The 247,389-nt window shown below is 35.2% G+C and overlaps 5 protein-coding genes and 1 long non-coding RNA gene across 6 annotated transcripts; 2 read left to right on the top strand and 4 right to left on the bottom strand.

Annotated features, from left to right (window-relative positions):
• Positions 1–3,998: 3,998 nt before the first annotated feature.
• Positions 3,999–5,194, bottom strand: LOC129757455 (uncharacterized). The gene is made up of 4 exons (XR_008739707.1): positions 4,940–5,194; positions 4,762–4,877; positions 4,250–4,523; positions 3,999–4,135 (listed from the first exon to the last, which is right to left on the bottom strand). It is a non-coding gene; the product is annotated as an uncharacterized LOC129757455 (long non-coding RNA).
• An 8,160-nt stretch (positions 5,195–13,354) lies between these two features.
• LOC129754636 (JNK-interacting protein 1) lies at positions 13,355–95,770 on the top strand. The gene is made up of 5 exons (XM_055750800.1): positions 13,355–13,702; positions 67,990–68,468; positions 77,313–78,061; positions 93,022–93,206; positions 93,288–95,770. The coding sequence occupies exons 1-5, from the start codon at positions 13,620–13,622 to the stop codon at positions 93,358–93,360; spliced, it is 1,569 nt and encodes a 522-aa protein (XP_055606775.1). The 5' UTR covers positions 13,355–13,619; the 3' UTR covers positions 93,361–95,770.
• Positions 95,771–103,459: 7,689 nt separating this feature from the next.
• On the top strand, positions 103,460–121,823 carry LOC129752670 (uncharacterized). Its single transcript, XM_055748437.1, has 5 exons — positions 103,460–103,633; positions 103,701–104,678; positions 104,739–105,150; positions 118,354–119,231; positions 119,286–121,823. The coding sequence occupies exons 1-5, from the start codon at positions 103,559–103,561 to the stop codon at positions 119,628–119,630; spliced, it is 2,688 nt and encodes an 895-aa protein (XP_055604412.1). The 5' UTR covers positions 103,460–103,558; the 3' UTR covers positions 119,631–121,823.
• Positions 121,824–141,510: 19,687 nt separating this feature from the next.
• Positions 141,511–142,758, bottom strand: LOC129752350 (uncharacterized). The gene has a single exon (XM_055748139.1). It carries the CDS (start codon positions 142,756–142,758, stop codon positions 141,511–141,513), a length of 1,248 nt encoding a protein of 415 aa, XP_055604114.1.
• A 32-nt stretch (positions 142,759–142,790) lies between these two features.
• LOC129752349 (uncharacterized) lies at positions 142,791–146,888 on the bottom strand. Its single transcript, XM_055748138.1, has one exon. It carries the CDS (start codon positions 146,886–146,888, stop codon positions 142,791–142,793), a length of 4,098 nt encoding a protein of 1,365 aa, XP_055604113.1.
• An 11,190-nt stretch (positions 146,889–158,078) lies between these two features.
• On the bottom strand, positions 158,079–163,343 carry LOC129752348 (uncharacterized). The gene has a single exon (XM_055748137.1). The coding sequence runs from the start codon at positions 163,341–163,343 to the stop codon at positions 158,079–158,081; it is 5,265 nt and encodes a 1,754-aa protein (XP_055604112.1).
• Between the last annotated feature and the right edge of the window lie 84,046 nt (positions 163,344–247,389).

Raw genomic sequence — 247,389 nt, 5'->3', positions numbered from 1 at the left:
GTTTTGTTATTATTTTAACCTTAGAAAATTGAAAAAAATAAGTGCATGCAAAATAATCTGCAATTAGTGGATTCGTAGATATTGGAAATCAGCCAATTACGTAAATTTTCAAAAAGTTCAGGCGGTGTGTTTATTAAAGCTACGAGAAATGAGCGAAATGAAAGCAGCGAAATGATATTTGGGTAAAATTTAAGCAATCTGCTTTAGAAATCAAAACATTTCAATTCTTGGAGATCTCCTAACGCATTGAAACCGTGATCAGTTCCAACAAGTGTGCAAGTGTTCTTCACTTGCATCCACCGACATTGCTTTTAAATGATTAAAAAATTTAAATGAACTTTATATGATAAAGCATCATTATCACTTACCAGGACGACACATTAAAATGATGGCTAGATATACAATAAAATTATCTATATCAATACGCAACTACTTTTTTAGTTTAGATGAAGAACGATGGAAAAACTGATGAAAAATCCAGTTTTTTGTGAGAATTTATCACCACACGGTTGTGGTTTTTTCTCTCGTATTTTTTTGCGGTCCTGAGGTTTTTTTGCCAACCGGTTGCTCCCAACATTTTCAGTGGGATTTTAGATTTTTAGTTGTTTCTTGTGCGATTTTGTTAAATGAAGCGATTGAAAGCAGATTGTATGGTTTTTTGAGGAAAAGTCGCAGAGAAGTCCGAATAGTTTTCCCGTTTCGGTGTCGTGGTTTCATGGGGTTCCGATGAAGTATGGTGAATTCAATCCCGGAAACTGGTTGTCTATTAGCGTGGTGGTTGGCTTATATCGTAAAATTTCAGCTGAATTTATGAGATTCAGAGGTTTTCTGTGTGACAAAAATTGATGTTGGGTTGGAAGTTGGAAGAAAAAAACGTAAAATGGCGACGCGAAGAAAATGTGGTTTCGTTTGGATATTGGAAGCTTTCATTCTTAAACTACGATAAAAATGTGTGGTATCCGTGTGAAAAGCTCCGACTGTGGTTTTGATAAAGTTTTTAACAAATGTGATTAATTTAATTGAAATGATCTAAAAGTGCTCTTCTGGTTGACAGGGATCCGAGATACATCAGGGAAATGATTACCGGAGGACCGCGAGTTGGTTTTAGTAAAATTGGGACTGGGACGACATTTGCCCGATTTGCAGCACACGCGTTTTCTTTGCGGTCCGTGAAAATTCCTGTTTATAGCAATTTTTCCGATGTTTGTTTTTGAAAAATAAATAATTTGATCGTGTGATTGAGTGTTTCTCGATGGAGTGGCATTGGATGGTGTCGAAGAACTGTTGTGAAAAAGTGTATTTTAGTATATTCTTTTTTTTTTTAGTATATTCATTCGGCTGAATATAGGCGAGAATTCCTGAAAGTTCGACAAGTTCTTCTTTCCTTTTTCTTGGTTTTGGCGAGTGAATTGGTGCGATGATTGCGCATAATTTTTCCTTCCACGTGGATTTAAAATGTTTCTAGAACTATATGGACGGTTCAGTTACAAAGGAACTGAATTTTAAAAATCGTCGAAAGTGAAAAGTGCCGTATTTGGATATTTGATGGGAAGGGAAAAAGGGAGAAGGGAAGAGTGTTTTTTTTAGCTTGCTTACTTGTTCGAACGAGTTCATCAACGTTTATGGTGGTATTTTTTCGGTTCAATCTTCGTCAACATATTTGTCAATTTCGTGGAAGAATTCTATCTTTATTCAAATCTGTTTTATGTGAATGGTGGATTCTTTTTAAATATCGAATTCCTTCGAATGGGAATATGAAGACCACTGAAATAGCATCCAAAAACAAGACTAAACGAATTCGATCGCAGAGTGAGACGCAGCCTACTTAAACTCGGTGAGGAAATTCCAATTATTCTATATCCCTTTGCCAACACTTTTCTTTCCATCCAAACTAGCAAAATGGAATCTAAATCTTTTAAAATAATACCACATGAATAATTTTCAAAATATATTGTTGATGTTTCAAAGGTTCACTACATTTATTTTCCTGACTCGGATAATTTGTTATTTTTCATGAATTTTCTTTGCACATATTTAATTATAAAATTTTCAAAATACCCAGTGAAAAACTAACAATACAATCAAATCGTAAAAAAATTATTAGATTAAACTTAAGAAGTCTCAGATGTTTTTATAGCACAAAATGCAAAGTATGAATAAAAGAAGTTGTTTTTAGGATTTCGCGTTAGGTAAATATTTCATTCACAAACATAAACATGATGTCCACCAGGAGAAATAATACAAGTTTAATGCGATAGCAGAATTTTCAAAGTCGATACATAATCAATCCAAATTGTAATTTCCTTACTTCTCGGATAATTTTCATCACAAGCATTAATTTTTTAAATAAACAGTGTCAACCTCGTTTGTACCAACGAATTCGAATAAATTACCACTTTTTCAAATTTTTATAGGATTTTTAAAACAACTCAATTGTGCATAGATTAATAGTTTGTTGATAGATTTTTTACGAACTGTACAGCGCATTCATAATTTTAAATTAATTCCTCAGAGATCAATTTAATCACATCACAAAATTCTGATATCCAATTATATGAGGCCGAGTTTAGCTAGGGACAGTTAAATTAATTATTAAAATAATCAATCATCAGAAACTTTACAATCTTACAACCTATTTATCATTTTTCATTTCTTATGGCCTCTAGGCTTAATCAGGAGTTTCAATAGGAAACTGAGGCGGGTTACACAGTAAATGAAAATTACCGAGTTCGGTAATTTTTTTACCGAAATCCTAACATGTGGAGTTCGTTAAACCGTTCGGTAATTTTTTTCATTGCAGAGAAATGACAGCTGTCAAATATTACAGACTCTTTTCGGTAAAAAATTATCGAAACTCGGCTGATCATATCTAAGATCATCTGTCAAATTATTGACAGTTGTCAACGTGATAGCTCGATAGATTACCGAATAACCGGTATTGTTGAACCGAAATGTCTGCAAATATTACCGAAAGGCCGGTGAAGTTTTACCGAAAAACTATATAAGCTCGTTAATATGTACCGAACAACTGGTATAGTTTACCTTATTACCTGTAATTATTACCGAAACACCTGAAATGTTTACCGAAAAACCTGTAATTGCTATCGAAATATCTATAAATATTACCGAAATACCGTGATTTTTTACCGAAAGGCTGTAAAGATTCGGTAGTGTTTACCGAACAACCAGTAAATTTTACCGAATTGTCTGTAATTTTTACTGAAATACCCCTTAGTTTTACCGAATAAAGTAAACATTTTCGGCAATATTTACCGAATAATTGGTAAAATTTACCGAAATACCTGAAATAATTACCGAAATCCGGTAATTTTAATGTGAAATAATCGGCTATTTGAACCAAAAAATCGGTAATTTTTACCGGAATGTCGTCTATATTTACCGAAAACTGTAAAATTTTCGGTAATTATTGCGAAAACCGATAAATCGTTTAGTAATTTCAGCCTATGATGCACAGCGCTTTTCGCAAGATGATCGAAGTCTCTCGAAAACACTTGAAGCAAAAATTTCAATTCTGATGAGCACAGATGGACTTTATAATTATAATAGTTTAAAGAACTTTGAAAAAAAAAAAACAAAAATATTAATATTATTATGTCCATTTGTGCTCATCAGAGTTAAAAAATTTCGCTTCAAGTGTCGTCTGGAGACTCCGATTATCTCGCGTTATGCGCTGTGCATCATAAGCTGAAATTACTAAACGTTTTACTATTTTCGGATATAATTAAGTTTTCGGTAAATATTCAATAAAAATTAGCTTTTGCCACCAAGTTTTTAAAATATAGGCCTATAAAAGAAGAATATTGTGAGTCAAGGTGGAACAACTAAACTTATGGTAATGATTATGAATAAACACTTACCTTTATTTACGACGACCAATTGAATTCATAAATCAAAGCTGTTAATAATTTACAATTTATTCAAACATAAATGCCATTTATTATCAAGTTACTTAACACATTTGTATGGAACACCGCACCCAACCGAACAATATTGTTTGACATAAACGTATCCTTTTTCGGCTAAAGATCAGCTGATGGTGGTAAGCTAGGTAATGTCAGCCTTGTTTCTGCTGGTTTATGTCCAGGTTTAATTTGGTTTCCAGTAGCTCGAGTATCTACAGCAATAAAAAAAAATGTTAGTATTTATAGAAGCGAAAAATAATTATTTATGTTAAAATTTTCAGAATAGTTTTTGAATAAATTTATAATCAGAAAAAAAAATAAAATACCAGATTCATGTAGTCGACGAGCATGTCATGCGAGAAGCAAAAGTAGGTCGTCCACAGCGAATCCCGGATCTTTGCTCGTTCAGCGTCACCTCTACAGACGATAGATGATAAACTTTTGTCTGACTTCGCAACGTGCCCGACCACGTGTAGCTTATCCTCCCTTGGTTTGTAGTCTTAGACCAGACCGCAGCAAGCCATTAGCTCAGTTAGGGTTGAAATGTGAAAAATGGTGGTTGTCAGATTCCCACCGCCCCGGATGGAATCCGTTTCTGCACTAGAAAAATGTAAAGGAAAAATATGAAATAAGCTTGCATCATTTTATTAGAAACCAAATTTCAACTGAAATTAAAAAGCCAATTGAAATTTTAGGGGGAAAACAATCTGAAGTATAAAATTTCACAGTATAACATTACAAAACTGAACAAATTCTGATACAAAAGATTCTAGCGATAAATGTTATTAAAAAAAACTGCGATATTGCATTAATTTGATGTTTACAATAGTAAACTTACCACATTGGCCACTCCGAAACTGACTTCGGTAAGGTGTGTGTAGTAAAGGAAATTTAGGAGTATAGTTGACTAGGAGGACCAGATCATCCAAACCACGGGCTTCCACCACACAGACGCTAGAAGTGAAATGGTAATAATTTAGAACAAATTTTGTGTTCAGAAAAACCATACAACCAACCTTTTTGGAAACATAAACTGATCCAACGAATTTCCACATTGCGCATAGCATCGTGTGTTTCCTGGCCACCGCGAGACCAGTAGGTGGAACAATCATCTGCTAGATATCGCAAGCTCCAGGTGAACCTTCTTGATCTGAAATCTGAATCTGAAATTCAAATCTAAATGTGAATCTTAAATCTGAATTTTAAATCTGATTCGGAAACCTTAATATGAATCTGAACCTAGATCTGAAAAGCTTATATAAATGTGAATCTCAAATTTTATATTGAATCGCAAATTTGAATCTGAACCTGAAATCTTTAAATTAATTTCAATATAAAATCTCCATTTTGAATCTGGATGAAAATCTCAAACTGAAACCTAAATCTGAATCTCGATCTGAGCTCAAAATCGGATTCTATTTGAAATCTGAATTTAAAAATCTGAATCGTAAACTGAAACATGAATCGAAAACTGAAATCTGAATCTTAAATCGTAATCTCAATGTAAATCTCCAATTTAAAACGGATTTGGAAATCTGAATCTGAAATCTTTATTTAAATTTGAATCTAAAATCTGGATCTAAATCTTAACTGAACCCTATATCTGAATCTGGATTCGAAATCCAAATCTGAATTTAAAACCTGAATCTTGAACTAAAATCTGAATCTGAAATTAGATCTAAAATCTTAATCTCGAATGCGGATCGAAATGTGAATCTAAAATCTGAATCTGATATTTGAAAGCTGAAAGAAATCAGAATCGAACCTTATAAGCTTATAAGCTCAAACCAATAATGTCGGTATTCTGAGCTACCAATCACTAGATCAACCCCAAGTGTAAAACATAACAAAATCCCTGTTAGATTCATTATTTTATAAATCAATCAAAATTCAATCAGTTTAGGGAAACAATGACAATTTAGCATCCCACGGTTAGAATCGACACTGGCGGTTTTCGAAGATATTTTTTTAATCGAACAACCTGTAATATTCAGAATACATATAATAATAATATTTAATTACTGAGATCACTTTTATCAAATGCAGCATAAATGAGAGCAGGATGAAAATCCCGGACAAAACAGTATATTCAAAACTGAATTTTAATCTATATTCAAACGTGTCATCAGAGGACTTAACCCGAATGGAGTCTAATCGTGAGCGTCGCTCCTATTCTAATCCAAAACGTGTGTCTACAATCTGTTAATTATCAGAATCTAACTTCCGATTTCATTATATAATGTAAAACACACAAAATTAACAAGTCTTTGCTTACCTTGGTGTTAATAAAAGGCTGACTGCTTACAGGCAAACGAAAAATCCCCTGTTGCTGCTCCGGATGATCTATTCGATGCTGCCTTTCTCCTCCATCATCATACCGGGTGCCCTTCTCGTTATAGCAGACATTCCACCCAGATTCGGATAATTGTTGATTTCCGTCAATCGCATATCGAAAGCAATCAGGAACGGGAAGTGACATTCTGGTGCCGCGGTAGATGTTGCTGTTGGCGGTGATGCTGCTGCTGCAAACGCTGTGGTGCTGGGAATATAGTGCTGATTTGGACGTTCTCCCACAAACCGATTTAATCAGCTGCCGGATGCGGAGTTTTGGGATCAAATTCTGAAGGGTTCACCGGAAACATGATCGCTGGAAGCTGGAACTGTGAATGTTGCTGCTATTGATGATGGTCACCCGAATGACGATGTTTGTTGCGACCGCCAATTCGTCGTTTCACCCTAATACAATAGATATGTAACCGATTAAAAAAAAGGCGTTGATGCTGGCGGTATTCAGCTGCCGTGCATTTTTTGCTACAGCTGGATGAATGCCACTAGTGCGACGGCTGCTGCTAATATTGGTGAGGGTGATTGTCCGGAGGGGCACCATTAACCAGCTATTCTTTACTTACCAGCGTATGATTAAAAAATAAAAACCACAACACAATTTGACACGCGGACCGACGAAGATGGCGACGCTTGATTGGTAAAAATTATTTGCATTCCGCTGTGTTTGCTCACACGATTAAACTCGAGACGATTGAACCGATTGAACACGGTTGCAAGAGCGAGAAATGAAACTTAGCGCAAGCGAGATGCCACTACATTACAGGTATCAGAGAGAGAGAGAGACAGTTTCGTCGCTTGTTTTGGCAGCGACATATGACGGGAGGATTATTTTACAGTTTGTTCTGCGTTTTTTACCGAAAAGTTGATGACAAACCGATTTGTTTACATATATCTAAACGAACCTCGGTAATTGAAGATTCGATCAACGAAGTTCGCTAGAAAATAGACGTCAAAATCATAAATTACCGATTTTTTCCAAATTACAGAACTGATTCGGTAAAAAAAATTACCGAACTCGGTAGTTTTCGTTTACTGTGTAGGATATTAGGAGCTTAGGTTTCAAGTGGTTTTATCGCCTACCAAGGTGATTTTCCATACCATATTACCTTTTTCCCCCAAATATTCGGCGTGGAGATTTGTGGAGGGATGGCGTACAGCCGGCCTCCGCTAAACATATCTCCACATGTGCTGTACTTCCTTTCCTCCTATCGACTACATGGACTTGGCCGGCGTCGTTATTGGTTCATTTAAAAGTAGGAGATCCTCAAAATTGTACAGTGAGATTGCGTTGCTTGCTCCCAGCACCTTTCATTTGGTTCATTGTGCAATGTTGATTATCTCGAACCAATCACGGAGTGCAACCATTATGCCATTGGCCAGGAGGGGCCGTAGGTGGACCGTAGTTGATAGCAAGCTCAAGCTCAAGCTCAAGAATTTATCACCACACGGTTGAAAAAAAATGCACAAAACGGATTTTCAAACATATACTTTGACTTTGCGTGAAATTCACGAGTCAGTTATTTGGTAGTAAAGTATTTAAAGGAGAGGCAAGCAACATATATGCGCATACTAAGGAGAAAACTTATTTTCTTCCAAATTCTTATAATTTTTAACTTTTTTAAAAGTTTTTATCAGCTGAATGAAAAAGAAAGACCGATAAAACTGTTAGTTTCTGTAAGCACAATTTTTATAGTTCAGTATTTTTTAAAAAAGTATTTAAAAATTAATTTTAAATTTTCTATTGATTTGTAAATCAATATAAAATGTTCGAGCCATGTGTCAAAAGCGTGTTACCCTCAAACTGAACTTATTAAACATATATGTTAATTTATCAACAAAAATTCCCGCTTCTACAAGACACATGGTATGAACATACACTTACTCGACGTGCAAAACTCCGTAAAATAATTTTTAAATTATTTTGAGTGAACAGATATTTAAAAGCTCTGTAACTCCCAGTTTTTGATTTTTTTACTTCTTGCTGCAAAGCAAATTATTTTTTTTTGGCTGGAAACCTCGCTGGAAATTTGGTGGACATTAAGCCTTGTTTCCAGCAATTCAAATAGCTGGAAATCAGCAATCCAGATTGCTGGAAACCAGCCATTTCTCCCAAAACAATCGGCTGTATTTGGGTTTACATTTATATTTTTATTCCAAATTAAGTATTGAATACTGGCTATGCATATAAAGGGTGATACGGTCAAAATTTGGTCAAGGGAAAATGCGTGTAAATCGGTGAAATCGTTTATTTGAAAAATCAAATTAAATTTCTTTTTCAAGTCTTATTAGTATAAAATTCAGGAAAAATATTCAGTTGGGCTTACGCTTTTCCAAATACGAATTGCCGGGCCTTACGCTTAACCCCTACCATCAGATTTTGTACAGTCACCTTGTCCACCTTCTTCGCCGCAGAAAGCCAGTTTGCCTTGAACTGCTGCTCGTCCTTAGCAGTTTTTTTGGTCTTCTTTAGGTTCCGCTTGACAATAGCCCAGTATTTCTCAATTGGGCGGAGCTCTGGCGTGTTTGGAGGGTTCTTCTCCTTGGGAACCACCTGCACGTTGTTGGCGGCGTACCACTCCATGGCCTTTTTACCGTAATGATGCCAAGAAGCCAAATCCAGCCAAAACAGTGCGGAACAATCGTGTTTCTTCAGGAAAGGCAGCAGACGTTTATTCTAACACTTTTTCACGTAAATTTCTTGGTTGACAGTCCCGAAAGCTATGAAAATGCTGCAAGGTACAGATGGCTTGCCGAACCAGATAATTCTTCGCGAAATTTGAAAGTTTCATGTGCTTGAAAATATCTGCTACCTTTCCCCTTCCTTTTTCCGTTTAAAACTCGTGTACCGGAAGCTGCTTGTAGTCGGCTTTGACGTAGGTTTCGTCGTCCATTACCACGCAGTCAAACTTCGTCAGCATCGTCGTGTACAGCCTCCGGGATCGCGCTTTGGCCGTCGTATTTTATTTATCATCGCGATTTGGAGTCACTACCTTCTTGTAAGCCGATAGTTCGGCTCGTTTTTTGGCTCGATGCACGGTTGTAGACGATACACCCAGCTTATTTGCGGCATCTTGGAGAGAGGTTAGGGTTTCGATTGAAACTACCGGCAACTCTCTTTGTCGTCTCAGCGGCTTCCGGTTTTCGTTTTCCCCTCGATCCAGACTTCCTGGCTGTCGACAAACGTTCCTCAAACACTTTAATTACATTTGTAACGGTTGATTTGGCAACTTTTAGCGATTTTGCCAGCTTTGCGTGCGAGTAGCTCGGATTTTCGCGATGCGCGAGCAAAATTTTGAAACGCTGCTCTTCTTTCTTGGACGGCATTTTGACAACTGAAGAGTGAATTCCAAAATCAAAATAGGAGCAACATTCTACACACACCTTCAAAATGAGGGGTGTTCAGTTTTTTTAAATGCAAAATTGAAAGAAATACGTCAAGTTGATATTGACCAAATTTTGACCGTATCACCCTTTAATAAGCAATGAAAACAATTATTTTCTCACATTTTTCAATAAGGGATGTATTTATTTTCAGAAACATGATTTTTTTTTTCAATATTTCAACACCGGCTCTGAGATGGCAGCTTGTGTTGTTCATCGGCCACCTGAAAAAAAGAGTTTTGATTAGTATCTTTAATATAAAATCTACCAATCTAATAAAAATTCATCCTTGACATGATGTCTGATAATCAAATTAATTGTATTAATCTAATCGTTATTCGAAAAAATAGAGTTCCATCTTGCTTTGGCGTGCGAAAACTAACGAACCTCAATTTGACAACTCGATTGCTGATTTTCCAGCAAATAGATCTATTGCTGGAAAGTTCAGCAATTTGAAAACCGATTGCTGATTTTTCAGCAAAAATGGCAAGAACACGACCGAATGCTGAAAAATCCAGTAATTAGAAAATCGATTGCTGGTTTCCAGAAAAAAAAATGGATTGCTGAACGATTCCAGCAATTTTTTTCATTGGAAATCGAATGAAAGTCTTAGTGTGTAGAAAAAAGATTATCTACTAGAAAGGTTCATAATAGATCAAATAACTCAAAATTAATACAAATTAAATTTAAATAAATCACATTGACATAAATTTCAGCTTTTATCTTTATTTAAATTCGCTTAAAAATATGATAGAAAAGTTTTTTGATCGAATATTCGAAAAAATCGTTAGATTTGTTGAAAGAAAAAAGTGAATCTACATCTTAAATATGGCAATTAAAGGCTGCAAATAAATTTGCGATATGTTGTAGCCCAGAAATGTGAAAATCTATTTAACATAAAATAAGAGTTAAGATGTGTGGGTTTTTTTTCGAATTTCTGATAAATGTTTCTAAACCAAAAAATTTCTATAAAAATCGGATTGATATAACTACTAAATTTCTATATTTTTGTCTGGTAAGGTGTAAAATTACTTAACAAAAATATTTGTTTTTGAAAAACATTAACATTCATTTATTTTATTCTTAACTAGCTGCTCCCGTACGAACTCTATTTCGCTTTCTACTTGGGATATGTCATGAAAAGTTTATATGAATTTTCCAGATGCATTTCCGAATGCATTGTTGAGCAATAATTTCAAAAATATTGAATACGTTAGATGGCCGATTAATTTTTCTGTCGTCTACTACTAAATTTGAAATTAAATTTTTAATTTATCACCGCGATTGTTTGTTCTTCGAAATTATCGACGTTTTTCGGTGAGTTTTAATAATAATAAAACAGATTTACCAGTTGTCCATACGTTTCGAGCTACTCTGGCATTCGCTCCTCCTCAGTGGACACTAAAATTATATTTTACTTTTTAACATTAAACTTTAAATCTAAATTTTTAATTTTAACTTACAATTGACTGGCCATTATTATTAAAACTTTAGAAATCAATTGGCTGTGAAAAAAATACCCCGTGTATGAATTTTCGTCTCGATGCGATACATACTTATCAAATTATTACAAAAACAAATTTAAAAGTTAACATGGATGACCCTCTTTTTTGTCGTTTGATTGATACAAATACTGAAACAAAAAATCAATTGACCGTCCTAGCCCCGTGTGTAAATTTTGACTCGATCGTTGCATAACAACGCAAATATTTCCAAAAAATTGAACCTTTTGTGGAAACATCTTTTACAAACTTTGATATCTGATATCGATTGCTCTTCCCCCAAAATTCCCATGTGTAAATTTTCAAACAAATCCATTGCATATTAACGTCAATATCACAAAAAAAAATAGTTAAATATTAATACGACCCCTTTTGTAGACCCCTGGCAAAAATTTTGACACTTGAAATCAATTGCACGTCCCAGAACCCGTGTGCATATTGTCATCCCTATCCGATGTATAATAAAGTCAATATTCCAAAAACAGTGAATAGTTAACTTAAACGACGCCTTCGATCGATCCTTTGCTCAAAATTAGGGCTCCTACTTGAAAATGTTCATCTCAATCCGATGTATAATTGCGTCAATATCACAAGATATTGAAAAGTTAATATAGACGACCGCTTTCGTTGGATCGATACTCTAAATTTGATACCTGATATCGAATGCCCGCCCCGAAAAACTCTCGTGTACCAATTTTTATCTGAATCCGATGTGAAATCACGTCAATATTGCAAAAAACAGTGGAAAGTTCATATGAACGACTCCTTTTGCCGACCCCTGACCCAGAATGCAATACCTGAAATCAATTGCTCTTCTCTCGAAACCCTTATGTGCAAATCTTCATCACAATCCGACGAAAAATGACGTCAATATCGCGAAAACAATACTTGTCTTGTATGGCGGCCCCCTTCAGAAGGGGTCATCCGAAAATCGGAAAACATTTTTCATCATTCCTGGTCCTAATAAGCATCCATGCCAAATTTCAGACCTCTAGCTCTTAAAACGACTGAGCCTATTGAGGACAATCAAAGCCACAAAAATGGCTTTTTATATATACCTATACTGCCCCTACTCGCATAACAGTCCCATATGAATTTTCGTCATTTTTTATCTAACCTGACAGTTCGTCATTTTGAACATTTTACTTCAATATACAACAATAAAAAAAGAGGCTTTGTTCTAGAAATTACGAAAAAAAATATCAACTAGTGACTGTCCCATAAGAAATATACACGCATAACAGTCCCATATGTGAAATATCACGGATGTAGTTAACTTACTATGTTCCTTTCAGTGAAATTATCTTTGATTTATTGCTTTAAGTCATTTAAACAAGATGCAACTCACTTGACGTTGAATTATGCACACTACACAGTGAATTTAACTACAATTTTTGAAAGACAGGCTAACATAAAGGAAGTATGGTCTTCCTGTGAGAAAAACTATCAGAAACAACTAAAAACCATGATAAGATTCAACTTACAATGTAGAATTCACGAACTACATTTACAAGTTGAGAAATGATCAAACTTAAGTCTAAGAAGGTAGCTTGGCGAGCAAACCATATTCTGTATGGGACTGTTATGCGAGTAGATTTGAAAAAGGTCTCGAATATGCCCGCATAACAGTCCCATAACAAACAAAAATGGTGCTCCAGACCTTACCAGTTACCAAATTTCGAAAAACTCAGGTCCTACGATTTATTATGACAACCTAGAACATATTCCATTAAACGATTTTTGTTTATGCTGAAAGCTGTGGTCACAATTTAAAAATATATTCCAAAACAGAAAAAGCTGATTTTCTCGCTTGCTCGTTTTTGCATATGGGACTGTTATGAAAGTAGGGGCAGTATAGATTTATTTAAAAACAATTCCAAACATTTTATAGAGAAATAACAAACGGGAACATCAAAGGTTCTAGATAATAACATTTTTCATTTTTCATCGACAAAAGTTAGTGAGAAAGAATAGAAAAAAATCGTAACCAATTTGGGCATCATTTATGTAGGGTCCTTCGCTTTGAGCAACGATAATGCAACAAAAGCATGAAACCGAAAACTCCCTTCTCACTTATTCACTCCAGCGTGAGAAGAGCGCCCCATGTAGTGAGAAGCCTAAAAAGTGAGTGCAAATTTTCGCTCCCCCCGATCTGCCGATGTATTAGTGTTGGTGGTGGAAATCGCAAATAGCAACTCGCAATAGCACACGGGAAATATCGACAGATTTTCCCCCAGCAGTGTGTAGTGTATTTTTCTCCGCGGTTCCGTGTCGATGTAAAGTAAAGTTGGAACTCCGTGCGTGTGAAGTTTTTCACCCTGCTGCTGATTTTCTGGGAACAAATTAGGTTGATTAGTTTTTTCCTTCTTGGATTTATTGGTGCCAACGAAAGGTTTTCTTCCGGAACTAGAAAGAGTGATAATTATCGCGAGTGTGTATCCCTTCCGGGGTCTCCGTCGGTGCCAGGATGGCCGATGCAGATTTCGAGGAGTTCCGCCAGAACTTGGATAATTTACCAACCTACAACAAGGCTCCAGCTCCCTTTTATTCGTGAGTAGTTAATTTTTCATCGCTTCCGTGGGTCGATTTGGGAAATATTGGAAGTTTTTTTCACCCGCTCGAAGTTAACATTCGAGTCGAAGGATTTCAAATGGTTAATCAATTGTTGATGCAATCGTGGTAATATTCGTGAAGGACAGAATAATCTGCAATAAGAATAACATTACACTCATGTTTTGGTGAATCATCATACAGTATGAGGAAATATGGATCGTCATACTCTCTAGTTAATTAGGATCCTATAATTTGCTTAGCATTTTTTGCTCAAATAAAGTTAACATTTACTTTGTTTGAAAAGGTTACATCAATCAAAAATCAGAAACTATCTGCGTAGGAAGAATTTTCTACCTCATCCCCACACTTGATATGTCATAAATATCGAATGGATATTTCCATGGATGAAACTTTGTTTCCCTATGGCTTGCACCTTAATCTGAAGAAAAGAAATGGCAAAAAAAAACAAAAATGACATCATTGGATGATAAAAAAAACTTATAGTGCCATGAAATCATCTCATAAAGTAAGCGTTTCCAATCCTTCCGAAATCTGACATTCAAGTTTTCTATGCTATGTGAATTCTCCAGAGCGACAAAGTATCCCGAAACGGAAAATCAAAATGCGTAAAGTGTAGCAGTAATCCCTTGGAGTCATATATTTTATGATGTCCCGCCAATCTCGTGCCGGACCTTCCGGCCGTTGTCTTCATGGTCGTCCTAACATGGAATTGGGTCCTTTTTCAATTCTAGACTTCCGATCGATGCCGAACGAAATCAGATGGGACTGCCAAAAAAAAAGAAGCGAAATGTCAATGCTAATTCATGTCATCGGATATCTTTTTCGAGAGGCTCGCTACGGGGGATCTAAAATAGGGTAATTTCCGAAAGGGAAAAATTGTTGATAGTTCTCAAATGGCCACTGAGAATATCTGTATATGATAACAATATTATACTCCGCATGCTAAACCCGTTTTGTTAAAATAAAATTGTGAATATGAATAAATTTCCTAAGTACTGAAGTGGAAAATTTTAAATTAAAATTATAAATGCTAATAGTTACTTTTATTTCAATATAGAAGTCCAATTCCGTTTTTTGTTGTAGGAATAATTTGTATATTTTTTTCAATTTTAATTTTAATTTTTGTCTCCAAAAAAGTATATAAGCAAAAATTTGTTTGCAATGTTTCTTTGAACTGATCTAATTCCTACTTAAGACTAAAACGTACATCTTTTAATGATATAACGGCTAGCATCTTACTAACGTAAGGTTGCCAGATTGCCCGGTTTTATCCGGGTTTGCCCGGATATTAATTACTAAATTTGAGAACAGTTCTGTCCGGCCCGGTTGCCCGGATTCCATTGAAAAATGCCGGGATTTTGCCCGGATTTATTCACTTTATTTTGCACATTCAACAAAAAAAACCAACAACAAACACCTCCAAAACGAAATTTTTTGAGCAAATTTTATAAAACTAATCATGGTTTTTTAAAAGCTTTTAAAGCGGTTCAAAATCTATCCATAAGTTTTAGATGAAAAACATTTTTCTTAATTTTTTTTTCTTGATTTTTGTTGAGGAATTTCAGATACCGTGTTTTTCTTCACCTCAGAGGCAACCTAGGTTCGCTCTTACTGCTGTCATCGTGCTCATTTATTACTCTAGAGGCAAACTAGTTTCGCTCGAAAAACGGACGGAGTCGCCCTGAGGAAAAAAAGTCAATTTTGGGAGAAGTTCACCAAAACTCTCAATGTTGTTGTCAAAACAATAAACAGCTGTTTGGGGCTGAAAGCAAAACAGTTAAAATAATGAACGGAAAAATTATTATTGCCGCGATTTTGAACCTCTCAGCCAAGCAAAATCGTACTATTTGTTGTCCAGTGCAATCCGGACACGAAAAAAGACAATCCGGATGTGAAGAATCGAGTGAAAAAATCCAGAAGGGAAAACAAAATGACAGCTGCATGTAAACATTGCACTGGTTCTCACGCACGTATGGAATAATTCGAAAATCGAAAATCTTTTTTTGTTTGGACGGATTCAAAAGCAACTCCGGAATAAAAAACACGGCATAAGTTTTGAGAAAATTTGCCCGGATATTGCCCGGATTTATGGTCGTCAATTTGAAATCGAATGCCTGAATTTTGCCAGGTTTTTATATAAAAATTGCCCGGTTTGTCCGGCCCGGATACGCGCTGAAAAAAATTCTGGCAACCTTATACTAACGTCAACACCACCAGCGCACAGAAAGAGTTTATATTATTAGACTGAGTCGATTTGAGGTTATTTTTGAAATCCTCCAACCCAGCGGTCTAAACATCTTCGTTCTGGTTCAAAACTCATCCAAGATTTCATGCAGAATTTCTAAGTAATGTTTATATGAATAAGTTGGAACTTTTATGTTTGTATGGGAAAATTTAATATTTTGTACTGAAAATTCAACATCATGTTTGTTTCATGTGTGGAACCGAACCTGATGATGGTTTCTCTGCCAATTTATAAATTCTCTAAAGGAAATTTTCCGCTGAATAACTTTGTCCAAGACCGTAACTTCGTATCTAATTAGACAAATAAGTTATTAGGTGATTCATGGGAGCGTGTCTTCTGGCATTGAAAAACTATAAACTCAATTGATATCACTGCTGGGTGCCCAGCGAGGTATTACATGACTACTTTCTATGCAATACTTCGCGAGGCCCCAGCAGTGATGTCAATCGAATTTATCGTTTATTGATGCTAAAACACAAACCCCTGTTAAACAACTTACAATTATTAGAAGATAAATCACCGTGAATTTGTTGTATGAAATTAAGTTGCGGCTTTATCGATGAGGGTTAAAGAGTTGAAATGAGGACGGATAGATGATCAGTAGCAAATTCTAAAGTGGTGAAAAGAGCGAGGAGCATTTGAAACAGAAGCTTGACCACATACTTGATTCTTTGTCCCGCACCAATTAACCGTATTCAAGAAGTAGTACCCAAAAGAGGAGGCACATGTGCACTCACATGGCGGCCGAACCATCTATAATTAACTGTATCGAAAAATGTATTGCAAAAAACCATGGATGAGTTTTAAACCATAACGAAGCTTTTAAAACTCCAAATTCAAAAATGATCCAAATCGACTCAGTCTAATATACTATATCTGCCAAAGACAAAGACAAAGACAAAGAACTCATGACCTGTGGCTTAGAAGACTCAAACGCTGTCCACAGTGGCCGCATGGTTCGTCCAGGGCACTTTCAACATTCCATTTGAGGAGATTTTTAAATCTGCATGGAAAATTAAAAAAAAAAGGTCAAATTTGCCTAGAACTTTGTGATTTTTCCACCCATCTTTCTCGGTATTTTTTTTTTCATTCACCAAGCAAAAAGGTAAATTTCATCTTTTATTAATTCATTAAGCAAATAGGTAAACTTTATCTTTTTTGCATTCACCTAGCAAAATAGTAAATAATACCGTTTTCTCATTCAATTGATTCAAAAGGTAAATACTAATTGCCCAAGCAACCTACAGTCACATTTTTACTTTAATGAAGGCTTTATAGTTACATTTTAGCTGACAAAGAGAATCAACTGCCCAATTTCCTTGAATGAAGTTTATGTACTAATTAATGAACTTGAAATTTGCAAAAGTGATTAATATGTACATTGGTGATTTATTTTGCCTCATTCCCATGAGTGAACTATATGTACTCATAAACGAACTTGAAAGTTGGGAAAGTTCATCATTTGTACGTTGTAAGGGACTTAAGTCAAATAAAAGGCACAAAAGTGCTGCTTCAGAAATCGGTGTATACTGAATACGAATTTTTGGCAAAACATACAGATTTCATAGCGATTATCGAAAAAATCGTTTAGACAAAAAAACTATTTCCGGAATTCATATAACTATAACTATCGTATTTTTCATTTTCTTATCTATATATATAAAAAGCAATTTCTGTGGGTTTGTTTGTTTGTTTGTTTTTCCTCTATAGACTCAGCCGTCTTAAGAGCTAGAAGCTGAAATTTGGCATGGATGCTCATGAGGACTAGGAATGATGAAAAATGTTTTCAGATTTTCGGATGACCCCTTCTGAAGAGGGTCGTCCATACAAGAAAAGTATGGTTTTCGCGATATTGACGTTATTTTTCGTCGGGTTGTGATAAAAATTTGCTCATGAGGGTTTTGAGAGATGGCCAGTTGGTTTCAGGTATTCCATTTTGGGTCAGGGGCGGCAGAAGGGGTCATTCATATCAACAGTTCAATATTTTTGAGATATTGGCGTCATTATAATTCGGATTAAGATGAAAATTTGCACATAGGAGTTTTGAATGACGAGGAATCAATTCCAGGTATGAAATGCGGAGTCAAGGGCCAGCCAAAGGAGTCGTCCAAATGATCCATTCGCTGTTTTTGCGATATTGACGTTATTATGCATTGGATTCAGATGAAAATTAGTACACGAAAGTTTTGAGGGATGGGCAATCGATTTTAGGTATCGAATTTTGTAAAAGGGGTCGTCCATATTACTTTTCAATATTTTTATGATATTGACGTTATTATACATTGTGATGATAATTTGCACATAGGAGTTATAAGGGACGAACAATCTACTCCAATTATCAAAATCTTAGTCGAGGGTCGGCCAAAGGGGTCGTCCATATTAATTTTTCACTGTTTTCGCGATATTGACGTTATTATACGTCGGATTGTGATGAAAATCGACACACGGAAGTTTGCAGAGATGGATAATCGATTTCAGATATCAAATTTGGTGTAAGGAGTCGGAGAAAAGGGTCATCCATATTATGAGTTCACTCTTTTTGCGATACTGACGTTATTGTACATTGGGTTGCAACGAAAATTAACACATGTGGATTTTAAAAGACGGGCAGCCGATTTCAGGTATCATATTTTGTAAAAAGAGTCGGCCAAAGGGGTCGTGCATATTACCTGTTTACTGTTTTTTTTGCGATATTTACGTTACTATTCACCGGATTGAGATGAAGCACACTGGAGTTATTCCATTTATCGTATTTCGGGGCAGGGGTCGGCAATATTCACGACCACATTAACTTGGGGTTTTAAGATACGGGCGATTATATGGCTGTAAAAATCAATGTACGGGGGATTTTTGAGGTGAGACGAATCGATCCGTAATGTGAAATTATAAGTTAGAAGTTCATGCTGTTGAGGATCGATGACTTTGTGCACATATATTCATTGAGAATTTTGAGTATTCAATTTCGGATAATCATGCAACGAATAAGCGTCATTCCTAAGAATCAGCAACAGTTATCGTTACATTTGTGAAAATTATTCTGGTAAACGTACGAATTGAAGAACGGGTTCTGGGAAGAAACAGATGCGTTGTTAATGGGGGTGATTTTTCAACTTTTCAATATGAATACTGTTACAGAAAAAGTATTTCTTGTTCAGTGAAGAGAATAATTTACCTTTACATCATCTTATTTCATTACATTTTTATAATTGCTTGCGAAACGAAGTTCGTACGGGATTAGCTAGTATGTCAATAAAATTGAAAATCTTCCGAGGTACTAAGAATATAACAGCAAATTTTGATAAATTTTGATCCACTGATTCCAAATATTCATTGTCATTGTCTATTCTTGTTTTCGAAATATTTTTGAAAATAGGTAAAAATTTATTAAATGAGTCTGTGTACCTTTCGGAAGAGCTATACTGCCGTTCTAAGCAAGAATGTCCCATGTGACTTTTGGATCATTTTCACTTTTTTGCTGGAAACGGTCTCTTTTAGTGTTAACTTTCGAATAAAAACACAAACAAGTATACTTTGTTCTGAACTTATACGAAATTTTCATCAAGGTGGTTGTTTCTATGTTGATAGTTCTACGCAAGAATGTCACACTAGAGAAAATTCTATGAAAAATGAAAATTTTATCAAAAACTTGTCTTAAGATGAGTTCAAACTGTTGAATTTAATGTTATTCACTGAAAATAACACTAAAATAGAGGGAAAAGTGTACGTCTTGGTGGTCGAGTGGTTAGCGTGGTAAGGCGGTAATCGCTGGTCCACTGATGGCATGGGTTTTATTCCCATTTCGGTACTGGGTGTTAAATGTTAATCTTAAGTTGTCCACGTCATTTATTCAGTCTGTAAAGCCTTAATCGGCTAAGACGGTGTATGTCTTTTAAATAAAAAAAGGAGGAGCGAGAAGCCTTGAGTGTTTTATTCAGAGAAATTTTCACTAAACACTTTTCGGTAGGCACTACTTACAGGATCCATACTCAACTATACATTTGTATAAACAAAGAGGAACGTATTTCTCAAATTACGGTTTAGCATGAGTATTTGGGAAAAAAATAAACTACGCAAGCTTTTAAAATGATAGAATTGTAGCCGTGTGACCGATTTTCGTAGAACTAGCATCGGCATGTGTTCTGATTCTACGCAAAAGTGTCACACGGAGCATTTTTGGCTCTAATATGCTGTTTTTTTTTTGTAGGAAATGTAATTTTTTTTGGCAGAAAACATTGTAAAATGATTAACTTGAACTGTTCACTACGAAAAAACTGTCGGTGATTTTTTATTTTGAGAGAAAAATTGGAAATATAGCTGATATTTCAATCGCGTTTTTCTCGTTTGCACGTTTTTCCACATGAGACAATCTTGCTTAGAACGGCAGTATAAAACATAAAAATATTCTGAAAATAATCCACATTCCGGTAGACCGCGACTAATTTTGATTTCTGTGAGCAAAGTTATTGAAGTTTTGTTTTCGTTTTTTATTCTCCAAATTTGCAGTAAACGGGGAAATTGACGTAATTTTTGAAACTTTTTATATTATTTGATTTTTCGATATCTTTAAAATCATAAATCAAATCATTTCGCAGCATTCGACTAAGTTGTTAAATGAATTGAAAACTTTAATATCAAATACTCAATGACTTACTTGGTTGATGTTAGAAATAGTTGAAATTTTATCTATACCGATTTCTAAAAACTTTTTGTTTTGAGAAATCGATTTATTTTTTCAAAACTTTGTATCTCTGAAACAAGAACATCAAGGCAAGCTCTTAATTCATGATTGAATTAAGAAAAATAAAATAATTTAAATCAGCTTTAAGTTTTCATGTACGGAAAAGTCAGGTTATTCAGCCACTTTCAACATTTCGAAAATAAGGTTGTTTGGCACAAATCAAATGATGGGAATATGTTTGCCAAAGTGTAACTATCAATACTTTTGGAACCATTTGTTTATTTATATCAAGCAAAGTCTCATAATAAAAAGCAAAACAAACAAAAAATTCGAAGGTCAATTATTTGATGTTATTTTCTCTACTCAGAAAATAGTTCATTACATGTTTACTTTCGAGTTTCAACCATTTTCAAATGTGGAAAGTTTATTAGGCTTCTCTTCAACCATATGCAGGAAAATCTGCAAATTAGGATCAAAGGGCTTGAGCAACAAACGTTTTGAAAAAAAAAATGTTGAGGCGGGTAAGACGTACACCTTAAGGTCGGGTAAAACAGATACATACATAGGTAAGTTTCTCCAGGTATTTAAAGTTTATCATCAGTACCTTGGCAAGAGCAATCGTCGATCGAAATACACTCACCATCTCAAACAGTCCATGAACTGTAAAAACAACACAGCACCTATAAATTACGGAATTCCGAAAATCACACTGTTTCGCTCCAGGACTCTTAGAGTTGATTCCATTTTGGATAAAAAACGTTCTCAAATACTTTACTATCAAAAATGAGTAGGTACTTTAACAGAATTTTTTCCGAAAAAATGTAGGGGAGAGTGGGGTATCGTGGGCCATGGGGAAGCGTGGGCCCCTTTTGATATCTCAGATTTGTGTTGAGATAAAAATCTCAAACCAACTGTCATCGTCGTCGCTTTTCGTGAGCATATATTCCTATATGTTGTTGACTGAAATACGCATCATATGCTTCTTTTATTTATCAAGCTAAAAAAAGTTAGAAAAATTTACTTACATAATTGAAAAACACCCGCTAATTTCATCGATGGGGAACCTAAAGTGCATAACAAAAATATGCTCATACGCTTATAATCTTAGTTTTGTCATGATCTTTCACGTGGAAAAGGAATTTTTGATGAAACATCAATAAGTCACACAAACGCAACCAATTTGCAAATCATAGCTTGTGGGGAATCGTGGGCCACACATCTTGAATCACCTATATTTTTATGTTTTTATACACATTCAGAACTTAAAATACGTTTTTCCTATTTGTAAAGTTTTCTTATGCTAAATGAAGAGTTATGAAAAATATTTTGTCCATCCTATATTAAAAATTTTGCCAAAACGTTCGCGAGCCGGTTTTGGAATCTATGCGATCATACACAGCTCTCTTTTTTATTTCATCATCTCAAAAAACTTTAAAATAACGAAATGAATTAGGAAATCACAGTTTTGGCTCAACTGTACGTCTCGGTGGTCGAGTGGTTAGCGTGGTAAGACGGTAATCACTGGTCAACTGATGGCATGGGTTCGATTCCCATCTTGGTACTGGGTGTTAAATGTTAATCTTAAGTTGTCCACGTCTTTTATTCAGTCTGTGAAGCCTTATTCGGCTAAGACGGTGTATGTCTTTTCTAACTCATAAACTTTGCATATTATTTGGTCAATTAGGATTCGGTGGCCCACGATTCCCCACCATTTTTCAAAATCCAAAAAATATTGCTTTTTTTTCAAACAGTCAGAATTTGGGGAAAATAACTTATTAAAAATTTAAAAAAAAACCTTATGATACCTTGAAAATGTTGAAAACCATACCATTTTTTATTTTCATTTTATCTTTTATAATGAAGAAGTTATGGAACAACGAAAAAAAACGGCCCATGATTCCCCACTCTCCCATACCTTTTCTACTCAGTGTCCGTTTTATCCAACCATTTTTGAAAAGTGTATTTACAAGCATGATAGCATGTATAGCCATCTATAGAAACAGTCTTCATGGATGAAATTTACTACTTCCAATGGTTAATGCGATAGTAAACAACCTTAAATACTCATCTGTACGAAACCTGCGATGAGATATACAAAATCTGATTTTCTATTGCGATTCTATTTTAGGGTGTCCATCTTACCCAACTTTCCCCTAGATTAACTGGTTTTATCAAAGCTCGATTTTATCCAAAACTGACAAACTTTGAAATTTCCACACGCCAAATCATCTAAACAAGAGGTGATAGAAAAAAAATTGACAAATGTTTTTAATTCACGACTCCAAAATCTTCCAAATTCAGTTATTAAAAGATAGGCAGCCAAAATGCTGTTCCCTGCAAAGTACTCAGTACAAGGAATTAAGAAGCATAAACATACCAGATTTTTAATGTGCACCAGATTTTTTTCAGCACGTATCCGGACTCCGGACAAATCCAGGCTATTTCATCTAAAAACTTGACAAAATCCGGGCATTTGATTTCAAAATTGTGGACAAAAATCTGGGCAATATCCGAGCAAATTTGGTCGAAACCTAGGAATTACTAACTCATTAAAAATCAAGAAAAAAAATGAAAAGTTTTTTTTAATAGCATATTTTAAATGGATATTTAGGCTTTCAAAGAACCTTTCATGATTACTTTTTTTAAACTTGCTAAAAAAAATTACGATTTGGATGCATAATTAAAAACAAACCAAAATATAAATAATTTGTTTTAAATTTTGATTTGAGAAAGTGCTTTTCCAATGAAATCCGGGCAACCGGGCCTGACAGAACTTTTACCAAATTTTATATTAAATATCCGGGTAAACCCGAATAAAATCTGGCAATCTTAGTTTTCAGCGAATAACACAATATAGTCGCAGTAAACTGTCTCTTTTACAGAAAATTTGATGTTTTAAAATCGCGAAACAAGCAAAATAGAGCTTCGAAAACGTTGGTGTTTATACCAATTTTTGGAAATTTAACAGCTTAATCCAGGTCAACTTTACATTGCTACGAAGTAAGTTTTACCTTTTATGAATTTACGCTTTTTCATGGTGAGTTGTACCTTTTTTCCCCTCAATTCACCTCGCTACGACATAAGTTTTACCATTTTTGGATTCAACTTTTTTGGATTCACCTTTTTTTCTCGGTGAATTGTACCTTTTCTTCTTGGACGATTCAGGTAAACTTTACCTCGCTGTGAGGTGAGTTTCACCTTGAAGAGATAGAAGTTACCTTTTTGGCTTCCACGAGCGCGAACGTTCAACTTGCTCTTTTGGTAAATTTTACCTTTTTATTATTTTCCGTGTAAGGCAACGAAATAGAGGACTTAACGTTTTTTAAAACAATAAGTCAGGTAGTGTAAAAACTTCTCCAAAGAGAATTTGGCACAATACCTCTGTAATTTCTTAAACGAAGAGTTGATGAGTTGCGCCAACTGAAGTTTAAGGCGACTGTTTATATGAATGCGAACGATTTATTGAAGCACAAAGACTCCTCTCACATTTTCTGCCAAACAAAATCAATATAATAAAAACAACACTTGAAATAAGATTTTTTTTTCAAATTAGCATAAAAATCTTTTATTACATGATCAGGCAATTTATTGTATTACAAGATCTCTCAATTTTTTTGTTGAGAGGATTCTATCCTGAATCATTCTCTTAAGAAGAATCACAAAAAGAAATATTGTTTAAATTTGTGCATATCAATCTAACAAAACAGTCAATCAATACTTCGAATACTTGTTAATGAAAAAAATACATTAAATGGTGTCATGAATTGAAAGTTTTTCTTCAAAATTTGCAGCTCATTTCACATTTTTAGTCGGTATACTTATATGTCGAAAGTGCAAGCAAATCTAGTTCTGAATTAAAATCTCAGTAAACTAACATTTTTTTTCTAAATCGTCCAATGGTATGATTAGAATTAATCTGAATCTTTGAAAAAACTTGTTTGATAAATATGACAGCTAAATCTAGGTCTAGAAGGCTTTGTTCACTGGAAAAAGTGGTAAAATTTTGTCACTTTTAGCACATTTTGAAAATTTTGCCGTGCGAAAACATTTTCAAGATCTGTAGCCTTCAAGTTTTTTAACAACACGTGTTGTAGTTTCGCATGCTGTGATGCAAAAATAGCAATAAATCTATCACATACGGCTGAAATAGAAACAGTGCTGCAAAAAAAAATACAACGCCCAAAGATCTTGAAAACATATTTGCATGGTAAAATTTTCATAATGTTAAAATTTCTACCACTTTTTCCCAACACCAGTGAACTTGCTATTAAAATGCATCGATCTAAATGTCAAATTTCCATCACAGTTTTTTTCTTTATTGCTGGTTTGTTTACCATTATTTATATAGCATCGAAAGTGAAGCTTACGAAGCAATAATTGGAAAAGTTTTCCTGTTTGCATTAACTCCCGGTGAAATCGTATAGATACATTCAATTCCTCTGCGTAAAACACGAAAACAAAAACAAATAAAGTTAAAGTCTTCTGGGCATATTCAGTCGTATGCATCAATTGGGCTCATCGCACTCTCGCACCAACAACTTTTAAGCCGTGGGGACAAAATAACAAATTGATGGGCACCAGCCAGAAACTTAGAAGGAAAAAAAATGAAATCGAGCTTCAACATTCTAAAATCACAGCCTGCAGCAGCGCTTCCATCCGAACGAAATTGTTATCTCAAGTGCACCAACCAACTAAAGCTGGTAGGTACAGTGAAACAAAATTTCATCAAAATTGCCGTGACCGAGAAAGGACCCGGCCAAGAGAGGGCAAATCATAAGATCCATAATAATTGACAACAGCTGCCACATGTCTCTCTAATATGGCTTATCTGCTTGCATGGCGAGAAGGAGCTCTCAAAGCCAATTCTTGGAAGCCAAATTTGCTGACATTGTTGTTCTCCGTTGCTGGAAATGGCTCGGAAAAGCTAAATGTCGATCGAATTTTCCGATACGGATGATCCAACATCCTAGAGAACGATGGAAAAAGGGATGGGGAACACTTACCTACATATGTACATAGGTTTTAGGTGGACAAATTCATAGCGCTGGGTGGAATGGATTTGGTCTCAAAAATATTTCAACAAGCAAGAGAAGCAAATTTAATCTAAAATTTCCAACAAAACTCAATTCGATTGACTGTATTATAAACTTAAAAGATTTATAAGGACTGTACTCGAAAAAAACAGCAACACTACACTCACAGAAGAGGATGCAAAATTTCAATGCCATTCGGCGGTAGCTCTTAATTAAAAAAAAAAAAAAAAACGCTAAAAAATGCATTGCACCAAAGATGATATGATTGGAAAAGCACTACTGGCATAAAGACTCGAGCTCCCGTGCAAAATAATGTATGACTGCTAAGTACAAGAAAAACGTTTAGTGGGATTTCATTCCATTGGATATTTAATTCATCCCAGGAACAAGAAAAAAATGTGCCGTCAGGAACTGAGTATCGAACACACAACAGTATTTATATACAACTTCAGCGATAACAAATCGTATCAGCGCCAATGGCATTCACACCTTTGGCCAATGGCGTTGCAATGTTGAGAACTCATGATTGGAGTAAAAGCTGAATTGGGGGTGTACAGTTCAAAGGAATACCTCTATATTAAGGTTGCCAGATTGCTCGGTTTTTTCCGGGTTTACCCGGATATTTAATACAAAATTTGGAAACAGTCCAGCCCGACCCGGTTGCCTGGATTTATTTGGCAAATGAATAAAAGAAACTACAAATTTTGGAGTTTTTTTTTAAATTTATGCCTCCTAAACGATTTTTTTGAGCAAGTCTTGTAAAAATAATCATAAAGCTTTTTTGGAATCCTAGAATACAATTGAATATCTGTATGAAAAAAAAAATCTTTTATAAATTTTTTTTTTTCTTAATTTTCGATTAGTAATTTCTGGGTTTTGACCAAATTTTCCCGAATATTACCCTGATTTTTGATCCTCAGTTTTGAAATCAAATGCCCGGATTGTGCCAGGCTTTTTATTTAGAATTGCCGGATTTGCCGGCTCGGATAGGCGCTGAAAAAATCTGGCATCCATACTCTTAAAAGAAATTCAGATGTGGGGTTTCAACACACCATTTAACAGATCAAATACGAAAAAAACACATTTTTATTTTCGTAGATGACGGAAAGAATTAAAGAAACATAAGCTATCAAAGAACGAAAGAACATAAGCCGTAAATATCATGAATTTTTCGAAAAAGATACAACGGCTCACCGGCAGGACTTGAACCTGCAATCTCCGCTTCAGTACAACGGCGCGTTATGTACCAAACGATTTCATAACATCAGTATTGATTTCAACAGAGCAACACCTCCCTGTGTAACTGGTCTGCTCGGAACCTTGAGCAGCACTGATTGCTTCTACATCTGAGTTCTGACCAGTGATGCCACATTTTTATCGGTATTTTGTAACCCAAAAAAATCTTTTATCGGTATGGAAATCCTAAAAATCGGTATGAAAATCGGTATTTGAGGTGGATCAAAAATGCTTACATTTTCAACTCCATAACGTAATTTTTATATAAATGGCAGCTTGCAATAAAAAGCAAGTCTAAGAACTCTTATGAATGTTAATTTGAGTATTAAAACTAGGTGACTAAGTGTGTTTTAGCATATATTCTTCTTTTTTCATCTTGGTTCTAGGTAACGCAAGTTTACATAAAAAGACGGTTTTGAAATTTTAACAGAACTTTATGTTTGTTACGACTTATACATTTGTTTTAAACTATCTGCTTTTGCTGACAAAAAGTAAAAATCACAATTGAAAATTCAGATGAGAATCCAAAATAAGTATTCCTTTCCAGTACTATAATTGAATGGAAATCTAATTTAAAAGTTACCGTTTGATAAGAAATATAAGGGCATGGCGATCACTTTCAGGTTACATGTGGTTTAGGCATATTAATTAAATAAAAACTTGATTCTTTAATTGATGCTTAGATGGAATGTGAATTTGATAAAGCAATAGAACCAGGTCAATCTAAAGGATATTTTAATTTAGTAAGCACTTACAAATCCAATGGCTTTATGATGTTCTAGGTAAATATATGGGCCCAAGTTGATGTTCTTCGTTTGGTTGATGGCTTTTTTTTTGCCAAAATTGCCATTTCAGCTTTCAAAGCCTTTAGCATTAGATATGAGTAGCGATTAAAAAAAGGAATGATTGAAGAAAGTTGAGAGAGTTGTTGCTTCAATTTTTTTTTCAGGCAATGGAAAATTAATTTTATTTTTTGAAAAATCACACATTTATCATATGAAAACCCAAGAATTTTATGCGAAACGTGTTCTAAAAGAAGGTGTTCCTAAGAAATATGTTTAAAAAACACATTGTTTTTCCAAAACTGAAAATACCCATTTTTCCTGGCGTGGCCTGGCGATCTCTGCGGTTAGGTACATGTGATATCATTTATTTGACTAACAAAATGGAGAAGAATTGAAAATTATACCGATGATATGACAAACCGTGTATCAGATTGCACTCCAAATCTTGACATACCACATCTGGCGACAAATTGAACAAGTATTACATTCCAACGGTGTATACCTTGAAAAATTAGCATCTCGGGAGACAAGAGCATTGTCAATTGAAATTGATCCTTAGAAACTTCTACCTTCTGCTGGCAGTCGCAGAAGGTCAAATATCAGCCTTGATCTGAGTACTTTGGCCTTGAGGTTGAGCACTATAATAGTGCATCATTTGACAGAACATAGGAACAAAACAGCGCGAACGACTGAACGAATTATGAGAGTGAGCCGTGGAGATCTTTGCAGGGTAGGGGAGGAGCGGGCTATAAGCGCCTACTAAGCAGAACACTGATTTAATCAAATATCACATCGAATATGTATACAAAAACTGTTCACACGTGTGCAGGCATCTGTTTTCTATACATTGGAGTAATTTTTATGTTAAAATTTTCTCCTTTTTCTAAGAAAACGATTTTATTATAAGTGTTGTCTAAAATGCCGAACCTCAAACCGTGCGGGCTAAATGCACCTATTTATGTTTTGAACAAAATTTCTGTTTTTTGGGCTATATTTCCGTATAATTTCATTGAAACTGCTAGAAAGTAATAATTTCCGTACAACAAGGCTGAAGATGTATAAAAATCTATGTTTATTATAATTTTATGGGATAAAACAAAAGTTGGGGTTGCCATACTATGGAGGCAGTTCATCCATGAGAAAAACTTTATCATATCTGTTTTAAGATCTTCAATTCTCTCTTAAGATGTTATTCAGAGCTTAGATTTGAAGGTTCAATGATAAAAATCATTTATTTATTCTCTTTAACCTGTTATTTTAGAATGGAGGCATTTTACAAACATGATGGAGGCATACAAAAACACTCTGTTATTTTACTATATAATCATTATAAACCTCCACAAAAACTGAAATATGTTTAATTTCTTAAGCTCATTTGAGTAAGAAACAAAAACCATCCTAGTTTTTGTTTTAAGCTTCTTTACGTATAATTTTTAAAAGTCGAAATATTACATCAAAATGTATCAAAACCTTGTATGATTTTTTAAACTTTTTTTGAGTTTGTAAATTCATAAAATTCATTCTTGCCTTATGTTCTAAGTGTATCACCCTCAAAATGCACTGGTCAGATAAGCTGTCTAGTCAACCATTTCATCAAACAGCCGTAGGGTCATTTAACCCGATAGGCCCATTTAGCAAACCTTTCCCCTACTTTAAAAGTTGTACAGATCAACTTACGCCACGCCAGCTACCGCACTTTGTCTCCTTTCTACGGGATCTTTACGAGGATAGCTTGAATTAAGTGGGAATGTGGAAGTGGAATGAAGTTTGAGTTAAAATCTTAAAAATCGGTATGAAATCGGTATGTTTTGCCAAAAATCGGTAATCAGTATATACCGATTCTTGGTCAAAATTTTGCTCAAAAATCGGTATAAATACCGGAAAATCGGTATGTGTGGCATCGCTGGTTCTGACCGTAAGTTGCGGCAAACCCGAAGCAATCGACCATGTGCTCGCTCGGCTTAAATCCCGAGTCGATGGGTGGGGTTAGAGAAACAAGAGAGATCAATAGCGGGAAAGATCACATGCGGGATATACATTGTATTTTCGATAGAAGGTCCAGCCAGGGTTGTCAACTATTTTTCAGAAAAGTCTGGAAGAATTTAAAAAAATGTCTGGAAATGGCTGCAAATGTCTGGACACCTAAGATTTAAAGGTGACGACATTTTTTTTTTTTTGGTCCCCATATCTTAATATTGCAATAGTGTTTTTTTGTCACTGTATCAGTCACGTGCTCTGTCTGAGTCTCAATTTAACATACATCTTCGAAGCATTTGCCAATATCAATATGTTTCGAACCCTTATGAATTCATAATTCACAAATTCTAATAATTTCCTACCATATTACACCGTTACAAAATTGAATTTTCATAGTTTCTTAGAACAATTTTTGTTTAAACCCCAAAAGTCTGGAATTGTCTGGAATAAATGTCAAAAGTCTGGAAGTCTGGAAACCTGAAAAAATGTCTGGCAAAAGTCCAAAAAGTCCAAGAAGATCCAAACAAAATCTGGAAGGTTGACATCACTGGGTCCAGCAGTTGATCGGCAGAGCTCGATTGCTCGGGTTCGCCGGTTTCATCACGTTCACCGTGGTGAAATTGGCTAACGCGCCGTTGTACTGAAGCGGAGATTGCAGGTTCAAGTCCTGCCGGTGAGCCGTTGTTATTTTTTTTTATTTATTTACATAGTATTCCGTCTTACGACATAACTTGACGAACATAATTCCTAAAATTCACTCGGTCCATGGCAACCGTTCTTCAATTTCTCGGGCACCCCACGTTCGCCAGATCACGCTCCACTTGGTCTAACCACCTCGCTCGTTGCTCCCCCGCTCGTCTTGTTCCTACCGGATTCGTGGCGAACACCTGTTTTGCAGGACAGTCATCCGGCATTCTCGCAACATGTCCCGCCCAGCGTATCCGGCCAGCCTTCACCACCTTCTGGATACTGGTTTCGCCGTAGAGTCGTGCGAGCTCGTGGTTCATCCTTCGCCTCCACATTCCGTTCTCCTGTACGCCGCCAAAGATGGTTCTTAACACTCGTCGCTCGAATACTCCGAGTGTACGCAGGTTCTCCTCGAGCAATATCCATGTCTCGTGCCCGTAGAGAACAACCGGTCTAATGAGCGTCATATACAGGTTACACTTCGTGCGAGGGCTAAGTCTTCTCGACCGCAGTTGCTTGTGGAGTCCATAGTAGGCACGACTTCCGCTGATAATTCGCCTCCGGATCTCACGGCTGGTGTCATTGTCTGCGGTCACCAGTGAGCCGAGATAGACAAAGTCTTCGACTATCTCCAGCTCGTCGCCGTCGATTGTGACCTTGTTATTACTGGACAAGCGGGTTCGGTCGGTCTCGGATCCGCAGGCCAGCATGTACTTCGTCTTAGACGTATTAATCATCAACCCAATCCTTCCTGCATCGCGTTTCAGTTTGCGGTAGATCTCCTCCACCGCCGCAGATGATCTGCCGACTATATCAATGTCATCGGCAAAGCAGATAAGTTGACTGGATCTGTTGAAAATCGTGCCCCGCATTTCGCCCACCGCTCGTCGAATAACACCTTCTAGCGCTACGTTGAACATCATGCAGGATAGACCATCACCTTGTCGAAGCCCCCTGCGCGATTCGAATGAACTCGACAATTCACCCGAAATCCGTACACAGCACTGCGTTCCATCCATCGTCGCCTTGATCAGTCTGATCAGCTTCCCGGAAAAGCCTTTCTCGTTCATGATTTTCCATAGCTCGTTACGGTCGATCGTGTCGTATGCGGCTTTGAAGTCGATGAATAGATGGTGCGTAGGGACTTGGTGTTCACGGCATTTTTGGAGGATTTGCCGTAATGTGAATATCTGGTCCGTCGTAGACCGTCCCTCCAAAAAGCCGGCCTGATGACTTCCCACGAATCTGTTTGCTTGTGGCGTTAGGCGGCGGAGTAGGATTCGGGACAACACTTTGTAGGCGGCATTGAGGACAGTGATCGCTCGGTAGTTCTCACAGTCCAATTTGTCGCCCTTCTTGTAGATGGGGCATATTACCCCACTCAGCCGAGCCGTTGTATCTTTTTCGAAGAATTCATGATATTTACGGCTCATGTTCTTTCGTTCTTTGATAGCTTATGTTTCTTCAATTCTTTCCGTCATCTACGAAAATGTGATTATTTTCAGGTACAAAGATGTACCAAACGATTTCATAACATCTGTATTGATTTGACATTTTTATTATTTGCTAATTAAATTGTATTCATAAATTAAAAAAAAAGTTTTTTTAAATTGCATTCAAGATCAGCCAAAGGACAATGATATTTTAAAAGTGAAAAAGTTCTTTCCAGTTTTGATGTTGTCTGTTATAACTTAAAAAGCGTCCAAAACTGAAGTTTATTGAAAAAATGTTTTTGGGCAGGATCTAGAAAAACCCAGAAAAGTTCCTGTTGGAGACCCAAAAACAGCTGGAAATCAACTATTTGACGCAAATTCACATAGTAAACATGGTTTAAAAATTCTAGAGGATCCAATAGTGTGCTAAATTTTGAATAAAAGTAAAGATGTTGATTACATCAAGTGAAAGAAATGTGAGAGGTTTTTTCAAGCTCAATTCAAAAATTTGATAAGAGGAAGAGAGGAAAAAATTCAAGTCTTTCCGACTGATACGTCTAGCTGACATATAAATAGACCTGACTTCATTTCTACAAAGAAGAAAAGCTGTCCTCCAGGTAAAATAAAGAAAATACGGTGGTCAAATCGTGCACAAAATATTTTCACTGTTTGTAGAGAGATAAATTGAAAAATTTCATAATGAACTCTTTATCGGTCACCTGGCAAAATTTCAACCAGAAAACTTTCGTTGACAACTCTTGCCTGTATTTCTCGGAGATAAACAGTAAGAGAAAATTGAAAATTTAATGTCTGTTACTTGAGGAGGCTAACGATCTTGAAACTGCAAATTACTCAGCCTTTCATAACGTTTGGTACGATGAATAGCTTAAATGCAAAAAAGACTGCCTCCAAATGCGACCGTTTTCTCTAAAAAGTTCTTTAATAGTTCCCACAAAATTTATACATCGTTTAAATTGGATCTGAAATCGCGCCATTACGCAAAAACGGTGGTGGAGTGAAAAAAAGTCAAATATGTTGATTTTGTTCCGAATGAGAACAATCGGATAAATTCGTAATAATTTCGACCAAATTAAAAATTTTGAGTTATTTTGAAAGTCAAGCTTCAGGAAGCAGAAAACGAATTTAAAACAGCTTTGATTTGAAAGAAAAAGTAAGATTTCGTAGTATGCATTATAAATGGCGCACATGTTGCCCAAAAATAAAAGTCGAAAAATTTCTTCATTGGACGCTATTTCAAAAACCACTTGACAGAATATCACAACAATTTGCAGATGTAAACATCACATTACCAGGTAACTTCGTTGAAAATTTCATCAATTTACATCCCTGCATTCAAAAGTTATTCACTAAACACAGTGTTGCCTTTTTCTTCGAATACACTCTTTACTGTTTAAACCTCAATTCCCCTGCATTCTCAAACAGTTTAGAAAAAAATCATATTCGAACTGGAAGTTTTTAAACAAAAATAGACCTTTTTTGTGAAATTTTTTTTTAAGGAATCTAATAAATGCATGTTCGGACTCGAACATTTGGAATCAAATGAGATCTATCTTGTGTGATTTTTTTTCCGAGAAATTGAATGATGCAATTTGAGACACCGACCGCACGTACTGGAAAATGGAGTTACGGCCGTTAAACGCTCAATACCCACCATTTAAAATATTGTTTAGAAAAAGCTTGTTTACATTAGAAAATTTTGGAGCAAATGAGAATTATCTAGTGTATTTTTTTCTTCGAGAAATCAAATGAAGGCTATTTGAGCCACCGCACGCATTGTAAAATAGAAGTATGGCTGTTTAACCTCAGTTCCCCAAATTTTTTACAAATTGCAAAAAAGCATGTTCGGACTTAATGACTTTAAATCAAATGGGACTTACCTAATGAGATTTTTTTGGAGGAATCGAATGAAAACTATTTGACTAACGCACGCTTTGGAAAATGGAGCTATGGCTGGTTTTACATAATATTTCCCTACATTTTTCCATTAACTCAGAAATAAAACAAGTTCTGACTCGAAATTTTTGAACGAAATAAGACTAATCTTGTGTGATTTTTTTTCGAGAAATCAAACGAAAGTTATTTCAGACCTCACACGCATCGTAAACTGGAGTTATGGCTGTTTTACCTCAGTTTCTCTACATTTTACAAATTTTTCAGAAAAATGCATGTTTGGGCTTCAATTTTAAAACCAAATGAGACTTATCTTGTGTGGTTTTTTTTTTTCGAGGAATCAATTAAACGCTATTTGAGCCACCACATGCATCGTAAAATGGATTTATGGCATAAATATTTCAAAAATGTAGGGGAAATTGAGGGTAAAAACGAGTATTACTCCATTTTTCAATGCGTGAGGCGGCTGAAATAGCCTTCATTCAATTTCTCAAAACAAAATCACATAAGAAATGACTCATTTGATTCAATATTTTCGATTTTGAACATGTTTTTCCTGAAATATTTAAAAAATGTCGGGGAATTGAGGGTAAAACAGCCATAACTCCATTCTCCGATGCGTGCGATGGATTAAATAGCCTTCGATCGGTTCCTCGAAAAAAAAAATTTACAAGATAGGTTTCATTTGATTCAAATTATCAATTCAGGACTTTTTTTTAATCAATTCAAAAATATAGGGGAATGTTGAATAAAATCAGCCATAGCTCCATTTTCCAAAGCGTGCGTTGGTCATGGCCTTTATTCGATTTCTCCGAAAAAACTACACTACAGAAGCTCCATTTGGTTTAAAATTATCAAGTCCGAACATGTTTTTCTGCAATTGGTAAAACAAATTAGGCGAATTGAGGTTCAAACAGCCATAATTCCATTTTATAATGCGTGCGGTGGCTCAAACAGCCTTTATTCGATTTCGAAAAAAAAACTTGAACTAGATAGGTCCCATTTGCTCCAAAATTTTCCAGTTCGAACAAGCTTCTTCTTAACTATATTAAAAATATTAAGGAAATTGGGAGAAAATGGCAATAACTCAATTTTCCGATGCGTGCGGTGGCTTAAATAGCTTTCATTCGATTTCTAAGAAAAACATCACACAAGATAGGTCTCATTTGAGACAAAATTTTCAAGTCCAAACATGCTAAATGTACGGAAATCGAAAATAAAATTAGCCATATTTTCGGTGGTTGAAAATAACAAAGATAAGTCTCATTTGGTTCAAATTTTTTAAGTCAGAACAAGCTTTTTGTGAGCTGATTGAAAAATGTAGAGGAATTGAAGGTAAAAAAGAAATAACTCAATTTTTCAATGCGTGCGGTGGCTCAAACAGCCTTTATTTGATTTCTCGAAAATATCACACAAGATAGGTTTCATTTGGTTTAAAATTTTCAAGTCCGAACAAGCTTTATTCATAATTAATTGAAAAATATTTGGGGATTTGAGGGTAAAATCAGCCATAACTCCAATTTCCGAAATGTGTGGTAGCACAAATTGCCTTCATAAGATTCCTCGGGAACAAATCATACAAGATAGGTATATTTTTGTTTAAAATTTTGTAGTCCAAATCAGTGTTTTCTGAATTGTTTACAAAATATAAGGGAATTGGAGGTTAAAAAGGCACTATATCTTCTTTCGTAAGCTCTTTCGGCGTCTACAACAATGTCCAATCGATTCTCCGGACATTTTCACTGAAGGAAAGTATTCTATTCTATTTTTTGATTATTTATAGAGGATTCTAGCCAGCTTGGTCATTCGTCCTCTAAAGAAAAGTATATTTTCTTAGATTTGGTTCATGTAGGAGGAAAGCTATTGAATTTTCTCGTGGTTTACTCACTTTTTCCCATTGGGCGTCGTTATGATAGAAAAACATCAATAATATTAGTTGATGCGAAAAAAAAAATACAAAACTGTTCAAGAAAAGTCATAAACGATTGAACAAATTTGAGCGTGTACCAATAATAAGGCATTTCCCCACTTGTCAAACGAACAGCTGATTTCTCATGTTTACATTTTCTAGGCATATCGTGGTAGGGTAAACATAACAACAACATTACGCAAGTTCAATGACCAGATAGTAACGAAATAAAATGGGCAATGCAATTGTAGTGATTTTGCAAGCGCACCTTGGTGAGGAGAATATAAACTCTTTATTAAATTAATTGTAAATTTATAACAAGTTAAGACATGAAGGTATGTTAATGATTTTAATTAAAAAAGTTTTTCAGAGAAAGCGTTGAACTGAGCTTATCATCAAAGATCAAAATGGCGACCACTTGGTGTTCACATTTTTCAAAACAAAAACAAAACATTACCCTACCACAATCTGTCTCAGGAAATACTCTATTTATTGATCAAAATTTTTTATATTTACATAACAAACTTAAAACTAGCATTTTTCCTTTAAATCTTATTGCACTCTTATCAACTAATACGCCTAAATCAAATCATATTTACATAGTTCTGAAAATGTTTCTGGAAAATAAATTTATTGTTCCATCTTAGCGATCGTGCTCTTTCTTTAATTCCATTTATGTTTACATCTTTTCTCATTTATATTATTTTTTCATTTGTTGGAATCAAATCTCTCAGCAGGATAAAAAAGGAAGACTTCTGACCTGAGCTAAGGTAGTTTTGATTGCAATTTTCAAATATAATTTCCCACTGAAGGCTCGGCAATTCTTTTTCCATTTTAATATCAATGTGTCTAATCGACTTAGTAAAAATCATAAATTAATTTACTGGTATTGAAATTTGGAAAGATTCGTAATTCATCTGCCAATGCGAACCATTCTCGCATATTCCTGGAGAAGATTTTTTTATTGACAATGTGCATAATAAAGACTTTTGGATTTAACTGTCCTTTCCTAGTGTATAAAACATTCTTTATAAAAATATATATAAAAAGCAATTATCTGTATGTTTGTTTGTTTGTTTGTTTGTCCTCTATAGACTCAGCCGTCTTAAGAGCTAGAGATCTGAAATTTAGCATGGATGCTCATTAGGACCAGGAATGATGAAAAATGTTATAGATTTTTGGAGACCCCTTCCGAAGGGGGTCGTCCATACAAGATAAATATTGTTTTCGCGTTATTGACGTTATTTTCCGTCGGATTGTGATGAAAATTAGCACATGAGTGTTTTGAGGGACGAGCAATCGAATTCAAGTTTCGAATTGCGGATCAGAAGTCGGCTGAAGGAGTCGTCCATACCCAACTTTAATGTTTTTGCGATTTTGAAGTTATTCTACATTGGATTCAGATGAAAATTTCCGCATAGGAGTTTTGAGGGACGCTCTTTTGCTTTCAGGTTTCAAATCTTGACTCAGGGGTCGGCAAAAGGGGTTATTATCTGTTCACTGTTTTTACGATATTTTCTTGATTGAGCATAGAATTGTAATGAAAATTGACACATGGGAGTTTAACAGAAAAGATAATTGATTTCAGGTGTCAAGTTTTGAATTGTGGTCAAAAAAAGGCCGTCCATGTTAATTGATCACTGTTTTCGCGATATTGTCGTGATCATGCATCGGATTGAGATGAAAATGTTCAGATGAGGGTTATAAACTATGAGCAATTGACTCCAGGTAGCATATTCCGTGTCAAGGGTCGGCGAAAGGGGCGTCTATATTCACTGTTCACTGTTTTCAAGTTCCTGACGTTATTTTACATATAATTTGAAAAAAAAAAATGGCACAAGGGAGTTGTGAGGAACGTAAAATTGGTTTTAATTATCGAATTTCGGGCCACGGGACAGAAAAAGAGGGTTTCATTCAAAGTTCAGTGTTTTGTGCAATAATTTTGTTCGAGGCAGTTAATTGATACCAATTTAAGTGTGAAGGTCAAGCAAAAGAGTCGTGCACATAAACAAATAGGACATGTTTCTGCCATAATGTCTAGATTTTGCAACCGATCGAGAAGAAAACACTCTCACATAAATTTTAATAAAAATCCAATCAACCGTTTAATTTGAATTTCAAGTAATAGTAATAATAGCGACTTTAAACACTGTTGAATTTTTTCCCCAAAATTGTGGAAAGAATGTTTCGAATTCATTTTCTAAACTCATTTTGACGTACCAATGTTTTAAAGCTAAACGAAGTTCGTTCGGGATCAGCTAGTTCTTTATAAATAATGCTTTTGATTTTGTTTCAACGTCAGCAAGTGCAATTCCTCTTTTATAGACCGGCAGATATAATTCTCTGTGTGATACAAAATAAAAATATCGTTTCCGTATGAATTTTCTAGTAAGCTCTCTCAAAATACTTATATGTTTGTTGTCCATTGGTAAAACTTGCGTAATGTACCATAGTTTTGATAAAAAATAGACATTTAAGATCCAAGATTTTTGAAATAAATTTAAATGTCTTTTATTATGTTGGGCTAATGTCATTTTGATATTGTTTATCAGGCTATTGTAGTTTTTATCTATAGTAGTTTTGAAATTTGGAAAAAATGGTTTTAGCAAATATTTGAAGGGCATTTGTTAAAATAAAAACTAGAACTAAAATGAAAGATTTGCTCGCATGCATTTTGAATACTTTATTTAATGATTGTGTCAGACAGTTGACCACAAACAAAAGTGGTTTTTATATTGAGGGTTCTCATGGGTCTACTTTTCCTTCCTACGATTTACTCAAATTGGATTCAGTCCAGGATTTACTTTTAGTTTTGAACTTTCGAGTTTCGCGATAAATAATGTCGAGAATCGATTATTTCTCCTAATTTTTCCGGTCATCTTACAAATGCCTTCAACCAGATTTTTTTCTTGCCTCACATTCTTCATAATGCAAACATTTCATATTCTCATCTAAACAAGAATCTTGCAAGCATCCACTTAAATCAAATTTTACAAGGGGGAGCGAAATAAAACGTAGCCATAAAGAAAATCGTTTCACCTAATTTGATTATTTCGACCTTCTAACGGTTACTCTAACCGTGAACAGATTTTCAATTAGCTGATCATTTCGAGTGTTTTCGTTTCTCTTTCGACGATAAGCTTCATCTGAAGCAATGCTTTAAAGTTGGTTCGTTTTTTTCTGGTGCGTTTTTTTCAATAAAATTGTCGATCGGAAAAGAAACATTACAAAAATCTAAAGGATTTTCCCAAAGCAAGAGAATAAATATAAGTTATGTTTTTTCATGGACTAATTGATAGGAGTTGTTTAAAGAAAATTATGGGATGAATGACTAATTGCGACAATGAGATTGTGCTGAACTTCTATCCATTGATAATTTTTCTTGGAAATTGTGAATCCTCAACTATTTACAATGAGACGGAAGAGCAATAAACAAGGCAAGGGAAGTGAATTTGGAACGGTTAATTTGTGATAATTTATAGTTTGCATCAAGAGGAGGAATTCTATAAAACGCCAAATACGAAAGTACGATAGAGTTACAAAATTTTTGGAAGGAGGATACAATCATCTAATTAGTACACTTAGAATTTTTTTTCTCCTGTTTCAACTCCCATAACGTTGTTCGTCCACAAACATTTCAGTTAACCTTCCAAGCTTTCAATTGCAAATGAGCCGCAGATTTTCAAAGATGCTCACATAAATAAATTTGTGGCCATGTAAAAAAATCGCACCGGATATCACACGCAGATCAAACAAATTGAAAAAGATTCAAATCTGTTCGTGCTTCGCTTAGCCAGAGCGATGACAATGCTCTTGTTCCCAAATGTGGGTTTTCAGCAAAAACGGAAACAACCAATTTTCATCCGGAAGCTGATGATGTCGTTCGGAACCACAATTGGAGCCATGACCTCCGCAAAAGCATAAAACTGGTGGTGATTTTTTGTTCTCACCGATTTTTCACACAGATACGAGATGATTTTCATGTAGCTACACATTTCTGAGGCATCTTCTCCTTAATCGTCCCGGGCAGCATCAGCAGCGAATCTTCAATTACTGAAAGTGCCCCCCACCACCTCCCAAATGCCAATGGACGACGGGTTGTTTTTTTTTTTGTGCTTTATTGTTTTATCTTTGGGTGGGCGTTACTATTATAAAATCCATCGAACCGGAACTTGGACCGGGTTTTCACATTATTCAGAACTTTCAAGTTCACACCGAAATGGAAGGAAGAATTCTCATCTGATGCTGACTTTTGGACCACTTTGGGTAGATTTAGCTTTAAGTTTTTCTTCCCTAAGGGTGAAAAAAGACGGGTGGGCTTTTTCTCATTTGTTTGAAATTAAATGTGTGGTGCTATTTCAACTTTTTTAGCAGCTCTATTCAAGGGTCGTTGGAAGCTGCTTTGCATTTTTGAACTTTTCAGTGGCATTAACGCTTCAATTTGGGCATGTTAACCGGCTCCCAGGAAAACCGACAGACATTTGAATGTTTCAGATTTTTTCTCCACTTTTTCGTTCTACAGTTCTTTAAATGACAAGCACGTGGTGTGAAATTGGTTTCCTCAGGAATTAGAATTGAGTTGTTGGTCCCGGGCAAATATGTGCTCTGCTGTTTCAGGTTGATTTTAGGAAGACAAAAGCGAGTAAAGTTTACTTCAATGAACCAGCTACAGGGTTCAAATTTTTTATACCATGGCTCTCATTCAGTATACACTTCCTTCCTTTTCCAAGTGAGCAGCTCAACATGCCTATTTTAATAACCATACATATTCCGGAGGACGACGGAATGTCGTCATTTCGTGCAATGGAGAACGGTAAAAGGTGTTCTTCGGGTACCTGTCGAGCATATCAAATGAACAGCCCCATTGTTTTGGTTGCCTTCCAGCTCTTGAAACATTCCGGGTAACGCTCGGATAAATTTTCGGTTATGTGCGTGGGAAATGTTTGGCAGCGAAAAGAAAGAAGAAAGGTAATAATAAGCTTTCGCAACAAGCAGAAAGCATATTGAATGAGTCTTTGATAAATTAGATTGGTTTCGAATATTTCCCTTTGCATCAGTTATTCACAATATTGAAATTATTAAATTCGAAATTTTCTAACATGAGTGAATAGTTTTCAACGTCTACCAGTAAAACTAAATCTTGACCACCCAACTAAAACAAATCAAAACCGCGTTTTCTGGACATGTGGGATAATTATTTTTTGATTCTATTAGTCTGGAACGAGTTTCAAAATTTTGTTTTGTCAACCCCCCCCCCCCCCCCCTCCTTCGATTTTTCCGAAAATCATGAAGGAAGAAATAAATAAAGTTCAAGGTATTTTATTCAATGAAAAAAGATTAATTTTTGTACCTATATAAATATATTGCATCAGCTGACCCGGTGTGCTTTGCTACACCTTTAAAAAAATATGATTACATATTATTTATATTTTTTACTAATTTTCTTATTTTGATTCCCAGATTTGAAATTTCAATTCTGCTTTTATAAGCTTCATAAGTTCTACAATTAATTTGAATCAACGCAATCGAAAGATTACTACCTTCTTCAGTGAACGTTTTCGATTATCAATCGACGTTATCAATCGAAAACGTTCACTGAAGAAGGTAGTAAGTTGCTATCGAAATACTGGTATATGAACTTTTCATTTACCGTGGTTGAATTAAAAGAAATCTTTCGATTTCTTTGATTCAAGTGAATCATTCAACCAAGTAGGCTCACAACACAACAGAGGGGACAATAAATTTATTAATTAAATCAATTAATTAATATAAATTCCTCACCTTCTCCCCCTTCCAATGCGGGAAAGGTTCACGAATACTTGAGTATCTAAAAAAATATCACATGCAACATTTGGCTCCATTTTTTTATAAGAGTTTTCGAATTTCAAATTATCCATACGCAAACAACCTATTTTATAAAATATGGTTCCATTGCTTCATATGTTTTCGATTCATGCCAAAAAACTGATAAGAGACCCCTTCTGTCCGTCTCATCCTCCACTGCCGGAATAAAGTCGGGGTCTTTAATAATCATACCCATTTCTTCCGAAACAAAAAAAAATAATCACATTGGTTGAAAAATTAAAAAATTATATGAAACCCCTTGCTTTCCTACCCTCTTCACACTGCAAGGCGTGAGGATCTATAACAATCATAGAAACATATCTCATACTCAAATATCTTTTCCATGCCATACTTGATCCATTTGCTGGCTTTGTCAGAGCTTTGTGAGAACTTATGCTAACAAAATTGTACAGTGAGCGAAATAAGAATAGCACCACTATGTTTTTTGCTTGTTAAAATATGAATGATTGAAAATTACGAAGATTTTCTTCCACTCTTTGTTCTTAATTGCTTAACGGATAAATCAAGCATAATTTTACTTTTTTTGGACGTAGCAATTGGCGTTGAGGACCAAAAATGTGAAAAAGGGGTGCGAAATAAGAATAGCACCACTTGAGTTTTTCAAAAAAAACAAGATTATTTTTAAAAATTTACTGTCTAAAAGTGGATAATAATGCTTCTATGAATTATTTGAATAGATTACTGCATTTTAAGGAGTTTTCCAGGATTCCAAAGGTTTTAAAAGGGTTTTTTTTAAGAGATGCTCCTCTAGCGTTGAGGAATTTGATATTTGAGCTATAAAACTTTATCAAACTGCTTGATTTCTTCATTAACATTCATTAGTATGATGCAAAATGATGAAACATAGATTTGAGGCTGAGTTTGAATCCAAAAAGCAGGTTGGAATTCAAAAATATTTATGGATTTTAATAGTCAAACAATATTTATCTAGTTTTTAGTCATAGATGGCAGCACTATCTTGCCATTTAACCAAATTCATGCCCATTTTCGAATATCCGGGATTAATTAGGGAGTGCTGGATGATTTTGGTCAAGATAAAATACATGTACCATGTGAACGCTTTGGAAATTCTAAGATCAATAAATCCAAAAAAAAAAATAGAATTGCATCAAGGTCACTAAAAGTGAATTTTATGGACCGATTATCAGAATAAAGTTATACTTTGCGATGGAGCTTGATGGACCAGACGGCTAGCAGTATTATTGGTATGATTTGTAATAGAATCGGAAGTTGAGATGAGCAGGAATTTTGGCGGTTGTACATTTTTGTGCTGGTGATTTTTTTGCAAATCCGGAAAAGCTTTCTGCAGCGTGAACTTCCACAAAACTGTGATGGGAAAATACCTAAAAATGATGAATATGGGCCTAAATAAACCTGAAAAACCAATATTGAGACTAAATTTGGTTTTAACTGCAAGATAGTGCTGCCATCTATGACTTGAAACTGGAAAAAGTGTGGTTTACTGAACAAAATCAAAGTTTATGATCTTCAACCTATTTTTTTCTGATTCAAAATTCATTCTGAAGGTTTGTTTCATAATTTCACGTCATTTTAATGAAGAAAGTAAGTAGTTCGGTAAAGAATAACAGCTTAAATATCAAATTCCTTAACGCTAGAGGAGCATCGCTTAAAACCCCCTTTTAAAACCTTTGAACACCTTTGGAATTCTGGAAAACTCCTTAAAATGCAGTTATCTATTCAAATAATTCGTAAAAGCATTATTATTCACATTTAGACAGTAAATTTTTAAAAGTAATCTTGTTTTTTGTTGAAAAACTCAAGTGGTGCTATTCTTATTTCGCACCCCTTTTTTACATTTTTGATCCTCAACGCCAATTGCTACGACCAAAAAAAGTAAACTTATGCTTGATTTATCCATTAAGCAATTCAGAACAAAGTGTGGAAGAAAATTTTTGTAATTTTCAAACATTCATATTTTAACAAGCAAAAAACATAGTGGTGCTATTCTTATTTCGCTCACTGTATTGAAGACGGGCGTCGTCTAAAATAATCATAGAACCATATCAAAATAATTTCCTATGTCATTTTTTGTCCATTTGTTGATGAATTCTCGGGTAATGCAAGAAAATGTATGAAAGCCTTCGATTAAGAAAGTGAAATTTACCCCATTTCCCCAATCCCATTTTCTATCTTTCTACTGCACAGTGGTGCAGAACATCATACTAGCTGTATGAAATTAATAGCGCCCAGGGATGAAGAGATAGACATTTGATGTCTTCAGCAACATTGTTCAGTTTTACATGGAGCATATTTTAGTGTCAAAATTTTTGCCGATGGGGTCCATCGATAGCGAGATAAAAATGCTAACTTTTTTGTTTTTCAAATTAGGACTTTAATGATTTCAACAAAGTTGTTTATCTGATCAAAATACATAAGTTTGTTGAATATGTCAAAGTCCTATCACATCACCCTCAGGAGTTACAGTCGAAGTAAAAAAATTCTCTTGAAAAAACAGTTTTTTCTTTTAAATCTCTAATAGTTCCATCGATTTCCCCACTAATTTCAAATAGAAATGGTTCCCCTTATCACAAAAAAATCTCAAAAAGGGGTTGTTGCGAAAATGTGCACTTTTCGATGGACGAGCCTTCCCAAGTTACCAATAAAATACACTAAATGCTTTCTATAGGGCTTCTGCAACTTTGTAACCCATCATACTGTATGAGACAATTGTAGGTGTGGCTTGTTACAACTTTTTTTCAAAGACAGCGAACCACTATATCCAATCTACAAAGTGTCAGGTTCAAAAAACTGTTTTTTCAAGAGATTTTTTTACTTTGACTGTAACTTCTGAGGGTGATGTGATGTGACTTTAACATATTCAACAAACTTATGTATTTGGATCAGATAAACAACTTTGTTGAAAACATCAAAGCTCTAATTTGAAAAACAAAAAAGTTAGCATTTTTATCTCGCTATCGGTGGATCTCTCGTCAAAAATTTTGATACTGGAATATGCTCCTGTAAAACTGAACAATGTTGCTGCAGACATCAAATGTCTATCTCTTCATTCCTGGGTGGTACTAATTTCGTACAGCTAGATTGGTGTTCTGCTCCACTGTGCACTGTGCACTGTGCACTGTGTACTTAAATACCCTTTAATGCCACATTCGATTTTATTTGCTCGATTAACTCTCAAGTTATGCAAAATATGTATGGAAGCCCCCTTGTTTCATTTATATCTCCCCGCCAAAAGAAAGGAGGGGCCTCAATTTATCATATAATCATTTCTCGTATCCAAGGCCGGATTAAGCCATCGGGGGGCCGGGGCAATTTTTTCGGGGGGCCCCTATGATTCGATTTTTTTCAAATGCTGTCCCAGAGAATACAAAACATTTCAACCGTGTAAAAGAACTGGAGATGAGTTCAGTATACCGTCTTCTCATAGCCATGTTGTCTGCCTTAAAGATAGTTTTTGGTACCTTCAAATAAAAATTGTTAATTAATCGCGTGCAAACAACGCGGAAGCGTTTAGAGAATTTAAAAAAAAATGAATGCTCTGATTTGAGCTGAAAAATGCAAAAATTTTTTCTTATTTTTGTTTCATCGGGAAATATTTACCACACGACAATTGGAAAGTATAATGAAGATTTAAAACATAGAAAACAAAATTCAAAAAAATAAACAAAATAATTATACTCAAATTCCATAGAGAAACAGATATAAGAGTTTAATAATTCAAGAATAAAAATCAGGTTATATTTCGAACCACAATTCAGTGTCTCTCAAATCTAAATCTTAATTTTAAAGCAAGTTTTGAGAAAAAAAAACATGAATTAAGTTTGAAAAAAAAGGTTCAAAGTTACAATCAGAGCCAAAGCAAAAATTTCATCACAAGTGAACTCTAGTTTTATATCATTGAAAAAAAAAATTTATGAATATATTTATGAATATGTTTATGAATATGTTTATGAATGTGATTCTGATCAGATCAAAAAATGGTTATCAAATTGTTATTCTAAATGTGACAAAAATTTAATTGAATGCCCTCTTAGCTTACTGCAAAAATGATCGATTGAAAATAAAATCGGAATAGAGATTAAATGTTTAAATCACAGAATCAGTTATCATGGTAAAAGGAATTAAAATGAGTTTATTACCTTAAACAAAGATCCTGAATTCTCAAAATTCAGAAAAACCATGAAACTGAACTTCAGTAACTAAAGAAACACCACAAGACTTGAAAATTTCGATGAATTGAATCTGGATAAAGATAAGATTTAAAACAAAGAAATATTCATGTTAAGAATATCACTCAATGGTATTGGCAACTTAACTATTAGATCGTTTCTATGATAATTTGAGAATGATCATTTGGAAAATTGTATACTGAATTCAGGATATTTACTTCAGTAGCTGATAAAATGTTGGGTTAAATCAGTTGAAAATGTTCCAATAAGTCTAAGAATTTGAGATGGAAATTCAATAAAGAAACTCTGTACTATCGATTGGTCCAATTTAAGCAACTACAGTTTTTTAAGCATTTATTTTCAAAAATAGGAAAGGAAAACGGTTAAGAATTAATAAACCAATGGAAAGTTCAATAAGAATGATTGAAAAGTGAAAATTTATAATAATACCCGGTATTAACCCGGATACTGCTCGGGTAAAATTCTGAAATGTTTATCATAAAGCCTCATTGCCTCATATTCGTCTTAATTTTTTTTAGAATTTGGTCAACACTTGAAAAATTTTAAAATTCAATACCAAAATTTTGATATTCTCAGCCCGCAAAATGCGGGAAAACATCTTCACTTCTTACTCTAGGGGGTCCCCTTAGCTTGAAAATCTTTTCTAGATATTATTTCACGGATGACCCTTGTTGTTATGATTTCTTTCCATAGATTTGTAGAAATTGAAGTAGTAGTAAGTTAAACTTTCTTTCCCCTCATACTACCTTCCCATTCCATATTTGGTTCTATTTGCTCGATAAGTTTTTCCCCTCATAATACCTTCCCATTCCATATTTGGTTCTATTTGCTCGATAAGTTCGCGAGTTACGTAGAAAATTTTATGGAAGCCTACCCCTTCCCCCCTAGAGAAGGGAGGTGAAACCACTATACAAACATTTCTCGTACCGAAACACACTTCCATGCCAAATTTGGTTCCATTTGCATGATCAGTTTTCGAGTTATGAAGATTTATATATTACATACTTTTCTTTGAGATACCCCTTCCTCATTCCAGGAAGAGGGAGGGGTTCGAAACTATTATAAGAACCTTCCCCGGCCTCAAATACCCCCATATGCCAAGTTTCACGCAAACCGGTTCAGCAGTTTTCGAGTCTATAGGGAACAGACAGCCAGACAGACAGACAGACATACAGAAAGACAGAAAGTTTTGTTAGTCTTTTTTAATTTTTTATTGAGATTATTCACTCTGTTTATCGTTTTCAAATTATTGAAAAATTATTCTCATGCGGTTTTGATTAAAAAACCGAAATTTGAAATAATTTTTCTAGAATGCTGCTTCATCCTTTCACGGAAAACATTTTTTGCATCCATAATTTTTTAGGAAGCTTGAATAGATTAGGCCCAATATTTTTTTCTTCAAAAGATGAAACTATTTTTTTTATCTTGCCTATCCTCTACCTAATGGAAATCTCTGTTGGAGATTATCCCACTTTTCAAGATGGATAATCTTCTTGTACATCGGTTAGTTTAATTTTATTTATACAGAAATTTCTAAAAAAAACTTCCGAACTTAGTTGAACCCATCCTCCTCCTTCGATTTCCGCTACTTTTTGGCCTAATACTTCTCTTTTGATAGAAACTGAGGGCAATTTGGTGGAATCCGCTGTTTTGAAATTAACAGAACTTGATTATTTTTGTTCCACTGAAAACGTTTTTACTGGAATGTCAGCCGGGAAAATCTGACAAAAAAGAAGCAAAACCATCATAAGATTGAAATCAAGTATAATCGGTTAGTTAAGATCGTAGAATGCGAAATATACATACATTTACCAATCTTTAAAAAAAAGCGAAAACCTAAGTTTTTGTTTAGAAAAATGTTGTTTTTTTCCACAGGAGCAGAGTATTCTTATATAAAATCTTTAAAAGAAAAGCAAATACATACCTCAATGTGTAGTTAGAAATATGTTATTGACCGTTTTTTGATGTTTAATGTTTTATTTTTAGCTACTTACGGTCTTGGATTTCAAGCGAACAACTTTCTTTAAGAAATTCCCGACGTTTCGACCATTTTTGATGGTATTTCTCAAGGGTACTGTCTAACGGTTGTTATTGACAGATTTCGTTTCTTTCCAATGTCCAGTCTTCACTGCTTTTGTTTTAATCTTAATTAGAAATCAATTTCTCATCCAATTTTCGATGGCGCATAGTAACTGATCCGATTAAACAAAAAGAGTCCAAAGTGAACATTGCATAAAAGATTGTATGCAAGACTTTTTTTGTGGTAAATATACTTTCAGTTTGAGTTATAATTTTGTAAATGCTATCAATAGAGTTTAATGGAATTTTTGTTATAATTTGAAATACTTTAACATCCTACGAGTACTAAATTATATCTCATTTGATATAAAAAAATTGAATATCAGAATATCCCTCCTTGGTATAATTTTGTTTTTCTCTTCTGATCGGGAATCCCGATCAACATTGTTGGCATTTATTTTCAGTTCGGATTGTTTAGTGAAAGAGAGTGCAATTTTTTTCTGCTGTTCCTCCGAAGTTTTGCAGAGAGAAATTAATCGCACTGCTTACAAGAGTGAGATACCGAAAAATTATATTGACACATTCCACGCGCTTGTACCGCTAACAAGTGATTTTTATCCATTCGCGTATCAAAAAATCTCAAACTTGTCAATAATTTTTATAGTTCAAATCACATTAAACCAACGGAATAAGAGGAAACAAATTTTTTATCATGTTTTAAATAATTTTGAAAATCAATTTTGTTTGTTTAAAAAAGTATCAATGTTGACAACTTTTACAAAATAATAATAATTATATGTGGATTGAATTTTTTTAAGGGTCTATGATATGAAGCCAACAATTACTTCTTCAATATGTGAAAAAAAGATTTTTTTATATCCAACGGGGTTGTTTTGAAAAAACGAATAAAAACAGTCACAGATTATTGAATTCACGTCACAAAAAAGGAAGCTTTGAAATTTTACGAGAAGACTTTGAAATGAGTTAGGCTTCGGACGACTCCTGAGGTGTCACTCATAAGTGCAAGAGCAAAGCTTCACAAAGAGGAGTGGAACCCATGCTCTTGTGAGCGCTAAACCGCACACACTCTGCTCTTGCTTCCCGGAAAATAAATGTTCGACACTCACTTACATGAGTGATGTGTGCTCCGTCAGTGTAGCTCTTAGAGCGTGCTCTTAGGGAAATTAAGTGTGTTTTTAGGAAACCGTCCTTCCCATCATCTGCATAGCAAAAAAAGACGCTCATTAATGGAATTCTTAAGGCAGCGCTTTGAAAGCAAAGCGTGCAAGCGCTTGGTGCCGAGATTCAAATTCCAATGGTTTAATGAAATTTATGTAATGTAAATTAATCGTTTACAGTTACTCAAAAACATATATCTACATTATTATGACAATAGATGAATGGGGAAAATTTCATTATAAAATTAAAAAAAAACTTGTACGTACATTTTGATGACTGTTTGATGTCACTTGACTTAGAAATTGCATAAAACATCTGGCACTGCCATTTTTTTAGATCTCTAAGGGATTCATATGGAATATTTAAGAATTTCACAACTCGCTGAAAATCACATGTAAATCATTTGAATTTTCATAATGCATATTAAACTATGTTTCAGAAAACCGAAAAAGTCCCACAAAGTCAATTTTTGGCAAAAAAAAATCTTGAACTGCGGTCCTTCCACAATCATTGATCACTTTACGTTTCCTTTTCCCACTAATTTTTCGTTTATCCGGGTGTTAGTAGACCAAATATCTAGCTTTGCGTGAGTTTTAGTCACAAAATACTTCCTCTTTGAGTTCAAGTACCGTCAAACAGGGCATCATGTAACAGCGGGGTTAGATGCAACATTTGATTACTACAGCCCTGTTTTATTTTCAATATTATATAATGCAATCAAGTTGTCTTTTAATGCCTACAAAATGATGATGAAATAATTACTCACATCTTAAGTTAGTATTTTAAAGATTTTTATTTTCATTCAAAATTTAAAAAAATCAAAAAAAAAATTAAAAATAATTTAAAAAATCGAGCAATAGATGTACAAATTTTAACATTTTTCGATGCCGTAAAATACTTTCCATAGTATGACGGATTGGCTTAATGATATCACCTACAAACTTTTTTTCTGGTTTAATTTTTCTGTAGTATTTTTTTAGTATTTTTTACCCCTAAATGTATGCAGCATCCTTATATTCACAAAAAAATTCAAAAATTAGTTTCAACAGATCCTAAATTTACTGCAATTGGTGTTTTTATGCGTAATGGTTTTTATGGCATCAAAAATTTATCAAAAACAATACATTTATATACTTTTTAATTAGATTTTTCATTCAAAACTAAGTTTGTTGCATGTTATTACTTCTTCTTAGTATGTATAGTGAAAATCAAATGTATTTTGAAAATTAAGAATAACTGAAAAAACCAATAGCTTTTTTGACTGCGCCAATTTGATATCCCATCAACCATAAAACTTTAGATGTATAAAGGTTATGTATGATTATCTGTGGACGTGGGTTATTTAGAAGCCATTTTAGTTGAAAGTGTTGCATGTTGCCCCAGTTGACGATATGTCATTATTTTAAATTTTGTTAAAAATAACGTTTTTCAAAAACGCATATTTTGGTCAAAATTGTAGCCTGTAACAATTGTTAGTCACATAGAACTCCATGAAAACGACTTGTTTCTGACAAACATTTAGGAGCATTCTTTGCTAGTATAGGCTAGTAGGTATTGATTTTATTTCACGAATTCAAAACAATCTAAATTAAAAAAAAATCTTGTTGATAACACCCTCGACACTAGCTAGCGGACTGCAAAATTAACTTTCAATGTTCAATCAGCACCACTATACTGCAGATGACTTATGCTACCTTTACCACCGTGGGAGAGCAATTTAGTTTCACCCGGTAAAGAACTTTCGGATCGGTTCTAAGCGTGACTTGTTTGGTTTGTTGTTTGATAGAGACTTATATTGAACCAAAGTATATTAGAATATATATATATATATATATATATATATATATATATATATATATATATATATATATATATATATATATATATATATATATATATATATATATATATATATATATATATATATATATATATATATATATATATATATATATATATATATATATATATATATATATATATATATATAAATATATATATATTATTATATATATTATATATATATATATTATTGTTCTCATCTATTCCGGCTTGATGTTATTATCTTTTTGATTCATCTTCCAAAAAAAAAAACAGCTGGATACGAACCAAAGCGAACAGCACCATCAATTAATTACTTGGACGCACATTGTGTACACCTTAGAAGTACTCTTTAGGTGACGCTCTTATAGAGCGCTCATTTCAATTTTGAGTGTTTTGTGAGTGACGAAAAACGCTCCCTGTGTGTATGGTCACTCCGCTCCTATCGACCACTCTTGCTCCGCTCACAACTAAATTCAAAGAGCGGAGCTGATTTTTACACCGCTCTTGTTGGGCTCTGAAAAGAGTCCGAAGCCTGTGAGTTACAACAGCGCAAATAAGTGAATTCACGTCACAAAATTTGATTTTTTTTGTAATATTTTAAAAGGGAAATATATTCTGAAAGCTGTTTACTTTCCAGATGGTTGAATTTTCACGAGTTGAACATAATTTAGTTGATTTTTTTTTATGGGATCGTAATTTTCAATTTAAAAAAAAACAAAAACATTGAAATAAGAATTAAATTTTTTTTTCTTTAATGAATATTAAAATAAAGACTGTGGAAAACTGTGGTAGTTTTAACGAATGATTCCTCAAAATAAGGAAAAAATAAGGAAAAGATAATGACAATTTTTGATTGTAGACGGAATTACAAAATATCATTTTTGTAAGTGTACATAAAATTTGAGGGCTCTAAAGGATGGTTCAGAATTACTTGAAATTTCATGACATGAATTCAGTACAATACCCAGTTCTGTTTAAACTGACTGAATTTACGTCACAACTTAAAAGAGGCATAACTTTGTTCGTTGTTGTTCAATCAAGAAGCTTTAAACATCAAATTGAGGGTAACTGTTTTTTCTACAACTTGTTTGAAGGCATTGATATCCTATTTCCACAAACAGAACAAAAAATCGAAGTAGTATGTAATGAAGTCAAAAATGGTCAATTCGAGCGTGATTTCACGTCACAAAAGTAATCGATCATTACACATCACTACAAAAAAAAAATCAAAAGCCATGGTTGCCACAATTAAAACTTAATTTTAAAAAGAGATTTTTGTGTTATTGTTGGTACAGAATCTTTACGTACAGAAGTAAGGGACCGTTTAGATACTTTTGGCCTCCTTTTGACAAACCCTCACTTGCTTTCTTCCACGTTGCCCTTTTCTGAAAAAGGAATTTAAAATGAACATCAAAAGATTAAAAAACCTTACAAGGATTCTCCTAAGTATGTTGCTTATCTAACATGTTGAAAATCATCGGAAAAAACAGCACGATTGATTCAGCTTAAATTTTTAAAATATTTCGCAGCTGTTATTAAATAAAAAAGTATAATTCTACCCGTTCATTTTCACCATCTTTCATTTCTTCTAACTTTCTGTTCGTCTATAACGAATTTCATAATCTTAAGATGTCCTTACTAAGAAGGACATCACTTTTCTCCGATAAGGCTGGTTAATCTCCGGAGTAATTTTGATCAATATGATTTTTTTTTAATGTAATTTCAAAATTTTGAAATATTTTAATTTTTTGAAGGCTCGCAAACAAACACCCTTTCTGATGAAATCAAAGCGTTTAGAAGCAAACATGTTGACTTGTTTCAGGGTTCAATTTTTTTCCTTAGTAAATCTATAGTTTTGGTGTGGTTTTTGTTGTATTTTGAGGAAAATTATTGATATTTAAAAAAAATAGGGCCATTTTTCAAGAGTTAGCCAGTCTAGGACGAAAGGCTAGAAACCCTATCAAATGGTAAAATGTGAGGGAAAAAATTAAATGGGAACAGTGCGATGGTCTAGGGAATTGAATCAAGGTAAAATTTCATTTGTTTTAGTAGTTAAAATTTTATAGGTAATGTTTAAAAGTTTAGCCCTTAATTTATGCAGCATGATTGTCCTTCTTTTGATTCTAATTGTCGTTCGGCCTTTACACATTAAGGACCGCAATGTTGTTTTTTTGGACCGCGAAGAAATTTAAACCAAGAAACACCGAGATTCAGCATTATATATCTCAGAATTCACTGGACCAAAAGATACAAATTCAGTATCTTTGAGCCACCGAAAGTGTTGTGTTCAATTTTGGAGAGTTTCATGATTAATTTTTGTATCATTTGAGTTTGTTCCGAACTGCCTTAGGAATTGATAAACTAGCATTTGTAAATTTTATGAAGTTGTTTTGTATCCTTTTTGATCAAGAAACCCCGTTTAAAACGTCGAAATAGAGACAGGTCAATGTTACTCCAGTGCATCAAATTTTAAACAATGACGAAAACGATTTTTAAATCAAATTTAAAGTAGTCTGATAAATTTCTGCAATCATGTTTTACGTGCATAGGAGCCCAGTATTGGTTTTAAAAATATGAAACATGCCACATTTCCCTTAACAGAAAAAATAATCGAAAAATATTGAAAAAAGTGATCAATCTTACCCCGTTTTACGGTACCAACACCTAATGTCAACTTCATACGTGTCTCCCAATAAACTTTCAGGGAACTTAATGGTTTCGTGTGCCATCAATACGGGCTTTAAAGTAGCTTGATTTTGTACATTATGCTTTATTTATACGATTGGTTTACTTTGAAAACTTCTCCCATACTGTTCCTGCTCAAAATGATGATTCAAATTTAAATACTGATCCTGATTTGGAACCTAATCCTGAACCTGTTTTCGATTTTGATTTTGAATCAGAGCTTGAATCGGAACCTGGCCCACATCCTGAACATGATCCTGATTTTGATACTGATCCTAAATTTTATCCTGATCATAGCCCCTTTCTAGATTCCGGTTCGAAATCTGACCCGGAACCTGACCAAGATCTTTTTCTGTTTCTAATCCAAATGCTGATTCGGAACTTTCCAAGGATCCTGTACAAGAACTAATCGAACTAATAAGATCCTCTAAAAAGGCCTAAAGTTTTGCAAATGTAAACAGTATATTCGAAAAAAAGGAACACTGGCCAGGTGCTCGCTAAAGAGTTCGTTTTGCTGGCCATTACGAAATTTTCCAAGCTTTTTCCTCGCTAGCGGTCCAAATATTTTGCGCTCGTTTTGACCACCGTATTTTGTTTATTATACCGGTGTGCAGCTTTTTTATCTTGTAGAAACTAAAGTCAGGCCTGTTTATCAGTCAGCAAGACGAACCAGTCCCAGACCCATATAGAAATCTTCAAGTTGCCCTTGATTTCTCGTATTCCTTAACTTCATGGAATCAATCATCTCTTTTTTATTCAAATTTTAGCTCGCTTTTAGATCCTCTAGAACTCTTTTAAGAATTTACCATATGAATTTTGGTCGAATAGTTGACTTCAAGCTGTATTTGGGTCTCCCACTAGGACTTTCCTGGATTTTTCTTGATCCTTCCCAAAAAAATTTGTCAATAAGATTCTTTAGTGGACGCTATCCTTAAAACCACATGGCAGCTTATCATAATTTTGCTTCACGTATACATTACATCAATAGGCAGCTTAACTGTCAGTTTCCATCCAAACATTCAAAAGTTATTAACAAAACAAAGAGCTACATTTTTTTGAATAGCAATGTTTTTAAGTTGGACATGTGTGCATATTGTATTTTCGCTATAATGCATGTATTAAAAACTTTTTTTTTATTCTAATTCATCATTCTAAGGTCATCAATAATGGAGAAGCTCCTAAGATAAAATTTGAAATTAAAATAAAATATTTTAATATTTTTAATTTTTATTTGTATACTAATCCATTTTTTATTCTAAATTGTGAATTTGATTTAAAAAAAATATGATTACAGATTACAAATTTGATTTATATATGCACCTAAATTTCGTTTATTTTAAAAGGCATAGTTCATATTTCGATCTTTATCGAATATTTTACGATCTAACGTTTTGCGAAAGATATGAAGAATGTCAAACAGAACATGATTATTATAAATTTTGTATTTAAATCATTTGTAATTAAAAGTCGAAATCTGAGTAACAGTTTGATTGCGTTTTCAATTTTGTTAAAAAAAATCCTCCATATTAGAAAGCGTGTATAAAACAGATAAATGAGTTCAAGGTATCATAATCTGAATTGAAAATTTATAATGCAGATTCTCTTTCAGGTCAAACAGAAGTTAATTTAAAATGAAAAATCCTGATCATTCAAAATATTTGAGTTGTTATTTGTCAGAATTCTTGATGAAATCTTTTGATTAGAAGAACAATTACTAGATTACTCGTATTTCCCTTTCCGCTTCAGCGTTATCCTTAAAACAGTAACTTAGAAAAAAAAAATCAAATTTCAACAAATCGCTTCAAGTTTTCCATAAATTCTAAATTTGTTAGAGTGATGGACGCACATAAAAATTTATATTTCAACAAATTGGTTCGTGTAATGATCGATCGTGTAACATTTTTGAATATATCATCAAACTTTAGAATTATAAACTTGCATCATTTATTTATAAACCATGTTTTAAAACTTGAGGATTTTATTAACTACTTATAAATCAAAATCTGAACTTGGAAATCAAATTCTTTTTCGAATTTCAACTCCGGATTTTAATGCTTAATCTTAGTCTAATCACTGAATTGAAATCCTTAATCTGAATTCTCAATTTTTAATATAGTTCCTAGCCACAGTTGAGATACAGGATGGATTTTTATTGCTAATCTAGTTTTTCAATATTTTCTGGTGCGTCTTAGTTAACACATGGGTCGTAAAGAAATCCAAAAGGGGGAATTTCTTGCTTTATCTCGGAAATCACTCACGATTCATACAATTTCTATATTGATGAGTTAATCAGAGCGTCGTTGTTGATTTTTAAGAATATTATTTTATTGCAAATTGGTTATCCTTTCTATTTTTCTTTTTATTTTTCTTATCATTAATGTGAAAACAATTTCCCAGCCTCAAATGATACTCTAAGATATAGATTAAAAATTTTAAACCCGAAAATAAAATCCTTAACTTGTATTCCAAATATACATACATACCTCAATTTGCGGGGATTAAATTTGTTTTATTATATCTCCCGCTTCGTTCCAATTGACATACGCAAGAAATGTATTGGTTGAGTCGTTTACCCTTGAAATATGGATATTCTAAAGAGAGACTTGTTAAAATTTTAATGCGCAGTATCGAATATTTGTTGAAAATAATGATTCATCCAATATATTGGATGATATATCACTAAGAATACTATAAAATATTAATCGAAAATATTGTTATCTAGTACAAATCGCTGATTCCTGAGAGTCAATTCTAAATAATCAAGTCAGGAGTCAAGAAATCTCCACTCAAAAACTTGTAGTTTCTGAATTTCAGTTTATAACATTTTTAATATTCACTTCAAGTAACTTAAACTCTCGAAGGATGGATGTTTCCATTAACATTTGATAAATCGATGAAAATTCATTTATCGCTCAATGTATCCCCTTTCGCTTGGAAAAGGCTTCAATATCGGTGAAACTATCTGCACAAAAGTAATATTGCACAAAGCCCTCGCCCAAGGGCACCACTGCCAAGCAACTGTCAGGCACCAGAATCCTGTTTTAGTATTAATCACCCACTAGGGGTAAAGTGGGGTCCAACGATTTGCAGAGCCTCTCGTCGACCGTTGAAAGCAACGAAAGCAGAAACAGCTCCAGAAACCAGAAACAGAAACGCAGGAGACAGCACAAGTAGGTAGGAGTCAGTCGACTGAATTAGTATGTGGAGTGGTTGAGGCTCATGAAAAAGGACAATCATCATCAATCCTCTCTGCGTTGACATAAAAAAAAACCAACCAGAAATGTGGCCTTACACTTGGACGAATTTTGTGGCACGGAAGTGCGGTTTTGCCGACGACGACCAGGCCTCCTCAACCGGATCGACCCGAAACTAACCTAAAGGATCCACCGACGACAAATCATCTCTAAAGGAACAGAATATTGAATGAGACTTTTACAGCCTTCGTCCATCATCGTCATCAGCTCTGATGATATCAGCCCGAAGTCCGAAGGATTCAAAGCAACTGCAAGTGCTATCCGGTTGATTGATTTCGATTTCGATTTCGATTTCGATTTTGTCTGCTTTCCGCTTGGAACTGAGCAATTGTTTTTTGAAGTAGAATGTGAGAATTAAACTTTAGGTTGGAGAATTGTTTTCCATCATCCTTTAAATTTGTCTAACTTTCACTGTCGGTGTGTACAGAAGTTAAACTTTTTTTACTTGGTATAATACAAAAAAAAATCAGTTTCCAACGAAAATATTATCCAAAGCAAATAAACTACTAAGCGGAAAGTTTAGGAAGGAATTCAAAAAACATCTTTCTAGAAAATAGGAAAAAATTTGGGATCGGATTATCAGTTTTTCTTCCGTTGAAATCAACCTGATTTAAATTTTAAATTAGAAAAACACGGGAATCAAAAACTCATAAAACCGTTTGCTTAATGTAGGTCACTTCTTGTTCCTGCATTTGTTGTTGCTCCACCATTCCCCAACTGAACGGACAGACCATTCAGAGGATAGATTCTTCCGATCTCACCACACCAGCAGCTTCCGGTTGGTAAATATGCAACTATCTTCTGGGAAAATTCCTCCTCGTTTTATTCACTGGAGCTAGAGCTTTCAATCTCTATACAGAAGTGTGTGTATAGGTGGAATGAAAATTGCGTCAGAATTGGCAACGGTTCAAAGGTGGGTAGACTAACTTCTGGACTACAGATAGTGGAGCATTTTATTCACTCGAGCCTTAAACAATTTGTCAAAAAACAGTCGATGGACACAAATTGCAGGGTAATTCCAGGTGGAAAACAAATTTGCGATTTGGAACCTGTTTCGATATTACGAGCGACACACTACTCATGAGCGTTTTAAGCAAATTCAAACTTGTATCGAAATAATCCTCACCACATGGTGAAGATTGTTGCGATACACAACTTTTGGGAGATAATTATCTCTTCGATCCGAATTGTGTTTGCTTTCGATACACATGTCGCACCCCTTGGGAGTTGAATACGATTTTGAATAAACTGCATAATTGGTCGAATCTGAATGCCAATCGGATAATTCTGCAGCACAATTATAATCCAATAATTTAACAAATCTTCAAAGCACAAATTGTGTTTATTGAATTTGTTGGTTATAGATTTTGTGCCAGCTAGAAATGTTTCGGGTTATGATCTGATTAACGATGATATTATGTTACAATGTAGTCATCTTTTTCGTTCGTTCATAGTGCAAGTTTTACTCTTGTGGGGCGAACCACGCTTGGCCCACTAATTTGTGGTGGTAGATGCAACTCTATCTGTAGCTACTACTTCATAGTAGTTGGCCCGTGCTGAACAAAAATTTTATATGTGATGTTAATGCTTCTAAATAAATTATTATCACCATCTCCAATTCTTCCAACTTTCTATCCATCTATAAAATTTCATTATCTTAAGATGTCCCTACTAAGATGTCCTTCACTTTTCTCACCGATAATATCAATAAATTAAATAACAAACATACATTACGGTGATTAATCCTTCATAAAAATCTTTTTTATATTAGAGTAATTTATACGCCACTTTCCTCAAATGCATACATTCTGATTCCTAGATTTATGAACCTATTTAAAAAAAAATAGGATTTGGTAAGCTATTCTGCATAAAATGCGAATTAACTGTTACGAGGTCCCTGGAATCGGTATCGAACCTACCTCGAGCGAGTTAGGAAAATTCGCCTGGCAGCTTAAGACGACAAACAACTTACCAAAACAAAGCAAGGAGAGTATCAATCTTGTAAACCATTAAGTAAAACGTGCTTTCGAACCACGAGTTAAAGAAGTTAGTTTTATCTACGATAATAGGCGGTTGCGATATCGAAGTTAATTGAAAGGTGTAGACGAGATTTGCTTAAGCGAGGTGATATAATTACAAAGAAAACTTACTATTGATTTTCTCTTTAGATCGCAAACGATATTCGGTCTTTAAATCTAAGCGAGCCCAAATTGATCTTAAACCATTTATGAGGATCTTGTATGAAATTGTTTAATTATTCCCTTAAATGTAACTCAAATTTTTTTAAATTTTTGTTTGTATAAACGAATTATAAACGTTTAATAGGTAGTAATATCTCGGTTGCCTCAGAGGAACCTAAGAGGATTTACATCGCTTGAAACGGGGCAAGTCACTAAACGTGTGTTTACAAACCTATTGTCATTAAAACATTAACTTATTTCCCTAACCTCACAGGGATTTTTATTATAGTTGAAATATATGCTTAATGCGGATTTGGAAATCGACTTGTTATTGAAAAAACAGAAACTGTTTCCAAGCTCACTGCAATCTAAAAACTTGACAATATTGCGAGAAAACACATCGTAAGGTTCTAATGAATCAATTAACATGCAAGTTTCGTGTTTATTCATAGTAAAATGTTACATTTGAAATGTTATTCTATCTTGCATCTAACTTTTATTCGAGTTTTGGAATGATTCTAAGCTCTTTATTCAATATGTTTTATACTGAAATCAAATATTTTATCACGAATTTCAGTTCCTTCAGCTTAGCTTAGCTTAGCTTGTTTGACTACTCATATCCAAAAAAAAAAACTTAATATTACAATGTATCAAATCATTCAATGCGTTTCGAATTTCATGATCGCTGGCATGGCTAAGTAGAACTAGTTCCACATCGCCAATGGTTGCTACTCCGTGATTGATCGAGGCCATCAATTTTGTACAAGGGCCAAAAGAATGCAGCTTGGGATTAGCAACTCATTCTCAATGCACAAAACTCATGATCTCTCTTAAAAAAAAAAAGATCAATAACGGCGCCGGCCACGTCCTAGTAGTCAAAGAGGAATGAAGGAAGGATTGTTAATAAGATACTTTTTAGGATCAACCATAAATCTGTTATTCCAGTTTTCTTCAAAAGCTTGTTTTGAAAAACTCTGAAACAACGATAAGTCAGTGTCACCAGCTAAAGAAACCGTCAAACGTCTGCGAATCTATATTCAAGTATCAAAGGAAGGGTTGTTTTAGTATGGAAGAGGTTTGGATCAGGAGCCATTTTTGGAAAATGGTGCGATCTTTGGTGGACCTACACCTCTTATGCTCCTACACATTTCCTAAGGAAACTCCTAATATTTAATATCTACGAGGTGTTTTTGATTAAAAACCTCAAAAAGAATTGGGAATAGTCAAATTGAATACAACAACAAAAAAGTTCTACAATTAATTGATATTGAATTCCGTGTCGATGCCCTGTTTCCAAAAATAAAAATAGTTTCTTCCCTATCATTTTGTACTGATATGCTATTTTTTTTTAAATATCAAGATCCTCAAGGGTACAATAATATATAATATTTTATATAGGCAAATCTGATAACTTGAGTTTTAATATCGATAAAAACTACAAAGCTGAATAATTCAATTTGAATATCATAAGCAAAATTTTGAAATCTATGATCCAATAATTTTATTAAAATAGAATAAGACACTTAAAAAAAATTTGAAAAGTTATAGCATGTATTTATTTTTTAAAACATTACCACAAATGGGTCTCATTTTTATCCTAATCACGAGAAGCGAAAGTTAGTATTTTGAATACGTTGTATCTTTCGTTATTCGAACTCAATTTTCATATGCTCCCATTTTTTGTAAAATTTCAGGTCTATAAGATTTCGGAAGTTTATCATAAAAACTACAAAAAATACAGAAGCTAAACAAAACTTTTTATGCATATGCATAATGCATTTTTCTCGTGAGCAACTTAATCATTCTTGAGAATATGTAATCAAATAGAAATGGGTGGGTACTTAGCTTTGAATCTTCTCGACTGGCGAATTTTACAAATTTGATTCTTTCTCCCTCATCTGAAGTGTCCAGTCTAGGGTATTCCGGGTAATATATTCTGCTGCGAGCTTGGAGTAATTCAAACGGATTGTTGCATAACCGGTCATTGAGTGCAATCTTCCAAGATAAAACAGGAACTTTGCGTTGTTCATTAACACCGAAATTTTGGGTTTTCACTTCGACCGCTTCACCAATTTGATGATCTTTGTTGCATTAAGTAATTTCGCCAGGGATTTAAAAGGTTCTTCAAGTATTGGACCAATTTCAAATAATTTTTTGAATAGCATTTTTTTTCACGTCTTGCCACAACAAAGGATTGCTTCGATCCATCATCACGAATTTTATTTCCTTCAACCTATAAACTGAAAATTTTTATAAAATCGGAGAAAAACGAAGATTTAATTATTTTTCTATGTAATGTGATAAAAATTCCATAACAACTGCGTGCATGGCGTGGGCTAATTTCACGCCCGATTTACGACACCCTATAATTCCTCTGCTTGAGATAAGCAATTCATTCTTAATGCACAAAACTCATGCATGGAAATTAACAATAACGGCGCCGGCCACGTCCTAGTAGTCAATGGTAATAATGAAAGGAATGTTAGTTATTTAGATACTCTACACACAGGCCTTAAATGTAAACTTATGTTCCCACATATCCCAAATCTAATTTTGAAATATCAAGAAACAACCAACTATGGAAACCGTCTATACGTCTGCGAATCCATATTTAAGTATCCAAGGAAGGGATTGTGTTGGTTAGGGTAAGACAAAGATCAGGATCCATTTTGGTAAATGGTGCGTTTATATTATTTTCCTACACCTCCCATGCTCCTAGATATTTCCTGTGGACACTCCTTTCTTTTTTTAGAGACATTAATTCGGTAGTTAATTTTGAAAAGGACGAATGCGCCAAATGTAAACAAATTGAGTTATCAGGTGGGTCAAAGAGTACGTTTGTTGATCTACATTTTGATAGTACAAAGTTATATGAATGATATTTGGTTTCCGAGAAATTTAGAAAACAAAATTATATTTAAACTCTGAACGCCTTTTCTCGAAAAAGTGATGTTGGCGCATTCGCCATATTCAAAATTCAATACCGAATTAGAAATATGGAATAAATATCATTTGAATATTATTTTATATTGTTTGCTATTTGGCTTATCTGTTATCCCTGTCTTTTTCTCTAATTTATAGAACGGCAGTCGAGATTTAACAATTATTCAAGATAAAAAAAAAATTAACTAGTGTTTTGGAATTTGAGAATTATAAACACAACTTTTCAAGATAAACACTTTAAAAGCTTTTAAATAACTTGATTTCAATGCGGAACTAAAAGCAGTGTTATAAATTAAGTAATATTGTTCTCATGTGTTAAGGATAGAACCGTTCTATAAATTATTGAATATTTAATATATTTTTAAACTTTGAAACAAAGCAATCAAATTCAATTATAATTCCGAACAACTGTTATATAATAAAAATTAAATCACAGCATTGTTAAAATATCGAACTTTAAAACCAATATTGTAATGAGTAGGAAAGATTCAAAATAGATGTGCTAGAGCTTTATTTTCAAATCCAAATTCAAATATTTAACTTTTCAAATTAAATTCAATTCAAAATTTGTAGTCTGGAATAAACGTTGCTGTGCGTTTTAAAAGTATCTTTTTCATCTAATATCTAAAAAAATAAATTACCCTGAGTAACGCAAAACGCATTTGGCGGAAGGTTTAAAATAAATTAGGGATGAACAGTAAAATAAAATCGTCTTATCTGAAGAAATTTTAGAACATTTTAAATTAAAATTTGAGCTTAACAAAACTTAAATGGAACGGGGAGCTGTGTATCATCTATGAAATTTCCCTGTTGCAAGGTCATAGTAGAACTAAAACGCTGACAAACATGGAAAAGTAAAATAAAAGAACGGGCTCACAAAAAATGTCAAACAAAACGCCAATCCCAGAAATAAAGGAGTGGTGTTGTCGTGGTGTTGTATGTATGTCAAATCCATACAGAACTTTCAAGAATTTTTGAATTAAGACCAAATATTTTTCATAATAATTTTACTTCATATGCTGTCCCAGAGAAAACGTAAAGGAACTTGAAACGAATTCAGTATATTAAAAGATTATCCGGTTTGTTTATACGGGTTCAATTATTCAATTTTAAAATATAGGAAAGTTGCAGTCCGGTCCGGTTAGCCGAAAGTCTTAGAAGTAAGCCAAGTTATTGACAGATTTATGCACATTATTTTCAAACCCAAACAAAATACTGGAGTTGAGTTACTATTTTTTTGTGTCAAATGGAAATCTGGCAAGCTTAGTATATTGTATTGAAATAACAATTATGTCCGGTGTCTCCCAACAATAATTGTTAATACATCACGTGCAAATGTTGCAGAGTAGTTGATTGAAACTAAAATTCATTCCAATTTATTTAAAAATTCTATCATCTCTCAAAATTCTCTGATTTTGTATACATTAACGAAAGACATTTACATGTTTTCCTTTTCATGATTGATTGCAGATCATCGAAAGCTGATTAAAAAGATCGATAGTATAAATATTTCCATAATGACAATTGGAAAATAACAATAAGATCTTAGACTAAGAATTAAAGATTAGAAAAAGTTAATAGAAATAAAATAAAATTCGATTGAGATACAGATTTAAGAGTTCAAGAGTAAAATTTGAAACCTTAAATCGGATTTCATTCAGAACTACAATTCAGTGTCTTGAATTATAATCATAATTTTTAATCATGATTTGAGAAACAGATAACAAATGAATTTTCAACTCAAAACTAAGAAACAAAGTTGTGATCAGGGCCAAAGCAGGAATTTTGAAATTTATAACTTAAATCCATCATATCTTTAAAAAATTAAAAAAAAAAACGTTTCCATGAAAGGTGTTTCAAATTGAAAAAATAATGCAGATTATTTACAATTTTGTATAAAGAATAAGATTTTTATTAGATCAAATATTAAAATCAGTAGCTTTTGTCAAATAGTTCTTCTAAATGTGACAAAATGTTCGTAACACAGAATCATAAATGTGGGAGAAGAAAAGATTTAAATCACATTCATGTTTATAGAATCACTCAATGAAATTTACAATTCAACTATCAATGTGAAAAAAGAACTAGAAAATAGCACGTTGATTTCCGGGTATTTGCTTAAGTAAAGGAAAATTTTGAAATAAAAGTACATCAGAATCAATAGAATCAAACTAGGGTTCAATTTGTTGGAAAAATTAAATTTTGAATTTCAAATAACAGACTTAAGTTGAAATGGAAAATCACTTGAGTACTGCTGATTTGTTTACAGTAGTTTTTAAATGTTTGATTTTTCAAAATTAATTTCATATTGGGAAAAGAGTGTAGAGTTTTTAAACATACGCAAATTTCAATAATGATCGAAATGCTAACAATAATTTTGCTTTTTTTTTATACTAAAAGTTATGCTTATAAAGTGAGCATTCCGAATTGTTCGGTGTTATTATTATTCCAGCCCCCGATATTCTAGCTGTCATATAAATCGTAATTTTTTTTAAACGGGAAAAAATTTCTCATGTTCAAAAAAAATATGATTGATTCGCTAGTAAATCCTAATATTTTCGTTATTTAATAAGTAAGAGAAAGTGATGAATTATGTATTGTAGGCATCTCCAGATGGACTGGATAAGCGAAGAAAACTATGATCTGGCTCCAACAGAAAATTCAAATTAGTCTGAATTTTCTTTAGCTATCTTTATCTAAATTGTTTTTTGGTAGTTTTAACAACGATTCGAACGACAAGTTGACAAATTTTGATAAAAAATGAAAATTTAAGGTGTTTGTCACTTTTCTTGATTTGTTCAAATTTTGTGTGAAAAATACAAAACCAAATGCTCAGATTTAGCTAGGTTTTGAAAATAGTTGTACTGATTTGCTAAACCAATAAAAATTTGGGAAGAATTCTGCAGTTCTTATTCTAGGAGACCCCCTTAACTTATATTTCAGTTAATCTATTTGAGCTACCATTTCTCTGGGGCCCCCTTACTTGTTATATTTTATGTTTTATTTTCAATTTTCTAGTTTCAATTCTTTTTTTGGATTTCTAGAGCTTGAAGCAGGGGAGATTGCCCTTATGCCACCCCATAATCCCGGCTTGAAGTTATGAGAATGTTATCTTATCTTTAGGATGAAGAGATTAATTATGTGTTAATTATTCTCAGTATTTATTTAGAATAATATTCTTTTATTATTTTTCCCTTCATGTGCTCAACATTGCCTTCTATTGAGAATTTATTTAAGAAGAAAATCTTCAAATGAGGGGTTAAGATTATTCAAGCAGATATCTTGTATAATTATACTACCTAGAAAAAAAAAACATTTATGCAATTCAGTTTTGAAAAGTGAACATTTCTAAAAGTGCTATTTTTCAGCACTGATTTCAGTGTCAAAAAGTACATTCCACGACCTAAACCTACACCTGGGATAATTTGTAATGGTACCAGAAGAATAATTATGATGTTTTTGTATAAAGTTTCAGGTCAACAAACTGCCCACAGATTCGTCCAATCAAAAGATATTGGGTCATATATTCAAGTGTCAATTTTAAAAGGATTTCAAATTAATCAAATCATCATCTAATTTGGTAAAATGGTAGAAGAAATGGCCGATACGGTTGATGTTACCATCATGCAGAAAAAGATGTGAGGTATTCGACGAAAAGTTCGAAATACATCAAAGCATTAAATAGAAAACTGTAAAGATTACAAATCAAAGCTTTGGAAAGTTTGAATTGTAAGGGTATTATCGTCTTTCTCTGTAAACTGATTCAGAACAAAATAAAATTTGAAATATATTGAGATTGCATTTTTCGAGATACGTATACGAGATCGGAAAAGAGAATTGGGTTGTAAAAAAAAAACACAATTTTGCACATATCGAATGAAAACCTCACATAAGGATCCGAAATTTTGAATATTAATTTTTTATTTATTTTTGACTTCAAAATGACTTTAAATTTTTAATCTCGTTTATGAATACTATTTCAAGCATATCCTATGTATAAAAATCGAAGCGTTTTCTTTGTAACATGATGGTTCGTATAATAGTTTCGAGAATCTAATTTTTCATGGAAGGGGGGCTCTCATACAAAATCAACTAGAAATGGGACACAACTCGACAACTTGAAGACGATTTTCATGAAAACTGATTCACGAGCACGAAGAAGTTAAAGATGTGTAGTTTAATTAAATATTTTCTTACGATTTATTAGGTAACAGGCAAAACGAAGTTTACCGTAAGGTTGCCAGAATTTTTTCAGCAGGTATCCAGGCCGGACAAACCGGGCAATTTTTATATAAAAACCTGGCAAAATCCAGGACGATTATAAATCCGTGCAATATCCGGGCAAATTTTGTCAAAACTCAGAAATTCCTCAACAAAAATCAAGAAAAAAAAAATGAAAATTTTTTTTTCGTCAAATCTAATCGATAGATTTTGAACCGTATTTTGGGCTTCTAAAAAACCTTTCATGATTATTTTCATAAAACTTGTTCAAAACATTTCGTTTTGGAGGTGTTTGTTGTTTTTTTGTTTAATTTGCCAAAGACAGTAAAAAAAAAAACCGGGCAAAATTCTGGCATTTTTCAATGAAATCCGGGCAACCGGGCCGGGCCGGACTGTTCTTAAATTTAGTATTAAATATCCGGGCAAACCCGGCTAAAACCGGGCAATCTGGCAATCTTAGTTTACCGGGTCAGCTGGTTTTAATAAACATCTGATTTCCTTAAAGAGTCTAGAATTCACGAGTCTGAATAATTGAATTGTAGGCCCTTATTTTAATCTTAAATCCCAATTCTTTAAATTAAACTTAACAGGCTTAAAATTTTTGATAACTAGATATCTTAAGCTGTTCATTTCGCCAATTTCGATTTCATATTGGTTGCTTCTTGATATGTGTTTGCACAGTTTATGAATCCTGATTTTGGGATAAAGAATTTTAATGAAGAAGATTTTTTTTTATCCATTTATCAATAAAGACTCGCATAAATGACTTAAAACGATAAAATTTATGAAATCCCTCATAAATTTAAATGTGTATCTAATTTTGTTTTCAAGAGTTTGACGTTCAGTATTTGATTCGCCACAAATAGGGTTGCTAGATTTTATCGCGCACTTATCCGGACCGAACGAATCCAGTCTATTTTATCTAAAAGCCTGGCAAAATCCGGGCAATTGATTTCCAAACTTTCAACTCAAAAACCGGGTCAACATCCGGCAAATTTGGTCAAAACACAAGAAATTTTCAATAAAAATCAAGAAAAAAAAACTTCATTTTCTTTCATTACAACACATTAGCAGATTTAAAACCGTGTTTTAGGCTTTCAAGAACCCGATTATGATTATTTTGATCAAACTCGCTCAGAATTTTTCAAATAACTTCAAAATATTAATTTTTTAAAGTCAACATATATAATATTCTAGAATTCTAGAATAATTTTCTAGAATTAGAACATAGAAAAAATACTTAATTCAATAAGTTTTAAAAAGTAAGTAAAATTGTTCATAGTTACCCCACTTACCCTACCGTTTTATTACAGTTGGTCCAATATTCAATCAATTCACTAATAGCTCATTTATAAAAAAAAAGTCACAAATAATGCTTGGTAGAACATTCTCCCAAATTTACCAAAACTAATTATGCAATGGTCACAAACGGGACACGCGACCTTTTGGGTGGCTACATCTGTTAGATTGTTCGCATATCCTGCTGAGAGCAGCAAATTGGGAGCTTATCGATTGGTGTCAATGAGCCGAAGAAGTGGGTGAAGTGGAACATCACTGAAAAATAGTTCATTGATTTGAAACGAATATAAATGGAAATTAAAACTAAGTCAGCCAGAATTCAATCTCCATTGGCTCTCTAATCTGAAAACATCGTTCTGGTTATTTTTAATTTTAGTTTTGATAAGATGGTTACCTAGATTACTTTTAATGGAACAGATGAGTCGCACTGTGTCAAATAGTAATATTCATTTAAGGCAGCCAAATGTCATAAAATTTGCTGTTTTAAAGAATAAAGTTTTAATGTTGATCATGTTCAGCAACTATAGTCATTTTAGTGTTTTTCAATGGTTGTCACTTCTTTTGAAACCTACTGGAAACCCTACCGGAACGCAGTGTTGATTAGTCCTCCGGGGCAGTTCCGGTGAATTGCTGCGGCACGTTGCTGTAATATTAATAGACTGGAAAATTCTAATTTAGCACTCTGTATTAACATTTTGCTTTTTCTCGTTCTCTTCCTTCACAAATCTCAGCTTGGTCCCCGATGTCGACCTGGACGAGGACACGCCATCGACCAAAAGCAGCGACGGCTCGGATCACGAAGATCTCGTCAGCGAGGCAGATTCAGTGCTAAAAGCCACTCCGAGCAAAACGCAGCAAATCCTGCAAACCATTTCGACCATCAGCAATAGCAGTGCCGAGGATGAGGACGAGGATGGCATTGGAGATGGGCTAAGGACCACCACAACTGCTGCTGCTTCGGGTGCCCTGGGGGGACTGATGGCCATCACCAAGCAGGACTCGGCACCGGAATGCGAACGAGGATCCGGAGATGGAGATGGACTAGATTCGCTGGAGACGTTGCACGACGAGGACGTTCCTATGCCATCGATTGGACATTCCGTTGCCAGCAGTTCGGCACAGCTGGCACGGACCAGCTCCTTGCCTTGGATTCCCGGGCAGGTGGAACGGAGGAGACGCAAGCTGCCGGAGATTCCCAAAAATAGAAAATGTGAGTGGTTTATTAAATTTTATTTTCGATAAAATCCGACCTATCTCAATTTGGCATAACTGAAAAGAAGGAAAACTGTGATGAATAGAAACTTAATTACCGGAAAATTAACTTTCTGTCCCAAGAAAAAATAAAAGCTTCTATTGGAAAAGCAATCGTAAATTTCTCTACTGAGAGATTGGATGGAGGTAGACAAAAACTATCTCTTTATCAACTTTGTTTTAGTTGTAAGCATTATTTTTCCTTTCTCATTCAAAGTGGACAGAATGGTACAGATAACGTGATGATGTTCAGAGAGTAATATTTTCTTCCTTCAGGTTTAAAGTGCGCTATGCGTGTATTAATCTTGACCAACGGTCCGAATTTTTGTTCCTAACTGTAGTTCAAAATTACGTTTTTCAAGCAAGTTAGAAAGAATAAGTATAAAAGGTCAAATCTAAAACCTTTTTTTACGCGAAAGAACATTATTAAAACATTATTAAACGAAAGTGTATTATGAGTTATGGCCCTTTTAAAAATTACTATACTGTTGTAATCTTTTCAATTTCTTTTTCATATTTCTCTCTGGTTTGCTTGGAGACATCTGACATTCAAGATTCAAACTTTTGCTTGTGTATTGTTCATCTGTGATGCTCCCAAACAGATGCTGGTTATTCTTAGTAAAGTTGACTTTCATTTATATTGAAATTTGATTCTGTGATAATTTGTTTTTAATTCTGTGAAATAACATATTCTTTGTGATTCCGATAACCTTGGGCACAGAGAACAGACATACAAGCTAGCCAACGAAAGCTGTGTAAAAATCCCAACACCCTTTTTGAACCCATTTTTGTCTTTTGGCTGGTCCACCAGATGTCTCCAAACACACCAAAGAGAACTGTCAAAACAAAGCTGACTAAGTTTCAGTCAGTTTTCTATAGGTCGTATGTGCTGCCAAGCATGCTTCAAGAAAATCGCTGTTGAAGTTTCGTTCGAAACTTGATGAACGAACGTTCACCATGTTGCATGAAAAAAATAATCATAAAAGTTAGATATTATCTTTTTCCTTCAAATTTGTTAGAAATATATAGTTTAAAACAGCTGGATACTGAAGTGATATGTGAAAGTAACCCGCTTTGAAATGCCTAGAATCAATACTGCTGGGTAAGACTGATCGTCAAGAATGTTCTTGTATTTGACTGGACATAGGTGATGCATTTTCTTACATAAATTACTGTTCAAGAAGTGCGAAAACTTAAACCGAAGGTGTTAGTTATCTTAACTGTCATAGTAGTGCCAAAATAAAGAAAGTGAAATTTCGCCCAGTTAAAAGTATAAAGGTAGGGACTTGTCATCAAAATTGTACAATTAATCCGATTTGGTTGGAGTCGGACTGAAGACTGTCTGAACCCGTTTATTTGGTTTCTCTTTGTTCTTATACTAACTTAACTCTACACACATAATTCTTAACTCTACATTGACATTTATTTTGAGGAGGAGCCTGGAGTTACATAAGGCGCTTCAAGAATATATATTCAGATCGATGCGTAAGCGAAGTTAACAATCGACCACTTGTGTTATGGTTTCGTTGCGCTGACGCATCGATGCACCGAGTCACAAACAGAACGATCATATTACGCTACGCACACGAAAATATGAAAGAGTGTTTCGGTTATTTTGTCTATACGTGACGATGACATGGGTCAACGTCTCTATTCGGTTATGAGGACTAGCTTCAGCAATAAATTTGTTTGGAAACTGTTAATGTCAACGACTTGGTTGCTTCAACCGAATACTTGAATAATATATGAGAATTGTGACTTGAGATTTAAGCTGTAACATTAAACTGTTGAGTATTTAATTTATGACAGTTTATGCTTCAAATTATATGCTACAAAAGTAACCCTGATTTAATTTATTTAGCAATACATTAAAGCCGTCCATTTTACTGAGACATTGGATTCATTTTTTGTGAGTTCATATACGATTACGCCTTTTTGAAAACTGGGCACTTTAAAATTGATTTGTAACTTTTGAACGGCGCAATAGATGGCACTGTTTGTAGTCAATTTCTGACGTATTTTTGGGTGATAGCATTTGAAATTTTACACACTTTTTTGAAGATTTTTTGTTCGAACTTGTATGTCTGTTCTCTGTGCCTTGGGTTCAACCTTGTCAAGTTTTGGATTCCAACCGTATGGGCAAAATCGAAATTTATGAAATTTATGAAATTCATGAAATTTATGTTACTCTCAATCAGAATGTTAATTCCATCTCGGAACTGAGAAACTTCTTAAAAACTTGGCGAATGGTCATTGGCTATCTGTGGCGAACATTTTGTTTTTTTAAAAGGAGGCATCTATAAGATTATTATCATATTAAAACTTAGAGAGAAGCTATAAACTACACTTTGTCTAGGCAAACGGTACTCTACGGAATTATTTGAATACAATTTCACCTGTTAGTATCTTGAAATTTTTAAAAAGATCAAAGGTTAGAAAGCAGTTAATATTCAAAAATGTGTTTCATCAACCCTAATCCGCTCTTGAGTGTCAACATGACAATATTGAAAGTTTTTAGGCTTGTAATTTTGTTTGGCGCATCAATACAAAACTATTTCTTTGGGGGCTCCTAATAAAATTTTGAGTGTCAATTTCACACTCTAGAGTTAGTTCTAAATCGTTTATACAACTTCTTTTCGTGTCTTAGCTATACAAGTTTTTTAGAATGTTTCAAAACACGCAGGAAACTGTTTTGAAATTTCGATTTAAGCGTAGTTATTTCAGCCTACTTGAACTTCTCTGCGTGCTGCGTGCGTGAACTTCATAGTAGAGAAATTCGGGAATTCCCGATTTGTGGGAATCATAGTTTTATTCCCGGGAATTCCTGACATGTATGAAATTATTTCTGTGGAAAAGCCAGACAGCCTCCAGAACCATTCTTATTGTTCTTTTTGAAAATTTAGTCATACAAAACTCATTGAGAATATGCCAACCCCTTTGCAGTAGACAATTTGCAGCCATTTGGTGCAATTTCTTTATTCAAATAGATAAGTTTTAACGATTATATGTATTTCCATACCGTTTTCACTGAACGAAAAGCCATTATGCTTCGAAAAATATATGAAAAAATGCGCAGCCGGTAGGCAGATTGTGTTTTCTTGAAAGTAACATTTATGCTCTTGTTTCCCTCTGCCTTTGAAGGCCAGACTTTAAAATGACCAAGACATTTTTTTTTTCATTTGAAGAACAATTATGTAAAGTATTCATAAAAATAAAAAAAAAAGTTGCACAAATGAAACAAATAAACAGATAACGTTTTTACTAACCAATAATTACATGAATGAATTCTTCATTTGACCTGTTCGGTAATATTATAGTCCATTTGACTGTTTTACTACCTATATCATTGTAGAAAACAGTTTGATTTATTCAATAAAAAAAATAAGTTTAAAAATATTTTAGAGAGTACATTTTGAACAAATTATCGGCTTGGATGCAGGATAGGTCCGATAAGCTTTATTTCAATCGAAGTGCATATAATTTACATGTTTTTGAATATTTCCCGGGATCCCGGGAATTCTCTTGATGGAAAAATGACCCGATTGTTCAAATATGCTAAAATAACTCTGATTTGATTAGAAGAGGTAAAAGTTGAACTTTTTTTTATCAATGAAGTATGTATTGTTAAAATTGTTTTTCATTCGAAAAATGTAAAAGTATACGAAAGTGATAAAAATCTAAAGCAATTCAATGATGTGGGATCAAGCCATGTAGGTTTAAGTAGGGTTACGTATTGAAGATTTTCTTGAAACCAAACTGCAAAAACTGCAAAAACTGCAAAAACTGCAAAAAAAAAAAAAAAAAAAAAAAAAAAAAAAAAAAAAAAAAAAAAAAAAAAAAAAAAAAAAAAAAAAAAATTATTCGCAGCTCGTTGAGTGAATGAATGTTGGCATTTTGTAGAACCATACCAAACTATAAGCTATCTTTGCGACAATGTTTAAAGTTGCGTTCTGTTCAACATCTGTTTCTTTTGATTTTGTATTTTTTAAATTTTCTAACGTTGAATACAATTTCAGTTTGAATGAGTATCAATTCAGCTGCATATTGAATTTCGTTGTGAGGCTCAATGCTTTCGACGTCAATGAAATTCGCTGCGAATCACATCAAGAAAAAAATCACAAATCAGATTATTTTTAGTCATGTCATGAGGGAAATCTTAGCTATTTTTTACTCTACTAATTTCATACGACACAATAGCAAAGTTCAATTTAATGCAATTGCCGATTTCCACCAATTTAAGCGTTACCAAAAGTTTAGATAAAATTTTAGTTTACAAAAGCCAGGTTAGGATTGATATTTATTGAACATTTTTATTACCGAAACCATTACACTTCGTGTGTCCACTATTACACAAAATAAAATAAAGCGTTTCGTTGTACGAAACATTGCATTATGAATTTTGTGAATACAACTTTGACTTTAGTTTTAAAATGATAAGTTGCCAATACGCCGCTTTGGTTAAAAATTTAAAGGGTTAATTACCAAGACAAAGACAATGATTTAAATGCAAATGTCACTGAAAATTAATAGAAAAAAATAATCATATTCCGAGCTTTGCTGGTTTTCCAAAAGACCTAAATAAATATTTATCTCATTTTAATGAACATACAAATTGTTTGCTTATCTCAACATAAAATTTATGACCGGGAAGAAAGAAAACGATATTCAATTTGATTTTTCAAGGGCTAATGAAGAAAATCTTATGCAAACTAACGATATTTTTTCTTTGTAATTTAGCTGTTGATTAAAAAAAGAATAACTTTGGCTAAATTGTACTAAGGACAATTAATTCGTCTAGTATAAATCTTCATTGGATTCAAATTTTTTCAGAGTTAATAAAGCTACTTTTCGAATTCAATTGATTCTTTCTCAATAAAAAAGTAAATGATGAAGTCGTTTCCACGTAAGGTGTGATTTGTTCCAATTCAACTACACTGGTTTGAACAAGATTTTCTCGAAATTAGACGATTTTCGAACATGCCAAAAACGAGTCCTTGACATTACTGCTCTTTCCAATCCACTCATGAGTGCACTATAGGGCAGTTCCATACAATAAGGCGGCAAAATGTATAATTAGGTGTTTTGAACTTTTTTGTAATTTTTGAAATTTTTTTAATGAAAATTACTATTTTAACTAACTAAAAATAAAGTTATTCAAAAAATTTATATAAACAGCTATTAAAATAGCTAAAGTATCATCAAGACATTTTATGAAACTCAAAAAAAAAAATATGTGAAATAATTGATCAATCATGAGAAACATTTTTTTGACAAAACAACATATTTTTTTTTTAAATTCATACTCATTAATGGGTAAAAATTACCCATTTGTATGATATTTTCAGCTTTATTTGACTATAACTAAAAAAACGGTGCTTTAAGGTGCCTGAAATCACTTTCATTAACTAGGTCTGGATAGTGAAACGAGTACGGGGAAATGCGGGGATATTTTTTTTGGCAAGGCTTTAAAGTTTTTGATTTTTGATAAAAATAATTATTTACTCATTTTTATCAAAGATCAGTTCAGTGTGTAAAAGTTTTGAATAATTCAAATGATAGCTTTTAACATAAGCTTTCATATGATGTATTTTAAATTTTAGAAAAAAAATGTTTTCCATATAAATATACGTGATTTAAATTTTTTTCTTCATCATATAAATAAACCACTCGAGTGGTCAAGCAGCTCAATCAAATTTTTAATAGGAATAGTCACTAGAAGACCTTGAAAAAGAACTGGAACCACCATAGGAGGTAACAATCTCCAAAACAAATCTTCCTATTTCATATTGACCACAGCCGTTTAAAAATACACCAATAATTAATTATGTTTACTTAAGAAGAATTGAGTTTTGATGCATTTGGCTGCTTACCAATAAAAGCGGTTTGTCAATTACTCCCAACTGAAGAAACAAATAGCTGGTCTATCTTGATATTCAACTGCACATTAGTTTTTTAGTCGTATTCTTCTTCCATGAAGATTTCTATAAATCTTTTAAAAGCGCGCTGATAAGTGAATTTATCGAACACTTGATACGTTGGTAACAAGCATATCCTACTTTTTGGTGCAACGGCCTCGTTTTCTACATCAGAAATTTCCAATAGAAAATATTAAACATCACGCCAGTTGAGTTAACATTTGCAAAAGATTTGTGTGCCAACGTGAACAAAAAGCGGCTTTCATTCTATACAAAAAATATTCATTCAAATGCAATCATAAAGTTAAAAAAAATAAAAGTTTTTTAAAGTAAAATAAAAAAGCATAACCATTTGCGTAGGAACAACAAAACACTGTACTGATTTCATTTTAGAGGGAAAATTGTGTTATTTCGTCATTATATTCTTTTTGGTTGATATGTAGGGGTAAGACGCCCACGTTAAGAAAAATCTTTCATTAGTCATAAATGAAGAATGCAATCCAGTAAATTCGACAATAGTTTTGAAAAGGGGACTGTTCTTCACCAGAAATATACAAACAGGAACACCTTTACCAATTATTAACGTTTTCATAGTTAAATTTTGAAAGGCTTTCAAAAGTATGATTTCCATTTTGTTTGGGGCAAAGTGCGCATATGTGTGTACCCAAACGCGCCGTTTAACGAATAATAAGTGTTTATTAATTCAAGGGCCTCCGAAAGTGTTTGCGAGGTAAAAACACTTCTTTTCTACTTCACAGATTGTAAAATGTATTGCTACGCGCAGTGCTGCCAGATTTACTGACATTCTTGTGAATAATTAATTAAATCTATATTATATATAGGAATTTTAAATATATTCCTTTATATTCAAGTTATGTTTTCCAATTCAACATATAAATATCCATAAAATTGTTGTGATGAAAACTGCATATAAATTTGAACAAACACAAAACATGCCTAAAGATAAACGGACAAGGCACGTTTTGCCCTGCCTAGACATGTTTATTAAAAACAGATTCAATTAACCGAAAAAATAATTTAATAAAGAATTTTTTCGTTGTGTGATGATTGTCAAGACCAATGTTCATCATTGGAACAGATGATAGGTGTTTTTTTTTTGCTTTTAGATGCCGTAATTCCTTACGAGAAAAATTGAAAATTTGCAAGAAAAGCTCCAAAAAAAATTTGTTTTCGTATTTCGTCAAATTTACGCAATATAGAAAACTTAGAAGGTCCGCAAATGTTTAGAAATGCATAAAAGTGTAAATAGAACGAACTGGCATTTTCAGAAATGTTGAACAATGTTTGTTTAGTGAATTACTGATGGTGGCGCATCTTGTCCCGACTGCGCATTTTATACCCAGCTCCCCTAAATGCTTTTTACATTATTTGACTTCAGCCGGATGCCAAAGCTGGGATGCCAGGCGTAATCATTGGAATAGTTTATTTGTTTGTTAAAAACTTTTTTCTAATTTTCAAATGTAATAAATCTGTTTCCTTACTTAACGAATTATTGGAAGAAGAAGGATTTATTTTTTTCAATAATAATAATACTCTACATGGCTGCGTAAGAATTTCATCTTAAAACGAATATTTGAATATTATAAAAATCAAACAACTTTTCAGATTTTAATAATTTATATTTAGGTTTGCTGTGATGCCTAGGCAAATTAAAATAATTTTATGGAAAGCAAATTAAGTCAGGTTGTTCTAATAAAGAGTTTTGCTTTGGAATTTCAATATTTACATCTTTTTGTCCATGATGAAAATGCAAACATTTTGCATCCACTTTTTAACAGATTTAAAAGTTAATTACTGTAGGAAATACAATTCTATAAATTGCATGTCTTCAATTTCCCGAACACGATGTGAGACTCATCAGACCAGAAAAATCTTCGTATCCCAGGTGTGGTCAAACATGAGCTCAAAAGAATTTTCGTTGTTTATCCAGTAACATAAACCAAACATTAATCTCAAAATACGTCAAGAAAAAAGTCAAGAAACAATCTTTTTCACTTGAGACAGAAATATGATAACAAAATTCCTATCACATTTTGATAAAAATCAATTTGTAAATGTATGTTCTTTAGAAAGATGTTTTAAAATGGTTAAACTGATATTTAACAACTGACAGGTATAAACTGGACGTGTTTTAAAAAGTTGTGGTAAATCCAGTTTCTTCTGAACTGGAACACTTGTTTTAGTTCTAACTTTCATTTTTCAAAAGATTACGCAAACATTATTTATTATTCCTTCGATGCCCTTGAAATAGCATCTCTACCCTCGTAAAAGTAGTGTTTCTGTTTGTAACGATAAAATTTATTAACATCATGAAATTTTACAACCTTGAATATATACTCTTCAATAGGAATTTTGTTTATCGCCGCGCTTTAATGTAACTTCAATGTAACAATGTAACGCACGGGAGAAGGCCCAAAACCGGAATGAAACCGGGCTGGCGCAATCGTTGCCTTTTTATAGATTCGTATGTAATGCAGTTTTGGTCGATGCTCGACGTTTTTTTTCGCTCGGGTGTTTTTGCTGGGTTTTGTATTTGCGCTTTATAAGCATTGGTGTACCAACACATAACCCATTCATAATGTTCTTCAAAAGAGATGTCCGTTATAGAAACTATTTTGGTGATGCGAGACCCGTTAGCGAATTTCAATTTAAACCCCTATATTCAGTGTTGCCGTAAGACAAAATTCTACGTTAAAAATCGTATCGAAAAAAAGTACTTTTTGAAATTGAAATCAGTATCGAACCACATATATTTAACCATTAAATTGCTTTAAAATACTTGTGAAACTTAGAAAAATAATTGAAATAATAAAAACAAATCAACATTATCAAGTAGCACCTCAACTAATGAACACCTATCTTTCCAGCTTCCGTGTTGCATCTCCTCTCCTCGGGCCAAACAACGCTAGCCGACGAGCTGAACGCCACCCGAAAACCCACCAATTTCCACCACGGTCAACATCACACCCCAAATAATCCTCAGTACACGGCTTTCCTGAAGCAGAATTCCCTTCTCGCTCTCAAGTGCAGCTACCTGCTGGATGAAGACTCCAGTCCCGATTCGGAGCGGCTCCAGAGCCTAGGGGATGTGGACAGTGGCCACAGCACCGCCCACTCACCGAATGACTACAAGAGCATGTCCCCACCGGTGCAGGCCAGCTCCCCGGTTACTTCCCCATTTCCGCCACCTTATGGAGGAGTTCCCTTCAGCCAGCTGGAGATGCTCGAAGCCACCCATCGAGGTCTGCACAAGTTCAACCCACGACATCACGACGAGATCGACATCGAAATCGGGGACCCGCTGTACGTGCAGAAGGAGGCCGAAGATTTGTGGTGCGAGGGTGTTAATCTTCGTACCGGAAGGCAGGGGATATTTCCGTCGGCCTACGCGGTGGATCTGGATTATAATGACTTCGATCCTTCGACGGTGGAGATGAAGCGGGAACGATACCTTCTGGGGTATTTGGGATCGGTCGAAACGATGGTTCACAAGGGCACTGGAGTCGTTTGTCAGGCGGTGCGGAAAATTGTCGGGGAAGGAAATGAGTCGCCGCGGGCTACGGCCTGCATTCTGGAAATTTCGGACCAGGGACTACGCATGGTGGATCGATCGAGGGTGAGTAACAAAGAAAAATTGTTACCATTTATAGTTAGTTTATGGTTTTTTAAATGATGGTGTAACTGGTACATGATACATTTATAATATTCAGTAATAATTATTTGAATAGATGTAAAACCAATACGTAAATTACCAGATTTTGGCCATTAAGTATGTTTAATGAAGTTTAGCACATGTAATCAGATAGGTACCCGTAAATATATCTAATTGATTAACAAAAATTTTTCAAAATCTTGAAAATCTTCATCTTGAAACATAAATAATAAACAAAACGAACTTTAACTTCAGCTGAGGCTCCACCCCAACTAAACAATCATTGAAGTCATCATTAAAATAAATCAACGTATTTCTGGTTCAGAACATGAAGATTAAGATGCTGTCCTCCTTTAGATCACCGACCACATTCCTTTTGTACCACGTGAATGACCTTTGGCAAGGAATAAGACTGGTTTCAAGAATTTGGTTCTAGAAGGGGAAGACGAAGCTTGTTCGAGAATTCGCACATCGGGATTTGTTTGTTTGACTTCACGATTAGACTTGATCGTATCGAGAGTTTTGGTTACGAAGTTAAGCTAGGTCGGGACAGTCAGAGAACATTAGAAGCTTCCAATTCATTTTTGTCCTGAAGTGACAGGACTTATTTATTTAATTAATTTGTCAAGCTCAATTCAAATAAGTAAAAGTTTAAGTTGAAAGTGTGATCTCTTGGCTAGATATCTCAATCTAAACTGACTTCTTTTTATAAAGTCGATAGGCAGAGGCAAAAACAAGATAGGGTAGTGCTGGGTAGTGCAGTTCTAAAAGTGCTTTTTGAGGTAGGTGGTTGAGAGGAGAACCCGACCCGCCAAATTTCTATTCCTCCTCATCAGCCGCAGGACGCACGCTCACCCAACATCCACCCAAGAGGACAAATGCCGAGTCAGTTGCAAGCCACAAACTATTCCTAGGACTAATGTTCGTCTGCAACGGTTGAAACAGCTTCGTTCGAAATTGCTACAGCTATTTAGTAACTCCAGGTGCCCATTCATTAAAATACAACTTAACAACGCTACCAGACAATACCGCGGCTCCAATCGACAATGCTATTGCCGGATCGCACTCAGAGCGAACTTCGTCATAATCCAAAATAGTATTGGAAATTTGTCAACACCAAACGGAAAGAATCTGGTCTTCCTGCGGTGCTGCATCCTAATGACAGAACTGCCAAATCACTTGCAGAAAAATGTATACTTTTGCTAAGCATTTCTCCAGTGTATTTTCAACTCAATCGAAAACTACAGATCAAATTAACACAGCCGTCACACAATTGCCAATTTGACGCAATCTACACCGTCATCACTGATGCATTTGACTCAGCTAATCGCATAATTCTGATTGAAAAGTTTCAACGTTTAGGATTATCTGTGAGACTATGCATATGGATCAAAAGCAACTTAACTAATCGACGTTTGGCTGTTAAAATTAGAATTTTTGAATTTCCAGATATTATTTCGACTTACTACCCCAGGGTAGTAATTTTGCCCCTCTACTGTTTACGCTGTTCTTCAATGGGATATAATTGCTACATGCTGGATGTGGAGCGCTCCTGTACGTGAACGACTTAAAAAAATGTCTGACCTTAAACAGTTCAGCAGATTGTCAAATTTAACAACGATTCCTTGATACAGCTGTGAACTGGTGTGCTGTCAACTTACTGGCCTTGAGTGTCTCGAAATGTTGTATCATAACATTTAGACGCAAGAAACTTCCACTTTGTATGACTATAATATCCGGGGCGAACTTTTACAGAGAGTCAATGAAACAAAGGACCTTGGCGTTGTTTTGGACAGTCATATGACATTCAGGAGTCACTATTGCGATACACTTGAAAAGACTAACCGAATGCTAGAAAATTTACGTCTCGGGCTTGTGATATAGCTCAGTTGGCAAGCCTGTTGCTTACTGAGCCGATGTCTGCGAGTTCGAGCCCAAGAGTAAATATCGAACACACTTGTACCGGATAAGTTTTTCAATATTTGTCCGCCAACTGGAACGTTGATAAAGTCACGAAAGCCCTGAAGATGGTAAAACGACTATAATCGAAATAAAAACAATCATACGTCTGACCAATGAGTTCACATATCTTGTTTCCCTGAGAGCCCTCTACTGCTGCATAGTCCGTTCAATTTTGGAATACGCAAATCTAATGTGGTGGCCATTTGAATACAGCTTCAGCTCGTTTTTAAGCAATTCTAGCCGTTTTCGTTGAAAATTGAAAATTGTTCTGTCACGTTATTTCGACGGTCTATTTACCGAATTAATCGGATTGGCGAGCCGAATAATTTAGCCATTTCATCACCCAAGCGATGGTAATATCCTAATTGAGATGGAAAATTAGTTTTCGAAGCGGACATGATCAATCCAGCAGAAACCAAGCGTCTTCACCAAATGCATTGCCATAAAGAAGTCGAATGAGGGAAATAAGAAGTCAGGCCTAACAGTTCTATGTAGAAATCACACAACACACAGAATAAAATACAATAAAAACTTGATTTTAATTGGTTAATCACCACATTTGTGATGATGTGAAGATTGGAGTAAACGGAAATGGGGTCACACTTTGTTCGTTGTTTGCGATTGATTTGTTTGTTGCTCCTTTCACTGCGGAGATCGGCAGCAAATCCAATCAGAATCCTTACTTTCCAGTTCAGGTAAAGGGTTGGGTCTCGTTTAATTATCCCCATTCCTAGCTTGTATTGTAGCGAACTACTAACTCCCCCTTCCACGAATTTTCTCAGGGTACTTTGCGACTTCGGGGTCTCAGAGGTCGAAGTACGAATCCCATTTTAGAGTCCGTTCCGCTTTTTTCCCATAATAGGGAATCAAAAGGAACTCACGGCCGAGTCTCATCAGCTGGATCACTGGACAAAATCAACGCGTTGCTGGGGGCAGTAGTGTAAATAAGCACCCGTCGAAACGTGGAAAATCTTCTAAAAAAAGGCGATATATTGGACTGTGAGAACTACCGAGCGATCACTGTCCTCAATGCCGACTACAAAGTGTTGTCTTGAATCTTACTCCGCCACCTCAAGCAAGCAGATTCGTGGGAAGTCATCAGACCGGCTTCATGGAAGGATGGTCTCCGACGGACCACATCACGTACTAGTAATCGGAATTGAAAATATACTTCGGGGACTTAAAAGAGATAAACATTTCTTCACTTCGCACGGCATTTTTGCTAGTTTTTCCTGTTTGTTTTAGCCCAGAGGGATGGCATCCCTATCCTTTGTCATTGAATTTGACAGCCATCATAATTACGGGCTCACGATTTTGTGGGCCCATAACAAACCTGACATTTCGTCGTCAAGGAACCGGACTAAATGTCAAATCCTAGAGAATTATGAATGATTGCACACTAACACAACAATCAATGTAGTTCCTCATTCGTTGAAATTTTGAGTTTTTCAACTCCGTACTGCTTTGAAAGGAAAACACCATAAACGTCTCTCCCGATAGATCGAAAAAAAAGAAATAGATTCTTGTTCGCAAGGAGAACCAGGTTGCCATCCCCCTGTTTTATCCCGTTCTTGTGGATATATTTTGGCTCACTTTCCGACGGTGCTGCCGAGTCGCGTAGTTTTTACACGCTCAATGGTCCTTCACCCGTAAACCTGGTTCGGAATCACTCTCTGGAGCCACTGGATCAGCGTTACCACAAGTCTCAAAGGTTTCATGATGAGCGGCGCTCCCTCGTCTGGGCTCTGTCAGAAATCAGTCAGATTCGCCGTTCCACGTCGAAAAACTCCACCAGTTGTGCGTACCAAAGCTTGACGAACCCTTCCGTCACCAGAATCGATCGGCTCCTCGATGATTCCTCGAACCCATGCTTTCCGTGGACTGCCTCCGACCACGTGTACGAGATCCCCTTTATGTATAGAGGATTTGTTTCGAGGAACCACTTGGACCGTTGGTGGACTGACGGCACGTATTCTCTAATTCACCGCTTTCACAATTCGTCGGACAGCTGCTGCGATCTCTTGTAAGCATCGCGAAGTGCTTCTGTAGGATGCGTAGGTTTCATGACTTCATACGGCGCGTTGGGATCTGAACCTCGCAAGAAGACATTTGGACAAAGTGCATCACTGAATTCGTGGTTACAAGAGTCAGGGACCGGCTGTTGCCCGATCAGGAGGGAAAAACAAAATTATATCAAGATGAGATATTTTGATACGAATTATTTTTCTATCCAAATGAGTTATAATTCAGTACTCGTAGGATGTTAAAATATCTCAAATTATATCAAAAAATCTATACGATCATAGCTAAATTATATCAGTTTTTGATATGCTCCTTTCAAGATTATATCTCGTTCAGATAGCATAGTTTGATATAAGGCAGAACAAATCCTATCAAAATTATAACTTATCGAGATATGAATGCTTCGAGAAAAATTTCTAGTGGAATGTCAATAAACCATATTATTTGCTAAAACCATGTTCCATTTTTGGTTTCCCAAAAATTGGATCCAATTTTAAGGATCTGTTGACCCCCCGATCAGGAGAGAAAAACAAAATTATATCAAGATGAGATATTTTGATACTATTTTTTTCTATCAAAATGAGTTATAATTTAGTACTCGTAGGATGTTAAAATATCTCAAATTATATCAAAAAATCTATACGATCATAGCTAAATTATATCAGTTTTTGATATGCTCCTGTCATGATTATATCTCGTTCAGATAGCATAGTTTGATATTGGACAGAACAAATTATATCAAAATTATTACTTATCAAGATATGAGTGCTTCGAGAAAATTTTCTAGTGGAAGATCAATAAACCACATTATTTGATAAAACCATGCCCCATTTTTGGTTTCCCAAAAATTTGATTCAATTTTATGAATCTGTTGAGCGAAACTCGTTAATGTAAGGTTTGAGCCGTAGACTTCGATGTCCGTGTTTCAGAAAACGTTGTACGTATATCAGAATAAGATATAATCATTTTATTTTAGGACAATCTGAAAAAAATCGTGATCATTGAATTTGAGCTCAACCCCATTCAAGTTTGTCAATCAGAATAAGATATAATTCAGATTGGAGAAAATTAAAATCGAAAATTTAGAGTACTTAATTATAACTGAATCAGATGTAAATATCTTGGTGAGATACGTTTGAGTTATTATTTTGATATGCTCTCCTGATCGGGCCGATCAGGAGGGAAAAACTAAATTTTATCAAGATGAGATATTTTGATACTAATATTTTTCCTATTTAAATGAGTTTTTATTCAATACTCGTAGGATGTTAAAATATCTCAAATTATATCAAAACATCCATGCGATCATAGCTAAATTATATTAATTTTAGATATGCTCCTTACAAGATTATATCTCGTTCAGATAGCATAGTTTGATATTGGGCAGAACAAAACCTATCAAAATTATAACTTATCAAGATATGAGTGCTTCGAGAAAATTTTCTAGTGGAATGTCAATAGACCACATCATTTGCTAAAACCATGCCCCATTTTTGGTTTCCCGAAACTTGGATTGAATTTTAAGAATCTGTTGAGCGAAATTCATAAACGTACGGTTTGGGCCGTCGACTTCGATGTCCGTGTTTCAGAAAAAGTTGTACGTTTATCAAAATAAGATATAATCATTTTATTTTGGGACAGTCCGAAAAAAATCTTGATAATTGAAAATGAGCTAAACCCCATTCAAGTCTGTCAATCAGAATAAGATATAATTCAGATTGGAGAAACTTTGAAATCGAAATGTTTGAGTGCCACAGTTAGCGCTCAACTTCCGAGCTAGACGGTCGGTTTTTCTATCGTTGCTATCGGAAGTCGAACACGGACTACTTTCAAAGTACATTTTTCTATCGGAAATCCGTCGGGGACCAAGTGCCGCCGCGCATGGTGTTTTCGCGATGGGGCGCCGCGAGAACACATTTCGTATAGACTTTTCGTTGGCTCCAAAGCCACCTACCCACGAAGAAGTGCATAAATTTATTGCTCATGAGCTTGGATTGAAGCGCGAAAACGTCCTACTAATACAACCAAACCGCCGCCTTGGTTGTTTTTACGTGGAGGTCACTGACCTCGAACTCGCTCAGCGTGTCGTACAAGATCACGATGACAAACACTCCCTTGTTTACAACGGGAAATCGTACAAAGTACGTATCGAAATGGAGGATGGAGCAGTGGAAGTGAGGCTGTTAGACCTTACTCGCTCCATCACCAACCAGCAAGTTGCTGACTTCTTGCAAGCCTACGGTGAAGTTCTCACAATCCGAGATGTATTGTGGGACGAAAAGCTGTTTTTCGGTGGTACGCCGACAGGAATTCGTTCGGTTCGCATGGTAGTGTTGAGAAACATACCATCACATGTTTCAATTGGTGGAGAAACAACTGCTCTGATCTACAAAGGCCAGCGGCAGACCTGCGGTCATTGCGGGGAATTTGTACACACGGGTATTCCGTGTATACAAAACAAAAAACTGCTTGTCCAGAAACTGGCTGCAGACCAAACGTATGCAAACGTTACCAAGATGAACACACATCCAAACCCAACCCACGCTGCTAACCCACGTCCCGTACAGGCTCCGAGCGCCAAAACAAGCGTTCAAGAGCGACAACAACACACACAACCAACTACGGCTCCGTCCGTTGTCGTGGATAAGCCAGTGCAGCTCGATATTACGAAGAAATCGCAGCAACCACTCATGCCACCACCCGCCAAACCGACCACCTCCACCGCCACCACCTCTACGATCCAGCTAAGAAGCCACGACATCACACGCACCAAAACTGATGGAAACGAATCCGATATATCGATTTCCTCAGACTCTTCTAGCAGCAGTAGGAAGAAAGTGAAACAAAATCAACCAAGTAAAAAGTTGAAAACAGCTGTCGACGGTAACGTATCCACCCAGGAGGAGGATATTTGCATGTGATGGCTATGATCAGCTGCAACTTCGGAACCATAAACATCAACACAATCACCAACACTACCAAACTAAACGCGCTTCGAACATTCATCCGAACTATGGCCCTTGACATCGTCTTTCTGCAAGAAGTTTACAGCGAGCAACTTTCCATCCCAGGCTATAATGTAATAGCAAACGTAGACCACAACAGAAGAGGAACGGCAATCGCACTGAAAGAGCACATTCGATATTCGCACACAGAGAAAAGTACTGATGGCAGATTGGTCGCAGTGAGAATACACAACACTACAATTTGCAATGTGTATGCACCCTCTGGTACAGCAATGCGAAATGACAGGGAGAGGTTTTTCAACGAGACTATCGCCTACCATCTCCGACATCGAACCCCCAACATAATCCTGGGGGGCGATTTTAACTGTGTCATCAGACAATCTGATGCCACGGGATATAATATGAGCCCTGCATTACAAGCGACAATCCAACAGCTTCAGCTACATGATGTGTGGATAGCACTACGACCCGGCATCCCAGGACATACCTACATTGCACACAACTCCACATCCAGGCTCGATCGCTTTTACGTCAGCACTGGCCTCCTGAACCAGCTGAGAACAGCTGATGTGCACGTCTGCTGTTTTTCTGACCACATGGCCGTCACAGCTCGAATTTGCATTCCGCTCCCTCATTCATCCCCCGGCAGAGGATTTTGGTCCCTACGTCCTCATCTTTTAACCGAAGAATGTGTCGAAGATTTCCGGAATAGGTGGCAATTCTGGACTCGACAACGGCAAAACTACCGATCTTGGATGGACTGGTGGCTTCTGTGTGCCAAACGGAAAATAAAATCGTTCTTCAAATGGAAATCCAGAGAAGCATTCGAAAGTTTCCATTGCGAACAGCAGCGGCTGTACATGTACCTGAAAGAAGCATATGAACGCTACTACCAACATCCCAACGAGATCCAAAATATTAACCGAATCAAGGCAGAGATGCTGGCACACCAGCGTCGTTTCACTGCACTATTTGTGCGGGCAAACGAAACCTACGTTTCCGGAGAGCCACTCTCAACGTTCCAGCTTGGAGAAAGAATACGGAAGAAAACGACGATTGAAAAAGTGGAAAACGAAGAAAGTGAAGTGTTAGAAGATCCAATGGCAATACAAGAGTACATGGTTGAGTATTTCAAAAACTTATATGCACATGTTCCTATGGAAGATCAACATAACGAACAAACATTCCCCTGTGTTCAATTAGTGCCAGACGAGAATGAACGAAACGATGCCTGCATGAACAGTATTAGTACCACTGAAATCCTGACCTCTATTAAATTCAGTTCACCGAAAAAATCCCCGGGACCAGACGGTATTCCCAGGGAATTTTACCTAAAAACGTTTGACGTGATTCATCGTGAATTAAACTTAGTGATGAATGAAGCAATAAGTGGTAATTTTCCGGCACAATTCGTCGACGGTGTTATTGTTCTAGTGAAAAAGCGAGGGTCTGGGAACAATGCAGGCTCGTTCCGTCCAATCTCATTGCTAAACAGTGATTATAAAATACTCGCGAGAATACTCAAAGAGAGACTGAACCATGTGCTCGAAGAAAACCATGTGCTCAGTGATATCCAAAAGTGCTCCAACAATCGTCGAAACATCTTCCAAGCCACGTTGGCTCTGAAGGATCGAATAGCTCAACTAACCGCCAGAAAAGAACGGGGAAAGTTGATATCATTCGACCTAGACCATGCGTTCGACAGAGTAGACCACAGTTATCTCTTCACCACGATGATACGCTTGGGAATAAACGCGCGCCTAGTAGAATTGCTGACGCGTATTTATGCGCAATCCAGTTCGAGACTGTTGATAAATGGGCATCTCTCCGCTCCTTTTCCAATTGGCCGATCGGTGCGACAGGGAGATCCTCTCTCCATGCATCTGTTCGTTCTCTATATCCATCCACTATTGCGGCAGCTACAGGTGGTCTGTGGCTCCGATCTCTTGGTTGCTTATGCAGACGATATCAGTGGGATAATAACAAGCGCCGAAAAAATTGATCTCATGCGAGAGCTGTTTTTACGATTCCAGAGAGTAGCGGGAGCAATTCTGAACTTGGCAAAAACAACAGCAATAGATGTGGGGTGTGTAAATGGGAATCCCATCAGCATCCCATGGCTGGAGACAATGAACACAACCAAGATATTGGGTGTTACTTTTTGCAACTCTATACGCAATATGATACGGCTCAATTGGGATGCCCTCGTTACTAGCTTCTCTCGACTAGTGTGGCTTCACTCGCTTCGCTCCCTTAACGTGTATCAGAAAATAATCCTTCTGAACACATTTGTCTCGTCCAGAGTATGGTACATTTCTTCCATGCTTTCCCCGTACTGCGTACACATGAGCAGGATAACAGCAACCATGGGTAGCTTCATCTGGCGAGGCGCAGCGGCACGCGTACCCATGCAACAGTTAGCGCGAGAGAAAAAACACGGTGGACTTGGTCTGCATTTGCCAGCAATAAAAACTAAGGCACTGCTTATAAACAGACACATGCGTGAAGCTGATTCCATGCCGTTCTACCGAAGCTTCATCCAACAAGCAAATCTAGGAATTCAAACTCGTCCCCCGGACCTACCTTGCCTGAAGATGATTCTTAGCACCTATCCTCAACTGCCAAGCCAAATAATCGAGAACCCGACAGCAGAAAGTTTAAATATTTTTTTCATCGACCGAACAGATCAACCTCGCGTAGAGAGGATCTTCCCAGCCGTAAACTGGAATCGAGTGTGGAGCAATATTTCATCGTCTCGCTTATCAACGAGCGTGAGATCACTGCTCTACATATGGACCAACCAAAAAATAGCCCATCGTCAACTATTTTACACACAACGGCGTGTGCCCGACGAAAACTGCGAGTTTTGTGGCCAGGTAGAGACAGTGGAACACAAATTTTTTTCATGCCATCGAGTGAGAGCCGGCGCGCGCTTGCTCCAACAGAAGATCAACTTGTTGTTCAACAATCAGCAAATAGTTTTTGTTAATGATCTTATCACACCGCTGCTTGATAGAGTAGGGCTTGCAAAACGCAATGCAATATTGAAACTTTTAGCTAAATTTATTGATTTTATAAATGAAAGCAACAATGTAGTAGATGTAGATGCATTAGAATTCCACTTGACAATTGAATAATAGCAACATGTACATAAACTTAAACTGAACAATAAATGATTGGAAAAAAAAAAAGTACTTAATTATAACTGAATCAGATGTAAATATCTTGGTGAGATACGTTTGAATTATTATTTTGATATGCTCTCCTGATCGGGGAGCGAAACTCATCAATGTAAGGTTTGGGCCGTTGACTTCGATGTCCGTGTTTCAGAAAAAGTTGTACATATATCAAAATAAGATATTATCAGTTTATTTAGGAACAATCCGAAAAAATTCTTTATCATTGAAAATTATCTCAACCCCATTCAAGTCTGTCAATCAGAATAAGATATAATTCAGATTGGAGAAACTTAAAATCTAAATTTTTCAGTACTTAATTATAACTGAATCAGATATAAATATCTTGGTGAGATATGTTTGAGTTATTATTTTGATATGCTCTCCTGATCGGGTGATCATATCCTCAGTTTCAGCAAGCGTAGTCAGGAGAATTTCGTCGTTAAATCGACTTGACCTGCTTCACCGAGCGTACCATTCGCTCCACTCCCACGATCCGTAATCCGTAAGGGCTGGACTTTTCTAGAGGAAACCAATTTTGGACAGGTAGTTCTGCGTTCCTCTTCAGTATCTTGATTTCGTCGCTGTACGACTCGCTGTGAGCCAACCTGAAGAGAGCATTTTCTGCACATCGATGCTCATCTTGCCGCAACGGAACCACTACAAAAGGAATTTTAACCTTGATGGCTTTTCAGGCTTTGGAGTCGATAGGACAGCTTCGATGGATTTGTCAGCAGCTCTGCGCCGGCTGTTGGAGATGAATCGGAAAATGCACACCACTGTGCGAACTGCATCATTCCACTTCGAAAATCTGGTCACGTCGATAGTTGCTTTATATGGGAGCTCAACACCGGGAAAAAGATGGATTGCTTTAATTTCCACTCTTCTATTCGCAGCGAAAAGATTCTGTTGAGACCATTCCGACGGCTGCTGGTACAGCCACTCCGGGCCACGAAACCACCCAAGCAACCGAAATTCACTTGTTTACTTGAATGAAAGCTTTGAAAGTTACATATCGGCTGACAAAGAGAATCAACTGCTACAATTCCTTTGAGTGAACTTTATGAACTCGTTAATTAACTTTAAAGTTGCAAAGTGATCGATATGTACGTTGTATGTGTGTTCTTTTGCCCAATTCCCATGAGTGAACAATATGTACTCATTAATGAACTTTAAAGTTGCAAAAGTGATTTTTATGTACGTTGTAAGGTACTTACAACGTCACATAAAGGACACAAAAGTGCTCAAAACGGGATTTACTAAGTCACAAAAAGTACATTAAGGTGCTTTCTTCCTGGCTGGCCGGCTGTCTGGTTGGGCATGTGCGCCTGTAGGTGTGCTGCAAAATCATTTCACCACTTCGAGTTTTAGTTTCAGTTAGAACAACATCTAAGCGTGGTCTTATGGTAGCGTGTAAGATTCTCACCACGAAGGTCGGGGTGCGATCCCCAAGCCGGGCAAGTTTTTTTTTTTTCAATATTTAATTTGATACTTGAGTGACCATTCCGATGCGATATATGTAGGAAAGAAAGAATTATGCAGAAAATTTAACAAATCTCGGCAAACCGCAATTTGTCGAGTTTGAAATCCGCGTTGTATCATGGCGACACCATGTACTGAACATAGTAAATAATTCACTGAGTAACAAAAAAAGATTTTTTGAAAATAGTCCAGGGTTTTCCAACTGAATTAGACTTATATTGACGCCCTGAGTCCGAAAATGACCATGGTTTTGTTCAATCAGGTCAGGATATTAGAATACTGTATCTCAAAAAGTTGACCTGATACAGCAAAATCAATGTGATATTCTAACTCAGGACACAAAAATTAGTCTAAATCAGCTGAGAAACCCCAGACTATTTTTTGGCTGTCACATCAAGAGAAGGTGATATGAACCGATGCCAAGGGTGCGATTGAGAATGTTTTGCTCATTTTACTATTTTTTGAAAGCTGAATTAAAAGGCCGCTGGAAGCTGAATAGAAGGTCATTAAGACTTGTTTTGGAAGTTGAATGTATCAATAACAACTTAAATTTTGAGCTGCACAGAACGTACCGTAAACTGGGGGAACTTTGATCTCAGGGGTAACTTTGATCAACATGAAATTTTTGCAGATAATCATCATTAACTAAGTTAAAAGTTAAAATATCTGAAAACTTTTAACTACGTTTGAAAGTCTATAAATTGAGTTCCAAATATGCTAAATTTCGTTGTTATAAGATAATTTTTGATATTACTTAAAATGTAATTTTAAAATCTTAAAATATCTGGTTTTTCGAAGGCTCACAAACAAACATCTCTCCTGATCAAATTTTAGCATATAGGAGCAAATGGGTTGTTTTATATGAAAGTTCAACTTTTTTCATTGTTAAGGCTTAGTTTAATTGTTATTTTTATGGTCCTTTCTTGATAATTTTTGGATATTGAAAAAACAACGGTGATTCTCCATGAGAAAGCCCGTATAGTAAAAATGGCTTAAATCCTATAAAACGGTTTTACAAATTTGAAGAAAAGAAGGACATGAAACAGTGTGATGAAATAGGGAATGGCATGAAGGCAAAATTTCATTTGTTTATAAGGTCAAAAAAAATTGAGAAATGTTTATAATTTTTCCCCCTAGATGTATGCAGCAACATTGTCCATCTTTTGAGTATACATATTTGATTAAAAAAACGTGTTAAAAATCAGTTTAAATCTAACAAAAACTACTGTTATTAATGTTTATGCCTTCTGTGCTAAATGGTACCATAACAATAGTTTTGAAGATGTTGAGGTACGTAAAAACCTTAGTGATCAAAGTTACCCCGAAACTCGAAACCTGGTTTTGTAACAAACATTTAATTAGAACCACTAATGTCGATTGAACTTAATGCAATCAATGATCATGTTTTATACTCCTAACCTTAGTAAGTGTTTTAAAACTTTTAGGTATTACGAAAAAGCCACCCCTTCCGAAATTTTCAAAAATGAATGAAAAAAGTTATCAAAGTTCCCCCAGTTTACGGTACTTCATATCAAGGATGGGGCTGAGTAAGCTTTTTTGTACCTGTTTTATGGGACTTTTGGTTGCTTGGGCATGAACCTTCGCTCAAAAGACCCGAAAGACGACCCTAATTTGGCGAGTGAATCTGCTACATTTAGCTTGGTTGGAACGTAGCGCCAGTCTGCCGCTGACAACGACGCTGATCGTATTGAATCCAGGAGAGAACGGTTCGAGAATCGCTCCAGTAGAAGGATTGATGAATAGGAAGGGAAGGATTGTTTCAAACGGTGTGACTCAGGTTCGCTCCCAAGACTGCTGCCTTCAGTTCAAAACGTGGAATGGAAAGAAGTTTTATCGGTGCTAATTTCGATCGAGTCATCACCAACAAACATTTGACGGTATTTTCCACACAAATCCTTAAATACGCGACGCTTCCGTACGCATTCCCCCCATCATCACTGAAGCTATGCAGCTGTATTTGGCCAAATCGGTCCGAAGGTATCGATCCAAGTTACATCTGGGAATCCGAACATCCTCGACCAGAGAAACGTTGCGACATACTGTCACCATTTATCCAGGCACTCTCTGCCGATTCGCTGGTCCCAGTCGCAACCCGCTCGCCACAGGTCTTGCATGAGCATCTTTTCTAACACCGTAAATGGAGCCAACAGGCCAGGAATGGATCGAACAGCGACATGACCGTGCTCAGGACTCCTCTTTTCTTTGGTGGTTCTACCTCTGTAGCCGCTCCGTTTGTAGGTACCGCAAAGGAAAACACGTAGTTCGATGTGACCCGCATGATGCCGCGAACTCGTTCGTAATCCGTCACCTTGTCTTGATTCTAATGGATTGACTCTCTGGAGCCACCAACCACTCCCAAACTTCGAAGAACAGCTGTAGAATTAGACGTCCAGTTGATGAACTTGAATCCACCTTTCGAGTGGATCCAACGTATCTCTATGTTTCGGTCGATGGCTTCCTCTTTGGTGTCGAAGCTGCCGTAGTAGTCACCGACATAATGGCGGTGAACGATGACCAGTAATCCCGCTTATCCAGTAATAACAAGGTCACGATCGACGGCAACGAGATGGAGATAGTTGAAGACTTTGTCTATCTCGGCTCACTAGTGACCGCAGACAATGACCCAAGTGGAGCCACCGACCCAACTTATCCTTGTCCCATTTGCGCTGCCAGTTGACAAGAGAGTTTCTTCGGAATAAAAAGTAAAATGTGTCAAAAACGATTTCGCAGACAGTTAATTTTGTAATTGGAAAAAAGATACTGTTGAAACTAAAATAAGTTTATCATCTACATTGATTTCAGAAAATTCTTACTTGCATAGAAAAAAGGATTTTCCACTTCGGCCCGGGTACTTATTTCGCCAATATTTCACCTAAATCTTCCTCCTGTTAGAAAACCGTTCTTATCTTTATATGAAAAATAAGGATTTTTTTTTCATCAACGATTTTTTTTAAACGAACACAAACACATACAGCATCTCAATGAAACTTGATGTTTCCTCGAAGAGAGTCCTTTTTCTTAACTCTAAGTGTACATCTTTCGAGGATATGATGGCGAGCATCATACAAATGCTAAAACCACCAACCCACAGAAAGTGTACTATGTATGCCGTGACTGGGATTCGATCTCATACCCGATGGCTTAGAAGACTTGAAGGCTATCCTCTACGCCACGGGCTGCGGCGGATTAAAAGTATGAATTGAATACTGATGTATTGATCTTAAGTTTATTACTACAAATGAATATGTTTAAATGAAAATCGCTTGAACGTCATTGATTTAATGATTTTTCACAGAATAAAAAGGAAAAGCGACCCTGCATCGACTACTTCTACTCGCTCAAGAACGTTTCGTTCTGCGCGTTCCACCCGCGGGACCATCGCTACATCGGCTTCATCACCAAACACCCGACGGTGCAGCGGTTTGCCTGTCACGTTTTCCAGGGCACGGAATCAACTCGACCGGTGGCAGAAGCCGTGGGGTAAGAAAGATTTTTTTTTCACGGCAATAAATTTGTCTCCACGTGGTGCAATTAAACTTTTTCTGTTTTTTTTTCTTTTAGGCGTGCATTTCAGCGGTTCTATCAAAAATTCATTGAAACGGCATATCCCATTGAGGACATCTACATAGAGTAAGGAATCTCAGCTGAGGAGATGATGAATCACAAAAGGGCAAACCATTCAACCAAAGAATATTGTTACTGCAAAAACGTTTAGTAAGTTTTCAAGAGCATAAGAAAAGTAGATTTTTCATCAAAACGAGTTGATCCATTTTGCAAATGAAAAATCACAAAATCTTATAGTTAAATTCATCATGATCAACGTATGAAAAGAAAAACAAGCCATCAAGGGACAAACGATTTCATTTAATTTCTTCTGGCTCGAAACAGTTATTCAAACTTTAACTAAAGCTTCTTGAAAGGATTCCAAATTTCGAACATAGAATAGAATTGATACACTTTTTCGAGAACTCTTCTTGCATAAACTTTTGAACGAATCAAGAAAAAAAAATTCAACCAGATCAGATCAACTGGTTAAATAAAAAGTAAACGAAAAAGTTTTGTCTTTGGTTGAAATCGAGAAAATGCTCACAATATACACAAAGTTTTGCTTGGAGTGTTGAAAAAAATTAATTCGTTTTCAAACCGATTCGCATTTAATCATTATCAGAAACCAAAAAAAAACCCAAGCAGTATAAACCCTGAACTACTTTACAAACATAGAAGCTGAATGTATGAAAACCAGCAGCATAAATAATGTTACTACATGTCATGTAAATAATAGGACTAAATTTGTAAAGCAGAAATGGCAGAATGAAAAAAATCACCATTCACACACACAGTATATATATTTTATATCAGACGCCAACGCAAAAAATGGGTAGGAAAAAGCTGAGAAAAAGGTAAGGCTGGACAGAGTTCAAACAAAAAAAGTAAATCAAATGCAAAACAAAAGATAAAGGAATGGAGGATGGAAAATGTCTGCCAGGGAGCAAGTTGCCTATATAAAAAGTAAAGAAAGAAGCAAGAAAAGTCTTTCCGCTTAGTAATACAAACATAAAACTGACACACATATGCATTCAAAAAGGTGAATGTGGAAATACACGCTTTTTTAAGCTGATGCAAATAGAAGAATTTTTGTTACTTATCCATATCATTTCTAAGATCAACTAGCTAGTACTTTACAGACAAACTCAAACACTAGAACAAACAAGCATTTCAAATCAAAAGCAAACGCATGAAGGGAAGATTTTTTTTGTCGCAAATGCTTGTGTGACTGAATTTAAACCACCGCACTCAAGTCATTTTTTGTTTGAACATTAATCATTCATGAGTAGAGCTTTAAGTCTGGATTTGCTATGAACTCTAAAATTTTGTTGAAACCAAACCTTTTGTCACCGAATGTTTCTCAGAATTTTTGACAGATGAGAACAATTTTCGTTCATTTATTTAGTACATTTTATAAATACTTTGCTTTGATCCTGTTATGAATTGCATCGCACTTGCTGTCTTCGTTCATTTTTCATGTTGAATGTTGAATGGTTGATAAAGTTGAAAAAAGAGAATGAGACGAGAATAGAGAGTGACGAAATGTATGACAGTCATGGCTTTGGAGCGCAATAAACAAATTCTGCATCACATCTGTAGTTGAATCGTAAAAGTAAAACCAAATCTATCAATGATATTAGCATTTAAGCAAATCCTCTCCCCCATACAACATACACAGTGTTATCGTCATATAATCTTACAAGTTATACACACGTAAACACACTCTAACACAAATGAAGAACCCGAAAGTAAAATGATAAATTTAAAAAAAATGTAAATCCGCGAAAGATATTAACCCTGATGGTGAATGAAATCGAAATTATACTACATACAGCAGAACACTGATATTCGAAAATTGTCATTGTTATGTATAATTCAATCGATGCTTTATGGTTTGAGATACAAAACTGTTAAAGAATTATACCAAAATGTTTAAAATGGTTCACGGAAATTGTTGAAACCAGCAATTTTCCTAAACCATCAATATAAATGTATAAACCAATATCTGAACCAACAACTGAAACACAAAATCTCGCTGCTCCATGTCAAAGACCCTAGAGAAGTTTCTAACGAATTATAGAAGGCAGCATCGGTATACCATCATCAACAGTTTGAAAATAAATAAAAACAAATGATAAACAGCATAACTGAATCTGATAATAATTTTCCCAGCCAAGCTATCGCACGAAAGGCAGAAATCATGACAAAATATCTAACCACTCTGATGTGTTTGCGCGAGATTCAATAATTTGCAAAGAAAAAGCTAGAAAAAAATATATCTTCTGGGAAAAATTTGGATACCATACAAAGAATCTCATCATAAAAGTCTACTAAGTAATAAAAACACACACAATATACACAAATCAGCAAATCAGTAAACCAAACAGTTTCGATACTAAGTGAACAATAAATATGAACAGAACACAAAAACCCTATTTGCAGATGGAAATCGATGATGATTAATAATCCAATAAAACAAGCTACACATTGTAAAATTATATTCTTAGGGTCCATTTCATTTCCTGAAAGAAAAAAAAAACCCTTGAAAAATCAACAATGAATATGGTTGAACTTTTTGTGCAAAAAACATATCAAACTTCTGGATTACATTACTAAATCAAACAAACTTATTTTATGAAAAGAATTAACCCGTATCCCTATAAGCGAGAGGCGGGCCAAATGCGCATAGTAAGGAGAATACCCATTTTCGCCTATATTCCCGAAGTCTGAAAGCTATATGACATGAGCGGACATCTGTTTTATATACGTTAGAGCAATTTTTCTGTTAAAATCTTTTACAGTTTTAAAGAAAATTATTTTGTAATAAAACTAGTCAAAATAGCAGTTTTCCGAAATGTGCATATTTATGTTTTTAAAGTCTGCTTCATTTAATATTGGAACAAATTCTTTTGCTCATTGTGGCGCTCCTAGTGGACGGATTTGGAAACTTTTTTCACCCACGTGTCGGAAAATTCATTACCTTTCACCATGTATTTATGTCATAACACCAAACGATATCATTTTGTAAACAACCGCCATGGAAGCCGAACGGAGAGATCAAATTGTGCACAATTTTCTTGAAAATCCATTGTTGTCGGCATCGAAGCTAGCTAAACAGCTTAAAATGCCCAGAAATACCGTATGGCGTGTTATCAAGCAGTACAAGGAAACATTGACGACGGCTCGGAAGCCGCATTTGAAGCGTCGGAGTGGAACTGTCGACCGGAAACTGCGTGGGAAAGTCATCAAGGCCGTCAAGAGAAATCCCAATCTTTCAGACCGCGATTTGGTCAATAAGTTCCAGGCCGCTCACAGTACGGTGCGACGAATTCGTCTCCGGGAAGGAATAAGGTCATTCCGAGCCAGCAAACAGCCAAATCGGACGCTGAAGCAGAACAATGTGGCCAGAATCCGTGCTCAAAAGCTGTACGACCAAGTGCTGACCAAGTTCGACGGATGTATTCTGATGGACGATGAGACCTACGTAAAGGCGGACTTTGGGCAAATCCCAGGTCAAAAATTTTATTTGGCGACGGCTCGGGGGGATGTACCTGCAAAATTTAAGTTCGTGTTTCCGGATAAATTCGCCCGCAAGTACATGATTTGGCAGGGGATATGCAGTTGTGGACAGAAAACCAAAGTCTTTCTCACTGACAAGACAATGACATCAGAAGTCTACAAAAAAGAGTGCCTACAGAAACGGATTCTGCCGTTTATTCGTGCCCACGACCGTCCAGTAATGGTTTGGCAAGCTGCCATTACAGCAAAACGGTTATGGAATGGTACGCAACGAACGGGGTCAGCGTAATACCGAAGGACCTCAACCCCCCAAACTGCCCCCAGTTCCGGCCGATAGAGAAATACTGGGCAATCACGAAGCGGAGGCTTAAGGCAAAGGGAAAACTTGTTAGGAACATGACTCAAATGAAGAACTGGTGGAATCAAATCGCCAAAACGGTGGACAAAAAGGGTGTGCGCTGCCTAATGTGCCGTATTACGGGAAAAGTACGAGAATTTCTTCGAAACAGCAATGAATAATTTTTTTATTTTTTTTTTATGAAAGAGTAAAGAAAATGCTACATTTGTATGAAAAACAAATTATGAATTCGTTAATAAATGACTGAACTACACGCAATTGTTTGTGTTCCAATATTAAATGAAGCAGACTTTATCATCGGGAAACACTTTTGACAAGTGCATAATTCTAAATGTTCAACCTATCCACCTAATGTCTACACAGTTCATTGCAAAATTCTTAAATCATGTTGTAGAAGGTTTTCACGGGGTTCATTAATTTTCTTTGTTCTTGATCAAAAATAGTGTTCTTGTTTGGTTTGAACTTTTTTAATTTACGAAACCTCTGACTAACCATTTACGTTAAATTTTCAATGGCAGGTTTTTTTTCTAAATTATGAATATAGTTTGATTGTTGGATAAACTAAGGTTTTCTTAAGCTATGTTCACAAACAAAACTCGTAAGTACATTTAGCAAAAAAACTTCTATCAAATCATATATTGCTGTTTGTGCCAAACACATATCTGACACTTCTAAAGTTTACTCTTATTATTTTTAAGTTTTGGTTGTGTCGTCGGTTTTTCACTGGGTATGATATTTGGATTTTTTTTAATAAATCTGTTTAAAACAAATTGATAAATAAAAAATTATTTGAACAAGGAAACACATAAATTTTTTTATGAAAATCTAGCGTTTGTGCGCACAAATCCAAAAAATATTTCACAAAAAAGTCCCGCGTACATAATATTTTTCATGTTGTTAAAGTTACTCAATTCGGTAGTTTTTTTTTAATTCAAATGCACCTTCTGTGATTGCTGTCCTACGTCTTGGAAACCTCCACAAAGTCCAATTATCACGCACAATCATTAACAATCAAGAAAAGTGGTTCAAAACAACACTTCTGATAACGGCTTGCGTCAACCATCCAACTTAAAAAAAAAATCACGTATCGAATTAAAGTTGATGTTAAATTATTAAAATACCTTTTCATGTGATCAACTTCTATAGCGTTCTAAGAGCATCTGTATCTGTGATCCATTCTTGGGTCTAATTTATACATGAATTGAACCAGCGAAATAAGATCCAATCCAGTGAAAAAACGGGCAACCCCACTCGTGATCCATTAATCGTCAAACGGTTTAGAACTGCGTCAAGTTTGATCCAAATTGTATCAATTTTAGAGCAATCCTTATACCGATTCTAATAAAATGAATGAGATGAAACTGGTATAATGGAACACAATTGGGGTCTAAACCGGCTGTTTGGATCACGGATACAGGTGCTCTAAGATGTGAATTTTACTAACATTTTATAACAGTCAGTTTAGAAAAACCTTAATATTGATAAAATTGACAACGACTATCAGACACAATTGAACAATTGTTAGTGTCTTGATTTTACTACCAAAGCTGACAGATAACTTAAAGATACTTAGCTTAGTTTGGTTGTTTTCTTTCTCGAATCTTTTGGATATCCTTTCGATGTTCACAGCAATCACTCAGTACCAAATTTATGATGTTTGTTTTGCAGACGCCGTCCTTTGGGTTGTTTTGTTTTTGCGTTCTTCTCATTCTTCTGGCATTGGATGCGAATCTAACCGAGCCGTTACTTCCACTTTCCGTTCTACTTTTGAAACAAATTTCAGAGGGGATATAATTGTATGGTATAAACCAAAAACTTGTCTAACAATTGGAACCAAATATGAAATGGAAAATCATTTGAATACGAGAAATGGTTCTGTGATTATTTGAAACACCATCTTTCTTCCAGGGAGTACAAAGCGGGGAGGGGGCTCCAATAAAATATTGTTGGTATAACTGGAGTAGTAATTAAGCAAATATAATCAAAATTGACATGGGAAGGTATTTGATTACGAGATATGTTTCTATGAAATCCTTCTGCCTTGCAGTGTGGTGAGGAGGGGTTCGGAAAGGGTTCCATAAAATTGTTGTTGCATTGCTTAAGAACTTATCAACCAAAGCACAGTGATTCAGAACGGGAATTTAGCGAGACAGAATTAATAACGCAGAAACTATAAGATTTGGACAAAAGAAGTCTTCAGTGAAAATGCTCATCAAATAAAGCGGTTTAATAATACAAAATCATATATTAGAACAAGTTATTTTTTACATTTAATTTGAATGATAGAGTAAAATTGTCTCCTAGAAAGTCGGGAAATACCTTATAGTGGATAGAGTTCAAATCTGCTTTTCCAATGATTATGAGTTCGTATTTCTTTCAAAACATAGTAACATAGCGGCTTCCATACAAGTTCCAACCAAGGTGAGTATATATAGGAGGGGTAACGATATGTTAAACTCCCGGTTCAGCCATTTTGATTGGCCTACAGTGGAGTTCGTGGAGTTTGTTTACCAACAAAGCCCTCAGCTAAAACAAATTTACCGATGTTTACAAACAAACTCACTGAACCTCTCCGCGCTCTTCTCGCCTACTAACTGACAAAGTCGGAGAACCTTGTGATCTTATAACCTTGGTTCCAACGGTCAAATAATTCTTATCAGTATAACTGTCATCATTTTTTATTCGAATCAATTATTTTAAGTCATGCGTGATTCGGATTCCGACTGTCCAGTGGACGAGGAAGCAGCAGCAGCAGGAGATCAAATTTTTCAATTTGATTCAAGGATTCAACTCGTTACAAAATTCGACTAAATTATCGAACTTGACAAGCCTGGTTGGATAAATTTACGACTCGTGCTAACAACCAACTTTACTTGGCAACAATGGTAAGCACTTTTCAACGCTCTCCTCAGAAAACCTTGCATTACTGGCCCAAGATTTTCAGCCCTTTTTTAGGTTGTTCATATCGTTGGAGGGTATGAAGCTTGTCGACGTGACAAAATACTCTAATTGCCATGTAAGAAATGAATGAACTTTTAATTTAAAGTCTCTTTAATTATACTACAAAACAAACAAAAAAACTCTTATTATAACTAAGACATTGAAAATATCAAAATAACCATACCAAATACGAAAACAAATGTTGCAAAATGTGCAAAAAGAAATACTTTTCGACACCTTTAAAGAGACTCCATACAAAGAGGCGCAGTTTTGAAATGTTAAGCTTGCAACTCTGCTGTAGGGCTGCCTTTAAGACTGCTTAATTTTGCTCGATAGGAATGACACTGGCAGAAAATCGAAAATTCCAATCGTGACATTTCGTCTCTTTGTTTACTATAGGCTCGTTAGACATCTTTTTTGGTATAAAAAGTAGGCCTTTATAAATTCAAATTGTGCTTTCAAAAACAGATATTTTGATGCGGATCTGCAAAAATGTGTATTTTTAGTATCTGGCTGAACGCGTTCAACGTGATATGAGGTTCGATTTTATTGTTTTCGGGACGAAATCATGATTTTGACTTCTCTTTCTCGCAGTTGAAGTTTTTCTCATTCGTGTTTGTAAACAATCGGTTGTTTTGTCCGACTTTCACTTGATGGGAACCTGAAATATGTTATAGTTGTACATTCGAAAGTGTCATAATTATTGATTTAGATTAATTAGGTTAAATCGATTACCTGAGCCAAGATATGACTCAAGGAGAGTAGGCGCGTGCTGAACCGTCAACACGTGTTTTTTTGTGCTGCAAAAATTATATAGAAATTTCAAGCAAAACATAATAAATTTGAGGATTTTAAAACTAATACAGTTGCGGAATGTAGAAAAGGTGCGAAAAAAGTGTTTTTTAATGAGTTGCGCGCGAAAAGCCATGTACAGGAGCCGTTTGTGAGGTGCCAAAGGAAACGGTCGGAAGTTTCGAGTGCTCCATTTGCATAGTTGGTTTATATAAATCAGTAATATAAAAAAACAATGAGAGTTAGAATAATACGAAGAGATTTGATTTAAATTATTACTAACAGATGGCTGGAGTGGAGCCGAATGTGAACTAGTGATCGCTGGAAGTCGTGATAGAGGTTCAAGGGAATTGGAAGTGTAGGATTACAAGTTGGGAACAATTATGTGAGCCGAGTGTGAAGCCAAAAAGGATGAAATTTCCTTGATCATGGACATAAGAATCGTGATTGTAGTGTCGTTTTATAGTAAATGGTGATTGAAGTTTTAATCCATGGATTGGGTACAATTACAAATATCGAGGGAAAGAAATAATCTACATATATGCAAGAATAATCAAGTTTTGTGTGAGAATAGCAAGACGAAGAAAAATGCTTCTAGTCTTTGAACCTGGATAGAGAAAAAACGGCTTGCTATGAATTGCAACTTGCTGTTTGTATGGTGTTGTATGATACGTAGGCTTGATCAGTCGACAGGCTGTTAGTTTTTGCAAGATAGTCAGTTTGTTCCACATCTCAAATAGGGCCCCATGTATTAAGCTGGGTACAACATAAAATTGGTGAGCTCGTTCCATTATTTTTGTATTTATTTGTTTATTTTTGTATTTATTTGTAATTAATAACATAACATATTCCTAACTGCCAATTAGGATTTCCCGTAAACATAAAAAACCCTCCCCTCTCCTGTCTGAAAATTGTAGGGTCGTATGAGTTCTCTGCACCTGACTTGTCACGGTGTGCATTGTGGTACCACACTAATACTCAATACCAGAACTTGAAACGAGTATTGAATCCAGATACTCGTTTTGGCATCTCGTGTTGGGATTGATCATTAGTTGTACCTTATGTATCAGCCAATGCAAGATGTGTGTAGTCACCCTATGCTATGCTATGCTATGCTATGCTATCGATTACCTGAGCCAAGATATCGCAATGTTGTTAGAACTTGTAAACGTAACGGAATTGTTTTGGTTCTTTCATCCTTCAATGGGATAGCGTTCAATGGTTGATCCAATAAGTTAATAAACTTCTCAGCCAAACATTTTGGCATTCAAAGGAGTTTTTCGAAATTTCCATCCGAAATATCAAATGGATTACTAATATCTCTCAAATAAAGACGATGCTGAAGTAATTCGATTTTTTCTTGGCTTTTATACCACTTCTTTTTTGCATAGTAATATGACCTACAATCATTTGCTCCATTATTTTCAAGTTTTAATAGGTATTAACGTTTAATTTAACATAAATCCTCACTGAATAGAAATTTCTTTTTCGAAGAAATTAAAAATCTCGTTTTCTATTTCAAACGCCAAAAAAATGTTTTCTTTGAATTGACCGGAATGTCAATCTAAGAAAATTTCGCAACGAAAAAAAATCCAAAGAGATTGAAAATTATGTTTTCTTTTTTAAACGTCAAAAATGTCTTCTTTAAATTCACCGGAATTCCAAGATAAGAAAATTTTAAAAATGTCTTCCATAATTTCTTTTCTTTCACGACATTTTTTGCCCGGAATTCGGCTGATGATGCTTTAAATTCTTGTAAATTTGGTTTTTAAAATATTTTAAGATGATAGGAGTTTGGCTTATGTACTTTTTTCTAAAACTATTTTTTTTTTGTTTCGATTATAGTCGTTTTACCATCTTTATGGCATTCGCGACTTTATCAACGTTACAGTTGGCGGATTGTTATTGAAAAACTTATCCGGTACAACTGTGTTCGATGTTTACTCTTGGGCTCGAACTCGCGGACATCGGCTCAGGAGACAACAGATTCGCCAACTGAGCTATATCACAAGCCCTATTTTCTAAAACTATGGGTTTATGGAAGCATTCTGAAAGTTGGCATCTTGTGGGAAAACATTTCTTTATATAGTTGTTTGCTTGTTAGTTTAGTGCCATAACTTTATGATTTTCGATTCTAGGATTTCGTGCTTTATATTAAAGGATACTTGACGCTTTCTGTTTGTCCTTCTTTAAACCTATTTAAAAGACAAAAACTCCTTTTTTTATCGAACTATTGAATTAAATTCAATGCTGCATTTTGTAATCAAGTCAAAAATTCATAGAATCGGTTAAAGAAGTTCAAACAACCAAAACTGTTTATTTTTCAATAGATTTTTTTTTATCTCTCGAGAAGAATACTCCTCAGTTTATTCATGCCCCTGCTTACTCGATAACCGCAAAAGTCGGTCACCTCTCGCAGGTCAATCAACCCCTTTCAACAAGCAGTTGAATAATCGTAAACATTCCGAAGGTCAGGGTTGTTTACCGGCCGACCAGGAAGTCTACGTTGACCTAGTTCTCGAGACAAGCTAAAATTTCACCATGACGCCAAATCCAAACAGTTTGATCGATAAATCTCACTTTTCGTAACCGTCTCTCGAAAGTGAAACCACGTTGGAACTCGTCTGGATTATTTGAATTTTATTCTTGGAAATAGTATTCTAAACCATCTCTCACGATGGAGATTATGGAAGAAGGAAATTTGATGGACAGAGTTCCAATTTTGATGGAGCGGGATCTACAGTACTATCAGGTGAGGGTGATTGAATCTAGTCCATTAGGTATTAGGGGTTATGTAATCAAATTTTTTCCTCCCGAAGGACAACCAAAAAGTGCTGATGGAGATCGTTTGCCCCGGAGTAGTCGGCGGAAAACTCGACTTCCCCCGGTCCGCTTCGTTCGCGTCGGTGAAGATCGTTACCTGGCTCGAGGATGAGTACTTTGCCGCCTACCGGAAGAACTCCGGTTTGCTACATCTGGCCGACGTGCTGCAGCAGGACCATCAGGGGAAAGGTGAGGCCGACGAGGCTGCTGGTTGCGGTGGCATAGTCAAGTCGTCTGATCCGGAGAAGTTCGTGCTGTTGGTGGTCAAATCGGTGGACAACATGCTGGAGCACATCCACACGCTGTCCCAGGAAGCTTTGGATCATGCGGATTTAACTGTGCTCACGGCAACTATTGGCGCCGCAGCTCTGGTCAAGAATGCTCTCTTCGTGTGGCTTGGTTGTGTCACCAAGAACGTGTGTCCGCCTAAGGGAGACGAGAAGGGCGGATCGCTCAAGATGAGCTACAAACAGTTCTCGGAGATGACGGAAGCGCTGGCCGAGCGATTGCTGGATTTACACTGCCGGTTGCTCAATTTGTACATCATGCAAGATGCCGACTGCCTTCATTGGGAAAGTCAGCATCCATTTTTCGAATCCGAACGAGGATCTTACACCATCCAAATGTGGTGGCTGTATATGCAGGGCACCAAACAGGATCTCTGGAACTCGGTTCCCCCGACTATGGCACAGCGAGTATTTGCCGGAATGCTTAATGAAACTTTAACAGTCTTAACAGTCCGTTACACCCAAACCGTCCCAAGTCGTGCCCGGTCCATGCTTCTGCTTGTGGACGTTTCAAATATCTTGCTCTGCGTTGGCGAGCTTCTGCCGGCCATCTGCGAGAATGGGGAAGCTTTCGTTGGACTCAACATCTCCAACCAGAGTAAGATCATTCGAGATATTCACTCCAAGTGTCAGGAACTTTTCTGCTGTTTGTTGCTGAGAGGCGTACCCCTGGGAATCCTCTATAAGGTAAAACTTGCAATAAAAACATGAATCTTTTCCACGATGATCAACTTCACACCCAAACAGATCACCAAGAAGGGTGTCAACTCGATTGCCATGTTTAACCAACGGCAAGGTCTCATCACACCTTGGGTAATCTTTGCCCACCCGAAGTTGTTCCCCACCAATCAGAACGGGTTGTGGGCGACACGTTGCTCGGAACTTCCAACAAACACGGCCATCTCCCTCGAGTTGAATGTCTTACTGGCTGCACCCCAATGTAGTTGGTGGCTTCTGCTCAAGGTGCTACTGATGAGAGAGGCGTATCTGTCATCGATGATATTTCATCATCTGATAAAGAATCTTCCATCGGGGGACAATTTTATTCCAAGTTCTAGTCAACCGTCAATCAACAAGGAATCGATGTCCAAAAAGTGTGGAGGGTTTCTCTGCGGCTTGGAGTGTAATGATATCGTTCAGTGGTCCCTGGAGCAGCTTGGTAATGTTGTTTGATATTTTTTTTTTTGAGATGTGCTTAATGTTGATATTATATGGCTGTGTGTGGTTTGTATTTTGTGTCATTTGCTCGATTTTTATTCATGACGTTTTTTGCTTCTTTAAAGGAACTAACAGGACCTTGTAGATTTTTACAGTTGTTTGGTGAAAGCTTACACAGATTTTTATTTGTAAGGAATTCTATAATTCGCTTTCATAACTCATTCTCTTCTAGTGAATCCACTCGCAAAGTTTCATTATTTAAAAAATGGAGACATTATACGAATACAAGACTAAGCGTATGTAACAGTGCTTATGAGTCATTTCAGTATTACTACAATACAGGTTCGTTCATAAGAAAATGAAACCGCGTGAAGCAGTGCACTTGCTTTCAACTTTGACCAGCTGCCATTTTTGTCCGGGTTGATATTTTTTCTTAAAATTTTCACAAAACCTAGTTCATCTTTTCAAATAACACTCCACAAATTTGGAAGACTGTACTAAGACTGAAAAAAGATGCAGCTATTCTCGGGAAAAAGGGAAATTGAGATTGCTTCACGAATTTTCATTGAAAAATACTTGAAACTTGCCAAAAAAAAGGAATAAAAATGTTTGATGTAGCCAGGTACTAGGGCTAAGTTTCCTCAAAATCGATTGAAGCGATCATAAATCGGACTGGTTTGAAAATGATTTCATTGTTTTTTGGATAGATGTGTGTATGGAAAATATCGTAATCAATGTTTTTTGAGATTTTTCCTTCAGAATTTTAAAGTTTACCACTTAAAATATGCTAAATGAAAAAAAAATTATTCCTGCTTTGATTGGAAATATAAAATATTAAATTAAGAAGAGATTCTAACGAAAGTGCGAAAAGAATACTCGCTTCAAGTTTATATGTATAAAATTCGTATATCACTTTTTTCACGTCGTTTCTGAAAATCTGTTTTCCTATTTTGGGCTCCGTGAAAAGAAATCTTTTTCCAAACAAATAATTAAGGGAGTTTATATCAATCACCAACATATTTGGTGTAAATTTTTGTTATTGTGGAAGTAAAATCTCTGTTACTTTTAATATATGTATTGGCCTTTTTTAAAAAAAAAAAATGATCGCGTCAATCGATTTAGATGAAACTCGGCCAAGTACTAGATCGATCAATTTTACATCTTATGGCCAAATTTTAAGTATTCTTCTTGAAAATTACAGCGAATCTTGTGAAGCAATCTCAATTTCCCTTTTCTACGAGAATAGCTGTATCTTTTTTTTAGTCTTATTACAGTCTTCCAATGTAGTATAGTATTAGTTGGATAGTTGAATTAGATTTTGTGAAAATCTCATGATAAAATAACAACCCAAACAAAAGTGGAAGCTGGTTAAAGTTGGAAGCGATTGCGCTGCATTACGCGATATCAATATTTTTCGAACGCAACTGTACATTTTATTAGAACATAAAGCATTCAGCCCATTGTTTAAACCCAAAGAACAATAATCATCGTCCTTTCGTGTTTTTTCAAATTGAATTATATGACGTATAATTTTTGTATATCATATCGAAGCATTTATTGTAAATATCAGCTGGATACAGTTTGAGATGACGATAAAAAACTAGAACCGATGCGGAAAAAAACAAAAATTAAACTCAAAAATTATTTTTTTTCGCGATTTTATAATATTTTTTGAATAGTTATTCTTGTTTTTGTTCAAACAAAAAAGTGAAAAAATATTTTTTATAATTTGAAATGCAAAAAATATATTTTTAATATATAAAGTACTGAAACTTCGAATAATAAACCAAAGTTTAGAACATGCACAATTCAAAATTGAAGTCAGAACAAGAGGTAAGCCTTGGCATGACAATTAGAGTATTAACTGTTTTTTAGTTTAAATTTTACTTTATTTAAAGTATGTTTAAAAATTATTCGAAATGAAAAATTTGAATTTGTAAAATTGAACTAAAATTTAATATTATGATTCAAAATGTATAAAAAATATTGCAACATTTCATCCATATAAAATATTTTTACTGTTTTACATTGAGCAAAATAGGTTATTTTCATACAAAAAAAAAATATTTTCAATCATTCAAAACTCTGCTATTTCAACCGATTTCCAAGATTATTTCAGATAGAAAAGGTTCCGTTTATCGTCAAAAATAATCACACAAAAGGTGGTGTTGTGATAATGTGCCCTTTTCGATGCCCGAGCCTTGAAAATCACTGAAAAATACACTGAATGCTTTCTACAGAGCTTCAGCAACTTCTAAAATCCTCCTAATGTATAAAGCAGGCGCGGTCCTATGGGGGGTGGGGTGATCGGGATAATCACCCCTCCCCACCCCTAGCGGCAAAAAACCTTAAAAAAAACACGCAACATCTCGAATTTCTATAAAAAGTTGAAACTTTTCTTAGTAGATGTGCTTTTAAATTTTCAAAATTTTCCACTCCGTGGGGGTGTTTATTCAACAAAAACTTTTATTTATCACTTAAAAGGCTGAATATTGGAAAAATTTGTTGAACAAAAATGTGTTGTTGAGTGTTGATTTTGAATTTGCTATTAATGAAATGTAGGGACAACTTTTTTATAAATTGTCACTAATTTCCCTCATATGCCTAAATTAACACGAGCAAATCGTAGTAAATTTTATATTTGCTTCAAATACAGAGCTTCAAAATTCTTGATTTTGTTTTGAATTTTAATGTAGGGACAAATTTGAAGTGAAAAAGTCATATAGGGGGGTGAACATGGTTATAACACTGAAATACTTTAAATATTTGTTCTGCTGTTATTTTTCATTTATTGCCTTCAATATGCAGTTTCTTTTTTATTTGCTCAGATTCAGAAGGAAACAATAAAAAAAATCATCAAACTTTAAACTTACGGAATCATGTGACTTCCAATTTTCTTTATTTTTAGAAATTTCTACTAAGTTTAATGGATTAACAGATCATGGTCGTTCTATTTAAGAAGTAAAAACAACCTTTGGTCTACAAGTGTTAAATTGCCTTTATTGTAAGAAATTTATATTTTAGTCAAATTATCCATCGGAGTGATCAGTTTTCCAGTAGACGTTTAAGAAACGTATGACTTCAATTGACCGTCTAACTTTCTAACCTTTTTTTTTTCTTTTAATCGCCAATATTTCACAAAACAAATTCAATCACAATAAACAACAAGTGTTGATGCCGCAATAAATTCATTTTTGATGAAATTTTGAGCAGCAAAAAGCTTCCCATTAAGATATTTTTTGTATTCCAAAATATTTTTTTAATTGAAGGAAAATTATCAATTCAGAATCAGGAAAAATCATTCTTATTAAACTTTACTTCAAGAATAAAAAGTTAAAACATATCTGAAATTTAAATACCTTTAATTTAGAATTTAAAATTCTATTTTTTCTATTGTTTACAGCTGGTTTGTTAAGAATTTTTAAACTCTATAAAGTCATATCAGATGTTTAATGCTATCCTCATTTTAAAATCTAAAGTAGTGCTATTTTCACTTGCGTTTACAAGGAATTCATGACTTATTGCAACAAAAAAGAATTAAGGTTCTGAATCACAGCAAAGATTCGCTTTCGCGAGTTTTTTTCAACCTCAATTTTCCACCATTCAAATATGAATTATAAACATAAAAGTAATAACCTATATTATACTATTCTAAAACAACAATTTAAATTTCAGATCTGATTTTTTAAAATTCTGTTTCAAATGTATCACATCAAACACTCATATTATGGATGGCTATGAAAAAAATACAAGAACTGCCAAGCAGAAATAGAATAAACATAAAATATTTATAGTAAGAGTTTAAATTTTTTTAAATCTCCTTAAGAGATTTCAGCAAGAATAAATCGAAAAAAAGATTACGTGTTAGGGGAGAGGCGGGCTATATGCGCATATTAAGGAAAGCACTCATTTTCTCCCATATTACAATATATAGGAGTCTGAAAACTATATACACATGAGCTGACATCTGTTTTTTATACGTTAAAGCTTTTTTTTCTATTAAAATCTCTTACAGTTTTTGTGAAAATAATTTTATAGTAAAAGAAGTCAAAATAGCCGATTTCCAAAACTGGCGGGCTAAATGCGCATATTTATGTTTTTAGCAATATTTCATTAACACTTGCAATATTTTGATATTATTTAATTGAAAATGGTAGAAACGGATGTTAAGCATGCGTCAAGGCTGAAAATTTGGTGAAATTATTTAAATCACTAGTTCTTTAGCATGAAACATAGTTAGGTATCCCATATGGCCATATTTCATGATAATATTTTGTTCATATCGTATTTTTATCGGATCAGTTTGAAGTTCTTCTTTTTTCGCTGGAATATGGTGATTTGAGCTTAGATTTAATGTTTCAATGATAAAAAGTAAAAAATTTATAAGATTAATCTATATTTCTTGGTGTAGGCATTTAACCTGCCTTGATATGGGCATTCAGAACCTGTCTCTTATTCCAATATCTTATCATTTACAACTTTGCCAAAAGCTTCAATTTGTTGAATTTCCTATTTTCAAATGAATAAGAAAGAAAAACCATTAAATTTTTTGTTCACAGAATCTGTACGCACGATAGTTAAAGTTCAATATATTCTTACAAAACTGACGAAAATCTTGTTTGAGTTTTTTAATTTTTTCGACTTTATGTAGCAATTTAATTTTTTCATGCCATGTGTTAAAAGCGTATTACCCTCAAACTGCACTAATTAGATATGATGAATCTCCAGCCATATCGTCAATCGGCTGTATGCGCATATTACCCAACATGCGCATTTAGGAACACTTTCCCCTATATATTTGCTATCCCTATAAGTTTGAAGAGCCAAAAAGGAACAAAAAAGTATTTATAAAAGCTGTTCCAAAATGAAGTAGTTGGTGTTGGCGATAGAGATTCAAATTCATCTCCAGAACCCAAAATCTGGATTCAAAACTATAACACAAGGAAACAAAATTCACATTTTCCGAGGTGCAAAAAATTTGAAAACTGATTTTGACTTAGCACAAAATGTAAATTTGTAATTTTTTTTATCAGCTCTTGTTTCTGGTATAAATTTTCAAAATACAAAATTTATTGAAAAAATGTGTGCACTTTTTAGCCTAAGTGTAAAATATCGAAAAGATAAAAAAAAGGTTTTAACTTAATGTTAAATTTTCATGAAGACTGTGAGTAATTTACCATGAGAAAAAATTATAGAAATAAGTATCTTTCCCCATTTTGTAAAATACGAAGATCATCTATACAAAATGTGTATTGGTTTTTTCCGGGAATTTGGCATTCTTTTTGGAATTCTTCCAACTCATCTGTACCGTTGAATGATTAAAGGACAATGAAAAGATTTTACATATTTTTTGTTGATCTTGTGGCTTAGTTACTTCATCAATTATCATTGATCGATTTTATTCTAAACTGCTAAGTTTTGAAAAAAAAACTAAATGCCAGAAAATAATAAGGGAGAGAAAAAATCTGAAAAAAAATTAGTTTGAGACGCAAAAATCTTCCAAAATCAGTTTGCCTCAGTTATAAATTTTTCCTTGTGAATTGAAACTATCCTCTTATCATTCCACTATTTTTTCGGCAACATGCTTGTTTGTATCATGCTAAAAAGTCAGAAGTTCTATTAGTGATTGCAAACCAACACTCCTGGATTTTAAGATCTACAGCAATTATGTCACCGAAACCGCTTTCAGCTCATCTACACAATAATATTGAAATTTTAAGTTAAGATTTAGTTTAAGGTTTGATATTCTGAATCTGAAAGCTTGGCTGTTTCAATTACAAATGATTGAGACTCTTCACTAAAGAAAAGTATTTACATTCAGAAATAACCCTTCATTTCATAATTTTTTTTGTAGTTTAAAATTATTTAAAAAATTGGGAATTATATGAAGGTACCTACATGAACAACAAAAAAGATCAATCGATTTTTCATAATTCATTTGTTGTAGTACAACTAAAATTGAAAATTTTGAATGATAACTTTAAATTCAAGAGCAAATCAAATTAAAATAAGGTTTCAGAAGCTTCATATTCAGAAACTGATTTTGATAATCAGTTTTTCTACTTAATTTATATTTGAAGTGTTGATTTTATATATTGTGCTTCCAAATTAGAAAATAATAATAATACTAAATTTCCAAATCACGATTCAGTAAAATAACCCAATGAAGAATTTATTGCCCGTTAGTTATGTTTGTTTATAAGTTTTTCAGCCTTATTGGTGAAAAGTAAAATACTTCGACAAATTATAAAATATCAGAGCGCTAATATTTAGAAGCTCAGGGAAAAATGGAGATAGCTTGAAAAATTGGTTTCTACATTTTCATCTCTCAACAACGTGTGTATTATTTTCATTGAAAAAATTACATTTATAACGAGAAATTCTTTAAAGATCCCTTAAACTGATAATTTTAAAATACCAGATATACCAACGAAAAAAAAAATATCAACATTATTTGCAGCGGATATCATAGATTCGTTTAGTTATTCATCTCTTGTTTCATACTTTTTTAAATACATTTTGTTCAGTAAAATTCATGGGGGAAGGAGGAGCAGTGTGCAGCTTATATTGTAGACTCATTTGCAACAGACCATCTCCACCCCGCAACCCCACCCCTTTCTTTTCGCTCACTCAAATGATTGTTTTTTCATCAGATATTAACGTTCCTTTATATTGACTGATTTTTGAAAATTTGAAATGAATAATTATAGCTAGATTGGTGTTCTACACCACGGTGCACTGTTTTAAAAATGTTCATAAACAATTTTAAAGATTTCACCTCATACTTATTTATAAAGATATTTTTTCTTGAAGGAATTTTCTTGGAGCGCAAAATAAAATGCAACTCAATATTCTGGTCATGTTGGTACAAATTTCGTCACCAAACCTTCTACTCCCGAGTATATCTTTATTTTTAGCAGAGGCTAAAACTACTCGCAGTCTTCAAGTGAGTAGATTTTTTAAAAAAATGTCAATGTGGCCAAAATTTTCACAGTTTGTTTTAACTCCAACTTTCGAATCTCCAACGTTACTCTAGATGTGTATTTTAACGCTATGTCTCCAAATTCCTTCTTTGCGCCAAAGTAAAAAAAAAGTTTTGAAGACTTTTGCTATACAATGGAAGTATGGCATTCATCTTACAAATAAAACAATTTTGAAAAAAAAAAACAGAAATCTGATAAAGTTAACGAATAGATTTATTTAATACGTCAGAAATTTCGAGATTTCTTCAAGTCTATGATTGAAACAATCTTTGATTAGGAATCGAAAATAACCTCATGTAAATCTCGCACTCTTTTGATAGAAAGCCTGCTGTTGAAAATTACTGAAAAAAATCGTTCACTTTGTATTTGTTTGCCAGTTTAGATAAAATTAATGTGTTTCTGTTTTTATAAAAACAATAAAACATTAGCAGAACTGTTAGTTATATTTCAACCAGTTATAACTTACTGAAAAAAAAAATTTCTGAATCTGAATTTAAAGTAGTAATTTTGAATGTTTTAAAGTATTTTGGATGTTGGATCTGGATTTGATAAGATTATATACAGTACTGGACAAACCATAGTACTCATTCAAACTACCCGATCAGAAGAGCATATCAAAATTGTTACTCAAACCTATCTCAGCGAGATATTTATATCTTATTCAGTTATAGTCTTCATATGAGATTTGTTGTTATGTTTTTTCTAAAACAGAATTATATTTACTTTTGATAAATACAATTTTTTCAAAAGCATTTTTGGAAGCTTTACGATGAAATTTGTCGATAACATATATGAATGAAAATGATAATTCTTGAGGCATGGTTTTATTTATATTTTCAAAGCTATATATATTCATTCTAGTACTGTAATCAATCTGTATACTCTATTTGACAGAAGTATGAGTCGAAAGAAAAAGGCTGGGGAGTAGGGGAGATGAGGGCATAATGGGCACCTTAAGGAAAATGCTTTTTTAACCATAGAGAACAGCTGTAATATGTGAATTACATCATTGATTCGTGTTCCGACACTCAAATAATCTATTGTCTAATTGGATGAAACTTGAAAAAGTAGATAAAAACGTTTAAAGATGCATTTTAAAAAATTTTGCCGAAAGCTGAAAACCAGTCACTGTAGAGGCATAATGAGAAACCCCCCGAGGCAGTATGAGCACCATTAATGAAGGCATAATGAGCATTTTTTGCCGGGGAATCTAGCAGCGAATTCGACTCGATGAAGTCAATTGAGTAATAGAGCTACAGCTCAACTTGTTTCGTCTGAAGATTTGGCCTATTGGTTAGATGTCGGAGAGATAATCAGTAGATAATTTATGATGCTGAAAATTGAAAAACAATGTGTAGATCATGTTGCAGTGCGTACATTTCAGATCAAGATGATTTAAAGGTCATAAAAGCTTATTTGATGGTGCTCAAAAATTATAATATTTTCGTCACTTGAGAACCTTGCTGGTTATTATTTAATATTTCTGTAAATATGAAAAGGATATTTCTTTTTTGGTGAAAAATTAATACTATAGGTAGTACGAAACAAGTCCTCATGAAAATTTGTTTAAGAAAATACGTACTTATGTAGAAAAATGGACTTCTCATTATGCCTCGGGTGCTCGTTATGCCCTCATCTCCCCTACTGTTATTTTTCTCTGTTTTGATCTGCCTGCTTTAAAAGCTTCATTGGATTTTCAGAGTCTTCACATCAGTGGGTACATTTAGTATTTCTTCTCAAATCATGATAATCCTATTCCAATTCATTCTTATTTCAATGCAACAGGTAAACCTTCAATGCATTCCATTCATCTAAACGACACTCGAAGTCGACTGCCTGCCTGTTCGCACGCATCCCTTTTAAAATTCCAATAGTCCGATTCCAATTCTTCAAGTAAACGTATAGAAATTCCCATTGTCCAGTTTGAATCCACAAACGGCTGCCTGATTCCCGTGCGCACGCTTCCTTTTGAGAATTCCAACTGTCTGATCCCGATCGGGCCGATCCATCAAAATTCCAATACACCAGGTAAACTTATATCAATTCCCATTGGCCAATTCTATGGAAACCAAACGGCTGCTTGTCTTTGCGCGCCGCTCCTAAACAAGCAGCCGGCATCGAGTTATGCAGAATCAGTACGAAAATAAACATCCACCTTCTATGAAGCACAGGTAAAGTAATAAGCAAGGACACACAGCTGGTAGGATGGGATGGGATTGGGAAAGTGATGAGTTCGATTCTCTTCTCTTATCGCCATCTTTTTTTTGCATACAAATCCAATAAGACTTTAAGTTTATATATCCTATCTGGATGAGTTATAATTTTGTTTAAATTATAACAACGGTTGATATGATTTAGTTATGGCTGCATAGACTTTTTGATATAATTTGAGATATTTTAACATCCTACGAGTACTAGATTATAACTCATCCAGATAGGAAAAAATTTAATATCAAAATATCTCATCTTGATATAATTTAGTTTTTCTCTTCTGATCGGGTATTCAAATCCCTGTATCTTTTGCCACATAATAAATATCAGCTCAAAATATTCAGCCCTATTGTATTACTTTAATGCACTAATGACTGATTGAATTATTTGGTAAAAAATTGAAATTTAATAGGGTATTCACACCAAAACACAGTTTAAGTAAAGGTCAGTATTCTCTTGAACAAAGAACGCACTAAAAATAACATAAACCGATCGCTCATTCCCCGCTTAGAAAATTGTTTTACTTTCTAACAAACTTTAAAAAATTCCATTCCCTGAAAAATCCGGTTAAACTACGAGTTTTATTTTTTATTTATCCTTTTAAGAGCGCGATTGAAACCAATAAGATAGTGAAAAGCAAGTTTCCGTAGATAATCGTAAGCTTTAAGGTAAACATTGTAAGAAAAGTTTATTTCAAACTTTAAAATTTCATGAAAATACGTTTAAAATGAATCAGGAGCAAAAGTTATAAGCAAAAAGCTGAGCTGTTAAACACGATAGAGGAAGTGGGCAGTAATCTACAATCAGAAAGATCCGTTGAATTTCTCGAGAAGTGAATAAAAATCCTTTTCTACCTCGAATATTAATTCCAATTCATTTAAAAAATGCTGATGTAAGAGTCGACTGCCATTATTGATTTTTTTTAAAAAGATTATTAAGATTTGGAAAAAACAAAGCACCTCACACCATGATACTGCTCTTTGGATGCTTGAAAGTGTTTTAACAAATAATAAAACCCTTAGATTCGACAGGGTTTACAGGAAATTGAATCCTTTTAGTCTGATAAGAATTTGAAATTATTTTCTAAGCAGAGAAATAGCGATCTGAAAATGTTATTATGAGTGCGTACTTTATTTTGTCCAAGCGAAAACTGACCTTAACTTAAACTATGTTTGAGTGTGAAGACCATATTGAAGATGACCCATTTAACAAATTGTTCCTTGAATGATTGCAATATAAATGAGTTACTTAATGTACATTTCTAAAGGTAAATTGATCTTAAAAAATATTGAATTATGCTTTAGATAACACTTGTTTACTAAATTACAAAACTACAATACATGCAAAATTTGTAATATTAACAATAACGTCAACTTCATTGAATGACCGATATTTCTTATGCAAAATTAGCCGCCAAATCGGAAAAAGAAACAAAAAAATATTTCAGTGATCCATTTATGAGTAAAGCACAAAATATGAAATTTTGTTTAAAGAAAAAAAGTACTTGTACATAAATGAAAAAAGTCTCGGATTACATAACATCAATAACTAATATCTTTTTCCATTTAGAAGATGGATAAATTAGCTAACAATTATCTGAACTTTTTTTTGAGCAGGTGCTATGTAGGCTTTGTTGATACATATTACATTAATAGTACTGTTTGCATTTTGAAATGTGCAAAATGTAGTTCTATTTAGGAATAATAAAACTTTATCAATATCACGGGCTGCAGGCTTAAATTGATCATTGACTTACAAGAATTTTAGTTTTTGGCAAAGCCATCCGATGTCTCCAAAAACACCAATAAGAACTATCAAATCAAAATTGCAGTGTAAAGAAGAATACTTTAATCAGGTTTGAAAGGCTCCTATGAGCTATGAGGCATTTTTCAAGAAAATTGCGGATGAAGTTTCCTAACACATTCATAATGTTGCGTAGTGGAAAATCGCCATAGTTTAAATGCAACTTTTTAGCATTCATCTAGCAATAGATTGAAGCCGTTCATTAAACTTACTCATGGTTTTAATTATTTGTGAGTTCATATACGATTACCCCTTTTTTGAAAACTAGCCACTTTAAAAATTGATTTGTTATTTTCAAACGGTACAATAATGGGTGATACGGTCAAAATTTGTTTAATGGAAAACGCGTGTAAATCGGTGAAATCGTTTATTTAAAAAAATCCAATTTTCAAGTTTAATTAGTGTAAAATTCAGGAAAAATATTCAGTTAGGCTTCCGCTTTTCCTAATCCGAATTGCCGGGCCTTACGCTTAACCCCTGCCATCAGATTTTGTTCAGCCACCTTGTCCACCTTCTTCGCCGCAGAAAGCCAGTTTGCCTTAAACTGCTGCTCGTCTTTAGCAGTTTTTTTTTTGGTCTTCTTTAGGTTCCGCTTGACAATAGCCCAGTATTTCTCAATTGGGCGGAGCTCTGGCGTGTTGGGAGGGTTCTTGTCCTTGGGAACCACCTGCAATAGGATGCGGATAGTAGATAACCCTAATTGCGAAAATTGCAACCAACCAGAAACGGCAGAACACCTTATCTTAAATTGTCATATGTACAAAGATCTCCGAACGAAATTCAGCTTCGATGGTAAATTTCCCAATATTGCTGAACTATTGAAGACAAAAGATACATTACTTCTAAAAGAAGTAGTAGAATTTTTAAAAAATGCTAAAATGAACATCTAAACTACTGTAACTACATTACCAAAAAGAAACTCTAGTAAAAAAATCCTTACGATCACGTAACAAAAAAAAACACAAACAAGAATACCGCTGGATATATGGTCACTGTCACCGATCCAAATGTGGTCGCACCCCCTCACCACAACCAAACAAGAAGAAGGAGAAGAAGAAGGAATCACCTGCACGTTGTTGGCGGCGTACCACTCCATGGCTTTTTTACCGTAATGGCAAGATGCCAAATCCGGCCAAAACAGTACGGAACAACCGTGTTTCTTCAGGAAAAGCAGCAGACGTTTATTCAAACACTCTTTCACATAAATTTCTTGGTTGACAGTCCCGGAAGCTATGAAAATGCTGCTTTTCAAGCCACAGGTACAGATAGCTTGCCAAACCAGATATTTCTTCGCGAACTTTGACAGTTTCATGTGCTTGAAAATATCTGCTACCTTTCCCCTTCCTTTTGCCGTACAAAAATCCTGTCCCGGAAGTTGCGTGTTGTCGGCTTTGACGTAGGTCAAAATTCGTCAGCATCGTCGTGTACAGCCTCCGGGATCGCGCTTTGGCCGTCGTATTTTGATTATCATCGCGATTTGGAGTCACTTCCTTCTTGTAAGTCGATAGTCTGGCTCGTTTTTTGGCTCGATGCACGGTTGTAGACGATACACCCAGCTTATTTGCGGCATCGCGGAGAGAGGTTAGGATTTCGCTTGAAACTACCGGCAACTCTCTTTGTCGTCTCAGCGGCTTCCGGTTTTCGATTTCCCCTCGATCCAGACTTCCTGGCTGTCGACAAACGTTCCCCAAACACTTTAATTACATTTGTAACGGTTGATTTGGCAACTTTTAGCGATTTTGCCAGCTTTGCGTGCGAGTAGCTCGGATTTTCTCGATGCGCGAGCAAAATTTTGTTATGCTGCTCTTCTTCTTCTTCGGCATTTTGACAACTGAAGAGTGAATTCCAAAATCAAAATAGGAGCAACATTCTACACACACACCTTCAAAATGAGGGATGTTCAGGTTTTTTAAATGCAAAATTGAAAGAAATACGTCAAATTGATATTGACCAAATTTTGACCGATCACCCATTAAATAGCACTGTTTCAAGTTTACTTTAAATTCATTTATTTTTGGTGATAATGTTTGAAATTTAACATACCTGTCTGAAGATTTTCTACTCAAGCTTGTTCATCTGATCTCTGTGTCTTGTACCATGCATCCTGTTGCGTTGAGTATAGATTTTAATCTTAAAAACCCTCAAAAATAGGCGGTATAAAATCTTTATAATTACAAATTAATTGCTTAATCATCATCCTGTTACAGATCCCATAGGTCAAACCAACTACCAGGTGCTGATGGGCTTAACCTACATCGTGATCATGGCCGGAAAATCGTCCGATGTGAACAAAACCCTCATTTCCGCACTAGAGAAAAGCAAAATGAACGACTGGGCCTCCTGTTTGGATCGTCGCCAGGTGTGGAATCAGAAGCGTCCCCCATGGTTGGAGGCAATCCTTCATCTGGTCTACCCCATTTTGGATCCGATCATTCAAATGCTGATCTCGGCCGTTCAAACTACGGCCAGCGTCTATCAAGCCATGTCCTTGTCACTGTCCTGCTTCTCGGAAATGTGGGACTGCATCCCGGATTGCATGTACACCGTTGTTAGTTGTTTGACCGAGATACTTCCGGCAGAAATTCGACCACTAGGGGATTCCGTTCTGATACAACTACTTTACATGGCATTGTATTCGAAACTTCTGGAGGCGGCTGAAGTAGAAGCTGAAGCTGAGCTGAAGGAACAACGGGAAGCGAAGGAATCTGGCCAACCGGCAGCTCAGCCGCAGCCCGAGGGTTATGTTTCAACGATCAACATGAAACCAAGGTCAATAATTTGTCAAACGCTTGCTGAAGCTATCTGTTTCATCGATGAAGACAACAAGCACACGGATCAGATCAATGCGCTGATCAATCAGGCTCGCGAAAGTCAACGAGCTACCAACACGCTCGAGAGTGAAATGGAAGAAGCGGTTGGGTTGAGTTTTGCGAGCACTTCGAAGATCGATGAGCTTGATGCGTATGTTCAACATACGCCGAGCGTCCGATCGGAGGAAGAATTTGACGTCGAAAATGCTGAATACATTGCGGAAATGTTGGTCAGCGATGTTGTCATGACCGGAGTTGGAAAAATAAGCATGAAGGTTTGAATTAAAATTTGCACTTAAGTAACTGTACTAAAATCATCTCAATTACAGATGATCTACCAATACATCAAGAAGAACTTCGAATGGATTCTGCAGCAGCTGGGTGTCAGTGAAGTTGAAATTAACCCTCTTCAGCCGCATCCGGGTCAAAATATCAAGGAAAAGCAGCAAACGCTGATCGATGTGATGTTTCATATTGGGAACAAATCCTTTGATCAGCTTCTAAGTGGGCAGCTAGACATCGACTACAACAGCTGGTTCCAAACGCCGATGTCGATGAGTGCTGAGAAAGCTTGGCTCCAGGTTTCCCAACGTTGGGAGTTTCAGCCGACGGCCAAACTCTCCGTTCACGAAGCACTGATGGTGTCGTATATCACTTCCGCATTGAAACCATAATTTCTATAAAAAGATTCTATAATTACAACCGTTTAAAAGATATATTTAAATCTTCTCGTTCTGGTTGGTTAGAATTCCATTCACCAATGTTTACATCATAACACTGTATATTTAGAATTTGGAAGTTTTCTCGTTGATTGTTAAAATAGTCATCCAAATAAATTAAAAACACTTTTTACGACCAAAACGTTGCAAACCATCATTCAAAAGAAAACTACAATTAAATCCTCAATTATAAACTAAAGTAGCAGACCCGCTGTGCTTATCTACCCCTTTCGTAAAAAATTGAGTTTGGTCATAGCTTTTTTTAAACTAAATCTCTATATTATTCAAATGCGAACTTTTTTTATGGAAGCTGAGCTTCTAGTTTTATGTTTTGAGGCTCAATGAAGGTTAAAAGTTTGAGAAGCCACCATTTTCAAAAAAAGGAGAAGAGGTTTTCAATACAATAAATAATCACTGTAAAAATCGCCCCTTTTGAAGCAGGAGTCTTTGAAAACAGGCAAATTTCCACTAAGTCGAAAAGTGTGACAAACTTCATGAAAAACACTAAGTAGTTGGTTTTGTTGATAATATGTATGCTTCAATTATTGAATCCATAAAAAGTAAGTGAAGTATTTTACTCTAAACTCAAAATTTCAAATTCATAGTCAAATATTGATGATTGAGGTTATCAAGATTAACAATCTTGACTCAGAACTGACGCCAAAACCTCAAAAACTGATCACAGAATTCCGCTATAGTTTCAAAAAAATTTGTTGTTGTTAGAAATTCATTTCTGATTTTAAATTTAAAATGAGATAGGTTACTCATTTTTGAGGATTTGGTAACATTTTAACAAAACCAAATTATTTTTCGGTTTGCATATTTCGTTTTTTTTATCCAGTTAAGGATTCTTATGTTTAGTTCTAATCATCACAAGAAATTAGAAATGAAAATCTGTTTCGAAATCCCGGTTCCAATTTGGTTTCATCAGTTTGAAAAAACATGATTTGTAGTTTTGAAAACCATGAATTTATAATGAAATAGTCATGGTTTCCAAAACTCGAATTCTCGATTTTTCAAAACTAATAATTTTCCTCATGATTTTTGAAATCCAAATGCATTCGAATGCTTAAATAATAATTTTCCAAATATGAAAAAAAGAGAATTAGAAACCCTCCTGAGTTTTTGTTTCATATTTAAATCCGAAGTTCTTGAATTTAATTTATATGCAGAACTCAAACCTAATAAAACTTCGTAATGGCGATTCCAAATTGAAAAACTAAAATCAAATTCATTATTTGAAATTCATTTTTTCCAGGCGCACATTTTGGATCTTAAATAAATAATTGAAATAATTAGTTCAGATTGAAACCAAAACATCAGAGTTAAAATTACAGATTCATGAAACAAAATTCAATTCTTGGCTCATATCTAAAATTCTGATCTGGAATTGTGACCCAACATATTTTTAAATTTCAAAAAGCGTTTTGAAACTTAAAAAATAGATTCAAAATTTAAATTTTGAATTCAGGTTCAGACAGATTCAGATTAAAATTAAAAAATCAGATTCTGATTAAACTCGTAACTAAGTTTTTAAATATGGAATTGGTTTTTAAGGAAAATACTTGGTGGTGAAAACATGTAATCTTCACTTTAAAAAAATTTGCAAGGAATTCTGTATTTTCTAAGTCTATTGTTTAAGATTATTCAAAATGCAGTTTTTTCTAGAGATAATTTTTAAACTATAATCTTAAGTTTGGATCAAGTATGCAATAATCAGGTTTTAATCGTTAATTTTTAATCTTTTCCTTTGACTTTGGAAAATTTGATTTATTTATATTGATGGTTTAAGTATTTCAATTTGCTCAAGAGTTTGATAGTTTCAGTATATTTGATATGAGCATAGAATAAATTATTTTCAAGAAATTTAAGACTTTTATTTTACGCTCAAATCATATGAATTAAATCTACTAGACTCTGGAGTACAGAGAACAGAGATTTTAACCATCGGTAAAAAAACATACAACAACAACAATAACAACCATCGGTAAAAGTTAGTTCCTTTTTTCGAAACAAAAATCTTTATAAAAAAATGAACTAAGCATTTCATTGATTTTAAGACATATTTGTAACTTTTATTTACGAAAATCTATTAATGTGAAAGAAATTAATATGGATAATAAATTTTTTTTTGTGTTTGTTATTTTATTTTATTTTATTTCATTTATGCTTAAAAACCGAAAAGTTCCCTGTACTTTGCCTCTAAATACATCAGTTCGATCTAATCTATTTTAAAAGAAAAGTTTATGCTTAGTTCATCTACAGCGAATTTTTTGTTGTTCTAAAAATGTAAGAGGCACGTGATACATCTTCAGATAAGAACATTTGTATCAATGTTCGGAAGATCGATCAAAAAAAATCATTCAGGATTCGTTTTATGCTAGAATATTTCACTTCAGCTTTCGAGTGCTGTGTGTGATACACACGTGGTAAAAGTCTCCGTTGAATATATATTAGTCGAACATCAACACAAACTAGACACATGAAAATCTTAATAAATACATGGACCAAATATTTAAAAAAGCCGCAACACATGTTGTACAGTTTATTGTGGTAACCTAAATAGAGTACCTAATGATTTTGTCCTTCTATGCAAAGCGATTTTTTGGCGCTGAAAGTAGTAAAGCTTGTCTTAACGTAGATGCCTTAATATACGCATCAAAAGTGAGCATCTTCTCGGCAGGACTGCAATTCATATCGAAAAATACCATTCCAATATAATCTAAACCGAAGATTGCCATCGATTAAATGGGTTCAACTATTTGGTTGCAGATTTGTTCGATGTTCTCATAACTTTACTACAAATACGATCGTTATGGAGTTTTTTATTAAACAATTCAGGACATTTGAAACAACATTTTTCAAAAATAAGCAATTCGAGAGTTTGTTTGTTTGTCAATAAAACTATCATTCAAAAGAAATCGATTGGTTTAGAACAAAAAATTGACAAATAACTAGTTTTTATGGTCCTTCAGACCACAATTTTTCAGAATCCTTTTCACGTTTAAAATTCAGTGCAATTCCATCCCGTCGTTAGATTAAGCTAAAATTTGGCATACGGTCTTCTAACAATTCCCATGTGATTTTCACCTACTAAGAAAAAGGCTTAAATTGCAAAAAACCTTGGTTAATAATGAAAAATCAAGTGAAATCGTTTGAAAATTCATGGTTTTGGATATATTTGTGATGTCAAAACGCATTAAGCACCAATTGCAGTAATTTTTGGTTTTTTTCGATTTAAATTTTACCTTTTTTCTGTAAAAAATGTTTTTTGAATAAAAAGTATAAGGGTGCTGCATACGAAAAATAACTAGCTGCGTGTTTTTTTTTCTCAACGTTGCTTCCGGTCCCTTGTTAATTGAAGATTACTCTTATGAAAGTGACAAAAAAGAAGTGCAAATAACATAGTTGATTAAAGTGTGCATCAATGAAGCGAAATCTTTTTCAATGTACAAAACGAGATCAAATGAATTAATTCGTGAAAAGTAAGCTATTCTGATACAAATGGTTGAAAAGCTTATTCGGTTGAGAAGAAGACTCAAAACTTGGGGTGGGATTGGTATTTCACTGAAAAATTAGAGGGACAAAGTGGTAAAATTTAAGGTAAATGTGACGATGGCCACTATTTTGGCGGAAAATTTAGGTTGAAATGTGTATGACCTTATTGTGTGTGTTGCTAAATTTGATTCTTGGGAACGTGTTTTAACCCTTAACTGAAAAAAATCGTTAGGTTTTTGCTTTGTGAGAGAGAAAGCTGTCCAAAACACGAACACATAGTTTGTGGGGGAGAGGATCATTTCCGTGCAAGAAAATGAAGTGGTTCAGGTGACATACTGAAAGCTGGCTGATCAAAAAATGCATATTTAATTTATGAATAGTTTTAGTCTGCTGAAAATGTGAAAGGCGAAGTAATGTCTATTTGACTCTGGGGTCCTTAGGGAAAAGTTTTGTTTTATCAATTGTGTTTGACTCCGTTTTGCTTCAGGGAAGAGGGAGGGGAGTTCTCGTTGACGACCGAGAAAAAGGTGGTGCTAGATTCTTCGTTAAAAAATACCGTCATGATTTTCAAGGTGTGAAAAAGAAATGAAAAGAAGTCACGCCATTCGGGGTAGATTGCAAAATGTAGGCAACATCGCCGGCAGGAAGGTAAGGTTTAAGTAGTGACAAAGCCTACTTAGTTCACTGTTTATTTAGTAGGGGAGATGGGGGCATAATGGCCACCTTAAGGAAAACGGTTATTTAACCATAGAAAATAGCTATAATATGAAGGGTTTTTTTTTTCAAATTCACAGATGATATTCATTTCATGACAAATATTCAGTAAAAACCTTAATGAACTTATTTTCCTCTAAAAGGTTTAAGTAATAGTGAACAAAGATAAGACTTAAGTGTTATCATGCTTAAATTAAATTAAATTAACCGCTCTAAATTAGTTTTGAAAAAATGTTTAACACGAGACTTAAATAAAGGTACATTATTGCTATTTCTGATATCTGTACTAAGACGGTTGTACATATTTGGACCTGTTGTAAGGAGTCTCCTTTCTCCAACTCTAGTTGATGCATTTTCAACAAAGAGCCTATCGACAAACCGGGTGTTATAATTATGCGAAACGTGTTGTACATCAAAGTTATGATGGATATTCTTGATTTTAACTATCCGGTGCATAATTAATAAAGTTTGCAAGTCCCGCATGCAACTTATTGGCAAAATATTATGTAGTGGCATTTTATACAATTCTAAGGTGGGATAAAGGTAGGGAAGTTTAAATATTGATTTTATACATCTATTCTGCTGGACTTTCAAAGTAGATAAATTTGATACGTTTGTGTGACCCCAGGCACTTATTGCATATGTGTATCTACTGTGTACAAAACTGTGATAGAGCTTCTGTAGAACATGCCTTGGCATGAAATATGAAAACCTGCGAATTATTCCACAAATGGGAGCACAATTTTTAATAACGTTCGATATATGTGGCTTCCAAGATAAACGATTGTCTAAATGTACACCCAAATATTTAAAGCTTTCTTCTACTTCGTTTTGCTTATGGATCAGGGGGGAATGCGGTGGTATTTTAGTTTTGATTCCTCGGAAAATTATGCATTTTGTTTTAGCGGTGTTCAATGTTAATAAATTATTTTGGAGATAGTTATCTACAATATCGAGGTCGTTCTTCATTTGATTAATTGTTGTTTCAACATCCTTATTGGAGTATTCTAGAACCGTGTCATCAGCGAAGAGTTTCGGGATACCATACAGAGGAACCTTTGGCAAGTCATTCACATAAATGAGAAAGAGTAATGGCCCTAAATTGCTACCTTGGGGCACACCAACAGTTAAAGGTAGTTGAGAGCTTAAGGTGTCTTTAATCCGGACAATGTCGATTATGAAGATAGCTTCGCATGAAGTCGTTGACTACGTCTCGTATGCCATACGCTTCTAATTTTTTCAGTAACAGATCATGGTCTATTGTGTCGAAGGCCTTCGAAAGATCTAGAAACAAGGCAGCCGGTATCTCCTTCTTCCTGTCTAAGTTGTGTGAAACACTGTTCACTAGTTCCAGAACAGCAATCTCTGTAGATCCACCTTTACGAAATCCATGTTGCTGTTCGTAGAGAAATCTTTCACCCTCAAGAAATTCCATCAACCTTGATGCAATCAGTTTCTCGAAAACTTTACTAAAGGCGGACAGCACAGAAATCGGTCGATAGCTATTAAGGGATTTGGGATCTCCAGACTTGAACACCGGACGAACGACAGCAAGCTTCAGACATTCGGGATACTTGCCCATCGACACGCTTTCGTTGAAGGACGAGATAAGAAAATGGTTTGCAAGATGTTTACCAATTGAGGTGAAGAAATCGTTGAAAGCATTAGCCACGACTAATGGATCATCCACAGAATCACCTTTTATATTCAGTACTAGGTCATCATGTTTTAAGTTTTTTCCAATTAATTCATTTATTTGTTTCCAAAGCAATTTCGCGTTGGAGGTACTCATCAGTTGTTCGTAGTATTCTATTTTCGTCTTCCGTTTCAAGCTCTGCAGTTTTTTATTAACATGCTTAAGTTGCTCGGACGTATTGTGATCGCTGGGATTTCTTTTACATTTACTCAGGATCTTGTCTCTGGATTTTGACAGTTGCCACACTTCTAACGTCATCCAGGGGCAAAGTTTTTTCATTTTAACCGTAGCTGTGGAAACTTTGGTGTGTTTTTCAACAAGTTGCTGATAACGTTCAGATATCGTTCGTAGTTTAGCATTGGGATCTAGGTTTCGTGAATCGAAATATCTAAGAAAGTCAATGAAGTCTCGATTCAGACCCATCCAATTCGTATACCGCCGTGATAAACGTTTAATTTTAGACCCAGATTTTATAGAGGAATAAGTTGTGAGAACTGGCCTGTGATCACTAATGTCCCACTCAAAAGTGTAGTTATTGATTGCATTAAGGTCACTTAGACGCACAACGCTGTGATCCAACAGGTTATTGTCTACTGCAGAACTTAGAGATCGTTAGTTCTATTGATTGGGACATTTAAGTCTCCTAAGATAAAGATTGGTTTTCTGGGGTCCGCTTCTGAAAGGAGTCGTTCTAATTGGTCAAGGAAATTAGAAAAGTTGTAGTCTGGTGGCCGATAGATACCATAAACTGTAATCGGTTCTCCGTTCAAAATTATTTCAACTCCTATCGATAGCCTTCATATAGGATGTTTCGTTTTGTATTGTACTTTACTCCATCTCTAAAGTATATCGCTAATCCACCACCTTGGCTACGTCTGGATGAGAAGATAGCTTGATATCCAGGCAAATTGTAGAATGCAACATTTTTTTCCTTGATCCAGGTTTCGCTAATTACAATGAGATCAATGTTTGTCTTTAAACTTTCGAGAAAGCCTTTTAATGAGTCGAATTTCTCCAGGTTATTCATCCCACGAATATTAACCTGCAACAACTTAATTTCCTTGTTGGATTGACTTTGAGGAATAGAATCGGTTGCAGCGCAGAAGGTATTTTTACAATTGTGTGTAAGTGGTTCATCGGTCATATTAACTTAAGTCCAGGACTGAATACTCAAACAGTAGTATTATTGTGGTATGATTTTCATAATATCAGAATGTGACCGAACAACTACTGGTTTCGAGTTTGCGGTTCTTTTTAAGAGTATATTCCCATCGACACCAGGCCAGATGTATGCAACATTCAATAGTTTCTGTTTGGATCGTAGATCTTGTAGAAGTCCATAGTTGAAAGGAGTCATTTCACTACGAACTGAGACATTAGATTGACCAACTTGAACTTCAGGAGCATCTATTTTGAGTTCTCTGATATGAAGGCGACCAAACCTACGTTTTTCCTCAAGAACTTTCAATTTAGCAGCGAGGTTTTTAAAAACAACACGAATAGGTGGGTTATTTTTCGATACATTCGATTTGAACCTTTCGCATGCTACAATGGAATTTGCAGGGATATTGCATCTGAATGAGGATAGGGTCTTTTCCACAACTTTCGGTAATATTTCATCGCGCACCAATGGCACACCAGTTATAATTACGTTGTTTGCGACGGTAGCTTTTTCATGGGTGTTAATCAAAGATTCTAACGTTTGAAGACGTCCCTCTAGCGATTTAGTTAAGCCGACTGAATCATTGAGAGCTTTTTTCAAGTAAGTATTTTCCTTTTTGAGATCGCGTATTTCATCACCCAAAAGCTGCAGCTTAGTCAACGTTTTGTCTACCATAGCTGACATGAAGTCCAGACTACGAATAATTTGGTCAGTAATTTCATCGAACTTACTACTCATTTTTGATATAAAATTTTGGTTTGATTTTTCCGTCGTCATAGTGGCAGCACGGAATTCAAAAAACTAGTTTTCAAAACTCAGATGCAGATGGCGCTGTGATCATCAAAAATTCGAACGGCGTCTGACAGGGACTGTTCGTTGTTGCGATTGGCTTATAGGCAATAGGACTTGTTCTCACCTGATGGCTCGCAGCCAGTTGATACTTCGTCGAGGTTTTGGGATCGTGGGGACCTCTTTTTGCTCTATGTCGGCCAGATGTCGAGCTATCCCAACCGCATCGGGCTACGGTCATTCAACGTGAGCATTCGGTGCAACGGCAGAAGCAGGGTGTGAAGGACGGATCAAATAAAAACAAACGAGCGATGGCGGTTTTTATTTGGCAGCGAATCGGAATTACAAAGTCTTTCAACAGGCTTTTTATGAATGTAATTTGCAGGTTTTGGCGTTTCGATTGCAACAGCAGCAACAGCAGGGTGGTATAAATGAAGCAAGCAACAACAGCAGCAAGTCGATTAATTTCGATCGAGTATCAAACGGAGGTTGGTGGCTTTTGGCGAGGTGGGAGAGCTGTGGGCAGTGGGCGGGGTAGCAGGCGCACTCTATCGACCGTTCTCTAGCCAAAGTAAAAGTAAAGTCACTTTTTACGTACCATTCCAAGCCAACGAAGATATCTCGATGTGCGTAGTCGGTGACGCTGGTGTCAATTTATTTGGTTCTGGGTGAGGCGGTGCAGCTGGGGCAGTTTTTCAGGATTAAAATAGCCAAAAATCGGAGCGGTTAATCAAGCAGTATTCACAAGAGCAGGGTTGCCAGGAGCTTTACATTATTGTTTCGTGTTCAGACACTTGAAAAGCCTATGCCCTAACGGGCTGAAACGTGAAAAACTAGATTAAAACGTTAAAAAATGCTTTTTAAAAAATTTTGCCAAAAGCTGAATACCAGCCACTGTGGAGGCATAATGAGAACCCCCCCTGAGGCAGTATGAGCACCATTAATCAGGGCAAGATGTGCGTTTTCTGCCGGGGAATCTAGCAGCGAATTCAATTCGATAGGTGAGTCGTAGATTCATCAAACAAAGCAATAACAAAATAATCAAGGTCTGTTTGTAGAATTCAAACAATTCACGCACGCTCATACATTATGTGCTTTGTTCGGAGGATGATGCTACTAGCCATATAATGTAACAATAAAAAAATCGATCATGAATTGTAAATGTAAAAAAATCACCTCGAACAGAAATCTAACGCTAGTCTTTTGATTACCTCTCCAACGCCTTACCAATAGGCTAAATCGTCGGATGAAAACTAGTCAAGGTGTGGCGCTATAAATCAATTTTAATTCGCTGCTAGATTCTACGGCAGAAAATGCTCATTATGCCTCGATAATATGGTGCTCTATATGCCCCTAGTCAACAAATTTAAGTAAAAACGTGTTTTAAAATTGATAAAAGTGGAAAATCAAAAATTTTATGATGGTAAAAATTGAGAAACAATGTGTACATCATGTTGCAGTGCGTATATTATAGATCAAGGTTATTTTAAGATCATAAGAGCTTATTTCGTGGTACTCAAAAATTATAATATTTTCGTAACTTGAGAACCAAGCTAGTTTTTTTTAAATATCTCTGTAAAGATGATTTCCTTTTTTTGTGAAAAATTAATACTATAGGAAGTACGAAACAAATCCTCATGAAAATTTATTTAAGAAAGTACGTACTTTCGTAGTAAAAGAGTAGTGCTCATTATGCCCTGGGTGCTCGTTATGCCCTAATCTCCCCTACCAGTGATCTTTGGATATGAACATTGGTATGCTATTGGATAAGGTTGGTTAAAGCTACAGGTAAGCTTCGAGTGTTTTGAGGTAAGATTGGTTAATAGGTAAGATTATTTTACTATTTCATTTATTTCATTTATTCTATATTAAGCTTGCCAGATTGCCCGGATTTATCCGGGTTTGCTCGGTTATTTGATGCAAAATTTCGAGAAAGTCCGGTCCGGCCCGGTTGCCCGGATATCGTGAAAAAAGTCCGGATATTGGCCGGATTTTTTCACAATTTTCACAAGGAAACCAAAAAAAAATCAAAGTTTTTGAGTAAGTTTAAGCAAAATCGATTAACGGTATGGAAATTTTCAACGGTTGTTTTAAATAATTTCGCTGATTTACTTTTATAAACCTTTAAATATTTAAGTGTTCCAAAAACTTTTTGGAAGTCTGCAATTACATTAATAAAATATTAATTTCATTTTTTTGCATTTTTCCTTTGCCTTTATATATATAATAACACCTAAATTTTGCTTGGTTTTTGCCCGGTTTTTCGATTTGAAAAATTGAAATCCATGCCCGGATTTTGCCAGGTTTTTTTTGAAAAAATGCCCGGAATTGCTAGGCCCGGATGGGAGTGGAAAAAATTCTGGCAACCTTATTCTATATATATATATATAACCGTTGAAAATTTCCATACCGTTAATCGATTTTGCTTAAACTTACTCAAAAACTTTGATTTTTTTTTGGTTTCCTTGTGAAAATTGTGAAAAAATCCGGCCAATATCCGGACTTTTTTCACGATATCCGGGCAACCGGGCCGGACCGGACTTTCTCGAAATTTTGCATCAAATAACCGAGCAAACCCGGATAAATCCGGGCAATCTGGCAAGCTTAATATAGAATAAATGAAATAAATGAAATAGTAAAATAATCTTACCTATTAACCAATCTTACCTCAAAACACTCGAAGCTTACCTGTAGCTTTAACCGACCTTATCCAATAGCATACCAATGTTCATATCCAAAGATCACTGGTAGGGGAGATTAGGGCATAACGAGCACCCAGGGCATAATGAGCACTACTCTTTTACTACGAAAGTACGTACTTTCTTAAATAAATTTTCATGAGGATTTGTTTCGTACTTCCTATAGTATTAATTTTTCACAAAAAAAGGAAATCATCTTTACAGAGATATTTAAAAAAAACTAGCTTGGTTCTCAAGTTACGAAAATATTATAATTTTTGAGTACCACGAAATAAGCTCTTATGATCTTAAAATAACCTTGATCTATAATATACGCACTGCAACATGATGTACACATTGTTTCTCAATTTTTACCATCATAAAATTTTTGATTTTCCACTTTTATCAATTTTAAAACACGTTTTTACTTAAATTTGTTGACTAGGGGCATATAGAGCACCATATTATCGAGGCATAATGAGCATATTATATATAATATATATATATATATATATATATATATATATATATATATATATATATATATATATATATATATATATATATATATATATATATATATATATATATATATATATATATATATATATATATATATATATATATATATATATATATATATATATATATATATATATATATATATATATATATATATATATATATATATATATATATATATATATATATATATATATATATATATATATATATATATATATATATATATATATATATATATATATATATATATATATATATATATATATATATATATATATATATATATATATATATATATATATATATATATATACATCTATATATATATATATATATATATATATATATATATATATATATATATATATATATATATATATATATATATACATCTATATATATATATATATACATATATATATATATATATATATATATATATATATATATATATATATACATATATATATATATATATATATATATATATATATATATATATATATATATATATATATATATATATATATATATATATATATATATATATATATATATATATATATATATATATATATATATACTAGCTGATTTTACCCGGCTATGCTCGGGTTCACATAAAACATAAATCAAAATGAGTCGTTTGACTTTTAGAATTTTTATATTAAACTATATCATTATAAGCAATTTAACGTATCTTTGGCCATTGTTCAGTTTTTTATTGAGATTATTCACTGTGTTTATTGTTTTCATATTATAGAAAAACTTAAATGTATGAGCTTTAAATTAAAAGACATACGAAATAATTTCCCTTGAAAGCTTATTCATCACGATAAACATTTTTTCCATCCTCCATTTTTTAGGAAGCTTGAAAAGATTTGGACTTTAATTTGTTATCTTCAAATGATCAAATTGTTTTGATATCTTTCCCATCCTGCCTTTAATAAAAATCTCTTTTGGATATCATTCCACTTTTCAAGACGGATGATCTCCCTGTACAATGGTATATTAGACCTTTATCTACTTTGAAATTTCTAAACAAACATACGAATTTGGTTAAACCATGTTGAAGACTCACATTGCATGTTTTAAACTATTTGTGTACTTTTCTCGCTTTTTAATTTCACACTGTTTTATGAGTACTTGGTCTTAAATGTGAAAGTTCTACATTAAGTTTTTGAAAACAAACCACCTCTGAACCGAAGTAACCATTCTAATTTTATATGTGAGTTACATTTCAATGTTCCTATTCTTGGACATACATCCCATTAATGTTTGTGAAGTGTGATCAATTTTAAAGTTCATTTGTTTAAATTCGCAGTACTAAACGGTTCTACTATAAGTTTTATCTAAATTGGATGGTAGAATTGAAGAAATTGACTCAAAAGTTATAAATTGGCCAAAGAAATAGAACTGCATAAAACTGAAAACCGCAGATTTAATTAATAAAAGTTTCATGTAATGGATTTGTTTCACTACAATTCTATTCAATATATTTCTAACCGGCTAGTTGTATTTTTCAATCCAAAATGTAGGCTCATTATTGCATTCAAATATCTCCTACCAGTACCACGTGCTTAGAACAGAAGAAGGAATAAAAATACCCGCCAAAATGCCCCCTTTCAAATTTTGAATGATCAGCAAGCTTTGATTTGCTTTCCAGTATACGTAAACTTTGAATGGTCGTTGCTAATGCCCGGCCCCTGGTGATGGTAAAAATAACCCCGCCAAAGGAAACGAAAATCGGTTGCCAAAATAGGTGCCATGACTTTAGATTTGTGGGAATTAAAACGAAAGTTGTATGGGAGGGTCCCTTTTCTTAGGTGGGAGGGGCTCAGAACTATTACTAAAACCTTACCCTGGTCCAACTTCACCTCTGTACCAAATTTCAGGCTGATCGGTTACGCGGTGTGGATTTGTATAAGGTGCATACAAACAAACAAACATATATAGTCCAACTCATCTTTATATATTAGATATATATATATATATATATATATATATATATATATATATATATATATATATATATATATATATATATATATATATATATATATATATATATATATATATATATATATATATATATATATATATATATATATATATATATATATATATATATATATATATAAAGGAATATGTGTCTGTGTGTCTGTTCCCTATAGACTCGGAAATTACTGAACCGATCATCGTGAAACTTGGCATCGGAGGGTTTTTGGGGCCGGAGATGGTTTCTATAACAGTTACAGCCCCATCCGACTTAAGGGAGGTAAGGCTCCCATACAAAATTTTAAGTTTTTCCAAAACGAATTAAAGTCATGACATCCATTTTCGAGATTATAGTAACCATGGCATAGCATACTGATCAGTAGGAATTTTTCGGCGCGTATTTCTCAACCAAGCATATTTTCAATGCAAGGGATGGCGATATGAAGCCTTGATGTGATTTTTTTCCACTTGATTCCTAGCTCATTTGTACAGCACATGGTTATGAATGACGCCTAGATGTGACCCAGATTGATATTTTGCTGATCAAATAAAGCATATACCTACATTTTTTTGCCAAAATATGAAATTGAAATGGCATGGCATTCATTTTTAGAGATTTTCTTTTCTTTGAGGGGTTTGTTTTTCGTCTCTATGGCCAAGCAAACGTCGTCGCAAGTGGATAGTAACCAAAGCGAACTGTTCAATGAAGGGACCATATTTTATAAGAGAGTTTTTTTTTGTGTGGCATAGCTAAAAAATACAATGTTACAAATGTTTTTATGGAAGTTCGTAACCCACTTTGGGAAAAAAGGTGGAAAATCCATAAATTTTGACATTTTTTAAGTCATTATGAAGCTTTAAAAGCAGAGTACAAATTTCAGATCTTGAAAAACAAATTTAGAGATCAAGTTTCAGTAAATAATATATACCATCTTTGAATTGCAATTCGGAACTCCAGCTGCAGCTCTCATTTCAAAGTTGTTGAATCTGAACTATGATGGTTTGACTCAAGGATCCAAAATTCGCTCATTTCCTCTAATCGCCAAGCGAGCCAACTCATCACAGGAACATACATTTTATTTTTCCTTCCTGCTGCAATCATGTTTGCCACTTTTCAGGCAAAGGGGAAGGCGTATGTTGCATCTATCTTCCTGTATAAGGCAGTCAAGCGAATGCAACAATATTGTATCAGCAACGAAGAAACTGAATGGTGATCTGCAACATTCAAAATTCTAGTTGTCGCTGATCATTGCTGAGCGCATCGTTGGTGAACTATTCACGAGCAGACTATCCGAGCTGTTTTTGTTTTCCAGATTGTCGCAGCAATCTTTGGTCAGATTTTCTTGTAGCTTTTAGCAGGGGAAGTATAAATTTTTTACCCCCCAAACATTCCCGCCTTACCCGGCGCCTACGATTGGTATATAAGCGATACATTTTGAGCAGTTCACTTCCGAATGTTTCACTGCTGAATAATACATAGAGACGATCGCGAGCGAATGCAACAAACAAAAAATTTCCCCTTCTAAGATCGCTTAGCAACTATGCATCAGACGGAAAATTCTGTTGTGAATCGTCCATCAATTTGTGTTTTGGGCAGAGCCTTCCCCTCATCCGTAAACAAGAAAACGGAAGGCCCACTTTGATAATTTGAAAATAAATGTCGCACAGCATTTCCTCGGTTCGTACAGCAAAGGCAGAGGATAACCCATAGTACTTTGAAATATACAAGGTAGGCTATTCCGCTCTCTTTCAACGTATTGGTAGGAGGCCCCGAAATTAGTTATAGAAATAACTGGCAAATGTATGGAGTTTATCAGAAAATCATATTTTTCTTAAAATTGACAAGCATTAAAATTATGTGAAAAATGTGCACCTATGCATTTTAATGCAACAAACAATATTTGGCTTTTCAACATCTCTAAAAGTAAAATGCAATGGTTTTTTTTCGATTTCGAATTAAAATCTGGTGATATTTTTGCCTTGTGTGGCCTTTTTCTTGTGCGATATGAATAAAAATTCAAACAAATTGACTTTTTGTCACAGAAACATGAAGTATTTTAGATCATTTATCAAATTTTTAACATGGACAGAAGAAAATATTACATTGCTTGCTCTCAAAAAACAGGGACGGCGATAAAAATTTCTTTTGAATGCTCATTATTTATGGTTCAGATCCAAAAATCCGAAGCAAAAAATAGTTTCCGATGACCCTGAAGAAACAACCTTTAGTCTGAAGCCCTTTTAAAAGAATCGAATGGCTATCGACGGAGAAATTAATTATTTTGGTTGCCATACTATATAAAATTGCCAAATTCTCATAACTGTTTTTGTTGATATGTAAGCATGCTGAGTACATACACGGAGCTTCGAAGTGAGGTTAAGCGCAATGGCCTACCTGATATTTTCCATGTACTATGGGGCTAACCAACGCTGCCTGAGGGTGCTATGAGAAAAGTGTATGGATAGAAGCTATCGCGAGCTAATTTCGGAACCTTGGTGACTTAAAAAAATGTTTACAAAAATCTAAATTTGAATGAATTTTTACAAATAACATTTAGCAAAGCACACCGGGTCAGCTAGTATTATATAAGAACGTCCAATTAATGGTCAGCTGGGCAGGTATCTACACGAATGCGGAATACCTGTCGTAGATTCATAACACTGAAAATGTTATGAATTTTATACTCATTACAGGACAGTTCACACGAAGCCATGCACAGCAAAAAAAAATGTAACGATGGATGATGTAATTCTAGGAGATGTAAGCCATATGATGTAAGAATTTGAATTTATGTTGTTATATTACACAATTGTCTTGTTATTACATCTAAACGATGCACACATTTTAAACATGTCTGTTAGTGTAATATCACATCATTGTATGTAATAACATCGAAGCAACTCATATCTGTCAACAGAAAAATTTTCATATCAAAAACGTCGGAGGGGTTTTTGAGGCTCAGAGGCAACCGATTAACTGGTAAAATATATCAAATTATTTATAATTTGTTAGCAAATCCGTTGATATGTGCTAATATTTATATTCTTTTGTTTTTAGGACATTTGGTTTGAAGAAATAATGCACAAGGAGTGTGAGAAGAAATAAATAAATGGATGGAGGGTAAGTGTTTATGTTTTCTTCTGCTAAAACTAAATTGAAACATTTTACAGGCTCAAACTACTACCCGTTTCTCCCTTCATGTCCTACATTGCCTATTTGAGGCATAAAATCAAGATCCAGAGTTGAGAAAGCCGAGCCGAGTCTACGGGATGCTGATAGTTTCGTCGATAAACGACATTGCCGGAATCTGCTGTGTAGAAGCAAATCTAACATTCGATTTGCTTGTGGCTTATCAAACAGACCATCAAATGTAGAAAACCTCTGAATGATTCGATATTAGTCGCGATTGTGAACACTGGATTCTAATTTGGTGTATTCAGTTGAAACCCAAAATTCTCATGATTGATCATATCCCCGATTTTTATTATTGATCATAGCCACGATTATTAAATCAATCGCAGCTAAGTAGTTCTTTAAATAAGTGTTTTGCTTTAATAAATTTTAATCTGAATTAGTTATAATTGTATTTTAATTGAATATTTACTCCTCTGAAAATGCCCCAGTTACTTTTGAATATAAGTAAATTTTTTAGAGTACCATTTCTGACCACATTGACCAATTATGATGTTTAAAGACTAAGCTGTTTTTACTCCCTCAATTTGATCATTCAAAGCAGAGACTACAATAGACCTCTTATAATTGTGAACTTGCACATAATTCGGAAAGTACAGCGACAAGTTCCGAAAATAATATCTTCTCCTGTATCGCATCTCAATTTTTACATCGTTTTTATGCTCTACGTTCCGTTGTTTGTCTACTGCGATACATTTTTTAGTGTAAATTTTTTACATCTTAACGGTGTTATTTGTTAAATCAAAACGATGTAATATTAGGTAGCATTTGCGACTCAAGTTATGTGCACGTTTTTGATGTAATATAGCAACACTTTTTTTGCTGTGTGGTGTCGGGTTTGTGCTGATTTGTATTGAAGATTTGCCGAACTAATAGTCTAAAGAATGCACTTTAGCACATACGTTGGCGAAACTACGGTGAATCCGTGCACCCATGGTGGATTATCTACATACATACATACAAAAAGTTTAAGGGTGCTGCATACATTTAGGGATGAAAAATACTACAATAAATTCTACTAGCAGAAGTTGAAGTTGAAAATTAATGTTTGGATGGATGAAATTTTTGAAATTAACACATGCGTGATGCAAAACAATCATATTCCAGCATATGTAAACGGGATTAAAAAGGTGAATCTTTAATTTGCATTTTGATGCATTTTAATCCAGACTGGTAACTGAATTATAAAAATATTTATTTTAAAAAATTTGGCGATTGTTCGGATAATATTTATACACCAACAGTTTTCTACGGCATCGAAAAATGTATAAATTTGTACATCTATTGCTCGATTTTTTAAATTTCCTATTAGAACCAAAAACTTTAAAAGCTATCTCACGATGTGAAAAACTATGTCATCATCATTTTATTATCATCAAATAGTAACTTTAAAACATTGTATTAAAACAAAAATTGAATGAATGTTGTGGTATACAAATGTTGTTGTTGAGTTTACTCTTTCACTTATTACATGAAATGCCAAATTGTATCCAGAATAAATGTAGATCCATGCAAGACTATTTTCGTTGAATCTTTCATGGCATAGGGCAGAAAAACTTCCTTTTCCTAGAATGTTTGACAAGGTAAGGAACTCCAGATTAAAATTTACATACTTATTGTGCACTTTCCAATATATTATAATTTTGATGTTTCGATTAGATTTACTGTGTTCAGAAATATTAAGCTTGTGGCTTAAATATTTTATTACGAGAAGACTTCAACGAAAAGTTTGGCTCATTTTATCTAAAGCTTTTTTAAAAACTGCCGGTTCCACTTAATGTCATTAGTAAGTTTTGTTTAGTTACTATGCTAAAGAAAAGTAGGTCATTGAAGATCATCACTCAAAACTCGTCATCGAAAAAAAAAGACGAGAAACTTTCCCCAACAGTGCTGAGACAGATTCCATCAAAACATGAAACAAATTGGATCCATCGTGTCTCCATCATCATCCGACCACTGAGTATATTTGTTTTACCTTTAGCGTCTCGGATGTCCTGCCCTGTGCCCTACCCTGTTCCACGTGGGACCCTACCCTCCCTCCCTGCGACCAAAGGGCTCGACCAAAAGTTCACCACCAAAAGTTGGCGACAGAGTCGCGTCAACAAACTGTAAAACACGTGCACACACACTTTTCGGAAAGGGATTTCTTCTCCAGCCAGTGAGTGAAAGTAAGCACTTTAGTTTGCGGTTGTTTTCTCTTTTTTTTTTTGAGTGGGGAGAGCAACTGCTGGGTACTAGCTTGCTGTCGAAGAAAATGTTCCGAAAACAAGAAAATGAATGTGTCTGAAAGTGTTTCGGTATGGTTTTTTTTTCTTTTTCAAAATTGTCAAGTTGCGAGAAAAACATGTTTTCCATCCTCAGTTGGTTAAAGACAAAGACTTTATTGCTGAGAAAAATCATTACCCAAGTGTCAGACAGGACCAGAAGTGATTATGACATTAATGGAATTGAATTGAAGTTGATGTCCTCTAGGATAAAATGGAAAATAAAACAAAAAAATATTGACAGCCGAAGTTGGTCCCACCAAACGACAACTGGCAGTCGATATTTTTCTGTAAGATTTTTTTGAAAATTCTTTAAATCCCAACTAAAAATGTTATTCACTAATTGATACTTAACTAAACTACTAACAACACTTCCTAATTAACATAAACTGGTCGCCTAGAAGTCAGAATCTCTACACGCAACGGGAAAATTCCACTGCATCAAGATTAAGGGCGATAACCCGATTTGGTGGGTTGAAATTGAACGAATTCCTTCTCCTCATCCAACCACTTGTTGGCTTCATCATCATCTCGAGGAACCATCCGGCACGAGAAAACTTGGTTTCGGATGTCCAACCCCAAAATCAACCTTTTTTGCCTCTTGGCTCCATAACTCGCAAGTGGAAAAACGGATCGACCCAATCGCAATAAATCCTCATTGTAGGACCCGGAACCCTTCCATTTCCCCTCTTCTGAATCCATCCCAAAAACCAAAACTGAACCCTTTTTGTCACAAGGAGTCAAAAAAGGTCTACCAACCGTAAAGTCGAGTCAGAAAAGGTATCCGCATCCTTTCAATTTGGTAGTAGTAGGTATTCTTCGAACGAACGCTGCCATCATCCCAATATTCGCGCGCGAGAACCGATACCTACCGATCCCCAAGTATCTTTTGCATATTTTATTAACCGATTTTCATCGAGTTCGCCTGCATGCATGCTCAAATCGGGTTACAGAGTGTTTCAAAAATTCATGACTTTCACGTGTTCTGAGGAATGAAAGCCTTTTTGATATCGCGACCAAAGTTTCAAAAAAAAAAAAAAAGAAATGCGTTCTTCATACGATTAATACCAAATTTCATACTTTCTCCATTCCATTCCACCTTAAGAATAAGTCTTGAAAATCTGTGAAAAACAGCATCTAGGAAGCAGTTTCTTACATGGTTATAGAATCTGATGTCGCTGTAGAAATGGAATGGTCGTAATGAAAAAAATAAATAGCACAATGCAGCCCACCAAATCTATTTTTGACGGTCGCCATTGAAAGAGAAAAGCCGTCGCACATACATAGCCTTAAAATGTCCATTTATGGCACCACGTTTTTTGAAACACAGTTTATTTTAAGAATTTTTAACAACTTTCAATATTTTAAGTTTTTTTTGAAGAGAAGAAAAAACTTTCCTCAAAATCTACTTAATGAAATATTCTTTTAGTTTTTAACTATACTTACTACATCTTGCTCGAGATAGCAAACAACTTTAATGGTCCATTCTATGGTTATTTTATTATAATTTATTTGAGACCTTTTAACCACCCGGGTCATTCGGGTCTATGAAGCCCATTCTATGGTGACTTCACGAAAATTTCAGAGCACTTATTTCAGTTGATCGTGTATAGAAGTTAAGATAGATTGCGTACAAAACTATGGGATCTGACTGAGAATTGAAGGCAGCACTATTTGATTGTTTTTTTTTTTGTTGATTTATATAATTTAATTGGGAGTGATTGAAGTCTTGACATCGCAACGCACCACTTTATACAAAAAAAATTCTGAAAATTTCACATTTCCGAAACTTATGATTTCAACAAACTCTATAACAAAAAACACATGATTGAAAGTGTTCAGTATTATCACTCCCGGATTCCCGAGTTTCGGACACGTTTTCACTTCCGTTGAACTTTGACCATAAAGGTCAACGACCGACAATAAAAAACGCGATTTGTGCGGAATAAAATAAACGCGTGTATTCAGTGTGGTTGATATATTCGGACTACTGACTACTGATCGATGATCACTACCTAGCAATCTACCTAGCTACCCGGCATTCGTCTTTAGTACACAAAGTACTCTATTGTTATCAAATGATAAGCCGATCGTTATCCGAACTGATAGTAGATATCGAGAGTTAGTGAGCGGAAAACTTACACCGTCGCTATGTGCTAGGGTGTCTACAATATTTGTATTGACGGATTTAATGAACTCAATATCTTTTCCAACATATGCCGGCCGCCTTGATCTCTCAGTGAGATCAACTTAATCTGTTTTAACTAATTAATCATAATTTTCAACTAAATTTAACTTTTTGCTTCTACTATAGACGAATGATGCCGATTTTGATTAAACTTCCATCTGACTAATCTAATTAGTAATCTGTACACTACTGTATCTTCTGCTTCTTGCTCTGCTAAAATTAACTCCATTGGTCGAGTCGATACGAATTACGTATCTAGTCTTCGTTGGACGACGTTGGGATTCACATTACTGCCCGGGTTGCTCCTCGGACTGCGTACTGGATTACTTTGGATCGTTCTGTTGACCTGTGGACCTTCTCCGGTTATCGACCTCGCTGCTTCTTCGTACTGGACTGCTGGACATAATCTTCGACTATGGATCTTCTACTGCTTGCTACGATACTGGACCTCTTCTTCTTATCGAATTGCTTCTTCTGGTGACGATGATCTTCGTGGATGACCTTCTACTGCGATGCTTGTTGTGATGCCGTGATAACCGATGATTTTCTATGAATAATATGAGAGGGTGCTTTTTAAACCATATTAAAGTACAACACATTAACTTGCCTGGTTCGCGGAGGCCTCCTTGGCCTCCGCGCTCCCCTCTCCTCACTGACATTGACTTGCACCTGGTAGATACTTGCGTTGCCATTCAGGGTACTGTTGTGCTTCGTTAATCCGTGGTGATTAAACAACAAGCTGGCCATGCTAGTCGCTAATCTCCCGCAGTTTTGCTCCGGAGGTCGAAATCGTCAAATCTTCCCCAGGGTGACAGATACCTCAAAAATAGCAAACGTTGTGCTTCTTTCAATGTGGATTTCTTTTAAAATAGACATGCAGCTTTGCCTGATTCATGCATCAAGGCTCAGAACAGACTTTCTCATGCAACATCCTTGGACTATCACCAGAACAGATACAGATTACCTCATACTTAGACGGTTTTTCAAAATGAAGGGTGCGATCGAGCCCAGAGTGGCTCAGTAATTCGTGTGCGACTGGGTAAAAAGATTCGGATTAACTTTTTGAATTTCAAAATAATACATAACTTAACTGGGTGTGCGGGGGCTTGTGGGCCCCCGCCGGTGGAGGAGTCCTAGTTCTCCCCTTCTGAAGGTGATTCAAGATTGTCGCGTATCGGCAAAACACAAATTTTGCAGATTCCCCTTTTGAATAACCCTTGATTAGACGTTCGCACTGTTACGGCTCTGACGATGCCATCCGCTCCTGGATGGACTTCCTCAATTCTTCCGAGAGCCCAACTCAACGGTGGGAGGTTGTCCTCCTTGAGTACAACCAAGGTTCCTTTAGTCAGGTTTCTCCTCTGTTCTGTCCATTTAGTTCTGTTCTGAAGATTTGACAAATATTCCTGCGACCATTTTTTCCACAAAGTGTTCATGTAGTGCTGCACACGCTGCCATGCGGATAACCGATTCTCTGGAATGCCTACCAGATCAGGTTCTCTGATTCCTTCCAAAGGACGTTGCATCAGGAAATGGGCTGGTGTTAGGGCTTCATAATCGTCTGGATCGTTACTCAAAGGGGTTAACGGTCTGGAGTTTAAAATTGCCTCGATTTGAGTAAGAACCGTAATCATGTGATCGTGTTCCAAAATGTGGTTTCCGATAGTACGTTTGTACAAATTTTTGAAGCTCTTTACTGCTGATTCCCAGAGTCCGCCAAAGTTTAGGGAACGTGCAGGAATAAATCTGAATTCAATGGAATCATCTGAAGCTGCCCTTATCACATCGTTTTGGAATTGCTGCTGTTTGAACATCTTATGTAGATCTGCTAATTCTCTCCGAGCACCAACGAAATTCTTGCCGTTGTCACACATTATAAGATCAGGTTTATTTCGGCGAGCTGCGAACCGCCTAAGGGCCGCGATGAACGCCTGCGTTGTCAGATCTCCGACCAATTCCATGTGAATCGCCTTAGTAGCCAGACATATGAAAACTGCCACAAAACATTTGACTGGCCTACATCTTCGATAGGGGTAGACAATTTGGAAAGGGCCACAATAGTCCACACCTGTTTTCCGGAAAGCGATGCAAGGGTTGACTCGTTCCGGAGGGAGGTCGGCCATCAATTGGGACTCAATTTCTGGACGAACCTTGAAGCACTGCACGCATCGATGAATAACCTTCCTGACCAGATCTCGTGCCCGTGTTGGCCAGAACCGGCCTCGAATCAAAGAAACCATCATCTGCTGTCCTGCATGGAACCATTTCCGGTGATACGATTCTGCCATAACTTCCGTGAACGGGTGACGATGTGAAAGAATGTAGGGATGTTTTCGTTGATTTGAAATCGCTGCATTTCTGAGGCGTCCACCGACGCACATTATTCCGTCAAGAAGTATTGGGTTAAGCGAAGCTAGTGGAGACGACTGACGAACACTACCTTTCTTCTGCAAATCGTGTAACTCTTCGGGAAAGATTCTGCTTGTGCCAAACGGACTATGACACGCATAGCTTCTTCTAATTCTTGAACTGCCAGGGCACCGAACTTCCTACAATCCCGATTCACCTTTCGAGCATTAAATGCATACCGACGAGACCATGCTACAAATCTCATCAACTCAAACATATCGGAACAGATGCTGAACAGCTCACTCGTACTTAACTGCTGCGCTACAGCTACAACGGCACCTTTTTCTTCCAATATCGTCGAATCAATCTCCCCTTCCTGAACTGGTTGCGCACTCGGCCAGTGGGTTTCATCGTGCTTCAACCATTGTGGCCCGTTGAACCATAACGATTGGTATTGAAGCTGAGCTGGTGTCATTCCTCGCGAGATTATATCAGCTGGGTTCTCAATGCCAGGAGTGTGGCTCCATAGACTTCCTCGTGTGGCATGCTGGATTTCTGAAACTCTGTTGGCCACGAACTCTTTCCAGCGAGACGGAGTTGAGGATAACCAGTATTTTACGATCATTGAATCGGTGTAGAAATATGCCTTTGCTTGAATGCCAAGAGCGTTCTTGATCTTCTCGTAGAGATGTGCTAACGTCAGAGCTGAAGAAAGTTCTAGGCGAGGTGTGGATTGCTTTTGCTTCTTGGTTTTCAAATTTTCCAACGGCGCTACTCGAGACTTCGAGGTCAGTAGACGTACTTCGATGTTCCCGGCCTCATCAACGGTGCGAATGTAGATACATGCTCCGTAAGCTTTATCGGATGCATCACAGAATCCATGGATTTGTACGGAAATAGAATTTGAGCTGATAGCCAACCAACGAGGCACTGATATACCTTCTAGTCCACCAAGATTCCTGCGATACTCATGCCACTGCTCCTGCATTTCCTCTCCAAGATGCTCATCCCATCCACAGTTCAGTTTCCAAAGGCTCTGAATAAAAATCTTGGCTTGGACTACGACTGGGCCAACTAGACCAAGCGGATCGAAAATTCGAGCGACGTCAGAAAGCACTACCCGCTTCGTGATGATCGTTGATGAATTCCATTTCGGTGATCTGAATTGGAAATAATCTGTTGCTGGTTCCCAAACCAGACCAAGCGTTTTGACAGCGGCGTTATCGATCTCGAGCAAAGCCTTCTCATCACGGAGTTCCTCTGGCAAATCATCCAAAATCTCTCGACAGTTGGAGTTAAACTTCCTCAACTGAAACCCTCTGCTTTCCATCAACTTCACCAAGTTGGAAATCAGAACTCGGCCTTCTTCTACTGTAGCAACCCCAGTAAGCATATCGTCCATGTAAAAGTCCTTTGAAATAATCTTCGCCGATTCGGGATGCTCCTTCTCGGCCTCTACGCTTAACCGCTGCAGACACTTTGTAGCAAGATACGGTGCACTTGCTGTACCGTAGGTGACCGTTGTCATTTCAAATGATTTTAAAGGATCTTTCGCATTTTCTCTCCACAAAACACGTTGTAATTGACAATCTTCTTCCTGGACTCGAATCATTCGGTACATTTTGGCAATGTCTGCCACAATCGCCAACCGATGTAACCGGAAACGTAGAACAATGTCGATCAACTCATCTTGAATGACTGGACCGACAAGTAAGGCGTCATTCAATGACACTCCAGTCGATGATGCACACGACGCATCAAAAACCACCCGCAGCTTTGTCGTCGTGCTTTCTGGCTTCAATACGGCATGATGAGGCATATAATATGGGTTGACGGCTGTGTCACAAACGACTTCTCGCATGTGACCAAGTGAAATGAATTCTCGCATGAACTCCACATACGCTAACTTCAACTCCTCGTTCCGTGCTAATTTGTGTTCAAGACTTGCAAACCGTTTCTCCGCCGCTGCACGTGAGTCGCCTAAACGGCTCAACATGAAGGTTTTCTTGGGAAGGCTGACCACATATCGTCCACTGCTGTCTGTTGTTGTTGTTGCATCGAAGATTTCCTCGCACATCGTTTCTTCGATGGAGAAAACACTTTTTGTACGACAAGTTTCCAGCTCCCAAAACTTTGTCAGTTGGTCTTGTATATCGACGATGGATATCACGTAGGAAGATGAAAACTGCCCCCTTGGGTCACAGTTCGGAATGCGTCCTGAGACGATCCATCCGAACACGCTGTTTTGTAGCGTTGGTCCTGTTTCAGCTATCTTCAATCTGCCCTCAGTCAGCAGATCGAAATAAAACTCGGCTCCGATTATGACGTCGACAGGATTTGATCGGAAGAACGATGGATCGGCCGAGACCGTTGATTCTGGTAACATAAGCTGACTAGGCTCGAACGATGATGTTGGTAATGCAACGGTTAGTTTTGGTAGCACGTGGAAGCTCATTTCCTCGGAGTAGGGTGAAATTGTGGGACATCTTGCTGCTACTTCTGCCCGCACCACTCGTGTAGAAACCGCTTCAGATGACCCAATTCCTCGGATCGATAGATGTGCTGAAGTTTCTCGGATCCTTAATTTCTTCGCAAAATTCGACGTCATAAGACAGTTTTGAGAACAGGAATCCAGTAAAGCACGAGCTGGTACTGGATTTCCTTGATTATCATTGATATTAATAATCGCCGTGGATAGAATAATATTTTGCGAAGGTGTGATAGGGAGTGTAATGTATGTTTGGCTCGTATGGGGTGTGGCTGATGTGTTACTATTTGGTGTGGAAGAATTTTGTGAGCTTACTGGCTGGGAAGTGTTAGTGTGTGATGTCGGATTGGTGATCTGCGGTTTCGGTTGAGATGCTCGGTGGTTTCTTGGTAACGGAATGCCTGATTGGTTCGGTCTCGGCGCGAACGTTCCGGAGGATCTTACCTGTGGATGCAGCAAGGTGTGGTGCCGTTGATGGCACTGATGACAGCTTCCTCTATCGCAGTTTCGAGCCAAATGTCCCCAATGCAGACAATTACGACACAACCTGGCCTTGACGACAGCTTCGTTTCGTTCAACCAACTTCATCCTCTGAAAACGACCACATTGAAATGCAGAGTGCCAGGATTCACTGTAGAACGGACATGTTCCTGACGACTTGACCATAGTGTGGCAAACCGATGACTTCTGGAGACGTTGATCAATGTGTGGACTTGAATTCTTTTGCGGACCGATAGATTGAAGGACAGCGCATTGACTCTTCAAAAACTGCATGAGTGGAATATAAGCAGGAACCTCTTTCGTCGCATGCTTGGTTTCCCAATGACGTAATGTAGATGCATCAAGTCTAGAACAAATCATATGGGCGAGCAGTGTGCTCCAACCTTTCGTTTCTTCGCCGATCTTATCTAACATCTGCACATTTTTCTCGAAATCGTTAATCAAACGATTGAGACCCTCGAAGCTTTCTCTTTTCAAAGGTTCGATAGAAAACAAGGCATCTAAATAAGATTTTGCAATGATTTTCTTATTTTCATATCGGTCTTGAAGCGCATTCCATGCCAAAGTATAATTAGCGGCAGAGAGTTCAATATTATTGATCTCTTGCAAAGCATCACTAGATAAGGCAGCACGAAGATAGGTAAATTTATCCATTTCTGTAAGTTCAGAATTCTGATCGATCAAACTGTGAAAAGAATCCCTAAAAACGACCCATTCATTGACCTTCCCTCCAAAAGTTGGTAAACGAATTTCTGGTAGTTTAACTTTTGAAAAAGTTGGAGAGGGTCGAGTCAAATGTTCGGTGAAATTATGTGGAAGATCTCTAAACTGCAACTCCAACAATTCCGCCTTCAGCATACAGAACTTATCATCAAATTGTTGCAATAAAAGATTATTTGCGTCCTCTCTCGACTGGTCATCCGTTCGATCTTCTCCTTTTCCTCTAGCAGCACCATCCACCGATTCTTCTTCCATCGCCTCTTCGATAAGTAATTCAATTTTACCGCGCACATCATAGAACTCTTTGCAAGTATTTTCTAGTTTTTCTAATCGCACACTGATTTGTCGTTGATCAGTTTCTGGATGAAAGTTTTCCACAAATTTTTCGATCGATTCAATGATGTTGTTCAACTGTTTTTCACGTTTCACAAGCACTCTTAGTTCGTGAGACATTTTGGATCACTTAAGTTCAATAACTGATAACTGTTAATTTCAACTTCTCAACGACAAATTTATCAAACACTTTTTGATCACTTTTTTTATCACTTTTTTTTCAATCACTTTTTCCAAATCCACTGATCGACTCAACGTACCGTTCGCGAACCGATTGACCACAGGACTTACAACCCGATTGACAGCAATAATGAAGAATTACCAGCAGAAATTTATGAGCAGAGTTATCAAATACCAATCAAATTCCAGAAAAGGACATCACAAGCCAGAATAAATTTAGACTCACATGCATTTTTGATTCTTTATTACTCACACCAAATATAAACCCAATTATATTGGAGAGCCACATGCAACAAGCCTCCTTTACTTCCCTTTTCATGCCACTTGGTGTACAAATTTGATCCGAATCTGCTCCCTCAAATCCGCCGATAATTCCGTCGCAGTCTTCGTATTGGCCGATCGATCGTTCGATGCCACAATTCCCATGCAAAAAACGGTAAAAACTGGATCAGCGATCACGTTTCAGTGACCGATAGCACTAGCTGATGTGTTGGATGGTGCCTCTAGGTTTCCCGCGATGGTGTCAATCCTCGAGACACAGTCCAGGGCATTGACCCGACAATACACTAATTGTTCATCGATTCACTTATTGTCCATGCAACACGCTTTTTTTTTTATTTTTCGACAATTTCGAAAATTCTTCATGCACTAATTACACTAATCGTCCGAATTTGTCCAAAACCGGGAATGTCCGGTTCGAAGGACCAGAAATATGTTCAGTATTATCACTCCCGGATTCCCGAGTTTCGGACACGTTTTCACTTCCGTTGAACTTTGACCATAAAGGTCAACGACCGACAATAAAAAACGCGATTTGTGCGGAATAAAATAAACGCGTGTATTCAGTGTGGTTGATATATTCGGACTACTGACTACTGATCGATGATCACTACCTAGCAATCTACCTAGCTACCCGGCATTCGTCTTTAGTACACAAAGTACTCTATTGTTATCAAATGATAAGCCGATCGTTATCCGAACTGATAGTAGATATCGAGAGTTAGTGAGCGGAAAACTTACACCGTCGCTATGTGTTAGGGTGTCTACAATATTTGTATTGACGGATTTAATGAACTCAATATCTTTTCCAACAGAAAGTGATGTATGAAAAATAACTTTAATAAAAGTGTTTTTTTTTAAATAACTAATTCTAAAAATGATGATGGATGGTCGCTTGGAATGGGTCTTATTGATTGAAATGATTGTTAATTTAAAGTTTGAATCATTTCCTAAACATTCCTTACTGTAACTATTCAAATTTTCTACAAAAACTAGTTCTGAATTTAATCTCAAATGTGCTAATATTAATCTCTAGGTATAGAGAACCCTGCCATGATTTGCTTTGTTCGATTGAAAGAATTCGATTTTTGCTTCATTATGAAAGAAAAGCTGTGTATTAGATCACTATCACTCTATTATAAGAATCACAATTGTAGGGATGAGATGAATGATATGCAAAAAAAAACAATCAAATTTGTGCTAAAATAAAATAAAATTATAGATGTATTCGGCATCACTGAAGATGAATAAAATAAAATAAATGTATATGCAACGTTTGTTATTTTGGCAACACTAGTCTAAAAAAACAAAGTCAGTCATTGATCTATTCTTGTAAGTGAAAGACGAGTCTGTGTGATTCTCTGAATTTCATTAGAATCGCGAACTGAGATTTCGGTTGCTATGACTTGTTTATGTTTACATCAAAGTTGCTTATCGAAAGACTTGAGACGTGTCTGAATGAATCTCTCAATTGAGATTCATAAGAATCGTGAATCACGAAATGGCGTGGTTGGTAGAATAAGGACAGAAAGCGCAGGTTGTCAAGACTGCTGCTACGAAAAATTTATTTCTGATTCGGCCTTCGGTAGAAAGACGGATTGACACAGGAAGCACAGATTTTTAGGGCTGCTGCTACGAAAAAAAGATTTTAATTTGGCCTCCCGTAGAAAGACGGATTGGCACAGGGAGCATAGTTTAAATGGCTGCTGCTACGAACCAAATTGTTTCTGATTCGGTCACTGGTTTTTTGTATCGGTTTGGCTATCCGGTGGATAAAGTCGGAAATAGCTAAAAAAGCGCAGATTTTCAGAACTGTTGCCGCTGATTGTTAGCTTTAGTTTAGCCATCCGGTGAAAAAAGACGAAATTGGCTTGAAAAATACAGATTTTTAAGGCTGCTGCTGCTGATTGTTTGTTATGGTTTGGCTTTCCGGGTGAAAAAGACGGGATGGCTTTTGAAGCGCAGATTTTCAAGACTGTTGCTGCTGTTGGTTTGTTTTGGTTTCGCTTTCCGGTAAAAAAAGACGCAATGGATGTGGAAGCGCAGATTTTAAAGGCTGCTGCTGCTGTTGGTTTGTTTTGATTTGGCCTTCCGGTGGAAAAAGACGGAATTGGCTTAGAAATTGCAACTTTTTAAGGCTGCTGTTGTTGATTGTTTGCTATAATTTGGCCTTCTGGTAGAAAAAACAAAAATCGATGCGTTAAAAGTTTTAATTGCGAATAGCGGTGAGAAAGAATGTAGGGATGAGATGAAGGATATGCAAAAAAAAAACAATCAAATTTAATTTAAAATAAAATAAAATCATAGTTGCATTCGACATCACTGAAGATAAATAAAATAAAATAAGATAAAATAAATGTCTATGGCAACGATTGTAATTTTGGCAACAATAGGCAAAACAAACAAAACAAAATCAGTCATTGGTCTATTCTTGTGTGCAACAGACTTGTCTGAATGAATCTCTGAATTGAATAAGAGTCGAAAAACCACGACAATGGCGTAGTTGATATAATAAGCCCAGAGAGCGTAGATTGTAAAGGCTGCTTCTTCGAAAAGTTTGTTTCTAATTCGTACTACGGTAGAAAGACAAATTGGCCTGGGAGTGCTTATTTTCAAGTATGCTTGAACGAAAAATTTGTTTCTGATTCGGCCTCCGGTGAAAAAATAGATTAGCTCGTGAATTAATGGCCCAGATTTTAAAGGCTGCTGCTGCTGTTTGTTTGTTTATGATTTATCACGCGGTTGAAAAGACGGATTAGCACGGAAATCGCTGAATTTTACGACTGCTGCTGCTGTGTATTTGTTTCTGATTCGGTTTCCGGTGAAAAATTCGATTGGAAATGCATAGATTGGAAAAGCTGTTGCTAGTAGTATTTTTGGATTTTTCTGCATCTGGCAAACAAAGACAGAGTGACAGGAACAGCACAGATTGGGAAGACTGTTGCTATGAATGTTTCGGATTTTTTTTTCGGGAATTAAACAGCAAGCTGTCATTCATCCCTAAAACCAATGTTTTCGGATTGTTTTGGCTCTTTTTTTTTGTGGTGGTCCCACAGGCCCAATTGGGTCCTTCCTCCACCCCATACGCTTCTTTAGAAGTGGGAGGGACAGTTTATCCTATGGATAATTTTGTTTGCATTATTTTATCTAATTCTGTACGACTTGTTTGTCTAACTCCCGCGTATGTCCATCACCGTACAAATTTATATCTGGTATTTCGCCAGATCTTCATCACAAGCATATGATCCTTTTTAGGATTAGTCATTATTTCAAATTGTCTGTTTAACGTGTTGTATTGCCAGTTTCTTGAAAATGTTTATGTTTGAACTGTCTTTGATATTTTGCGGCAGGCTGTTAAACATTTTTAGACCGTTGTAGAAAACTGATCGTTTTGTCATTTCCTTTCTCGTATTCGGTAATCTGAAATCATGGGCTCTTCTCGTATTGTAGCTATGTACATCGTTGCCGTACTGCAGACCGTCTATTAAGTAAGCCGGTAACATTCCGTTCTTCATTTTATATATAAAAATCAAACTGTTATACGCAATTCTCTGTTTCACTGACAACCATTGAAGTATGTCGAGCATCAATGTACTTGGTGTGTATCGATTACATCGTATCACTACTCGCATGATCTTATTTTGAATTCTTTGTAGGCGCTTTGTTTGTGTATCAGATGCATGCAGTAAAATTGTAGCGCAATAGTCGAAGTGTGGCATGATAACAGATTTAACGTAGATTCACTAGTTTACAGCATTTTTGAACTCAGTAAACTGAAGGTCATTTCCAATGTGAAATCGGGCGCTGAATCCGAAAATGAAATTCAAAAAAATCTCAGTAGAACCGTTTTTGAGTTATGCTCCAAATATGAAATTTCGAAAAAATTAAAAAAGTTCTTGTACTTAGATTAAAATATCTCGGACTGCATAATAGTAATTTGAAATCCCTCTTTTGCATATTGAAGGTGAATAAGTTTTCTATCGATCATCTGAACACTGTTTTTGCGTTTGACCAACAGTATTGCTGATATTAGTGACTTTATGAGAAAAAAAAATAATAAAAAACGCATTTTTTAGAGAAAATTTTGTTTCAACGAAAGTTTTAGACTCGATGGAAGCATCTAAAAAATCTGATTTTCTTTTGCGCTTGGATGTCAATTTAAAACAAAGATTTCAAGTGGTTATTTATCCAAATCGGTTGAAAATTGAAGAAGTTATGGCTACTTTACCATAACTGAAATTTTTGGAGTTTTTAATAATTTAACGAACCGCAGTACACTTATCATAGTATAGGAAGAATGAAACATGACAAATCTCACTCGCTCCAAGTCAAAATTATTTATTAGCTTACCAGAAGGTCACATGCCAAGTTTCTGGAAGATCTGACCATAGAGAGGGGTTGCTTGAGTCTCAAACGTGAATAAAATTTTAAGGTATTTTGCCCGGATGGAACGAAAAATACTGGTTTTTCATCAATAACTTTTTTCATCACTAGCTGATTGTTTTAAATGGTTGATTTTCTTAAAGCCAAAGTTGAGACAAATATTTCACCCGAAGACTGTTACTCGATTGGATTTGAAACAGAAAAGTTATTGCGGTTGAAAGATTGCATTTTGGTCGAAAATTGTCGTATAAAACGCAATACGTAAAAAGTACTCATTGCGTGTTGGACAAAATTTGCGGCCTTTGAACCGCAATAACTTTTCTGTTTCAAATCCAATCGAGTTACAGTCTTCGGGTGAAATATTTGTCTCAACTTTGGCTTCAAGAAAATCAACCATAAAAAACAATCAGCTAGTGATGAAAAAAGTTATTGCTGAAAAACCAGTATTTTTCGTTCCTTCCGGGCAAAATACCTCAAAATTTTATTCACGTTTGAGACTTAAGCAACCCCTCCCTATGGTCAGATCTTCCAGAAACTTGGCATGTGACCTTCTGGTAAGCTAATAAATAATTTTGACTTGGAGCGAGTGAGATTTGTCATGTTTCATTCTTCCTATACTATGATAAGTGTACTGCGGTTCGTTAAATTATTAAAAACTCCAAAAATTTCAGTTATGGTAAAGTAGCCATAACTTCTTCAATTTTCAACCGATTTGGATAAATAACCACTTGAAATCTTTGTTTTAAATTGACATCCAAGCGCAAAAGAAAATCAGATTTTTTAGATGCTTCCATCGAGTCTAAAACTTTCGTTGAAACAAAATTTTCTCTAAAAAATGCGTTTTTTATTATTTTTTTTTCTCATAAAGTCACTAATATCAGCAATACTGTTTGTCAAATGCAAAAACAGTGTTCAGATGATCGATAGAAAACTTATTCACCTTCAATATGCAAAAGAGGGATTTCAAATTACTGTTATGCCGTCCGAGATATTTTAATCTAAGTACAAGAACTTTTTTAATTTTTTTGAAATTTCATATTTGGAGCATAACTCAAAAACGGTTCTACTGAGATTTTTTTTAATTTCATTTTCGGATTCAGCGCCCAATTTTACATTAAAAATGTTGGTCAATTAATCAAGTTCACGATTTTTTTAAAATTTTGTAAACTAATTATTTTCGATCAGAAAGTCATATATCTACTTACTCTACAAAGTACACCATAATTCACGGCAATCTTTTTGATTGTGTAGTCTATGTGAGCTATAAAATTCAATTTTTCATCGACTTGTACTCCTAGGTATTTGACTTGACGAACCCTTTCGATCTCACAACCATCGATTAATAATTTAGGGCTTAGGGCTATTTTGCGATTTCCAATAATCATCCAGTTGGTTTTATCAAGATTTAGACATAATTTTCTGTGTTTCAAAAAATCTGCAATATTTTTCAAATCAGCATTTGCTTTTTGTACAACGAGTTCTAGGTCATTTCCACTCCAATAGGAGACGGAATCATCTGCAAATAGCTTGAGACGGCCGTGATTTAAGCACATTTTCATGTCATTGATGTACAATATGAATAACAAGGGACCCAACACACTTCCTTGGGGAACTCCTAGGTTATTTTCTCTGTATCGCGAGTAAGATGAACCATATTTTGTTCGTTGCATTCTATTCTCCAAATAATCTTTGAACCAGCTCAGAACCGTACCATTGATGCCAATTTTAACCAACACTTCTAACAGTAGTAACCGATCAATAGTTTCAAATGCTCTCTTGAAGTCTAGAAACACAGCCACTATGTAGTTTCCGTTTTCAATATTAATCTTCCAATTTCGAAGTATCAAATTAACTGCAGATTCAGTTGAATGCTGCTTCCTGAATCCAGACTGTTCAGTAATCAATATGTCTCCACCCTCAATAAAGCGTAGGAATTGCTGTTTTACTGCTAATTCTAGCACCTTTTCTTGAATTTCTAACATGTTTATAGGACGATATAACGTCGCCTCTTGTGCATTTTTCTGTTTTTCAATGGGAACTACAGTAGAACACTTCCACGTTTTAGGTATTATTCCTAACTGCAGACTCGTGTTTATAACATTTCTCAACGGGTTGGCTAATACCAGCAACGAATCCTTAAAAATTTTTAAGGAGACATTTTCGATACCGGCTGTGGGTTTCATCTCGTTTACTATTTCGTCAAAATCTTGACTACTTATTGTCTCGAATGTGTAAAATTCTCCACTATTGTACATACTCTGATCCACGTAGCCATTAGAGCTTACCGGGATGCTGTTATGAATTTCCATGACGCTATCAATAAAGAAGTCATTGAACTTCTCTGCTATTTCTTTTTCGTCTTTGACTTCAACTCCGTTGAATGTGACTGAATCTGTCTTGGTACTATTTGACTTTTTTTTTTTTTTTTGTATGAGCAAATCCACTGCGACCAATTTATTTGATCTATTGTGGAGTAACCCAATTTACTATTTGTCTGATTACGTCGTACTGTCATCATTAATTGAGATGTCAGTTGTAGACGAAGTCAAGACATAATTCCAGTTTGGGATGGTGTTTCTTATGAATCCCACCACCTTACTGGCCTTCATCTTCCAAATATCATCGGGCGTTAGGATTCGCTTACCAAGAACTTTTAGTCGATGTGTCATAAGATATCCACAGTCACACATTAAGTGCTATGCAGTTTCTACTTCAGTTTTACAGAACCGGCACATATCATTACTAAGTTTGCCAGTTTTTTTAAGGTGGTAATTGCATGGACAATGCCCTGTTAAAAGGTCTGTAAATGTTTTCAGATCACTTTTCGACAGGCTCAAAATGTCGCGAGTTTTCTTTGAATCGGGCTTTATGAATCTTTTTGATTGCCTAGCACCAATAGCTACAAGCCATTTGAATTTTATTTTTAAATTTTCCCAAGTTTTTAGTTCTTTGTTAAGTGCACAAGTTGATACTCCACAGAAAGGTTCCGGCCCGGTCATTGGCCCTTCCGATCCTCTCCTAGCCAGTATATCTGCTTTTTCATTTCCTTCTATTCCGCGGTGACCTGGAACCCAATAGAGGTTCACCTGATTTTGTATTGATAATTGATTTAAAGCATTAATACTAGAGATGTACCGAATATTCGGTCGGCCGAATATTCGGCGCCGAATATCGCCAAAAAACCGTTAAGCCGAATATTCGGTTCACCGAATAGTTGAGCTGAGTATTCGGCCGAATAGGCCTAATAGGCCGAATATCTACTACAGACTTGTAAATTTTTCAAATTATTTCTGATAATTTATCAAATATCCAAAAGAAATGTTGTAAAAGCTAAACTATCATTAAAAACATATGGTTCCAGCAAAACATATATGGTGTATCCGCGTATCTTTCACTGTAGATCGTTCAGGAGAATACTGAATGGTATCGCTTTATACTTTGATTAAAGTTTATTCCAGATTTTCTGAACATATTCAGGCTTGCACATAAATCCAGTAAAGAATCCAGATAAGTTAAATTTGGCCGGGAGGTCCAGATATTGTTTACAACTTCCCAAGTTTTTATTATTTGCTAAATCAAATAAAAACTTAATTTTATTAGCCTTTGTGTTCAATAACGATTGTTCAAAAATTTAAAAATATACATAAATTTTCAACTTTTTGATTTTTTTTTAAATCGTCCTGAATGCCTAACCGTAAGGATACGTGTGGTTGAAAGTATGGTATGCTAAAGGTTAAAGATCATCTATCTTTTCAACAACTATTTTGAAGATACTTTGCTCAAATTCGACCTTCATCTAATTCAATATCAGTGATGCAATTTCAAATAGCTTGGCACCTGTTTCAACATGTTTCATCCCAGATTTCACAGGAACGCAATCTCTTTGGTGATAAACGCCCTAGCAGCGACAAGTCATCTCATGTCTTTTCATTTATTAGTGACATTTTAAAAAATAGAAAGACCCCTACTGAGGGTAAAAGTTGAAGGCTAAAAACCCTCTTTAAATTACAACGTTACAACGTTACAACAACAACAAAGACCCCTGCTTAAAAAATATCTTGTAATATATCATCCGATAATATCAGCTGGTTTAGCAAAATCGACTAAAAACATGAGGGGCATTAAAATGGAAGAAATAGAAAGCATTGAAATAATCGCTTAAATTTTTTTCATTAAAAATTCAATAGGATATTCGACCGAATATTCGACCGAATATTCGGCCGAATATTCGGCCGAATATTCGTTTGGCCGAATAGTTGAAAAGGTCAATATTCGGTATTCGGCCGTTCGCCGAATACCACTATTCGGTACATGTATGTATGTATGTATGTATGGTTCCCCCATCGGTAGCAAGGTCCTGCCTATGTCTGTGTGGCTTGGCCTTCGAATTTCTTCTAGGGCTTCCACGGTCCGATGGTTCGTCGAAGGAAGGCATCCAACCCTCAGAAACCTACAATGGCCGGCTACCCGTGCCGCTTGTAATTATTACTTTGAGTTATCCCCAGATGCATTCCTTCTAAAAATATATATAGTTACAATGGTAAATGCATGTATTGATATATCATATAAAATAAAATATAATATAATAATAAAGTGATATAGTGTTAATAATATATAATAACATAAAACAAGAACATGTAGTAAAAAAAAACAGTAAAAACAAAAACAAGAAAAATCCTATCACAACAAAAGGCTAACACAACAACAAAATAAATTAAGATCAAATAATAAATGGCAAAAACAAGATAGAACATAAATTTCACTTCGTTAAAAAATAAAACAAAGTTAACATTTTTAATTAAGGACCAAACAAATTAAATCTATGACGTGAATAAACACAAAACTATCAAACGAAAGATAGTTTTGCTCAATGTATAGTAATATCTGACATTGTCCGATTAACTGAAAAGTGTGACATAAATGATTGAAATAAAAAAGAAATAACAGTAATAGGTTAATTTTTATTTATAGATGGTTTTTAGAAAGAAACTTGTAGAAATTATTATTATTTTATTATTATTTTAAATTGATCTCAAAGTTAACGAATTATCTTTTTACATGAATTTATCTTGTCAAAGAGTAAATATTAAACGTCAGGAAGAAATAAAAATATAGTTTCAAAATTCAATTTATACCGGATTCGATTCACTGTAATAATAAACTTTGGTAGCTTCTAACAATCTCATTCAGTTCTGTAGTTTCCATGATTTAAATACTTTCAGGATTGAAAATAACGAAAATTTGACCTTGATAGATTGTGGGACTTATAATAGGGAAATAAATTCAGAGTATGTCACAGTTGGAAAAAATATCTTTATACTTGGTTTTTCAAGGAACACACATTTCTAGAAGGAAATTTAAAATTTAAAGTTTTGATTATGGAAGTACCTTTCAGCAGGATCGGCAGGATGATAATGTCCGGATGGATTTTACTTTTAAAGGCAGCAGGTAAAATATTCCTTGAATCGGTAGCAGGTAAGTTTTCCTTCTTCTTCTATCTTCTTTCTTTCAGGTGATGAAGCGGTCGAGATTGTTTCCTTGGTAAGTATCCTTTGTTTTTATTTCTCACTCACTTTATACAGTTCTTTTAACTACTTTTAACCACTTAACTTTATTTCTTAATTTATTTACAGCCTATCTACTTAATTAACATTACAAAACTTTACACAAAACAATCAATTAAAGTATCACTTCTAGGAAAACAACAAAACAGAGTGCGTTCGCCGAGCGGTTGACGTAGCTGGTATCAGTGCCAAAAAGAGAAACACATGACTTCTCGATCGGCCTTTTATAATCTAGGGATGCCGGAAACTCCTCTTTTTCTTATGATGTTTCTTAACTCCCGAACAACTGACAGCATTCCGAAGACAACCCATCGCAATAAACCCGGCGGCGAAATGTTTTCAGCAGCGGGCATTTTCGTTTCTACCCATTTTCGTGTGTGCGCGAACATCCTGGCCCCTTCAGAAACAGCGTTTCTGACGATGATTATGGATTAATAATTCCGTGAACTAAGTGGATTCCGTTCAGCGTGGATATGGCGATGATGATGTTTGTTTACATCTGTCTCGTGGTTTGTTGTGATCGGTTTCGTCGGTTCGTTCTCGTTCCGTGGAGTGAAGTGATGTTTTCGATGGTTTACGTCTGGAAAATATTGACCCGGTAGACCTTCCTAAAAAAAATAGTTAGATTGGACAGGGGCTCACCTGATCCAACTTCGAATAGTGCCTTGAAAGGTGTGAAATTTAGAACGGGATCTGCATCGCGATTGGACTGAAGACTGTTGCATGCTGTTGTGTTTTCGTGGTGTTGTGCTCAATCCGAAAGGTGAAGTACGGAAGTGCTGAAAATAGTTGACCCAGTAGCGAAGTTGGGAAAGAATAAAGGCTTGGACAGGAACTCACCTGATCCAAGTCAATAAGTGCCTTGGATATTATTTTTAAACTGGATCCGAAATTTAAAGCTCCTTCAAGCACGAATCTCGTCTGGTGTTGATTGCTCAGCGCTGGATGGTGCAATTGATTCCTCCAACGATGGTGCAATCGGCAGCAGGCAGATTTTAGACACCGGTCGCGTACAGGATCCTTTCGCTGTCCTCAGAGTGACCACTCTGACTATTCCGTCGCTGCCAGGATGGGTCTGGATTATTCTTGCCGTCGGCCAACGCATCGGTGGAGTGTTATCTTCCTTCAACAGGACAAGCTGGTTTTCCTTGATGGAAACAGGTGAGTGCACCCATTTGCTTCTTGGTTGTAACGTATTTATGTATTCTAGATGCCACCTCCGCCAGAGATCCTGAAGCAGTTTTTGGATTTGTTGCCAATTTTTTAAGCAGTTGAACGGAATCTCACTGAGCTCGTCATCCGGAACAGCTTTTAATGCAGAGCCGACAAGAAAATGCCCGGGTGTTAATGGCTCATAATCCGTTGGATCGTCACTCAGGGGAACCAGAGGACGAGAGTTAAGGCAACCTTCTATTTGACATAAAAGAGTCTGCATGTCGTCGTAATAAAGTGGTCGGTCTCGGACAATGCGGATGAAATGTTTCTGAGCAGAATGAATGGCAGATTCCCATAGTCCACCAAAATGGGATGCTCTAGGCGGATTAAAGTGCCATCTGATGTTGCAGACTGAGCATTCCTGGTCAACATTGCGCGAATAATCTGGCTGGCGAATAAGTCGCTTTAGTTCATTCTTGGCTCCGAGAAAGTTTCGGCCATTATCAGAGAAGATGTCGGAAGGTGGGCCTCGACGAGATACGAATCGTCGCAAGGCCTGAATGAACTTTGCTGTTGTCAAGTCGAACACCAGTTCGATATGTACAGCTTTAGTGCAAAAGCAGACAAAGACTGCAACAAATGCCTTTGTTGGGGAGGCTCGCCGATGCGGATGCTTCAGCAGGATTGGGCCCCAATAATCAACCCCCGTTACCGTGAATGGACGAGTGGCTGTGATCCGTTCCTTGGGCAGCTCAGCCATAAATTGTTCCACCAATTTAGGGCGAGCTCGGAAGCAAATGGTGCAGCGGTGTACGATGTTTTTGGCCAGATTCCTGGCCCCTATGATCCAGTATCGTAGGCGAAGAAGTCCGACCAGTAGTTGCGGTGAAGCATGCAGATTGCGTTCGTGGTAGCATTGTACGAGTAACGCCGAAAAACGATGATGATATGGGAGCAGAATTTGGTGCTTGCTGTCGTAGGTTAGTGGTGCTTTATCAAGCCTGCCTCCCACACGCATTACCCCGTGAGGGTCGAGGAATGGAGAGAACCATCGGAGCCGTGATTTGGTGTGGATGGGTTTCGAGTCTCGAAGCGCGCTGATTTCACTGGCGAATTCTTGGAGCTGGACTAATCGTATTAGGGAAAATTCAGCATTTTGGATTTCGGTCGGTGCAAGAATGGTGGTGAGCTTCGGTTGTTTGCGGTTCATGGAGATCCGTAAACAGAATGCCGCTACACGGAGCATGTGTTGGAAGGAGGAAAAGCGTTCGACGAAAAGATCAACGAAGGAAGGGTCTGCTGTTGTTGCCAGAAGTTTAATCGGGGAAGATCGAGATTCAAGCTGCGTCTCAAACGATTGGTCATGCTGATTAACAGGCCAAAACGATGGTTCAGATTGAAGCCATCGAGGCCCTTTCCACCAAAGGTCGCACGAAAGAATTGTTCCTGCCTCTATGCCTCTAGAGATGTGGTCTGCAGGGTTCTGTTGCCCTGCAACATGGTTCCAGGAAGTGTCCACCGTGGCTAGCTGAATTTTGGATACTCTGTTAGCCACAAATGTAGTCCAAACAGATGGGCTAGACTTAAGCCAGGCAAGAACGGTAGTAGAGTCGACCCAGAAGAATGTCGTGAACCTTGATCTGAAGGCGGAGCAGACCTTTTGGTACAGTTGAGCCGCTTCTAGTGCTCCGCAGAGCTCGAGTCGAGGAATGCTGCGCCTTTTTAACGGTGAAACTTTAGATTTGGCTGTCAACAAAGTTACCAGAACATTCCCGGAAGCGTCGGTCGATCGAAGATATGCACAGGCGCCATATGCTTGTTCCGATGCGTCCGAAAAGAGGTGAAGCTGAATGTTACATGGATCGGGCAAAACAACACATCGAGGGATTCTGAGTTGCTCAAGCAGAGGCAACTGCGAGTAGTATTTGATCCAGTAAGTGGCGAGAGAATCTGGTAGCGGTTGATCCCAGCCCCAAGGTGTGTCGTCTTCGGATGTAAGGCTCCACAGCGTCTGCATAAATATCTTAGCGGTTACGATGACTGGTCCAACCAGGCCTAACGGATCGAAAAGTTGTGCGATTTGTGACAGAGCGATTCGTTTCGTCATAAGGGTGTCTGGTGGTTGCTTGGGGAGTTGGATGTGGAACCGTAAGTTGTCGGCTGTTGGTTCCCAGTGTAGGCCCAGGGTTTTGATGCACTGGTCTGATGCGAGCTCGACCGAAGATTGAATGGCACGCCTTTCGGGAGAAACGCCGTCGAGAACCGATTCTACGTTTGAGGCGAATTTGCGGAACTCAAGTCCGCCCCTTCTGCAAAGATGATCAAGCTGAGTTCGTAGTTCTGATACTTCCTCTGGTGAGCTGCCTTCGGTGAACAGATCGTCGACGTACACATCGCGCCTCAGAATCTTGGCTGCTTCGGGAAAGTTCTGGTTTTCGTCATCGGCTAACTGCTGAAGTACCCTGGTAGCGAGAAACGGTGCGCTGGCCGTGCCGTAGGTGACCGTTTTTAGCTCGAAGGTCTGTAGAGGTTCCTCGGGGGAATTCCGCCAAAAAATCCGCTGCAGTGGAGTGTCTCTATCGTCGACCAGCACTTGACGATACATCTGCTTAATGTCAGCGATGAGCATGACCTGGTGGAGCCTGGACCTCAATATGATGGCTCTCAGATCGTCTTGAATTACTGCGCCTACCATAAGCACATCGTTCAGAGATTTTCCGGTTGCAGATTTACACGATGCGTCGAAAACAACTCGGACCTTGGTTGTGGAGCTCATTTCTCGAATCACAGGATGATGGGGTAAGTAGTACCGGGAAGAATCGGATCCAGCTGTGTCCGCCACTCGATGCATGTGGCCAAGGGTTTCGTATTCTGCCATGAAGTCCCGATACTGAATCTGCAGCTCCTTGTTGCGTTGAAGGCGAGATTCGATCATGTGAAAACGACGTCGCGCAGTGTTGCAGTTGTCGCCTATGTTGTCTGCCGCTTCCTTCAACGGCAATCGCACAATATATCGGCCATCTGGTGTACGTTGAACTGTACGACGAAAATGCTCCTCGCACGCCGCTTCTTCTACCGAGAGACTAGGAACGGCGCTTTCCTCCTCGATCGCCCAAAACCGTTGCATGAATCGTTGGATGTCCGCCACTGTAGCGACGTTGCAGGAAATCGTCTTGAGGTGATTGGACTGCATAACCTTCCCAGAGACCACCCAGCCAAAGACCGAATTCACCAGCATCGGAAGCCCATCTCCAAGTGATATTCTGCCTGATGGTTTGAAAACGTCGAAGAATATTTCAGCACCCAGAACCACGTCGATGGGATTAGACTGGTAGAAAGCTGGATCTGCTAGCTGAATTCCCTCCGGAAAACTCCAGCTCGAAACGTCCATGGTTGTCGACGGTAGATTTAGGGTGAGTTTCGGAAGCACAAGCAATTCGACGATGGTGGAAAACCGGGTGGTGCGTGAGCGTACTGTGGTGCGGAGCTTCAGACGGGCATGTGTAGACGATTGACCAATTCCGGAGATCGAGAGATGAACCTTTTGCCGATGAATCCGAAGCCGTTGAGAAAATGACTCAGTAATGAAGCTGCACTCGCTTCCTGAGTCCAGCAGTGCCCTTGCTACGTGCGAGTTGCCGTGATCGTCGACCAAAGTGACCACTGCTGTTGCGAGAATCACCCTGTTAGAAAGACGACCAGTCCCTGGATTGTGAATCGCGGCTGATAGTGATGGTGAAGCTGCTTCGCTTGCCGCATTGGTCTCCGTTGTTGCGCTTGCTTCGACTCGCTGGTTGAGGCGCTCCTGATGAGTGCGATCGTCGCTGCACAGCTGGCTATGGTGTCGTCCTCGGCATTTCCGGCAGGTGTTCTTCGACGAACAGTTCCGAACCACATGACCCTTCCGTAGACAATTTCGGCAAAGCTGTTGGCGGCGCACAAGTTTTTCTTTGTCTTCGGAGGTCAATTTTGAGAAAACTGGACACTGATACAAAGGGTGATGGTCGGAGCAAGCGAAACACTGCCGATAGTTGAACTGAGTTGCTCCGTGGCTAACGAGTGGAGGACGAGAAGTCGATTTTTTCGCTGAAGTCGTTGCTGAATGCTCTTGCTGGCCATTGCTCATACACTGCAGAACCGTAACTCGTCGTTGAAGAAAGCCTACCAGATCTTGGAATGTAGTTGACTCTTTTGCAGACGCAAACTCTTCCCAATCTCGACGAGTTGTTGAATCAAGGCGGATACTCAGCATTCGTATGAGCAAAATGTCCCAATATTCAGTTCTTTCTCCAAGCTGCCTTAGGATTCTAACGTTAGCTTCAAACCTTTCGACCAACGAATGAAGATCTGAAGCTGATTCTTTCTTAAGTTGCGAAAATTCGAACAACGAGTCAACATAAGTTTGTTTTAAACGTAACGGATTTTGAAAATGCTCAATGAGAAGATTCCAGGCGACGGGATAGTTATTGGCACTGATTGCAATAGTTTGGATTAACTTAAGGGCATCTCCACTCAACGACGATCTCAAATAATAAAACTTTTGGATGTTAGATAAATCACTTGATGAGTGCACCAAAGAAACGAAAAGATCGTGGAAGTTTAACCATTGCTCTAACGACCCGTTGAACACGGGGAGCTTCACGTCGGGTAGCCGGATCTGGGAGGAAGCAGGGAAGTGCGCATGGGACTGAACAGGATGAGAATACGGAGTCGAAGCATGTTTATTTACGGCCAGCAAGAATCCCTTCACTCTGTAGTATTCTGTCTCGAAATGTGATCGCTGCTTGAATTGCTGCTCGACGATTGCCATGTCGTCGACATCGGAAGCTTCCAGCTCAGCTTGGGTCTTGGAGTAGTCTGCCCAGAGAACACCAAGATTCTCTAGCCGCACGGGGACTTCAACTGATTGAGTGTCTTCGTCGTAGTTGTCGACGAAAACCTTGATGAGGTTGAAAGAAGTCTCTAGGCTGCGAATCCTCAATTTCAGAGACTTAATACGTCGCTCTGAAGCCATTTCCAACGCCGGAAGGTCTGGAAATCGAAAACCAGCGAAGCACAAACGACACTCTTATAGGTTTAATGGAATTATAATTACCTTTTAGAGGCAATTAGATTGCCTTGTATTTTTATTACAGCAGGAACGAATCCAAATCCGGCAACGTGGAGGTGTTGTTGATGACTTCCGTAAATCGTGTATAGGTTCCGGATGCTCGGAGTTCGACGGGCATCCGGTTCGAAGGACCAAATGGAAGTACCTTTCAGCAGGATCGGCAGGATGATAATGTCCGGATGGATTTTACTTTTAAAGGCAGCAGGTAAAATATTCCTTGAATCGGTAGCAGGTAAGTTTTCCTTCTTCTTCTATCTTCTTTCTTTCAGGTGATGAAGCGGTCGAGATTGTTTCCTTGGTAAGTATCCTTTGTTTTTATTTCTCACTCACTTTATACAGTTCTTTTAACTACTTTTAACCACTTAACTTTATTTCTTAATTTATTTACAGCCTATCTACTTAATTAACATTACAAAACTTTACACAAAACAATCAATTAAAGTATCACTTCTAGGAAAACAACAAAACAGAGTGCGTTCGCCGAGCGGTTGACGTAGCTGGTATCAGTGCCAAAAAGAGAAACACATGACTTCTCGATCGGCCTTTTATAATCTAGGGATGCCGGAAACTCCTCTTTTTCTTATGATGTTTCTTAACTCCCGAACAACTGACAGCATTCCGAAGACAACCCATCGCAATAAACCCGGCGGCGAAATGTTTTCAGCAGCGGGCATTTTCGTTTCTACCCATTTTCGTGTGTGCGCGAACAGATTACTTAGATTTACAGGATTGGCTAAAGTTAATTGATGAGAAAATTACCATGATAATTTTTGTTACTTTTCGTATCCGTCTGTTATTAAAATCAAGGTTTGATTCAATTACTTAAAAGCCGAATGTACAGGTCATCGCAATCAGCATCGACATAGGCGATGCTAACCGCCTCAACGCAGATTAAACAAACGCAAACGGATAAAAAACATCACAGTAGGCCGCGAGTAACGCTTCATTAAAAAGGTGAGCGAATACGCACACAAACACAACACTATTCACTTTTCAATAGCGCTTTCTATCATCGCACGCAGCTGCGTTTATTTTGAACAGTTGTAGTAGGAATAGAAGAGCTGGAACACAAATGTATGGATGAAACAAAATGAGGAAGTTCAAAAAGAAGTGTCTAGGCCAATTGAGAAAGGTGCTACATTTTGGATTAGATATAAATTAAGTTGACTTTTCCACATTGTTATACTAAAGGCTACAGGAATCAGTCTTTAAGGAAGAAAATATTACAACAATAAAAAATATGGAACGGGCTCACCAAATTCTCGTTTGCAATCTTCATCAATGTATGTGGTCCATATGTCAATTTTTTGCTCTCAGAACAGCTTTTATATTAGCTATCCAGCCAGCTCATCCTCTCATCGCTTTCACAAGTACAATGAAATTTACAACTCCCATGCTAAACGTGCCCAGTTTTGATCCCTGCTTCTGTATAATGTAAACTTTCGCCATTTTAATTTTTCTTCGGCATTCTCCGACAATAATTTTTCCTGTTCACTAATCAGTTCACCTCGCACATCACACTTTCAGTATTTGATAAAACTTTCGGATACATTCTCGTAAAAATTATATTCCCGAAAAATCACTAATGTGCCCGATTAAAATATCCACCACCGCACACGGAGCGACCGAAGAAAACGAACCTTCTCGGTAGAGCTTTAGCAAGCAACTGCGAATACCACTATTCGGTACATCTCTAATTAATACAATCCCATACTAGTTTTGAGCTGCACATTGGAGCTTTTAGAGCTTGTAACGCTGCTTGACTGTCTGAGAATATGCATATATTAGCGTGCCTATACATCCTCTTCAAACAAATTTCCGCGCAAGAGTAAATCGCATGGACCTCTGTTTGGAAGACTGTTGGCCCACATCCCATTGGAATCGATATGTTAACCCCTGGGCCATAAATTCCGGCACCAGCATTGTTATTCATTCTTGAGCCATCAGTAAAAAAAGATACAGATCCTATTCTAGTTGTAGAGCCACCCTGTGTCCAGGTTGATCTATCAGTATCCATAACTTCGAAACTTGTGTAGAAATTTGGTTTGTTTACCATCCAGTCTTGAACGGACGTTAGTAAATCATTTATTTTGAATCTATTTAATATTTTTACGTGCCCCTTAAGCTCCCAAGTTTGTAATGAATCAGATCGTTGTAACCTCAAAGCTGCTTTTTCCGCCTCTAGCTGTACGAACTCAGGCAGAGGCAAAAGGTGCAGCAATGCCTTCAGTGCAGATGAGGGAGTTGATTTAGACGCTCCTGTTATTGAAAGACATGCTACTCTTTGTAATTTAAGTAGACGTTTTCGTGTTGTTTCTTGTAGAGTTTTGGGCCACCAAACAAGAGCCGCATAGGATAATCTGGGTCTCGATATTGCTGTATAGATCCATGAGATCATATCCGGCTTCAATCCCCATGATTTGCCAAAAGTCTTGTTACATACCCAAAACGAAGAATGAGATTTCGAGATAGCGTATTCTAAATGTGCGTTCCAGTTAAGCTTTTTGTCAAGTATTATACCAAGAAACTTAACTTGAGTTGCTAGTGATAAGGTTTGGTTATTTAAGCTAATTTCTTTTATATTGACCTTTCTTTTTGTTGTAAATGGAATTATTGTGGTCTTTGAGGGATTTATATTAAGACCTTCCTTTTTACACCATTTGATGCAAAAGTTCAAGGCATTTTGCATCCTGTTACTAACAGTGCAGTCAAATTTGCCTCGTACAATTACTACTATATCATCTGCAAAACCGATCACTTCAAAGCCTTGTTCAGTCAAGCTTTTAAGGAGATCATCTACAACCAGTGTCCACAACACTTTGACACATTTGACTTCATCAACCTTTTTATTGTTTTCCACAATTGTTTCCCATTAGATTTGTTTCTCTCCAACTCATCTTGGATAGATTGGTTTTTAGCTTCTTTTAATTTTCGCGAATATTCGTTTCTCACAACTTTGTAATTTTGCCAACTCCTTGAACATTTTGATCTTAAAAATTGTTTGTAAAGTTTGTCTCTACGTCTTTTGATTTCAATTAGGCTTCTGGAGTACCATTTAGTACCACGTTCAGTACCATTGAGTACCATTTTTTACGAACAAGTGCATTAACACTATCTTTCAATAAAACATCGATACGTCTTACCAACTCATTAAAGTCAGCGCATTCCAATGTTGGCAAACCTGCCTCCAGAAGCTGTCGAAATACAATGTTGTTATATTGACTCCAATCATTCACAATCTGATGGATCTTAGGTAGACCATCATTAGTACCAAATCCAACTTCAATATTTATAGTCTCATGATCTGACACCCGAAAATCAGGAACGATCTTCGCCTCGGCTCTCTCCACATTTGTGAACACCAAATCTATCCTAGAACTGCTGGATACCGTGATTCGAGTGTCTTCCATAACAATTTGTCGAAAACCATATGCCTCCATGACACGTTTCAGATCCCTGCACTCTGCTTCATTGTTGAAATTAATGTTATAATCACCACAGAAGATGTTATCAATTTCGTCTACAACAGTTTGACTCAGCCAACTATTTTCCAGAATATCTAAAAACCGAGCATCGCTTGCACTCGGAGAATGATAAATTCCTCCAACAACGATTTGCCTTTTTCCATCATTGAGTTTGACTGCCAGAATCCAGTTCATTTCAACACCTGCATTTAATAAAATGTCGATTTTAAACATCTTTCGTACGTACATTGATACTCCTCCAGTATGTCTTGAATGCGAAAAGCAGTGAATCATGGTGTAACCAAGTATGTCCAAAGTATTAGAATTCAAATCCTCCGTTAAGTGGGTTTCAACTAGCACTAAAATTTTAGGCTTTAATTCTTGAGCCACTACGCAAATTTCCTCGAAGCTACTTAACAAGCCGCAAACATTTAAATATAAAATATCTGATTTTGATTGCTTTTTACCGTAATCGATGAACATTTTTGCCTTAGAGGCTTTTCTTTTATATATTTCACACTCATAACTCCATGCAGGGTGGCAAATATCAACTTGCTTCTGCAAATCTAGCTTCACTGTGCTATTAAAATCAATACAATTTATACACTTTTCAAATTGTGCACTGCATTCTTTTGTATCGTGACCTTCGCCGCACTTAGCACAACGAGTTGACTCTCTGCAAAATTCAGCTTTATGACCATAATTCCAACACTTATAACAACGCAAAACATTAATATCTTCAAAAATTTTGCAACGTTCCCAGCCAATATTTACTTTACCGCGATTTATCAAAGCACTAAAAGTTTCCGAATCAACTTCCACAGTAGCAATCATAGGATTATGCTTCCATTTCTTATTTTTTTCAATATGAACCACCTTTATTACAGAGTCATTTAAGCTGTTCTGTTTTTTAAATAATTCGACAAACTTTCCATCATCAAATTTATCATCTTGTTCATCCGTCGATGTTATTCTCCCACAGCACTTAGAACACAACGCGGAACTCACTCTCGCGCATTCATCCATCCCCACGCATACAATCTCTTGCATACCAATCGAGACGGCCTGGCCGCTCGCTTACACACTTTGACAGCGATCAGATATGATCGTTTACAGACGCACACAAAAAGACAATAACATAAAGATACTTAGCGACGGTAAAAAAAATGGTCTATCCAAAGCAGTCCACAATAGGCAAATTTTGATCCCTTTGCCTGGTTCTTCACGGTGATTAATTGATGTCATCCGATGAAATCAGGTGGCACAGCACTTGATCACTGTGAAGAGCACTTATTGCTTGACGAATCACAAGTTTTACACATAAAAAATAAAATTTAATTGTGCACACAAAATATACACAACATCACAATACAATCACATCAACTTTTTTCGGCTCTGGGAAATGACTACGAAAGGTTTGCAGAAAATAAATAAAATTGAAAGATTTTAAAGAAGAATGGAATGGAATATTAAGATGAAATAAATAAAATTTAATCAAATAAAGTAAAACACCTGTTGCCACAAGGGCAATAAGACCGGGAGCTGACGACACCCCAGTGTGTGACAGTTCTCGATGAGCGGGAAAAAATCAAGAGGAGAAAGAAGTAAAAGAAGAGATCATTTTCAGTGGGAGGAAAAAAAAGCGCGTGGTTGATAGTTGGGAAGAGGAAAATATATTAGTAGAGTGAAAATTTAAAAAGAAAGTTTGGAAGTTGATAGATAGGCAGATTGAAAAGTGAAGGTTTAGTGGCCGCTGATAGAGAGCTCGCATCGAGGTGCGTAGGTACAGCCGGAAGGTACTCAATCCACCGGTCTGCAATATTTGTACGAACCGTAAGTTCAGATTGATTATTACTTGTGATTAAATATGTATTGTAACACTAAACTTGAAATTATAGGGCAAAATTGGCTTGCAGAGTCGGGCCAGTATAGATTTCTTTGTGGATCCTGTAGAGTATATGCCAATGAATGGAAAATAATGTTATAAATATTCAAGAAACATGTTAGATACATATTTATCGTGGTATATCTCGAGAACACGAATTGAATTCTCTCGTATGATTTCCGTATCGTATAGTAGCAAGAGAGAGCGAGAAAATCGTTAACTGAACGAACGGCTTCTTCTGAGTGTCGCAATTATCGAATGATCAGTTTTTGGAGAGATGTTAAGGAGTGAAAATGTTGGGCGTAGAAGACGGTTCAGCTTTGAAGAACCAAGCGGGCTTTGGAGAAGTCGAACGGACACGACAATGGCGCAAGGACGCTCCCAAAAGTAAGTGTGCGAAAACGGATTGTGCACCTCTGTGAAGTGAATTACAGTAAGTATAACCGTTTGAAGTTGCCTTGTCCTTTGTGAGGGGCTTGGGCCGTTCCCTTATGAAGGACGCCATTTCAGCTTGGCGTAGCTGAAAAGAAGAATTGAAATCCCCCGAGAGGGAAACCATTTGCTTTGAGAGGCCGCTTAATTCCTCTGAGAGGGACTACAGCTGTGCGTGGCTGTGTGAAACTGAAATCCCCCGAGAGGGAAACCTGAAGCTCCGAGAGGCAAGTTATTTCCCCTGAGAGGGACGCCAGCTCTGTGGGGCTGTGTTAAGTTGAAATCCCCCGAGAGGGAAACTTGAAGCTCCGAGAGGCTAATTATTTCCCCTGAGAGGGACGCCAGCTCTGTGTGGCTGTGCTGTTTGAATTTGAAACCCCCTGAGAGGGAGACTAGAAGCTCCGAGAAGCTATCTTATTCCCCTGAGAGGTACTTCGGCTCTGCGTGGCTGAGAGAAATTAAAGTCCCCCGAGAGGGAAACTTGAAGCTCCGAGAGGCTAGTTATTTCCCCTGAGAGGGACGCCAGCTCTGTGTGGCTGTGCTGTTTGAAGTTGAAACCCCCTGAGAGGGAGACTAGAAGCTCCGAGAAGCTATCTTATTCCCCTGAGAGGGACTCCGGCTCTGCGTGGCTGTGAAAAGTTGAAAACCCCTGAGAGCGAAACTTGAAGCTCCGAGAAGCTATATTATTCCCTTGAGAAGCAGGGACGTCAGCTCTGTGTGGGTGTGTGAAGTTGAAATTCCCTGAGAGGAAAACTTTAGGCTCTGAGAGGCTATCTTATTCCCCTGAGGTCTTCAACTCTGCGTGACTGTAGAAATGGTAATTCCCCGAGAGGGAAGGTTTAAGCTCCGAGAGGCTTTCTTATTGAGGACGCCAGATCTGTGTTGCTTAGATATGTAAAATTAAAATCTGCCGAGATGAAAATTTTAAGCTCTGAGAGGCTATCTAATTCCTTTGTAAAGGACTCCAGCTTCTTGTGTGGATGTGAGAATTTGGAATTCCCCGAGAGGAAAACTTTAAGCTCTGAGAGGCTATCTGATTCCCTTGTTAGGGACTCTAGCTCCGTGTGTGGTTGTGGAAATTCGAAATTTCTTGAGACGGAAACTTCAAGCTAGAGCCTATCTGATTCCACCGTGAGTGGGGACGATACCCTACTGAAAACAGCTCTGAGAGGCTACCTCGTGGCTGTGGCTGTGAAGAAATTTATATACCGCTTGAGGTGAACGTTATGCTATGAAAGGCTGTCTTGTTTCTCCGTGAGGGATTCTAGCTCAACGCGATTGTTTAAATGCATCTTACTGAGAGGGATAGAGCTCTGTGAAGCTTATAAATATTATCAATCTCTTTATGGATGGTACCATGCCTTCTCTAAGAACGAACGAGAATTTACATGTAGAAAGTTCAAATAAACAAAGACCTAGCAGCTTTTTATTAATCCACTTGAATTTTCAAATTATGATACGCAAGTACTTTTTATAAAAGGTATTCGATTGAGAGCGGATAAGAAAAATATAAAGCGGTAAGAGGAGAAACAAAAATTGAAATCTGAAAAGAGAGCATGAGAAAAATGAATGATAGATGGATGAAATGGAAGAAGAACAAAAATTAAAAAAGAACAAACGATAAGCAATAGAAAACACCGAAAATTGAAAATGATAAATGAAAAATTATCAGATGAGAACGGTTTCAGAAAAGATAAACGGAAATATTTATAAAAGGATATTCATTGGAAGCGGAAAATATGAAAAGAAAAATTACGAAAATAGAAAAAAAGAAATTAAGCACAGCATAAAAAATAGAAGAAAACAAAGAGTTACAGCGGAAAAAGTAAATAAAATTGATTCTGAAACACGTAGGATTAAAAATCAAGATTTGAAAGAGAATCTGGACTAAAGAAAAAAAAGATGAATGAAAATTGAATAGCGAGAATCGAGGTCCAAGCATATATATAAAAAAAAAGAGGAAATAGAAAATACAAACGAAGTTTAAAGTAATTGAATGGAAAATAAAGTATAAATATTGATTACTAAACTAAAAATAAGAAGAATGGAAAACTAACAATACGAAAACTGATAGTTAAAAAAACGGAAAGCATTAACAATATGAGATTGATTAAGTGTAAAAAAAATGCCATTAAATGAACAACGTAACATGGATCCTTATAAAAGGGAGAATGAACAAATCACTTAACAGAAGTATAAAGAGATATAAAAAAAAAGGAAAATCGAAGTAGAAAGAGAAAAGCAAAGATGGATTCTGGAAAATAAAAAAAAAGGACTTTAAAAAGAGTGTGGAAAAAAGATAGATGTATGGAAAGTCAGAACGGAAAAGGAAGGGTCATATTATTTTAGAAGAAAAGTAAAAAAAAAACAGAATATTGTAGACAGTGGAAAATGTATATATTTAAAAAAAAAATAAAGAATGAAAAGTTAACAATGGGAAGAGGATGATGAAAAAGGAAGATTTTACATAAGGAGATAGATTGAAAGTGGGAAATTTACAGGATAAATGAAAAAATCAACCACAAAAAAGTGGAGAATTGGCTGAAAATGGGGAAAAATATCTTTAGAAATTTGTAATGTAGTTGGAGAATGGAAAAGAAAAAAAATTATCAAACATAGATCAGAAAATTAAAAGTTCAATGAAAAAAATTAAAGTTTAAAAAATCTTTATCATTATCATGAAATTAGATGAATAAAACCCTGAAGAGGTAAATACCAAATATGGAAATATACAAATCGTTGAGATGATTGTGTACTATGAACGAACCTTTCTATGAAAATTTGGTCAAATAGATAAAGAGACAGAGAGAGAAAAATTATGGTAAAAATAAATAGTAAAAGAAGAAACGAAATGAAAGTATAAGGAATATTACAAGGAAGTTCCACGAAGGCCAGTAAAAAAACTTCATTGGAAAGAATAAAAATAATATAAATTGCGATAAAGGAAGAACGAAAATGAGAAATTTAAACATGGTATGGAAAATAGAAAAAGAAAAAGAGTGAATGATAAATAACCGAAAAATGAGAAAAAAAAAACAAAACTGTTGGTAGTAAAAAAAGAGAAAGAATTAAAAGTAAATAGAAACAAATCAAGAATAGCTACCAAAAGTTGAACATTGTGATTGGAAAATAGTCAAACGAAATCAGTGAAAAAAAAACCAAAAAAAAAAAAGAAAAATTAAAGGAAAATAGATTCTGTAGAACGGAGCACTAAAAATGAAGATTTCAAAAACAAATAAATTAGGAAGGAAGGAAGAATACGACATTAACAATGAAAACCGGATAGTAAAAAAAAAGGAAGAATTCATAATAGAAGCCTGATTAAGAAAATAAATAGCAAATTGAAGAGCGGTTAACAGAGAAAAACAAATGGTTAAAAAAAAAAGGAAGAATAGACAAATGTAAATGTGGAAAAACATTTTTTCAGAAAAATAAATTGAAGAATGGAAGTGGATAAACTGATGATGGAGATCCCTGTTAGTATAATGAAATGGGAGATAAAAATAACTATGGGAGGGACAAAACCTTGAATGAAAATATATAAATTGAGGATTGCTTATGGATACTTTAAAACGCAAGTATGATCAAATAAATGGTAAAAGAAGAAACGGAAAAGAAAATAGAATAGGGAATAAAGAAAACAGTAATAAATTGGATGAAAAGAAAAGTAAAGAAACAATGATATTTGAAAAAGAGCACTAAATAGAGAATCAGGAAGGAAGAATGAAAAAAGAAAGGAAAATTGATGACAAAAAAACAGACGGAAAATTATAAATAACGAATTTATAGGGGATTGAGAGTTAAATAGAGAATGAAAAGCAAAGTAAAAAATATCTCAAAAAAATTAAGAAACGATCTAAGGAGTAGCAAATGAAAAATAAACAACCGAAAACGGAAGAGTAAATACTTAAATATTGATAAATTGGAAATTGAAAATGCAAATTGGCAAACATAGAGCGATAAATGGAGAAAGAAAAATCGATCCCAAAAAGAGAATGTTAAAACGGACATAAAAAGAATAACGGAAATAATAAAAGGAAGTGGATAAAAATGAAAAGCAAAACTGAGTGAAAAATAGGCATGGCTAATTTATGCTGGGAATAGACAATATAAAAAATACATTCAAAAAAAGCAATGTCCCAAAACAATAGATAGAAAAATGGAAGAATCAAAGTAGAAACCGTTAAAAAAACTGGATTCTGATATAAGAAGAGTGAGGAAAATAGAGAAAGAAAGGAGCTGATGAATGAAATGTGAAAGGGAAAATAGAAGAAAATATATAAAGAAAATCAAAGATTATAAATAAAAGAATGTCAGGTAATAGTGGATTAATAGTTAGAGAATTCAAAATACAGAAAAGCAACGATACCAGAAAAAGTGTATTAAATGATTGCATAGTGAAGTGTGAAAATGAGCTATGAATCTTTAATCTTTTACGGAGTGTGTTAAGAGTCTAGGTCAAATTGAAAATATATTTCTTCTTTTGTAGAATTTGAGTTTAAAAGTTGATTCCGATGTACAAGGCTAAATTTGGAATATAATAACTGAAATGCAAAAATAAGATCGACGTTTAGCATATTGACGTATTAATCAATGATTTGAGTTAACATTCAACGAAGAGTAGGGGAGAAGGAAAATGTAGAGTATATGCCAATGAATGGAAAATAATGTTATAAATATTCAAGAAACATGTTAGATACATATTTATCGTGGTATATCTCGAGAACACGAATTGAATTCTCTCGTATGATTTCCGTATCGTATAGTAGCAAGAGAGAGCGAGAAAATCGTTAACTGAACGAACGGCTTCTTCTGAGTGTCGCAATTATCGAATGATCAGTTTTTGGAGAGATGTTAAGGAGTGAAAATGTTGGGCGTAGAAGACGGTTCAGCTTTGAAGAACCAAGCGGGCTTTGGAGAAGTCGAACGGACACGACAGATCCGACCGAACAGTTTCGGTAAAGTTGTATTTTTCAGCGGCATCGCACTTAACCTATATTTTCCCATAGGCATTCCAATCTGCAATTAGCAGTAGCACAGAGTTGTGCTTAGGTTAGTGAGGAGGTCAGCCAAAGTACAGGCCGGTTGACTGAATGTGAGTAGTCGTATAGTTTTATAGAAAGAATTTTGTCTAATTTCTTCTTCCACCTTTTAAATTTGAAGTTGTTTATAATAAAGAAGTTACTGTCAAATATAGTTCGCCCCGGCGGTTTTGACTCTCGCTAACAACACCGAATAGTTGTATTCGGCAACACTGAAGATCAATAAATTTCTATGGTAACGTATTTTGGCAACACTAGACAAAACAAACAAAATAAAGTCAGTCATTGATCTATTATTGTAAGCAACAGGCGTGTATGAGTGAATCTCTAAATTGAGTTTCGTAAGAATCATAAAATCATAACAGTTATCTCGGAAAGAACAGTTTATAATTGAAAAAAAAATAATTGCATATTTGAAATCATCGTTCTCAAATTATAAAATAAAAGCCTTTCAATTTTTGCAGCTCGGAAAGTAGGTATTTAAAATCCAAACATTTATAATTCCAGGTCTGAATATTTAATTGATGTAATAAATGAAAGATCAACTTTTTGAAAAGCCTTTGAAATATTAAAATAACCATCGATTCAGATGGTGAAATTGTCAACATTTAAATATTTGATTGTATTATCAATGGAAGTGTTGATCCACTTTAGGCTAAGAATCAGGCATTGAAATTTATTAACTATTATTCAACCGTTTCTTTTGGTGACAAATTGATCCATTCCAATTTGTATTTCTTCACTCATACGAATTGATAACAAAAAAATGTAGTAAATTTCTACTTCTTCATTTGCTTTTCATTTAAAGTCAAATTTTATTTTATTAGAGAAAAAAAATTAAAAAGCATTTTGGCAACGTACTCTAATGATTAGATTTGGGCATGTTTGAGTTAAAATTAATGCTGTGTGTTTAGAATTATCAATATGTATTTCACAGTTTTTAGTGCCCACACTGAGTGTTATTAGTTTATTGGCAAGTGTCTTTCTTCTTAGCGGTGGTTTCTCTATAGTTTGAAGCGATTCTTTTAACAAAACCATTAAACCTTGAGTTTTGATTCAGAACACCATGCATTGTTAGGCTGGCGATGATAAATACAAGTGATCGATATGATTTTCCTGACACACATTTACGGAACACACTGCCCATCAACACCTTCCAGAGGAAGTCAACCTAAACGTTTCCGACACGGTTGTCGGTGCGACTCGTATCCCGGAAACTTTCATGGTACAACGTATTGGGAAATGCCAAAACTTCGAATCCGCCGCTCCCGTTCCATTTCCTGTCTGTCACCCACCCACATCTCACAACCATCCTTACGTGGGGGAAGCTCAGCTCCCGTCAAATTGAAAACGTTCCCTTACCTACAATGTTGGCGCAAGTTGCTACGGGGTACAAAAAGAACCGGCTAAAGGATTGCGACCAATATGTTAACTGGTTCATGAAAATTAATGATACGTACCTTCGGTTTTTATAGGATGTTAATTTTAAGTTGAGTTAAGATGGATGAAGCGAGCATTTTTTTTATCGGTATCGTTAAGGATTCGATTGATGAATATTTTGTTGCTTCAGATGATTCAATATCAATAAAAAACCAAATGGATCGGTTGTAAAAAATTTAAATGAGTATGCATGGAATGAATTTTTGGGGTGTTATTTTTATTTATTCTTTGGGGTGTATTTATTTTTAAGAAATGTCTATTGGAAGGACGTAGCTTTAATCTTACAAAAACTTTAAAAAATACTCAGTCAGTGCTCCTATGAAAGAAATCTCTTAGCTGGTATTCCTTGCCTTGGGCTTAGGATCGTGTAGTTGAGTCAAACTGGGGTAGTGAAGAATTCAAATTCTCCTTCGAATTTGATCGGAAACATCTCGGTCGGTTGTTATTTGCCCTTTATAACCTTGAAATTTTTTTTTTTTTTTCATTTATCTTATCAGCGTGAGATTTCAAGCCATTACAATTTTATAAAACGAGCTTGAAGGTTTTTACAAACTTAAAATCACTTGAAACAAGAGTGTCCATTTCTCGGCCATTTTCTCCTTCCCGGGAATCGGGAAATCTGGTGGCCTGTTTCCCGGGAATTCCCGGGATCCCGGGAAATATTCAAAAACATGTAAAATATATGCATTTCGATTCAAATATACATAGTTTATCGAACCTTTCGTGCATACAAACCCATAACTTGTTCAAAATGTACACTTAATAGTGTTTTTTCTTATCTTATTTTTAATCAAATAAACAATTTCAACAATGATAAATTAAAAACTGTTAATGAGCTCAAATGAAGAATTCGTCCATTCAATTTAATTTAGGGGTTGATAAAAAAAAAATTTCATTTGTTTGATAATTCTAACCATTTTTTCGTTTTTCTGAACCCTTTGCATATGCGCTCTTCATATGAAAAAACCGATGTTTTCTTCATTTTGAGGTTTTGAAGGTCATCTGACTTTCAAAGCCCGACGGAAACAAGTGCATAGGTAAATGTCACTTTCGAGACAACACAATCTCTCTACCTGCTGTGCGATTTTCATATATTTTTCGAACTGTTGTTGGTTTTCGTTCAATGAATACGCGTGAAAAGAAAGGAGGAATCTTAAAATCTTATTTTTATTTACTTTCTTATGACAAAGTTAACCCCATTTGCTTAAAATGTTATCTCCGTAGTCTTGAGAGAGCAAGATCAATGGATGCTCTTCTCCGTTTAACGCTTGTGGCCGGTAGTCCGACATCGTTGTTCGCCAGTTTTCATTGGTAGCCACAGGTGGCGCGTTTTCGATTAGGGTGGTTCATCCTCCAACATCCTGGCCCATCCTGAAGTTGCTGGAGACTTCTAAAAAGCGATAAAGTTATCTTATTTTAATCGCCGCCGGGATATATTCTTATTTAATTTTTGGCATTTCGGCGAGTTGTGAAAATTCAAGGTAGAATATTTAGAAAGAACATGAAAGTAATATAGGTGGAAAGATCAAAGCTAGAGCGCTTTGGGTAGAAGAAATTGAATAGTTGGTGAAAATGTGAGCAGGGCTTTTGTTTTGTGAACAGCTTTTGAACTACTTGCGTGATTCTTTGCCGCGCGCCGTTTCAATGTTGATAGGAAGCGATGAAGAAACCCATCGCATTCCTACCCACATTGAAACACGGACGGGTCGAACACATGAGATTGTGTCCGACCGGGCAAAAAATCACCCAAGCAGCGCTCACATGTGCTGTTCAATTGCTAAGCCAATTCTATCGATGCGTGCTACTTTTTTAGGTACCTCGGATGGTTGCTACTTTTTGTTTCGCATATTATCCATCCGATGCCTTACTTTTTTGCCAAACGCATCGTGGTGAATTGTGTTGTAATTTTTGTTATCCCATTTCCCCCCTTCTTTAGCCAAGTGATTCTGTTATCTTATTTTAGTAGTTCAAAAGCTGTTCACAAAACAAAAGCCCTGCTCACATTTTCACCAACTATTCAATTTCTTCTACCCAAAGCGCTCTAGCTTTGATCTTTCCACCTATAATACTTTCATGTTCTTTCTAAATATTCTACCTTGAATTTTCACAACTCGCCGAAAAGCCAAAAATTAAATAAGAAAAAGCGATAAAAGAAACTCCCTTTCGACGAACTGGATCTTATTGGCGAGACTCTTGATTCTCGACTAGTTCCGCATCTTCTTCTTCTGGTGATGGCAATAGGGACAAAGCCTAGAATTCAAACATGCTTCTACTTGTATCAATAAAGTTTCAAAATCCCACCTACCACTTGCAAAATATGATACTTCGCAGAACAAACTGCAGCCTCCCGCAAACCGCTAAAATGTGGGGCGCTTGGAGGGTTAAAATGCCATTGCACTCCATCTGCTGCCAATACCTTCGAAACCGTCTCCTTGTTTTGCTTATTTTTCAGCTAGGCAAATAGTTCTTGTAACTGGTTTCTCAACCCAACAAAATTCGTCCTATTGTCGGAGTACATATCCGAAACCTTGCCTTGCCTGCCTAACATTCGCCGCAAAGCTTGTAGAAATCTCTTAGTTGAGAGATCACCGACCAGTTCGAAGTGGACCGCCTTTGTGGCCTTACAAACAAAAACTACGACGTAAGTTTTGATAGCTGCATTTCGACGTCCAGCCTTGAGGAATACCAGACCAAAATAATCAACGCCACATTTGGTGAAAGGTCTTGATACAATAACTCTGGACCCCGGGAGATCTCCCATCTGCTGCTGGAGAATTTGAGGCCTAGCTCGGAAACACCGCTGACATTTGTGCACTACCTTCCTGACAACATGCCTTCCACCAAGTGGCCAATACCGTTAACGAAAACTGCTTAGTAGAAGTTGTGGGCAAGCATACAACAAGGCTTCGTCATGATGCGCAAACAACATTTCCGTGAAAAGGCCGGGAGAAACATGGGATGCATCGCGCCAAAGGATTCGTCCGAGTGTGATAACCTGCCGCCAATACGAAGAATTCCGTCGGGAGTGACCATGGGATTAAACCACCGCAGTGGAAAGCTTCGAGGGATCGGTTTGTCGTAGCTGTTTCAACTCATCGTGGAATGATTCATTCTGAATCCTTTTAATAATAATCATTTCTGCATCCAGGAGCTCTGGAACTGACAGAAATCCTCGTTTCATGTTTTCTTACGTTTGACGATATGATTCAAATAATCGTAGCTAGTAGGCTGTTGAGTGAATAAGTTTCAAAAAGGTCAAATATTTTGGTGGGCCTTCCCACCATAATTTGTTTGAGGGGAGATTGTCTGGATTGATTCCCCGTTAAATTAAGTCAGCGGGAGTTTGTTTTCCTGGCACATGCTTCCAAATGTAACCATCCGAAATTCCCTGAATTTTAGCCATGTCACACTTCTGCCCACCATAAATCTTAACGTAGTGTCTTAACGAAATAAAGTTTTTTCGTATCCAAATATCCTCCCATGCCTTCCCAAGTAACAATTTTAGTTTTATTATGGTCAGCAAAATTTCGTTTGGACCAGGGGCGGTCCTAGAGTTGGCTCTTGGGGGGGGGGTGATTTTCCAATTTTCAAAAATCAGTCAATATAAAGGAACGTTAATATATGTTGAAAAAAACAATCATTTGTGTTAGCGAAAGGAGAAGGGAGGAATTGCGGGGGGGGGGGGGGTATAGTTATCCCTCTATAAAACAACCAGCGAATCTATAATAACCACTGCGAAAAAATGTTGATATTTTTTTTATTTGTAGGTATATCTGGGATTTTAGAATTGTCACTTTAGGAGCTCTTTAATTTCCCGTTATCTTCATTTTTTTCCTGAGCTTCTAAATATTAGCGCTCTGGTATTTTATAATTTATAAACAAATGAACAAACATAACTAACGGGCATTAAATTCTTCATTGGGGTATTTGACTGAATCGTGATTTGGAAATTTAGTATTATAATTTTCAAATTTCAAAACACAATTTATAAAATCAACACTTTAAATATAAATTAAGTAGAAAAAACCGATTATCAAAATCAGTTTCTAAATTCTGGAACCGAATTTTATTTGATTTGCTCTTGAATTTAAAGTTTTCAGTCAAAATTTAAAATTTTAATTGTATTATCTCATATATAAAAATGGAGGCGTTTTCTTTGTAACAACATCACGTATGAATGGTCGGTCGAAATTAAGTGAAATTTGGTATCCGAGGGTTTTTTGGATCAGAGATGGTTTGTATAATAGTTTCAACAATCTCTCTTTTTATGAAAGGGGGGTCCCAATACAAATTCAACTTTATTTGTTACGATTTCCATAAGAATCTATTCGCGAGCACGGTGCAGTTGAGGACGTGTAGATGAAATTAAACATTTATTACGATTTATACTTTAGAAGGTAAAATGAAGTTTACCGGGTCAGCTAGTAACAAATAAATTACAAAGAAAAGTGATTAACCTTTGTTCGCATTATTACCCATTTTTTTAAATAATTTTGAATTATAAAGAAAATTATGAAATGAAGGGTCAATTCTGAATGTTAATACTCTTCTTTAGTGAACAGTCTCTATCATTTGCAATTGAAATAGCCAAGCTTTGAGATTTAGAATATCAAACCTTAAGCTAAATTTCAAATTAAAATTTCAATATTACTGTGTAGATGAGCTGAAAGCAGTATCGGTGACATAATTGCTGTAGATCTAGAAATCCAGGAGTGTTGGTTAAAAATCATTAAAAGATCTTCTGACTGTTTTGCATGATAGAATGCCTTGTTGCCGAAAAAATAGTGGAATGATAAGGGGATAGTTTTAATTCACAAGGGAAAAATTAAAACCGTGGCAAACTGATTTTGAAAGTATTTTGCGTCCAAAACTTGATTTTTTTTTGTCTGTTTTTCCCCTTTCTATTTTCTGGCATTGAGTAGTTTTAAAACTTAGCAGTTCAAAGTGAAATCGATCAATGATAATTGATGAAGTAACGAACCTGAACAACAAAAAATATGTTAAATCTTTTCATTATCCTTTATTCATTCAACGATGCAAGTCAGAGGGAAGAATGCTAAAAAGTAACAAATTCCCGGAAAAAACAATACAGATTTCTTCTAGATAATCTTCGTGTTTTACAAAATGGGGAAAGATACTTACTTATATAATTTTTTTCTCATGGTAAATTACTCACAGTCTTTATGAAAATTGATCATTAAGTTAATACTTTTTTTCTATTTCTTTTTTTTTTTTTTTTGATATTTTACACTTTTGCTAAAAAAGTGCACAAATTTCTCCAATGAGCCTTGTATTTTCAAAATTTATACCGATACATGTGATACAGTTCAAACAGAATTAAATAAAATCAGGTCTAAAATTTAAATGTTTGTTTTTGAATTTCATAATATAGGTTATTAATTTTAAGTTTATAATTAATATTTGAATGGTGGATTTATTGAAGGTGAAAAATTCTCGCGAAAGAGAATCTTTACTGTGATTCGGAAGCTGATTTTTTATTTTGCAATTGAAGGCAATAAATGTATGATGAAAGCAGAACAAATATTTCAAATAAGGCTATGATCATTTAGTATCCGGGCACTTTATTTCGGTGATAGCTACGTTAATAGAGCTCGGACATGCAAAAATTTAAAAGCGTTGTGTTGGTTATGAAAAGGACTATCTTACCTATTTTTGATAGATTTTTAAGTTAACGTATGTTTGAGATATTTACGATGCAAAAAGACATAGTAAAAATAATTTTGCACAAATTTGCTCCTTTTACGCATTTTGCGCCTCGAAAATTCTTCATTGTTGACTTGAAAGCTCAGGAACTGTTGATTTTTTCTGATTTTTTTTCGGACCAAATGGTTAAGAAGTATAAGGAGCCACTCTAGGATCCACACAAAGTTCAAACCAACCATCGGAGTGCAACCCTTGATCTTAAATATGGTAAAAAGTCTATGGTTATTGGGGATAACTGAATGCAGACTCCTTAAATAGTGTAAAAAATCCATTTCCGGCAGGCTAAAAGTGTTGCCTGACTAGTAGACACCAAGTAAATAACTAATAATGATCAGTTTCATAGATCGCAATCTGTGCATCCGGTTTTTACGCAATATGACAGATGTGTTCCAATGGACAAAAAAATTTCGTTAAAACCGGATTTTAGAGATCAAATTCTTCGAGATAGTTACTCATGAAAAGGTTCCAACCAGATTCCAATTGCTTTTTCTAGGTGAGTTTGTGTAAAATATCACGATTTTGCAAAGGTTTTGCTTCTGTGGTAAAAAAAATAAATCAATACATGACTGAAAAGTGTGCAAAGATAAAAAAGAGTTTTTATGAAAATGTTAGAGTATTTCTTGAAATCATTGATAAATTTTTTTTATATATTTTTATGTCATATTAACGCCTTCATTTCCTCCATAAACAGTTTATTTATCAAATGAATAGTTTTCAAAATACACACGTTTCTAACTGCCCGGATACTAAATGATCATAGCCTTATTTCAGTGTTACAACCATTTTCACCCCCCTGTATGACTTTTCCAAATTTTTCATTTAATTAAAATTCAAAACAAAATCAAGAATTCAGAAGCTCTGAATTTGAATTAAATACTAAAATTTGTTCGTGTTAATTGAGGCATATGATGGAGATTAGTAACAATTTTAAAAAAAAGTTGTACCTACATTTTATTAATAGCAAATTCCAAATCATCACTCAACAACACACATTTGTTGAGTAACTTATCAACAAAAGTTATTTGGTATAATTCAGTCCAGGGAATCCTAAGTTACAGCTGCTTGAGTCTGGTGGACCGATTTTTTTCAATATTGAGCCTTTTAAGTAATAAATTAACTTTTTTGTTGAATAAACACCCCCACGGAGTGGAAAATTTTTAAAATTGGAAAACACATCTACTAAGAAAAGTTCCAACTTTTTATAGAAATTCGAGCTTTTGCGGGTATTTTGTAACGGATTTTTGCCGCTTGGGGGGGGGGTGATCACCCCGATCACCCCCCCCCCCATAGGACCGCGCCTGGTTTGGACTATAGCATTCTATAACATAACCTGGACTCTAATAAAGCCGAAATCAAGCTATTTGACCCTACCCTAGAAACGTCTTCATGACGTATCATTATTGGTCACCAAAGCTTTTAAAAAGCTATTATTAAACATGTCAAGCAATTTTGTTTTTTTTTCGATTCTGTGAGTTTACGGAGTTTTTTTTTAATTTTTTCCAGCAATCATAATGGTTGATGAATGATGATTGCATTATTGAGATGTGATCTGGTAAAATTAATAGCCAAAAAAACCAATGTTTCAACCATATTATGAGCCTCTTTTAAACTGCCAGTCAAGATTTTAGGTAAATCGTGTATGAAATAGTATCCTAAAATGAATGCGTCTCGTCAAATCTGGTGGTCAATCATGATGAAATTGATGGAAAATAGTCCTGAATATTTTGAAAATATTTTCCAATGCTTGCATTGTGAATCCATCAACATGGTGTCATTTTGTGCCCTTCGTTTTTGCAACCAACATGGCGTTAGTCAATTCAATGCTTAATAGCCTGTTTATGATCAGAAAACTTGCTAATTAGTTTTATTATGGTTTAATGATGACCCCAAAAAAAGCTACGATTGGACGTTTCTCACGCAGGCCAACCAATTACACGCTTAGGATGAATTCCTGATTTCTGAGTTGTTAATTATTAGTACAGTAAATAAGGACAGACTTTTTGAATAAAAAGGGTTTGGTTGTGAATGACCCGTGGAATAAATCATGAGTTGAAGTCGAAATTCGTTGTCTGACGCCATCTTGAAATCCAAGATGGCGGCTTCCGCTGATCTTTAAAATGTTGTAAATGACTTAAAATCGCATGAAACCCAAACAATATGGGTATTGGGTGAAAGGGCTAAACGAGTAGAAGTCGAATTTCGCTATCAGACGCCATCTTGAAATCCAAGATGGAGGCATCTGCTCAACTTTGAATGCTGTAAATGACAGAAAGTCGCATTAAGCCACCACTATACGGGTATTGGGTAAAAGGGCTAAACTAGAAGAAGTCGATTTTTTCTGAAGCCATCTTGAAATCCAAGATGGCGGCTTCCGCTGAACTTTGAAATGCTGTTAATCACTGAAAATGGCATGAAACTCCCACAATATGTGTATAAGTTGAAAAGGATCAACAAGTAGAATACAAATTTCGCTATCAGGCAACAACTGAAATCCAAGATGGCGGCTTCCACTGAACATTTAAAATGACTGAAATTACTAAGTCACTTGAAATTCCCACAATATAATCATTGGGTAAAATGGCTTAATCAGTTTAAATGGAATTTCTCTATCAGACGCCAACTTGAAATCCAAGATGGCGACTTTCACTGAACCTTAAAATGCTGTAAATAACTCAAAATCGCATGAAACCGCCACAATATGGGTATTGGCTAAAGGACTAAACTAGAAGGAGTCAAATTTCGCTATCAGGTGCATCTCGAAATCCAAGATCGCAGCTGAACTTCAAAATGATTTAAATCACTGAAAACCGCATGAAATCACTATATTATGGATATTGAGTGAAATGACTAAACTAGAAGAAGTCGAATTTCGCTATCTGACGCCATCATCAATCCAAGATGGCGGCTTTTGCTATTCTTTTCAAAGCTGTTAAAAACTAAAAATCTTATGATACATCCACAATACGGGGTATAGAGTGAAAGGGCTACTCGATTGTAAGTCGAATTTCGTTGTCCGACGCCATTTTGAAAGCCAAGATGGCGGCTGCCACTCAACATAAAAATACTATAAATGGCTGATAAGTGCCATCTTGGATTTCAAGAAAGCGTCAGAATGCAAAAATCAACTTCTTATAGCTTATTCTTATTAACTAATACCCATATTTTGGAGGCTTCATGCGATAATTCATAATGATTTAATACATTTTTAAATCTCGCGTGAGCTTTCATAACGTCGTATGAAACGAAATGTGAACAAATAGTTTTATCAAAAAATATATAAAAATTGACATAAACTAGTCGCAATTTCTTTCCATTTATAATGTTTGAAGCCAAATATTATATATGTGAAATGCATATTCTCAAGTTATTTTGATAACTTTTGCAGCAGCATGAGAGATTTATGAAGTTCCATATAAGATGTCGAGCCAAATTACCAAAATTCGAAAAAAATATATTTGGTTTTACTTATTCATAAGCAAATTTCACCAATGAATCTTGGTTAGAGTTTATATTCTTAATTATAAATTTTTTAACAGATTTAGAAAGATTTTCTCCCATAAATTTTAATACCTCTGGAAAAGGCTCAGGGACACCACGACGAGATACACCTGAGGATCAAACGAAACCGATGGAAAATTGGACTACAAAAAATTCACATACAAAATTCAGCAGTGAAAACAAGTAGAATTGAACAACTGAACTACAAAATCCAGAACTAAAAAATTCCCGAACAACAAAATCCAGATTGAATAAATTAGCAGAACAAAAAATTTTTAATTTTATTTTATGTTTGTTAGTTTTTATTATGTTTAAAAAGCGGTTGGCTCAAAAAAATTAAATATAAGAGCTTTAATTTAAGTTTTTTTTGTTTATGGAAAATCAAAATACTGGAATAGGATTTCTGACGCTTATTTAATTTTTAAAAAGAATTCCTGTTTTCTAAGTGTAAAGACTAAGTTGGTTGCCTTTTTGAGTATTTTTATCCTGAAATTTCATCATTGCTAGAAAAGAAAAAATAATTAAAATCATGTGGTCGAAGAACTACTTCGTTTTTTAGCTTTCGCTGACTAGTGATTGATTTTGAAGTTGGAACCTCTAAGAAAAATCGAGAAAATGAATGAAAAAACTCCATTCTTCACTGATGGTCCATATTCAAAAAATTTACGAAACCCAGGTCTCATCGCATTTGAGCAATTTTTCGCACGAGCAAGTCTTTGTTGAAACAAAAATATGCGTTGAGGTTTTCAGTGCATTTGAAAAAAAAACAAAAAATTTCCGTTCACATTTAATTTAGAGAACCCTGTATATCGTTCGTACTTTTGCCCCTTCAAGGTTTCTTGAGATTCACAGTTTATTGTGCAAAGCAGAGACAAATTAATGCAATTCTTTCTTCGGCATTTGTTTAGTGGTTGAAAACAACTAAACAGACACATTAACACTTTCATTGAAAGCCAGAATTATTTTTCGCTCAAACATGTTTGCCATTATTTTGAGTATTACATCATTTATGCAAAAAAGCTACTTTACCTCATATTTTGGAGTATTTTCAATTTCTACGAAAAAAAAATGTCTGGATGTAAGATTTCTAAATCATTATCAATCTACGTCAGAGTTTTGAATTTTGCTGAACTCAGTTTGTGATAATCTCAAAACGTACTTTCACCTGACTCGTACTTTTACCCCACCTTACTCTATCACTTTTGACAATAGTAGTGCACTTATGCCTTTAAGAGAATAGAATGATTGTTAAATTTCTATAAAAATGTCACCAATCTAAATAATTGTCGGATAAATTTTTGAACAAGCCACCAACATTATCGTTATTTCCATTTTGGTATTGTCAAGTATTTTATTATAACTAACTGTTTTTCGAAAGAAAAACTAGAAAAATTATTCCATTTGAGAAAAGCTTCGTTGGTTCTCTCAGATCTCAGATCTCCAGGGCCGCGTCTTGCTCTTGAGGGATGAATGACATCCTGGTGTTAAAATCCTCATGATAAAAAAGCGTCTTTCTCATCGCTGCTAAAAATTAAAGGATTAGTGAATTGAAAGACAATCCGTTTCAATGTCAGTAACTTGTTCATCAATCAATGCTGCCTGTTATCAGTTCGATTTGCTGTGATTTTCGTATCATCAAGTTCGTTAAAAATGTTGCGCAACACAACACTGCAACGTAAATCTCCTCTCCTTATAGTAGTACTAGATCGAATGGGATTGCTTAACGTTTCTTCAGAGAACATTCAAATAACATTGGGATTGGAGAGATTTTCCGACGCCGAGAAAACCCAAAAGAGACTAATCCCACAATTCGAATCAAGGATTTCCATGTGAAATGTGATCAACCTTGTAGGACACGCTTTTGCTTAACGGATTTTTTTCGGTGCTGATGACGATTCTGTTCTGTTGTGCTTTTGGCTGCCTCCGCCGATTAATGATAATTCGATTCCCATCCATCGAGCAAGCGAGCGAGGCGTTGAAACGCAAAGGCTTTTGATCGAAGTGATGGTTTTCGTCCATCTGAATGGGAAATCCATCAAATACCTACCGCATGTTTGGTTCCAGGGGAGGCTAATTTTGTTTGTGCGGTCAATCAAGGAGTGTTGTGTTGATCCTCGATGGACGAAAACGCAAAAGAGACAGATAATGTCAAACGTCAGCAAAGCTCCGCGGGATCAATCAACCGTTGATTAATGTTTTAATAAATTGGGTCGGAGATTTACTTCTTTTTGTATTCGATTTTTTGCGGAAAAAATGCTATAAAACTGACCTACTTTACTTTAATCATAGGGAATTAAAAAGCGCCAGAACTTATGCAATGAAATATTTTCAATTGTTTTATTTCTAAAAAAACAAAAAAATCAAAAGCTTCAAGAGCTCTTTCCGCTTGATGTAAGTTTTCCACAGCTTCACACTGTTGCTGTGCCGCCAACTGCAAACTTTAATCAAGTTGATCATTATCTGATAATCTCATCCAGCCAAACAGACACTCTCACTTAATCGCAATGGCGATTAATTTAAATGAACCCGAGGTCTGTGAATGGATTCTCATGCACGTGGCTGCGACCATTCGTATGTGAGCTGTGTGTCTCCCCCTGTGATTAAAATATCACGCATATTGCAACGTCCTGACGTGTTTTTTTTCTCTCAATTTTTGTCAAACACGAGATTGCAATCATTCACACTGCATTAACCGAAACACGACCCCGAAAATCTCTGGACCTCGAAATCGATGGCAACAGTTGATAATGGCTGAAGCCTAACAACACAACATCATTCAAGGCTGAGCTGGAGGGACCAAAAGTGGGACAAGGAACGTTTTTTTTGCCCTGCTGTTATTTACTTCCTCGTTGCTTGTTGTTTTTATTATCTCCATAAAGTGACCTGGCCACGTGGCAGCGAGAGACGAGCTGGAAAATGGAAAGTTCCACTAGAACCGATGATGCTGATGACCGTGTTCATAAATATTGTAGCCGAGAGGCTTCGGGATCGATCGATGGAATCCATTCGATAAACGGTGGTTTTTCCGGGGATGAAGTACACGGTAAAAGGGTAACGGGCTTAATGGACAATTTGATGATTTGTTTTAATTTTTATTATGATGGGTTCGAAACTCGGCAGGAGGTTTTAAATTTTAGGCAAACTTTAAAGAAGAAGGTGAGAAATTTTCACAAAATCACCAAAAAACAATCCTTTTCTTAATTAATATACTTTGAAATGATGATTTTCATATGCTTTTAGCATTGATAAAATTTTCTGTGATTTTTGTAATTTTTATTTCAAATTTTCTGTAAATTTTTGTTTTTTTTCTGTAAATTTCTGTAATTTTTTGAAAATTTCTGTGTTTACTGTAATTTATTGTGATTTTCTGGAATTTTCTGTAATTTTTTGTGATTTTCTGTAATTTTCTGTTATTTCCTGCCGTTTTCTGTTACTTTCTGAAATTTTCTGTCTGTCATGTCCTGTCCTTAATTGTCAAATTCTGGAATTATCTGACAAATTCTGTCATTATCTGTAAACTTCTGTAAACTTCAGTAATTTTTTGAAATTTTCTGTGCCTTTTGTAGTTTTCTGTTATTTTCTATATTTTTTTGTAATTTTCTGTAAATTTCTGCCATTTTCTACAACTATTGCAATTTTCTGTTATTTTTTTTTTGATAATCTTGAATTTGATGTTATTTGCAAAAACTTCCTGTAATGTTCTGTTATTTCCTGTAATTTTCTGTGATTTTCTGTAATTTTCTGTAAAATTGTATAATTTTTGGTCATTTTCCATTATTTTCTGTAATTTTCTGTTATTTTCGGTAGTTTTCTGTAATATTCTGTGATTTTCTGTGATTTTCAGTAATTTTCTGTAGTTTTTGATAATTTTCTGTAATTTTCTAGAATTTCATGTAATTTTTTGTAGTTTTCTATAATTTTCTATAATTTTCAGTACTTTCTATAATTTTTTGAAATTTTCTGTAACTTTCTGTAATTTTCTTTCATCAGCTGTCATGTCGTAAAGAATTTTTTTTTTTGTAAATTTCTGTAATTTTCTGTAATTTTCGGTAATTTTCTGTCTATTTCAGTAATTTTCTGTAATTTTCGGTAATTTTCTGCAAATTCTGTAATTTTCTGTAATTTTCTGCATTTTTCGATAATTTTCTGTAATTTTCTGTCATTTTCTGTAATTTTCTGTAATTTTCTGTAATTTTCTGTAATTTTCTGTAATTTTCTGTAATTTTCTGTCATATTCTGTCATATAATGTCATTCCTGTCATTTTCTGTCATTTTCTCTCATTTTCTGTCATTTTCTGTCATTTTCTGTAATTTTCTGTAATTTTCTGTCATTTTCTGTCATTTCCTGTCATACTATGTCTATGTATTTTTCTGTTATGTTCTGTCATTTTCTGTAATTTTCTGTAATTTTCTGTAATTTTCTGTAATTTTCTGTCATTTCTGTAATTTTCTGTCAATTTCTGTAATATTCTGTCATTTTCTGTCATTTTCTATCATTTTCTGTCATTTTCTGTCATTTTCTGTCATTTTCTGTCATTTTCTGTCATTTTCTGTCATTTTCTGTCATTTTCTGTAATTTTCTGTCATTTTCTGTCATTTTCTGTAATATTCTATCATTTTCTGTCATTTTCTGTCATTTTCTGTCACTTCCTGTCATTTTCTACCATTTTCTGTCATTTTCTGTAATATTCTGTCATTTTCTGTCTTTTTCTGTCATTTTCTGTCATTTTCTGTCATTCTCTTTCATTTTCTATCAATTTCTGTCATTTTCTCTCATTTTCTGTCATTTTCTGTCATGTTCTGTCATTTTCTGTCTTTTTCTGTCATTTTTTGTCATTTTCTGTCATTTTCTGTCATTTTCTATCATTTTCTGTCATTTTCTGTCATATTCTGTAATTTTCTGTCATTTTCTGTAATTTTCTGTAATTTCCTGTGATTTTCTGTCATTTTCTGTAATTTTCTGTAATTTTTTGTAGTTTTCTGTCATTTTCTGTATTTTTCTGTTATTTACTAAAACTGTCTCTATTTTTCTGTAATTTTCTAAAATTTAATGTATATTCTGTCAATTGTTGTGATTTTCTGTGTTTTTCCGAATTTTTTTCTTGTAATTTTCTATAATTTTCCGGTATAATCCGTAAATTTTTGTAATTTTCTGTAATAATCTGGAGTTTGGTGTAATTTCCTGTATTTTTCTGTAATGTTCTGTCAATTTCTGTCATTTTCTATCATTTTCTGTCATTTTCTGTCATTTTCTAACATTTTCTGTCATTATCTGTCATTTCCTGTCAATTTTTGCCATTTTCTAAAATTTATGTCATTTTCTCATATTTTCTATAATTTTCTATCATTTTCTGTCATTTTCTGTCATTTTCTGTAATTTTTTGTCATTTTCAGTAATTTTCTGTAATTTTCTGTTATTTTCTGTAATTTTCTGTCTTTTTCTGTCATTTTCTGTCATTTTCTTTCATTTCCTGTCATTTTCTGTGGTTTTCTGTCATTTTCTGTCATTTTTCTGTCATTTTTCTGTCTTTTTCTGTCATTTTCTGTCATTTTCTGTCATTTTTAGTAATTTTCTGTCATTTTCTGTAATTTTCTGTCATTCTTTGTCATTCTCTGTCATTTAATGTCATTTTCTTTCATTTTCTGTCATTTTCTGTAATTTTCTGTTATTATCTGTCATTTCCTGTGATTTTCGGTAAACTGCTGCATTTCTGGAATTTTCTGTAATTTTTTCTGTAATTTTCTATAATTTTCTATAATTTTTTGTCATTTTCTGTTACATTCTCTAATATTCTGTAATTTTCTGTATTTTTTGTATTTTTCTGTAATTTTCTGTAAATTTCTGTATATTTTTGTTATTTTCTGTAATTTTCTGTCATTTTTTGTCATTTTTTGTCATTTTCTGTCGTTTACTCTCATTTTCTGTTATTTTCTGTCATTTTCAGTAATTTGCTATGATTTGCTGTTATTTTCGTCATTTTCTGTAATTTTCTGTCATTTTCTGTCATTTTCTGTAATTTTCTGTCATTTTCTGTAATTTTCTGTAATTTCCTGTGATTTTCTGTCATTTTCTGTAATTTTCTGTAATTTTTTGTAGTTTTCTGTCATTTTCTGTATTTTTCTGTTATTTACTAAAACTGTCTCTATTTTTCTGTAATTTTCTAAAATTTAATGTATATTCTGTCAATTGTTGTGATTTTCTGTGTTTTTCCGAATTTTTTTCTTGTAATTTTCTATAATTTTCCGGTATAATCCGTAAATTTTTGTAATTTTCTGTAATAATCTGGAGTTTGGTGTAATTTCCTGTATTTTTCTGTAATGTTCTGTCAATTTCTGTCATTTTCTATCATTTTCTGTCATTTTCTGTCATTTTCTAACATTTTCTGTCATTATCTGTCATTTCCTGTCAATTTTTGCCATTTTCTAAAATTTATGTCATTTTCTCATATTTTCTATAATTTTCTATCATTTTCTGTCATTTTCTGTCATTTTCTGTAATTTTTTGTCATTTTCAGTAATTTTCTGTAATTTTCTGTTATTTTCTGTAATTTTCTGTCTTTTTCTGTCATTTTCTGTCATTTTCTTTCATTTCCTGTCATTTTCTGTGGTTTTCTGTCATTTTCTGTCATTTTTCTGTCATTTTTCTGTCTTTTTCTGTCATTTTCTGTCATTTTCTGTCATTTTTAGTAATTTTCTGTCATTTTCTGTAATTTTCTGTCATTCTTTGTCATTCTCTGTCATTTAATGTCATTTTCTTTCATTTTCTGTCATTTTCTGTAATTTTCTGTTATTATCTGTCATTTCCTGTGATTTTCGGTAAACTGCTGCATTTCTGGAATTTTCTGTAATTTTTCTGTAATTTTCTATAATTTTCTATAATTTTTTGTCATTTTCTGTTACATTCTCTAATATTCTGTAATTTTCTGTATTTTTTGTATTTTTCTGTAATTTTCTGTAAATTTCTGTATATTTTTGTTATTTTCTGTAATTTTCTGTCATTTTTTGTCATTTTTTGTCATTTTCTGTCGTTTACTCTCATTTTCTGTTATTTTCTGTCATTTTCAGTAATTTGCTATGATTTGCTGTTATTTTCGTCATTTTCTGTAATTTTCTGTCATTTTCTGTCATTTTCTGTAATTTTCTGTAATTTTCTGTCATTTTCTGTAATTTTCTGTAATTTTCTGTAATTTTTGTAATTTTCTGTAGTTTTCTGTAATTTTCTGTAATTTTCTATAATTTTCTGTATTTTTCTGTAATTTTCTGTAGTTTTCTGTAATTTTCTTCTTATTTTGACAATTTTGACAATTTTGACAATTTTGACAATTTTGAAAATTTTGACAATTTTGACAATTTTGACAGTTTTGAGAATTTTTACAATTTTGACAATTTTGACAATTTTGACAATTTTGACAATTTTGACAATTTTGACAATTTTGGCAATTTTGATAATTTTATAATTTTGATAATTTTGACAATTTTGACAATTTTGACAATTTTGACAATTTTGACAATTTTGACAATTTTGACAATTTTGGCAATTTTGACAATTTTGACAATTTTGACAATTTTGACAATTTTGACAATTTAGACAATTTTGACAATTTTGACAATTTTGACAATTTTGACAATTTTGACAATTTTGACAATTTTGACAATTTTGACAATTATGACAATTATGACAATTTTGACAATTTTGACAATTTTGACAATTTTGACAATTTTGACAATTTTGACAATTTTGACAATTTTGACAATTTTGACAATTTTGACAATTTTGACAATTTTGACAATTTTGACAATTTTGAGAATTTTGACAATTTTGACAATATTGACAATTTTGACAATTTTGACAATTTTGACAATTTTGACAATTTTGACAATTTTGACAATTTTGACAATTTTGACAATTTTGACAATTTTGACAATTTTGACAATTTTGACAATTTTGACAATTTTGACAATTTTGACAATTTTGACAATTTTGACAATTTTGACAATTTTGACAATTTTGACAATTTTGACAATTTTGACAATTTTGACAATTTTGACAATTTTGACAATTTTGACAATTTTGACAATTTTGACAAATTTGACAATTTTGACAATTTTGACAATTTTGACAATTTTGACAATTTTGACAATTATGACAATTTTGACAATTTTGACAATTTTGACAATTTTGACAATTTTGACAATTTTGTCAATTTTGACAATTTTGTCAATTTTGACAATTTTGACAATTTTGACAGTTTTGACAATTTTGACAATTTTGACAATTTTGACAATTTTAACAATTTTGACAATTTTGACAATTTTGACAATTTTGACAATTTTGACAATTTTGACAATTTTGACAATTTTGACAATTTTGACAATTTTGACAATTTTGACAATTTTGACAATTTTGACAATTTTGACAATTTTGACAATTTTGACAATTTTGACAATTTTGACAATTTTGACAATTTTGACAATTTTGACAATTTTGACAATTTTGACAATTTTGACAATTTTGACAATTTTGACAATTTTGACAATTTTGACAATTTTGACAATTTTGACAATTTTGACAATTTTGACAATTTTGACAATTTTGACAATTTTGACAATTTTGACAATTTTGACAATTTTGACAATTTTGACAATTTTGACAATTTTGACAATTTTGACAATTTTGACAATTTTGACAATTTTGACAATTTTGACAATTTTGACAATTTTGACAATTTTGACAATTTTGACAATTTTGACAATTTTGACAATTTTGACAATTTTGACAATTTTGACAATTTTGACAATTTTGACAATTTTGACAATTTTGACAATTTTGACAATTTTGACAATTTTGACAATTTTGACAATTTTGACAATTTTGACAATTTTGACAATTTTGACAATTTTGACAATTTTGACAATTTTGACAATTTTGACAATTTTGACAATTTTGACAATTTTGACAATTTTGACAATTTTGACAATTTTGACAATTTTGACAATTTTGACAATTTTGACAATTTTGACAATTTTGACAATTTTGACAATTTTGACAATTTTGACAATTTTGACAATTTTGACAATTTTGACAATTTTGACAATTTTGACAATTTTGACAATTTTGACAATTTTGACAATTTTGACAATTTTGACAATTTTGACAATTTTGACAATTTTGACAATTTTGACAATTTTGACAATTTTGACAATTTTGACAATTTTGACAATTTTGACAATTTTGACAATTTTGACAATTTTGACAATTTTGACAATTTTGACAATTTTGACAATTTTGACAATTTTGACAATTTTGACAATTTTGACAATTTTGACAATTTTGACAATTTTGACAATTTTGACAATTTTGACAATTTTGACAATTTTGACAATTTTGACAATTTTGACAATATTGACAATTTTGACAATTTTGACAATTTTGACAATTTTGACAATTTTGACAATTTTGACAATTTTGACAATTTTGACAATTTTGACAATTTTGACAATTTTGACAATTTTGACAATTTTGACAATTTTGACAATTTTGACAATTTTGACAATTTTGACAATTTTGACAATTTTGACAATTTTGACAATTTTGACAATTTTGACAATTTTGACAATTTTGACAATTTTGACAATTTTGACAATTTTGACAATTTTGACAATTTTGACAATTTTGACAATTTTGACAATTTTGACAATTTTGACAATTTTGACAATTTTGACAATTTTGACAATTTTGACAATTTTGACAATTTTGACAATTTTGACAATTTTGACAATTTTGACAATTTTGACAATTTTGACAATTTTGACAATTTTGACAATTTTGACAATTTTGACAATTTTGACAATTTTGACAATTTTGACAATTTTGACAATTTTGACAATTTTGACAATTTTGACAATTTTTGACAATTTTGACAATTTTGACAATTTTGACAATTTTGACAATTTTGACAATTTTGACAATTTTGACAATTTTGACAATTTTGACAATTTTGACAATTTTGACAATTTTGACAATTTTGACAATTTTGACAATTTTGACAATTTTGACAATTTTGACAATTTTGACAATTTTGACAATTTTGACAATTTTGACAATTTTGACAATTTTGACAATTTTGACAATTTTGACAATTTTGACAATTTTGACAATTTTGACAATTTTGACAATTTTGACAATTTTGACAATTTTGACAATTTCGACAATTTTAACAATTTTGACAATTTTGACAATTTTGACAATTTTCACATTTTTGACAATTTTAACAATTTGATAATTTTGACAATTTTGACAATTTTGACAATTTTGACAATTTTGACAATTTTGACAATTTTGACAATTTTGACAATTTTGACAATTTTGACAATTTTGACAATTTTGACAATTTTGACAATTTTGACAATTTTGACAATTTTGACAATTTTGACAATTTTGACAATTTTGACAATTTTGACAATTTTGACAATTTTGACAATTTTGACAATTTTGACAATTTTGACAATTTTGACAATTTTGACAATTTTGACAATTTTGACAATTTTGACAATTTTGACAATTTTGACAATTTTGACAATTTTGACAATTTTGACAATTTTGACAATTTTGACAATTTTGACAATTTTGCCAATTTTGCCAATTTTGACAATTTTGACAATTTTGACAATTTTGACAATTTTGACAATTTTGACAATTTTGACAATTTTGACAATTTTGACAATTTTGACAATTTTGACAATTTTGACAATTTTGACAATTTTGACAATTTTGACAATTTTGACAATTTTGACAATTTTGACAATTTTGACAATTTTGACAATTTTGACAATTTTGACAATTTTGACAATTTTGACAATTTTGACAATTTTGACAATTTTGACAATTTTGACAATTTTGACAATTTTGACAATTTTGACAATTTTGACAATTTTGACAATTTTGACAATTTTGACAATTTTGACAATTTTGACAATTTTGACAATTTTGACAATTTTGACAATTTTGATAATTTTGACAATTTTGACAATTTTGACAATTTTGACAATTTTGACAATTTTGACAATTTTGACAATTTTGACAATTTTGACGATTTTGACAATTTTGACAATTTTGACAATTTTGACAATTTTGACAATTTTGACAATTTTGACAATTTTGACAATTTTGACAATTTTGCCAATTTTGCCAATTTTGACAATTTTGACAATTTTGACAATTTTGACAATTTTGACAATTTTGACAATTTTGACAATTTTGACAATTTTGACAATTTTGACAATTTTGACAATTTTGACAATTTTGACAATTTTGACAATTTTGACAATTTTGACAATTTTGACAATTTTGACAATTTTGACAATTTTGACAATTTTGACAATTTTGACAATTTTGACAATTTTGACAATTTTGACAATTTTGACAATTTTGACAATTTTGACAATTTTGACAATTTTGACAATTTTGACAATTTTGACAATTTTGACAATTTTGACAATTTTGACAATTTTGACAATTTAGACAATTTTGACAATTTTGACAATTTTGACAATTTAGACAATTTTGACAATTTTGACAATTTTGACAATTTTGACAATTTTGACAATTTTGACAATTTTGACAATTTTGACAATTTTGACAATTTTGACAATTTTGACAATTTTAACAATTTTGACAATTTTGACAATTTTGACAATTTTGACAATTTTGACAATTTTGACAATTTTGACAATTTTGACAATTTTGACAATTTTGACAATTTTGACAATTTTGACAATTTTGACAATTTTGACAATTTTGACAATTTTTGACAATTTTGACAATTTTGACAATTTTGACAATTTTGACAATTTTGACAATTTTGACAATTTTGACAATTTTGACAATTTTGACAATTTTGACAATTTTGACAATTTTGACAATTTTGACAATTTTGACAATTTTGACAATTTTGACAATTTTGACAATTTTGACAATTTTGACAATTTTGACAATTTTGACAATTTTGACAATTTTGACAATTTTAACAATTTTGACAATTTTGACAATTTTGACAATTTTGACAATTTTGACAGTTTTGACAATTTTCACATTTTTGACAATTTTAACAATTTGATAATTTTAAGAAATTTGACAATTTCGACGCTTTTGACAACTGATATTTTGATAAAATGTTTATAAGGATTTGCAATATTTAAGTGAAGTATGATGAGTCACATCATATTCCATTATGAGCATTCACTTCTTCACTTTTCGTAAATATCACAGCGCTAACTCAGCATCCTTTCAAACTATTTGCCAGATTTCCCAATGGAGATAATTCTCAACGTTCCTTCCGGACACGGAGTTGTCTTTCGGACGGAAAACTTATATTATATCCTCATCCGTTAGTCAACACTCTTGATGGTAGCGAGTCGAATATCTCAATCTCCTCTGAGTTGAATCAACCAAAGTTGTATATCGCGCAATGACAGCAATGCATTTGTCTATCACATTCATCCACTTCGGCCGTTTCATCCACCTCTAAGCAAATATGACGATACAAAAAGCGAAAATGCATTCCAGAATAGCTATGTGAGATTCCAAGTTTACTCAGACACATTTGGGAGCTTGGAATCATGGTTATTTTTTGATTCGTAATAATCCTGAGGTAGAAACCTCTTCAGATATTTTAATTGCAACAATTATTCCACTTCGTTTCAGTTTCTGAAAAGCTCCACGAAATAAATACCATTCGTTTTTGTTTCGATTCAATCAAAATCACTTTCACGGCTAGCTGACCATTGAGCAATTGATCAAACTTGTCAAAATCATAAGCACAATTCGATTACACGGTGTAGTGGCGGTGGAAAACTGTTTGGCTTTACAAAAAAAAGTATGCACAAGGACAAGAAATTTCCCAAGTGATTATTATTTGTGGACTCGCTTTACAACAATTTAGAGAGCGTAGAAAAACGGTGGTAGGTACCTAACTAAATTCATTACCAACAATCGTTCAACCAAGCGAACAGTATCTGTCTTTGAATGGGACAGCGCTGTTGCTGAACAAGTGGTTGATGGTCATGTTTTGCCGGAGGAAATATTGCACGGAAAACTTTGGATTAAATGATTTTCCTAGGATTGAAGTTGATTTAGATTTTCAGCTACCTACTGCAAATGTTGAAGTAAGTTTTTCTTACTTTTTTGAAAATGTTTGAGAAATGTTTAAAATTCAGTAGTTTCAAATTAGTTTAATCAGCACACTGTTCGTGTTAGAAGGCACTTTTGAGTTTCCTGAAGAAACAAGTATAATTGTAGGTTTAAAAACAATGGAGGCGGAAAATTTAAAATTTCGTTGTGTTCACTGTTCATTTTGACATCAATGAAAAACCAAAATCTATAAAGAAAACAATTAAGAAAGTTTATTTTTCACGTAATTTGAACGTATAGCTTATTAAGGTGATCTTTTTATTTTGAAAATATTTTGGATATTTTGGATATTTTCTAGAGGCCACTAAAATTATATTTTAACCCTCCAATGCTCCTATTCGTTGGAGGGTTAAAATATAATTTTAGTGGCCTCTAGAGAGAAGCGAATGCTATAGTTGATTGTAACGTATGGACAACCGAAAAAATGTACTTAAATTTTATTTTTTGATTTCCCGCATTGTTTTAGACTTTTCCCGTTTGGTTTAGCAAAATCCTCGATTTTCAATGACTAAAAAAACAATCATTAAAGTTTTAATCGTTTATCACCTTAAATTGTTGATTTCTTTTTTTTGCCAAGATTTCCGTTTTTTTTTAAACTTCACTCTGACCGACTGTAATTCTGTGCATTTTCATATTCCGTATTGAGAAAACTTATTTTTAAATCATTAAGAGTAAAGCTTAATCAAAATGAAAAAAAAAACGCGCGGAATTTGGAACTAAACATAAAAGGAGTCGGTTCCAGTAGTTTATCGGAATTTTTCAATTAGAAAATTGTTATATCGAAAATTTCATAATATGAGTATAAATATATTAAAAAGGTATATTGTTGTAAAACTCTTTCTTATTAGGGCCAAATTTGACATCCTTGTCACTCGGAGTTAAGACATCCCGAGGAAATTGATAATAAAAAATAATTTTAAAATATAGATTGGAATATATTAGATAAATTTTGCATGCAAAATAATGCATAAAATCCACATTTCACACAAACGAAAAAATGAATTATTTAGTATCGAAATTTAAAAAATTGTGGAATACAAAAGTGATTAAGTTCCCATCATTCCATTCTTCATTTATGGCTCTTGTAGTTGTTTGAAAGTCTGACTTTCTGTGATATTACCTAAAAATTCTATGAAAGTTTTTTTTTAACATTTTACTCAATGAACATTAACTAACATTACCAATTTCATCACATTTTTCTGATTCGTATGTATGTATGTATGTTAGATATCCACCATGGGTGCACGGATTCACCGCAGTTTTACCTAAGTATGAGCTCTCTGCTTTCGTCCGATTAACAGAACTTGTCATACCCGGCACCATGGCTTCGTGTAATTTGTTGGGGATGAATGTGTTTCGTGTCGCTGTTCAAGTATATTCTGGATGAATGTTTCAATCATCTTCAAAACCAGTCAAAAAATTATAAAATTCACATTTTATAAATTTACTACAGGTATTCCGGCATCCGTGTATATACCTGGCCAGTTTGCAGATGATTGATCATTCTATTATTTAGAAACATAAATCATAATTTTTAATTACATTTTTATTACATCTTACCTCGGCACATAATGCCTTACCATTACCTTACTTCACCTTTACTCATTTTACCCTTGAACTTATTCCAGGGCCCCTCTTTCTCTAGATTTTATTTCCTTTATCATAAACTTTTTTCTTCTCACCAAAAACTCACAATGAACTTTCAAAATGTCACCATATACTTTCTTCCTCTGAGGATAGGCGATGATAGCGAAATATTGCCTTTTCACTACTCAAGAAACTCCCGTAAGATCTTCAAAAACCATCTATTTTTTATCCGACACAACAAAGATCTTGAGTAGACTCAGAACAATATGCAAACTTAAAACTGCTTTTTAGATTTTTATCAATTTTTCATATGTCCTTAGTAAGGCCCCCTATCACATAAACCGGCTGCCACTATGCAATTCACTTTTTGATTTCATCACATTTTTCTGATTCAAAAATAAATTTTGAAAAAACGACCAAAATTTTAAAATTGTTTACAGCTCTGTGTTCTATGACACAGATTCTGTGATGAAAATTTTCTGTGAATTTGAAGATTTTTCTGTGATTTCGGCAAGCTTGGTTGGGACTTGAGTGTTAACACTAAAGGTTAGCATACACTGCCGGCCAAAAGTTTGGTATCACCCGCTAAAAAACATGCAAATGTTGATCGTTCATATCTCAGCCGTCTTAGGACATATTGCAAATCTTCCGATCTCATTTGAAAGATAATGAGCAATAGCTATTTTGGAGGTATTTTTCCCAGAAATAATGTTTTAGTTTTGCACCTAAAACTTAACCTAAAGTTAGAACATTTTCAAAAAATCGCACTCAATATTCAAAGCCGATCATCTCGGGATAGGGTGGACAAAATTTAAAAAATTGAGTTGCATTAGAATCCTTATTCTATACTTCTCACTTAAAGATATACTTCTCTTTTTGTGGATTTGTAGTTACAACATTTGTAAGATGCCAACTATCATATCCTCGAATGATATACGTTTAGTGTTCAGTTAGAAAAATGTCTTCGAGGAAAAATAAAGTTTCATTTCAGATTCAGTAAGTATTTCTGTTAATTTCCAATGCTAAAACCTCAGAATGAGTACTACGTATGCCGTCACAAAGACTCGATCTCATGATCTCAGGCTTAGAAGACTTAAACGCTATCCTCTAGGCCAAGTATGGTTTATGAAAATAATAATCAATTTAACAGAATAAAACTGAAATTTATGATTTAAAATCGCTTTAGTGAAAACTAAGATATTGCGATACAAAGCCAAAACTGGATAGTTTATTTTTTTTAAAAAAAGCTATTTCATCACAAATTCCGGGACAACGGTCGAAGTTTTCATGAATCGCTTACAAATTCATTCATTTGTGGATAGATTTAACAGTTCCAAATATTGTTGATTCAGCTCAATACAATAAACTTGAAAGAAGTTATCAGCTGGAACTTTTTTTCATTCGTGCCGACCACAGTTTTACTTATCAAAACCACAGAGAACAGACGTACAAGGTCGAACGAAAAAATTTCAAAAAAGTGTGTAAAATTTCAAAAAATACCTTGAAACTTGACTTGAAACAGTACCATCTATTGCGCCTTTCAAAAGCTACAAATGAATTTTCAAGTGCCCAGTTTTCAAAAAGGCGTAATCGTACATGAACTAATTAATAATTGAATTAATGACACTCTAAAATATACGGGTTAAAAAAATACTAGGTAAATTCAATAAGAGTTACATTTGGCTGGACAGAATTTCTCTTCCTTTTTTAACTATTTTGGAATAAATATTCGCACTTCTTGGACGGTTATCGTCTGAGGACGAATCGGTTAAATCCAGCAAACTAGGAACATTCTTGACGATCAATCTTACCCATCAAAACTGATTCTAGACATCTCAAAACGGGTTACTTTCGAGTATCGTTTTGGTATCCCATGGTTCAAAATTTAGTACTTGTAGCTTGAAGTAAATAGCAATTAACTTTTAACATATTTTTTTCATTATGCAACGTGATAAAAGTGTCAAGAAACTTCAACAGCGATTTTCTTGAAACATGCCTGTTCAATACTGGCCTAAATTTTGATTTTTTCTCAGTTTGGTTTCGACAGATCTCTTTGGTATGTTTGGAAACATCTGGTGGCCCAGCCAAAAAAACAAAAAATCAGTTCAAAACGGTCGTTGGAAATTTTACACGATTTTCGTAGGCGAGCTTGTACGTCTGTTCTCAGTGCTAAAACATATTGACCTAGTTTTAGAATGTAGAGAAACTAGAATAAATTTCTGACAAAATGAACATCATTGAAATCGGTCAACATTTGTGGCCAGAGGAATCATAACACACAGATCTAATAGAGATTACCTAAGTTTGCACGGATTTTATGTAAACGGCATGGGAAGGTTAAATATTATCATTTGAAGTTATTTTTCGTACATTTATCGTTTTTTATTTAAAGATACAACTATTTACAAAATCTGTGGCTGGATTGTTTTATTTAAAAAAAAATTGGAACTGATTCTACGTCATTGTTAAATGTGTCGTCACTCAAAAAAAATATTCGGCATCGTTTTGGTGCTATTAGCTATTTATTCATTTTTAATATTCTCTAAAATTATGAAATTTGCAGTTTTTAAAATATTTTGTAACTGTATGAACATTAAATAGACCGCCATGAAAAACAAAAAAAAAATCTATTGCTGAAAAAATGTCGATTTGATTTTTTGGATGTCAGCATTTGAAAGTTGGGTCGGCAGGAATGAAAAAAGTCCCAGCTTATAGCTTCTTGCAAGTTTATCGTATTGAGCTGAATCATCATTATATTGAGTTCTTAAGAATAAACCTATCCACAAATGAGTAAATATGTAAGCGTTTCACGGAAACTTCCGAGATTTTTTAAACTAAAAAAATAGTTGATGATAGGAGTTTTCACTAAGACATTCCGTTGTTCTAACAAAAAACAATCTAGCTAAACAAAATTTTAGATTTCTGGAATATAATCTAATTTCTACCAGCTATTTTTAGGTAAAAGCTAGAATGAATTCTGGAATTTTAACATTTTTTAGTTGGTCGAAGTTTCGAATTCTATTTTATAAAACACGGGATGAGTTTAAAACTCACGAATTGCCAGTATTTCTGCATCATTCCAAGGCTCTGACATATAGGATGAGTATGCACAGAGCAGCTGAACCAAAAATTCCCGTTTTTTTTTTGAGAAATTGCCGACTTTCTTCTCGATGGATTTTAAATTCCGACATTTCCCGCATTTCCCGATATTCCCGAAAGAGTTGCCACCCTGTAACTGTAGTATATTAATCATATCATAAAATCAGTTTTACTTATGAGTAAAGTAATTAAGATTAAAAAAGATAACTTTTTCCTACACTCATTGAAGATATTTTAACTCCCCTTTTGTTTAACTCTGTTGATTGAAGTATCTGTTAAGAGTAATTTGATGTAGATGATAGTGCTGTACGGACCATTATTTGACTGACAGTAGGTTTAAGTTATTTCATCACTTTTTCGACATGCGGCAAGGTATTGTCGTGCAGCCAAATGAACGAATCTTGTCTTCTTATTTTCAAACACGCTCTGGAAATTTCAAACGGTTAAGAATGGCGAGTTGAAGAACTCCTGACAAAAAAAAGGTCTTGTTGCAAAGATCATGAATTTTCATCGAGCTTAGTTTATTATTGATTTGTTCGTCCAAAGTTAGTGGAATTTATGTTAAATTCAGTATAAAAATATTTTCAAAGATAGATTAATGTTATGATTCACATATTTGTGAATATGGATCGAAAAATGAATGGGTTTCCGTGCCCAACATTGGAAACCTTGTAGTCCTTGGTTATGGTACTCGGAGCCCCGGACCGGAATCATCATTGATGGTCATATCTCTGGCGACAACTATTGGGCCACTCGACTCAACTCGGGCTTTCGCTCGCTGTTAACGTTCGTCTGTTAACGTTGTTGTTGGTAGGTATTTGTTGTTGAGAAGATTTTAATTTGAAATCATCCTCGACTCTATCCTTCGGATAACAAGTGAAAACGAGCTTGTTTTGTTTGCCCTTTTCGCATTTGGATGTCGAGGGAGGGAAGATGGGTAGGATTCGCGTGGGGGTTTTGAAACGGATTATTACGCAAGGCTGGAGACGTTCTCGGTAATCTACGGACGGACCGGGTTTTGCTTGTTTAGAAGTGGCGCTGCTGTTTGGTGCTTGTAAATTGAGGTACCCAGCAATGGTGATGGTGGTTCCGAAACTTAAAATGGATCCACGCTCCTCGAAAGCAATTGTTGCAGTCATGTTTTATAGAATTACCACGGTGGTGGTGCTCGGGTATTTCCAATTATGAATTCAAAACTACACCAAACGTCTGCTTCAATGCCTCTGTCATATCAAGCGCAAATTAGAGTTGTCTTGGCTTGAATAGGAAATATGATTCCTGCTACAATTAGTGAGATATTTTCTGTGGTAGGAATTCGGATAGTTATGATTTTGCATCGTTCTTTCAGAACCTATTTTATTTTCTGAAAAGTTGAGCAATATAAAAATTATTTCCTTGGTAAAGGATTATATGAATTCACTAAATCGAAGTCGAAATGTGAACGAAGCCAGTCAAATATGTAATAATATCTTTGAGCTTCTTCGACCTTTCTTCATCATTTTCCATATTGAAGGCCTTGGAAGGTCAAGTGAAAGAAAGAAACTATGATTCAAAGTAGAGATGTACCGAAAAGTGGTTTTCGGCCAACGGCCGGATACCGAATATTGACCTTTTCAACTACTCGGCCAAAAAAATAATCGGCTGAATATTCTGCCGGCTTTTGATAAAATTTCTAAAGCATTTTTTTCAATTTTCTTCTATTTCTCCCATATTTACGCCGCTTATATTTTTGAGTCGATTATTTCCAAACATATACTATTACCAGATGATATATTAAAAGTTTTATTTTCTCAAGTAGGGGTCTCTCTGATAAATATTCAAAATGTCATCAATAACTGGAAGGTCATTAGATGAATTGTCGCTATAGGGTGTTTATCACCAAAGAGAATGGGTTCATTTACTAAATATGTGTGAAAATGAATTTTTACATGTAATTTTTTTAATCAAATCTACTTTATAGTCCCCAAAGCAAGTAACTAACAAAATCGTTTTTTTTTTTTTAATATGTCTTTATTAGTCTTTTAATCATTACATTTAAGTTACATTATTAAAGTTAAATTAAAGTGTTCAGATCAATTATGATCAGTTCAACTCTTTGATACAGTTAATTTTAAACATTGTTTATTTGATTTAAATTTGCTTTAGCAATAAATAATTTGATTTAAAGGAGAATATCCTGTTAAGCAAAAAAAAAAAAAAAGATGTATAAACTTAATCCTAAATCCTATAAACTAACTTAATTGTAAAGAGAACGAATCTCTGCGATGGAAGACTGCATCGATTTGCCTCTAAAGTTGGAGATGATTTTGTTGGCCATCTCTTCGATCGATTCTATGCCTGCAATCCGATGAAGATCTTCGGTGCTGTGCCAAGGTGGAAGCCGCAAAATCATTTTCAGAACCTTGTTCTGAATCCTCTGGATGGCTTTCTTCCTCGTCGCGCAGCAGCTAGACCAAATCGGAACTGCATACATTATCGCTGGTCGAAAGACCTGTTTGTAGATTAACATCTTGTTTCGCAGACACAACCTGGATTTCCTGTTGATGAGAGAATAAAGAGATTTAGTGTATTTATTGCATTTAGATTGAATATCTTCAATGTGATTTTTAAAAGTAAGATTCCGATCAAGTGTGAGTCCCAAGTACTTCACGTGATCAGACCATTCTAATGAAACCCCATTAAAAGTTATGGAATGATTTTCATTAGGTTTTAAAAAATTTGCTCTTGGCTTATGGGGAAATAAAATAAGTTGAGTTTTGGAAGCGTTAGGAGAAATTTTCCACATTTTCAAGTAATTCAAAAAAGAATTTAAATTTTGTTGCAATCTACTGCGTACCACCCGTAAATTTCGACCTTTGGCTGAAAGCAAAGTATCATCAGCAAATAATCTTCTACCTTTTCCTTCTGGTACATCAGGAAGATCAGAAGTAAAAATATTGTATAAAATTGGCCCAAGTATACTGCCCTGAGGGACCCCAGCTCTAATGGGAGTCCTTTCAGAGCATGAATTTTGATAGCTTACTTGTAAGGTTCGGCTAGTCAAATAATTTTGAATAATTTTGGTGAGATATACAGGAAAATCAAATCGAGCTAATTTAGCTACTAAACCTTTGTGCCAAACACTGTCAAAAGCTTTTTCAATATCAAGAAGAGCAACACCAGTTGAATAACCTTCAGATTTGCTAGCGTTAATCATATTAGTTACACTCAAAAGTTGATGTGTAGTAGAATGTCCATGACGGAAACCAAATTGTTCATCAGGGAAAATAGAATTCTGATTAATGTGAATCATCATTCTATTCAAAATAACTCTCTCAAATAGTTTACTTAAAGAAGGAAGCAAACTAATTGGTCGATAACTTGATGGCTCTGAAGCACTTTTTCCAGGTTTCAAAATTGGAGTTACTTTGGCATTTTTCCATTTATTGGGAAAATAAGCCAAGTGAAAACATTTGTTGAAGATTTTAACTAAAAAATTTAAAGTGCTTTCAGGCAACTTTTTAATAAGAATATAGAAAATCCCATCTTCCCCCGGAGCTTTCATATTTTTAAATTTTTTGAAAATCAATTTAAGTTCATCAATATTTGTCTCACAAGAACTTTCAAACACATTTTGCTTTGAAAGAATATCATCAAATTCTAGGGAAATTTGAGCGTCAATAGGACTAACAACGTTTAAATTAAAATCATGAGCAGACTCAAATTGTTGGGCTAATTTTTGAGCTTTTTCTGAATTAGTTAAAAGAAGTTTATCCCCATCTTTCAAAGTAGGAATTGGCTTCTGGGGCTTTTTCAGAATTTTAGTTAATTTCCAAAATGGCTTTGAGTAGGGTTTTATGTCCTCTACTGCTTTAGCAAAATTTTCATTACGAATGAAATTTAAACGACGTTTGATCTCTTTTTGAAGGTCGCAATAAATAAATTTTAAATAAGGATCCCTAGTACGTTGATATTGGCGTCGACGAATGTTTTTCAGTCGTATCAAAAACTGAAGATCATCATCAATTAAAGGTTGATTAAACTTATGTTTAACTTTAGGTATTGAAGCGGCTTTAGCATTGACTATTGAAGTTGTCAAATTTTCTATAGCCAAATCAATATCTTCTATTGAATTCAGTGGAACGTTTACATCTAAATTACGTTCAATAAAATTCATATATCGCTCCCAGTTAGCCTTTTGGAAATTAAAAGTTGATTTTAAAGGGTTTTCAATGGGACTTTGGGATAAAGAGAAAGATACTGGAAGGTGGTCTGAATCGAGGTCCGCATGAGTAACTAATTGACTACAATGCTCGCCTAAATCCGTTAGAACCAAATCAATTGTGGAGGGATTTCTAATTGAAGAAAAACAAGTATGCCCATTAGGATATTCAACAGTGTAATAACCTGCAGAGCAATCATTAAACAAAATATTCCCATTAGAATTTGATGAAATATTATTCCAAGATCGGTGTTTTGCATTAAAGTCACCAATAATAAAAAATTTAGATTTATTTCTGGTGAGTTTTTGTAAATCTCCCTTCAAAAAATTTTTCTGTTCACCGCTGCATTGGAAAGGCAAATATGCGGCAACAATTATAATTTTCCCCATAGAAGTTTCTAATTCAATTCCAATTGTTTCTAAGACTTTTGTATTGAAAGAAGGAAGAAGTCTAAATTTGAGAAGACTATTGATGACAATAGCTACACCCCCACCTTGTCGATCAAGTCGATCATTCCGTAAAATTTTAAAGAAAGCATTGCTTTTCAAGTTATTGTCTGGCTTTAAAAAAGTTTCAGTGATGGCAGCAATATGTATGTTTTGAGTTTTCAAAAATAAAAAGAATTCATCTTGGTTAGCCAGCAAAGATCTAGCGTTCCAATTCATAATATTTAAACATCTATTTGGATCCATGAGGGAATCGTAAAGTCATAATAATTTTGTTAGCATAATTAAAAGAAGTTTGAAAAGCTTCAAACATTGAATTTGCTTTCAACATAAGTTGCATCATTTCCATTAAATTTTGATGCAAAAATTTTAATTTTTCCTCAGTAATCTCACCCAAATCAACAAAATTGTTAGGATCAGAAAATGAAGGAGAAGAACAAGTATTTGAATTTCGGGGATTTTCCCAAGCCTTCGCATGAACGTTGAGACTTGGTTTTTCCCATTTTTATTAGTTAAACCTGAAGAGGGAATCCCATTTTCAACCACCTCTGAGAACGATAAACAACGAGTCTGGGGCGCAGATTCAGCACAGGTAACATTAAAATCACTTCGGGTATTACCCAGCCGTGATTCCAATGTAGGCCGAGGCTGACCGCGAACAGGCAGGTTGTTTGCCGGCCCGACGTGTGAAGACGAAAAAGAGAAAGGAGGAGAAGAAACTTTTCTGGAAACTTTGGGATTTTTCCTAGAAGCAATAATTTTTGCCCTGATGGGACAGTCTAGAGAATTCGAGGAATGATTACCTGCGCAATTCGCACACTTAAAAAATTCTGTTTTTGGCTTATCACCACCAAAAAGGCATTTAGATTTTTCATGATCGAATGAGCCGCAAAACATGCATCTGGCATTCATTCTACAATTTTTAGTGCCGTGACAAAAAGCTTGACAACGACGACATTGCGTAATATTTTGTAAAAAATTGGTAGTAGATTTACGAAAAGGTTCAAATTTTACTCGACAATGAAACATAAGACGAGCCTTTTCCAGAATTTTTAAATTATTAATCTGATCCTTTTTAAAATGGATCAAATAAAGTTCAGGAGCAAAACCAACACTACTGGTATTATTCGTGTTGGTTCTTTTCCTCATTTGAATTACTTGAATTGGAGAAAACCCTAACAAAGAATTTAATTCAGCTGTGATCTCATCCGGTGTCTGATCGCCAGTGAGACCACGAAGTACAACTTTAAATGGACGATCACTTCTAGTGTCGTACGTAAAAAATTGGTGTTTTTTATTATTCAAATAATTTAAAACCTTTTGAAAATCATTAAAAGATTCCGCCAATATACGAGCAGTTCCCCTTCGACCGATCTGAAAAGAAATCTTCACATCCTTGACGGAAGTGACGATTTCTTTTCGAAAGGCATTGAAGTCAGGAATCGTGACCGTTATTGGTGGAATCTTTTCGTTTTTAAGAGTATAAGAAGAAGAAGAAGGTTTCTTAGTACTCTTATCAGAATTAAATATGAATATTTCCTCATCACCGATGTTATGAAGGACATCGAATGAATTGGAAATTTCAACTTTTTTGGCAGATGGCCCTGGATTAGGTTCAGCAATCCGTTTTCTTCCGGCCCTTGAGCCGGCCGAAGACTTCCCCATGCTGGAAAGAAAAGAGAAAATATGAATAAAAGAAATGAAAATAATTTTAGCACTGAAAAGTGCTGATTGAAATACAGGTAAGGAAAAAATAAATAATGAAAAATGTTCCTGCAGGTACACAGCAACGATACGATGCTCCGGCGTACGTGTTGACGGCTCAACGGTACAGATGGAAGTGGGAACAAAATCGTTATTTAAGACTAAATTTCGACAAACAAAGTATGATAATAATTGCTCGAACATCTTTGTTTTGCACTGGAGGAAATCAACAAATTTAATCTAAGAGGAAATGATTTCGGAAAAACCACATTTTAAAGTGCTTCAATACAAATTGATCAATTCTAATTGATGACTCATAAATTATTTAGTGAGGCCCTCAGAGCAAAACGAGTACAAAAATGATCGATTTTAAGTTAATGATTTTAATGAAACGATTCTTCATATTTCAAACCACATATATTTGATATTTTTTGCAGATTTTTAGAATTTCATTTACGTTCACGCTTGAAACAAAAATACAAGTTTATGAAAAAAAAATTATGGACAATGGCCTAACACAATAACTTAAAAGCGTTTAATTTCGAAATAAGCTTTTATGCACTTATACCCATTTAGCCCCAAGGGACTCAATTTTATGATAATCTTCCTTTTTTTCTTCTTCTTAAATTATAACACAGAGTTGTGGAAGAATGTTTGAAATCAATAAAAACCTGTAGTGAATCTAGACAACTCAGGTTACAGTTACACATTAAAAAAAAAAGAAATTCCTAGACCATATTTAGTACGGCGAGCTCCAGAGCAAGAAATCTCAATTGATAATTATATATCAACATTGTGAAAAGCGATAGTGAATCGATGTTCAGAATTTATTTTATAGGGGTTCGAAAATTAAGCAGAAAAGAATTCAATGAGAGGGGAGGGATTAACTCCTTGGTAACACTCAGCTTGCTTCATATATGTCAGCAAGAACATGCCCATTAGCACCACCCCCTGGGGAAAGTTCTTACTAGAAGGGTATTTCAAGCATTGAGAAACTGATGTAACTTTGAATATTCTTTTCTCAACCGAAGGTTCGCGTTTAATCTATTTTAACTTACATTTCTATGATCACGCAGAGAATTTGGTTTGAGTTGCATCTAAAACATAAGAATTTCAGCTTATTTGAACTTTTCTCTATGTGCAAGTGATAAAAATCATTAAAAGGTAAGAATTTTACTAAGTAATGTAAATATAAAGATTGATCTTCAATGGATCATTGGAAAAAGATAATTTTCCGAGAGGAGTCGCCACTAACGCACAAAGCTGTCAAACTGCATGATCTAATAAGCAGAGAAAACACAAAAAAATCAACAAAACATGGCACTATGTTGCACTATGGGAGGTAACGTGTACAAAAGTTGGAAACAAATTTCTACCTTATTTGTAACAGAAAGTAGACACTTTGCTTAAGAAAAGCTCAAATTTCAGAATGTTCTCATTCTTCACCCTTTATTTCATAAAAGTAACAAATTTGCAACAATTACCTATTGTATGAAAAAAGTTAAAAATCGTATTTAATTCCAATTTTTTTTCTTGATATTCATATAATTTCCAACTGCTTAAAATGAATTTTAAGAAGAAAAAAATGAAGGGTTAAAACATGAAGGAACGCGAAGAAATCAAAGCCTAAAAACTAGGGTCAACTAGGGCAACATGCAAAAATGTTCAACTTCAATAGCTTCTATAAACCTTATGTTCACAGTTAATCTTACTCCTTATGCATCAAAAGTTTCAAGGATGATGGGACATCAAATACGTAGTTAGAAAAATTATTGGTTTCTTTAAATATTTCTAAAAACATACGATTTTCACCCTCCTTAGAAAATGGGGTAACTTGCAACAAACTTTGTTTTTTAATGAAAAATCTTATGAACACGTATGAAAATTTATAGTTTTTAATATATTTGCGATGCCTTAAAGACCATTGCGCATGAAAACACCAATTGCAGTAATTGTTTTATCTGTAAAACTAATTTTCACATTTTTTTCTTAAAATAAGGATGCAGCAAACATTTAGAGATAAAAAAATACTACGTAAAATTCAACAAGCTAAAATCATAAAAATAAAAGAAATAAAAGTTCTAGGACGAGTTCATTCAGGCCCGGCTGATTTTTTTTCAAACATTATTTGGATATACTAACAAGTTCAGAAGAGTTCAGTCCCGATCTAGAGGTTTGGAGCTTTTCGAGAATTGCACAATTGTCAGTTTTTTGGACCTACCCTCTACTATTGGTAAATATAAAACGAGAAAATCACCCTATTTTGAGATTAGGCACCCTACTGGGCTACCTACATTCAACTGACCTTTCAAACGTGTTTTTTTTACAAATTTGAGCTGGCAAGAAGCGTTTAAGAAAGTATAAGGACCTGAGTTCTGCAGAAATACATTTCCTCTTTTTTTTAATCATATAAACCACTTCCAAAATGTGATCGTGAAATGTAAACTTATGATCTAACGATCGTAACAAAAAGAAATGGTTAAAATATTTAAACCAGAATTGTTAAATAAAACCATTTTTAAAATATGTTTGTCCGCTTGTTTGTTGATAATCTCTCATAGTTTGTTACTATATGAGGCCCTTGGAGCCAAAGGGGTATATGTAAGTGCATACAATCTTATTTCGAGAAAATACGGTTTGAAGTTGTTGTATTTGGTCAATTTTCATAAATTTTTCAAAAATTAATATTTTGCTCTCGAACGTAAAAGTATGTAAATAAAACTCAAAAAATCTGAAAAAATCACCAAATATAGTTTGAAATATGAAGAATCGTTTGGCATCATTAACTCAAAATCGACCGTTTTGTCACTTATACCCCTTTGGCTCTGAGGGCCTCATATGTAACCATAGTTACCTCAGGAATTGATTTATTTTCATTATAAACAAGAATAAGCGCAAAGGATAATCATGAAGTAAACATGGAAAGTTAGACTGACAGATTTTATGAGGTTTTAATTTATATTGAAAATCGTTTTTTTTTTCTCAAGTTTTGATTTTTTCAACAAAGTATTAAGAATGATCTGATCGAGAGTTTCTATGTGCGTGCTCATCTGAGTGAATCGAGTGCGAGCGGTGCTAAAAACGATGTGATTCTTTACTACGCATATACTGAGCAATTTTTAGATAGTTACCGGGCCTGGAAATTCCGGACAACTTTGTTTTTTTTTTTTTAAAAAGAACTGGGCACTACCTGGACAAATATTGACTGTTCCAGAAATTACAAGCAAACCTAATGTTAACGGTCATTTTGAATTGGACATTTTTTTCAGAATTCTACTTGCTGCGTCCTTTTGTTGACACATTTCTGTACGTCATAACATCAAAAAACATTTAGTTTGTGATTATATTTCAAAACGCGTGTTCTTACTCCGGAGAAGAGAAAAAGTATCGTGCACAAGTGGTGTACTCTGAGTGGAATCTCATTGAGAAAATTTTCCAAAGAAGGGGATGTGAGCGTCGGACCGGTACGGACAGCTATTAAAAAACATGGTCATCATTGTACATTTTAAGATGTACCAATGTGTGGTGGAAAATCTGGCCCTGTAAGTCCTGCTATCGACAAAAAGGCCAAGGTTGCTTCCAAACAGAAAAGTCGGGACCTTGACCTCTAACGTGATGCGTGCTAATGAGCGACCTGGACTTAAGACATACCGGAAGCAGAAAATACCTAAAAGGAACCAAAATAAATCTGCTTCTGTTAAACCAAGAGCCCGGAAACTGTATGATTCAATATCCCAGTAAGCGCGTCCTCTCAGAAATCGACAGAGCATGCAAAAAATTGAGAGTTGAGTCACCGAACTTAGAATAAAACGGTTAACTTCGGCGACACTCCAAGAACGAAAATATTTTCATTCGGTTTGTCCTGCCGAGATACCTAGAGGCAACAAATACGAATGCGTACATGCGAAATCAGTTTGAATCGTACACTCGTACGGTGTGGTCGCATTTTGTCCCCGTGTCCCGTGTGTGCTTTCAATCGTAGCTGTCGACTTCTCAGGCAGGCGAACACGCGTCTCGGAGGGAAACATACAAACACGATTCGGATTGTGTTCGTGTGTTTCTCTGGAGGGCGTGTCTTAGCTTAATTCGTAGCACTCACTGGTATGGTGTGTTCCTCTCTAACGATGCAATGATGCAAAATCGCCAGAGAGATCGTTACGATCCCTCTGACGATTTGAGTTACCTCTCTGCCGATTCAAATTTACCGGGATTTAGCTAAAGTTCTGGGTAATGGACGATAAAACGTATGTGGAATTGGACTATAAAATTCTTCCTCGGCCACAATACTTCACTGTACGCAAGGACAACCCAGTAAACATGAATCGGCAGAGAGGTAACTCAAATCGACAGAGGGATCGTATCGATCTCTCTTGCGATTTTGCATCATCTAATCGGCAGAGAGGAACACACCATACGCGTGCCTTGGGTGAGTGACACGAAGTAATCTAAGACACGCCTTCCAGAGAAACACACGAAAACAACCCGAATCGTGTTTGTATGTTTCTCTTCGAGACGCGTGTTTGCCTGCCTGCGAAGTCGACTGCTACGATTGAAAGCACGCATATAAAACACGGAGATAAATGCGACCACACCGTACGAGAGTACGATTCAAACTGATTTCGCATGTAGGACGCATCCGTATTCTATGCCTCTAGGTATCTCGGCAGGACAAACCGAATGAGAATACTTACGTTCTTGGCGTGTCGCCGAAATTAACCGTTTTATTCAAAGTTCGGTGACTCAACTCTCAATTTTTTGCATGCTCTGTCGATTTTTGAGAGGACGCGTTTACTGGGAAGGATATCCCCAAAAAGTAGAAGACCATTTTCAACGAAAAATTTGGCAAGAAGGTGATGGTGTGGCAGGCAATTTGCGAGTGCGACAAAATATTTAGCCTGTACATCACATCGAAACAATGAACACCCAGAACTATATCAAAGAATTCCTCCAGAAGCGTATATTGCTGGTGATCAAGCAGCATGATGGACCCGTCATATTTTGGTCCGATTGGACATCATGTCATTATGCCAAAGACACACTGTTTTGTGCCAAAATTGTCCCGAGACACGGCCAATCGAGACTTTTTGGGCTTTGACCAAAGCCAAGCTACGAATATACATAAAACCAGATGATGACATCGGAAAATTTTAAAAGGATTGGCCAAAAGTTGTGAAAATTGTGGGTAATACAACTGTGCAGAAGCTTTTGAGTCATGATCGAAGAAAAGTGCGAAGTCTGGCTTATGATTAGAGATTTTTTTTATCAAATTAGAGTACAGTTTTGGGTAGGACAGAAATAATGATACAGTGGACCAAATAAAATAAATAAAAATTTTAAAAACAAAATATTTTTTTTCTATTTTTAAAGTGCGCTTATCATTTCTGGAACAATTTATATTAGCAAAATTTATCCATTTTGGAACAAAATCAAGAAAAATAGGAGAAAACCACTTGAAACTTAATTTTTTGTCGAAGAACATCAAATTGTGTTCAATGCTTCTAAAAACTTTGCTTATTAATTTTAATGAAATAATTCTGAATAATTCGTTTTCGGACCAGAAAATCTAAACTTACCATTACCTAATTTGAATTTTTTGGTAAATCTGAGCGCAAACCGGACAGTTTTTAAAAAAAATTCAGGCATCCGGGCCGATACGGACTCATCTCGATATTTTCCTTGAATCATTTTCATCATTCATCATTTTATCTTACGGTAGTTGGACTCAACTACCGTATGATGAAATGATCTATTTCTATTCCCATCTTTTCATCTTACGGTAGTTGAGTCCAACTACCGTAAGATGAAATGATGAGAATAGAAATAGATCACGAAAATGATGATGATCACATGGGGAACAATTCCCTTCATTCCGATAGACTTCGACACTCGACCAGTATAACTTTCATACGCCAGGTTGTCTCCTGTAGTAGAATGTTAAAACATGGACCCCGGAGAGGCGCGAGATGTGGGTTCAAGTCCTACCGGCAGACAAGGCGATTTTTTATCGCATGTTTTTCAACAACAATTTCATCTTATCTAGTACCTGAAATTTTAACATACACAGTTGGATTCAATTCTCTACATTAAAAATAACCTTTTTAATTTCATTGAAGTTATTCAAACGTTTTCTCTTCATTCAACAGTTGTGGAGTGCAAAATTTAAGGACTAGTCATTTTTTCTTTATACTATTATTTTATTTAAAGTTGAATTTATCTATACCTAATCCAAATAATTTCATGTCACCCTTATCTGATTTCACTTCGGTTCTGTCATTTGTTAAAAATAAAAAAACATTTTATATAAATACGACAGATGGGAGATTTGTATCTTTCTAGCGGAAAACTGCGCAGGAGGTGCTGAAATTAATCCATTCTGCAATATGATTTTAGATTAATTGACCTTCACAAAACACAACTCAAATGCTCTGGAGCACGTTTGGTAAATAAAAATCAGCAATTTCTAACAATGAATGATTTGGTAGTGGAAAAAAATAATAAAATATGTGAATAAAGTTTTTGCGTGGACTCTAAAACAAACTACTCCAATAAAAGTTTCGTTGAGCCGACAATTCAAAATCATATTTCAAGCGGGAATTTTATTAACGATGTCAAATAACTTATCATGAGAGATATTAGGAAAATTAAAAAATGGTAGGTGTAGTGTTGTAATGGTATGATTTTCAAATCGAGACACAAAACTTCTGTGATAATAAACTTAACTCCGGAAGCTTTTGGAGAAAAAAAAACTATTTTCTGTCTGAGGTCACTAAGGGCTTTACGATGGCACTAATTCTTGTTGGTAAGAACTTTCCTCGCTCCGAGGCGTGTTTTTATGTGTCCTTTAAGATTCTGGAGAGTGAGGAATATTCCTATTGTTGTTTCATTTGGTTCAACTTTAAATTATAAATTGGTTTTGGTTTTAAATACGTCATTCGTATTTTTTTTTTCAAATTCACTGGTATTCATAGTTTTTATGATTTTTCCCATATCATCTTTCAATTTTTATGAACATGAAAATACACTTCGAATTGAAAGCTCAAAAAATCTTCAAACAGCTGACAAACAGGCCCGGGTAACTGACTGAGTGAAATTCTGAAGGCTTAAGTAGAAATATGTCACCAACAGCACCAGAAAAGCACAAATAACAGAAGAGCAACGAGCCAACAACAAACGTTCCTCTTTTCGTCAACGAACGACGACGCAACTACCTATAGAAAGGGGCAGATCATTTTCTATAGAATCTTTCTCTATAGAAGATTGCTATCAAAACGAGGAGACGGCTGAAAGGGGGTTGGTTTTTCATCAACGTCAAACAAGAATCGGCCCGGAATGAACCGAACGACGACGGCGACGCCAAACCGAGTGAATGGGGGGAAGAAATTGCGACGAGATGGTTAGAATGTCTATACCTACCCACCTGCCGTGAAAGCTTTGAATGAGTGGAGCTTTAATTACACCGAAGGCTACCCTTTGAACCTTTGGTAATTGCCGTTTGCACGAGCCGAGGCGCGCAGCTTCAATAGAGCTAGTGTAGTGGCTGATAGAAATTATCTGGTCCTATTCAGGTGGCTAGACTCACTCTGGCAGCTTTTTCTTTCCCTATCTGTTCAAATGACACGGGGAATGACACAGACAGGTAGGTACCCATCATCATTAAAGATTTCGTTCGTTGCAGTCCGCAGTCGACGATGACGATGCTGAGTTTTGGCGTTTTGTTGCACCGATTTGTTCTTATCGGAAAACTGCCAAAAGGTCATCGAATTGCTGATGAAGAGGGTAATGCAAATTGTTTGTCTCTGTCAATTTTCTACTTGATTTATTGATTGGAGAAGAGTAACTAAAATAAAACAATCTTCATCTAACATTGAAAATGTGATGAAATGTTACTTTATTTGTTTACGTAAACATTGAATTGGTGATGAACTTGTGTCTCGTTTCTATTTCTCCTTTAACAATTTCCGTGAAACTGAGTTACGTTTTCAATTCAATAAACCTTTCCGCACCACACCGAAACTCTTTCCTAATTTGATTCTTTAATCTTCAAATCGTCAACAAGTGGTGTAGGCAGTAGGAGCTGCAAATTATTAACCAAGCCGGCGGTTATTATCCACCCAGAAAGTCTCGGTTAATTGAAATGATTACATTTTCACCATTTTTTCTCCATCCTTTGGAAACATTTTTGAGAGCCCTAGACTTGTGCATTTTGCCAGTTTTTCCAGGTGGAAAACTGCCTAATGAGGCATTTTAAAAATTATTTCACTGTCATTATGAACAGACTCAAAGAAAAATTCAAACCAGCCAAAATGAAAGTGGTGTGTTTTATTTCTGTAGAATGCATAATTACTTGCAGAAAAATCGTGATTTGATTGTTGCCGACCACATCACTCAACTACAAAAGCGTCTGATGATTCGATTTTAATATCAAATTGGTTAACCGCAGACAAATCGGTGTCACATTTTCACGGTTTAACAATACTGTGTCGACTCATAGTTGAAACAAATCACGTGCTATTTTGCGTGCACATGGTATTTGAACATCCGCTAACAGTGATTCTCGATATTAGTTAAATTTTGTATATTTCTTTGCATTGAAAGCTAATTTGGATTCCTTTCTCCCAGAACCTGTACATATTTTCAAACCTCAGCCGATAAAACTAATCACGTGGTTTTGAGAAACACTCATGCAATACTAACTAGACCCCAATCAATCATTTTGAACTGATCCACTACCGGTAGCGGTTTAGGTACCTATTCAATCCCAGTTATTCCCACCACAACATGGGTTCCAGCTGCGGAGTTTTAAAGGAAAACAACAAAAAAAATGCTGAATTATTTTAAACGAAACCCACCAATGGATGCATCAATACAAGCCACACATCTGTACGCCATCCGTCGAAAAATGGCACCCGCGAGGCATGCGGAAACAAAATTTTCCGCAAACCATCAATAAATGAAACGATTCCGATAAATTATTCATTGTCGACATTTTTTTGATGGGTTCGTTGTTATATTAAACCCGCAACGTAGGGTTAAGTTTGTCTAGTTCCAATCGATAATGGATGAAATCTGTGCAGTGCTGAGCTGGGATTAATGGCGTCTAATAACGTGGAAGAAAAATCACATAACTATAACATTCTCTGAGATAAAATAAGCAACAATCAGTGCATGAAAAATATTCACTTTTTTTCTTTTATTTATGCTGTAAAAAATGAGCTTTGGAAAACCAAAAAGTTATTAGAACATTTTTCGAAAGAAGGAGTTCTCCATGTTTTTTTGCAACACGTATTTACAAGGTTTTTTTCTACACCTACTTGCATCCAGAATTTCTGTTTATTTACGAAATATTTTTCGATAAGTAGCCTTATTCTTAAAAAGGAAACTCGATAACTGGTTCAAATGGATTAAAAATCCTTAAAGCTTCGAAGAACCTCGTTTTTCATATTTTGTTTTTAAACTCCGAAACATGAAAATCAAATTATCTTAGGAGATTATTGTCTAGGTATCATTTACATTACCAGAATAACAAAAATATGTTTTATTCATATCGGTTGCTAGTTCAAAGGTATGCATTAATTTCTAGTCCACATTTACAATAAAACACTCTAGAAATTTGGAAAAAAATCAAATAAAACTAAAATAACACAAATAGTGTGCTTTATTAAGGATGTCTTAAATATCTTAAGGGACCCGAAAATAAAAAATTATTTCTTTATGACAGTATCACAATACCGGCAGTAAAGATTTGGAAGATTGTTAAAACAAAATTTAGTTGGTATAAGAAAAATAGCTCGGTAAAACCAGTTATCAGTTTCAGTATTGCCAATAATACTTTTATTTAACAAAAGTTAGCATAACTATTTATATACTATGTTTTAAGTAAAGTCAGGACTGTCAAAACAAGACCTTAAAGATTCTCAGGTACAGAATAAAAACAAAAAAAGCTTCAGCCTAGAATACTCTGAACCTTGGAGCTTATCTTTTTTTAGCGGATCCTTGATCTTGAAGAAAACATACCAAGATTTTTTGATAGCTCACATACCTACACTAGAATAAAGACGATCGATTTGACAGTGTTGAATAGAATGCTGTAAGTTTTAAAATGTGTGTTTGCCTACAGAAACTGACGTTCTGAAATAATCAATTTTTTTCAAAAAGCTTCAACATCTTTGAACTGATTTGAAGCGCCTTGTCCTGGCTTCAAGATTTTTAGATTTTCTTTAAATTATAAAATTGAGCAATCAACCCTTGGTCTATCATGACCATTAGCCGAAGAGTTAAAAAAAAAGTTCAAATGATTCAAAGCATCTTAATCATCATTTCAATATACTGAGGAACTGAGATTTTTGAAAGACCAAATATGTTCTATGAAAATGTTAATCTAATTTACGAGAAAAAACTAAAATTTAAGTTTGGAAAATCGGTTCATTGAGAAATGAGATACAGCGATGCAAAGACAACATTGGATGTCTTTGTTTTATGTTAGACTTATTTTCTACCGGAAAATCCGGAATAGCGATAAAAATGTTCATTGGAACCCAACATATTTATACATCGTAGGATAGATGTATTCTTACCAATTCCAAAAATCAAAAAAGCACCCAAATACTGCAAAGTTGTCAGAAATTATAAGCAATTGAAAAAAAAAATGGTTTTTTTGGACTTTTTTTATTCGGAACCAACTACAGACAACCTAGTAGAACAAATTCATTTCATTTTAAAATATTTATAAACTAGAATAAATAACCTACATTTGCGGCCACGCGAGTAACAACAAATTACAAGTCAAATTTCCCCGAAACGCATATTTTGCGAAAAGCTTTGGAAGGGTAAGTTATCGTTAAATTTCCAAATGATTACTAAAAGCAAACGCTTTCTAACGAACCAATCATCAACATCCAGAACAGAATGGGTGATTTGCAGAGGATAATTATATATATGTATTTTTTTGTCTACTTCAATTGACCGAAAAAGCAGTTTGAAATTACCACATTCACGCATATTTATCGTTTCATAAAACTATGTTTATTTTTAACGTACAAAAAATTGATTTTATTTTTCATTTTTCTAGTATCTGGGATTTTTCTCTAAAAAAATGAATTTTTAACACAATTATTTTTCATCATTTGAAGATTATTTTTTTTACTTTAGTAGAATCACACCAAAATCAAAGAAGTTCGTTCCGTTACCAAAAATTCGTTCTATCCGTTTATCAAAGATAGTACACGCTAGTTTTTAAACAGCCATTAAGAGAAAGTTCACTGGTGTTGGGAAAAAGTGGTAGAAATTTTGTCACTTTTTGTACATTTTCAAAATTTTGCCATGCAAAAACATTTTCAAGATCTGCGGCCTTCAAGTTTTTTATCAACACGTGTTGTAGTTTCGCATGTAGTTTTGCAACTGCAATATTTCTACGGCTGAAATAGAAACAGTGCTGTAAAAAAATACAACGCTCAAAGATCTTGAAAACATTTTTGCATGGTAAAATTTTCAAAATGTTAAAATTTCTACCACTGTTTCCCAACACCAGTTAACTTGCTCTTATAGATAAAATATAACCATATTTAACCGATTTCCGCGATATGCCATTTTATGACTTTTCCATGAGAATCCATAAAATGACTTTTTGGGGTGAAGTTGAAATATGGTTATTTTCCAAACATAAGACACAGAGGCGAAGAAGGTGAAAAATTGTTTTTTAACTTAATTTTAATTTTGGAGGAAAAGCTTTAAATAGGTTATTTTTTGGTTCCTGACATCTGCTGTGATTATCTACCCAGCAAACATTTTTGTAGGTATATTTCTCAACAACTTTGTTATACATTTCATATACATTACAAAATGATCGTATGAAACTCGAAAAAACAGCATTTACCTACCAAAGTGGAGGCAATATACATACATAGTAAGAATGCAAGAGAATACAAGTTTTTTCTCTCAGCGCATGCGAACCGTTGCCAGCGACAATATTTGCTGCTTCTGTCATTGGGCAATTCTTGCAAATACAACATCAGATTTTTATCAATCTGGTTGCACTGCTGGTCGCAGAGAGAACATCAAAGCTGTTCTCTCACTTGTCTCACGCGGGAGAAAAAATGGAACGAAATCGTCTCCAAAATCTGCGAACATGGCGGACTTTTTATCATATCCGATTTAAACCATTAATTCCAAGTTCGAGTAACGATTTTTACGACCTTTTACTTGCGTTAGTTGGAATTATGATTTCAATAACGTTTTTAATGACTTGAGTTATCATTTTTAATGCGATTTCATGTTTGCTGGGTAGGGATTTATAGTTTATCAGATATTCAGGGGGAACAGAAAATTAAAAAAAAACAATAATTTGAATTTAATTTTTTTCATAAAATCTCATGAAAATTTTGTTTTTGAGCTTGCTTGTTTCCGTATAAATCGTGTTAAGTGGTTCCAATTTGTTCGTCGAATTGGTTGGAAGTTTGGTTCATTCGCCTGCGAGCCTAGACATGGTCCAAGCGTTGTAGGAGTTTTCCTGAGACACACTGAATTTTGAGGATATCACCGGGAACCAATTTTTTCGAGCTCTATGTTTCCTCAACAGCCGGGTAATATTTTTAAATTAGTCCGAACAGCTACAGTTTTCCCCGGATGGTACGGAATATAATCGTACTAGCAATCTATGACACCGGAACGGATCCTCAGATTTTGGCATCCTATTGTGGAGGAAAAATCTTCTTCAGACTCAATTTTGAATTTAAAATGTCATTGAAGACTGACCTTTCTGGGCCAGAAGATGTTCGTCGTATCATTTTTAACTTCTAAGCTGCGGTATATGAGAAAAATTTTGAATTTATACTCTACTTTCAGAATGCACCGTACTGCGGAACCAAACACTTTCAAAATGGCGGGGATGAGCCGCCAAGTTTTTCAATCATTTTGTGGTTTTCACTCGAGAACTATCAAAATGGTTAAAATTTCATGGAAAATAATTATTAAAAAATAACCATATAGGCAGTTTTTCAAAGAAATGTAAAAATGGTTATTTTTTATCCATAAATGGTCATTTTAAAACGAGCGTGTAGATATATTGCTAAGTCATGGTCAGCAATTTGCATGCGCTTTAAGAGCAAGTTCACTTGTGTTGGAAAAAGGTGGTAGAAATTTTGACATTTTGAAAATTTTACCATGCAAAAATGTTTTCAAGATCTTTGGGCGGTGTATTTTTTTTACAGCACTGTTTCTATTTCAGCCATATGTGATAGAAATATTGCTATTTTTGCATCACAGCTTGAAAAACTACAGCACTTGTTGTTGAAAATCTTGAAGGCCACAGATCTTGAAAATGTTTTTGCATGGCAAAATTTTCAAAATGTGCAAAAAGTGACAAAATTTCTTCCACCTTTTCCCAACACCAGTGAACTTGCTCTAAAGTATATCTTTTCCATTTCAAAACTTGTTGGTGGTTTATCCCGTTGCTCAACACCGTAGTTGATAGTAGTGCAGTTTTCAATCAATTTTTTTATTTTCATATCTTTGAAGACGCAATATAATTGTCGACATTTAGGCATTTTAACTACGGTTCGTTGCAAATGAATCGATTTGTTTTCATAGAGATTATACCGAAAAAAAATTAGATTCTGGATGACCAAACCATCAAGCCGAATAGACATGAAGGGTTAAATAATTCCAAATTTTGCTATCATGCCAAAATTTTGATGGTACTCTGTCAAAATTATCCTATTATTTTTCATTTTCGGTAATATTTCATATGCAGATAGCATATTTGATTATTTTAATGCATAATGATACCTTGTTTGACCATTTTTTCGAAAAAGTTTTGAAAGCACAACGATAGTGGTATCCCTTCGCTTTCACATCCGGTTTCGAGACGGTTGCAAACCGAGGTTTCATTTAGCTTTCAATGATGGCCAATGATGAAGTCCACGACGAAATTGCCACACTATGAAGTTGCACAAACTTTTTAATCTCGGCTAGAAATTTATGAAAATTTGGGTGGATTTAGTTCATAGTGCATTGTTTACATTCTGCAAGTTTTGAAGTCCTGTGATCAAAACTCGCGGAAATGGAGTCGGAAAAACAGCTCGTGCGTGATAAAATCTTGCGCATTCATCATGAGAATAACGATCTGTCGCATCGTTCCATCATACTTGCAGATGGCTTGCCAAACCAGGAATTTCTTCACAAATTTGGACAACTTCTGAGTGCGGACATTCTCCTAAAAGCTAAACATATCGTTGACTGTAAAAAACAAGTTGCCGGGAATCTTTATGAAGTCGGCCTTCGCATACGTTTCGTCGTCCATGATGCAGCATTCAACTTTCGCCAGCATGTTGAGGTACAACTTCCTGGCACGGGTTTTGGCGGACTTGTTCTGCTTCTCGTCGCGATTATGTAGGCCTTGCACGTTCGAAGCCCAGGCTTAGTTTTGGCCTCCTGGCTAAAACTTCGGCTTAGGTGCAGCTTCTTAACAACATCCCGAACGGAGGCGTTCGGGTTTCGGTTGAAGGCCCCAACTGCGCCGGTTATGATTTTTGGTGTTGTACGGAATATTTTTTCTTCACTTCTGGGCGTCCGATTGGTGGTCAATCGTTCCTCGAACCGAACCGTGACACCGTGAAATAAGCAACTCCCAACGTTTAAGCGATGAAACGATGCGAGAGATCCTTTGTTCTGCCCAAATTTTCATTAAATTCTACCCGACGGTTAAAAAGTTAGAGCAACTTCATAGTGTGGCAATTTTATTGTGGACACCCTCTAGACATGAATGGAGTATCCGTATATGAAAAACGAAACCCAAATTTTGGCATTGTACCACCTTTACTCGGGCGAAATGATACCAAATTTTACTTTCAAAGCATGATAGCAAATGAGGTATAATTTTGACATTAAAGTCCTGAAGTTGAAAATGAATGTAAAAAGTAAGTAAAAAGGTTGATAAGAGTGCCACAAATTTGTAGAGGAAATTTGAACCTGTGAAATGTTATGGACTGCAGGATAAAATTGATAGGCCTTGTACAAGATCCTACGCCAAATAAGGACCTGGTCGGACCGAGGAATTGCTCAACGAGTCTGAAATTTGTATGGTATTTTGATACCTACATTTTGTTAGGAAGGAACATGAAAAACAGTACTTTATCAATTACTTTGATATCTCCCGGCCGATTTCTTTGAATATGATTTTTCTAAAAGTTTTAACTCTGAAAAATATTTCTTTGGAAGACTGCATTGCGATTAGAATCGTAATGAAAAAAATATTAAGCTGGTCTACAGTCCCGACCGCAACACTAAATTTAAAATAATAACGCAACGTAAAATAATGACCAAATTTAACTGTTTTAGTTATGTTCATATAAAATTTACTGATTTTGAAATTCAATGCTACAAAAATGGTCAGTCTGGGAACATTCAAAAATCAAAGCATCCTCATGAATACATTTTAAATCTAACTGAACAGAGCAGAACAAATGGAACAAAACAAGCTTATGATAAAATATAAGGGCCATTAAAAAAAATTGTTTTGAAACAAACCACCGTGACATGAGACGAAATGATCCAGAAATAACATGACAGTGTTGCACGCATTAACGGCTGTGATGCGCGCCAAAATCATCGGCTTTTCATCTGCAAAGAAGAGGGTTTTCTAAAAAAATAGTTTCTGCTCAAGATATTTTTCTACGATAGTGGCCTGATTTCAAAATACATCTAATATATAAAGATGAGTTGGACTATATATGTATGTATGCACCTTATACAAATCCACACCGCTTAATCGATCAGCCTGAAATTTGGTACAGAGATGTAGTTGGACCAGGGTAAGGTTTTAGTAATAGTTTTGAGCCCCTCCCACCTAAGAAAAGGGACCCTCCCATACAACTTTCGTTTTTTTCACACGAATCAAAAGTCATGGCACCCATTTTGCCAACCGTTTTTAGTTTCCTTTGGCGGGGTTGTTTTCACCATCACCATGGGCTGGGCATTAGAAACGACCATCCAGAGTTCACGTGTACTGGATAGCAAATCAAAGCCTGCTAGCGATTTAAAAATTCATAGCGAAGTTTTTGGCGGTTTTTTTTCCTTCTACTGTTCAAAGCACGTGGTACTGGTACGAGGTATTTGATTGCAATAATGAGCCTTAATTAAGGATTGAAAAATACAATTACCCTGTAAGAAATTTATTGACTAGAATTTCAGTGGTTTTCAAAGTGCTTCCTACCGCCGCCCGGGGGCTTTGAGAGTCTACTAAGAAAAAACAGTGAATTGAAAAGTGAACAGTAAATAACTATTTGGACTGGAGGCTGAAAAACTAATGAACAGCGTTTTCATAGATCCCAGCTTTTAAGAACCAACCATTTTCATATTTTTAGGATTCCTTATAAAGAAAGAAAACTTAATAAGATTCAGAGTTATACGTGGAAGGCTGCAATTTCAATGCTTTGATAGCCGCCGGGAAATTTAAACGGGGGAGTAGAAATTTTATTAGATAATTAAATCTGAGGTTTTAAGCATTATACAATTCTATTTCATTGACCAATTTATAACTTTTGAATTATTTTTGGCCATCAATGTGTTCAATTCTACCATCCAATTTGGATTTTGTAATGCGAGTTCAAACAAATGATATCAAACAATTTAAACATTGATCACTCTAATAATTAATAGAATGATTGTGTCCGAGGATAAAAAACTTAAATAGAACTCAAATAGGACCATTTCCATAACTTTTAAATGGTAATTTCGGTTCTGAGATGATTTATTTTCGAAAACTCCAAGAAACTTTTAGTAAAACTTTCTACATTTAAGAAAAACTAATCATAAAACAGTGTTCGATTAAAAAGCGAAAAAAGCACACATACAATTAAAAACATGCAAATGAGTCTTAAACATGGTTCAACAAGGTTCGGAAGTGTTTTCTGGAAATTTTTAAGTGAATAAAACTTAAATATACCATTGTACAAGTAGATCATCCATCTTGAAAAGTGTGAAAATCTCCAGAAGAGATTTTCATCGAATGGAGGATGGGAAAGATAGAAAATTATTTTATCATTTGCATTTAAAAAATTAAAGGCCAAATCTATTCGAGCTTCTTTGAAAAAAGGTGGGTTAAAAAAAGTTTTTCGTAATAGGGAAAGGGAAAGAAAATTATTTTGAAATTCTATTGATAATCCTCAAAACTATATGCTTCTTCAAAAAAAAAAATCAAATCGATAAACACAGTGAATAATCTCAATAAAAACTTTCAAAAGACTAACAAAACATACGTGGCCAAACATGAGCTAAATTTCTTAAAATGATGAATATAAAGCTTCCAACATTTCGAAAAATCAAACGACACATTTTGATTTATATTTTTTGTGAACCCGAGCAAGGCCGGGTAAAACAAGCTAGTAAATAAATAATTCTGACTACTAATTCTTAATCAAAATTCTTTGTTAAAATTTTAATCAGAAAAAGAGTTTTTAATTAGAATGTCTAACATATATGAATCTCGAATGCCTAATATTCCCAGTTTGAAATTTCAATTTTAAAATGAAATCCAAAATAGATAGATTTTTTGAGCTGATTCTAGTCTAGGTTAGAACTACGAAGCTGATTCTTTTAATTTTTGAATTTACTCAAATAAAGAGTGCCAAATAAAACATGGATATTTTTATTGTTGTACACTACGGTTCTTCAAGATTATTAAAAAAAAAGCACTACAATAAGCACACCAGATTGCCCAAATATTGAAAAAAAAATTTTGAAAAAGATACGATGCGACCTGGTTACTCAGATTTTTCTCTTATCCTTTCACCTTATTTGCAAAATCAAACAAAAAAAAATCAAAGTTACACAGAGTTACAATATTTTTTGGAAAAGTTTATCAAAATAATCACCACCTGATTTTTTGAAGTCTAAAACATGTTTGAAATCTGTTGTTGTGTTTTTTGTGTTTTCGGTTTTGATTAAACTTGCCCGGTTTTTGGGTTGAACATTTTGAAATCAAATGCCCTGATTTGCCAGGTTTTTAGACAAAACAGTCTGGATTTGCCCGGCCTGAATAAGAGCAAGAAAAATTCTGTCAACCTTATTCTATAATTTTCAATCGATTTTGATAATTTTGATGCCAAATGACTAATATATGCATGAAACGTAAAGAACTATTGTTATCTAAAATGTGTATGCTTATCACAAAATAAAAAAACAGTTGTTTAAAGAGTGGCTGTTTTAGAAATCGACAAACACGGAGCCTCAACTTAAGATCTTTTCTTCCTTGATCAAACAATAATACCCTTCTGCATTTTTAGGAATGATGTATATATGAAACTTAACAAACTCACAATGATATAAAAAAAACTGTTATCTAAAAAAACTTCGATAAAACCTTAATTATCGTCCTAAAATAGTTTATAGTTGTATCACAGTAGTTGTTGAATCCTAATTTTATTATGTTACTAGCTTGTTTTACCCGGCCTTGCTCGGGTTCACAAAAAATATAAATCAAAATGTGTCGTTTGATTTTTCGAAATGTTGGAAGCTTTATATTCATCATTTCAAGAAATTTAGCTCATGTTTGGCCACGTATGTTTTGTAAGTCTTTTGAAAGTTTTTATTGAGATTATTCACTGTGTTTATCCATTTGATTTTTTTTTGAAGAAGCATACAGTTTTGAGGATTATCAATAGAATTTCAAAATCATTTTCTTTCCCTTTCCCTATCACGAAAAACTTTTTTTAACCCACCTTTTTTTTAAGAAACTCGAAAAGATTTGGCCTTTAATTTTTTAAATGCAAAAGATAAAATAATTTTCTATCTTTCCCATCCTCCATTCGATGAAAATCTCTTCTGGAGATTTTCACACTTTTCATGATGGATGATCTACTTGTACAATGGTATATTTAAGTTTTATTCACTTAAAAATTTCCAGAAAACACTTCCGAACCTTGTTGAACTATGTTTAAGACTCATTTGCATGTTATTAATTGTATGTGTGCTTTTTTTCGCTTTTTAATCGAACACTGTTTTATGATTAGTTTTTCTTAAATGTAGAAAGTTTTACTAAAAGTTTCTTGGAGTTTTCGAAAATAAATCATCTCTGAACCGATATTACCATTTAAATGTTATAGAAATGGTTTTATTTGAGTTCTATTTAAGTTTTTTATCCTCGGGCACAATCATTCTATTAATTATTTTGAAGAGTAATCAATGTTAAAATTCTTTGATATCATTTATTTGAACTCGCATTACCAAATGATTTTTTTCCAAATTGGATGGTAGAATTGAACACTTTGATGGCCAAAAATAATTCAAAAGTTATAAATTGGTCAATGAAATAGAAATGTTTAAAGCTTAAAACCTCAGATTTAATTATCTAATAAAATTTCTACTCCCCCGTTTAAATTTCCCGGCGGCTATCAAAAATCGCATTGAAATTGCAGCCTTCCACGTATAACTCTGAATCTTATTAATTTTTCTTTCTTTATAAGGAATCCTAAAAATATAAAAATGGTTGGTTCTTAAAAGCTGGAGTCTATGAAAACGCTGTTCATTAGTTTTTCAGCCTCCAGTCCAAATAGTTAAATATTCACTGTTAACTTTTCAGTTCACTGTGTATCCTTGTGGACTCTCAAAGCCCTCGGGCGGTGGTAGGGAGCACTTTGAAAACCACTGAAATTCTTGTCAATATATTCTTAACAGGGTAATTGTATTTTTCAATCCTTAATTAAGGCTCATTATTGCAATCAAATACCTCGTACCAGTACCACGTGCTTTGAACAGGAGAAGGAAAAAAACCCGCCAAAAACTTCGCTATGAATTTTTAAATCGCTAGCAGGCTTTGATTTGCTATCCAGTACACGTGAACTCTGGATGGTCGTTTCTAATGCCCGGCCCATGGTGATGCTGAAAACAACCCGCCAAGGGGAAAAAAGTCGGTTGACAAAATGCCATGCCATGACTTTTGGTTCGTGAGAATAAAATAGAACGTTGTATGGGAGGGTCCTTTTTCTCAGGTGGGAGGGGCTCATACCTATTACTAAAACCTTAGCCTGATCCAACTACATCTCTGTACCAAATTTCAGGCTGATCGGCTCAGCGGTGTGGATTTGTATAAGGTGCATACAAACAAACAAACATATGAGGCCCTTAGAGCCAAAGGGGTATAAGTGCATAAAAGCTGATTTCGAGAAAAAGCACTTGAACTTCGTTGTGTTCCAGTAAATTCCATAGATATTTTTTATGAATTTTTTTCATGTGAATGATTTTCCTAAATAAAAACAAAGCATTTTACAACATTTTCCCAAAAAACAACGTTTATTTGACGTTTATTGAGGCTACACATATTTTTTTAAATTTGGTACTTATACCCCTTTGGCTCCAAACACATGCACTTATACCCCTTTGCCACCAAATAAATTCACTTATACCCCTTTGCCACCAACAAATTTTCACATCCAGGTTTTTTGATCTTGTTGAAACCATAAATATTCATTGCTACAAGAGTCAATTAGTTTTCGTATAAATATATTTTTTGTTGTTTTGATGAGAAATATACTCTGGTACAGTAGGTTTAGAAATTTCATGGCTGAAGATCGACCTGGTCTTGGCAACTTCTAGTAAATCTCTTCAAACAACGTTTTTTCATCAGGTGTAATTTATAATAAATCGTGAAAGGTATTTTCCACTAAATTCCAATCACCACATGTTTTGTACGTCTTTGCCTAATCAATTGGGTATTGGAATGGGACTTACGGTCACTCTGAGTTGGTTTTTTACAGTAAATTAACGATAGGCGCTCCAATATTAACCCAATTATCTCGTACAAATAAATTTTTTTGTACTTTATAAGCCTTTAATTCGTGACACACTGCATATATCTAGAAATCAGGAATTTGTGATCCACAAATTTGTTATTGAAATTGAAAAAATAATTTAATATATTAATTTTATTTTCTACTAGAATTATCACTAAATGCAATCAGATGAATCACAGTTGATGGTAAATTTTTAAACATCATCAGCTATTCAAAAGAAAAGTGAATTACATTTATTTTCAAATTTTTTGGTACCGATGAAAAAACATTACTTCCATGAAATCAAGTTAGGGTTTGTGGCAAAGGGGTATAAGTACATCAGTTTAATGGACTTTGGAGGCAAAGGGGTATAAGTGCAGCACTTATACCCCTTTGCCTCCAAACAAAAAGGAAATTTCAGTTAGCAGGATTTTTTCAACGAGATCTAAACATAACAAAATAGTGAAATAAAATTATGATTAAAATAGCATATGATGATTGACAGTCAAGGATTCGTTCTAGATGGTTATCTCGATTTTTTCCATTTTGTCACTTATACCCCTTTGGCTCCAAGGGCCTCATATATAGTCCAACTCATCTTTATATATTAGATAGTAATATTATTAATGCTATCGATTAAGATATCCAAAAGAGTTATGCGAAAATGGATCCAATCTGTTCAATTAAAATATTTTATTCAAAAATTCAAAACCGTTCACAACCAGTCTCAGAATATCATAAAACACATTCCCGTGTGACGTGACGACTTTTTGACAGGTTTTTTTTTGACATAAATTGTCAATTTTCTATTCTTTTTAGCCAAAGAACCCCAAAATACTATACATATTCGTAAAAATTACAAAATTCCTGTTTGAAAACAGGTTTTTTATTTCATCGTCACGTAATGATTTTTTTGTGCATCAATAGCATGGAAAGTAGGTAAATTGCTGTTTTACTGTATAACGTCACTAGAGAGCTCTTAGAATAGGTTTTAGTGTAAATTTTTATGTGTTGAACTGTCCAAATCAGGTTTTACAGATAGTACATGTAGCGAGATAATTGCTCATAAAACGCTTGTATTTTGAAAAGTGAATGCGTTTGTATGTGTGTGTGTGTAGTGTATGGATGCATTTATATTTATTTACTACGAAATTTTAATCGCCGTATATTTGGCATGATCGACGGGATTAAATTATAGAGAGAAATTTATTTATTAAGCAAATGAAAGAAAGGTGAACAGACAGCCTTTAGTGCGCCAATAAAAGAAAGCTTGATAGATGTTGAAATTTTAGACTAGTGGGCATGTTGATGAAAAGCTCCCATGAATTGTAACGCCTTTGTTCTTGCAACCTATACATGCATACCTATACATGAGAAACTGAGAAACAGAGTTCAAATGTAAAACGAGATATTTTGATACAAGGCTGATACATGATCGGATCATTATAATTCATTCAACCTGAGGATGGAAACATTACAAATATTAACTAACTTTAAAAGAAATCCGCCAAAAATCAAAATATCTTTATCAAATAGACAATTTTGGATACAGTATTTTCTAACGTTTCTAATAATATATACTTTGAAGGGATTGAAGCAGAAATTTCAAAGAATTTAGAAAAAATTGCTATAAAACTCATTTAAGATGGGTCCGAATTGAGTACTGATTTTTGTATAAGCGTGACCTGACAACGGAAGTTTGCGCAGGTGTGCATCATGGACGGTTGAACCGATTTTCAAAAACTGATACTTTTTGGAAAGCTTTCGCCAAGATCGTAATGATCACAAAGGTTTACTGTGTTTATAATTGTAAGTTAAGAGAAAACTAAATAATCGTAACTTTTTCGTGAAGTGACGACACATAAATTTATTGCACAAATGCTGGGTGACCCAAATGACATTGAAAAAAACATATGGAAGCAAAAAGTCATATTTTACAGTGGTCTAAATTGTGCATAAGTATTTTTGTTTTAAACTTTATATTTCTCACTGGTGCAATTGGCGGATACTTGTTTCATTATGTAAGTTAATTTTTTTAGCTAGTTAAGTAAAAGAACTATATGATACGTACATAAGTCAGCAACATAGTGGAATGTATGCTTACGCAAAGCGACGACGATGATAGTGGGACTGAGATTATTATCTCAATACACAGTTGAGATATATACAGTAGTCCACGTTTTCCCATGGCCCACGTTACCTCACTCTCCCCAAATGTGTCATTACACAAATTTCCCTCATGAATAACATTTGATAACAACTGATCAGGGTAATAGAAATTGAAAAAACTATCTCTTTTGGTTAAAAATATCGCTTGATTTTCTACTTGAGCTTTAAGATTAAGGATCAGTTGCAATTTTCTTCATCGCTCTAAGTTTTCTTCAATGCAAATTGATTTGATGATTTACGAAAAAAGTCATAAACTGTATTCAATTTTGCATTAAAATGAAGTAAACCTGAAATTAAATTTGTATGCTTCAATCAGTGATTCGAATATTACTTTTATTTAAAACGAACACAAACACATAGAGGATCTCAATGTTGCATTGATTCCTCGAAGAGATTCCTTTTTCTTGACTCTAGGCGTACATCTTTCGAGGATATGATGGCTAGCATCTTACAAATGCTAAAACTACCAACCCACAGAAAGGGTACAATTTATGCCGTGACTGGGATTCGATCTCAAGCCCGCTGGGTAGACTTGAAGGCTATCCTCTACGCCACCGCCTGCGGCATATTATAATTAAGGTAAAATTAATGCTTCAACGAACAGATGGTTTAACTTTAAAAAGGTCAGCATCACAATTTTTATTTAAATTTATTTCCATTTCGTATATTTGTTATATTCAATGTTTCACGAAATAACTCAATTGAACAATTACAGGGAAGTTTATACCTCCAAGTGGGGTAAACGTAATCCCATCCTTCTACTTCTTCGACGAAGCACTTGGCTCCTTACTTTGAACATTGAACTCTTAATTTTTGGCACCCGGAAAGCTCCAAGATTTCCGGACGTTCCCTGGCTAGACTTCTGCCAACAAACTTCGGGAGCCTTTTTATTTGTGTAAATCTTTCGGACGATGAATTATGGTGTTTGGCTGGACTGCGTGCGGCAAACTTCCCCACCATCCAGCTCGGTTCCAGAATTTAAACTGTCGGAAATAAGAAGGCAAACCAAAAGCTGCTTTTTGTTTGTGCCTGGCAGCAGGGCTTTTGAACTGGCAGACGGCGGCAGAAATAATAAAACAATAAGCAAGAAAATTAAAGCGAAAATTTCACAGCGGAAGGACAAGGATATTGTTTCGGGCTTTTTATTCCACCAGAATTGCTGCTAGACGTGCTCTGTTGCGCAAACGATGTCGTTAATCATGGACATTGTCGTTGCAGTTGTCGTCGCAGCAAAAAGAACTTTGAAATGGTTCCGCACGCTGCTGAGTCAATTTCCGGCTACAATTTGTTGACTAATTATTTTAGAGCAATTCAAATTTGAAATTTTAAAAATTTGACTTAAGACTTGAGAGACATGAGACATTACGCGCTTTGAAAAAAGTTCACATTCCCACTTTTCGATAAAGCAGCAAATTCGATTTGCAATGAAATTATTTCGACAAACATCATTTCTCAAAACGATGGCTCCATATGTCTGTACACCAATAAGCTTTCATTTCCAGCAAAACTTTGCAAACGAGTTTCTGCGGCTTTGTGTCGCCGAACAAAATGACCAAAATCTCATTATCGTACGTCATTTCGTGACAAAAGTGCGTGAATTCCGAGCAAGTGAGCGAGGGAAGCAGAAGCAGCGATGAGAGTAAATAACCGGAAACAACAAGACCGAGAAATTGATTCGGTTCGAGTAGGGGGGGATGAATCCGGTCGAATTCTTCGGTTGGTATCGTGTTGACCAAACAACGGCACAAGTCAAAACGCGTGTTTAATTGACAGGACCGAATCAAATAGTGTCACAAGAAACCGAGAAACCAATTGAATTAGTCCATTTCGAACAAATGACAGTTCCCGGTTTGACTTTTTTGGAACTTTTACGGGATATACGGTCGGGATTCGACCAGACCGAGCTGAACGCCATCAGCATTTTTTCGAGTCAGTTGAACTTCATGTGCAAATATTTTCATCTAGAAACAAAATCTTTGATGTTAATTAGCTATAATCAATAGTTTGTAATTCAAGGAATTCATTTTAATCATTTGTATTCGGTTTTGCGATCTAGGATATGAAAAACTCGAGATTTAGTTTCAGTTGTTTTTAAATTTTCTAATGGCGCTCAGTTCGGTCTGGTCGAAGGCAGGCCACATGTTTCACCTAACAATCGATAAAATCAATCATAATTTATGTTTATAAAATATTACTGTTGAACCTCCTAACAAATCAACATATCTAATCAAACTAAAAATATTGTTCTTTTAAATTATAATCAAAACGTTTTAATCTATCATTAACCATGCTTCAAGAAACTGATCTTTTTGAATAGAATCAATTAATTTTATAATCATTAATTGTTCTAATACAGAAACTGTTCGTTCTCGTTTAAATTGCTCGTCCTTATAACTAAACTTACCAGATATTATCTAGTGACGTTATCTAATGCTCGTTCAAGAACGAGCTGTTCAATTACTGCTGTCAGCGGTTTTATTATTGCAGCAGCACTTTACAAGATGAAGTTTTACGCCAGGAAGCGTGTATGGAAGGAAACTTTTGCGGCAACGACGTCTCCAGAGGGATGAACATCAGACAACTAATAACTTACCCAATGACATGTTCCGATTCTGATAGGCAATGTGATATGGGATAATCTATATTTTCTTTTTTCTATGCTGATACAGGCATTTTTGTTTGATTAAGGGGGGGGGTAGGGTCTAACGGGTATAAAAAAACACCATTTTCACGATTTTTTTCTAGAGCTATCGTTCAAACAAATGTATTCAATTTTTTTGCATTATACAAAGCATTGTTAAAAGATCATTTAGTAATTTTTTCGTAGAAAAATATTGAAAAATGAGCCGGTGACGGAGCATTTTCGAGGATGCCTTTTAGAAAACAGGATTTGCGGTGGACACTGTATATCAGCTCAGAATCATCTGAAGTCAAAAAATCAGAGCAAAATATTTTTAATAGATGTTTTTCTGGACCCCAACGTTTTTATTTAACTTAAAAATATTTTTATGAAATTTTTGTGGCTGTTTGAAGTAAAAACTACGATTTTTCACTTAAAAATCCGCCATTTTTCACCTCTAAAATCCCCCCAAAGTAAAAAAATCAAAAAATAAAAACGTTGGGGTCTGGTATTTTATATGTAGAAAATATGTTCCAAATTTGAAAAGAATCGGATAAGTAGTTTTCAAATGACGATGTCCACGGACTTTAAAAACGTGCTTTCGAGAAAACCGCGTTTGAAGTTTCTGCTCTTGCTTTCTTGCAGTATTAGATAGGAGGAGATAAAGGCCTATAACTTCTACAGTTTTGCTTCAATTGACTTGAAAATTTGACACAACATTCTTGAAATGTTTTGCAATAAGAAAATAAAAAAATAAAAAAATCGATTTTTTGAAAGTGTTAGACCCTACCCCCCCCTTAATATAACTTTTTCGAAAAATACTCGAATAAATGTTGACAAAATTATCAATATTATAATAATAAAATTTAAAGTAAATGATTTTCATTCACACTTCTCAATCGCTCATGAAGTTATGGACTCATTACAAGCGAAAAGTTATTGAAATTTCAGCAAAATTTGTTGAAACGAAAAGTTACATTATACCAATTTTTGAATTATTTTCTACTATAGTTATATGAATACTCTCTGGAGCCACTCCCGATAGCTAAATGTTTGTACCAATTTTTGCGATCGTTTTTGTCCTATCCACGCATAGTTTCCAGATTTATTCTCCCTTAAGACGGAAGTTTTTGTTCATTTTTTACTTGCAGTGGCTCCAGAGAGCCATCTTAAATAATCAACACAAATGCTTTCAATCATCAGGAAGTTTTGTTTTGCTGTTGTTTTAAGCTTTAAATTTTATTCAGTAGCAATCAAAAGAGACAATAGAATGTCTGTCAAATGTTCTAACATTCGACTTATCATAAACGTTGTATTTATAAAAATATTTTGCCTCCTTTTTCTTATTCCGCTCAATTTCAGATACTATCGAGTAACCATGAAAACCTTTGGATGATTTTTTTTGGGTTCTCATGAATACGATTTTTTTAAGGGAACTGCGGTCTGCGGTCGGCCTATAGTAAATTCTTCATGTGGGCTTAAAAAGCATGTGGTGTGGGATTAAGTGAGGCGTTAAAAATAAAGCTTCACTTTATAAAGAAAATAAAGAGTCGTAAACATAGGAAGAAAACCTCAGATGCGCTAAGGTAAGATTTTTTAACATGAACATCAGACCGCTACAAGCTTAGTATTGAAATTTCAAATTCTTAAATTTTAACACTTTCCAGAACTTTTTTTTATTGTTTTTGCTACCAGAAATAGCAGTAAAATTTTTTTAAGCGATCCACCCAGTCCTGCATTAGCGCAACGAGTTATATTTTTTTATGGGAAAACAAAATTTTTCATTCAAAAATCGCCAGAGATTTTCTGAAAGTTCCAAAAAATATAACATTGGATGAAAAATATTCCTTGATTCTTGCAGTACAATTCATGTTAGCAAAGTTGTTAGTTATATGATTTTTTTTTTGGAATTTTAGCGTTTTTGACTGCTTATTTGAAAGCTGTGTAACCATAGCATGAGGATGAAAAATCTCAAAAAACTGCTTTACAAAGCCATTGAATTTATTGATTTATATAACCTTTGCAAAAACATTTCATAAAATTATTAGAAGCTTTCTGTAAATATTTGTTTTTTTTTCTGTAATCTTTCGTATATTTAAATTTATTATCGAAATTTACATGAAATATTAACTTCATACTGTATTTATTCCCCCTTTCGGGTTTTTTTTTTTAATTTCGAAGGGGGGGGGGGGAGCAAACACGAAATTTGTATTTGTGCCAGCCTTACTGATTCAAAATACGGTCTAGCTGCCAGCATTATCTTATGGGATGACAAAGTTTAAAACCTGCTTAATGTTGTTTACACAAGCCCATTCACTGTTGATTATTTCTGCTCATTTTGAATTGTTTTTGAAGAATCAAATAAGGGTCGAACAATCGTAGTCAGCATTTCATTTTGGATCCAAAGTACACCATTAAAAAAGCAGGATTGAAGCAAGTTTCTTTTGTAACGGAAGGCTTTCAACAAGTTTCATAAATGAACTGGCGAATGATTTTTGTGATGATGTCTGAATTCCAAATAATTCCCAATGTGTCAATGAAGAATTTAATTATTCTCAGAAATTATTCCGATATGTATGTAAACACTCTCTGGAGCCACTACTAGAGAAACATTTTGATGAATATATTAAATACCCTCCGATAGTGGAAAAACGGAAAGTGTTATGGGTTTTCAATTAATCAAAGCCTTAAATTTAACGTAGAATTACAATAACAACCGAAATACTGGTATTTGAAAGAAACAAAAAAAAAACAAAGCACTGCACAGCAAAAATTTCTAAAAGTATACGGAATCTAAATCATGAGTAGACTAACTTTTCACAAGTTTCAACTCCTTTTGATGTAATTTGAATCTGTGTTCATAAACTGAATAGAAATTTATTGTTTTGCTATAATTTTACATTCCGTGATGTAAAGATCAAGCAGTCAATGAATTTTATATCACAAACAGTGTAAAATTGTACTTGTTTGTTTAAAAATTCAATGGAAGTGTTAAACTTGTGTTACGCGCGTCGTAACATTATTCCCAAACGAGTCGTAGGTCGTAGCTCAAGCACTTCCAGAATCCTTTAAAAGCTGGTAGGTTTATGAAATGTTATGTTTTAACAGAATGCTGTTGCAATTAATCGGTTGTTCAGATTTTTCGCAGCAGCAGTGATTATCTGAAGAAGTTTTTGTCAGGCACAGGTTACGCTGATCGACGAATAATGATATTCGGGGACGAAAATTACTATTCTGAACTCTTAGAAAAATGTTAATTTGAATTGCAAAATTCATATTTGGAAAGTCAAAAGTTTTAATAATAATAAAATCCGAAAAACTAGTTTAGATCTCACAATTCGAAGCACAGCATTATGAATCCATAAAATTATTTCTGATGTTTGAATCATAAATTATTTATAATTTATTTGAAGATTTTTTTTTTCAAATTTTTGTTTTGAATCCTGATATTAAGTTAAAATTATGAATCTTTTTTAAGAAAATATGGGTAAAATAATAAAAATCAAACTTATGTAAACGAAGAACGTCTATTTCAAATAATACCCCTGAAACAAAAGATGTGGTACAAAATATTATGCAATATGACAATTTTCGGGAACACAACGTCTTAACCTCTTAAAACACGACTTTTTTAAAATTTATATGGCAATTACTAATTCATTAAAAGCATTATTTAATTCTCATAACACCACGAAGAGTTCAAGTTATGATTTAAACTACTTTCATGCATATTTTATCTAATATTTCGCATGTAAATTAAAACTCGATATTTATAGTATTATAAACTTGAAGATTTAAATCGTTGTAATATTGGTTGTGATTGTTTTGAGTATAACAATATCCACGCGCTTCCAAAATAATTTAAATTAAGTGTCGTTTGGAAACTACACTATGCATTAAAGATAATATAAATTCTGAACAAGGTCTCTGTAACTTTGAAAAGGTGAAAAACAATCAAAATGATGAAGACAATTACTTAGATATGAAAAACGTAAAAATATTTATAAGTATCAGCACAAACCACCCTACGTAACCATGTGGGCGATTCCTTCACTGCCGTGTTACGCCGAAGTGACGCATAAACCATTTTTATTTTTAGCGAATGAAAGCGATTTTCTCTTTTTTTTCTTTATTCATTTATCTGGGAATATTCATAAAATGTGATCTGTAGAATTTATGCAAAGATAGATGACAAATGCAGCCATTTGAAACATTTTGCGTAAAATTCGTACAATTGGTTGAAATGGATATGCGTCAGTTTGGCGTATAAACGTTTGTTTTGAGTTGACGATTCTCCTTTTTTTTTTGTAAACATGTTCATTTAGCACACTTCTTAAAGATATTACAAGTTACATTCTATGAAAAAATCTAAAGCAGTAATATCTAACACATTATTGGTCTCTAACCCAAAATTTATGTATAAAATAAATAATTTTAGAGCTTCTTCTTTTTTCCGTTTTTGGACATTTTTTAACTCAGGGATCATGAACATGGAGAAATTTATTCTTCGCTGCATAAATGTTTCCAATTTATGTTGAAGATGACTCCAAACTCCAGATGTTCTGCTACACGTGGTAAATTTATGCTCCATATCTTCTACAGTATTTGGACATTGAAGACAGTTTGGGCTGGTTGCTCTTCCGGTTCGGAACATCAAAGCCGCATGAGGTATTTTTCCGTTGATTAAACAGTAGTACAGCGATCTTTCTTTGGTAGACAGTTTTCGGCATAGGATGTTTTTCCACACTCTTCTCCAATCTATCGTCTGGTTTTCGTTTACTACTTTTGGCACTTGAAGAGACATTCGAAAGTATTCATGTATAGAAGCCGAATGAGGATGTTCGATAATATTTGATGGCAGGTATGGAATTTCTTTAGCGATGTGTTTTAGGCAAGGGTACAGAGACGGAATTCCTTGTATGTTTGGAGGATTAGTCATTTGATCTACGAAATTAGCAGCAAAAGTAGTAAACTCCAGACAGCGCAGAAATCCACTGATAAGCAAAGATTTGCATTTTAAAATCGGAAGATGGAGGTTAAGCCCGCCTTGATTTTTTGGTAGCGCTAGTTGATGGATTGGGACCCGTGTTGGATAGCGATCCCATAAGAAATTTCCAATTTGAGATGTAATACGGGCTACAGCACTATTCGGGATACTCAATATGGTTGCCAAGAACCAGAGCTTTGAAGAGATAAAAGTATTGACAAGGACCACTCGTTGATGGAGACTGAGTAATCTTGATTTATACATCCACATGAGTCGTGAAGTTTTCCTTATCAGTTGGTCCCAGTTGAAGTCAATGGTTTTTTTGTGAGAGTTGAAAAAATGACACCCAAGGATTTTGATTGAGTCGTGTAGATTAAGCCAATTAGGATTCGAGGCTCTGTTTTGTTCGGGACCAATATCCACTGCTACGGTTTTTGGGATACAGTAATACCTCGATATAAAGCAACGAAATTTTTTTTTTCGTTGCTTTATATCGAAGTTACGTTATATTGAAACACTTCTTAAAATGGTCCTTTGGAGCATCGATAGTGATCGTAAATGTGAAAAAGTTAATATTTTTGTCTAAAACTCAACAATTTTGTTTATTTAATTTCAACAAACATTTTCAGAAACAATTAAAGTGAAGATTCCAACAAACATACATATTTTTCACAATTTTACAATTAAGTTAAGTCTGTTCTTCTACTGCTCTGTCCATAACTTTTGACCGCATCTGCCGCAATGAAAATTTCATATTGAGAGGCCAACCGTTCTCCTCTGCATATTTGATAGCCACATCAAAACCGTTTAAAGCAAACTGCTCTGACTCTCATGAATAATCGTCATCATTTTTTAGCTATTAATTCTTTGACGTTTAAAAATTGTGATAAATGTCACCAAATAATGACATTCTGATATGATAGGCGATTAAAACCAAACAAAAATCCCAAAGAGGGTGTACAGTAGACTGAGTCGATTTGGGGTCATTTTCGAATTTCTCAAACCCTGGGGTCTCAAAAGCTTTATTTTGGTCCAAAACTCATCCATGATTTTTTGCAGAAATTTTAAGTGCCGTTTACATGAGTAAATTTGGACTTTTAGGTTTGTATGGGAAAATTGAATATTTTGTACTGAAAAATCAACATCATTTTTGTTTCTTCTGTGAAACAGAGCCAGCTGGTGGGTTTTGTGCCAATTTATAAAATTCCTAAAGGAAATTTTCCTCTGAACAACTTTGTCGAAGACCGGAAATTCGTATCTTATTAGACAAAAAAGTTATTAGCTGTTCAACAGAGGTATGTCTTTTGACATTGATAAACAATAAATTCAATTGAAACCACTGTTGTGTGCCTTGCGAGGTATTGCATGACTACTTTTCATGCAATACTTCACGGGGCACAAGCAGTGGTGTCAATTGAATGTATTGTTTATCAATGCTAAAAAACATACACCTGTTAAACACCTTATAACTTTTTTGTCTATGAAGATACGAAGTTATGATATTCGACAAAGTTGTTCAGCGTAAAATTTCCTTTAGGAATTTTATAAATTGGCACAAAAACCACCAGCTGGCTCTGTTTCACAGAAGAAACAAAAATGATGTTGATTTTTCAGTACAAAATATTCAATTTTCCCATACAAACCTAAAAGTCCAAATTTACTCATGTAAACGGCACTTAAAATTTCTGCAAAAAATCATGGATGAGTTTTGGACCAAAATAAAGCTTTTGAGACCCCAGGGTTTTAGAAATTCGAAAATGACCCCAAATCGACTCAGTCTAGTGTACAGACTCCGTTCGTTTTTGGCAATACGCCTGTAAATTTTATGTTGCCAAAATTGAACGGTTTTTTGTCACTTTTTTATTGTTAATTTTATTTTCAAATTAGTCAAAATTGATGTTAAACCTTATATTAGCATGAAATTTTTCAATTTGGCTCAATTATATAGTTTAAGCAGTATAACATGGAAAAATTCATGTTTTTACTGTTTAAAACTATTATAATTAAGCCGAATTGAAAAATTTCATTCTAATATTACGTCTTACATTAATTTTGATTAATTTGAAATGAAAATAAAAATTAAATAAGTCACAAAAAAAACGTATTTTTTGGATGTTGCCAAAATCGAATGTTGCCAAAATCGAACGGGGTCTGTATTTTCAAAACGTCTCAGAAACATCAGAAATATTTCTTTGTTATTTTCATAGCAAGTGATAAAATCTGTGCATTCGCGATGGTACAGAAGTCTGTACAGTGATTGATCAACAGTCAGCAATCATAAAAACTTATTTCAATAAAAGACTACATGCCCTACCCTCACTTCAGCTTAAGCAACTTATCTGTAGGTGCAAATACAGACCCCGTTCGATTTTGGCAACATGCCCGTACATTTAGTGTTGCCAAAATCGAATGTTGCCAAAATCGAATGTTGCCAAAATCGAACGGTTTTTTTTCTCATCATGTTTTTCAGTTATTTTTATAAAATAACTATAATTATTATCAAAAACGTTGTTTTCAGTAAAATTTTTTCATCATCTTTTTGTTATTTTTGAGTACTTTATAATGTTTTTAAAAATTTTTGGTTTTTATTGTTGCATTTTATCACCATTTCAGAGCATAAAAACGTATTTACAATGATTGTCTGAATTACATTGGTCCTGTTATAACGAAAACTAAAAGGTAATGTTTTTTTCAAAAACCGTTCGATTTTGGCACATGTGCCAAAATCGAATGTTGCCAAAAACGAACGGGGTCTGTATAGTCATTAAATTTTGAAATGGAGATACATGTTCTAGGCTGGATTTTCAAAAGCACAAAAGCGACTATCACAATACTGAAAGTACTGGAGTTACAATTTCAACGCTTGCGCTCATTCGCTCTTTATGCCTCTGAGAATTTACCGCATGGCTCATAAACAACATTATTATATTTTTATGACAAAAAAGTATTGAAATTAAACATATTTATTCAAATGAGAAACATTTTTGAAAGTTACGTAATATAGAGGCAAAAGTTGCTTTATATTGGGTTACGTTATATCGAGGTTGCTTTAAAAAGAAGTTGCTTTATATCGAGGTATTACTGTATTCAATATTGCTCCGGAGAATTGGCCAAAGCTTTGGAACGTATTCTTGATAAGGGAAATCTTGTTGGTGTCCGTGATTATGATGGAAACGTCGTCTGCATAAGCTACTACAAGGTCCAATTGGTGATTGCATATAGTGAGAAGTTTTTCTAGGAGAGGATGAAGGTAAAGAACAAAAAGGTACATGCTTAAAGGATCACCTTGTCGCACGGAACGTTGAATAGGGAATTCTGGTGAGAGATTTCCATTGACGAGGAGCCTGGAGTACGACATAGACATAATTTTACCAAGAAGGGAAACCAAACCCGGATGGAAAGACATTTCACGCATAACATTCAACAAATAACATTTATTGTTCCTGTCAAAAGCATGATCAAAATCAAAAGAGATAAGCTTCCCTGACCTTCGGCGGCAGACTAATTCAGCTATCCGATCCTTAATTGCGGCAAGCGCTTCGAAAATATTCCTCTTCATATTGGAGCATTTTTGATTGGCATTCAACAGATTGTTTTCCTCCATGATTTTTCCTAAACGTTGCTTTAAAATTCGGGCCAGCAATTTGTAATCGAAGTTTAGCAGTGATATGGGCCTGAAGCCATTAATCGTGTCATCCGATGATTTCTTCTTACATAGTACTATTATGCCTTCTGTGAACTTTTTTTGGATGTTACCTTGCAAAGCTTCGTTGACAACTAAATTAAGCTGTCTGTGAATAATATCAAAGGTTTTCAGATAAAATTCCTTGGCTAAGCCGTCGTTACCTGGAGATTTTCGAGATGCACTACCTTTGATGGCAAGAAAAATTTCCTCTGTAGTAACATCGTCCATAGCATGATGATTGGAGACAGAGCTTGCGGGAATATTACGATTACTTGGGAAAGAATTATTAGGTATTTCATTTTGAGCTGCATACAAATCAGAGAAATACTGAAATATATGATTACTTATTTCATTCTGGCTTGTAAGGACCTGATTTTCATGTCGAATGCTGTTGATAGTGGTCTTTTTCTTACGCCTATCGCAAAGCTGAAACACAGAGATATTTTCACCTCCTATAAGCTTATCATTTTGTCTCACATAACTTGCAGAAATATTTCTTTGCAGTTTAAGCATTTTTGCTTTGATTTTATTGAATTCCGGTAGAGCATTTTGATCAACTAACAAATTGTCATAAGCTCTACGTAAATGAGCGTATAGTATTTCGTTTTCCTGATTGAAATCCCGGAACGTTTGATTGGTTTTCCATTTAAAAAAATTTCGAATACGTGGTTTGGCACATTCTAGCCACCAACTCATTCAAGAGTCGTAATTTCTACGTTCCCGCAGCCAACGGTTATATTTCAATTCAAATTCTACCAAATTCTCCTCCGTAAGTACACTTGATCGAAGAGACCAATATCCACGACCGTATGGTCTTTTTTATTAGTTGATCACCCAGGTGGTAAATCCTTTTTACGGATTGCATTCCAAGGCACGGCGAGCGACCGAGTCTCCCCAGTATGCTACTCTGGGTCCATGGGTGCAATTGGACGACTCATGATACTAAGTACCCCTACGCCATAAAATCCACCTGGGGCCTCTGGCCATAATTCCCATCCGGACCTGCAACGAAGGCTGTACCCAAGATGGGAGACCAAGTCCGCGCTTAAGCGCTCTTCGGCAAACTCCAGTTCGAGTCAAACTCCAGCATATATACCCTGCCTCTCGTTACGATTCAAGACTAAGGACCTCTCCTCTAACGACTCGAGATCCGGCCTTTACTCGCAACTCGAGACTAGCTTGGTTCCCACGAAAATCGTGCGCTCCGCCTCTGTTCGAGACCACTGCAAGAGACCAACGACCTCTCCTCTAGCGACTCGAGGTCTTGGCTCCGCTTGGTTTGGCTCGAGGCCCTCACCTCTTTGCCCGTCCGTGTGCCGATCGAGAGCAGCTTATCCTAGACACGCGCCTGGCACAGCACACGTCCGGGGCTTTACGAAAAACTACTCGGATGATTCCCGGCGAAGAATTCATCCTACACCGACTCAGATGACTCACCCGCCGACGACGTGAAGTCACCCTACCCGAGAGTATTTCGCGGCGTAAATACTCTTCCCCCTACGAGTTCGACTACGAAGAAGGTCAAGTCTTATCCCCGCAGCCTCCCTCGTAGGGAGCGCGTTCTACTCAGATACTCCGCGGCGGTGGAGGTATCCTACACAACGATCGCGACGTACCTAAACAGCTCGGCATACGCAGAAGGTAGAGTCTTATCTTTGTATGCTTTACTGCTAGGATCGGACGCACTCTACTCGAATGCCCCCCGCCGAAAGGACGTTCTACTCCGACCGTGGTCCGGTCTTCCTCCTCCCTTTTTGGCTGGCAACCCTAGGGTTTTTGCCCGCCGTGTGCCGAATCGAGAGCAGCTTATCCTAGACTCGCGCCTGTCACAGCACACGTACGGGTCTTAGACGCTTGCGACTCAGATGAATCCCGACGGTGATGTCATCCTACCCGACTCGAGTGGCTCATCCGGCGGCGACGTGAGACCACTCTACCCGAGAGTATTCCGCGGCGTGAATACTCTTCCCCCTACGATTTCCACTGTGGAGAAGGTATTGTCTTATCCCCACAGCTTTCGTCGCAGGGAGCGCGTTCGACTCGGATACTCCGCGACGGTTACGTTGGAGGTATCCTACACACAGACGCGCGACGTACCTAGCAGCTCGGCATACGCAGAAGGTATTGTCTTATCTTTGTATGCTTTACTGCCAGGGTCGGACGCACACTACTCAGGAGCTCCCCGGCGAAGGAGTCACCCTACACCGTTCGCGGACTGGTGCTGGTTCCAACTCCTCTGCAGGGCAGTCATGATCCGGGTGAACCCATCGCTGACCACGCGCCAAGTGTTGGCGTCCTCGCACATCCTCTGCACGATGTTGTCGGCTGTCGTGTCTGGTCCGCAGGCGGCAAGCATGTTAGCACGTACCTCCTCGAACCTTGGACAGCTGAACACTACGTGTTCTGGCGTCTCTACTATGTCTCCGCAGGTTAGACAAGATGGCGAAGCCACGTGTCCAAACCGATGGTGGTACTGCATGAAACATCCGTGACCAGTCAGGAACTGTGTCATGCAGAAGTCCACCTCACCATGTCTTCGGTCCATCCAGGATCCGATATTAGGGATCAAGCGATGGGTCCACCGGCCACGTTCCGAGCTGTCCCACTGGTGCTGCCAGTTGGACAGCGAGTTCTCTCTGGCATGTTTCCGCACGTCGGGCACGTGCCTGTTCTCGTAGCAGAAGGCATCTTCCTCTAGCAAGACCGAGATGGGCATGACCCCCGCCACAACATCAGCAGCTACCGAGGACACCGTTCGGTATGCGCTGATTACACGCAGGTTCATCAGCCGCTGCACTCTGCAGAGCTGTTGCAGATTACACTGCCTACTCAAGGCTGCCTTCCAGGCTGCCACTCCGTAACGCAGAATGGACGAGGTCACGCTCGCCAGGACCCTCCTTCTGCTGCAGCGGATCGCCGAGTTGTTCGACATGGCCCGTGAGAGGGCTGCTGTCGCCATTGCCGCTCTTTTGCAGGCATAGTCGACGTGGGCCGTAAAGCTCAGCCGGTCGTCGATCATCACCCCCAGGTATTTCACCGCACGTTTGGACTCGATTGCACACGGTCCAACTGCGATCGTCCCGGATTGTGCCGAAATCAAGTTAGTGATCAGCACCATCTCGGTCTTGTGGTGTGCTAGGCGTAGGCTCTTAGAGCGCATCCAGTTTTCCACCCTCGCGATGGCTACTGTGGCAAGTAGCTGTACTTCCTCCGTGGACGGGCCCGTTGCCAGGAGAACTACGTCGTCGGCGAATCCCACGAGTCTCACTCCAGTGGGGAGACGCAGTCTCAGCAGTTCGTCGTAGACGATGTTCCACAATACCGGGCCAAGTATCGATCCTTGTGGAACCCCTGCCGAGACTCTCACTGTTTCCAGTCCCTCGCTGGTCATATACTGTAGTTGGCGGTCACGGAAGTAACACTCCACCATCCTACAGATATATGCCGGAATCCTGATGTTGATGAGCGACGACGCAATCGCTGCCCAACTGACGCTGTTAAACGCGTTCTTAACGTCGAGAGTGACCACTGCGCAAAACCGATCTCCTCTCCGTTTCCTCAACCTGGCTTCGACCGTATGGTCTGCCCAGATCAGGAAGCACACATCTCAAACGAAAGGCTTTGTGGTCAGAAAAACAAGTAGAGTGATATTCCGACGAACGAAGATTAGACACAAGAGATCGAGACACATATATTCTATCAAGGCGGGATGCAGAATTAGGACGGATAAAACTGTAGGTGATTTGATTCCTGTTAAGGGCGTTCCACGTATCACAAAGAGCAAGGTTGTCAACTAGGCATTTTAAGGCTGGGCTATAGTTATTTGAACCAGTAGCATCACAGGAAGATATGACACTATTAAAATCACCTCCAATTATAAAATTTTCAGCAGCACTTTGTAAATAATAGGGAAGGGAATTTCGAAACAGGTTTTCACGGATAGAGAAGTTATTTGTACCAGATAGTGCATAAATGTTACAAATAGTTACCGAATTACCCAGTTTCACACAAATTA

The sequence above is a fragment of the Uranotaenia lowii genome, chromosome 3, assembly GCF_029784155.1.
Source record: "Uranotaenia lowii strain MFRU-FL chromosome 3, ASM2978415v1, whole genome shotgun sequence".
NCBI classification, from domain to species: Eukaryota; Metazoa; Arthropoda; class Insecta; order Diptera; family Culicidae; genus Uranotaenia; species Uranotaenia lowii.
This window is presented reverse-complemented; position numbering and strand designations above follow the sequence as displayed.

Excerpts from the sequence above, each read along its gene's own strand:
- LOC129754636 (XM_055750800.1), top strand. The coding sequence starts at position 13,620 with ATGGCCGATGCAGATTTCGAGGAGTTCCGCCAGAACTTGGATAATTTA. Across the intron at positions 13,703-67,989 it reads GCTCCAGCTCCCTTTTATTC|CTTGGTCCCCGATGTCGACC; the intron begins GTGAGTAGTTAA and ends CACAAATCTCAG. Across the intron at positions 78,062-93,021 it reads GCATGGTGGATCGATCGAGG|AATAAAAAGGAAAAGCGACC; the intron begins GTGAGTAACAAA and ends GATTTTTCACAG.
- LOC129752670 (XM_055748437.1), top strand. The coding sequence starts at position 103,559 with ATGGAGATTATGGAAGAAGGAAATTTGATGGACAGAGTTCCAATTTTG. Across the intron at positions 103,634-103,700 it reads GGGATCTACAGTACTATCAG|GACAACCAAAAAGTGCTGAT; the intron begins GTGAGGGTGATT and ends TTCCTCCCGAAG. Across the intron at positions 104,679-104,738 it reads CCCTGGGAATCCTCTATAAG|ATCACCAAGAAGGGTGTCAA; the intron begins GTAAAACTTGCA and ends ACACCCAAACAG.
- LOC129752350 (XM_055748139.1), bottom strand. The coding sequence starts at position 142,758 with ATGTGCGTCGGTGGACGCCTCAGAAATGCAGCGATTTCAAATCAACGA.
- LOC129752349 (XM_055748138.1), bottom strand. The coding sequence starts at position 146,888 with ATGTCTCACGAACTAAGAGTGCTTGTGAAACGTGAAAAACAGTTGAAC.
- LOC129752348 (XM_055748137.1), bottom strand. The coding sequence starts at position 163,343 with ATGGCTTCAGAGCGACGTATTAAGTCTCTGAAATTGAGGATTCGCAGC.